The sequence below is a fragment of the Chiloscyllium punctatum genome, chromosome 3 (assembly GCF_047496795.1).
Source record: "Chiloscyllium punctatum isolate Juve2018m chromosome 3, sChiPun1.3, whole genome shotgun sequence".
Taxonomy (NCBI): domain Eukaryota; kingdom Metazoa; phylum Chordata; class Chondrichthyes; order Orectolobiformes; family Hemiscylliidae; genus Chiloscyllium; species Chiloscyllium punctatum.
In genome coordinates, this window is record NC_092741.1 from 60,136,558 (window position 1) to 60,424,915 (window position 288,358).

The following is a 288,358-nucleotide window of genomic DNA, read 5'->3' on the forward strand; positions in this document are numbered from 1 at the left end:
GCACTATTGCCCAAAGCTAATGCTACTTCTGCAAATAACAAATGTACCATCACGTCAGATACATTTAAAATGAGTGACTGCCATGAAAATATTCCTGATGAAGGGCTTTTGCCCAAAGCGTTGATTTTCCTGCTCCTTGGATGTTGCCTGACCTGCTGTGCTTTTCCAGCACTACTTTAGTCTTGATTCTGAACTCCAGCATTTGCAGTCTTCCCTTTTGCCTGCCATGAAGAGGAATCCTTTTAGTTTCTGTACTCACTTTTATCTCCAGTCCTATAGTTGGAAATAAATCCAGATAACAAAGGGGGTAACAGGGGTAACTTTTAATGCTGTGAAAGATATTGAAAAATATCCCCTCCAATTCATTGATTCCATATTCTTAATGAAAGCTACAAAGGCAATGGAATGAATACTTAAGTACTGTGGCCTTGTGCCTGAACCACATTATGCTTTGAGCAGGATCAATGGATTCGTACTTCCAGATTGTTTCTTGTCCATTTCATTCCCTTTGCACATTCCTTCTGCAGCCTCAATCAGTCTGTAAAGAAAAGCAAAAATCCCCAAATCACATCTGCTTAAAAAGGTCTTGAGAAACTTGGCATAAGTTTCAGTCAGTATGTTAAAACTACAACTGTACTTTTAAAAAAAAGAGACATTAATAACAAATTATGGCGAGACGCTAATTCCCTCATCTCACATTGAACATGAAATAGCAGATAACAGAAACCTAGGAGAATTGTGCACATTTATTCAAAGCTCAGTCCTCCATAGATGGCCCTCTATTACACACAGAAGGTATATGAAGAATAGGAACATATTACAATCAAACATACTTGCTCATTGAGTGCTGGTGTTTTGCAATTTGGATCAAGATGTTTTAAATGGTTGAGTGTCCTGGCCTGCCTGCTGACGAGTCGGTGGAGAATGCGCGTCTGCTGATACTGGCTGCCCCACAGATATGTTTTGACTGGAGATGGGGCTTCCACTCCTCACTTCGGGCAAACTCCTGCCTCAGAGCTGGATAATCTAATTGGCTGACAACTCTCTAGGTTCAGCAGTGCCAGAAGATGCAATTGTCAAGACTGGGACTAAAGAGAGTGCCCAGAGTCTATGAACTGGGCCCTGATTTTTGATCTCGGTTTGGGTGTGAGGGACAGGGGAATGCCTGGCTCCCTGAATGCAACTTTTACAACTAGCCACCCACATCCCCTAGTTTCAGTCCTTGGTGGAAGTCGGCTTGGAGATGACATGAATTGCTAGTTGGGCTGAAAATGGGATGGATTGGGAGTTGGGATGGAGGTGGCATGGATTGGGAATTAGGCTGGGAATGGGATCGATTGGGAGCTGAAAGCATGATTAATTGGGGGTTGCGATGGAAACAGAACGTATTGGGAGTCGGGCTGGAAGCGGAAATCATTGGGAGTGAGCGAAGCAACCCATGAAGAACTGACACTATCAGTTCCTATGGGTGACTGGGCAGAAAGATTTCCTCAGGGGCTCCAAGTGTGTCGTCAAAAATTAAAATGAAACATGAAATATTCCTTCAGCCTTCGACCCTCACACTTTTATTATTGCCCATTTCACCCACATGCTCTCCATTCCCCACCCCTGCAATCTGATACCCTCTATGATCCTCCAGGGGCTCTCATATTGCTTGCACCAATCTATGCCACTCTAATCATTTATTTCATAAACCCACACAAATGTATTGACTACTTGCATCTATTATATGATGCTAAAGATTGCATGAAGCTCCATGCAATCTGATGACATCACACAGGTTTGAATGGGGATAAGACAGAACATCTATGATTCTGTGAAAAGTAAACACAAAGTCAGAGGACTTATCACAATATTCGTGCCAATGTTGGTTTTGCAGATGTAACTTCACCTTAACAAGCTATGATGTCTGAATAATATTTGGTTTATTGCACGAGTCTCTTCTTGTTAAGCCTCATGAGTGGTAGCCATTTACCACTGTGAAGTAAATAGGCTATTGAATCCAATGAAGGAAAGAGAGTAGCTTGCAGCATCATCCTACCCACTGACAATATTATCCTCCTACAGCTTCTATGACAACTCATTTTGTATCCACTAATACCCATACTCATAAGAGCAAAGATAAAGTCCTGTTACTTAAATTTCGATAGGGTAGCTGACATTCAATTGAGAAAAAAATCTGTGATTCATAAAAATACACTTTTTGACTGGTCTTGACAGTCTTAACACATTGACTCATCCTGATAGGACTTGACAAATTGGGCAGTTCAAAATAGATTACATACCTTTTTATACAAATCGTTTCCACAGGTAACAATCACAAAGCATACCTGATTTTACCACTCTGATTTTACAGCAACAGCACTGGCATCTATCCAGTCATGTGGAAAATTGCTCTACTGTGTATTATACGCAAAAAGGAGTACAAATCCATCCTGACCATATACCAGCTCATCAGTCTGCTCTTGATCATCAGTAATATAATGGAAGATATCATCAACAGTGCTATCAAACAATACTTGCTCAGCAATAAATTGCTCACTGATGCACAATTTGGGTTTATATCTAAAGGACTGGAGTGTAAGGATGCAGGAGTTATAGTATATAGCAATACAAAACCCTAGTTAGTCCCCACTTGGAGTACTGTGAGCCGATCTAGGCATCACACATTAGTCAGAATGTTTTAACCTTGGAGGGAGTACAATCTGGGTTTAAAAGAATGATTCCTGTACTCCAGGGGTTAAGTTATAAAGAGAGATTATACAAATTAGGCCTGTTTTATCTAGAAATTAGAAGCTTAGGGGTAATTTGGTCAAATTCTTCAAAATGATAACCAGAAAAGACAGGGCAAAGATGAACTATTTCCACTGGTTGGAGATTCTAGAATTAGGGAAATAGTCTAAAAAAATTAAGGCATGACTGCTCAGGAGAGATGTTAGGAAGCACATCTACACACAAAGGATGGGAGAGATTTTGAACTCAGTTAATTTTAAATTTGAGATCGATAAATGTTGTTAAGCAAATGTATTAAAGAAATATGGGCTAAACAGGTACATGAAGTTAGGCCTCAGAATTAGCCATGATCTCACTGAATGTCAGACAGGCTCAAGGTTTGAATGGCCTAATCCTGCTTTTATGTTGCTTTATTCTGCCAGGGCCACTCAGCTCCTGACCTCATTACAGCCATGATTCAAATATGGACAAAATAGTTGATTTCTGGATGTGAGGTAAGAATAGCTGCAATTGAATCAAGGCCATATTTGACCAAGTGTGAGCCCTTGCAAAACTGGAGTCAATATGAACTGGGGAAAGCTTTCTTCTGGTTGGAGTCATACCTGGCACAAAGGAAGATGATTCTGATTGATGGAGGTCAGTCATCTCAGCTCCAGGGTATCTCTGCAGGAGTTCCTCAGGTTGGTGTCCTGGGTTTAACCATCTTCAGCTACTTTGTCAATGACCTTCCCTCCATCACAACATCAGAAATAGAGATGTTCGCTGATTATTACACACTACATAGCACTATTCACAACTCCATACATACTGAAGCAGTCCATGGTAAAAAGAACTGGGTAATGTCTAAATTTAGGCTGATAACTAGCAAGGAACATTTCTGCCACACAAATGCCATGCAATGAGCATTTCCAATGAGTGTGGTAAAAACAATGACTGCAGATGCTGGAAAGCAAATACTGGATTAGTGGTGCTGGAAGAGCATAGCAGTCCAGGCAGCATCCAACGAGCAGCGAAATCGATGTTTCGGGCAAAAGCCCTTCATCAGGAATCAGCTTTTGCCCGAAACGTCAATTTCGCTGCTCGTTGGATGCTGCCTGAACTGCTGTGCTCTTCCAGCACCACTAATCCAGTATTTCCAATGAGTGTGTCTAATCATCACCCCTTGACATTCGATGGCATCACCAACATTGAATATCCCAATATCAACATCTGGGAGTCACCATTAACCAGAAACTAAACTATACTAGCCATATAAATACTGTGGCTACAAGAGCAGGTTGGAGGTTAAGAATCTTGCTGACAGTAATTCACTGCCTGACTCCCAAAAGCTTGTCCACCATCTACAAGTCAGAACTGTAATGGAATACTGGATGGTTGCAGTCCCAACAATACTCAAGAGGCTTGATACCATTCAGAACAAAGCAGTCCACATGATTGGCACCACATCTACAAACATTCACTCCATCTGCTACCAACACTCAATAGGAGCAATATATACTATATACAAGATGCATTGCAAAATTTCATCAGGGTTCCTTAGATAACACCTTCCAAACGCACAACCATGTCCATCTAGAAAGATAAGTGCAGCAGATACCTGGGAACACACTCTTTGCAAGTTTTCCTCTAGCCACTCACCAACCTAACATGGAAGTATATTGCTGTTCCTTCAGTGTCACTGGGTCAAAGTCCTGGTAATCCCTGTGTAACAACATTACGGGTCTACCTACACCAAATGGACTGCAACAGTTCCAAAAAACAGATCAGACCACTTTTGTAAGGCAACTAGGGATGGGCAATAAATGATGGCCGAGCCAGTGAGGCCCAAACCCCATGAATGAATAAAACAAACACAAAGAACAGACCCGAAGTGACTTTAGCTAATCTCCACACTCCAGGTTTCACATTCTAGGGACCCTAATATTAGATTTGAATGGACTCGGCTAGCCACTTCAGTAGCTAGCTGCCCCTGTGAAATACAAGTGATAACTCTGAGCGACCCTCAATCACAGCCCCTTGAAATTGGGAAATTGGGAAATGTCAGCTCAGGGCAGGAATTGTAATTCCCAATTCCTTCTGCCATTTTCACTACAAGGCAGAGGCTCCCTGTTAATGGAAAAGCTAGGGAAAGAATGCACCCCTTGGGACAGACATTGCATACTGCAAAATCCACTGCACCAATCCTTACAGCCTCCATGATGTTGAAAGAAAGGTCTTGATGGAGGTGCACTTACTTTCTACCCTTCCTGGCTGAGAAAGGCTCCCCAGTTGCTGAACTTCACTCACCAGCTCAAACACTGTGGCTGGGAAACAGTCTTTTATTAGTCATTATTTGGTTCCTTAAGGTCCTCAACTGGGGCAAGGGTACATGGGCTGACTTAGCCATTGCCCCTGCCACTGTAAAATTGTAGAGAGTTTGGGGTAGAGAGGAAATCAGTGAGAAGAACATTTCGAAAATTTTATGGGATCCACCCCTGCCTGTTAGTCTTTGAGCATGGGAATGTTAAATTCTGCCCTGACTTTTTTATTCCCAAATAATGAGTTCCCAGTCTCTTTGATCATTTCTTTGTGTACTATTAACATGTGCTGGTGAACATTAAGACATTCAACTAGGGATTATGAACAGATCTGTTTAACAAGAGGGTCAATAAAAGAACAAATTAAACTGGAATTCAGAAGCTGACAAGAAGGTAGAAACGGCTCTCTTTTGACTGAAATTAGTACAGTGCTATCGTTATATAATGTAATTCCGATGAGGGATGTTTTCTTCATGTAGCTTAAGGTTTAAGAATATTGTAAAAAAAGTTTATCCAGGGACAGTTCAAGGGTACATGTTACTATCTTTAGCTCTTGTTTTTAATTATTACTCAATAATACTTAGCATAAATGACATCTAGATTGTGTTATCCAATCGTTTATTTTAGATATTTTGACAGTGGAGTATTTAATGCCACAATAAATGTGTGAGGTTTGTTATATGATAAGCTTCACTCATGGTAGGTTATCAATGCTGATCTTTAACAAAACGTCAGCCTGAGCAAAGACATGAGCCTGAAGGGATATGGAGATGGGTTTCTGGAAGCAATAAATGACATTTGAAGGACAGAGGTCAAGCTAGCATTTTGTTGCATGCCCCAGACCCCACAGTAACTACCAGTCATGTGAGGCCTTAAGTTTGTGATGGACACGGCATGCTCCATCTCAGATACAGACATGACCACAAAAAAGAGGTGAGAGTTCGGATGTAATGATGCTTTCCACAACCTGCTGCCTGTGCTTTATAATGGCTACCATGGCCAGGCCCAGGAGAAGACTGCAAGGATGTCTTCCAATCTGCCTTCCCCTCTCTGCACTGGGTATCTGAAGATGGAGTACAAGTGCAACCTAGGATTTCAGAACAGCCCCTTTATGAAGTAAGCAGGGACTATTACAAACTACATGACCACATCATGCAGTCCTCTAGGTGGTAAACACTACCGGTGGTCTGGGATCTGGTTGCATAGGAATGTTGCATAGTCAAAAGAAAACCCAAAATTTAATGGTCAATGGAAAATTACAAAGACCTTACAAATTGCAGCTTACTCGCTGAAAAGGAAACTTATAAAAACCGCATCAGTGTGTTGTTATCCATTGTGATGGTGCACCCCAGTCTCATTTCTACCCTCTTAAATATAAACGTAGAAGGACAGATGGTTTTTGAATTGCAGAGGACAGTTGTTTTAAAATAGAGTTGTGTTTATGGAGCTTTTGGAGCGGCCTACACGTGGACAGCTCTGATGCGAGTCTTTTTTCAATCAGAAGACTGAAAGGTGTTTGCCGGACCACTTGAGTTTTTTTTAAAATTGCAATTGTTCAGCTAAGTGGGGATTTTATTTTAGATTTGTATGTTTGATTTTCTTTATTTTGTATTTTCTGCATGCATAACATTAATTCTTTGGGTAAGGAAATGTAGATTATTTTATGTATAAGGGGCTATTTGAAAGCTATTTCTTTTTAGGCTTAATGTCATTGAAGGCATACAAGAGACACAGAGCTAGGTGGTGAGTAGATTTAGAGAAGTGGTTACACAGCAGGACTAGTCAGAAAGATGGGTGACTGTCAGCAAAGGTAAGTAGGTAGTTCAGAAGTCTCCCGTGGCTATTCCTCTTCAAACAGACACTCCGTTTTTGGTTGCTGTTTGAAAGGATAGTCTCTCAGAGGAAAATAGAAGAGGCAGTCAGATCTTGGGCATGATGAATAAATCCGATGTAAAGCAGGGTTTGTCAAAATTTAAAAGAATAATTGTCAATGGGGACTCTCCTGTCAAGGGCACCGACAGGAGATTCTGTGGCAATGAGTGCGAATCTAGGATAGAATGTTGCTTTCCTGGTGCAAGGATTAAATTCATCTCAAAAAATTTGAAATATATTGTTAAAGGGGAGAGTGAAAAACCAGAAGTTATTATACACGTTAGTAGGAATGACATATGGAAAAAAAATAAGGCTTTCCAGAGAGAATATAAGAGGTTAGGCCGAAGATTAGAAAGCAGAAGCTCAAAAGTAATAATCTCTGGTTTACTCCTGGTGTCGAGCTTGAATGAGCAAAAGGATAAAGGAAATAAATCAATGGCTGAGGAGGTGGTGTGATTCTTAGGGATTCAGGTTCTTGGATCATTGGGATCTCTTCTGGGACTGAAAAGACAGTTTGAAAGGAATGGGTTTCACCTGTACTGGAAAGGGACCAATATCCCAGCAGATAAATTTGCTAAATCTTTTGAGGGAAACTGGAAACTATTAGGGAGGTTGGGAGGGGGAAAGTGGAGGGATCCTGAGTAACAGTAAATAGAAAGATAGATGAAGATGACTCTGAAAAGACCAATTTAATTAAAGACAGATTAGAGCAAGTCAGAGAATGAAGTAATTCTGAAGGATTAAACTGCATTTATTTCAAAGTAAGGACATCTCAAAATGTTTGAAGCATATTGTTAAAGGGGAGACTGAGAACATTTAAAGGTGGATAAATCTCGGGGACCTGATTTAATGTATCCTAAGGTGTTGTGGGAAGTGAGGGAGGAAATTGCGGGGGCCCTTGCAGAAATATTTGTATCAACTATAACTACAGGTGAGGTGCCAGATGACTGGACAGTGGCTAATGCTGTGCCTTTGTTTAAGTAAGGTTGTAAGGAGAAGCCTGGGAACTACAGACCTGTGACTCTGACTTCAGTGGTGCGTAAGTTGTTAGACGTGATTCTGAAAGACAGGATTTATATGCATTTGGAAGGCAAGGAATATTTTGGGATAGTCAGCATGGCTTTGTATGAATGAAATTGTCTCACAAACTTGATTGAGTTTTTTCAAGAAAGTAATTTTAAAAATTGACGAGGGCCGAGTGGTAGACATTGTTTACTCGACAAAGTTTGGCATGGTATACTAATTAGCAAAATTAGATCACATGGGATTCAGGGTGAGCTTGCCAATCCAATACATTATTGGCTTGATGGCAGGAGACAGCAAATGGTGGTGGACATAAGTGTCCTGTGACCAATGGTGTTCCACAGGGATTGGGGCTGGATCCACTTTTGTATGCCTTTTATATAAATGACTTAGATGAGAATATAGAAGATATGGTTAGGAAATTTGCAGATTACACCAAAATTGATGGAACAATGAACAGTGAAGGAAGCTACCTAAGATTACAAAGAGATCTTGATTAAGGTCTCTTTGTTCAGCAACACTTCCTAGGACCTTACCGTTAAGAGTAAAAGACCTGCTAAGGTTTGGTTTCCCAAAATGCAGCACCACGCATTTATCTGAATTAAACTCCATCTGCCACTTCTCAGTCCATTGACCCATCTGGTCAAGATCCTGTTGAAATCTGAGGTAACCCTCTTTGCTGTCCACTACACCTCCAATTTTGATGTCATCTGCAAACTTACTAACTATACCTCTTATGCTCGCATCCAAATCATATATGTAAATGACAAAAAAGTAGAGAGCCCAGCACCGATCCTTGTGGCACTCCACTGATCACAGGCCTCCAGTCTGAAAAACAATTGGAATATTGCATGCAATTCTGGTCTCCTTCCTATCGGAAAGATGTTGTGAAGCTTGAAACTGTCCAGAAAAGATTTACAAGGCTGTTGCCAGGATTGGAGGATTTGAGCTACAGGGAGAGACTGAACAGGCTGGGGCTGTTTTTCCCTGGAGCATCGGAGGCTGAGGGGTGACCTTATAGAGGTTTACACAATTATGAGGGGTATGGTTAGAGTAAGTAGACAAAGTCTTTTCCCTGGGGTCAGGGAGTCCACAACTAGAGGGCAGATGTTTAGGGTGAGAGGGGAAAGATATAAAAGAGACCTATGGGGCAATATTTTCACGCAGAGGGTAGTGCGTGAATGGAATGAGCTGCCAGAGGAAGTGGTGGAGGCTGGTACAATTGCAACATTTAAGAGGCATTTGGATGGGTATATGAGTAGGAAGGGTTTGGAGGGATATGGGCTGGGTGCTGGCAGGTGGGACTGGATTGGGTTGGGATATCTGGTTGGCATGGATGGGATGGACCGAAGGGTCTGTTTCCATCTCTATGACTCAATGACTCTAATTGGGTCAATGGGCTGAAGAGTGGCAGATGGAGTTTAATCTGGATAAATATGAGGTGTTGCATTTTGGTGAAAAGGAAGGTGGGTAGGGCTTATGCAATTAAATGTAGAGACACAGGTAATGCTGTAAAATAGAGAGACTTAGGGGTTCAAGTTTGAGTCACATATAGATGGGATGGTTAAGAAAATGTTTAGCACACTTACCTTCATACTCAGACCTTTGAGTGTAGGAGTTGTGACATTATATTGTACAGGACATTGGTGAGGCCTGTTCTGGAGTACTGAGTCCAGTTCTGGTCACCCAGTTATACAAACAATACTATTAAGCTAAACAGCGTTCAGAAGAGATTTACCAGGATGACGCTGGAAATGGGGGGTTTGAGTAATAAAGAGAGGCTGGATAGGCTGGAACATTTTTCACTGGAGTCTAGGAGGTTAAGGGGTGACCTTACAGAGGTTTACAAAGATATGAGGGTATAGATAAGATGAATGACAGGGGTCTTTTCCCTAGAGTGGGGGATTCAAGACTAGGGGGCATATTTTTAAGGTGAGAGGAGAACAATTTTAAAAAGACATGAGTGGCATTTTTTTTTACACAGAGGGTGGTTCATGTGTGGAATGAACTTCCAGAGGAAATAATGGATGTGGGTACAGTAAAATGATTAAAAGGCATTTGGATGCATACATGAATAAGAAATGTTTGGAGGGACGTGGACCAAGCACAGGCAAGTGGGACTAATTTAGTTTGGGATTATGGTTGGTGTGATCATCGTTGGACAGAAGGGTCTGTTTCTGTGTTATATAACTCTATTACATGAATGAACCAGATCGAGTTTTCATGACAATTGACAGTGGTCAACATTTTTATCATTAGACTCTGAATTCCAGATTTTGTATTTATTGGATTTAATTCCATGATCTGCCATGTTGTAATTTGAACCTTGGCCCCCAGAGCATTACCTGGATCTCTGGCTTAATAATCATTTAATGATGATATCATGAGGCTATCACCTCCCCATAAAGTGGTTTATTGTCTGACAGCAATAGGTACAAGTCATCATATGAATTAAAAAAAAGGACTGTGCATGCTGGAAATCTGAAAGGAAATATAGAATTGTACCTCTTTGATGAACGTTTACTGTACTAAAAAGGATTAATTTTGTTTTTTCTCTCCAGAGATACAAGTCACATTGACGAGTGTAGTATAATTATACAGTGTATCAGGACCTGGCATACTATTTTGAATTCAATTGGGATCATACATCATCAGATTGACTGGAGTTGAACGCAGCTTCAACATTAAATCTTTCAGAATTACTGCCTTAACTAATTACATCGTGCCTCTCCTAATATTTTATTCCATAGTTAAAATTTATGCATTAATGTACACCACTACTTTAACATTGAAACTTACCCACATGTGGGGCCCTGCTTTTCCCGTCCCCGCAAAGCTCCAGCTTCCCAATCTACTATCCAGAGGTATTCCTTCAGAATGAATTTGTGATGTAAGCTGTGTGTTTTATGTATTAATATCACAGCTTTAGTTTGGATTTCAAACTCGTCATGTATGGCTCTTGGCTTCTTTTGTGAAGGGTTTTTAATTAATTAGGTCAATCAGTCTTTTGCGTCTTATGATTCTGCCCCACTAGCTACCTGATGAAGGAGTGGCATTCTGAAAGCTTGTACTTCCAAATAAACCTGTTGGACTATACCTGTGATTTTTAAATTTATCCGCCCCAGTACAACAACAACACCTCCACATCAAGTCTTTCAAGAATCATAAGATAATCCAGTCTTTGTCAAAGCAGGGAATCCCTGGAGTGGTCATGGAATGGGGTTTGGATGCACTGGCTTTATCAGCTTGTTTTTGATTTAAGATAATCAAGGATTGATTTTAGCTGAAGAAACCCGGTGATTGATAGCTTTTGAAAAGACCTCACTGGGATTAGATACACTCTATAGAAAGGACTGTAGAACTGTTAAGGGAATAAGTTACCTTAGTAGAACATTAATTGGAGTAACTTCCAGACTAGAATGTTTGATTTGAAATTAACAGTGTTGGAATTAGGAGTTCCTTTAAATTTTGTTTCTAGCATTTCCTGTGCAGCATATAGCATTTAACTGCTATGAGAGCAACGACTTGATATTTTTCCAAAAATACACCATTTTTAATACAGAAGACATTTGGAAGTTAACAATAAAGACCACCCAGGCTACAATGTTCCATAAGTTGATATGTAGACCTGTCTAGCACCATAAATATATTTCACTTTGTTTGAAAAGGTGGCTGGACAAACAAAGTGGCCAAAAGATCTTTGGACCTTAATATTACAGAATGTGTTGAAACATACAACTATTACTGTGTATACAGGTTTGCCAGAAGAACAATCTGCAGATTATGAAACTGTTCAAAAAGAAAAATTCTGTTTTTAAAAATCATTTGAGGAATGTTGGCATTGGTGAATGGGCCAGCATTTATTGCCCGCCCTAGTTGCCCTTGAGAAGGTGCCTTCTTGAACCGCTGCAGTTCTCCTACTGGGGCTTGATCCACGATGCCATCAGAGAGGGAATTCCAGGTTTTTGACCCAGTGACAGTGAAGAAACAATGATATATTTCCAAGTCAGGATGGTGAGTGGCTTGGAGGGGAGCTTGAAGTTGGTGGTGTTTCCTTGTATCTGCTGCCCTTGTCCTTCTAGATAGAAGTGGTTGTGGTTTGGAAGGTGCCTGTCTAGGATCTTTGGTGAATTTCCGCAGTGCAGCTTGTAGATAGAACACACTCCTGCTATTGAGCATCGATGATAGGATAAGTCTATACTTATTGATGGCCAATCAAGAGGGCTACTTTGTCCCGGATGTTGTCAAGCTTCTTGAATGGTGTTGGAGCTGCACTCATCCAGGCAAGCTGGGAATATTTCATTACACTCCTGACTTATACCTTGTAGATAGTGGATGGGCTTTGGGGAGTCAGTGGGTGAGTTACTAGTCGCAGTGTGTTTATGTGGTGAGTCCAGTTAGTTTTCAGACTGACATTCTGTAACTAGAGGTGTCCCACAGGGATCAGTGCAGGGGCCACAATTATTAACAGTATATATTAATGGTTTGGATGAGGAAAGCGAATATACTATAGCCACGTTTGCAGATGACACAAAAGTAGGTGGGAAAGCAAGTGTTGAACTTTTAACTTTATTCCATTATTTTTTCTAGTTTGTTTTAAGAAGGGCTTTAATGTTAACTATTATCTTATTTCTTTATTTGTCTACTTATTCTATGAAGGTATCACTTAATTTTTTAAACTTTGTTTCTTTTACTACTCATACCTAATTTTTTTGCACATAGGTACCTTTGGTACTTAAGATGTTGCAGTGTGTGGCAACATTATACTCTTTTCACTGTACTCCTGTACTTGAGTACACCTGACAATAAAATCTAAATCTAAATCTAAGTGATGAGAATGACACAAAGAGTCTGAAGAGACAGGTTAAGTAAATGGGAAAAAATTGGCAGTTTGAGTATAATGTGGGAAGATGTGAGGTTATGAACTTTGACAGGAAGAATAGATGAGCTGAATATTACTTAAATGGAGAAAGACTGCAGAAAACTATAGAACAGAGGGATCTGGGAATCCTTGTCCATGAATCACAAAAAGCTAGCATCTGCGTAAAGCAAGTAGTAGGAAAAGCAAATGGAATGTTAGCCTTTATTTCAAAATGAAAATATAAAAGTAGAGAAGTTTTGCTAAAACTATACAAGGGACTAGTCAAAGTACAGCTGGAATTCTGTGAATGGTTTGGGCCCTTTATCTGAGGAAACATATACTGACATTGGAGGCAGTTTATTAGGCTGGTACCAGGTATGAAAATGTGTTGCTGGAAAAGCGCAGCAGGTCAGGCAGCATCCAGGGAGCAGGAGAATCGATGTTTCAGGCATGAGCCCTTCTTCAGGAATCAGGGCTCATGCCCGAAACGTTGATTCTTCTGCTCCTTGGATGCCGCCTGACCTGCTGCATTTTTCCAGCAACACATTTTCAGCTCTGATCTCCAGTATCTGCAGTCCTCACTTTCTCCTGGTACCAAGTATAGAAGGACTGCCTTATAAGGAGAGATTGTGTAGGTTGGGTACTCATTGGAACATAGAAGAATAAGCAGAAAACTCATTGAAACATATAAAATTTGCAGAGGACCCGATTGAGTGGACATGGAAAGATTGCTTCCCTTTGTAGTTGAGTGTAGGACTAGAGGGCATAATCTCAGAATGAGGAGTCACACATTTAAGACAGAGTTGAGGAAGAATTTCTTCTCCCAGAGGATGTGAATCTGTGGACTTCTTTACCACAGAGGTCATTAAGTATATTCGTAAAGACATAGTGACAACGAGCAGGAATAGGCCATTTGGCCCTGCAAAACTGCTCTGACATTCTATGATCACGACTGATCCTCTATCACAACACTATATCCCTGTGTTCTCTCCATGTCCCTTTATGCCCTTAATAGCTAATATTTCTCAATCTCTTTCTGAATGTACTCAGTGGCCCTGTCTCCATATCTTCTGGTGAGATCCAATGGACTTACTAAGAGAATCAAGCCACAAGACTCCAGGGTTTTTAAACTAACAAAAATACTTTACCAATTAGAGCCAGTTACAATCTGCAATTCAATTAAGATGAACGTCCTACGTAGATGTGATGGTCAAGAAGACATAATAATGCCTCTGCTTCCTTAGGCAGCTTAGGAAATTTAGCATGTCCATAAGGACCCTCACCAACTTTTACCATGGATAACATATTGTTCGGGTGCATAATGGCCTGGTACAGCAACTGCTCTGCCCAGTAAGAAACTACAGAAGGTTGTGTGCACAGTCCAGATCATCATAGAAGCCAACCTTCCATCCATGGACTTCATTTACACTTCTTGTTGCCGTGGAAAGGATGATAACATCGTCAAAGACCCCTCCCACCCTGGTAATGCTCTCTTACAACCTCTTCCATCAGGCAGAAGATACAGAAGCTTGAATACATGCACCAGCAGGTTCAAGAACAGCTTCTTCCCTGCCATTATTCAACTGATGAATGGGCTCTCCAATTGCAAACAATGTTGATCTTGCTACACGCATCTCCTGTGTGGTGTAACCTATATGCTTCACTCTGTCTAAGCACCCTACGATCTGTATGTTCTTGCTTACTATGATCTGCCTATACTGCTTGCAAACAAAGTTTTCCACTGTACTTAGGTACATGTGACCACAATAAATCGAATCAAATTAGCATGTAGTAAACATGAATAATTTTTGTGATAGATCACCCATTCAATAAATAGCAAATGTGAACAAGGAAGGCTCCATAGATTTCTCACCAACTCTCCCTGGATGTTAAAGACATGATGGACCATTATATCTCAGTAAGCTTCCCTCAGGATTACAACTTTTCTTTTATTGATCTGTCAATGAAATTCCCACTGAGGATCTTCTCCATCATATACTGCCTTAATGACTGTTCCTGTTTCTAATTGATCACCCTCCTGTCCTGGGCTTACACTTTGCTGAAATCAAAGTACACTCCGGTGTTTACTTTCTGTCAGAACTCCAGCTCATCACCAAACTGCAAAGTGCCCGTGGGTTTTTCCATGTCCATGCACTCAGCTGCACTGAAATACTCTTATTGGCAGGCTTCTTCCAAACCCATCACAGCTTCGGCACAATCCACAGTCATCCCATGTCCACTTCTTCCAGAATCTTGGCTCCAATTCTCTGCCGCTTTCTGAATTCATTCTAACAACACTGAGCCATTAACTCCTCATTTCAGCTGTCTTCCCAACTGTACAACTAAATGGTGTCTTTCCCATCTCTGTCTCCAACTGAACGAGACCCCAGGACTGCTTTTTCTGTGACCTTTGAACTGACCTGACTGACCTGTTGGATACTTTGCAAAAACGTAAAGGGCAGGGCAGAACTGAACATTGCCACTTAACATCTTTTGGAATCATTTGGTACTGAATGATACATTCTTTCAAAATCCCAGAAATTGAGTCGAACATAAAACCACACTTTATGTCGCAGGCCATTAATTCACATAGTCATTTCTTTAAAACAAAGTGTGCAAATTTGTCAAACACCTTTTACCTTTAGTTTATCTCCTTTGAATTTAGAAATGTTCACTAATTCAACCTAATTATCACAAAAGGAGAGGTATCTTCTCATGCATCAAATATGAAGGTAAACCAATACATATATTGAGAGACACTGTAAGTCTATTACTAATGCTGGTTGATGATGCCATTTATCTTGCAGGAGAAAGTATTAATTGGATATAAACATAAAGGTTATAAGCTAGTCCCATTTTACGGAGTGGACAAAGGAGTGTCTAGTAAAAGATGAACTTCCAGTTGGAACAGTGAAACAACTCTAGGGTAAGGAATTGATTTTATTTTGGAAAAAATGACATGACTGTTCATAAATATTGGCTTCATTGAGGAGATGAAACAATTAGCTTTGACAAAAAAACCCGAGATGACATGGGAGGAAAATTCCAGATTGCTTCCTGACCATATTGTGATGAGATCTCAGGCTCATAAAATTAGACAGGAGGAAGAGGCGACTAGGATAAAGCAAGATAACTTAAAAATTCTGATATTGGATACAATTTTCAAAAATTATGATGAAAAGGATGAAGGTAAAGAGAATGATGCGGAGATATAGAGCCCATCTTTTATTAGTAGGAAAGCAACAAATAGACCCTGGATTCAGGAATAGCCACCTGTACAATAAGTCATTGAGAATCTAATTTAGCCTGTTCTGCTATTGAATAAGCTCATGGATAATAAGTATATTGTTTTGTTTTTCCATCCTTGTCTGGCTATAATCTATCAATCCCAGGTTTATAAGTTATCACTTTTTGTGGAATAAATTGCTGCACTGCTATCACTTTTTGCACAAAGAAATATTTCTTAACTAGATTTGATCTTAAGGTAATGCATCAGTTTCAATTTGGAGTTTAGGAGCCCTTCCCCAGGTTTAAACTGCTCTTGCTCCCAAACCCACATACCGTGTTAAAATCAGAATTTTACCATGTACAACAGAAATTACTAGTTGATGAGCAAGGAAGAGAATTTTCCTGCTCCTTAGTCCAGTATCTAAGGTTAGTTGGATAAGCCACAATGCCACCTCCATAATAATGCATACTTACGTAGTTTCAGTGACATTATAAAATGGCCTAAAACCTCAATTTAACTCAATTAATTCAGTACAGAATTGAATTGAATGCAGCATCACTTTGAAGTAGTCATTATCACACAGGATAATGTATTTATCTAGTATGTGGACAGCTATTTGAGGTGCATTTATACATCAATATTGACAGTTCTTCTGGTTGAGCCTCTGTTTCAGCTATTGTTTTCCTTGAATCCAAGGATAGATTGTTTCATTCAAAACTGAGTGGTTAAAAAAGAAACAGATCTTGGTACTTAGGCTAATCATTTAGATGCATTTTAGATTTAAAGAGTGTCATTTTAATCTAACTCAGGCAGCAAACAGGTGGGCTTGATTTTACCTTTCATTAAAGTCAATATGAAGAAAATGTCATGAAATTTAACACAGGGCTCTGACCTTAGCCACCTGGATTATCTTCAAGATGCGATGTTCAAATTTAAGATACAAGGTGTTTATGACATCAGACCTTAAGCCAATCTTATCCAGATTATAAAGAAAATGTCCTTTATTTGCCTGCTGTATGATCTACCATTTTTCTAATTATGCTCTGAAGCGGCAGGTCAAGAAAGTGCACCACCACTACATTTGTATATTCTGACAGTTTTAAATGGAATAGCCATAGTACTTACATGATCATACATTAATTTGGGAGTGCATTAGGGGCCCACTGGCGTCATGCTGCCCATGATGTGACAATGGTAAATGTAAAATCAATCACTTTTCTAATGTCCCTAACTCAGACGAGAAGAATAGGTGAGGCAGAATCCCTCCAGGTGATGAGCCAAATTCACATTCTATCCTTTTAATACAAAGCTAAAGAGGTCAGCTTTGTCACAAATACATGAAAGACCACCAAGCTGAAGTTCATGTGTCTTAATGAAAATGATTGACAGCAAAGATCAAACAATAGGTTCAAAAGGAATTTTCTTCAGAGTAAAATGTTACAGGGCAGACCTGAAGAAATGGGATTACTATATTTCCACTTCCATTAGTCTAGTCTGTGTTAAATGTCATGCACCTAGGGACATCCTGCTCCTTTAAACGTTGTATAGCAATGCTTTCTTTTGGTTGTAATTATTAACACGTTAAAATGAATCACTAGTAAAGCGTCTCATATCTGGGCATTTTACCAACATAAAATCAAACCAGTGTTTAGATGCAGGCTCTGTGCTGAGGTTTCTTGTGTCAATCAAAAAAAAAATCTGCATTCAAATGTGGAGCAAACGGAAGATTATTTTCGGAAGAATTACAATCCAATTATTTACAAGACAGTCATCCAACGTGTTGTGCACAGCATATTGTGTATGTCTTTGTAGTAGTTGCTAATGTAAATCCAAGTATAAAACAGCTTTTGTGGATGCGTGACACTGATGCAGGAATTTTAATTCTCGGATGATCAGCCAGCAATATATATGGGCACATATAAATGTTGCTGCCTGAAGCAGGGACCCAGAGGCAACATTCTGAGTTCAGATGGCGTAGCATTGGCACCACAGAAGCTACATGACTGTCGATTGGGGTTAGGTTAGTTTGAGAGCAGATATCATTGAAGCTTTTGTCCCTTACCTCATCATGAAGAATGCTTACTTCCCATTAGGTGTCTCAGTTTGGAGCCTGGCAGATTCTGAAGGGCAGTGTAACCATGAAAGTCATTCTGCTTGGTAAACTACTTAAATAACCATGATGTGGAGCTGCTGGTGTTGGACTGGGGTGGACAAAGTTAAAAATCACACAACACCAGGTTAGAGTCCAACAGGTTTATTTGGAAGCACAAGTTCTCAGAGTGCTGCTCCTTCGTCAGATAACAAGGCAAGAGCAGAAAGTTATATTTGGCTGTTGACTTCCATTTATCCCATTTTCATCAAATTCCTCACTTGAGCTTTTGCTCATTTTACTAATGTGTTGCTGTATGGTGTTTAGTTAAGAATAAAAAGTGTTGGGAGAGTGGGAGAAAATGTTGCTCATTTTTCATTCATTGAATAATGAGCATGCTGTCTCCATTGTGAAGTAATGAATTGTACGGTACAGTCAAACTGTCCACAAACTCTGTTATTAGCATTGAAGTAAACTGAACATGTGCTCATGTCAGACTGGAAAGGCTTTTGAGGCAAGAAACAGCATGAAAGAAGATTGCCTCTGTTTAAAAGTTGCGGTGCAGACCCATTAGCTAATTATAGAGATATGAGGATGTAATTGTAGTTTCCAGTTGCAATTTTAATTGAATTGTCAATGGCAAGAGTGAAGAAACTGTTTATGACAGTAGCTTTTTATACATGAAAAATACTTACAAGTGGAAACTATAATTTGCACTCAAGATAATAAGTGCTTGAATAATACTCTTGTAGGTTTACACATTGCACTGACTGAGCAGGTTGATTTAAAGATCTACAGAGACAAAAAGACAATTTGTGGTTTAGTGGTAACAATACTGGATGAATAATCTAGATAACTCAATCTGGTGAGGTGGGTTCAAAATATCACCATAACAACTGCTTAGGGCATCTTGTGAGTGTGTCTACCTCTGGCCAGAAGGCCTAACATCAAGTCCAACCAGGGGGATTGTATAACATACCTGATAAAGTTGATGAAATGTATCTACAATGGAGAACGGAATGGAAGATTATGTATGGGAGCAAATACGGAAAGATTGAGGATGTCCCAACGGCGTATAATATTAGACCAAATGTCCTATTTCTGTGAGTGCAATATAATTCTATGTAACATTCAGCAACTGATTTTTTTTCTGTTCAACTCACTGCTTTTCTTCCCTTAAAGCATATACTTCAATCCTTCCTTGACTTGGAAAATGAGGTAACAGAAAGTCTTTGTTTGATCTGCTGTTACCCTGGCTGGCTAATCTCCTAATCAGTTCAATAGCTACTTAAGAAGCATGTTTGAAAAGGAGACTGGCATGTGTCAAAGTGGTCAACTGCTGATATTTGAAGGTGTAGGCAGTTTAAAAGGTGAAGATAATTGTAAGTTTGATTGTCATTTGCTTCTGGCTGTTTAACCCTCAAAGTTCAGTCGATGAAACATCTATTTTCTGCTTACCCAATAATATTCACTTAAAGCCTCTGCCATTTTCTCAGTATAGACAAGAAAAAAAGGGCTTAGCTGCTTTTTTTAACCCTCCACTTCTAGACATAGAGAACTTGTGGAAGACCTGATTACAGAACCCTATAAGTCACTCCAGGAAAGCAGAGAAACCATGTTCTCAGTATAGGCAAATATGAGGCTGGTCCTTCTTTAACATTTTTCTAAAGTATGGCTAAAATAGTAAAAGTGGACAGATGGATTTCCTGTGGATCTTGTAATCAGTAACGTTTTGAATCTGTCATTTAATACAATTAAGTAAAGGGAAAAAAAAGTTTTCATTTATTCCGCTCCCTCAGCACGCCGCAGAGTGCTTTAAATTCAAGAAAAGAATGTTTGAGGTGTAATCAGAAATGTTTGTAATAAATCACAAAAATCAATATTTTACTGGTGTACATTTACAAAACTCTTATTTGAAAGCTCATTTGGAATAAAGATTCACCTGCCCTTTCAAGCTTGCGGTGTCTAGGGATTGCCACAAGGTGGAAGACAAAGGGTCAGTTTGACTTCAAATATATTCTGCGCATTTATTGCTGGAAACAACATCAGCAAGCTCCTGCTGGTTCACATTTCATGTGGGAAGCTCAGTGAGGGTGGCTTCATAACGGAATGTGTGGATTCTCCCATACAGTGTGATGCAGAGAAGTCTGATGCTGATTCACAGATCCATGGCGCTTTCCCAATCCATTCCTGTCATTCCCACTGAATAGGGAACAGTTGCTTTGCAGGATAGAAATATGGAAAGTTAAGCCACTGTGATTCATCTCATAACAGATATTTATAAAGCAATATCTAATTGTAGTCTCAAAGAAGGCAAATAAATCATCCTCACCAATTTGGGATGCTGCTGATTTCAGGCAGGCCAATAGCCAGCTGGTGTGATTAGGGTGCAGTATAATGCGGCATTTTGAGTCATGTCAAAGTGACTTTCTGTCCATGAGGAAGCCTGTCCAGCTTTATTGAGGTGATGTTCCTGCAGCATAAGGACCCTGTTAGAGTTGGAAACACCATGCCCTAATGAAGGGGTGAAGAAGATGAAATACTTCAAACCAACTTGATAGTTGTACTGTAGAGGGTCTCCCCTCCAACCTAATGGTCCTACCAGTTCCAGACCTTTTTTAAATTTATCCTTTCTATGCAGGTTGCCAAGACATCTTTGTTCTTGTCCACTTTCTGTGTTAGTGTTGTCAAACTCTCCCTGGGACTTGATCCTGATATAGACCTTCTTACTGAGTCTGCATCTCAGGGTGCCCAACTTCATGAATAGGATGATAAGTGCAGATGCAACCAAGTAGAAGGCTCTCAGAAAGTTGTGCACATGTGTCAGTTTGAGACATCCAACATCGAGGTCCTGACATCTACTGTATATACTCAGATAGTAATCGATCTTTTGTAAAAGTCGACCCCTTATTTTTGGCCAAATAATCTGGGATTTTCCATATATCTTGTGTAAAGGTTTACCCTAGTTCTTCACAGAATATGAGTCATTGTGCCGGCTGTGGCATTCTACTCCAGCTTTCCCGTCTGCTGGTTGTTTTGCTCTGCCCGGTCTTCCAGTCCACTGACTGTTGTGTTCAGCTCCGGCTTTTCAGAATTACCACAATTCAATTTTTTTTTTATTCATTTAGAGATCAGTTGGGCTTCTACTGATGATATAGTTTGAGTTTTGACAGGCATGAATTTCAGCCCCTCAAAGGTAGTATCCATGTAATAGTCGATTCCATAAACTTAACCTTAAAAAGTAGTCAAAGAAAGTTGACTATTACTCAGGTATATATAGTACCATTTAGTAGGGTGATGTGCTCTTCCTGTCAGATGTGGAAGATCAGGGAGAATTTGAATTTTCCTGGAGTCTATGTCTACAAGAAGTGTGTTTGGTTGTGAATCCTATCGGACCGAATGGATTGATTAGAGTGACAGTTATAAACGATGAGGAGTTTACAAGAGCAAGGGGGTGTGATGGATGGCAGTTTCAGGAAAATCGAAACACCACAGATACAGTGGTTGACCTCTAGAAATGGTAGGAGAGGAACCAGGTAGTGCAGGAGTCTCCTATGGCTATCCCCATCTCAAAAAAGTATACTGTTTTGGATACCATAGAGGAGAATGGCTTCTCAGGGAGTATAGACAGCCAGATGTCTGGTATCATGACTGGCTCTGCAGAGGGGCTTGTCCCCTCTCTGAGAACTAAAACTAAAACACCCAAGAGGAGCACACTTCACCTCACAATCTGTAAAAGGAGTGTGAAAATTGATATAACCTGCTTTTCAGCAACTTCTAATGGTTAATTAAAGTAAATCTCCGACCCTCACTTTAAAATAAGCAAGTAACAATGTATTTATTTAACTCCAACAGTGAACAACTTAACTAACTATTAACACACCGAATAAATCCCTTCCAACTATTAACTATACTCGAATAAAGCTAGATTCCAATGACCTGCTGTTCCAATAAATACAAATCCCACTCGTTAAAAAAAATAGAATATGGTCTCTCGAAATTACAGCCAGGTTACATGTCTTCTGGAATGTGCTGTGCCTTCTCCATCAATTCTTCTGTCAGGAACATTAACTAGTTGTGTCATTGGTACCATTGTTATTTAGATGGTGCTTTCTCGAAGACAGCTAGGTGGCTGTGGGAGCCAATGATTCTCTCTCAACAATGGAGTGCCATTAGCTCTGGTTGATGGCAGCTTTATCCAGGGCTTTGTCCAACTACCCTTCTTTTACACCCTTGAAAACATATTCCTTACAATAGAATTGGTCCAATTTTGTCAAAATCATCAGACTTAAATTTAATAGATTTTGGTTTCTAAGTACCTGGTACAAATTGATTGGCTAAATTCAAAAGCCTGTTGTTTTGGTAAAACCTGCTGCTTGGCAATCTAACTGTATGGCTTTTCAATACAAAGGTTTCAATTTCAATGCTCTCTGTGTACTTGCAAACTTTCAAGCTACTGCTCGCAGACATCCATTTTAAATCTCTAAGCACATGCTCTTTTAGGGGGACTACACAATGCTTTCCCCCCACCCAAATTCTAACTTCCTGCCTCTTAATCTACAAATACTCTCTCCAACTTCGCAATACTTAGGGAGGATATTCTGGGAGACAGCCCAGTGAGGTTATGTGGGTGGAACTGAGAAATAAGAAAGGAATGACCACCGTGTTGGGATTGCATTATAGGCCCCTCAATAGTCAGTGTTAAATTGAAAAGTAAATATGTAAGGAGATCTCAGATATCTGTAAGGAAAATAGAGTTCTAATAGGGGGAGATTTTAACTTTCCAAACATATACTGATACTGTCATTGTGTATTGGTTTAGATGGGGAGGAATTTGTTAAGTAATCAAGAAAATTTCTTTTTCAGTATGTGGATGTACCTACTAGAGAAGGAGCAATATTTGGCTGTCTGTTGGGAAATAAGGCAGGGCAAATTACAAAGGTGTCAATGGGGAGTACTTTTGGTCTAGTGATCATAATTCTATTGGTTTTAAAATAGTTATGGGAAAGTATAGAACTGATCAAAATGTTAAAGTTCTAAGTTGGAATATGGCATTGAACAGGAACTTTCAAAAGTTGTTTGAGGGAGGTTATTTGCAGGTAAAGGGATGGTTAGGAAGTGGGAGGGTCTTGAAAAATGAGATAATGAGAGTTCAGAAACAGTGCATTCCTGTTAGTGTGAAGGGCAAGGCTGGTAGGTGTAGTGAATGCTGGATGACTAGAGAAATTGACGCTCTGGTCTCTACACCTCCATTCGCCATGACCAGGGCCTCCAAGCCCTCCATTTTTTCCTCTCCAGACGTCCCCAAAAGTACCCTTCCACTGACACACTCATTCGTTTGGCCGAACTGGTCCTCACCCTTAACAATTTCTCCTTTGAATCCTCCCACTTCCTCCAGACCAAAGGCGTAGCCATGGGCACACGTATGGGCCCCAGCTATGCCTGTCTCTTTGTTGGCTATGTAGAACAGTTGATCATCCGTAATTACACCGGCACCACTCCCCACCTCTTCCTCCGCTACATTGATGACTGCATTGGCGCCACCTCGTGCTCCCGCGAGGAGGTTGAGCAATTCATCAACTTCTCCAACACATTCCACACTGACCTTAAATTTACCTGGACTATCTCTGACACCTCGCTCCCCTTCCTGGACCTCTCCATCTCCATTAGTGACGACCGACTTGACACTGACATTTTTTACAAACCCACTGACTCCCATAGCTACCTGGATTACACCTCTTCCCACCCTATCTCTTGCAAAAATGCCATCCCGTATTCCCAATTTCTCCGCCTCCGCCGTATCTGCTCCCAGGAGGACCAGTTCCACCATAGGACACACCAGATGGCCTCCTTCTTTAGAGACCGCAATTTCCCTTCCCACGTGGTTAAAGATGCCCTCCAACGCATCTCGTCCACATCCCGCACCTCCGCCCTCAGACCCCACCCCTCCAACCGTAACAAGGACAGAACGCCCCTGGTGCTCACCTTCCACCCTACAAACCTTCGCATCAACCAAATCATCCACCGACATTTCTGCCACCTCCAAAAAGACCCCACCACCAGGGATATATTTCCCTCCCCACCCCTTTCCGCCTTCCGCAAAGACCGTTCCCTCCGTGACTACCTGGTCAGGTCCACACCCCCCTACGACCCACCCTCCCATTCTGGCACTTTCCCCTGCCACCGCAGGAACTGTAAAACCTGTGCCCACACCTCCTCCCTCACCTCTATCCAAGGCCCTAAAGGAGCCTTCCACATTCATCAAAGTTTCACCTGCACATCCACCAATATCATTTATTGTATCTGTTGCTCCCGATGCGGTCTCCTCTACATTGGGGAGACTGGGCGCCTCCTAGCAGAGCGCTTTAGGGAACATCTCCGAGACACCCGCACCAATCAACCAAACCGCCCCGTGGCCCAACATTTCAACTCCCCCTCCCACTCTGCCGAGGACATGGAGGTCCTGGGCCTCCTTCACCACCGCTCCCTCACCACCAGACGCCTGGAGGAAGAACGCCTCATCTTCCGCCTCGGAACACTTCAACCCCAGGGCATCAATGTGGACTTCAACAGCTTCCTCATTTCCCCTTCCCCCACTTCATCCTAGTTTCAAACTTCCAGCTCAGTTACTGCCTCCTTGACTTGTCCGACCTGCCTATCTTCTTTTCCACCTATCCACTCCACCCTCTCCTCCTTGACCTATCACCTTCATCTCCTCCCCCACTCACCCATTGTACTCTATGCTACTCTCTCCCCACCCCCACCCTCCTCTAGCTTATCTCTCCACGCTTCAGGCTCACTGCCTTTATTCCTGATGAAGGGCTTTTGCCCGAAACGTTGATTTCGCTGCTCGTTGGATGCTGCCTGAACTGCTGTGCTCTTCCAGCACCACTAATCCAGTATTTGATTTTCAGCATCTGCAGTCATTGTTTTTACCTCAAGGAGGTATATGTCAAGTATTGACAACTGAGATTGAATGAATCCCTAGAGGAGTATAAGGGCAATAGCAGTATACTTAAGAGGGAAATCAGGAGGTTAAAATGGGGACAAGAAATAGCCTTTGCAAATAGAGCTAAGGAGAATCCAAACAGATTCTATAAGTTCATTCAGGGCAAAGCAATAACAAGGGAGACAATAGGGTTCCTTAGAGATGGACGAGGCCACAGATGTGTGGAATCACAGGGGATGGATCAGACACGAAATGAATATTTTAAGTCACTATTTACTGTGGAGAAGGCCATGGAAGCTAGGGAACTTGGGGAAATAAATAGTGATGTCCTGAAAAGAGTTCATATTACAGAAAAGGAGGTGCTGAAAGTCTTAAAATGCATAAAGGTGGATAAATCCCCAGGAGCTGCTCAGGTATTTCCTAGAAATTTATGAGAAACTATGGAAGGTGGCCCCTTACTGAGATATTTGTATCATTGACAGCCACTGGTAAGTTGCCAGAATATTGGTGGTTGGCCAATGTGATACCATTATTTAAGGAAGACTGTGAGGAAAAGCTAGGCAACTATACATCAGTGGTGTGTAATTTGTTGAAGGGGATTCTGAGGGACAGGATTTACACACATATAAAAAGGCACAGACTGTTTTGGGAGAGTTAACATGGCTTTGTGCAATGGAAGTCATGTCTCACTAAATTGAATGAGTTTTTTGAAGAAGAAGATTGATGAAGATTGATGAAGACAGAGTGGTACATGTTGTCGGTATGGACTTCTGCAAAGCATTAAACAAGATTCTGCATGGTAGACTGGTTAGTTAAGGTTAGATCACATGGGATCTAGAGGGAACACACTAATTGGATACAAAACTTGCTTGAAGTTAGAAGACAGAGGGTGGTAGTAGAAGGTTGCTTTTTGGACTGGAGGCCTGTGATCAGTAGTGTGACACAAGGATTGACGCTGGGTCCACTGATTTTCATCATTTATATAAATGATTTGGATGTGAATATAGGAAGTATGCTTTGTAAGTTTGCAAATGACACTACAATAGGTGGTGTAGTGGACACTAATGATGGTTATTTTAGAATACAATGAGACCTTGATCAGCTGAGGCAATAGATGAGGAGTAGGAGATGGAGTTTAATTTAGATAAATGTAAGGTTTTGTGTTTTGCTGAGGCAAACCATGGCAGGGCTTGCACGATTAATCATAGGGCCCTGGAGACTGTTGCCAATGAAAGAGACCTGGGGGTGCATTTGCATAATTCCTTGGAAGTGGAGACACAGGTAGACAAGGTGGTGAAGAAGGCATTTAGCACACATGCCTTCATAGATCAGAACAGTTGGGGCATCATGTTGTGGCTGTACTGGATGTTGCTGATGCTATTTTATAGAATATTTAATATTATTCTGCTCATCATTCGATAGGAAGCATGCTGTTAAGCTTGAGAGGGTATAGAAAATAAAAAGCATGTTGCCAGCACTGGTGGGTTTGAGTTATCGGGAGAGGCTGAATAGGTTGGGGCTTTTTTTTTGTTGGAGCTTCAGATGCTGAGGGTGACCTTCTGGAAGTTTATGAAGTCATGAGGGGCATGGATAGAATGAATAGCCAAGGTCTTTTTCTTAGGGTGGAGGAGTCTAAAATTAGAGAGCATAGGGTTAAGGTGAGAGGGGAAAGATTTAAAAAGGAACTGAGGGGTAACGTATTCACACAGACGGTGATACGTGTATGGAACAAGCTGCCAGAGGAAGTGCTGGAGGTTGGTTACAACATTTATAAGGCATCTGGAAGGTTCTATGAATAGAGGGATTTGGATCAAATATTGGCAATTGGGACCACATCAGGTTGGAATGTTTGGTCAGCATGGATGACTTGGACTGAAGGATCTGTTTCCCTGCTACGTGACTCTATGACTCCACCAGAAAGTCCAGCCCAAGCCAATGGTATTTCGCACTAACATAGTTTTAGTACTATCACACTTCTTACATTTTCAACTATCCATCGATATCTGGTTTTGTCTATAAGCATGTAATTTTAATCATACCTCCCTCAGTTTAAGTTTTTACTGGCTCACTATATTAACTTTGGTTCCACAAAATAAATAACTTTGCCTTTCTAATTGCAAAGAGATCTATCTGGTGATAAAGTATAATCCATTACATCTCTTTCAATGTACAGTTACTGATTGCTAAAAGTCACAGAATATACGAAAGAGGAAGTAATGAAATTTCTGTCTTCTAATTTAACATGGAATATGATATATGGTCATATGTACGTGATATAATTCTAAAACGTTTAGAATCATAATCCTTCATTAGTTACACGTTCCTTTATTTTCAGGTTGCTAGTTGGAAGGAGGCAACAATGATCCAACAGTTTATTTTTACGAAATGCACTTTCAGTTCAAACACCCATTCCCCATTCATAGGTGTGAATTTTTTTTGACACCAGCAGGCATTACACAGCCAGGAGAAGGTGAGGTCTGCAGGTGCTGGACATCAGAGTTGAGAGTGTGTTGCTGGAAAAGCACAGCAGGTCAGGCAGCATCTGAGGAGCAGGAAAGTCGACGTTATCAGGATTCCTGATAAAGGGCTCCGTCCGAAACTTCAATTCTCCTGCTCCTTGGATGCTGCCTGACCTGCTGTGCTTTTCCAGCAACACACTCTCGGCATTAGACAGCCACTGAGCATTACAAATGGTATGGGTATCTTTGATGTAGTTAATTCGGCCATACTTTGTAGATCTGCCATTGGTTTGCTCAGGCTGCATTCAATAAAGGTAGAAAACATGTGTTAGATAAACATGGAATGCATAAGTTACTTTTATGTAACATGAAGCTTGATTTGATTTGTATTATTGCTGTATTTGAATATTGAATAACAATGTTAATTACATTTATATCTTGTTGGATGCCATTTCTGTGATCAGTGGGTAAAAGGTTCGGCTTATTTTGGTGACAATGGTAATGTCATGAAACACAATGCTGGGACAGAAAATGTTACCACGATATTGCCAGGAATGGATGATTCGAGTAATAAAAATAGACTAGATAGGCTAAGACTTTTTTGACTGGAGCGTAGGAGGTTGAGGGGTGACTTTATAGAGGTTAATAAAACCATGAGGGGCAGAGATAAGGTGAATAGCAAAGGTCTTTTCCCTAAGGTGGGGAAGTTCAAAGCAAGGGGGTATATTTTTAAGTTGAGAGGAGAAAGATTTACAAAAGGACATGTGGTTTAACATTTTTACACAGAGAGTGGTTAGTGTGTGGAATGAACTGCCAGAAGAAGTGGTGGATGTAAGTAGAGTTACAACACTTAAAAGACATTTGGATAAGTACATGTACAGGAAACGTTTGGTGGGATATGGACCAAATGCAGGCAGGTGGGACAAGTTTAACTTGGGAACATGGTCGGCATGGACTAGTTGGACTGAACAGTTTATTTCTGTGCTGTGTAACTCTATGATTCTGAAACTTTATGATATGGTGCTAAAAGGAAAAACATGAAGACTGGTAAATTGGTCATCTGGGCAGTTTGAATTGAGTAATAAGGTGGCAGGAAGCATAAGGTGGACAGCAAAGGGGCTGGAGGTAGGTGAAGGTATTTTGGAAAAGGGGAAAAATGTAAGTGAACTGAAAGTGAAAGATTTCAGAAACTTTGTTGATGGTTAATAATGAGTACAGAAGAGCTTGGTAAGATGAAGGGCAGAACCTTGCAAGTGCCTGAATAGTGTCAGCTGTGGTATAATTTACGACAGACACATGTGAGAAATCTGACAAGGCCGATCTCAATGTTGGGAGCAACTTTCTGCATCTTTTCAGCATCTGCTGGGTATCAAGGTGACTTTCTCACTTGGCAGCAGTGAGTCATCAATTAAGGGGGAATCATAGCACATTAGACACCTTACAACCAGCACAGCTCATCTTATTAATATTCTGTTTCTTATCTTAGCAAATGTACCAAACAAGTTGAATGTCGAGAAATCTTCATATGGGAATCCGAGCGGCTCCCTGGTGACTGCAGCTCACTGCTGATTGCAAAGAGCCACATTGTCAGTTCCAACACAGTTGCACCTCATGGCACACTCCATGGGTATTGGCCAATGCCAACCCCTCATGATCCTCTTGGCACATTTCTGGTACATTTGCAGGATCCTTAGGAAGTACTGATCTGTATTGCAGAGCACACCGGCAGTAAGCATTGTAAGGCTGCTGTGGGGATACTTTATGCTCAGGAACAGGCATCCAGCACACAGATTGGACCAGTCTGCATCTCAGGGCTGTTCACTTGCTCCCTTGGCACTTGCTCATTTTGTACCTACCTGTTTGCTTATACCATCCATGATTCAGTTTACTTTACTAGTCCATGCCTGTTAATGCATTGACATTCCAGGCAGAGTCAAAGGGTCACAATACCATTGTATTGACAAGCTCTTTTGTGCAGACACATAGACTGGCAGCTTGTCAGTAAGGATCTGTTCAAAACAGGAATACCTTGCTGTCCAGCACACTGAGATGCCAATGTAAAAGCTATAGCATGTGCCAGCTGATTGCACAGCAATCACTATTCAATCGAATGGCCATGTCAGAAAGTGGGAGGGAGATAGTTTTCTCAGTTCATGCAAGGGTCTATCAAAGAAGCTCGGGGACCATGAGTGAGGGGCTCAGTCTGCTCCCAGCCCAGGAGCTTGTCCATGGTTAGGGGACCCGTCTGACTACAGTTAAAGGAATGGGTAATGGTCTTTGATTTGATTTGACTTGATTTACTGTCACATGTATCTAAGTACAATGAAAAGTTTTGTTTACAAGCAATACAGGCAGATCATAGTAAACAAGGACATATAGATCATAGGGTGAAAAAAGTTCTTGGACAGAGGTATACAGGATATATCACAGAGGACATGCACTAGGCAAGATCATCATATGCAAGATCAGCATTATTTGAGGTTAGAGAGTCCATCCATCAGTCTAATAACAGCCGGGAAGAAGCTGTTCTTGATCCTCTTGTTGGGTATGTTCAAGCTTTTGTATCTTCTGCCTGAAGGAAAAGTTTGTATCAGAGCATTACCAGGGTTGGATGGCAGTCTTTCCATAGCAATGGGAAGTTCATGGATGGAAGGTTGGCTTCTGTAATGGTCTGGACAGAGCAGTTGCAATACTAGGCCATTATGCACCCAGACAATATGTTTTCAGCGGTGCACCTGTAAAAGTTGGTGAGAGTCCTCGTGGACATGCCAAATTTCCTGAGGAGGAAGAGGCATTGTTGGGCCTTCTTGACCGTTGTATCTACATGGGAAGTCCAGGATAGATTGTCATTATTGACACTCCTCGGAACTTAATACTCTCGACCCTCTCAGCCTCCACTCCATTGATGTAGATGGGGCATGTTCTCCTCCTTTCTTTCTGGAATCAATAATCAGTTCTTTAGTATTGCTGAAGTTGAGAGAGAGGTTGTTACCATTACACCATGTCACCAAACCCTTTCTGTATTCTGTCTTGTTGTTGTTTGATATCCGTCCCACCACAGTGATAGCGTCAGCAAATTTGTAGATGGCGTTTGTTTGGAATTTGGCAACACAGTTGTGGGTCTACCGGGTGTACAGTAAGGGGCTGACAACGTGTCCAGTGGTGGGGGGAGGCGGGGAGGTGAGATGGTGTGGTGGATACCAGTGTTGAGTGTCATTGTGGCAGAGGTGCAGTTATCTATCTTCACTGATTCTATGGGTCAAGAAGAAAAGGATCCAGTTGCAGACTGTGGAGCCGAGACTTACATCTTAGAGTTTTGAGATCAGTCTGGAAGGGATAATAGTGTTGAAGGTGGAGCTGTAGTCGATGAGCAGGAATCTGATGTCAGTGTCCTTGTTATCCAGATGTTGTCCCGGTCCAGGGATGGCTGCAGGGCTGGGTAAATGGCACCCGCTATGGATCTGTTACATCATTCAGCAAATTGTAGAGGATTGGGGCAGGCTGGGAGACTAGAGTTGGTATGGGCCCTACCCAACCTCTTGAAGCACTTTGTGGTGCCACAGTGGTTCAGTGGTTAGCACTGCTGCCTCACAGCGCCAGGGACCCAGGTTCGATTCCAGCCTTGCGTGACTGTGTGGAGTTTGTACATTCTCCCTGTGTCTGTGTGGGTTTCCTCTGGGTGCTCCTGTTTCCTCCCATGGTCTAAAAATGTGCAGGTTAGGTGAATTGGCCACGCTAAATTGCCTGTAGTGTTCAGGGATGTGTAAGTTAGGTGCATTAGTCAGGGGAAAATATAAGGTAGGGGAATAGGTCTTGGTAGGTTACTCTTCGGAGGGTTAGTGTGGACTTGTTGGGCCAAAATGGTCCGTTTCCACACTGTAGGGATTCAATGAATGATTCTCGAGGTCAGGGCAACTGGGCTGTAGTTATTAAGGTACATTGCGTGTGCTTTCTTGTAGGTGTGCTGTCCTATAGGGTCAGCAGCAGCTGTTAGGGGAATCACTCATGGTCTGTACATACCTCAGTCAGGGCACTAGTTGGTCACATCTGGGGACTATTTGTCAAAGTTAGTCAGAGTTCTGGACTGAATAAAGTCCTGGGAATTGGTCAGTTGATTATTGGGAGGGTGCAAAGGGACCTGTAGGGGCAGAGGATGTATCACTGTCAAAATGGGCTTGGGTTTCAAGGTCAGGGCAGAAAGGAGAGGCATACTAGGAGGAGGGGGAAAGAATAGTGAAGGGGAGAACTCAAGAACTCGAGGTGTAAGGGGAGGAGGTGGAAAAGCATTGCTGACCATGATAGTCTACGAGTGAAGGGTTTAATGACAGTGAACACTATAGGGGCCTCCACAGTGTGAAGAGGGGTGGGGTAGGGGAGCAATGCGCAATGCCAGGGATCAGGAGGAAAGTTTGAGGTGAAGATTAATGTGGCCAATTTCCACATGGGGGGCATGGTTGGAATTTTTTATTGGAGTAAAAGGGGATGTGGAGTCTCAGTTGGACCAAATACTGATGTTGCCCACCACATGTTGCATTTCCTGGCACCATTTACCATACTCTCAATGCAAGATGCATCAGGAAAACAGCTGAGAGAACTCCCAGGATGGGCAGAGTTCGTGTCAGTTTGATAGGCAAAAGTGTGGATGCTTGGACATTGAAGAGACAAAGACATGAAGCAGGTATTTGCCACTCCAGCTACTCACTTTATGAGTGGGAAACAGTTACTCCCTATCTGCTTTGCTCAGCCTATTCGTAATTAGATCTCCTCTCAGCTGCCTCCTGTCCATAAAGAATGGTCCCAACTTCTTCAATCTATTGTCAAAACTGAAGTTCCTCATTCCTGGATCCATTTTAGTAAATCACTTCTGCAATGTCTTTAATACATTCACATCTTTCCTATAATGTGGCACCCATACTGTACACAAACTCTAGCTGAAGTTTAGGGTGTAGGTTTTTTCGCTGAGCTTCACTTGGAGGTCGCCACTGATGATGTCACCTAGCCAGGTAATGAAACGTCTGGATATCAAACCTACAGGTCAGCGAGCAAACCTACACCCTAAACCTCAACCTGAGCTACAAACCTTCACAAACCTTGCAAAAATCTAGCTGAATTCTAATAAGTTCAATATCACCTTATTGCTTTTGTACTTTATGTACCTATTAATAAAGCTCAGAACATTGTAGGCTGAATAAAGCCTAAGAACTGCAGATGCTGTAAATCAGAAATGAAAACAGAAATTGCCAGAAAAGCTTACAAGGTCTGGCAGCATCTGTGGAGAGAAATCAGAGTTAACATTTTGGGTTAAATGACCCTTCCTCAGAACACTGTAGACTTTATTAATTGCTCTCTCCAACTGTAATGCCGCCTTCCAAAATATGTGCACAAATATACCCAGAGACTTCTGCTCCTGCACTCCTTTTAGAATTAGAACCCCTAATTTATTTTGTCTTTCTGTGTTCTTCCAAATGAAGTGCATCGCCTCACTCTTCTCTGTATTAAACCTCATCTCCCCACACCAGCAAATTGTCAATGTCCTTTTGGAGTTCCACACTGTCATCCTCTCATAATTCTTCCAAGTTTAGTGTCACCTGCAAATTTTAAAATGGTCCCATGCACAGCAAGATTCACATCATTAATATTGATCAAGAAAAACAAATGTCCCAATACCAGCTTCCAATACAAACCTTCCTCCAGCCCCCCCAAAATATTGTTCTCTGTTTCTTATCTCTCTGCCAATTTACCATCCATGTTGCTGTTGTCCTTTTTGTTCCATGACCTGTAACTTTCTTCACAGAGACGTGGAGGTCTGCAGCACATAAAAAACATTCTAGACCAGTGCTGGTTTAGAACAAGCACTCACCTATTCTAATCCCATTAGAATGTGGCACCAACAAAAACTCTAGCTGAAGTCTAATAATAGGAGAACGTGCTGAAGATGCTGAAGATCAGAGTCGAGAATGTGGTGCTGGGAAAGCACAGCAGGTCAGGCAGCATCCGAGGGGCAGGAGAATCGACGTTTCAGGCATAAGTCCTTCTTAGGAATGAGGCTGGTCTGCCAAGCGGGCTGAGATAAAATGTGGGAGGGGGGAATGTGGGGGAGGGGTGCTGGGAATACGATAGGTGGAAGGAGGTGAGGGTGAGGGTGATAGGCCGGAGAGGGGGTGGGGGCGGAGAGGTCGGGAAGAAGATTGCAGGTTACGAGGGCGGTGCTGAATACGGGTGTTGGGACTGAGATAAGGTGGGGGGAGGGGAAATGAGGAAGCTGGAGAAATCTACATTCATCCCGTGTGGTTGGAGGGTTCCTGGGCAGAAGATGAGGCACTCTTCCTCCAGGCATCGTGTGGCCAGGGTCTGGTGATGGAGGCCAAGGACCTGCATGTCCTTGGTGGAGTGGCAGGGGGAGTTAAAGTGTTCAGCCATGGAGCGGTTGGGTTGGTTGGTGCGGGTGTCCCAGAGGTGTTCTTTGAAACATTCCGCAAGTAGGCGGCCTGTCTCCCCAATGTAGAGGAGACCACATCAGGTGCAGCAGATACAGTAAATGATGTGTGTGGAGGTGCAGGTGAATTTGCGACGGATATGGAAGGATCCATTGGGGCCTTGGAGGGAGGTGAGGGGGAGGTGTAGATGCAAGTTTTACACTTCTTGTGGTTGCAGGGGAAGGTGCCGGGAGTGGAGGTTGGGTTGGTGGGGGGTGTGGACCTGACGAGGGAGTCGCGGAGGGAGTGGTCTCTCCATAACGCTGATAAGGGTGGGGAGGGAAATATATCCCTGGTGGTGGGGTCTGTTTGGAGGTGGCGAAAATGACGAAGGATGATACGATGTATCCGGAGGTTGGTGGGGTGGTAGGTGAGGACCAGTGGGGTTCTGTCCTGGTGGCGATTGGAGGGGCGGGGTTCAAGGGCGGAGGAGCGGGAAGTGGAGGCGATGCGGTGGAGAGCATCGTCGATCATGTCTGGGGGGAAATTGCGGTCTTTGAAAAAGGAGACCATCTGGGTTGTTCAGTATTGGAACTAGTCCTCCTGGGAGCAGATGCAGTGGAAGCGAAGGAATTGGGAATATGGAATGGCATTTTTACAGGGGGCAGGGTTGGAGGAGGTGTAGTCTAGGTAAGTGTGGGAGTTGGTCGGTTTGTAATAAATGTCGGTGTTGATTCGGTCGCCTGAGATAGAAATGGAGAGGTCTAGGAAGGGAAGGGAGGAGTCTGAGATGGCCCAGGTAAATTTGAGGTCGGGGTGGAAGGTGTTAGTAAAGTGGATGAACTGTTCAACTTCCTCGTGGGAGCACAAGGTAGCGCCGATACAATCATCGATGTAGCGGAGGAAAAGGTGGGGGATGGTAGCAGTGTAGCTGCGGAAGATGGACTGTTCCACATATCCAACGAAGAGGCAGGCATAGCTGGGGCCCATGCGGGTGCCCATGGTAACTCCTTTGGTTTGGAGGAAGTGGGAGGATTGGAAGGAGATAAGTCCTTCATTAGGGCCATTCCTGATGAAGGGGTTATGTCCGAAATGTCAATTCTCCTGCTCCTCGAATGCTGTCTGACCTGCTCTGCTTTTCCAGCACCACATTCCTGACACTGAGGTCTAATAAGTGTCTTATACAAGCTTCTATGGGGTGGCACGATGGCTCAGTGGTTAGCACTGCTGCCTGACAGTGCCAGGGACCCAAGTTCAATTTCAGCCTCGGGTGACTATCTGTGTGAAGTTTGCACATTCTCCCCTCCCTGTGTCTGTGTGGGATTCCTCTGGGTGCTCTAGATTCCTGCCACAATACAAAGATGTGCAGGTTAGGTGAACTGGCCATGCTAAATTGGCCATCGTGTTCAAGGATGTGTATGTTAGGTGCATTAGTCGAGGTACATGTAGAGTAATAGGATAGGGGAATGGGTCAGGGTGGGATATTCTTCAGAGGGTCAGTGTGGACTTGTTAGGCCGAAGGACCTGTTTCTACTCTGGAGGGATTCTATGATTTTCCAGTGTTTGGTCCTTAGCCTAGTAGGAAATGAATTTCTAAATACTTCATATATACTATGCAGGTTTTCTGTCTCTTTCACCCTCACAGGCAGTGAGTTCCACATATCCACCACTCTCACCACACTTTTTTCTTACATCCCTCTAAACCTGCTTCCCTTAAATCCTACAGTTGTAGACACACCTTTTTAACTTTTTATTCCATCGGTCTTGCAATAAGGAGCATTACACCATTTATTTTACTGATGACTTGATGCACATCTACTTCTTGTGATGTATGTCCAAGGATATATTGATTCCGTTGTGTTGCAGAATTCTGGAGACTTACAACATTGAATGATTATATTGCTTTTTGATTCACCTTATCAATGTGAACAGGCTCCCATTTTCCCATATTTTATTTTGTCTGCTAAATTTTCCGCTGTCCACTCAGAGCCCATCTATACTCCAGGTTTGGGTGGAACCTTCTTTGGGTGGAACCTTCCCAGCCCCTGATCTCATCGATGAGAAAGTTGGGAGAATTCTGAAAGGTTGCCAGTGAGGTATTTCTATTTTGAGAGCAAAAGGTCCTAATTTCGTACCTGATATTGAATGACGAGGTTAGTTTTTCACTCGTGAGCAGCAGTTAGAATGTTGTGAATTTTGATTCCTTGTTTGGTACTGAAGGCAGCATACACTAAGATTGATTAGCTTGATGCTGGATACAGACAGACATTTTTATAAGGAGTGTTTGAGTAGGTTGGACTTGCACTTGTTGGAGCTTAGAAGAATGAAAGTCAGGCTTATTGAAACATACAAAATTTTTAGGACAATTGACAGATGCTGACAGGCCATTTTCCCAGTAGAAGAGTTCAGGGCCAGAGGACATTTTCTCTGTGGAAGAGTCCAGGACCTGAGCCCATAATCTCAAAGAAAGGGGTCACCCAATTAGGTCAGATGTGGATGAATTTCTCCTCTCAGAGAGCAGCGATATGTGGATTCTTTGCATGCAGAGACTGTTATTAGTATATCAAAGGCTGAGAAAGACTGATTTTTAATCAGTAATTGTTATTTGGAAAGACAGGAAAGTGGAGTTGGGGATTATCAGATTAACCATGATCTCTTTGAATAGTGGGGAAAACTTTAGGGCCAAATTACCTCCTTCTGCTTCTTTTTTCTTATGGTCTCCCCTCATACTCCCCTCACTGCACAACCCCACTTCACTTTAGAACCTGCTCTCCATCACCTCACACCCGATCCCACTCCACTCTCTGCTCCTATCTCCTCTCTTTGCTCTTTATCCCACCCTGCTTTGTTTGGTTTCCCTACCCTCACCTCTGTATTTGAAGCATCTAATCTCCTTCCACTCCGTCAATCTTCCATTCCCTGTCTCTCCACTTTCCCTTCGACTCCATGGACTCTTCAACCCCGACACATTCCTGCCCTCTACTCCTCTTACCCTTTCACACTTCCATCAATTTATTCCCCTGTTGTGATCTCTAACTATTGTCCCCTCTTCCATTTCAGTCTTCCCGTACCACTCACCTCCCCAGATTCATGATCTCCTCTGTCCACTGCTGCCAACAGAAATCCCATGTTCCATTCTTTCATGCTTCCACCCCAACTAATAATCTCATATTCTCTTGATCCTCTAACCCCCATTCCCTACACTCCCACTTCCCCACATTGCACACCACTTTTCCCTGCCCAGGGGATGCAACAACCCGGTAGTATTATCATTGTTAATCCAGAGACCCAGGTCATGTTCTAGGGGCCAGGGTTCAAATCCTGTCACAGTAGATGGTGGAATTTGAATTCAATGAAAATCCAGAACTAAGGATCTAACGATGACCATGAAACCTTTGCCACGTGTTGGAAAAAAACCATCTCGTTCACTAGTGTCCTTCAGGGAAGGAAGCTGCCATCCTTGTGACTCCAGACCCACAGCAAGGTGGTTGACTTTTTAACTGTCCTCTGGGCAATTAGGGATGAGCAATAAATGCTGGCCTAGCCAGCAATGTCTTCCTCTACTGAATGAATAAAACAATTCTTTCACATTCCACACAACCCCACTCTTTCCTCCTCATCCTCCGTCAGTTGTTCTCCTCTAACTTCTCTGTCAGCCTCTGCTCCCTACCCGAAGGAGCTGGCCTGATATTTTGTTGTTGATCTCAGGCATTACAAGAATGGGATTCAGTGAAGAATTTGAAAGTGATGAACCACTTGATTATGGTTCCAAGACATGCAATTGCATGGTAGAGCTTCTCCTTAAATATTTTTTGTCAATGATATATTTTATCCATTTTTCTCATCTTGCTGCTTCAGGTATAAATTTGCTGAGATACCTGGTTTTATTGGACAGTAGCACAGCCTGGATATTGGATAGGACCATGTCCTGGGCTATGGTGACTCAAGCCACAGCAGCCTGTCAAGTTCCTTGTTATTATGGATGTACTGCAGGTACTGTGGGTAATGTGGGTCCCTTTGTTGAACAGGGTCACAGTGCTTTCCAGCTCCAGTATCTCAGCAGGGAAGGTACAGTGGAAAAATGGCTAAGTAGTTGCAGGCTGTTGGGAAGGAGCTCCAATGATAGTGAAAGAATGTCAATATAGTTCCAAGTCAGTATAATATGTGACCTGGGAGGAATGTGTAGATCGTGGTTATCCCAAGCATTTGCTACCCTTTCTTTTCTAGGTGCTAGTAGTTGCAGCCATTGAACGGTAGAGTCATAGAGTTTTACAGTTTGGGAAGAAGCTATTGGAGTTGGGAGTGTGATGCTGGAAAAGCACAGCAGGTCAGGCAGCATCCGAGGAGCAGGAAAATTGACGTTTAGGGTCAGAGCCCTCACTCCTAATGAAAGGCTCCAGCCCAAAACGTCGATTTTCCGGCTTCTTGGATGCTGCCTGACCTGCTGTGCTTTTCCAGCAACACACTCTCAACTCTGATCTCCAGCATCTGCAGACCTCACTTTCTCCAAGAAACTATTTGAACCAACTAGTCTACATCAGTCACAAATAATCTACCTACTCTCACCCTATTTTCCAGCATATGGCCCATAGCCTGGTACGCTTTTGTGTTTATTTGAAATACTTTGTAAATGTTTGGATAATTTCTGCCTCTACCGTCCTTTCAGACAATGAGCTCTCGATGGTCACCACCCACTGGATGAAATATCCCTCGTACCCTTTAGCTTAAATCAGTGGCCCCTGATTATTATTCACTACTAAGGGAAAATGTTTCTTGTTATCTCCCCTGATTTTGGTTCTCCTAATTTTGTACAGCTCGATCAGGTAACAATTCCACTCCCGTCATCGCACCTCGCACCCCACCATCTCCTCACCCCATCAGCACTCTCTGCTCAAAGGAAAACCACCTCAGAGTGTCTGATCTCTCCTCAAAGCTCGAGCGCAGCACCTGGTTAATCTCCTTTACCCCCCTCTCCAGTACAATCATAGCACTCCTGTGTACAATACTCCAGCTGTGGCCTAACTAACATTTTATACAGTTCCATATAACCTCCTTCCTCTTATATTTAATGATTTGACTAATAAAATTAATTATCCTATATGCCTTCCTAATCACCTTGTCTACCTATCCTGTTGCCATCAAAGATCTATGGTCATGCACACCAATGTCCCTCTGATCCTTTGTACTTCCTCAGGTGCTACCATTCATCATCCCAAAATGGATCACTTCATTCTTTTCAAAATTAAATTCCATTTGCTATTGTTTTGCCCATCTGACTAGTCCGACTATCTCATCCTATTATTATTGTTTTAACAATTTTTCATGTAGAAGTGGTATTGAATAGGAGAACAGTACAACGACTTATCAATCTTTCTTCAACAGCACCTTTCAAACTTAAAATCTTCATCATCTAGTAGAGTGAGTATTTGAACACCACCACCTGCAAGTTCCTCACTTCTCTCCAAGAAACATGTCATCCTGACTTCGAAATATATCACTGCTCCTTTGCTGATGGTGCATCAAACTCCTTAACAGCACTGTGGATATACTTGCACCATATGAACTGCTGGCTGTCATCACACCATCATACAATGGATGTTGGCATTGTTCACACCCCTTTGAAAGAATGAAAAAAATCCAAGCATTGCCCTTCAGGAAGGAATAAAAGGCAATGGAAAATGTTCAGAAAAGATTGACAAGAATTGTTCCACAATGAGACACATTAGATGTATTCCCATTTAGTCCTTAATACCTTTGATTCCCTTGCCTCACAAAAAATCTATTTACCTCCATTTTAAATATTGGGTAAGGCAATTGGGTAAGGTATTGTTGCTAGTCCTTTAATCCAGAGACCCAGGTAATTTTCCAGGAATTTGGGTTTGAATCCTTCCATGGCAGATGGCGGAATTTGAATTCATTAAAACAATCTTGAATTAAGAGTCTAACAATGACAATGAAACCATTGCTGATTGTCAGGAGAAACCCAAAGGTTCATCAACATCCTTTAAGGAAGGTAGCTGCTGTGCTTACATGTTCTGGTCTATTTGTGACTCACATTCACCTTGAAGCTGATGACAACTGAAGTGCTTATTCTCGCCAGTCAACCTTCACTTGATTGAATGATTTAACTTCCTAAGTTGGAATCTATTGCAGATTGTGTTAAGAAACAGTAATTTATTTTTGAAAAAAGAAAATGAGTCATTATTTGTTCCTGATTACTGGAATGAATTTTAGCATTTTTGTCCTGCAGCTCCACTTATTTGGTGGAAATTCACAACAATTGCTTGAGTTAACTGATCCTTTGAAAAAATTAGGGACGTACAATAAACATCGGCCTAGTCAGCAAAACCCACATCCCCTGAGTGAATAAAATGAACAATTCAGTCATTAGTTCCACTGTCTTCTGAGGCACAGAATTCATAAGTCACACACCAATTTGAGAGAAAAAATATTCCTTTATTTGTGTCCTAAAAGGTTAACCTCCTGAATTTAAAATAGTCTTCCCTCGTTCTGGACTCTCTTAAGAGAAACATGATTTCCAGTTCACATGATTAAGACAATTCAGGATCTTACAAATTGAATCATATCACACTTTGCTCTTCTAAACTCCAGTAAAACAAGCCCAGCTTATGCAATCTTTCCTCATGTGACAATCTCACTTGATCGAGTAAGCGTCCTCTGAACCACTTCCAGTGAAGCTGCAAGATTCACTGCATGACCTCCTTTTGTGCAGCAGTTATATTATTATTCAATAGATTTACTACTTCAAAGATTAGCATAGGGTTTGAAATTCTTGGTCCTTCCACATAGTTCCAGACAGACAGACGTTTCTGTAGCCAGCAGTGAAAAACCAGAATGGTGTGTTGCTTCCCTGGTACCAGGATCAAGGATGTCTCAGAAAGGGTGCAGAATGTTCTCACGGGGGAGAGGGGCCAGCAAGAGGTCATTGTCCACATTGGAACCAATGACATAGGAAGGGAAAAGGTTGAGATTCTGAAGGGAGATTACAGAGAGTTAGGCAGAAATTTAAAAAGGAGGTCCTCGAGAGTAGTAATGTCTGGATTACTCCCAGTGCTACGAGCTAGTGAGGGCAAGAATAGGAGGATAGAGCAGATGAATGCATGGCTGAGGAGCTGGTGTATGGGAAACAGATTCACATTTTTGGATCATTGGAATCTCTTTTGTGGCAGAAGTGACTTGTACAAGAAGGACAGATTGCACCTAAATTGGAAGGGGACTAATATACTGGCAGGGAGATTTGCTAGAGCTGTTCGGGAGGATTTAAACTAGTAAGGTGGGGGGGGGGTGGGACTGAAGGAAATAGTGAGGAAAGAGATCAATCTGAGACTGGTACAGTTGAGAACAGAAGTGACTCAAACAGTCAGGGCAGTCAGGGACAAGGTCGGACTAATGAATTAAGCTGCATTTATTTCAATGCAAGGGGCCTAACAGGGAAGGCAGATGAACTCAGGGCATGGTTAGGAACATGGGACTGGGATATCATAGAATTACAGAAACATGGCTCAGGGATGGGCAGGACTGGCAGCTTAATGTTCCAGGATACAAATGCTACAGAAAGGATAGAATGGGAGGCAAAAGAGGAGGAGGAGTGGCATTTTTGATAAGGGATAGCATTACAGCTGTGTTTAAAGGAGGATATTCCCAGAAATCCATCCAGGGACGTTATTGGGTGGAACTGAGAAATTAGAAAGGGATGATCACCTTATTGGGATTGTATTATAGACCCCCTAATAGTCAGAGAGAAATTGAGAAACAAAGTTGTAAGGAGATCTCAGCTATCTGTAAGAATAATAGGGTGGTTATAGTAGGGGATTTTAACTTTCCAAACATAGACTCGGACTGCCATAGTGTTAAGAGTTTAGAAGGAGAGGAATTTGTTAAGTGTGTACAAGACAATTTTCTGAAAAAGTATGTGGATGTACCTACTAGAAAAGGTGCAAAACTTGACTTAGTCTTGGGAAATAAGGCAGGGCAGGTGACTGAGGTATCAGTGGGGGAGCACTTTGGGGCCAGTGACCATAATTCTATTACATTTAAAATAGTGATGGAAAAGGATAAACCAGATCTAAAAGTTGAAGATCTAAATTGGAGAAAGGCCAATTTTGATGGTATTAGGCAAGAACTTTCGAAAGCTGAGTGGGGGCAGATGTTCGCAGGTAAAGGTACGGCTGGAAAATGGGAAGCCTTCAGAAATGAGATAACAAGAATCCAGAGAAAGTATATTCCTGTCAGGGTGAAAGGGAAGGCTGGTAGTTATAGGGAATGCTGGATGACTAAAGACGTTGAGGGTTTGGTTAAAAAAAAGAAGGAAGCACATGTCAGGTATAGACAGGATAGATCGAGTGAATCCTGAGAAGAGTATAAAGGAAGTAGGAGTATACTTAAGAGGGAAATCAGGAGGGCAAAAGGGGGACATGGGATAGCTTTGGCAAATAGAATTAAGGAGAATCCGAAGAGTTTTTACAAATACATTAAGGCCAAAAAGGTAACTAGGGAGAGAATAGGGCCCCTCAAAGATCAGCAAGGCGACCTTTGTGTGGAGCTGCAGAAAATGGGGGAGATACTAAATGAGCATTTTGCATTGGTATTTACTGTGGAAAAGGATATGGAAGATATAGACTGTAGGGAAATAGATGGTGACATCTTGCAAAATGTCCAGATTACAGAGGAGGAAGTGCTGGATGTCTTGAAACGCATAAAAGTGGATAAATCCCCAGGACCTGATCAGGTGAAGCTTAGAACTCTGTGGGAAGCTAAAGAAGTGATTACTGGGCCTCTTGCTGAGATATTTGAATCATCGATAGTCACGGGTGAGGTGCCGGAAGACTGGAAGTTGGCTAACGTGGAGCCACTGTTTAAGAAGGGTGGTAAGGACAAGGCAGGGAACTATAGACCAGTGAGCCTGACGTCGGTGGTGGGCAAGTTGTTGGAGGGACAGGATGTACATGTCCTTGGAAAGGCAAGGTCTGATTAGGGATAGTCAACATGGCTTTTTGTGTGGGAATCATGTCTCACAAACTTGATTGTGCTTTTTGTGGAAGTAACAAAGAGGATTGATGAGGACAGAGCAGTAGATGTGATCTATATGGACATTAGTTAGGCCACTGCCAGAGCGTCAGAGGCTGAGGGGTAACCTTATAGAGGTTTACAAAATTATGAAGGGCATGAATAAGGTAAATAGGCAAAGCTTTTTCCCTGGAGTTGGGGAGTCCAGAACTAGAGGGCATAGATTTAGGGTGAGAGGGGAAAGATATAAAAGAGACCTACGGGGCAACTTTTTCACACAGATGGTGGTACATGTATGGAATGAGCTGCCAGAGGAAGTGGTGGGGGCTGATTCAATTGCAACATTTAAGAGGCATTTGGATGGGTACATGACTAGGAAGGGTTTGGAAGGATATAGGCCAGGTGCTGGCCAGTGGGACTGGATTGGGTTAGGATATCTGGTCAGCATGGACAGGTTGGACCGAAGGTGGATTAGTGGTGCTGAAAGAGCATAGCAGTTCAGGCAGCATCCAACGAGCAGCGAAATCGACGTTTCAGGCAAAAGCCCTTCATCAGGAATAAAGGCAGTGAGCCTGAAGCGTGGAGAGATAAGCTAGAGGAGGGTGGGGGTGGGGAGAGAGTAGCATAGAGTACAATGGGTGAGTGAGGGAGGAGATGAAGGTGATAGGTCAAGGAGGAGAGGGTGGAGTGGATAGGTGGAAAAGAAGATAGGCAGGTCGGACAAGTCCGGACAAGTCAAGGAGACAGTGCTGAGCTGGAAGATTGCACAACATGGTTGAAGAGCTTCAGAGCAGAGGAAATGACCAGGGAGTTGCAGTGGGAGAGGGACTCCCTGAGATTCTTGTAGAGAGAGGAGGAAAACTTCTTCAAGGCAGGCATCCTTGCAAGAGGATTCGCAGTAGGGTTAAAATCAACAAGGTAAAAACAATGACTGCAGATGCTGAAAACCAAATACTGGATTAGTGGCTGTAAGTGCACAGCAGTTCAGGCAGCATCCAATGAGCGAAGGGTCTGTTTCCATGCTGTACATCTCTATGACTCTATGACTCTAAATCTCTTCTAAACTATCCCACAGTTGTAGACTTTCAGTTGAACAAGGGCATTTCTAGTTTCACAAATGCAGGCCTCTCAGCTTATAACCCTGCTGGTTTTAATATTCTTTAACTTAAGAGTCTTGTATGTGGAACTCTGTTTTGACTATCTCAGTTAAACCTACTGCTTGTTGAGCCCTTCAGTTAACCAGAATATCAAATATTTTTGCCAGCACTCAGAGATTCAACTGAAATCTGCAGGAAAGAGATGCTCCCTGTTCTGGAGTTGGATTGTTATAAATTGAAACTAAAAAGCAAAAACTATCCTTAAGACCACAGCTAAATTGTTGGATTGAGTTATTTTTCAGCAATTAATAGTTTTGACTTGATTAAATAATTGAAGACTTACATTATATTTCATTAAATTGTGATTAGTAGCACAACGCTTCTGGTTATGAAGAAAGCCATATGACCCAGATAGAAAGTAAGGTTTATAATTTTATGGCTGCTTTTATGGCTCAAGATATTGTAAACATGGGGGGATAACAAAGGTGAGAATGCTTTGAACTAAAATGTTTAACTTAAAGACAGTTGCATTTTAGTTTGGGTTTAGTCTTGTATCTTGAATTCTGTATTTAGTCTCTTGGAGAACAAATGAAAGCTGATTGGTCTTCAGAAAATAACGTCAATGGATTTCTTTTCAGATGCTGTAGAATCACACATGGTTCTTTTAACTAAAGGATATAGATAGGTATCAGATAATTCATAGATATCATTTGGGACATTTAGGATGGCAATTAATCACCAAAGGTAACACTGCATACAGTACAGGTCATTCTGCTATGACCTGTGTTTCATGAACGCGAATTCGCTGTCATGTGATTGATGAAATGGAAACACTGTTTCTAGAGCGCAAACTTTAAGAAAATATGTTGGCAGTAATGGGATTACATTTCCAACACTTTAAACCCTGTTTCTAAATACGATTTTTCTATAATGCAGGGTTGCACAAGGAAGCAACCATCACATTTTGGAAGAACTACCTGTATATCACTAAGATGACAATCACTTTTAAAGAAAGCATTAGGAATTGAGCATATTCTGTTTAGTCAATCTGACGTGTTATTCATGGGTTGGCAAACCAATTAAAGTTCAGGATATCTTGATCATGCACAAGAAGTAAGCAAGGATTGTTGGTAATTGTTGGTTATTCAGTGCATAAGAAGGAAGACTGAAGATAGAAGGAAACCTTTAATCAACAGAAGAAAGAAAATGACCTGTGCCAGTGTTGTGAACTGGCATCTCAAAATGGATCAACTGTGAAACCATTGCTTTCATTAAGTACTGTTTCTTTTATATTTGTTGTGATAAACTTAAGACATTTTGTAAAACTTGTGAAGACTTAGTGGTACCTAGAATGGCTCTATTAACTAATCAGGATGAATAAACGTATGCATTGCTTTTTTTTTCAAATACAGTCCATAATTGTATTTGACTTCAGTCTTAAAGTTAAACTGAACACCAAAATATTACAACATTCGCTATCTACCTACCCATACTGCTTATTGACTCTTTTTCTATTGTTTACATTCCAGGAATTCTGATCACATGATTAGTTACTGATCACATAATGGAAGCCCAGTGTTTTACAAGAAATCTACAGGAAGTCTAACTATTGAAGGACCACCACCCCAACATAAAACATAGGATTTTCCTATTGAAGCACATGGGCCATTATGTCATTTATGACTAAATTATTATTCTCGAAATGACCTCAAACTGGGCTTGGTCTCTTTTTTTTACATTCATTCTTTGGTTATTGACACAATGATAAGGCCAGCACTTATTGCCCAATACGAATTGCCCTGAGCAGATAGTCATGAGCTGCCTTGAACAACTGCAGTCCATATTGTGGCAGTACACTCACAATGCTTTTAGCAAGGGAATGCCAAGATTATGATCCTTTCACAAGAGTTTGTGCTTATTTAAAGCGATTAAACCTTGAGCTCTTAATATGTCAAACCACCTACAGATTCTACTATATGTAGAATACTATATTGTGGCCCAAATTTTACTGGACACTGCATATAAATTGGCTTTAAGACTGAAGGGAAGTTATCTAATGCAGATACAGATCTGCTTTATTTCTAAATACATGAGTTTCTAAATTATCATGAGCTACCTATCCCTTCTCCCACCCACATTCCAAACCTTCCAAGCCTTGCAAGTTCTTTACAGTCTCAATCAAGTCCCTCCTGCCCACAGCTGGACAACTGTGGAAAGCCTGGAACTGTTGCAATTAATTCATGTTGAGGTGATCAAAACTGACTGTGATTTTCCTGTGTAACTGGGCCATAATTGTGGTACAGGCTGCATTTTTTCAAGGACAAAAGATGTTTTATACTCGCGCAAAAAAGACCTGCTGCATAAGTATTTTCTCTAAGTGAAAATGAATGGCAGAACTGGAAGTAAAACAAAAATGTGTTTTTATGATTTGACAACAAGATGGAGATTGAACGTCAACGCTCAATGAATGTCATCTGCCTCAATAGAAAATTGAAAGTAAGTTGAATGAAATTGTGCTCAATGATATAAAATGCCAAAGTGCTGAAATCTTATTTAACTTAAAGGCTAAATGTAGAGATTGTGAGCAATCTGCAAAGTGTCAATAGATGCTTGCTTTGCCTCACACAAGCAATTAGAGTGTTTTTTGATCTGTAGTTTTTTTTGACAGTAAAGGCTGGACTTATTTACTTTACTACACTGCACTGCAGACATTTCCTGAACAAGGCAGCATACATTTCAAACTGTGGTTTGCTATCGCAAGGGAAGGAAAGAGGGAAACTGCTAGTTCAGGAAATACTTTGATTAAATTATTTACACATGTCTGTCTGCAAGATTGACTACAAAGTTCTGAAAGATATATTTTAGGTGTTTGGCTGTAATGGAAACCAGCAGTACCTTTAGCTATTACATCTGTTTTTCTGAATATGCTTGTATGGATCATAGTTATAAAATATCAGTAGCTCGGCACACATATCCTGATGATACTGCTGAATCCTCACGTTATGCTTCCTTAGCAAATAGCGCTGAACCAATTTACAGATGTGATATTTCACATCTGGAAATATTTTACAGTTGTAAACAATTTTCATATCTGTAAAAGATTATGTAAAAAACTGAGATCAAATCTAATGAGTGAACCAATTAAAAAACTATTCTGTTTAATTTTCTTTTAACTGTAGCATTTGGTTGATTATGCATGGTCATGCCAAATTTGGTCAGCATACAACATTTTATGAATCTACCTAATGCAACAAGTGCAATACCAGTTTATAAAACCTAATTTTCATCATCCTACATAGACCATCAAAAACCACAAAGGAGCACAAAAGAAAGAAAAGCTAACTTGGCTTGGGTAAAGAAGCTAGTAAGTATTGGAAAATAATTTAGTTGTCTTTAAGTATGCATAAGTCAAGTTTATTCCAGTTTTATAATATGCCTTGCTGACTCTTCGTTCTGTATTTTTCAGCACTTTTCCAGAGAAAGGATGAGGAAAGAGTTACGAATAAATGTTCTTTGAAGAGTAAAGATTCAGATGAAAAGTGCCTAAATTACATATGAAATTGTCATTGAAGTTGTTGTGCAAACTACTGTCAACAAAAGCATTTGACAATCTCTGTATTGAGAGATCTGATGACCTAGACTCTCGGTAGGGGATTTCTATTGAGCCTACATTTAAGTTGTGTGCGTATGGAGTTAAAACCCAAAATAAAGGCATCAGATTCAGAACAATAAAATGCAGAAGTCCACAAAGTCAACTCACTGATATAGGGATGCATAGCATGTTTAATATCATTACACAATGTAGGCTATGAAGATTGAACCAAGTGAGAATGATGATAATATCTACCTATATCTTTGTTTGCTGTGAGATAAAGCAATTTAATAATCCACTTAAATAAAAGTAAATTACTGCAGGTGCTGCAAATCTGAAATAATAACAGAAAGCACTGGAGAAACTCGGTAGGTCTGGCATCATCTGAAGTGTGATAAACAGAATTTATGTTTCGAGCCCACAACAACTCCTGCTCACAGTTGTGCAGAATGTTGCCAAATATTTTCTCAGTCAATGTCTCAGTCAATTTTAAGGATCTTAAAATTAGCTGTGCCTGATTTTTCTTTCCATGGACATCAATGATGGGATGTATCATGATGGCAGCTCCACTAAAAGCAGGTTTGCACCCTCACTGGTATTGAATTCTATCCCCATTATGAACGTAATGTTGGAGGGGCATAAAATTGACATGATAATTCAGTTCAGGTAAACATGCTGGTGGTATTGTTATACCCTGGATTACATTATCATTTAGGTGGACACAAGGTTGTGAAGAAAATTCCTAAAAGAAAAATATTGTATGTAAGGCACACCATAGATGCCAGCATCAGGGACTCCAACTAAGGTGTCTGTAAGGATTTGAAATATTTGGACTTTATTGTTTATATTTCTTAAACATTTTCAGAGTGTGCTGATGGAATGTAATACTCATGAGCAGGTTAAACAGTACAGCACAGAGAAAGAAAAGTTATGGTTATATGTTATACGTTACAGGGGCCTGAATGACATGGGCCTTGATGAGATCTTGACACAAACATGCTGCAAGGTATTGGTCAGCTTTGGGAACAGCTCGCTGTGTCTTTTATGTAACTGCCTGGTGTCAAGGTGAGGCAGCAGTCTGTTGCCTGTTAAGGGGATTATTGCTTGTTAATTACCTTATTAGCTACAAATCATGTCTCATTAACATGCAGCTTCCTATCTCACCAAATGTACAGGAATTTTCAACATGGAAATCATAGCAAGTATCCCTATTTCTAACCCTATCACAACTCACTGCCAACTCCAAATGAGCTCTGCATTGAACATTGGTCAACAACATCTCAGGAAACACTCTATGAGCACTACCCACATACACACAGATATTGTTCCCAAAGTGTGCATGCCTCAATGAACCATCATGGAACAGCTTTGATTGACTCACTGTACTACACTTACTGTATTTCTGCACTTCAATGCTGCATCTCGGGGTGCACCCAGCAACTATTTCCATCATGCGCAGAAAGGTTTCAGTGCAGACAGCACCATGTACCCAGCTCATGGAGTGGACCAGGCTCCAGCCTGTTTGCTTGCTCTCTTAACACTCAGTCACTCTGAACTGACCTGAATGCTCACAGCATCCCTGTTTTCCCTTGCTTATTTGTGTTTTGGTTCCTCAACTAGATACGCCATCCTGAAGAAGGGCTTATGCCCGAAACATCGATTCTCCTGCTCCTCGGATGCTGCCTGGCCTGCTGTGTTTTTCCAGCATCACATTTTTCAACTCTGGTCTCCAGCATCTGCAGTCCTCACTTTCTCCTAGATGCACCAGGGTCATAGTACTGTTGACTTGCAGACACAAAGGCAGGAACGTGTCATGGTTGTCAGCAGTCCTTAGCCAAGTCAAGGAAGATAGCCTTCAGTCAGGGAGTCCTGACACAATTAGTCCAGGGTAGCCTCCAATCCCAATCCAGGGACTTGGTAACAGTCGGTCAATGGTCATGGCGTTTAGAGTCATGATGCTTTCCATATCAGGGGTAAGGTGCTAAATGTCAGGTAGCCCATCATCCATCTTGACGCTTTCTACTCTGTTGCGGTCTTGTTTCCATTAGAATCAGAGAAAGACAAGTGTTTAGGGAGATGAAAGAGGGTGGTAAGCTGTTACTTTCAATGCAGGCAGGGGGGAGGTGGTGACCTGAAAGAGTGAATAGGCAGTGAAGAGGGCATTCAGAATTAGTAGCATCGGAATTGGAGTGGGTGACAGCAAGTTACAGAGGATATGGTGGGCATTCGTGAGAGTAATGGAGCACGAGCCTTGATGGGAGTTGTGTGCAGTAGCAGAGATACAGTGAATAGGAGGTAGTGGAGAGAAGAGAGTGACACTTAATCTAGGAGAGTGGAGAATGTCACTGACCTTCTTCCTGAAGTGCTGAGCATTACTCCAAATGGCTGAGACTGCACTGACCCAGATAGCAACATTGGACCAGGCTGGCATGGTCTGGTGTTGAGACTTCCACTGCCAGTCTTAAGGCAAGAAGATGTCCTTCCTGTTAATCCCTCTGTCCAGTGGGACCTCTAGGTCCCTGCCGCAGAAAGAACGGCCAGCTTTTTGTTATCAGCCATGTCTGAGACCAATGTCAGGAATAGTGTAGGAGATCCCTGGGCTACCAGTGACTGTCTGGATGTGTGATGGCCTTTTATAGATAGCCAGGGATGCCAGTCAATTCCAGGATATTTGCTGAATGGCAAGTTGTTCATGGAATGACACATGGTAAGATGGGGCTGGAATCAGGTCAGAGGTACTACTTAGGTGCAGTGTAAGTAATTAATGAGGTGAGTTAATGCCTTGGATTGGCATGAATAAGGAGCTCTGTAGGTCTGTGTTCCATACAGTATATGGCTGTGTGTGTAATGTTGTTGCCCTTGAAAGTGTTTCAAACCAGTGGGTCATGCAGCCCCCTTCCTCAAGGTGGAGACACTTATCCAAACCATTGCAGCTGTGAGTGCTGCCATTTTCTTTTCCATTGTGAACATAATGGAAAGCGACAGTGAATGCTCTTCAACCTGTGGCTTCCATTTCAGCCTCTAAGTGTCAGTGAGGCCCTAAACATCCAAGTTCCCTTTGTGATAGCCTTTCCAGTAAACCCCACAGGATCTCCCTAGGTCCCCAACCACACTGTCAACATAAGCCTTCATCTCCCCAGTGTTCTTCCCAGCTACGGGCATTTGAGGTGTATAGGCGACATTGTCCCACCCTTTGAAACCAGGATACTCCTGACCATCGATGACCTCCCTTCCATATGACTCCAGTTATTCCATGCTTTAATATAATGCCCCCTTACAAATACATTCCACCACCCACTTTCTCCTGATGTTCTCTGAAGACAACAAATGGAATGAGTGTGGCTCTCCCTCTCAAGGAGCTTATCTGGATAGCCCAGGACAAGAAATGCCCAGAAAGCTGAATGATACTTGTCCATTTCCTCAATCGCATTACCCCCCCCCCCCACCCCCAACTCCCTGGACTCGCCACTCTGGTATGTAGGAGATAATCCAAAATTCACAGGATAGGTTCATTAGAATGAGAAAGAAAATTGACAAGGAAGACCCATAATCCATGGTTAACTAAAGATGATAACATCAAACTTTAAAGAAAAAGACTGCTATAATGCAAAGATGGACGGTAAGTCTGATGATTAGGCAAAATATAAAAACAGCAATGAATTAATAAATTCAATAAGGAGGGAAATATTAGATTATGAGATTATGACAAGAAGATGACTGATATATAAAAACAGTATGAATTTGTATAGATAATTTAAAAAAAGAATAGTTAACAAAGTGAGTGTTGGTTCAATAGAAAGACTGGGGGATTGATTCTGGAAAGATGGAGATGGCAGGTGACCTGAACATATATTTTGCATCAGTCTTGATTTTAGACAATATAAGTAACATCTTAGGAATAGCTGCAAATCAGGAAATGAAAGGGAGGGAGGAACTCAAGAAGATTACACTCACTTGGAAAGTGATACTTGTAGTGATTGTAACAAGGTCAGTCAGGTGGAACTCATAGAATATGAGTTCCCTGATTGGGGCTGCTAATCTAGTCGTACCAGGGACCCCTGGCTGATAGATATAAAACAGGAGTGGCAGAGGTTCTGTTCATGCTGAGAGCTGGCTCTGAGGGAGCTGGATCAGTGTCAAGGACTCTCCATGTGTAAATAAACGATGACTTGATGACAGGATACTGGCCTCTGTGGAGTTATTTCAATGCTGAAAAACCTTTGAAACTGTGGGCTGACAAGTTCCTGCTTCCTGATGGATTCCATTTAGGGTCTCAAGGGAAATGGTTAGTGAGACCGTTAATGCATTGGTTTTCTTTTTCCAAAATTTCCCGGATTCAGGGAAGGTTCCATTAGATTAAAAAATAGCAAGTTCAAAACAGAATGGAGACAAGAAACAGGAGACTCCAGACCAGTTACCCGAACATCTTTTATAGGGAAAATACGAAAAGCTTTTGAAACATGAGACTTGAACACACAGAAGACCCAAAGATCACGGAGCAGGGATTCTTTATTCCAATCACATCAGAGCATTGCAAACATGTAGGAAAATGAAAGAAAAACAATGAACTATTTACACTCGGTCCATGGAATGAACATTTGGGTTATATAGGGTTGAGGAATTCTTTTGTCTATCTGATCAGCTTCCCATTAGTTAGAATTGTAGAATCCCTATGTGGATGCAGGCTCTTTAGCCCATTGAATCCATACCGACCCTCTGAAGATCATCCCATCTGGACCCTCCCCCTACCCTATCCCTGTAACCCTGCATTTCCCATGGATATTCCACCTTGCCTGCATATCCCTGGACACGATAGGTAATTTAACATGGCCAATCTAATTTAGCATGGATTGCCTGCACATCTTTGGGTTGTGGAAGGAAACTGGAGCACCCAGAGGAAACCCATGCAGACAAATGGAGAATGTGCGAATTTCAGAGAGTTGCTCAAGGATGGAATCGAATATGGTACCATGGCATTATGAGGCAGCAGTGCGAACCAGTAGTTTTCTCTCCAAAGATACTTTTGTTTCCAGTGATTGTCCATTTATCAGTCCCAGAGAACTGAAATGCTCCCTAGCTCATTGCCCTTTATCACCATTGCCACCTCCCACTGGAGGTCCCTTTGCGTACTCCAAGTCTGAAACTTGCTACCTTGGCAAATACAGCGTGGGCACAGAAATCCAGTCTGCAAAGCAAGTGCATGATTAGGGGGTTCAATTGCATCATGATGACTAGAATGCTTGAACGCCCATTAATGGCAGTGTTCTTTTCTTGCATCACATATCTTGGCAAATGGTAAAGGTCGGGGTTATTTCTAGCATTTGCTCAAGAAGACCTACAAAGGGATGCAGGGTCTGTGATGAATCAACTACACTCCATCTAGGTCAGTCCCATTATAACAGGTAGACTGGTGAGGATGAGTTCAATTATGTTTTTCGCTTTTGTTGGTTCCCTTACTGCCTGCCACAGATTCAGTCTTGCAATGACATCCCTTAAAACTCAATCAGCTCAGTCAGTAGTGGGGCTGATGAGCTGCTCTTAGCAATGGACATTGAAGACCCCCTGCTAGAAGACATTTGTTTGCCCTTTCCCCCTCAGTTCTTCTTCAATTTGGTTTTCAACATGCAGAAGGGCTGACTGATTAATGGTGGGGGGAGGGGGTGAGGTGGAGTAAAGGGGAAGGTGGTGGGGGGGAAGTGGAGATGGTAATCAGAATGAGGATTCGTTGCCCGTGTTTGAACTCTGCGTTGAGACTTCCTGGAGTCCAAAGTAAATGTTGAGGACTCCCAGAGAAACCCCCTTGGGACTGCGTAACACTGTACAATCTCTCTGATTGTAGGTCTCATCTCAATAGCAAAATAAAGATGGTGATGAGAGTATCATCAAGATTCCCCAAGCATGAGTATATTAAGGTGTTGCTTAACTGGTCTGTAGGACAGATCTCCAAAGTTTGGCATGATTTGGGTCAACCAGATGATAGCAAGGATGGGTTTGCAGTGTCAACATGGCTGGGTAAACAGTTGCCAGTTTGGAGTTTAGGTGGTCTGTCCACTTTTATACCTTGTCACAGGCTTTTTGTTGGATTGGTACAAGTGAGTGGCTAGGTAAAAATGAGGATTGCAGATGGTGGAAACCCGAGTCTGAATTGGAGTGGTGCTGGAAAAGCACAGCAGATCAGGCAGCATCCACGGAGCAGGAAAATCAACGTTTTGGGCAAAAACCCTTCATCAGGAATAGAGGCAAGGAGCCTGCAGAATGGAGAAAAAAAAGAGGGGGGGGGGGAGAAAGTAGCATAGAGTACAATAGATGAATGGGGGTGGGGATGGAGGTGATAGGTCGGAGAGGAGGGTGGAGTGGTTAGGTGGGAAGGAAGATTGGCAGGTAGGACAGGTCATGGGGACGGTGCTGAGCTGGCAGGTTGGAACTGGGCTAAGGTGGGGGGAGGGGAAATGAGAAAACTGGTGAAGTCCACATTGATGCTCTGGAGTTGAATTGTTCCGAGGCGGAAGATGAGGCGTTCTTCCTCCAGGCATCGGGTGGTGAAGGAGCAGCAGTGGAGCAGTCCCAGGACCTGCATGCCCTTGGCAGAGTGGGAGGGGGAGTTGAAATGTTGGGCCACAGGGCGCTGGGGTTGATTGGTGTGGGTGTCCTGGAGATGTTCCCTAAAGCGCTCTGCGAGGTGTCCAGTCTCCCCAATGTAGAGGAGACCGCATCGGGAGCAACAGATACAATAAATGATACAATACAATACAGACGGATACAATACATGTGAGTGGCTGGCTACACTATTTCATATGTTATCTGAAACCACAATGTGGTTCTGGTGTCCCATGAATGTCAGACTAAGTAAAGACGGCAGATATCACCCCCTTAAGGGCAAGTGGTTTTTCACAATAATCAGCAAAAGATTCATGGTCACTACTAGATGAGCTTTTATTTCAAGGTTTTGATAATTTAAATTCGCGTCATCTGGCAGGGCTGGATTGGAACCCATGTCCCCAGAACAGTAACCTGGGCCTCAGAATTACTAAGATAGTGACATTACCACCTGCCACCACCTCCCACTATCAGTGTGATGCTCCACAAGAAGTAAATTCCGGTTGATAGGTAAATACTTGTTGAACATAAAGAGAATTTGCTGCAGTTCTCGGAGTTGAGCTGTGTGAAATGTTATTCTCTATCTGTGAGATGTGGCAGCTATAACTCAATGGTAGCATTTTAAACGCTGAGTTGGAAGGCTGTGGCTTTCATTTCTAGACAGTCCCAGAGAAATACTGAAAGACTGCTGCATTGTCACAAATTCCATTTTCAGAATGCCGCATTAACTGGGGAACATTTTTATTCTCTCAGGTGATTATGAGAAAAATTGCCATTACTTTCATGAAGAACAAGGGAGCAAATATTTACCCCACAACCAACAGCACTGACAAACACAGAAAGTGCAGAAGGAACTCAGCAGGTCTAGCAGAATCTCTGGGGAGAGAAAGAGAGTTAATGGTTCACATCTGGTATGATAGTTCTTCAGAACATAACGAAAACTTGCATTCTGGTTTATTATCACTGTGTGACAGTGCTCTCCCTGTGTCTCTGCTTTATCATTACTATGTGACAGTGCTCTCACTCTCTCTAACTGAAGGTTTACTCATGGTAAAATAGAAAGCTTAACTTTCTTAACTCTGAAAAGATCAGCCATTTATAAGATGTAAGCTGGAGCATTTCAATTCCTGGATTCACATCCTTCAGCTGTCATCATCATTTTATTTGATCCTAGGATGAACCTGTTGTAAAGTTTGCTGATGAGAGTCTAAAGTTCAACTCTGTTGTGATCAAAAGATAATAGGGTATCTTTTGTATATGATAACCGACCTAGAAGGTAATCAACCTATTAATGAATTATGCTTTTTCTTAAGTTCCCAAAGAGGAAAGTGAAATTTACAGAAAAAAACCAGCTTGAATTAAGATTACAACATGAGCTGGAATCTGGGTGAGTAAAATGGAAGTATGTCACACGAAATAGATCATCAACAGAAGTGATGATCACAGCCCTTATCCCCTACACCTGACTGCTTGACTACTCCTGGCGAAATAACTATTCGAATAACCATCCAAATATACCTTCTCTCTACCGCACCAGTCTACCCTTCCTCCTCCGACTGCAGCTCTTGACCCAGTCTCATATGAAGTTGATAGACAAGTAGAGATCTATAAACATTTATCTTCTGCAGATCAGACCAGGGATTATATGGACCAAGTGCTTAAAAGTGGACATAAATGAACAGTTGGGTGGTTATTTTTGATCAACTCAGACACAATGGGCTGAAGGAACTTCATCTGAACTTTGTTTTCTATGAGGTAAAAACAATGACTGCAGATGCTGAAAACCAAATACTGGATTAGTGGTGCTGGAAGAGTACAGCAGTTCAGGCAGCATCCAACGGGCAGCGAAATCGACGTTTCGGGCAAAAGCCCTTCATCAGGGCTTTTGCCTGAAACGTCGATTTCACTGCTTGTTGGATGCTGCCTGAACTGCTGTGCTCTTCCAGCACCACTAATTCAGTATTTGTTTTCTATGAGTCTATAACTATGTATTCTGGTCATCCATTCCAGACCATTTACTATCTTGACCTGTTACAAGATTCTATTGCCGATAGTTCCAGCTTTTACAAATTGGTAACATGGCTACTATTCTTCACAGTTTGTTTTTGTCTGAGGACGACTGCTGGTCTCTAATCACTTCTCAGATGTCTCAAGGAAAGTCGGTCAGGTAATTCTGATGATGTGGATCTGAGACTTAGCAATGTAATTCTTATGTGTCTGCTTGCATACATCAAGAATCCGAATCGCTGGGTTGTAAGATCTGAACACCTGATTTTTAGGCATAGATTTTTATGCTGGAATATTCTCCCGTAACTGCAGGAAAATGGCAACAATTCAAATAAATGCAGCAGGTGCTCCCTTTCTGATTCAACAACAAATCTAGGAATACATTCTTAAACTGACAATGATACATTATAGTTAATTTGATTAATAAAACTAGTTTCAGCTCATCTAATCGTTTTCAAGCCCTGTATGATTTCTTAATCATTGAATGGTATTTAGATTAATCATATTTTCCAAACTGGCTAGCAATCAAATTAAACTCCAGACATAATTAAATTGATTCTTAGGCAACATTGTGCTAATCTTTTTCTTATGGTTAGAGACTATCATTAAACATATGGCTGCTATATCAACCATATTGCTCTATGTGAATAGATATAACCAATATCAGATTTTTCTATAATCTAGAAGCACTTATTACGTGTGATTTTGTTGCTGTGTTAAGCTTACTATGTCATGTTGCCAACATAGTGACTGACAAATTGCAAGCTTACCTGAAAGTTACAGTAAGGACAGCCATGTGACCCTTTCACTTAGATACAGCCATCTAAACGAGGTGAGTGGACAAGTGCTTACATTCAAAATCCAGATTCTAATTTGGAAAATAATAACATAAATTCACCATTATTTAATTTAAACAGAATCGTACTCACCTCTCTTAATGTTTTCTTCTATGTGTCAGTTACCACCTGATTCTCCTGGAACCACAGAATCTAAAGCTGTGAATAAGAAAAACATAACACTTCTATTTATTTGTCTTCATCAGAAAACTATTCTATTTTTTCTCACTGGTGCAGTATGTTGCACAACAAGTTTTCTTAATCTTGCAGTAAAGGACTGAAACAAATGTATGAAAATAAAGATGAATCTAGTAAACTGAACATCAAAGTACTTTGATGAGAGTGGAATGACATGGTGCATATAATCTCTGAATTAAAGAATTTTGAAACAGTTACCTGAAAACACCCCACATGTGCAATTCTAACAGCATTTTATTCCATTTCCCAAGACTGGATCCTCTGTCATTTTGAATGAATATAAACCTTTGTTTGACTAACTACTATTTTACTCTATTACATAAAGACAAACATGAAACCAAATTATTTCTTGTCAAAATACCAGTTAAAGTGGCCTTGAGACACACCTGGCGGCGGTTCAAGCTGCTCTGCTCAGCAGCAGATCTAATAAAATGTGCTGATGTGTAGAGTTATGGGGAGCCCTTCAGCTAATACTGTTCATACCTGGACAGGGGATTACTGGAACACAGCAATTTGTTTGAGATTTAGTCTGTCAGATCATCCACTGAGAGCTTTTGACCACCCTAATCTTACAGAGAGAATGAAGATGTATGTTGACAGGACCAAATTTAATCTAATTTCTTCTGGATTTAACCTTCTGAACATTTTAACCTGTGTGGGTGTTGCTGGTAGCATTTGCTCCATTGAAATTGCAAACATTCGGATGACTTTTATTATGGAAGTTCCTATCTCTTTTCAGAAAAAAAATGCCTAGAGTAAGTCACAATACAGTTTCAGATGAAGAAGACTCTTCAGCCAATATGATATTGGACCTTACTTTGTGTGATTATCGCACAAGAAAAGATAAAAGCCATTTAGGTAAGCAAAGCAATCACTCCCCATAACTCTCTGACTATAAAAGCAGGCTACCCTCTCTTTGGGCTTTGGATCCTCTGGTTTTTGCACCCTGCCCAACCCAGGACCATACAAACACTACCTACATGCACTTGGAGGCTACTGTATCCAGCTGGTGGCCTCCTTGGAATGGGGACCCTCTCTGCTGCCTTCGTGTTTCTGGTGCACAACACTTTATGAGCTTTTCTAGCTTGGAGCTGGGAGCCAGGAAAACCTCCTTCTGTACCTATTAGGTGGGATTTAATGTGATGGCCCCACCTAACTCCATGAACGAGCCCACCTCCCTGTGGCTGGAAATCCTGGAGCTGATTTTTATAGCCGTCAGGCTGTTGATTCAGGGCAAGGCTTCCATTTCCTGGACAAATTACTCAACTGGAAGTCCTAGGCAGTGTGTGCCTGCAAGCAGTCCCCAGTGAGGGTTATGGCTGGAGCTGGTTTGCAAGATGAATGGAAGGAGCCAGGTTGGCAGTCCATGGTGAGAGCTGTGTGGAATCCAAACTTGAGTCCACATGGGAGTTAACACCTTGGTTAGCAGGGGAGGCCAAAAGAGAGACATCCCCTCTAGACCCAAATCTCAACAAGGTTGCTTGGATTTCACTTGCCAGCCTCAGCACATGGCTTGAGTTCTCCCCATTCCTGATAAAATACCAGCAGCAATGGGGGAGCCATTAAGTGGCCAGTAATTGGTCACTTGAGGGTGTCATTGAGCTGAGGGAGGGTGGCCCACCTAACACTTGTCTCACTCTTGGCAAAATACCAATAACAACAAATAGACTGGTATGTCCTTATGATCTCACATAATTTTTACACCCACCCTGCTTTACAATTGACTCTTGGAGGTTGCGTAAATATCACCTTATGATAGGAATTTCTGAGATGACTCCTTCATCAGTAACTTCCATGGAGTTTCACCCAGGTGCCCAGTGTGACTTCAAGCAATGATTGGCAAAAAAGTTCTGCTGACCTTTTTCTGAAAATTGGAAGAGTGAGGTATATTGCCCATCCGTTGCTATTTGTTTTGCGGAAACCCTGGGAAGTTGTAAATGGCATTCTGCAGAAACGTCATTGGAAGCAAAATGCTAATTCTGTTTCCCTTTCCACAGGGGCTGCCAGACCTATTGAGTTTCTCCAGACTTCCAGCCTTCTTATTTCAGATCTCCAGCATGTACAGCATTTTGCTTTTATTGAAGTATAAATGGTGGTGAATAAGGATAACCTCTACAAACATTCAGCCTTTGTTATGATGATCTACGGTCAATTTCTAAATTTTTATTTCCAGCAGAATCCTTAGCTGCCAATTTTTTTGGACAGTTGTGTTACCGGTCTCAGGACCACACTGATCAAAGTAATGAAAAGGCAGAAATAGTTGAAAGTTAGTTTATAGATAAAATCTACATTTAGTCAGTGACTTTTCAGTTTATTTAAAAAAAAACACATTATGGAGAGAATGCGGTTTAGTGGTTTAGTAAAATGTCTTCAAAATATTTGAATTAAATGCTTAAGGCTGCACTGACAGACTTGAGGTGAATCCAGAGTAGACTCCCAGGCTCAGCCTGGGCTCCTGCACTCAGCGTGGATTCCCAGCCTTGAGATCCTCAGGGTGAAGCTAGCATGGACTCCCGGCTTCAGTGCGGACTTCTGGCCTTGAGGTGAATCCAGAGAGGACTCCTGGCCTCAAGTTGAGGCCTACATGAACTCTCAGCCTCAAGGTGAATCCAGAGCAGATTCCTGGGCTCGAGGTGAATCCCAGCGCAGTCTGGAGGCAAGGTACTGGAGTGGACTGAGTGGGAGGGTCTGTTATTCTGAACTTTATAATTTCATTTTCCTAATCTATTCCAATGATTTTGTACTTTCATACCAAAGATGGCAGAAAGGTCTGTAATGCTGGGCTATTAACATATTCATTTTTCTAATATTCTTCCTTGGAATTTGCACTTAAGAATCAATGTCTAGGGTGACTTGTAAACTTTTCACTGTGCTCATGTGAGTACATGTGACAATGAAGCTAATTTGAATATTCTCATCTGGTGTCATTGGCAACAAGCTTGTGCTGACTTGATGCTTTACTTTCCACTGCTCTCATCAAACTAAGGTGCAATCATATATAACATTCATGCTAGTCATTTTGAGTAGATGCATATCATTGTAAATATTTGTGTAAAAGATAATGTAAAATTAATTACGTTATGCAAGATTGTATTAGAAACAAGTGGATGTCTGTCAATAGAGTATAGGATTAGAGTTCTTTCTGTTCCCTGAGTATTTAATAAAATTGGAATATTGAACTGTTAAAATGTATTAGCTTTCAGGGGAACAGAATATTGGGAGCATAGTAACTGCTGCTAATTTAGGATATTAATTTCACTTAAACTGTAGACAAGAAGCTATATTATTCTAATTCTGAATTTATTACTGGCACAGAGCAAAGCTGTGTTTAATCCACAAATAATGAAAACAACATTGTGCAAACTTATTGGTTTGGCTCAAAAGAAATGTTATTAAAATATCACAATTTAATTGACTGATGAGCAGACATTATTGTATAATTGGGTCACTGATCCTAGGACTGAATGCAGGTGGATTTCAGGTTATAGCTCCCCTTTTCGAGAGAGAGAGGGAAAAAACCAAGAGTTAAGTTTGTTTGTTAAAACTTCTGAGAGGCAGTTTCATTTCTAACATTTATTTTCTGCACATCAAGTTATCACCTTCATGGAAATGCATGATCAATTTGATTTACTCATGATCAAGCAAGAAAAAAGGATTTTCTTGGTGTAATACTCAAAATGATATTGAAAATATATCTGTGAAGACCGTTTTAATATTTCACAGCATTGAAAATGCTTGGGAACTTTTTGCTCAATATGATGATGTAATTTGGATAAAGAATTGGGTAGCTAAAAGGAAGGAGAAAGTAGAGATAAATGAGATATTTTTGGACTGGCAAGCTTTAACTAGTAGAGTACCATTTCTGTGGCTGGGTCCAACTACTTACAATCTATATCAATAACTTGTTGTGAGGACTGAATATATGGTGTTTTCAGTAACACCAAAGTAGGTAAGATAGTATTTTGTCAAAGGCAGTTTGAGCGTTGACAGATGGATATAGACATTTAATGAGTGAACAAAAAAATTGACAGATGGAGAATAACATGAGAAAATGTGAACTTGTCCACTTTGGCCGGAAGAATCGAAAAGCAGTACATTATTTAAATGGGGAGACACTGCAATGCCCCATGATACAGAGGGACCTGGGTGTTGAGTCACAGCAAGTTAATTTGCAAGTACAGCAAATAGTTAGAAAAGTCAGTGGAATGCTTAGTGCAAGAGGAATGGAATATAATAGTCAGGATGTTAGCTACAGCTACAGCTGTCACTGGGACAGAGTGGGAGGGAGAGGATTGCTAAACGGAGCCACCATCACAGAAGTTGAAATAGAATGCAGGATATCGAAGTGAAACCCTCCAACTAAGAGCATGGGACTTTAGCAACACAGTCGATGTGTCTGTTTTGTAACCATGAAAAATCATGTGATGTTAAAATGGACCACATACAGAATACAGGAATCACATCCTGCATCATGGCAGAAGCATTCCAAACTCTGATAACAAATCTATCATAGCCAGTTAACTTCCTGAGAAAGGGTTACCTGATCCAAAACGTTAACTCTGATTTCTTTTCACAGATGCTGAGCTTTTCCAGCAATTTCTGTAATGTTTACGGTGATTGGGTGATGCCTGTGAAGCAGTAAGCCAGCAGTCTGGGCTCAAGTCACATTGAACTTTACTTTGAGGTGTTTTCAGATTGCCTTTTTGCTGACTGTATATAATTTGAGTTCATGTGGAATCTACTGTAATCCTTTGGATTGTTCCCAGGTTATGTTATTAAAAAGTTAGAATTCTTCTGAAATAAAAGTCAGGATGTTTTTGTCTACAATTATACAGAGTGATGTGAGACTATAATCACAGTACTGTGTACAGTTTTGGTTTTCTAATTTAAAAAGAATTGAATTAGAAGCATTTTAGAAAAGGTTTACTTGACTGATATCTTATGAACAGGTTAGGCCTTTATCCATAAAGTTTGGAAAATTGAGAGGTGATTGTATGAAAACATGTAAAATCCTGAGGGAACTTGATAGGGTGGATGCCGGAAAGGTGTTCTCCTTTTAGAAGAAAGTAGAACTGGGTGACATAGTTTAAAGATAATAGATCTTGCTTTAAAGAAGAAGATGAAGAGGTTTATTTTCTCTCAGAGAGTTGTCAGTCTGTGGAAGTCGCTTACTCAGAACAAAGTGGAAGCTGGGTAACTGAGTTTATTCAAAGCTAAGTTAGATAAGTAGTTGATCGACAAAGGAGTGAAAGATTCTGGGGTCGGATAGGAGGAAAAAGCTCAGACCATAATCAAGTCAACCATGACCTTATTGAACAGTGGAGCAGGCTTGAGGAGTGAAATGACCATAGTTCTGCTCCTGAATTTTATAAGGATCAGAATCCATTAGGAAATCCACATTTTTTTTTTCATTCAGGAGATCCCATTTGTCTATTTAACTGAATATAAAAGAAAATGAAGATGATCAGCAGGATTTGATGGCAAACTGGCTAACATTCACTCAGTGACCAATCGCAGATAAGCTGGTTGTTCATCTTAAAGGTAATTCATTGGCTTTGAAGAGTTTTGCTTGAAACTTCAACATTTACAGTCTCATGTCAGAGCATTCAGCTACTTCTTAAGTCACTCAACGTTTCGTCTCCACCGTTATTTTTAGAACTCCATGTCACATGCTTTTCTTGTACTAATTTGAATTTCTGCTCACTTAATCATTATGCTTTGAGATAATAATGTCATCTTGGTGCATCAGGTTTTGATCTTGCATTCTAATGCAAAGTTAGTTAATTTATACATTTCAACAGTATTCCTAGCATGAGGATGAAGGGAATATATGCCATATCCACAGAGCTATGACTGGATAATGGCACAAGATGTCTACTATCGAATGTAAATGGTAATCTCTGTGTTCCTTCTATTTTGACTGCTGCACATCAGCTGAATCTATATCAGCCACTCACTGTTCCCGGGGATCTGCAGCTCTCTGGCTGCTTGCATTGTCATTGTTTTCTCCCCTTATACTGGTTAAATCATGAAATATGCAGCAATCTGATGATGTTACTCTTCCTGGCTGGACGGCACTGCATTGGTTCAAACAATCAAAGTATCATCAAAGCATGTTGATAGTATGGCCTACAGATAGGAGAAAGTGGGGACTGCAGATGCTGGAGATCAGAGCTGAAAATGTGTTGCTGGAAAAGCGCAGCAGGTCAGGCAGCATCCAAGGAACAGGAGAATCGACGTTACGGGCATCAGCCCTTCTTCAGGAATCAGATAACCTACAGATAACCTTGCAGGTGTCATGTAATAACTTGCTGGTACAATTTGGGGGTTCTTGACAGATACCATTAGCAAATACTGTAAAAGATAGCCCCCATCTTCTAAAAGCCATTCTTGCATTCTATATTGTTCTTGAAAGTTGACTAATCCTACTTCACTTAATTGTGAATAATTGTAATTAATTAAATCAGACTCATTTCACCTCCTGTGACTTTGAGGAGCAATGCTGACATAGAGCAAACTGCCCTGAAGCAACTACCTGTCATAGTGAAGTCATTTGTCACAACTAGCCAACAATCTAGGTGAGTTAATTTCCTGAAGTTCTGATACCAGCATCTATCTGACAATGTAGAATATTACATTATGTCTTATCAACCAAAGGTATGACAAATCTAACCAGGACAACTCATGCCCAATTGGACTTCCCAGACCACAGTGGGATGATGCAAGAAACTTACTCACTGAGTACCTGTGTTCAATGTCAATTAGCTTATATGTTTCCAAAACCATTTCATGCCAGACCTGGTCAAATGTTTTGAAAAAGACATGGATACAAGAAATACATGCAGAAAGAGAGATACGGATAATGTCCCTTAATTAACACTAAAATTATGGTCAATTAAGTCAATAGAAAGCAATCTAGTAGCTGGTCACAAATCAGTGCTTGTCTCTGCTTTTCAAAGACCAACCACTGCAGGCATTGCTTGCAGCAATGTCCTTGGTCCAACCACCTTCAACTGCTTCACCAACAAAACAAATTGTGGAGAAATTCAGCAGGTCTGGCAGCATCTCTGGAGAGAAAGCTGAGATAGCGTTTCGGGTATAACAACCCTTCTTCACCGTTTTTGTTTCTGATTTCGAGCATCCACAGTTGTTTTAACCTCCAACTACTTTATCAGTGACCTTAAGAATGTCACATATTCAGAATGGAGGCTGCTCACTGACTTTTTTTTAGATTAGATTACTTACAGCATGACAACAGGCCCTTCAGCCTAACAAGTCCACACCGACCTGCCGAAGCGCAACCAACCCAGAACCATTCCCTTACATTCCACCCCTTCACCTAACACTACGGGCAATTTAGCATGGCCAATTCACCTAACCTGCACATTTTTCGACTGTGGGAGGAAACCGGAGCACCCGGAGCAAACCCACGCAGAGACGGGGAGAGTGTGCAAACTCCACACAGTCAGTTGCCTGAGGTGGGAAATGAACCCGGGTCTCTGGCGCTGTGAGGCAGCAGTGCTAACCACTGTGCCACCCATCACAACGTTCAACTCCATTTGCACTGTTGCCTCACAGCGCCAGAGACTCAGATTCAATTCCCGCCTCAGGCAACTGTCTGTGTGGAGTTTGCACATTCTCCCCGTGTCTGTGTGGGCTTCCTCCGGGTGCTCCGGTTTCCTCCCACAGTCCAAAAAAAATGTGCAGGTTATGTGAATTGGCCATGCTAAATTGACCATAGTGTTAGGCAAATGTAGGGGAATGGGTCTGGGTGGGTTGCAATTCGGATGATCGGTGTGGACTTGTTGGGCTGAAGGGTCTGTTTCCACACTGTAAGTAATCTCATCTCATCGCATATTGTAGTAGAGCATTGTTATGATTATACTTGACTCTGAAGATATAGGCATTGTCAGTCTGCTGGAAGGGCTGGCATTTTTTGTGCTTTCTAGTTTAATAAATTAAATATCTTGCTAAATTACTTCAGAGGGCAGTTGGAGTCAACCATGTTGCTCTGGAATGGGAGTCACATCTAGGCCAACTGCGCAAGAATGCTGACCTAAGCTTTCCTTTCTCATGTACCCAATGTTTATTAGCAATCAAATTATCTTGCTTTCCTTTGTCACTTTTGAAAGCCTGAAGTTTGTGCAATTATAAATCCAAATTTGCGAGACAATTGAATTTATATTGCATAACTGCACTACCATAAGAACAGGGTAGCATAGCTTAGTTGATATGGCACTATATTAGTAATCAACAGTTATGAGTTCAAACAGAAATTTGTGAAGTTTAACTTAATTACTTTCGTATATCAGATAAGTGTCCATCAAACAATTGTCACAGAATGGAAAACTGGGTAGTTTGGGGGGAGTGAAGCTTTTAAAGGTTAATTGCTTTTTTTAGAACCTCATGTTAATTGCTGATATAAATTATCATTTAAGTAAGATGTCTTAGAAAATAGAACATAAAACAATACAGCACAGAACAGTCCCTTCAGCCCTCGATGTTGCTCCAAACTGTGAACTAATCTAAGCCCATCCCCCTACACCATCCCATCATCATCGTCCATATGCTTATCCAAGGCTGAGGTTGGCAGGCAGGGCATTCCACGCCTTTACTCTCTGAGTAAAGAACTTGCCTCTGACAACTGTCTTAAATCTATCACCCCTCCATTTACAAGCTGACATCATCATCCTAGGAAAAAGACTCTCACTGTCCACCCTATCTAAACCTCTGATCATCTTGTGTGTCTCTATTAAAGCACCTCTTAGCCTTCTTCTCTCCAATGAGAACAGACCAAGACCCTCAGCCTTTCCTCATAAGACCTTCCCTCCAGACCAGGCAACATCCTGGTAAATCTCCTCTGCACTTTTTCCAATGCTTCCACATCCTTTGTGTAATGGGGCATCCAGAACGATACACAATACTCCAAGTGTAGACGTATTAGCGTTTTGTACAATTGCAGTATAACATCGTGGATTTTGTTCTCAAATCTTGTTTGATTTGAGTTAAAATCTAAAATTTATTTAAAGGCTTAAACGAGGAAGTTCTCTATTGAGAGCAGCTAGTGTAGTTAATTCATTACTTCAGCTAAAGCATGTTCTTGAACAGTGGAGCAGAATTGGCTTACCTAAGCCAAAAACAATATAAATTCAGGAGGTGTAGAGTGCAGCCATCATTGAGAGCAACTGACACAATGTGGATAATGACAGGTAAAGTAAGGGAAATGCCTTATTTATTTTCGAAGGACAAAAGAATAACTGGGGAAAGACTAGGACTCTTTAAGGGCCACGGCAGTAATTTGTGCATGGAGCCAGAGGATGTAGGTGTGGTTCTAAATGAATACCTTGTGTTGGTGTTCATCGCTGAGAGAGATGGTGTGAGCATAGAAATCAAGGAGACGGACTATGATGCAATTAAAGAAATTCGCAAAGACAGAGAGGAGGTTCTGAGTGGTCTGGAAGTCTTAAAAGTACTAAAATTAAAATTTCCAGGGTCATTGAAATGTATCCCAGGTTGTTGAGTGAGGCAAGGGAGGAATTAGCAGGGGCACTGGCAATAATTTTCAATCCCTCTCTGGCCACAGGAGAGGTGGCAGAAGACTGGAGGACAGCCAGTGTGGTACCAATATTCAAGAAAGGAGGAAGGGATAAACCAGGAAACTATAGGCCAGTCTAACTTCTGTGATGAGGAAACTGTTAGAAGCAATTATGAGGGACAGAGAAAATAGACATTCGGAGAGGCAGCGACTAATAAAGAAAAGTCAGCATAGTTTTGTTAAGGGGAGGTCATACCTGCCCACCTTGATTGATTCTTTTGAAGAGGTAACCAAGTATGTAGATGAGGATAATATTTTTGACATAATCTACTTCATATTCAGCAAGGCTTTTGATAAAACCGATAGGGAAGGTAAGAGCCCAAGGGATCCAAGGAAATTTAGCTAATTGGAACCAGAATTAGCTGAGTGGCAAGGAAGCAGAGGGGGAAGATGATTGATGAGGGAAGGGTGGTTGATGTTGTCTATGCAGACTTTAGCAAGTCCCTTAACGAGGTCCCTTATGGCAGTTTGATACAAAGGATAAAGTCACATGGGACCCACAGTTAGCTGGTAAATTGGATACAGAACTGGCTGAGTCATAGAAGACAGAGAGTAGGTGTGGAAGGATAATTTTCTGTCTGGAGGTCTGTGTCCAGTGGTGTTCTGCAGGGATCAGTGCTCGGACCCCTGTTGTTTATAATAGATGTAAACAATTTGGAGGAGAATGTAGGTCGCCAAATTTGTAGGTTTGCATGTAGCATAAAGTTTGGGGGATCTGTCAATAGTGAGAGGGATTGTTGGAGGATACAGCAGGATATAGATGGGCTTGAGATTGGGCGGAGAAATGGCAGATGGAGTATAATCCGGTCAAATGTGAAGTGATGCATTTTGGGAGAACCAATGCAGGAGGTAAATATACAGTAAATGGCAGAACACATAGTGGCATCAGTGTAAACGAAATTTAGGTGTACAGGTCCACAGTTGCTTGAAAGTGGTGACACAAATGGATAAGGAGGTCAAGAAGGCCTAAGGCATACTTGCTTTCATTGGTTGAGGCATAGAAAATAAAAATTGACAAGTTATGTTGCAGCTGTATAGAACTATAGGTACGCCATATTTGGAAAACTGAGTCCAGCTTTTGTCACCATACTACCAGAAGGATGTGGAGGCTTTAGAAAGGGTACAGAAGTGGTTTACCAGGATGTTGTCTGGTTTGAGGGAAATACTCACGAGCAATATTTTGCATCAGTATTTACTGTGGAAAAGGATATGGAAGATATAGACTGTAGGGAAATAGATGGTGACATCTTGTAAAATGTCCAGATTACAGAGGAGGAAGTGCTGGATGTCTTGAAATGGGTAAAGGTGGATAAATCCCCAGGACCTGATCAGGTGTACCTGAGAAGTCTGTGGGAAGCTAGAGAAATGATTGCTGGGCCTCTTGCTGAGATATTTGTATCATCAATAGTCACAGGTGAGGTGCCAGAAGACTGGAGGTTTGCAAACATGGTGCCATTGTTTAAGAAGGGTTGGAAAGACAAGCCAGGGAACTACAGACCTGTGAGCCAGACCTCAGTGGTGGGCAAGTTGTTGGAGGGAATCCTGAGGGACAGGATGTACATGTATTTGGAAAGGCAAGGACTGATTAGGGATAGTCATCATGGCTTTGTGCATGGGAAATCATCTCTCACAAACTTGATTGAGTTTTTTGAAGAAGTAACAAAGAAGATTGATGAGGGCAGAGCAGTAAATGTGATCTATATGAACTTCAGTAAGGCGTTCGACAAGGTTCCTCATGGGAGACTGATTAACAAGGTTAGATCTCATGGAATACAGGGAGAACTAGCCATTTGGATACAGAACTGGCTCAAAGGTAGAAGGCAGAGGGTGGTGGTGGAGGGTTGTTTTTCAGACTGGAGGCCTGTGACCAGTGGAATGCCACAAGGATCGGTGCTGGATCCTCTACTTTCTGTCATTTACATAAATGATTTGGATGTGAGTGTAAGAGGTACAGTTTATAAGTTTGCAGATGATACCAAAATTGGAAGTGTAGTGGACAATGAAGAGGGTTACCTCAGATACAACAGGATGTGGACCAGAAGGGCCAATGGGCTGAGAAGTGGCAGATGGAGTTTAATTCAGATAAATGCGAGGTGCTGCATTTTGGGAAAGCAAATCTTAGCAGGACTTATACAATTAATGATAAGGTACCAGGGAGTGTTGCTGAACAAAGAGACCTTGGAATGCAGTTTCATAGCTCCATGAAAGTGGAGGATAGTGAAGGCGGCATTTAGTATGCTTTCTTTTACCGGTCAGAGTATTGAGTACAGGAGTTGGGAGGTCATGTTGCGGCTGTACAGGGCATTGGTTAGGCCACTGTTGGAATATTGCATGCAATTCTCGTCTCCTTCCTATTGGAAAGATGTTGTGAAACTTGAAAGGGTTCAGAAAAGATTTACAAGGATGTTGCCAGGGTTGGAGGATTTGAACAATGGGGAGAGACTAAACAGGCCGGAGCTGTTTTCCCTGGAGTGTCGGAGGCTGAAGGGTGACCTTAAAGAGGTTTTTACAAAACTATGTGGGGCATGGATAGAGTTAATAGGCAAAGTCTTTCCCTGAGGTTGGGGAGTCCAGAAATAGAGGACATAGGTTTAGGGTGAGAGGGGAAAAGACATAAAAGAGACCTAAGGGGCAACTTTTTCACACAGAGGGTGGTATGGAATGAGCTGCCAGAGGAAGTGGTGGAGGCTGATACATTTGCAACATTTAAGAGGCATTTGGGTGGGTATATGAATAGGAAGGGCTTGGAGGGATATGGGCCGGGTGCTGGCAGGTGGTACTAGATTGGGTTGGGATATCTGGTCGGCATGGACAGGTTGGACCGAAGGGTCAGTTTTCATGCTGTACATCTCTATGACTCTATGACTCTATGAGAGATTGGACAAACTTGGCTGGTTTTCACATGAACTTCAAAAATTGAGGGGCGACCTGACAGAAGTTTTCAAAATTATGCAAGGCACAGATGGAATGAATAATCAGAATATTTTCTCCCGGGGTAGAATTTTCAATTAATAGGGGACTGGTTTGAAGTAAAAGGGGGTAAGTTTAAAGAAGCTGTGAGAGGCAAGTATTTTACATGGAGGATGTTAAATGCCTGGAATTCACTGTCAGAAGAGGTAGTGGAGATGGATGCAATGGCAACAATTAAGAGTCACCTTGACAGATATATGAATAGGCAGGGAATAGAAGGATGCAGACTCCAGAGATAAAAGGATTTTAGTTTAGAAAGACATCATATGTTGGGGGCTGAAGGGCCTATTCCTGTGGTGTTCTTTGTTCTTTGTTTCCTTTGTGTTATCGTTCAGGAGATTCATTGGATTGATATCTGGCACGAGAGGGTATTCTCATGAGGAAAGGTTAGACAGGTTGGGCTGGTTTCTAAGAAGAGTGAGGTGTGACTTAATTGAAGTACAGAGGATCCTAAATGGTCTTGACAAGATGGACATGGAAAGGATGTTTCCTCTTCTGGAAAATGCAGGAATCCTGAAATCTTCTATAAGCACACAAAGTGTAAAAAGGTCGTAAAATGAGGAGTGGGGCCAATGAGAGACCAAAAAGTGAAATATACATGAAACAAGATGCATAACTGAGGTGCTAAGTTAATACTTTGCATGTCTTTACGAAGGAACCAGATGCTAATCAGGCCACAGTGATAGAGGAGTCAAAAAGTGTGGTGCTGGACAAGCACCGCAGGTCAGGCAACATCCAAGGAGCAAGGGAATCGATGTTTCAGGCATAAGTCCTTTATCAGGATTGTAGGGCATAGGCCCGAAACATCGATTCGCCTGATCTTCGGATGCTGCCTGACTTGCTGTGCTTGTCCAGCACCACAATCTTCGACTCTGATCTTCAGCATTTACAGTCCTCACTTTCTCCATGGTGATAAAGGAGGGAGTTTTGTCTTTAGAGGGATTCAAAATTGATAAGGAGGAGTATTGAATAGGATATTTATGTTGTGATTGAAAATTATTGAGGTATTAGACATAACTGTTTAGTTTTGTCTAGACACAGAGGAAATGCCAGCGGACTGGAGAATAGTAATCATTACCATTTTGATCAAGGAACACTGTAAGGGTTACAGACCATTCTGTTTAAATGAAACAATGGAAAAGCTTCTAGAATCAATTATTTATGGTAGAATTAGTAGTCAAATGGAAAATGGACTACGGAGGAATGTACACCGCGCAACAATTGCCAGGCAGGGGTATTGTGTATCCCCAGTCGGGAAATGTTTCAGTGGTTGGGGACATTTGGCTTCAGATCTTCGAATGACCATCTCCAAGGCAGACTTAGGGGTATGCAACAGTGCAGAGTGGCCGAGCAGAGGCTGATAGCTAAGTTTGGTACCCATGAGGAAGATCTCAACTGAGACCTTGGGTTCATATCACTCCTGAAGAAGGGCTTATGCCTGAAACGTCGATTCTCCTGCTGCTTGGATGCTGCCTGACCTGCTGCACTTTTCCAGCAACACATTTTTCAGCTCTGATCTCCAGCATCTAGAGTCCTCACTTTCTCCTAGGTGACCCCACTATACTATACACTCTCTCTCACATACATACACACAAGCACACACACACACTCTTACATATTCACATACTCACGCAGACCCTTTTTCATACACACACTCTCTCAGACACACAAAGATATACCCCCCACACTCACACCCATGCATGCACCCTCTCACAGGCTTATCACACTCACACACACACTTTACTAAGCTGGCACACACGTAAATACACACTTCCTCACGTGCACTCTCATGCACACACAAATACTCACATGCACACACTCTCTCTCTCTCCTGCATGAGCACACATATAAGTCTATGGGGAGAATTTGTCTTTACAGAATTATATTTGCAGATACATTCTATTTTGCTCAAAAAATGCACAGCCTGTAGGCAGTCAATGCAGGCAGTCAATCCATGTAACATTTTGCAAATTCCACTTTGGAAATAGAACCAATCCGACTCAATTTGGTTTACAGACAAATTCTGACGTCACACCTTTAATGCATTGTCTGAGCTAAGAAGCCACCTTTTTTTATAAAACCTTAAGTTGTCTTGAGAATGTGAGTTAAAAGAAGCTCTGGGATTTACAAATTAATGAACTGAAACCTGCAATCCATTCTAAAAGATGAAAGACTTAGCAACAATCCTGGCACTTTCCCCTGCCACCGCAGGAACTGTAAAACCTGCGCCCACACCTCCTCCCTCACCTCTATCCAAGGCCCTAAAGGAGCCTTCCACATCCATCAAAGTTTTACTTGCACATCCACTAATATCATTTATTGTATCCGTTGCTCCCGATGCGGTCTCCTCTACATTGGGGAGACTGGGCGCCTCCTAGCAGACCGCTTTAGGGAACATCTCCAGGACACCCACACCAATCAACCACACCGCCCTGTGGCCCAACATTTCAACTCCCCCTCCCACTCTGTCGAGGACATGGAGGTCCTGGGCCTCCTTCACCACCGCTCCCTCACCACCAGACGCCTGGAGGAAGAACGCCTCATCTTCCGCCTCGGAACACTTCAACCCCTGGGCATCAATGTGGACTTCAACAGTTTCCTCATTTCCCCTTCCCCCACCTCACCCTAGTTCTAAACTTCCAGCTCAGTAACTGTCCCCTTGACTTGTCCGGACTTGTCCTACCTGCCTATCTTCTTTTCCACCTATCCACTCCACCCTCTCCTCCTTGATCTATCACCTTCATCCCCTCCCCCACTCACCCATTGTACTCTACGCTGCTTTCTCCCCACCCCCACCCTCCTCTAGCTTATCTCTCCATACTTCAGGCTCACTGCCTTTATTCCTGATGAAGGGCTTTTGCCCGAAACGTCGATTTCGAAGCTACTTGGATGCTGCCTGAACTGCTGTGCTCTTCCAGCACCACTAATCCAGAATCTGGTTTCCAGCATCTGCAGTCATTGTTTTTACCTCAACAATCTAGGTTTGTTAAATATATCATTTCAGTTGCATGACACTGTAATCTTTTGCTTTAAGTTCTGTGTGTTATGGCCCTGCTTCACAACCACCTGATGAAGGAGCAGCGCTCTGAAAGGTAGTGCTTCCAAATAAACCTGTTGGACGATAACCTCATGTTTGTGATTTTTACCTTTGTCTAGACATGTTTCTTTTATTCACTAATGGGATGTGGGTGCTGCTGGATGGCCAAGCATTTATTGCCCAATTATTGTTGCCCTTGAGAAGGTGGTGATGAGCTTCCTTCTTGAACCACTGTAGTCTACATGTCCATCAAACCTTTTGGACATTGTAAAGTATAACTCAACCGGTGCCATTCACTTTGACTCCTTGTATTTGACTTTAATGCCCTCAGAGCATCTAAGTATGATCCATGTAAAAATGTGTATAGATTAGAGTGGTGCTGGAAAAGCACAGCAGGTCAGGCAGCATCTGAGGAGCAGGTATATAACCTTGTCAGTGTAACCCACATTCCAATACAGAGAATGAGTGGCTGGAGAATAAATACTACCTTTGTTAGTACAACTCCTTTCCCAACTGCAGGAGTAGCATAAAGTTTGTGCTGGTTTCACTCATCACAATGGTATTTACTGCATTCAATTAATTTTCGCAATAGATAATAAATAATTTCCTCTACTATCACTGCTACTTAAGATCCAATTCTCATCATCACAAAGTTCCTGCCAAAATAAAAATGTAATTGCACATATGTTAAATTGACAACCCAACAATCTGGAAAAATGGCATAAGCACTGTTCATTTATCTAGCTAATAAAAAAGGTACAGTTACCATAACTACAATCACAGATGTTAATTTGCTTGAAATTACAGCAGTAAAAATTGCCAGTTTGTAACCTCTGTGCATGGATGCTGTTTGTTATTTTATGTGGTGAGGCCCTGCTCCCGCTTCCAAGTGCTTTTATTTGTTTCAATTGTACAGAATCTTTGGGTGTTCACAGAAAGCTGCATGGCCCAGTTTGATGCTGTTGCTGAAAATTTCATTCTGTTTTTGAGCCTCCCCAACAGTTTCCAATCTGTGGACTTTAATTTGTTGGCAAGAGATTTTACCTACTGGCTGGAGAACTGGTGGGAATCTCCCATTGTTCTGCTGGGAAAGGTCAGCTAGAACAAAGAGCCCGTCAGGTACTTATTGGCAAATGTTAGGTCTTCCTCGGGATTTAGAACCCCATTGACTGATACCCCACCTTTCAGTCACAAGCAGCCAGCCAATCAAAGGAAATCTGTCCATTGCCCACCAGCTCAGCCAGCAATGACGACTGTCACCAGTAAACATCTACTAGAAGCCTAGGATTGAAGATGGACACAGGGCACAAATACCTGACAGAGGAATGGTATTGGTCAGGGTCACTGGTCAGGATGGTGGGGTTCAAGAGACAGGACAAATGGTTGACTGTCAACAGGACACCCTTCCCAATGCCTTTGAGCAAGGATTTGCTCCATAAGCCCCAAGCTACCTCATTAGAATGTGGCTTTTAAGTCACCTCACATGTCAGTTCCCCTGCCTGGAGCTGGTCAACTAGCAGTGACAGCATGATCAGGCCCTTGGATGGATATTAATTGCCAAGTCAATGTTCTCAATGTAACAGGAAATCCATCCTCAAGCTTTCTGGACTTGACCTTAATCAGGTGGAGACTGAAGGCGACGATGGAAATGACTTAATCTCCAAACTTGCTGTTGCGGTTTGCATTAAATTCCACACAATTTTTCTATGATGTAAGCAATTTATCAAAATTACTTCATGTGTTATATCAAAGGATGTAGTTTTATCACTGTAGTTTATATTAGCAAGACCAAAGAGTGGAATTTTATAGGGGTCTGAGTGCCATAGAGCTTTGGCGAGATTTATGGCAGAGTCAAACCAGAGATTCAACAAAACCCATCTCAACATCAGGAGCAACTCACTTCATCTTTCATGTTTTTGACAAGCGGTGAGGTGAGTTTCTCTCTTGGTAGTGACAAATTGCCAATTGAGGAGAATTATTGCTTATTCAATGCCTTGTTAATTCTTCAAATTGCCTCATTAATATTCAGCTTCCTATCTCACAAAATGGATGAAATGAGCAGGAGAGCAAGAAATTCTGAAATGGAAATCAGAGTGAGTACTTTGAAACTTCAGTTCACCCCTTGCTCTAAGCAACCTCCATGTTGGACACTGGGCATTAACAATTCAGGGAACACTCAATGAGCGTAGGTCCCATGCACCCCATACCCATGGACATTGGCACTAGAGGGGGATATGTCGGTACATCTTATTGTATGTCACACTGAGCAGCCAAAGTGTCACCTGCAGCATGCGCCTGCCGCCTGTGCAGTTCATCCAATTAAATGGTTGGTGTAGTCTTCAGTCCAGTCAAGATCTGGGGCTGCTGTCGTTCAGGGGTCCCAGTGCGATCATTCACATGCATGGTTCTTGCACAGTCCAGAGGCTTGAACACTGTTAATTGTCCACTTAGAATGTTCATGGTAAGGGAATCTGTCTAACCTGAGTCTGGCCGTGGGCGGTGTCAGTCCTGCAAGGCCATCACAAGAAGTCAGAGCAATCACATACAGTCATTTGGAAGCTGCAAACACAATGGTCAGGGTCTCATCAGTCAGGTTTCGGAGCTGCTCAGTCAAGTTGATCAGAGGTCTAAAGTCAATACAGTCCTGGGTGTCGATCTGCTGATCCTTCAGGAAGGTGCAAGGAGGGTCTGCAAGGGCAGCAGGCCGATGACTACCAAAAGGAATGGAGGAGTTAATCATTGTTGGGGGAGGGGGTCAAAGCAGAGGTGGGGACAAAGATAATGATGGGAAAAAACTAAGGGTGAATGGGAGAAGCATGTGAAATGCATCAGAGGGAATGGCAGAATGATGCAAGCGGGAAATTAATGGCACTGAGCAAAATCCTGGTTTCCAAAAGGGGACTGTAGGGGAGCAGAGTGAACATCACCAAGGCACAATGCCAGAGTTCAGGCAGCATGGATGTTTGAGGGAATGAAAGCCACAACAGCTATGTGCCCTGAGCAATGGGGTTTCATTGCCAGTGAGGCACAATGCCAGTTTTGCTAGCCCTGTTCTAGGTCCACAAAGAATGGTGCAGAGACAGGGTATTCTGGTGTCTTTGTCGATACTGGTGAATGGCGAGTTGTTACAGGAACAGTGCATGGCAAAATGAGGCTGGATTCAGGCATCATGGAGCAAAGTGGATAGTTATTTCTGCAATATGTGGCAAGTGAAATTCATTCCAAAGAAGAAGAAATATATTTAGAGTAGGACAAGACAACCAGATCTGACAAGGGAAGTCAGGGACAGCATAAAAGCAAGAGAAAACACTCAAATGTGAATACCAGTGGGAAACCAAAGAATTTGGAAGCATTTAAAAACCAGCAGGGAACAAATAAAAAGAGCAATAATGGGAGAGAAGATGATATATGACAGTAAGCATGCTAATAATACAAAAGAAGATTGCAAGAGTTATTTTAGATATCTAAAAGGTGCAAGAGAAGCAAGAATGGATATTGCACCACTGGAAAAAGAGGCTGGAGAAGTAGTAATAGGGAACAAATAAGTGGCAGAGGAACTGAATAGCTGCTTTGTTTTCATGGTGGAACATAACAGCAGCATTCCAGAACTTCAACAGTGTCGAGGGCCGAGGTAAGTGTAGTGGCCATCACTAAGGAGAAGGTGCTGGGGAAGCTGAAAGGCCTAAAAGAGGATAAATCATTTGGACGAGATGGACTATACCCCAGAGTTGTGAAGGAAATAGCTGACGATATTGAAGAGGCATTGGTGGTGATCTTTCAGGAATCACTGGCGTCAAGGAGGTTCCTCGAGGACTGAAAAATGGCGAATGTAACACACATGTTTAAGAAGGGAGGGAGGCAGAAGACAGAAAACCATGGGCCAGTTAGTTTGACCTCAGTCATTGGTAAGATTCTAGAGTTCATTTCTAAACAGGAGATTGTGAAGCACTAGAAAATGCATGGTAAAATAGGGAAGAGCCAGCACAAGCCTCATTAAGGGAAGGTCATCTATTCGTGGTATACATTAACAAACTAGACAAAGGAACTAAGGGCATTGCTAAGTTTGCAGATGACACAAAGATAATGTTGAGGAGGTGGGAGAGAGGGCAAAGAAGTGGTGTTTGGAATACAATAGGGGAAAGTGGAGGGTTATGTACTTTGGTGGGAAAAATAGAGGCATAGACTATTTTCTAAATGGGACTTTGGAAATCTGAAACACAAAGGGACTTAGGAGTATTGGTTCAGGATTCTTTTTAAGTTAACCTGCAGGTTCAGTTGGCAGTTAACAAGACAAATGCAATGTTAGTATTCATTTCTATAGGGTTTGAATGCAAGAACAGAAATATACTGCTGAAGCTGTATCAGGCTCATTCAGATCACATATGGAATGTTGTGAGCAGTTTTAAGCCCCATATCTAAGGAAGGTTGTGCTGGCTTTGGACAGCGTTCAGAGGAGGCTTATAAGAATGATCATGGGGATGAAGGGCTTGTCATATGAGGAGCAGGTGAGGAGTCTATGTCTGTACTTGATGGAGTTTAGAAGGATGACAGGGGTTCTCATTGAAACTTACTGTATACTGAGAAGCCAGAATAGAGTGGGCTTGAAGAAGATGTTTTCACTAGTATGAGAGATTAGGGCCGGAGAGTATAGCTCAGAGTGAAGGGATGATCCTTAGGAATGAAATGAGGAACAATTTCTTCACTCAGTGTGATGCATCTGTAGAACTCATTGTCACAGAAGGCTGTGGAGACCAAGTTATTGAGTATATTTAAGACAGAGATGGGTAGGCTCTTGATCAGTAAGAAGATCAAGGCTTGTGGGGAGAAGGCAAGAGAATGGGATTGAGAAACATACCAGCCGTGATTGAACGATGGAGAAGACTCGATGGGACGAATGGCTTAATTCTGCTGTTATGTCTTATGGTGTTATCCAAAAAAAATGTGTTTGGCTTTGCAGTAGAAATCCCTCCCAAAATCTCAATGCAACTTGGATTTGACTAAGAAAATGTGTCATTCAGCCCAAGTAACCTTTCTTTGCATGAATCTTCAATTGATTTTGTTTAAGGAAAGAAATTATCTTTGGTGTATCTAATTTTTTTGTTGCTCCAACTGAAAACCTCAAAATGATTTCCACAGCATGAATAAATTATGAATGGTACAACAATGCCCTCTAATGGATGGCTACAATTGGTGACAAGGAAATTCAGGACAGAACTAAACAGTACTACCCTGTAATAAATAATGTTAACACTGAACATACTGATGCCCATTTGGCCCATCAATGGCAGTGAGGGTTTGTGTTGCTTTGAGAAGAAAATGGCAGCTCTTTAATGCCACTAGTCATCATCAAAGTTATGCTCAAACAAAAACAGGAATTGCTGGATAACACTTGTGATGTTTATATTGAATTGGGCCAATTCATCAAAGCAGATCTATAAACTCAGAAGATAAGGAAATGTGCCAAGACTCAGAAGGGACCAGCTGCAGATCTAAAGCTGAAATGATAACACTAAGCGAAAGTCCAAACTGGTGGGTGGCAGCGTGGAGAGAGAGTGATGGAAGCATCTTACAGTACTTTAAGGCCATTTGGTTTTTGGGTCAGTTAGGATATAGATAAAGTAACCAGAAAGAGCAGACTCTGCTGGCAACCATAACATTCAGACTACCCTTGATAACCTTTCACCCCTTTGCTAATCAAAAACACATCCACCTCTGCCCTAAAAATATTTAAAATTCTAATTCCACTGACTTTTGTAGAATCACCTTCATCACTGATGGTTCTTTGCAGACGAGGATGACTCTGTTCCACTCTCAGCATGAATCCATAGGTGGCTGTACTGACCCATACAGCTACCACAGGCTCTCTTACACTTGAGGCAGGTGGTGATCATGGGAAGGGGTGGGTGGGGCAGTGGTGTGGCTGCACACTCGTGCTGCTATTTTTGCCTGGCTTCCATTTTTTTCCCGATGACAATTCTTGAGATGCTCGACAACTTCCCAGATGTGCCTCCTCCACTTTGGACGTCTTGTGCCAGAGATTCCCAGGTGCCTGTGACACACCACCATGTGAGAAAAGTTCTTCTCATCTCTGTCTTCAATGGTACACCCTTGATTTTCAAACAGTGACCCATGGTTCCAGAGTCTTCCTCAAAATGAAAAAATCCTATTCACATTTACCATGTCAAAATCCCTCAGAATCTCACATGTTTCAATCAACCTGCTTATAAACTCGACGTGTAGCCTTTTCAATTTTTCCCCATAAGCCAAATCACCCAGTCCAGATGTTAGTGTGGTAAACCTTTCTCTGAAGTGCTTCCAACATATTTCCATCTTTCCTTCTGTAAAGAGATCATTGTACTCCAGATGTTGTCTCAGCACACTGCCCTATACGATTGAAGCAAAACCTCCATACATTTGTATTCAATTTCCCTCACAATGAACAATAATATTCTACTAGCTTTCAAAATTATTTATTGTATTTGCAGACCACTCTTTTGCAATTCACGCACCAGGACATCCAAATGCCCATGTATCCCAGAACTCTGCAATTGTTCAACATTTAATAACATGTTGTTTTCTTGATTTTCCCTTCTGAAATGGACAATTTCCATTTTTCCATATTGTATTCCATTTACCACAACTTTGTCCACTCAGTTAACATATAACTGATAGTTTGTAACTTCTTTCTGCACTGTCACAACTTACTTTCCTATCCATTTTACAGCATCAGAAAATTTAGTAATATACCTCTGATCCCTACATCAAAATAATTTATTTAAGTTATAAACAGTTGAAACCCCAGCTCGTTACCGCTCATTATATCTTGCTAGTCTGAAAAAGATCCATTTATGTCTACCCTTTGTTTCTTGTGAGCCTGCCAATGTACTATCCATGCCAAGAGGTTATCTTCAACATAATAACTTTTTATTTTCCACAATAACCCTTTATCTGCCATCCTATCAAGTGTCTTTGGAAAGCAAAGCAAAGTATATCTACCAGTCCCTCTTTATCCATGGCACATGTGAACTCAATGGCCATGTACCTGCGATGTTGGCAACTCCTAGTTGTGGTAGGCCTGGAGCTAGGGACTCCTGGTTATCAGTGAGGAGGCAGCAGTGGCGGTAGAGTGGGAGGTCTCTTGGTTGCAGGATGAGTGTAGATCCAGCATCAGCAAGGGTGTTGGTGAGGTCGCCCCGGTGCTGAAGAGATGGTGCCTGAACATTGGCGACACCGATGTTGGTGGGTTCAGCACAATTGACAGAGGGGTGTTGGTACAGGTGTCAATGGTAAGCTGGCTCAGGGCTCAGGTCTCATAGTGGAGGCGACAGAATGACGAGGGAATATCTTTCAGCTATATCTTTTGATCCTTTTTATTCTAAGCTCCTTAAAATGGTGTCGGATTGTGGTAACAGTTGAAGCTTTTCACTGTATTTAACTGTGTCGTTTATGTTTAGTACAAGTGACAATAAATCATCATTCATTCAAAGAACTCTAATATAGTCGGTTCTGCTATAACCTGCATTTCTTCAATGCGAATTGATTGTAACGTGTTTGAAGAATTCAGACCATTGTTTGTGGAACATGAACTTTCCTGATCTGTATTGGTTACAATGCAATTGCAGTCCTATTGGTTTAAATGGTGCTTTTACGAAGTGATTTTCTTCTCAAGCAGGATCACATGGGAATGGAACTATTGTGTTATATCAGAACAGACTGTGCATTGGTGTTACATGATTGCTCTTTCATAAAACCATATTGCCTTTGCCTGGGGTTTTCATGAATTTTTCTGAGTGTCATATTAAGTCATATTTAATAATCACTTCCAAGATCTTTCCTCTGTCAGATGTTAAGGTAACTGGTCTGCAGGTCCCTGTTTTCTGTCTTTTTCAGTTTTTGAATAAATAAGTTATGTTTGTTACTTTCCAATAGAGCGGAACTGTTCCTGAATCTTGGAAATATTGAAATATTAAAACCAGCACACCAATCGCCTCACTAACCACTTTTTTTAAGACAATAGGATGAAGTCCATCAGGACTCGGGATGTGTCAGCCTGCAACAATTTGCTGAGCGGCACTTACCTGGAAATTGTAATTTCCTTGAATGCCTTCCTCCCTTTTATTTCCTGAGTTATAGCTATTTCTGGTACGTTATCAATAGCTCTACAATGAAGGATGATGTAAACTAGCTGTACAATTAATCTTCAATTCCTTATTTCCATGATTAATTTCCTAAACTCACTTTCTTAAGGACCAAAGCTCACAGTATTAATACTTTTCTTTTCGTAAGTCTTTGAAGAAATCATTACTATCTTATTTTTATATTTCCTGCTAACTTTCTCCTATACTTTAAGAATATAAAAGAAGCAGAAAATAACTTAAACACAAAATTAGGAGGTCTACAGGGGACCATGAAATGTCCTTGGCAAGTAGGAATAGGGAGAATCCCAAGGAATTTTATACAGATGGGGAGCACGAGGGTAACAAGGGAAAGGGTAGGTCCACTCAAGGACGAAGGATGGCAATTAGGCTTGGAGCCAGAGAAAGCAGGTGAGGTCCTTAATAAGCACTTTACTACAGTAATCACGAAGGAAAAAGACATAGATAAGGGTAAGATTGGGGAGTAAAATGCAGATATTCTGGAAAATGTCGATGTTATGAGGGAGGTGGTGGTGGCTGTCTTGAAAAATATTAAGGTAGATAGATCCCTAGTGCCTGATGGTATCAATCCCAAGATACTGAACGAGGTAAGGGAGGAGATTGCTGGGGTCTTCACAGAGATCTCTGTATGCTCTTTAGTCACAAGTGAGATACCAGTAGACTGGAGATTAGCCATTGCTGTTCCTTTGTTTAAAAACATGGCTAATCCAGGAAGTTACAGACTGGTGAGCTTTACATTGGTGGTAGGGAAATTGTTGGAAAAGATTGTTAAGGCAGGATTTAATCACATTCAGAAAAGAATGGACTTATTAGGGATAGTCAGCTTGCATTGTGTGGGGAAGGTCTTATCTCACAAACTTGATTGAGTTTTTGAGGAAGTGATGAAGGTGAGTGATAAAAGTAAAGCAATGGATTGTTGTCTACATGGACTTTACTAAATTATTTGACAAGGTCCTGCATTGTAGGCTGGTCCGGAAGACTGAGGTGCATGGGATCCATTGTAATTTGGAAAATTGACTATAGGAGATAGAGGATAGTTGTGGAGGATGTGTTTCTGACCAGTGGTGTTCTGCAAGGATCAGTGCTGGGATGGTTGTTCTTTATAAAATATATAAATGACTTAGATGAAAATCTAGGTGCTCTGATTAGGAAGTTTGCAGATGACATGAAAATTGGTGAAAGTATGAATCATGGGGAAAGTTATCAAACAATACAGCAGGATATAGATCTATTAGAAACTTGGGTGGAAAAACGACAGAGCTTAATCCGGACAAGTTTGAAGTGATGCATTTTGGGGAGTCATATGTAAATCCATTGCCATTGAAGAAACAGTGATGCATTTGCAAGTGAGGATGGTGTGTGGTTTGGAGAGTAGCCTCCAGGTAGGATATTTCCATGAATCTGCTGTCCATTATCCTTCTAGATTTTTAAAGTTTACAGATTTGTAAGTTGCTGGAGAAGAAGTGCTGAGCTCAGATGGTGTGGAGAGGGATCAGGCTACCATGATGGAAATTGCCAGTGTTTATGGCAGATACAACAAAACACTGAAATTGTAAGTGGTTTGACTCAACTTCAGACAGTGGACAAGAAGAGGGCAAATGTCAGCAAGAGGGCATGGAATTTTGGTGTTGAACAGTGTGGCAGTTAGTTTGACACTCCAAAGAAAGAGATTGTAGCTCAGTTAGGACTGGAGGTTGGACATGCAGCCTTACAACACAGAGTCTTTGCTGGGGGTCTGGAACACGGTAGAAGTAGAGAATATTATCAGCATATTTATAGCAGGGTGTCTTTTACCTGAAGATGATGTTACTGAAAGGCAGCCTTAAGAAAAGAAAGGCTGGATTCCAAAGATAAATTTAAGGGGCTCCCATGGTGATGGTGTCATGCTGGGAAGAGAATATGAAACAGAAATTTATCTCAGGTCAGCGACATTTTATCAGGTTTTAAACAAGTACAAACATAAGGTAAGGAGGAAGGGGGTGGGAAAAGCAAGAGTCTAAATTATGAAGGCATTATTTTGCATGGCAAAAGGAGACCATAGAATCCTTACAATATGAAAGCAGACCATTCGGTCCATCAGGTACATTCTGACTCTTTGAAGAGCATTGCATCCAATTCCAGCCCCATACCCTATTCCTGTAGCCCTGCAATACTCATGACAAATCCACCTAACTACACTTCACTGGACAGTATACGCAATTTAGCATGGCCAATCCACCTATCCTGCACATCTTTAGACTATGGGAGGAAACTGAATCATCCAGTGGAAACAGATGCAGATAGGGAGAATGTGCAAACTCCACACAGATTGTTATCCGAGAGTAGGATTGAACCTGGGTTCCTGGTGCTGTAAGGCAGCAGTGCTCCCCTCTGATTCACTGTGTTTCCCTGAAGCTAGATACTGAATGCCAGGACTCGTCCATGATTTGAATCCAGGACCTCTTGCATTTATTCCATCTACCCAAAATGAGAATCATACCCCTGGATGGAAAGGGGAGATAGAAACAAACATTGAATATATCTGCAACAGTAGGCCACTCAGCCCTTCCTGCCTGCTGTGCTGTTCAATATAATCATGATTGATCATCCAACTGTATACCACATTCCTGCTTCCGCAGCTCCCCCCCCTCCCCCCCCCCCACTGCATACCCCTTGATCCTATTAACCCTGAGAAATATATCTAATTCCTTATTAAAATCATTCAATTATTTGCTCTCAACCGCTTTCTGTGGCAGAGAATTCCACAGGCTTGCCACTCCCTAGGTTAACAAATTTCTCCTGATCTCAGTCCTAAATGCCAATCCTGTACTCTTAAACTGAACATCCTCCCTGCCATTTCCTCATTGAGGCCTGCTAGAATTTAACAGATTTCTATGAGATCCCCCTTCATCACTTCTAACACTGTGAATATTGTCCTAACCGATCCAAACTGTCTTCATAGGTCAGTTCTGCAGTCCCAGAAATCAGTTTGGTAAACCTTTGTCATGCTCACACGATAGCAATTCTTCTTTAGATAAGGAGACCAAGCCTTATATAATACTCCAAGTATTGTCTCATGAAGGCCCCATAAAATTGAAGCAAGATATCCCTGCTCCATTACTTAAATTGTCTTAGTATGAAGGCCAACATACCATTTACCATCTTCAATGCCTGGTGTATCTGCATGCCCACTTTCAACAATTGGTGTAAAAGTGCATCCAGGTTTCATTGTACTTCCCCCTCTCCAAACCTATCAACATTCACACAATAGTCTTCCCTCCTGTTTTTGCTACCAAAGTGTATGACCTCATAATTTTCCACATTATACTTCAGATGGATGCCTTTTCCCACTTACTCAACTTGTCCAAATCACACTGAAGCACCCCTACGTCCTGCTCACTGTTTACCATTCAATGCAGTCTGTGTCATCTGCAAACTTGGAGAAATTACATTTTGTTCCCTCATCTAAATAATTAAGATATGTTGTGAATATCTGGGGTGCAAGTTCTGATTGCTGTGGTCCCCACAGGTCACAGGCTGCCACTAGGAAAATGACCCATTTATTCCTACTCTTTGTTTCCTGTCTGCCAACGAGCTCTCTATCCATTTTATTGCACAATTCCTATTTTGTACAGTTTGACTTTTCACGTTAATCTCTTATCTGGGACCTTATCAAAAGCTTCTGAAAATCCAAGTAAGCCACATCTACTGATTAACCCCCTTATCAAATCTGCTACTTTAATCCTTATAAAAATTGCAGATTTGTCGAACATGACTTCCCTTTGCTGATCCTCTGTTTTTTTCGAGTGCTCTGACTTTAAATCTTTTATAATGGACTCAAGTGTTTTCCCAACTATTGACATCACGCTAACTGACTCTATAATTCACTATTTTCTGTCTATCTCCCATTTTTAAATAGTGTGGTTCTCTTAGCTCCCCTCAAATACTTAGGAGCTGTTCTAGAGTCTAGAGAATCTCGGAAGATGAGCACCAATGCATCAATTATTTCACAGCCACTTGCTTAAATTCTCTGGGAGGTAGACTTGTAGGCCCTGGGGATATCATGGAATCATAGAATCGCTACATGGTGACGGAGGCTATTTGGCCCATTGAGTCCACGCCAACCCTCCAAACAGCATCCCACCCAGACCCACCCTATCCTTGTAATCCCCCATTTACCATGACTTAAACCGCCTAACCAGCACATCCCTGGACACTATGTGCAATTTAGCATGGCCAATCCACCTAACTCGCACATCTCTGGACTGTGGAAAGAAACTGGAGCACCCAGAGGAAACCCTGCAAAGACTGGGCTGGAATGTGCAAACTCCACACATGGAACTGCCAGAGGGTGGAACGGAACGTGGATCCCTTGCACTGGGAAACAGCAGTTCTCACCACTGAGCCACCGACCTTTAATTCCCATCAATTTCCCCAACTCCATTTCCCTTCCATTATTAATTTCCTTCAGTTCCTCTCTCTCACCAGACATGTGTTCCCCAACATTTTTAGAATGTTGATTGTGTCTTCAATTGTGAAGTCAGAGCCAAAACATTAGTCTCCATGACAGCTGCAAACTATCCTTGAATGAAACAATGGGACAGATTGAGTGTGGTGGACATGTCTGGCCTGGCCTGGACGTTTGAGCTGGGCCAGGCGGGCAAAAGATGGTGTCACAAATCAGTGAGTAGGCAGCTCAGAGACCATGGAGGGTTAGTAGCCTGGTGGGTTGGGGTAGATGATAATGTGAGGGAAGATGTTGCATACAATGGTCAGGATGGTATGTGTTGGGTTCACTTTAACCGCACATCCGAAAACCCAAAAGACCTAAAACTCAAAAGATTTTTTGAAAGCGGATCTGAATGGATCCGAACAGACCTGTGGCCATGCTGTGTTCAGGCCTTTTGGAAGAAAACTTCAGTTGGCATGAACAGGCATGAATGCACCTATATCTGAAAACTATAAATAGATATTACTCAAAAAATTCTTGGTTCCGAAGGTTTCGTAAAAAAGGATTCCCAATCTGTACACTCAGAGCCTTGATGGGAGGCATGTGGCATAGTGAACTTGAAGTAGCAGAGAGAAAGTACTAACCCCCACAGATGCTGCCTTTTTGTGACATTTCTGGCTGTTCCTATGGGTTGTGGAAATAGCACTAACTCTGGCAACCCCTGGATCAGTCCGACAGGGGCCTGCTGTTGTGGCTTTCTCTGACAGTCCTGGGGAGAAGAGGACGGCCCTCTTCTGCACCACCTTATTCATCAGGCCCTCTAGATCTCTGTCTGCAAAATGGCCGCTAATTATCCTTTGTTAGACTTCCCTGGGATAAATGACAAAAACTATCGATGGCAAGTCTGGACTGACAGAGCTTGACCGGTTGCCAACTATGCAGGTGCGAGGAATCCTGGGTCATCCCAGTGATGGCAAATACTTCCACCTTTAGGGAATGGGTGAAAATAATGATTTGGATGGCGTAGGAGCTTGGTGAATGTGGTTTAGGAAGATAGTGTGAGAAATCTCGATCAGCCCAATGGAGAGGAATCTTCCATGAAAAGCAACAAGATTGGGACTTAACCAATTTCTAGAAACATTCAGCTGTGGGTGTGCATGTCTCTGATACTTCAGTCTGTAAATCATGTTGTTAATAAACTTCAAGACATCTGCCTCAACAACAACTTTAACATTTGTGGTGCATGTCATGCAGACTAACATTTGGAAGGCTACAAACTGCATCAGCAGGACCTTTGACAAGAGTGCTGACGGGAAGGTGAAGCACTGATTTAAACACTTACCTTGAGCATCGGGGACCTCCATTTTTGTTTCAGCAGCAGGAAGAGTGGGAGCATTGACCAGGGAGCTGACAGGAAGATGAATTGCTGATTTAAAAACTTACCTCATGAATAGGCGGAGCGCACAGTGAGCAGGAGTGGACACAGGACTGCTGAGTAAATGAAGTAATGTAGGTGGTGGCATTACCCGAAACACTACTTAGGTCATGTCTCTGACCCATCCTCCTCCTCTAACCAAAAAAGGTTCTGTGCACCAGATTGGTAAGGTAAATAGTTTTCTTTTTAATTCTTTATTTTTCCATAGTCTCTTTGGGAATTTAGAACAATGGGGATGGTGATTAGGGCAGTTCAATGTTCCTCCTGCAGAATGTGGGAGGAAAGTGTCACCACTAGTGTCCCTGCTGACTTCATCTGTGGGAAGTGCACCCAACTCCATCTCCTCGAAAACCATCAGGGAACTGGAGCTGGAGCTGGATGAACTTTGGATCATTTGGAGGGGTTATTGAGAGGAGTTACAGGGAGGTAGTCACACCTCAGGTTCAAGAAAAAGGCAGATGATTTACATTCAGGGGATGGAACGTGAAATGGCAGGCAGGGCAGGGAACCCCTGTGGCCATTCCCCTTAATAACAAGTATACCATTTTGAATTCTGTTGGGGATAGGACTTACCAGGTTAAAGCCATGGGGCACAGGTCTCTGGCACAGAGTCTCTCCTTACTGCTCAGAAGGGAAGTGGGGAGATGAGCAGCGCATTAGTCACTGGGGACAGATAGGAGGTTCTGTGGGATCAAGAGAGACTCACGGTTGTTTTGTTGCCTCCCAGGTGCCAGGGTTCGTGAAATCTTGGATCATGTTTTCAGAATCCTTGAGGGGGTGAGGGAGCAACCCCAAGTTGTGGTCCACATAGGCACCAACGACATAAATAGGATGTGCGTTTAAGGAAGAAATTCAGGGAGCTAGGGTGGAAGCTTAGAGCTAGAAGAAACAGAGTTGTTATCTCTGGTTTGTTGCCTATGCCACGTGCTAGTGAGGCGAGGAATAGAGAGAGAGAGAGAGAGAGAGAGGAGTTGAAGAGGTGGCTACAGGGATGGTGCAGGAGGGGCTCATTCTGGGGTAGGTGGGACCTCTACAAACAGGATGGTCTTCACCTGAACCAGAGGGGTACCAATATCCTGGGGGGGGGGGGGAGGAGACATTTGCTAATGCTCTTCAGGTGGGTTTAAACTAATTCAGCGGGGGATGGGAACCTAAACTGTAGTTCCAGTGTCCAGGAGGTTGAGAGCAGTGAGGTCAGAAATGAGGTTTCAAGGTCACAAGAAGTCACCGACAAGCAACAAGTTTGTTTGAAGTGTGTCTACTTCAACACCAGGAGCACCCGGAATAAGGTGGATGCACTTGCAGCGTGGGATGGTACCTGGGACTTCGATGTTGTGGCCATTTCAAAGACATGGGTAGAGCAGGGACAGGAATGGTTGTTGCAGGTTCCAGAATTTAGATGTTTCAGTAAGAACAGAGAAGATGGTAAAAGAGTGGATGGTATGGCATTATTAGTCAAGCACAGTATTATGGTGGCAGAAAGGACATTTGAGGACTCGACTACTGAGGTTGTATGGCCTGAAGTTAGAAACAGGAAAGGAGAGGTCACCCTGTTTGGAGTTTTCAATCAGCCTCCGAATAGTTCCAAAAATATAGAGGAAAGGATAGCAAAGATGATTCTGGATATTAGCGAGAGTAACAGGGTAGTTATTATGGGGTCTTTAACTTTCCAAGTATTGACTGGGAATACTATAGTTCGAGTAGGTTAGATGGGTCTCTTTTTGTCCAATGTGTGCAGGATGGTTTCCTGACACAATATGTAGAGAAGCCAACAAGGAGCGAGGTCACATTAGATTTGGTACTGGGTAATGAACTTCAGGTGTTAGTTTTGGAGGTCCGTGACCGCTTTGATGATAGTGACCACAATTCAGTTATTTTTAGTTTGGTGATGGAAAGGGATAGGTATATGCTGCAGGGCAAGAATTATAGCTGGGGAAAAGGCAATTATGATGTGATTAGGCAAGATTTAGGATGCATAGGATGGGGTAGAAAACTGCAGGGGATGGGCACAATTGAAATGTGGAGCTCATTCAAGGAACAGCTACTGCGTGTCCTTGATGAGTATGTACCTGTCAGGCAAGTAGTCGAGCAAAGGAGCCATGGTGTACCAAAGAAGTCGAATCTCTTGTCAAGAGGAAGAAGGAGGTTTATGTTACGATGAGATGCGAAGGCTCAGTTAGGGAGCTTGAGAGTTACAAGTTAGCCAGGAGAGACCTAAAGAGAGAGCTAAGAAGAGCCAGGAGGGGACATGACAGATCCTTGGCAGAGAGGATCAAGGAAAACCCTAAAGCTTTCTATAGGTATATTGGGAATACAAGAATGTCTGCAGAAAGATTAGGGTCAATCAAGCACAGTAGTCGGAGGTTGTCTGTGGAGTCCAAGGAGATAGGGGAAGCGCTAAATGAATAGTTTTTGTCAGTACTCATACTGGAAAAGGACAATGCTGTTGAGGAGAATACTGGAATTCAGGTTACTAGACTAGATGGGATTGAAGTTCAAAAGAAGAAGGTGTTAGCAATTCTGGAGAGTGCGAAAATAGATAAGAGCCCTGGGCCAAGTGGGATTTATTCCAGGATTCTCTGGGAAGCCAGGGAGGAGATTGCAGAGTCTTTGGCTTTGATCTTTATGTTGCCATTGTCTACAAGAATAATGCCAGAAGACTGGAGGATAGCAACTGTTGTCCTCTTGTTCAAGAAGGGGAGTAGAGACAACCCTGGTAATTATAGACCTGTGAGCCTTACTTCCATTGTGGGTAAAGTGTGAGTAAAGGTTATAAGAGATAGGATTTATAATCATCTAGAGAGGAATACATTTATTAGGGATAGTCAACATGGTTTTGTGAAGGGTAGTTCATGCCTCACAAACATTATTGAGGACTTTGAGCTGGTGACCATACAGGTGGATCAGAGTAAAGTGGTTGATGTGGTCAATATGGATTTCAGTAAGGCGTTTGATAAGGTTCCCCATGGTAGGCTATTGCACAAAGTACGGAGGCATGGGATTGAGGCTGATTTAGCAGTTTGGATCAGAAATTGGCTTGCTGAAAGAAGATAGAGGGTGGTGGTTGATGGGAAATATTCATCCTGGAGTTCAGTTATTAGTGGTGTATCACAAGGATCTGTTTTGGGGCCACTGCTTTTTGTCATTTTTATAAATTACCTAGATGAAGATGTCAAAAGATGGGTTAGTAAATTAGTGGATGACAATAAGGTCAGTGGAGTTGTGGATAGTGCTGTAGGATGTTGCAGGTTGCAAAGGGGCATAGATAAGCTGCAGAGCTGGGCTGAGAGGTGGCAAATGGAGTTTAATGAGGAAAAGTGCGAGGTGATTCACTTTGGAAGGAGCAACAGGAATAAAGAATACTGTTCTAATGGTAAGATTATTGGTAGTGTAGAAGATCAGAGAGATCTCAGTCTCCATGTACATAGATCCCTGAAGGTTTCTGCCCAGGTTGATAGGGTTGCTAAGAAGGCATACGGTGTGTTAGCTTTTATTGGTAGAGGGACTGAGTTTCAGAGCCACGAGGTCATGCTGCAGCTGCACAGAACTCTGGTGCGGCCCTAATTGGAGTATTATGTACAGTTTTGGTCACCGCATCATAGGAAGGATGTGGAAGCTTTGGAAAAGATTCAGAGGAGATTTAGTAGGACGTTACATAGTATGGAGGGAAGATCTGATGAGGAAAGGCTAAGGGACTTGAGGCTGTTTTTGTTGGAGAGAGAAAGGTTGAGAGTTGATTTAATTGCGATATATTAAGATAATCAGAGGCTTACATAGGGTGTACAATGATAGCCTTTTTCCTTAGATGGTGATGGCTACCATGAAGGGACATAGCTATAAATTGAGGGGTGATAGATACAGGACAGATGTCAAAGGTATTTTCTTTACTCAGAGAGTGATAGGGGTGTGGAACACACTGTCTGTAACAGTAGTAGACTTGCCAACTTTAAGACATTTAAATGGTCATTAAGTAGACATATGGATGAAAATGGAATAGTGTAGAATAGATATGCTTCAGATTAGTTCCACAGTTCGGCGCAATATCAGGAACCGAAGGGTCTGTACTGTGCTGTAATGTTCTATGTTCTACGGTGGCAGCAAGTCAGCAGTAAAAGCTAGTCCTGAGAGTTAGTTATTGGCAGTAATTGGATGCTAAAGGTTGAGAGGTGAAAGCAGTATCAAAGCTGTGAAAAGTCCTTTTCCTAAAAGTCACCATGAAGCTATCTCAATTCAAAGCTGAAATTGCAACTACAGCATGGTCTAACATGCTACAGCCAAAACTAAAGTTGGCAAACTTGTACTGAAGCACTAAAGGTTGTTTACCTCAATCTCTGTTTCCAAAAAATACCCAGCAGTTTACAAGTGGCCCTGAGCAGAGACATTTTTTTTAGAACAGGCAATTAAAAAGGTGCTGTTAGCACAGTTCTTAGAACAAAAAGCCCCTGAAAATTGTGTTTTTCTTCACTAAAATGGATTATTGATCATCATGGTCAATCTACTATCATGCCTTTCAAAAAAAGATGTAAACATAGGGAGAAAAGGCATGCGTGACATTATAACTTCCTGTTTCTGTGAATACCACCTTTGGGAACAAGCCTGCAACTTTTAAAGGAGCATAAAAGTTTAAAACAACAACAGATAATATTGGCAAAGAGAAATAAACTAATAACAAGTCACTAAAAGCACCATCCTACAATGCAGATCTTTATATTTTATCTTAAAGAAAACAAAGCTATACAGAAGGAAGATCAAAAGCATATATCTAAACATAGATGGGAAATCCACTGACATTTTGTAAAAATTTCAGTTATTTAAAGGAGGAATCAAACTTTATTTCATGGATCAGAAGATAGCTGACAAAGGTCAGCAGGCCCTTAAACATCTTCTCGCTTTGGGAACTAAAGTGTTTCAAAAAATAAATTCCTCTGGTATTTCTGATAGTGACTGCAAAAATCTGAGCAAGACTTTTCAGATTTTAGAAGAATGTGAAACTCAGGTTAACTTCATGCGCCACAGGATTGAGTTCATATCAAACTACATCAGTCGGGTAAAACAATTGATCAATATACATAGGCAGGTATTGACAGAAAGGTACGAGTGTGATTTCACCAAAGCCTACTTAGCTAAAAGACTGATAAACTGGTCATTCAGGGATGAACTCAGACTCTCTAAGAATGTAAATCTTAGCATAAGCAAGTGGCAATTCTGCAAGGTCTACATTAAACCACGCTAGACCACAGGAGCAGAGAAAATGAAGAGATTGGTGAATAAATCTTTATTTTGGCCCTGCATAAATAAGAAAATTGATTACCTAATCAAACACGTCAACTCAATCAACCTTCACAATTCGAGAGAACCTTTCCTTCCACATAAGATTCCTCTGATCTTGGTGCAAAGTTAATGCCAATCCTATCCATATCCTTGGACACAATTACATTCTACCGGCTGACTATTGCATAAAGTTCCTCTTTGTGCAACAAATAAAGATGCCACTAGTATTGTGGCTGTTAACACATTGACCACCATATATAGTATGTTCCACATCCCTCAGCAAACTGTGGCTGACAACCATGGGCAGTATAGCAATGTACCCTCCCAAAACCTGCAGGAAATATCGTCTTCAACACATCATCTCTTCCCCCAACTATCCTTAGTCACATGGTCCTCCATAATGCATTGTTTGTACTTTAATATGTATGATCATTAAATGTAAAGCACTTTGCCAAGATTTTCAGGAAGCTATATTTATCTGTGAGCTACTCCTTTAGACAATAGTTTACTCTCACTGGCAGCTCTCTGTTCGGAAGACAAATCCAGTCAGTTTTTCTGTTCCACCACTCAACCAGATGTGCACACATTGTTGGAAAGAAAGGAGAACATAATTCATTGATCCTGCCTTTGCACTTTGACAAAATATATGACTATAAGATTTTCATTTGAAAACATGGGTTTGTGGAAAGATTTAATTTTGATGAGTCCATCCTCAGTCATATGACATTGTAATGAGCAGTGGTCAAGTCTTGCAAAGAAATTGCATGTTCCAAACTGTATATCATCAATCACCCATCACACAGAATTCCAGCTCAGATATTGAAGACGTATTCATGCCTTATGATACAATTCCATCCGCTACGACAGAAAGCACAGCAAGTCATTAAAACAGCTTATGTACTAGATGTTGTCACATCATACCTCCAACAAACCATCATTTGATTGTTTAGAGACAACTCTGTATATGCTTCCTTGTGCGTGTTCATGCATTAAAATGTTTCCATTCTTTAATGTGAAAAGGTGGATATTTTATTATGCCATAGATGCCATACCACAGAAGCACTGTATCATTAAGATGGTTACATGACATCACAGTGTGAAACATTCTGGTATAAAGGTACTTGCCTCTTTATGTCATGGAGTCAGTTCAATGTGTTCAACTTTAGTCAGCTCTGTATGTATAATGTACAGTAACGTCAGTAAGCATACACGTGCCTGGGATATTGCAAACATGCAAATGGTTGGTTTTCTTAATAAACTTCAAGGCATCTGCCTTAACAAGAACTTGACTTTTATAGTACTTGTGATGTGGACTAACATATGGAAAACTATACTGCAAACAAAGCTAGAATAAGGAAATTTAACCAGGAAGCTTGGGAAAGATGGTCCCTGGTCCTGGAGATCAACAAAAATAGTCAAGTTATTTGGAGAGCAATAGCTGCTTGAACCTGAGGTGGTAACTCATAAAGATAAATAATTTAAAGTTTTCTTTGCTGGGGAGAGTTGGCATTATGATAAAAGGTACAACACAGAAGTATTTTTTATTCATTCATGGGATGAGGATGTTGCTGGTTAGGTGAGCATTTATTGCCCATCACAGATGGCAGTTAAGAGTCAACCACATTGCTGCAGGTCTGATGTCATGTGTGGGCTAGACCAGATAAGGATGACAGATTTCCTTCCCCAAAGGACATTAGTAAACAAGATGGGCTTCCCCAACAATTGGCAATAGTCATCATTAGACTCTGAATTCCAAATTTTGATTGAATTCATTTCCATCATCTGCTGTGGCAGGATTTGAACCCAAGTCCCCAGAACCTTACCTGGGTCTCCAGACTGACAAGTCCAGCAATAATACCATGAGGCCATCGACTCCCCCTTAAAGTAAAAGGAGCTATTTACAATTTCAGCTAATATGGAGGCCAGGAATGGACATTAGATAACAGGTTGATGGAAGGTGGGTGCGGGGAGCGGGTTGTCATAGGAATGGATTGGGAGAGATGTTAGTGCGTCACATGGACAAGATTAGCTTGGGGAAGATGTAGGCGAAATTAGAGAAATGAGGGTTTAGACCTGGGATAGTCTGGAGCTATGGTTGGGGAAAGTGTTGATCGAATGAAATATGGGGAACACTTTCACCAGTCATGGCATATGCGGAACTATCTGCAAATTGAAAATGAATTAAAGTTATGACTTTGCACTCAAAACCTGTAGTGGGTTTTGACCCTAGTCTTTTCAATTAGAGGATGAAGTGCAGCAAATTGAGGCAAAATAAAATATTTTCTCGACTTTTGCTAATTCCATTTCTGATTGGTGTGATTTAGTTCACTAGAGTATAATAAATGTTATCTCCAACTTTCCCTTTCATCTAGTCTGCATACCCCAAAGGTGGTGTCTACTGTCTGACCATTCACTGAGTCAAGACCCATTATGAGGAGTGTCTCTGATGAGAAGGATTATCTTAATACTTGGTGTCAAATCATTTTAGCATACAGAGCCAAATGGTTTGCCAGATTCCACTTCCAAAATTGATTGGTTACTTTTAGTGGAGATTTTATTTATTGTTCCTCGCTGAAATATCACCAAAGTTGCTTTCCAGAGTTTGTTCTGTTTATGGTTCTAATCTATCTTTTTTTCTCTGAAGTTCTCGATCAAGTGAATGCTGCTTATAGTGAAGAACAGAACATTTTTTTGTTTTGTATCCAGTGACAGCTTATATCGTGCAAGCAGAAGGACAAACTAACAAAGGAAGGATGCGATTAGTGGGGAAGAAAGAAACTCCCATTCTATTAGCAATGAAGAGCAGGAAGATCATTTTGAGAAGTCATTTAGGGTTTTTTAAAAAATTGACAGGAAAACCGTGGTCACCTGTCAGAATGGCAGATGACCTCGGCATAAGACAGAGTGGTTAGAAGCCTTGCTCGAGGCACAATGGAAGCCGACCCCTTTCATGGTTTGCAAATCCCTTGTGTAAGTGACAGTTTGAAAAAGAGATGGCAAGAGTTGGTTTAATCTAATCTAATTCCTGCAAATCCTGCTTGACCTGTCATGCTTACTCCCTCTGAGGAGAGCACAGGTGTACATTGTGTCTGTCAAGGTGTGGATATCTGTGGTTGTGGTTTTAGCAAATCCTCCTTTAATGAAGGTGGCAGCGGGTCAGGCTATAAGAGCACATTCTTCCACTGCTATGCATCAACAAATGCAAATGTTAAGACCTCAAGTTGATAGCACTCGCTTAATAACTCTGTCAACAACGAATACAATAACCGAATGGCTTTTCACGAGCTTCATTCTTTGACTAAAATCATTGTATTTAACTGTAACATATCATTCAGCTTAATTTGAAAAAAAGGATGTTTAATCATTTATACTCTCTACAGTAAATTCTCCTTACCTCATTAATCCCTTCGCAACAAAACTTCATCCCTAATACTTAATCAGAATTCAGATGCATGGGCTCTGCAGCAAAACGTCTGGAACATTTTTCATTGCCAAGTAATGTTTTTGAAGCGACCCACTTAAAGCTGTGAATTTACTTATTATAGAAAAGAAATTCTGTTCATTCCAAATTAAAATTACACATTGATTGCTTTGGAAATTGACTCAGTGTGACAAAGCAAGTTGCAAAGCTCAATGTAGGTAGCTCTATTTGCATCAATATTAGCACAGCTTACTGTAATAAACTAGGTAATTGATACAAGCACTGGGGTGTTTACTGTGATCATGTGTTTTGGCCAATGATGTTGCAAAATATCAGGTCAGCCGAGGAGATTTTGGCAGCATTAAATTTCACGTGTACTGAAGACGTTTGCATTCTAACATTTCAGGATTCAATGATCTAATCAGAGTTGAAAAAAGATGCACACGAGCATCAATGCAAGTTTTATATCACAATTGAAACATTTCAAAAGATTGAAAGCGATTCATCACAGAGGATGATTTAACACGATTTCTTTAGCTCTTGATTGCATTTGATATGCAAAACTCAAGGAATCACTTGTTTTTGATCAGATTTATTTTAACCATCAGACTCTTGCAAGCAGCTATTCTTATTAGAATAAGATTTCTGCATTCTAGTGGATTAAAAATCATTACTCTGCTTGGTTGTGTTGATTATAATTCTATATTTTAATAAATCTTCTTACAATGAATGAGTCTCCTGCCATATTCACATTTTTTTGATTTAATTTGATTTGAGTTATTGTTGTCATGTGAACCAAGATACAGTGAAAGGTGTTCTTTTGTGTGCTATCAGCCTTGATATTCTCATGACCACTTTTCCAGCATCCGCAGTTCTTTGTTTGACTTAAGTCACTGGAACAGCATGGACTGAAGTTGCACAACAGGACCCTGCCTTTTGTGGGAATTTGACATGAGGTGGCATCAAGGGTGCATTCGACTGAGTGTGGCATCAAAGAGCCATAGCAAAACTGGAATCAATAGGTATCGGGGGTAAATTCTCTGTTGGTTTGAGTCATGCCTGTCACAAAGGAAGATGGTGGAGGTCAGTCATCTCAGCTCCAAGACATCTCTGAAGGAGTTCCTCAGGTACTGACTGAGACCCAACCATCTTTAGCCGCTTCATCAGTGCTCTTCTATGTATTATAAGGTCAGAAATGGAGATGTTCGCCAATGATTGCTCAAAGTTCAGCACCATTCACGGCCTTTCAGATAATGAAGCAGTACATGTTCAAATGTAACAAGATCTGGGCTTGGGCTGACAAGTGGCATGTAATATTTTTGCCACACAAATGTCAGGCAATGACCATCTCCAATAAGGGATAGTGTAACCACCACCTCTTGGCAATAATTGGTGTAACCATCACTGAATCCCCCACTAGCAACATCCTAGGGGTTACCATTGACCAGAAACTTTACTGAACACATCAGATTAACATAGTAGCTACAAGGGCAGTTCAGAGGCTAGGAATACTATGGCAAGTAACTCACTTCCTGACTCCCCAAAGCCTGTCCATCATTCACCAGGGAAAAGTCAGGAATGTAATGGAATATATGCCATTTGCCTGAATGGTTGCAGCTCCAACAACACTCAAGAAACTTGACACCATCCAGGACAAAGCAGCCCAATTGATTGACACCACATCTATAAGCATCCACTCCCTCTCTGTGTACTATCTATAAGATGCACTGCAGAAAATCACCAAAGGTCCTTAAGACAGCATCTTCCAAATGCATGACCACATTCTTGACTCTGGCACTAAGGAATAAATGCAGCACTCTGGAGTCACATTTATTAGAACAGAAATGCCAGTCTGAGCCCCTGACTATGAGATCCCCCATAACAATCACTCTTCCATTTTTCTTCCTGCTTCCCTGTACAGTTGAGTTACCTGTGGTGTTTTGGGTTTAGCTCTGACAGCATTTCCCTGAAATGCATGGTCGTCACCAATTTCCAAAATGGAATATTCATCAGCAAACACAATAGACTCACCAGCTACTGTCTGGTTTTCTTCCACTTCTAGATAGTCACTCATTTCCTTCTTTGCCTGTATGCCCTGTTGGTTTTCAGCATTAATTCCAGGTTCTGTGAAATCTCGTAGCATCAAGTCAAACATGGGCAAGAAAACCCCCTGCTGGTTACCACACACCACCTCTCCCTGAGCTGATGAAGCAGTACTGAAAACCGCTTAGAGGAAGCACTGACAGTGGAAAAGGTGCAGAATGTACTCTGGGTGAGGGACTTTTACATCTGTTCCTAACAGTAGCTCAGCAGTAGCGATAAAGATCAATTTGGTTGGGTTCTAAAGGACATATTGCTAGGCTGGGCCAGAAGCTGGTAGTGAGGGACCCAAACAGAAGGAAAAATACATGTCCTCTTCTTCTTCAATCTACCATCCACAGTTATATCTATTCATGATGCTATACGGTGGCATGGTGGCTCAGTGGTTAGCACTGCTGCCTCATAGTGCCAGGGACCTGAGCTTGATTCCCAGCTCGGGCAACTGTCTGTGTCGAGTTTGTACATTCTCCCTGTGTTTGGGTGGATTTCCTCCCACAGTCCACAGATGTGCAGGTCAGGTGAATTGGTTGTGTTAAGTAGCCCATGTTGTTAGGTGCATTAGTCAAGGGTAAATATTGGGTAAGGGAATTGGTCTGGAGGTGGGGGGGGCGGGGGGGGGGGGGTGGGGGGGTTACTCTTCGGAGGGTCGGTGTGGATTTGTTGGGCCAGATGGCCTGTTTCCATACCATAGGGAACCTTAGCTAATCTGATGACAATATCAGTAGGAGTGGCCACTCCATGGTCTTTGTGGTGATAAGGTCTGGGTCTCACATTATGGATACACTCCAAATTTGCATGTCACTATCACTGAACTAAATGGGATAGATTTTGAACTGATTCAGCAGCGCATTATTAGGTATCCATTGGGTGTGGGCCAACAGCAGCAGAATCATACTTCAAAACAACCCACAACCTCATTGCCCAGGATACCCTCCAACTTTACCATTACCATGATCAATCCTAGTACAAAGCAACATGCAGGATGACCTGCAACTGAGTGTTAACCTGGTGATGTTTTAAACAGGACTACTTGTATGCCAAAAAGTGACAGCAAGAAGCAATAGACAGAGCTAAGTGATTCCACAACTAATGGATCAGATCTAAGCTCTGTAGTCCTGCCACTCCAGTTATAGAGTCATAGAGTCATACAGCATTATAACAAACCCTTCGGTCCAACTAGTCATGCCGACCATATTTCCAAACTAAACTAGTCCCACTTGCCTGCATTTGGCCCATACCCCTCTAACCCTTTCCTATTCATATGCTTATCCAAATGTATTTTAAATGTTGTAACTGTACCTGGATCTAACAGTTCATCTGGCAGTTCATTCAACACACAAACCATTCTCTGTGTAAAGAAGTTGCCTCTCATGTTCTTTGTAAGACTTTCTCCTCTTACCTGAAAAGATGCCCCCTAGTTTTGAATTCGCCCACTCTAGGGAAAAGACCCTTGCTATTCACCTTGTCTATGCCACTCCTCAGCCCATTGACCCAAATGATAAAGTTCACTTTGTAGTCTTAGGTAACCTTTTTCACTGTCCACTACACCATCAATTTTGGTGTCATCTGCACGCGTACTCACTTGCCTCCTATACTCTCATCCAAATTGTTTACATTAGTGCGGAAAATGTGTTGCTGGAAAAGTGCAGCAGGTCAGGCAGCATCCAAGGAGCAGGAGAATCGATGTTTCGGGCATGAGCCCTTCTTCAGGATTCCTGAAGTAACTCACCTACTGACTCCCTAACGCTGGTCCACCAGCAATAGAACACATTGCAGGATTATGATGGAATAAACCCCAGCTGCCTGGGTGAGTGCAACTCCAACAACACTCAAGAAGCTTGATACCATCCAGGACGAAACAGATCACTTGACTGACACTATATCCACTAGGAATCACTCCCTCAGCTGTTAATGCTCAGTAGCAGCATTGTGTGCTACTGCCAAAATTCACCAAAGTATCTGAGACTGCAACATCCAACACAGAACCATTGCCTCGAATAGGTCAAGAGTAGCAGCTGCATGGGGACGCTGTGTTATCTTCCAAATTGATAATAAAAAATTGTTTTGGCAGGGTACCCTCTCAAGATTTTATATTGATGACAGTACACATGAAAGAATTGCCAAGCCAGAAATAGCCTTTCAGCAAATTTTGAATATCCGTCTGCGAATGATGAGAGGTTTGCCTACCGAGCAGAGGTCTGGGAGATAATACTCATATCTGCTGTACAGATTTGAGACTTGGACTGCAGATTAGTGCCATGCAGCCAGCAGGACAAAATAGCAGGCACTGGGGTATGCACTATAGTTGACCAAGCACGGCACCCTGGATTGGCTGGCAAGGTAGTCAGAATTCTAGTTTCCAAAGCCAACTGTCAAAACATAGTGTTACGACTGATGCTCAGGGAGGGCACTGTCACTCTAGCCACAGGACACAATATAAAATAACAATACTTTTGTCAAGTTACCAAGATGAACAATGAAATTCCTTGCCTACGTCAGGTTTTCAACAAAACAATTTATTGATCAGGTTTCTTAACAAACAATTATTAACGATAAAACTTTTGATTCGCTTGTGGGTTATGGGTGTTGCTGGCTGGGTCAGCATTTATTGCCAGTCTGTAGTTGCCCTTGCAAAGCAGATAATGAGTTGCTTTTTTGAACCATTGCAATCCATGTATTGTCGATGGATACACAGTGTTATTTGGGAGGGAGTTCCAAGATTTTGACCCAACAACACAAAGCAATGGCAATATATTTCCAGTTCAAGACAGCGAGTGGATGGAAGGTGAACTTGCAGGTGATGGAGTTCCGAAAGAACTGTTTCTGTCCTTCTAGATGGTAGTGGGCATGAATTTGGAAGGTGCTGTCTGAGGCACCTTGGTGAATTTCTGCAGTGCATTGTCGATGGTACATATTGCTGCTACTAAGCATTGGTAGTGGTGGTCAAATGAATGTTTGTGGATGAGTTGCCAATCAAGTGATCTGCTTTGATCTGGATCATGTCAGGTTTTTGAGTGCTGTTGGAGCTACATTCATACAGAAAAGTGGGGAGTATTGCATCACACTTGTAATTTGTGACTTGTAGATGATGAATAGACTTTGGGGAATTAGGTGAGTTACTGGCTGCAATATTCTGAAGCTATATTCACATGGCTGGTCTAGTTCAGTTTCTTGGATTAGTGGTGCTGGAAGAGCACAGCAGTTCAGGCAGCATCCAACGAGCAGCGAAATCAACGTTTCGGGCAAAAGCCCTTCATCAGGAAGGGCTCGTTGGATGATGCCTGAACTGCTGTGCTCTTCCAGCACCACTAATCCAGTATTTGATTTTCAGCATCTGCAGTCATTGTTTTTACCTAGTTCAGTTTCTTGTTAATGGTGATTCCCAAGACGGTGATGGTAGGGTATACAGTGATAGTAATGCCATTCAATGGCAAGGGGCAGTGGTTAGCTTGTCTCTTCCTGAAGATGGTCATTCTATGATACTTGTGTGGTACAAATGTTACCTGCTTCCTGTCCATTCCTGATGAAGGGTTTATGTCTGAAACGTTGACTCTCCTGATCCTTGGATGCAGGCTGACCTGCTGTGCTTTTCCAGCACCACACTTTTCAACTTTGCCACTTTTCATCCCAAGCCTAGATATTGCCCAGGTCTTGTTGCATTTGGACTTGGACTGCTTAAGAATCTGAAGAGACACAAGTGGTGCTGAACATTGTGCAATCATCAGCAAACTTCCCCACTTCTGACTTTATGATGGAGGGAAGGTCGCGGATGAAGCAGCTGAAGATGGTTGGGCCGAGAACACTACCCTGAGGAACTGCTGCAGAGATGCCCTTGAGCTGAGATGACTGACCTCCAACAACCACAATCATCTTCCTGTGTGCCAGGTATGATTCAACTAGTGGAGAGCTTTTCTCTAATTCACATTGATTCTAGTTTTTCTAGGAATCCTTGATGTCACACTCAGTTAAATGTGGTCTTGTTGTCAAAGGCTGCTATTCTCATTACCTGTGGAATTTAGTTCTTCTGTCCATGTTTACACCAAGGCTGTAATGAGGTCAGGAGCAGAATGATCCTGGTGGAACTAAAACTGGGTTTCAGTGAGCACATGAGATTGCACTATAATGTGTATTAGGCATTCAGTATACATACAATAAGCTATTAACAATCAGTAAAGTAGAAATATCTGTTATGCCTCTTGAAATATTCCCAAGATACACACAAACTTTCACACATTCTTCATGAAATGAGGCTAAAAAGCATCATTTTCCAAACAGAAGTAGGATTTCTGAAAAATATAAACATTTTGGCCAATTAGTTATCCAGGAAGACAATTGAATAATAATTAGATGTTGTCGGTTGTTGTGATATCTTGGTATATGTGGCTAAGTCTCTAATCATCATCAGGAAACACAATCTTGAGATGTGCATTAAGAGACTTGATCTGTTAGAATTATATACATCAGAGTTTAGAAGAATAATAGGGATATCGTAAACACCTAAAAAAATTCTAACAGGACTCAACAGGGGGAATACCAGAACGATGCTCCTGCTGACTGGCAACCTGGAACGAGAGGTCACAGTCAAAGGATATAGAGTACACCATTTGGGACTGACATTAGGTAAACTGTTTTCACTCAGAGTGGCGAACCTGTGGAATGTTCTGTCACACAGTGGTTGAGGCCAAAACATTTAATGTTTTCAACGAGGAGTTAGATAAAGTTCTTAGAGTTTAAAAGGATTGAAGTTATGGGGCAAAAATGTAACAGGGTACTGAGTTGGATGACCAGACTTGATCATATTGAATGGTGAAGCGGGCTCAAAGGGCCAAAGGTTGTACTCATGCTTCTATTTCTCAATTTCTATGTTTCTTTTAATCATTCTCTTGAAAGACCAAATAGGTTTCACCCCGAATGGATGCAGAGGATTTTCTCTTCAGAAATGGGATAAATCAGATGGACAGTTTGTTTTTAGCAAGTATTCCTCCTGTAAACCCAAATAAAACACAATCATTCCAATGCAGTCCCTGTTCAAAAAGCTTCAGATGAATTGACTGCAAAACGGCAGTTTTAACCAGTGACATGATTTCTTGGAAGCCTTGTTATAGAGTCATAGAGATGTACAGCAAGGAAACAGACCCTTCGGTCCAACGTGCCCACGCCAACCAGATATCCCAAACTAATCTAGTCCCATTTGCCAGCACTTGGCCCACATCCCTTTAAGCCCTTCCTATTCATATACCCATCCAGATGCCTTTTAAATGTTGTGATTGAACCAGCCTCCATCACTTCCTATGGCAGCTCATTCTATACACGCCTCACTCTCTGAGTGAAAAGGTTTGCCCCTTCAATCCCTTTTATATCTTTCCCCTCTCACTCTAAACCTATGCCCTCTAGTTCTGGACTGCCCTACCCCAGAGAAAATACTTTGTCTATTTATCCTATCCATGCCCCTCATGGTTTTATAAACCTCTATAAGATCACCCCTCAGCCTCTGACGCTCCAAGGAAAACAGCCCAAGCCTATTCAGCCTCTCCCTATAGCTCAAATCCTCTAAACCTAGCAACATTCTTGTAAATATTTTCAGAACCCTTTCAAGTTTCACAACATCCTTCCAATAGGAAGGAGGCCAGGGTGTCACACAACATTCCCAAAGCAGCCAAACTAATATCCTGTACAGCTACAACATGACTTCCCAACTCCTGTACTCAATGCTCTGACCAATACAGGAAAGCATACCAAATGCCTATTAAAGAAAGTCTCCAAAGTCCATTGTGAACTTTACCTCAATGATCTCTTTTGAAGAAACTATCCAAACTTGGTCCACAAACTTGAATAAGTTTCTTTTTCTAAATCCTACAAAACCTAAGCCCTCCATCCAATATTAAACATAAAACATCTTGGGGAAAAACCTCCTTCAGTCTTGATGTGCTTTCATGGTGATCAAAGGAAATGTTATAAGGACATTCTGAAGGCTTCCCTTAGGAGGTTTGGCTTCAAGTTCTGGGAGAAACTTGCCCATAATCACTGCACCTATTACAGCCAAAAAGAAATTGCAGCCTTCTTGAATGTAAGTGGATGTCAGAAGCAGAGAGAAATGCAGCATGAGAAATCCTGAATCAGCAACTCATCTGACTAATCTGCAGGATAGTATGTTATTTGCAGTGAAACCTGCCAGGCACAGCCAGACTCAGAAGTCATTCATGTAACCAACTGGAATCCGACCAAACACTGCAAGTGATGAATATGCTCCACTTTGCCTCAAGTGATGAACAAGACCAGAGAAAAAGAAAATAAAAGCCAAGAACTTCAGATGCTGGAGTTCTGAAATGCAAACGAAAAGAGCTGGAAGATCTTTTGGCAGCATCTGAAAGACAAACAGATGCTGCACAGATGCTGTCAAACCTGCTGAGTTTCTCCAGCGCTGTCTGTTTGCATTCTTGGGAAGAGGAAGTTGACAACATATCAACAGAAGCAGAGACGGTAGATGTTATGAATGAGGTGAAAACTGAGAGGCGGGCTGCACTGGAAAAGCTGGCTACACTCAGCATGAATAAGCCAACTAGCCCAGATGGCTTGCTTTCCAGGTTGTGAGAGAAAGTTGAGGTGAAGACAGCAGAAGTGTTTTTATAATCTTCCAATATTCCTCAGATTAGTAGGGGTAGAGATTGCCAAAAATGACACCCTTGTTCAATAAAATGTGTAAGGGCGCTCCTTGTTACTGCAAGCCAACCATATTAATGTCAGAAGTGGGTAAAAAGTGAGAAACAGTAATCAATGAAAAAGATCTCAGACTTTTGCAGAGTTTTGAAGTAATTAAGGAGAGCCAGCACAGATTTGTAAAGCAGAGATCATGCTTGACTAATCATGTTGAATTATTTGATGAAGTAAAAGAAAAAGTTGGTTTTTACTCATTCATGGGGTGTAAGCTTTGCTGGTTAAGGCATTGTTTATCACTCATCACTAATAGCATTTGAGAAAGTAGCAGTAAGAAAGCATCTTGACCATGGCAGTCCTATTGGCATTGCTTCACCTATAACATTGTAAGGGAGAAGTTCCAGGATTTGACCCAACCACATGAAAAGAAATGACAATGTATTTCAAAGTCAGTATCATGAATGGCTTGGGGGGTAACTTGTAGGTGGTGGTGTTCCAATCATCTGGTGTCCTTGTCCCTCTGGTAGTGGCAATGATTTTGGAAGATGCTGCCTAAGGAACCTCAGTCAATTGTTTTGCAGATAGCATATACTGCTGCTACTGTGCATTGACGTTGAAGGAAGTGAATGTTTGTGGCTATGATGCTAATTAAGCCAATCTGCTTTGTCTTGGATGGTCTTAAGTGTCTTGAGTGTTGTTAGAGTTGCACCCATTCAGGCAAGTTGGGAGTATTCCATCACACTGTAATTTATGCTTGCAGGAACCCTGAACCCCAACATTTCTGCCCGACCATTGTCCCAGCATACGGGTCCTCAGGGGCACTGAGCCTGACCCCATCCTGCAACACCAGACCTTGGGGGCTCTGGGCCCAACCCTCCCCCCCCCCCCCCCCCCCACCCTGACTTCATGGCTTTGTGAGTGGGAGATCGTGCCTCATAAATTTGTTAGAGTACTTTGATGAAGTGACCAGCAAGGTTGACGAGGGCAGGGCAGTAGACATAGTCTATATGGATTTCAGTAAGGCCTTTGTCGTTTTTTGTTATTTTTTAAAAAATAAGCAATAAATAGCAGTAGTGCTTATTTTTCCCCAGCACCCGTGTTGTGTATGTGCAGGTGTAGGACACAGTGAAGAACCAACGTGTGCAGAAAATTTTATTAACATTCCATCAATGAGAAGAAAAGAAACACCAAGTAGCCAGTGACAAGCAACGCCTTTTTCAGTAAGTCCTTTGATAGGCTGCTCTGGAAGGTTAGATCACATAGAATCCAGGATGATCTGTCAATTGGATACAAAATTGGCTTGATGGTAGGAAGCAGAGGGTAATAGTGGAAGCATCCTTGTCAGACTGGAGCCTGTGACTAGTGGAGTGCCTCAGGGGCCAGTGCTGGACCCATTACTGTTTGCTATCAACATCAATGATTTGGCAGAGAATGCACAAGGCATGATTACTAAGTTTGCAGATGACACTAAAATAGGTGGCATCGTGGAAGGTTTTCAGAAATTGAGGCAGGACCTTAATCGGCTGGGGAAGTGAGCTGAGAAATGGTAAGTGGAGTTAAATACAGGTAAGTCTGAGACCTTGCATTTTGGAAATGTCAAGTCAAGGTAGGAGTTTCATTGTGAATGGTAGGGCCTTAGAGAGTGTAGTGGAACAGAGGGATTCTGGAGTTCAGGTTCACAGAACTCTGAAAGTGGAGTCACAGGTAGATAGGGCAGTGGAGAAGGCTTTTAGCACACTGGTCTTCATCAGTCAGGGCACTGAGTATGGAAGTTGAGAAGTTATGTTGCAGTTGCATTGGACGTTGGTGAGACCACATTTGGACTATTGTGTTCAGTTTTGGTCACCTTGTTATAGGAAGGATGTTATTAAACTGGAAAGAGTGCAGAAGAAATTTACAAGGATGTTGCCTGGACTCAATTGGCCTGAGTTACTGGGAGAGTTTGGACATGCTGGGTTTTTTCTTTAGAGCGTAGGAGACTGAGGGGGGATCCTGTAGAGGTGTATAAGATCATGACAGGCATGGATAGGGTGAATGGACTCAGTCTTTTTCCCAGGGTTGGGGAATCGAGGACTAGAGGGCATCAGTTTAAGGTTAGAGGGGAAAGAATAACAGGGAACCTGAGGGGCAATTTTTTTTACAGAGGGTGGTACACATATGGAATGAGCTGACAGCAGAAGTGGTTGAGGCGGGTACATTAACAACATTTAAAAAGCATTTGGATAAATACATGGATAGGAAAGGATTAGAAGGGTATGGGTCAAATGCAGGGAAATAGGAAAATGTGGATGGACATTTTGGATGGCATGGACCAGTTTGGGCCAGAGGGTCTGTCCCCATGTTGTAGGACTCTGTGACCCACCAGACCTCAGGGACTCTGCTGCCAGCCCCAAAGTTGCAATGGCCTAGACTGGGGTTTCTGGGCTGGAAGCTGGGCCCCTGCCCTGTGCACTGTCACTTGACAACCAAGGCGTGGGGCAGGAAGTGATGCAACTGGATTTCCCCACCCTCACTATGCCCCCTGCCTTCCTTCAGCCAATAATATTCCTGAAGAGGCTGGAGGGAGGGCCTGTAGGCCCCATGACCACTGCAGAAGGTGGGAGAGTGATGGCTATCACTACAACAACCTCAACCATGACCATAGGAAAGAGATGTTGCTCCCTGCAGGGGTAGGAATGCCCTGTCGCCCGGGTAAGGTGTAGTTCCTCTCCTGGGGTGAACCCATGGTGCCTTCTGCCCCCCCCCCCATACCAGAGAACTATGGCGGACCCTCCCTCTGACACAGCTCAATTGAACCCCTCCCCAACCCCCAGGGATGGGCTGGAGCCTCATGCAGGTTACGGTGTGGACGCCGTAAATCCCACTGGGTCATTGAGCGGCGAAGAAGAGAAAGGTGTTTACCCCATTCCTCCCTCCCTGCCTGTTTTCCCAGATGTCTTGGCCCAGGGGAAGAACATTTTAGCCGAGGAACTGGGGGTCCCTGTGTCGGGAGGGGAGTGGGGCCCCAAGTCTCCACCACCCAATGACCCAGACCTAGCTGGCAGTGCCAGTCCAGCCCACACTGTCACTATGGAGGACGTGCCAGTGACTGAAGATGACTGCCCGGAGGGTTAGGGCTCGGTGGTGGGTGCTGGAATGATGCGGAGTCCATTTCCAGTGAGGTTTTAGACTCCCTTGGACCCTCCACTGAACTCCCCCTCATCCTCATCGAGGAACTTTATCGAGGATACTCGTGATCACTGTGATAGAGTCCGCATGGCTCTTGCCCATTGGGAAGGGTTTGGACTGGTCTTCTGGCCCATCTGGACCGTCTGCCATACACCCAGGCCAGCCCAGGGTGTTCCTCACTGCTCTCATGGGGAGGATGAGGAACCTGTATGACCCTCCCCTGTCCTCCCAGTTAGTGTTTGTAACAGTTCACTGGTGGCAGTTACATATTGCTCTTGACAATGAAGACTACCCATAGCCAGCCTCAACATCAACAGCAGGGAATTGCAGTGCATATTCCAGACCTTCTCGGTCCTTAGGGATGGGAGGTATGTGGTGTGCTTCCTGCAAGAAACCCACACTACCCCGGGAGATGAAGCCATCTGGATCCTGGAGTGGCAGGGAGTAGTCTACATGAGTCACTTCATCTGTAAATCTGGTGGGTGGCTAACTTGTTCGTCCCATATTTTCAGCCAGAGCTCTTGGGTTTAGGGAGCCTATACCAGGCTATTTGCTTCAACTGATGATTCAGCTGGGCGGTGCGGTGCTTCACTTCTGAACGTCTACACTCCCACGGTTGGACCAAGGCAAACACGCTTCAATGGAGAAGTGTCCATTCAGCTCGCCTCCATCGATGAAGGCCAGTGCATTGTCCTTGGGGTGTAGGGGGAATGTTTAACTACACCCTCGAGGACGGGGACCATGCCGATGCCCGGTCTGGTTTGGTGTCAAGGAGGAGGTTGGAGGACTTGGTCAAGGCCTTTCACCTGGTGGACATCTTACCGAATCTCCATTCTGACAGTTTCGGCAGTTCTGGGCTGGCTGCAGAAGGAACCGGGGGCGGGGCATCCTTTCCTTGAGCCTATGGTGGGACGTGGGCAAGGCTTATATCTGCATTTTCTGTCAGGAGTGCGCGAGGGGGTTAACGAGGAGACAGAAATCCAGGACCGAGGAGGAAGAGGTGTTCGATCTGGAGTCACGTCTTGGTCAGCCTGGCTTCTTGCCTGGCCTTCCGTGCTGGCCACCGTGATTCACCCAGATCAGAGGAGAACACAGTCCGAGGCTGGAGGATACACAATGTCCATCTGGTCCATGAACTGATCCATTTTTGTCAATGGGCTGGTCTGCAAGGCAGTGTACTAGGCAGCATCTTCCGCCAGGATCAACTGGGCCAAATGTTCCAGACCACTGGTCGGTCAGTGGTGGGTGGACTCTCTGCTGGAGGAGTTACAGGGGTTCAGCTGGAGTATCACCCATCTCCTCTATCTGCGGGTCTACCTCAGCCCGGCTATGGAATCTTGGCCAATCAATTGGCAGGAGCTGGAGGCCAAAGAGTGTGTCTTATAGGAGCCGAGTGCAGTTCAGAAACCAGCTGGTGGCCACCATGCTGTGGTACCAGCTGGTCCATTTGGTCCCTCCTCCTGACATCCAGAGAATGTTGGTTCACTTCTTCTGGGACAAAAAGATGCACTGGGTCGTGGCACAGGTCCTGAGTCTCCCTATTGAGGAGGGCAGTCAGTCATTGGTGTGTGTTTGCACCCAGGTAGTGACTTTCCACCTTCAGGCCGTGCAGTGATACTTTTACATTGAGCATCCTCCTAAATGGTGCGCCCTGGTGACACATTTTTTTCCGTCAGGTGTGTAACCTCAACTACATCACACAGCTCCTGTTTATTGACCGTGACGGTCTGGAGGTCGCTTTCAGGACACTGCCTTTTTTTTACCAGGACCTGATCACTGTCTGGCACATGGTCAACTAGCACTAGGCCTACCCCTCCTTCAGGAATAGTGGCTGTCGTCAGGGAGCCATTGCTCAGGAATCTGCACCAATGGTTGAGCGGCTGGTGGAGGGGAGGGCAGTGGCTGTCGGGGTGACCAGGGATGGGGACGTGCTGGGTGGCAGGAGCCTGGGCTGAATGAATTGGTCAGCAAGGTGATGGTAGAAATCTGGTTTGTCATCACTGTCATCCAACACCTTAAATCAGTGGTACTCAGACCCAACTACTGTACAGCAGTTGGGGGATGGTCTGGTGTGCAGTGGGATCCTATGTGCACATATCCCTGCTTGGTCAGAATTCCACATTGACCCCAGGATCCCATACCTCCCTCAGGAGCCTATGCCCCACAACCTGAGCCCACCTTTGAAATGTTTGTTACATGTCCTTTAAAGACACTAAACAGCAGGCCCTGTACTGACTGCTGCTGCACACCATCCACCTCTTCTCCTTCATCCACCACCCAGACACACCTTGGCAAACCCATTTGCCACCTGGCGGTGGGGATCTCCAGTGGAGGGCTTTCTATGAGGGAGTTCTCCCTCTTTCCCTCAGAGATCTGGAGTGGAGGGTATTGCACGCAGCAATCCCTTGTAACTGCAGATTGCAGTGGTTCATGGACTCCCAGCCCAACTGCTTGATTTGTGGTACTGTGGAGTCCACGGAAAATGTATATTTCAGGTGTGGGCATTTGGTGTCCCTTTTTAATTATCTCAAAGACCTTCTCCTTTGCTTCAGGTTGCAGTTCAGCCCCACACTCTTGATCTTTGGGCATCCGGTGCGGAGGAGGGGGTGGTGAGGGCAGTTCACGGGATCTGCTTATGGGTCAGTGGCTGGGCCTAGCCAGGCTGGCCATTAACAGGTCCTGACAGCGGGCTATGGAGGGGCTCATTATAGCTCTCAGCCTGTCACGCTTCTGCAGTTATGTTTGAGCCCTGGTGTCTCTAGAGAGGATGCACACAGTGTCCACCAACACTCTCAATGTCTTTAGTGTGAGGTGGGCACTGCAGGGCGTGGAGTGCTTTATTCCCCCCCAGTTCAATTTTGACTTGAACCCGACACTCCTCTTCACTTTTTTCACATAAACACTGCTTGTTTTGAGCTTTGCTTGCTACTGGTTCCCTGGCTACATGGGTGTTTTCCTTTGATAGTGGAAATATTGAAAGAAATTATCTTGCACTTTGTGTTTTTACTGCCTTCTGCACTCACACACACAACACGGATGCTGTGGCAAAAAATAAGCACTACTGCTGTATGGCAGTAATGTAGAGGTAACGATATAAAATAAAAAATTGTATAATCAGGAGATTAGAATCTCCTCAGTTGAGGACTGACTCCAATCCAGCTGGTCACAGCCAGTGGACTGTGCAGAGGTAAATAAAGAGTGACTTGCTGACAGGATATTGGCCTCTGTGCTGTTATTTCACAGCCAAGCCTGGATATTATCTAGCTTTGACTGCTTTTGGACATAGATTGCTTCAGTATCTGAGGAATAATGAATGGTGCCAAATATTGTGCAATTGTCAGTGAACATCCCTATTTCTGACCGTATGATGGAGAGGAGGTCATTGTTAAAATATCTGAAGATGGTTAGGCATATGGACACTACCCTGAGGAATACCTGCAGAGATGTGCTGAAGCTGAGATGACTGACATCTAAGAATTACAACCATTTTCCTTTGAGTCAGGTATGACTCCAGCCAGTGGAGAGTTTGCCCCCTGATTCCCAATGACTCTAGTTTTGCTTGAACTGCTTGATGCCAAATTTAGTCAAATGCTGTCTTGATGTCAACTCTTCCCTCTCATCTGGAATTCAGCTCCTTTGTCCATGTTTGAACCAAGGCTGTAATGAGGTCAGGAGCTGAGTGGCCATGGCAGAATCCAAAGTGAGCATCACTGATGAGGTTATTCCTGAGTAGGTGCTGCTTGAAAAAACTATTGATGACACCTTCCATCACTTTACTAGTGTTTGGAAGTAGACTGATGTGGCAGGTTGAATTGGTCTTGCTTTTTGTGTACAGGACACATCTGTGCAATATTCCACATTTTTGGATCGATGCCCGTGTTTAGCTGTATTCGAACATGACAGCTAAATGTGCATCAAGTTCTGGAATACAAGTCATCAGTTTATCACAGGAATGTTGCCAGGGCCCATAGCCTTCACAGTTTCCAGTGTCTTCATCCATTTCCTGATATTACATAGAGTGAATCGGCTGAAGACTGGCATCTGTAATGCTGTGTACGTCTGGAGGATCATCCAATCAGCACTTCTGGCTGAAGATTGTTGCAAACGTTTCAGCCTTTTCTATTGTACTAATGAGCTGGGCTTCCAAGTCATTAAGGATGAGGACATTTGTGCAGACTCTTCCTCCAGTGCGTTACTTAATTGTCAACCATCATTCAAGAGTGATTGTGACAGGACTGCAGAACTTGGATCTGATCCATTGAATACTGTGTCACTTAGTCCTGTCCATTACTACTTATGTTGTTTTGGCATTATTTCACACTTTTCCAGGCTGAATCCTATTGGCCTCTGCTTTGCCCACCTAACCAGTCTATTGATATCCTTCTGCAGTTTATGGCTGTGCTCCTCAGTACTTACCACTTTTCTATCATCCACAAACTTCTTGATCATGCTCCCTTTATTTATGTCCAACTCTTTAATTAATACAACAAACAGACAGGCCACAGCTCAGAGACGTATGGAAACCCTGGAAACAAACTTCTAGTAACAGGTACATCCTTCTACGATCACCCTCTGCTACCTGCCTCTCAGCCAACTTTGGTTCCAACACGCTAGTTTGACATGAATCTTTTGCTTTCTTGTCCAATCTGCTGTGAGGGAACTTAACAAAAATCTCATTCAAAGTTCATGTAGGTCATATCAAATGCTTAACACTCATTTACCCTCCTAGTTATCTTCTCAAAACATTTCAATCAAATTTGTCAAATACAGCCATCACTTAACAAATCCATGCTGATAACCCATGATTCATTCTCCAAGCGTAGATATATTTTGCCTCTCAGAATTCTTGCTTATAAATTCCCATCACTGAAGTTAGATTATCTGGACTGTAATTTCCTGTCTATTTTTAGCAGTGTGGCAACATTAGCGGTCCTCCAGAACTCTGGTAGCTCACTATGGCCAGAGTAGATTTGACAATTACCACCATGGTCCCCTGAAACCTCTTATCTTGCCTCACTCAAGATACATCTCATCTGGGCCTTTAGATTTATCCACTATTAAGGCTGCTAAACCCTCGTATACCTTCTCTCTCTCTATGTTAATGTCTCCTAACACTGTAGAGTCCTCTATCTTGTATCATTCGTTTCCTTTGTGAAAACTGACACAAAGTATTCAATAAGCACGGTATATCCACATCTTCCCTGTCCACAAAGATTACCTTCATGGTCCCTAATGGGCTCCACTTTTTTCTTAGTTATTGTCTTGTTCATTATATAGTTATAAAAAATCATTCTATGCTTTCTTTTATTTTACCTGTCAATGCCTTCTCATGCATTCTCTTTCATTTCCTCATTTCCTTTTTGGGTTCTTGTCTACACATTTTTTTTGCTCCTTTTGGGAATTCTGTCATATTGAGCCCTCCGTATCTGCCACATGCTTCTCTTCTCTTTCTGAATTCTAACACTTATGCCTGTTGACATTTAGTATTCTCTGGTCTTGGTCCCATTCTTCATCTTTACGAGAACATATTTGGTATGTCCACTTGATATTTCCTCCTTGAAGGCCTCTGGCTGCTCTGACCCAATTTTATCTACAAGTAATTGTTCCCTTCCACTTTGACCAAATTGTATATTTTCTCAATAAAATTCACTTTTCCCTAGTTACAAACTTCTTTTCCTGGCCAATCTTTTGCCATAACAATCCTAAATGGTCACTATTCCCAAAATTCTCCCGTACTGTTATACCTTCCAACTATCCAGTCTCACTTCCAAACATCAGGCACAGTACTGCCTCTCCCATGATGGCTTTCTATGTATTGGATGGTCATTATTAGCTTGGAAAACAAAAGCTACTTAAGACTGACAACAGTGAGCCAGGGCAAATGATTGGTTATCAAACAGTAGGATGGTAGTCTGCTGCGTTCCTCAAGAGTCATTACTCGAACCATTGCTTTTGGGTTGGATGTAATGACTTGGATATTGGAATATGGAGTAAAGTTAAGCTATGGTTGATAAATAAATAACTTTGAGTATAAGCTGATATGGATGATAATGCGAATTGACTACAACAGGTCCTGGATAGGCTAGACTACATGGGCAGACAGGTAGAGGATAATGTTCAATACATTGAAGCATGAGGTGATGCATTTTGACAGAAGGGATGAGGATATCTAAATGACAATTCTGAAGAGTGTTCAGGAACAGACAAACCTGGAAGTGCATTTGCACAGATATTTGAAGGTGGCTGGACATATTGGGAGATTGCCATACAAAACATATGAGACCTTCATAAATTGAGATTTTAAGTACAAATTTTAGAAAGTTGCGCTGAACCATTAAAAAGGGCTTTGCCATCTAAGTGTGGCACCAGAAAAGCACAGCAGGTCAGAAGTTTTTGTATGGCAGAGAGAAAGCAGTCAAGGGACACAGACTTAAGATTTGGCAAGAGTTGCAAGGGAGTTGGGAGGAAGAGTTTTTTTTTACACAATAAATAGCAGTAACCTGAAACACACCAACAAAGAGTGTGGTGAAAGCGGAGATAATCAAAGTGAAAGTGAAGAGGGAAGGGTAGATGGAAATATAGAGCTACAAGACTAGTGGGTGAATGGAACTGACTGAATTTGCATGACAGAGTGATGGCATTGGTTCATTAGGGCAGAAGGGCCCTTCTGTGTCACGAATGACTGTATAAATCTATGAGTTCAAGACAGTGAATCTCTGATTTTATCCTAATCAGCCAGTGTAGAAGAAGCAAGATTGGGTTGATCTCCATTGAAGTCAATGTGATATAGAACTGAATGGGATGTAAAACAATGTGATCCGCACCAGCTGGACAGGTTAGATTACAACCAAGGTCTAAGTGTTATTCAACATTGAGAGCTTTTCAGCCACATCACCTGACATTGATATTTGCACTTGATCATCATTAGGAATGCAAGCTGTTGCTGATTTTTATCATCTATTTCCCATGGTTGCTGAGATAAGTGATGCAACAAAAATGATATTCTCTGATCAGTGTCAATTTCAGTGCCATTCATAATTGCTCAGATACTGGAGTAGATCATGCTCAAACACAACAAGACTTGGACACTATCCTGGTTTGGACTGACAAGTGGCAAGTAACGTTCATACCACACAAGTGCCAAACAATGACCATCTCTGACAGAGACAGAATCTAACCACCACCTCTTGACATTCAATAGCATTACCATCACTGAATTTCTCACTATCAATGTAGACTTGAATCTACACTGGGCCAGCTATATAAATACAGTACCTACAAGAGCAGATCAGAGGCTCGGAATTCTGTGCTGAGCAACTCACCTTCTGTTTCCCCAGAGCTTCACCATCATTTACAAAACACAAGTCAAGTGTGTGATGCAGTACTGCTGGCGTGGACAACAACACAGTTAAACTCAACACACTGAAGAAGTGATATCATCCAGGAGAAAGCAGCCCACCATTGGCATCCCATCCACTTAAGTATTCATTCCAACCACTATCAATGTGCACTACCAATGTGCACTACACAATGAGGAACAAGGACAAGAGAAATATGGGAATACCACAATTTGCGAGCTCCCCTCCAAGTCTTACACCTTCCTGACTTGGAACAATATTGCCATTTCTTCAGTGTCACTAAGATCAAAGCCCTGGAACTCCCACCTTAACAATACTGTGGATGCATCTGCACCCCACAAACTACAGCAATTCAAGAAGATAGCTCAACATCACCTTCTCCAGGGAACTTAGGGATGGGCAATATGTGACACCAGATCCAATGAATGAATTTTTAAAAAATGAATTAAAGCCTGAGTTTAGTATTAATCTAAGCAGAATATTTTTCATTACAAAAGAATTGAGCTCACCTCTCAAATAATTGAAGCAGCATTATCTTCCTTTATACTCTATTAATTCAATGCAAATAACTAAAATCCCTGATGTGAAAATAAGTTAAAGTAAACATAGTGAAGGCTGAATAAATGCCCTCTGAACCAAACAGTTCACCCTTCCTATTCACTCTTGTTATTGCGTAGAAGTCGTGATCCAACCATAACATTTCATGGCAAATTACTTGTGAATTTGTTATGATTTAACTTCATATTAAATTCAACATACGTGTAAGGCAAACATTGAGATATTTATTTCCAGGCAAGTGAAAAAAAGAAAGACAACGACTAAGGAAAATGCAGCATATTGACAGAGCTAAAGGGAGGAAGCTATACAAGACATACCACAGTATAATTAAGTTCTGAGATTTGGTGTAAAATATTTACTGATGGCATACAGTATAACTTGATAGACTACTGTTCAAACACAAACAAGAAGTGTTGGAGAAATTCCACAAGTTTGACAGCATCCATGGAGAGAGAAACAGAATTTATGCTTCAAGTCTGATATGACTCTTCTTTGGAACTAAAGCATCAATTATTTCATCTAACCTTTGCCCTTTGATATTTAAAGGTGTCGCTATTGCTGAATACCACATTATCAACTTCTTATCTGTCCCTATTGGTCAGATAAGGGTGGGGTTACATGAGCAGGTTAGAGTCTGTGGCAAATAACTCACCTCCTGACTCCTCAGTTTCTGTGCACCAGCTACAAGGCACAAGTCACAGTACTATTCACTGACCTGGATGGGATAAGCTCAACAACATTCAAGAAACTTGAAAACATCCAGAACAAAGCAGCTGGTTTAATTGGTACTCCAACCCCCATGACCAACATTCACTTAGCCTACTTCTGACACAGAGTGGCAGCATTGTGTACCATCAACAATATACACTGCAACAACTCACCAGGGCTTCTTCAACAACAACTTCCAAAACTGATGGGCCCCAACAACCAGAAGGACAAGGGCAGCAGATGCTGGGCAGCACCATCCCTTTCACACCTTGGAACTATAGCGCCATTCCTTCACTGTCGTCGTCTTAAAATGCTGAATATCTTTCTAACAGTACTGTGAGAGTATCTAAGCTCCATGGATTGCAGTCATTTGTGAAGAGGGCTCACTATCACCCTAAGGGCAATTAGAAATGGGCAGCTATTGTTGGCCTAAGTAGTGCTGCCCACATGCATGAATAAATGAAACAAACTATACGAGCATACCCACCTACATTCACTCACTAACATGCTGAAAACTATTTAATGTCTCAAAGATTTCCCAGTTTTTTTGTTTCTTCATTCTTCCATTGTATATGGGTATCACTGGCAAGCACTTGTTTCCCACCCCGAACTGTTCTTAGGCTGAGTGACTTGCTAGGTCATTTTAAAAGACAGGTAAGAACCATCCACACTTCTGTGGATCTGGAATCATAAATAAGCCAAATCATCTAGAATGATAGATTTCGTTCTTGAAAGGATATCAGTGAACCAGTGAATATTTACAATGATTCATGATAGTGTCATGGTCTTGCAATTCCAGGCTTTACTAAATTAAATTCCCCCAGTTGCCCTGGTGAAACTTAAACCAAAGTTCTCAAAGCAAAAGCCTGGGGGTCTGGATTCTAATCTAAAGATATTGCTACTAAGCCACAATCTAAATGAAGAGTTGGCAGAATACGACAGCAAGTAGTGTAAAATGGGTCATAGCTTGGACTCCGCCCCCCCCCATGATTCTGTGCTAGAGGCAGGACTCACACGTTAACTTTTTGAAGAGGGTGGGCTCAGAAGTCCCGGTCAAGAGTGCAGAGTTCCATTTTATTGTAAACAACTAAGAGTGGAACAGCAATCTGACAGTGAATGCCAACTCTCAGAACTCTCAGAGCCATTGTCATGAATTAAAGTCCATTTGGTCTGTTCCACTCTTTCAGATGAATGTTAAACTATTCCTGACACTATTCCAAGAAAAGCAAAAAGCATTCTCAAAGTCAGCTGGCCAACATTCCTCTCTCAACTAAAGACCACACTGTTTCTGGGAAACTGCTCTCACAGTACGGCTGCCATTTTGCCAACATATTAACAGCCAATAAACGTGAAAAATGTTATCAATTGTACAAAGAGTTCTACAAGGTTTTGACTTGTTAAGGTTCTACACGAATGCAAGCATCATTTGTAAATGGGATGAAATGGCTCAAAGCCAGTTTGCTGTTGGCATGGCAGATTACTTTAACTGACAAGACGCAATAGCAGTTCATGCACTTTAACGTTATAAATCTTGACACAAATCAGACGAACTTTGACTCTCTTCTTGTGTGTAGGATTTTAAGTAAAAAAATTTCAGATAATTTATCAAGTCAAGTCATTAGTTTGTAAAATTGTTAGTTCAATGCCCAAAATTAATGAAAGACACAGATCTCCAGGATGAGCTCTTTAAAGAAGGCATTGAACTTTGCCATGATTCCCATTGACTGCTATAATTATGGTGCTGCACAGACTTAGAATATAGATGTTTTAAAATTTCAGCACCTGAAATCCTGCTGCTCAGGGAAGCAAGGAGAGAAGTAGCAGAAGATCTGACCTCTATTTTCTAATCCCTTCCAATTACAGGCATAGTGCTGGAGAACTGCAAACATTTATACTGTGTTTTAAAAGTTAGAAAGGGTTAGTCAAGGCCAGTCAATCTAAGCGCACTGTTGGCTTTTCTATAATGGGCTATGAATATATTAAAGATGATGTTGCTACTCTGAGATTAGCAGGGCAAAGAGAAACATGTAATGGAGATTTGATAAGAACGCTGTACTGGAGAGAGCTATTTTCAGTATAAGGCACATCTTAGTGTCAAGAAAGGGAGAGCTTTAATCTTAAATGTAGGATAAGGGGTATAAAGTAGCAGCCTAGTAAGAGAGTGCAGCTTCTAAGAGTGGCCCATGTGCCTAGCATCCTGGAGTACTGTATAGAATCCATGAAGCGGCAATCAGCAGGTGGAATCATTGGAAGAAGCATAATCCACAGATATAATTACAACGGTTTGTTCTATGGTCATTGCAGACTTCTTTCAAAGCGGTGGGCAAGTTATTTAAAAACTTCAGAGGCCAGTAAAACTTGTCATTTCGAAAGGCAGGAACAGTCTGCATGAATTTATTAAGGAAGGCTAGGCTTGAACAAGTCAGTTCTAATGCAAGGTCACAGAACTGAAAGGTTAATATTGTTTCCATCTCCATCACTTCTGCAAGATCTGCTGAGTATTTGCAACGTTTTCTCTTTTATTTTTCTCTCTCTAACGTGATTGAATTGTTTGAAGGGTTAGCAAGGAAGACAGGCAAGAGTAATACATCCGACGTAGGCTTCCTGCATTTAAAAAGGTTTTTGATAAAGTACCACATGACATACGGCCAGAGAAACAAACATCTCACCAATAGGATCCAAGTGAAAGTGACATGTTAGACACAAAATTGGCTCAGTGGTAGGAAGAAAAGTGCAAATGACCTTGGATATTTCCATTAATGGAAAGATACTTTGATAATCGGCTACAAATGGTGCCAGATAGTTCTTTGGCATTACTTCCGTGGAACACAGTAACCGCAGTGATCCTTGTGGCCTTTATTGTACCATACCTACTTGCCAGCGATTGTCTATGATTGGGTAAATATAATCACTGCTGCAATAGCAGTTATATCGAATCGTATGATACTCAAAAAATACTCTGGAAATTTAATTTTAAAGGGAGCCCAGTATCCACTGAGTCAAGAGGAATAGAGGAATTATGGAAGTGTTTGACTATTGATCCCAGACAGGAGCATGATTGGTTGTTAAGGTGGTTGGGAAAGCAGAAGGAAAACCATCCTTCAGACAGGTCATAGAATACAAGAGTGGCAAAATTATGCCAGAACAGTATAAAACACAAGTTAGCCTGCAGCTAGAATATGGCATATGTTTCTGATCACCACAGAAGGGGTTGGTTAGTTCAGTTGGCAAGATGACTGGAATATAGAACTGAGTAAAGTTTGCAGTTTGAGTTCAATCCCATTAAGGCCTGTGATGATTTCTGGAGACCTGTCTCCTCACTTCACATCACCTCATGCTTGTGGAGTGTTACTCTGAAGCTGGACATTACCAAATTATTCTCTCGAATGGAAAAAGATCCCTTTGGTCTGTGTTGGTTTCTGGCTCCTTACTTATCCATTTAAAGGGCTACGGAGGCAATTTACAAGGATCTTACATTTAATAGAGAGCTCCCACTGTGAGCAAAGATTGGATAGGCTGATATTGCTTTCTTTAGAACTTTGGAAGACACTGCGGAAGATTTAAAAGTGGTTTATAATATTATGCAGGGCCTCAGTGGAGTGAGTAAGAGGGACTGAGCAGTGAGGTCAGAGAAACATGGCACAGAATTAAAATGATTAATATATAGAATGGGGTGGAGTTGAGAGTTTTTATAATCCATTCTAAAGTTGATGGATATCTGGAACTCAATGTCTGATCGGATAGTAGAAGCATACATCCACAACACAATTAAAAATAGTTTGCTAGGCATTTGAAATATTGTAATCCACTGCCTTATGGATCAAGAGCTGAAAAGTCGGATTAGGTGGATAACTCCTTTTGGCTGGTGTTGATTTCTTGACTGAATAGCAACATTCTGAATTGTCTGGGCTGAAAATTCAGTATGTTAGCTGGGAGTTGTGATTCATGACCTATCTGTGTTGGTTTCATTAGAAGTGAACAGTACATAAATTTTGGGATATCACCTCATTACTATGCAGCTCCTGCAATGCTAGTTCCCATTGTGTGCTGCCAGTTCAGCAGCGAGTCAAACAGGATTATGCTGACAGCAGATAGTGCAGCCAGCCTTCTGTTCTTAAATACAATCTGTTCCTTTTAAACCTTTGAACAATCCGGCTGTAATTTAAATTATGAAAAAACGCCAGACAAAACCTTTATCACGATCAATTTGGCACTGAAGACACTTGAGATGGAGGTAAACAGGAAAAGAGAAGTCATAGAGCTCCCAGCAGTCCTCACTCCTCATACACTGAAACAATCCATATCCATATGCATAAGGACCTGGACAACATCAAAGGGGCGGTGCGGTGACTCAATGCTGAGCACTGCTGCCTCACGGTGCCAGGTACCCGGTTTGAGTCCTACCTCAGACAACTGTCTTTGTGGAGTTTGTACATTCTCCTTGTGTCTGTGTGGGTTTCCTCCGGGTACTCTGGTTTCCTCCCAAAAGGTTTAGGTGAATTGGCCATGCTAGATTGCCCACAGTGTTAGGTGCACTAATCAGGGGTACATATAGGGTAGGGGAATGCGCCTGGGTGAGTTACTCTTCGGAGGGTCGATTTGGATTTGTTGATCTGAAGGGCCTGTTTCCATACTGTAGAGAATCTAATCGAAGACAAAAGCTTGGACCAATAAATCATAAACAATATTTGTGCCATACAAGTGCCAAGCAATGACCAACTTAAACAAGAGAAAGTCTAACTACTCTGTTGAAAATCTGTATGAGAAAAAAATTAGTTGAAGCTAATCCATTTGCAACATTATAAAACTGATAACTTGCTTTCAATCTTATCAAGGTTATTCTTCTCTTCCCTTATACTATTCCCAATTACTAAACCATTCCTGCTTTTGGCTAACCCTTCAGAAACAAACCTAGTGCTGATGGCAATATGAATATATAACAGTTGAACTCAACACCATCCAAGTTTTGGAATTGAATTCCTTGACAAGTAGTTTTTGTTGACATGAACATACAACTTTCCATGCAGTCAATGATACTTTTGAGATAAATATGAACTGAAAGAGAATCAGAACACAAAACCAAAAAAAAAAGTGAAACTAAATGACCACTTTCTCGGGAAACTACCACTTAAAGAGAAGTGGGAGAGCAAAATATCTAGGAAATGGAAAGTTGTTGAAATCAGATAGAAAGAACATTGAGCCAAAGATTAGATGGTGACTCCAGTGCTGCATTACGGGCAGGCTGAAGAAACAGAGGCTAGATCCAGGAGCTGGAAATAGATAAAATCACAGTTGTTACAGCAGTTTCTGTTGCTTGAAGACTGTTGTAAGCAGATCATGTTTGAATTCTTTTTGAGAGAGGTGCAGTTTTGAAAGAAATAAAATAAAGAACTTTGGATTCTGGAGATCTGAAACAAAAACAGAAATGACTGGCAGAAAGCTGAATGACTGATAATAAGAGACAGAAACAGAGGAGGCCAGCTCAGCTAACCTTTCCTACTCATGCCTCTTATTAAGCTTTTCATCTGTCCTGTCCTGCTATCCATAATTGTCTTTTTTACCTACCCTTTTCATATCTCTCTTCTCTGGGCTCCTTCTCCTGCTATCCGCTCACCTCTCCCCTTCACCAACCAAACACTCCCCCTGTCCACACCATGCCCACCACCACTGCCCCCCTCCCCCAACACTGTTTTCATAGCCGCTAACAGTTCTAATGAAGAGTCACTGAACTCAAAATATTAACTCTGCTATCTTCCTATAGATATGGCCACACCTGCTAAGCTTCATGAACAATATCTTTAGACTTTACAGCTGAGATTGATGAGTGTATTGCCATGTCATTTCATGAGATTCATCTAATCATATCTGTCATTTAGGGTGCAATTTATAGTCTACATTCAGCACTGTTTGCCTGTAATTCGTGTCTATGTTCATTTTGAGTTTGATTGTTATAGTCAAAAGTTTTAAGAGAAATGAAACTGTGCCCATTGGTTTTCCATTGCAGTCATTTGGTAAGTTTGGTTCCTTTACATTAATGGCCCGTAAGGAAATCATAACACCTTGTATGACCAAAGATTGTCTATTTTCTCTATAAGTGATACAATTGAGCAAACTGAATTCGCCAATAAGGTAAATGTCACATTTTAGATTAGATTGTTGAATTTTATTGATAATATCCTAAAGTAGACAAAAGTGAACTCATTAAAAGAAAAATACTACCAAAAACAATATAACCACCTCGAAGATAACTGCATCTGAAGTACTTTAAAGCTAATCAATTGTATCTTACCTTATGGAGATATAAGCTCCTAGATGATTGTAAAAATTTTTCCTGCTCTTTGTATTCCAGAATATCAAGCTGGACTTGGAACTGCTTTACATTGCTTACAAGAAGATAAGACAGATTGTCTTTTTGCTCAGTTATGCATTTCACCTGTAATCTGACAATGTGTGTATCTTCCTAATGTCCATTAATCAAATACTGAATGGTGTAGAAGCCATTCAGGGTATATGGTTCCACTTTGTTACTGCAAGACCTGCACACATGTGCACATTCACACACCAGCAGCGGATTCTTATGACTTTGTGCTGTCTTTTACAAAGCAAAACTGAAGATCAAATGTGGATAAGACTTATATCTTGAGATTTATCTGAATTGAGAAAAAAATGGAAATTGTTAAAGGACTGAATTCCAAGCTGTGCATTCTGTTTTCACATTTAATATGGTTGAGAGTCAGGAGATAATCTTAAGTTTGTACTGAAGTGAATACCTCAGATTGTTGGTTTGCCAGAAATGTCAGCTATTTTTACTGTGACACTCTTCACATTAAACATTCTGGGAAGTAATTGAAACCACCTGCATAGTCTTGGATACTTTCCATTCTGTGGCACAGATGAAATGGTACTTTGTTAAATCTCAGTATGCTTAAACTGCTAAATTATATTTTTCTTGCAATTACAATCAGATACGTGGTGTGGAGAAACCACTACACTTCACCATTTGATTGCCATATTATGTAAATAGGAGCAAGTTTTAGAGAGTTTAGATAATTGTATGCTTTCTCAGTTTGTAAAGGTAATTTGCTTAAGTGCATATAGTTTAACAAGAGCTCATTTCTATATTAACCCATGGATTTTTCCTGGTAAGGGTTGAGTGTTCAATTCTGGGAACTGGTAGCAAATTGGTCAGAGGAAATAAATCTGATCTAAGTTTTTGTGAGGTGAAGACAGTGGCCAAGATGATATCAGACTACATGACACCCCAATTAATGTCCATTCTGAAATATTCATTCAACAGTCTGTAAGGCCAGTTACAAATCTTTCAAATTATTCAGTCTGCTCTGCTCTACATGTAATGTTTAAAAGATTTCTTATACTTAGTTCATATTTAGCAGAAAGGCATTATCACTTCAATAATGAGATGTTAAGATACTTTCATTATAGTTTGGAAATTCCTGATTACGTGTGAATCAGAAATGAATAGTCACAGTTCTCACAGAACTCCAGTATTTTGGGAGTTACATTAATTATATTTACAGTTCACCTTTCACCAATGTTGGAAGCTGCCTCAATAGGATTTGTATAAGTCTCAAGGCAGACATTCCCCTTTTAAAGGCAAACACAACAAAAAGGAAAGATTTTTTTTAGAGGAAATCTGAAGATCCGATGGCAGATCTTAAAGGCGAAGCATTAATTATATATCTCTCTGCCAATGCTGCCTAAGCTGTTTACTGTTTGCAGCTTTTTCTTACTTTTACTCTAACAATTAATTCTTTTTTTTTACCAATTATCAATATGAAACTGCTTGCTCTGAATTTAGCGAGGTTTGTTCTATTGTACTTTCAAAAATTGTCTCCCACCAACTTTGTAGTTAAATTATCATTCCTGGAACCATTTTAGGAATCTTCTCATCACCTTCTCAAGGAATCTCATGTTAAATGGTGGAAACTAAAACTGGATGCAGTACTCAAGTTGATGCATAACCAAAGCTTTATAGGGATTCAGCATGATTTCCTTCCTCTTGACGTCAATACTACTATTTATGAAGTTCAAGATCCCCATATAGTTTGCTAACAAGTCTCTCATTGTGACTGCCACCTTCAAAGATCTATGAACATGAACCCCCAGGAAGGATCCTCTCTCACTTTATGCTCTTTAAAATTGTGTTATTTGTCCCACATTCCTATTCCTTATTTCTTTGACCAAAATGCACTCTGGCTCCAGGTTTACTGACCTTTGAGGTGTTCAAGTTTCAAATACAATACAACACAAAAGGACAAAATTTGAAATCAGATGCACAATAGAAGGTCAGTGATTGGAGCTGACAACCTACCCACATTATGATCACTTTGGAGCCCATGTATTGGAAGGCCTGGGCCCCATTCAAATGTTGCTGTCAAGCCATGTTCAAAACAATTACTAAGGCAATTCATCTGTTACAAAGGTAATTTGATCATCTCCAATGTAAAAGTAACCAACAAATCAGAGCTTGTGGCAGGGAACAAGAGGGATCATTTTGTACAGATATGCTTTTATACTCACCTATTCTAGTAGCTCGTTTGCAATTGCAATGCCGCACATGAGTAGACTGCATGATTTGTACTTATAAAGTTTTATTCATGGGAAATTCAAGGATTTGACCCAACAACACTGAATCAACTGTGATATATTTCTGTGTCAGGAAGGATAAGTGGCTTGCAAGAGAACTATCAGTTGATGGTATTTTCAGTATCTGCCATCTTTGTTCTTCTAGATGGGAGTGGTCATGGGATTGGAAGGTGTTATCTACAGAGCTTAGATGAATATCTGCAGTGTATCTTGTAGATTGTGCACCCTGCTGCTGATGTGCACTGTTGGTGGAGGAAGTAGGCATTTGTGGACATGATACTAATCAAGCGGGCTGTCTTTTTCGAGATGGTTTCTAATTTCTTGAGTGTGATTAGAGCTAGAAGGCTGTGAATCGTTGAGTATGGATTAGAGTGGTGCTAGAAAAGCACAGCAGTTCAGGCAGCATCCGAGGAGAAGGGAAATCGACATTTTGGGCAAAAGCCCCATCGATTTCCCCTCTTTCCTGATGAAGGGCTTTTGCCTGAACCGTCGATTTCCCTGCTCCTCGGATGCTGCCTGAACTGCTGTGCTTTTCCAGCACCACTTTAATCCAGAATCTGGTTTCCAGCATCTGCAGTCATTGTTTTTACCTAATCGTTGAGTATGTTCAAGACAGAAATCTGGAGTCTCTGGAGCTTAATGAAATCCAAGGAATAGTGAAAAAAATGCCATAGAGTTAGATGGTCAGCCATGACCAACTTGAGCAGAAGGGCAAGTATGACAGGCCAAAATTCTGACTCCTGTTTTTAGTTCCTATTTTCCCATATACTCAATACAGTCACAAACAAGACTTTTGTCTTTATCATTAGGTTTTGCTGACTTTTTTTTGGAAAGCATGGAACGAAGTTGCAATTTTGCCTGAACTTTCTCATATTTAGGCAGATTTAATTTACAGCTTATTCTAACCTGTAAGCTTAAATCAGAAACAAAGTCTTATTTTCATGTTGGCCTTAAGATAGATTGGGTTTATCAGTTCAGAAATAGTTTGGATTTTATATTACATTAAATAAAAATAAGATATTAATTTAAAGCTGTAATCCCTATTTTCCTATTAATGTAGAAGAAGTGATTTCAGCAAAAGCTGCTTCATTCAGCTTTGATGATAAAACTGAGAAGGTGGTTATTAGGATGTTGGATATTAGATAGATTATCTGTATTTGAAGTTGATATGGCACTGGGATTGTATGACATTGTCACAATCACAGGTTAGAACCTTGAAGTATAATGGACATTTTAACGTGTAATTCCAAACTGTGTTATTTTGAAAGAGAGTTGATACAGTCAAAAAAAAAGCTGCAGATGCAAATTAAGTGTCTGTTTGGAGAAAAAGGCCTAAAGTTAGGCCTAAATCTACAAATTGAACTATAAAAAAACAATCTTCAGAAGAGGGTAGATGCAGGACAAAACTGATGGGACTGTGATCCCTTGTGACTACAAAGATGACAAGGGTCTGCAGATCCCCTGATGAACAGAAAACTATCCCATGTCAATTATGTCCAAAACTGCAGATACATTCTGTGGTTTTCCTTACAAAGAGTACAGATAGACAGACATTAAAAGCTAATTTCAAAAACTAGTTTATTGTTGGATGCTAGTCAGATTAAATGGTCTCACATGTGCCAGTAGGTTAAAGAGGTAATCAAACAGAGAATATTGGAGAAACACAGCAGGTCTGGCAGCATCTGTTAAGAGAAAATAGAGTTAATGTTTCAAGTACCGTGACCCTTTGTCAGTCAAAGGACCTGCTGCATTCCTCCAACACTGTTTCTGTTTCAGATTTCCAATATCTGCAGTTCTTTGTCTTTATTTGCCCATGTGTAGCAGTCTGGGTTCAAGTGATAACATGCTGTGAAGGTCACGGTTAAAGAACAATTCCTTGTCACCTCTGTGGTGCAGGTAAAGAGACTCTCACTCCAAGTGCAGCTAGCTAGCTAGTCAGCAAGATCAAAGAAAACAAGACAGTAAAAGAATTCTCTCTCTCACCTTGAATGCTGGAATTCAGCCACAACTAAAAGAAATTAATCAACCTGCAAAACTAAGAATTTTGAAATCAAGTGTTCAACTTTAAACCACAATACTACATAACCTCAACTGCAATGGCCACATCAGGCAAGTATTTGCTCTTTGCAAATAATTCAGAAATTAATTGCATGTCTGTTTTTAAAAATTATAACATTTTTGGATTCACCTCTGATTTAATCCACCACGTGTGTGTTGCATTATAATTCTTTAAACATTTACTAATTAATTGACTCACTGGTTCATTCAAGAAAGCTTGGTTACATTGACTTCTTCTAAAACATAAGCTCATTTGGCTCTGGGAGAAAGGTAAAGAAGAGATTTGTTTATAAATTGACCTTGTTGCTATCATCTGGGCAAGTGGGTGAATAAGGAAAGAAAGCCAATTCATTCCTCCTCGTGCAATTTGGAATGTACCATCTGGACCCAGAACAAATTAAGAAATCTCACGATGCCTGGGCATGACAAAATACATCCAAAGATACTGAAGAAATGTGGAGCAGAAGTGGAGGTACTGGCCATAATTTGTCAACCTTCCTTAGCCTCCAGAATGATACAAGAGGATTGAAGAATTGTAACTCAGATAAGGTTGTTGCTAAAGAAAAAAAGTAATGATAAGTCCAACAATTGCAGAGCAGGCAGTTTAGCTTCAGTGATGGGGTAACTTTGGAAAACAATAATTCAGAATAAAAATAATCGTCACATGGACGAATATGTATTCATTAAGGAGAACCAGCAATGATTTATAAAGAAATAAAATCATTTTTAGCTAACATGCTGTAGTTCTTTCTTTGAAGAGAAAGTTAATGAAAATAATATTATCGATGTGGTGTACATAAGTGTGTAAAGACCACATGATACAACACAGCACGTACATTTGAGCAAAGTTAGAGTTCATGGAATAAAAGGTTCAGTGATGAGAAACTAAAAATGATTAATTAATTTTTTTGGCTAGGAGCAGGTTTGTAAAGGAGTTCCTTAAGGTTAGATATTGTGACCCTTGCTTTTCGCAATATATATTACTAATCAAGACCTTGGTGGGCAGTGGACAGTTCCAAAGTTTATAACTGAGACAAAACCTGAAAGCATCATAAACTGCAATGAGGGCAGTGTTTAACTTCAAAAAGAAATTGAAGAGTTGCCAGTATGGCCAGATAAATGGCAGAAGAACATAGATTCATTGAGGTCCACAGCACAGAAAAAGGCCTTTCACCCCTTGAGTCTTGAACCAGTCAAAAACAACCACCTACAATTCTATTCTATTCTATTCTATACTATTATAACTATTTTCCAGCACTGGGCTTTAGCCTCATATGCACTGGTATTTACATTCAATACAAGAAAGTGTGAGGTGATACATTTTGATAGAAAGAACAAGGAGAGACTGTATAAAGGGCTTGCAGGACGAGAGAGAACTGGATGTGTATGTTTGTAATTCAGTAAAGTTGGCAGGAGAGGTGGAGAACACAATTAATAAAGTTACAGAATCACAGGTTTAATCAACAGAGGCATACAGTACAGAAGCAAGGAGGTTATGCTGAACTTCGATAAGACACTGGTTAGACCTTAGCTGGAAGACTACGTATAGGTTTGAATGCCACACATCAAGGAGAATGAATCAGAGAGAGGTGGAGAACAGATTTATAAGAATGATTCCAGTGAAGAGAAGTTTTAGTAATAAAGATAGACTGGAGAAGTTAGGACTGTTTTTCTTGGAACGAAGAAGGTGAAGAGGAGATTTGATATGTTTTCAAAATCATAAGGTGTCAGGATGGAGTAATTAAGGAGAAACTGTTCTCACTCATACAGGGAGTGAGAAAGACAGTCCTCAGATTGAAAGTAGCTGACAAATGAAACAAATGCTATATGAGGAAACCCTTTTTACACAGTATGTAGCTAGGTTCTGAATCACACTACCTGGAAAAGTATGGTCGCATCAGGTTCAGTTGAAGCATTCAAGAGAGCATTAAAGTATTTGAAATAGACCAACATGCTTGAATATGGGAAAATGGCATGAGAATGGCACAAAGCCATAATTCCCATTTGGAGATCTGGTGCAGATGTGATGGGCTGAATGGACTCCTTCTACACTGTGACATTCTGTGATTCCTGATAACATATTTTGTCCAGTAGTAGTGTTCAAGATCTGAGAATGAAGTTTAAATGCAATTGACCTGAAGACAGCATGGTCAATTGCCAGTATAACCAACGTATGTCCAGTTTTTCTTGCTATTTAGCAATAATGTTAGTCATGATATTAATTTTTTTTTATTTTTGCTGATGTTGAAACAGTTAACTTTCTTGACTGAGGCAGCTGCTGTTAACAACCTGCTATTCTTTAGTAGGAAGAATCGGTATGGTAACAGAAAATAAAAAGAATTTAAAACTATTCAACTCACTCAATGTGTGAAATTACTTGGTATTAGTATTAACTAATCAGTTGGAGATACTTCGTGATGGTAATATAGAAAATAGGCTCATTTGAATACTTGAACATATTAACACAATTTCAAGGCTTTTATATATCAATACAGATTATCGATCATCAGTTCCAAAGGAAAATTACAGCTCATGGTTTCTTCTTCTCCCGTTGAAAACTGAACACTATCTTTTCTCAGGAGGACAAAATTTAGACTAACAACTTTGGTACAAAGTTGAGGGGCAGTAGCACTTCTGAAGGTGCAGTCTTTCTGTCGAGATGTTAAACTGTACTCTGTCTGCCCTTTCAGTTGGATGTAAGAGATCCAACTGGATTCTTTGAAGAAGAATAGAATAGTTCCTGGTCCATCTTACTCTTTCAACCAGTGCAAAAAATCTGGCTTTTAATTATTGGTATTTGAAGTGCCATCACAAACTGACTGTGGGTTTCCTACATTAAACAGTAACCACACTTCCAGACCCTTCTATTGATTGCAAAGCATTTTGTAATGTTCTCCTTGAGGTCATGGAAGAGACTACATAAATAAAAGCTTTCTTTCTGTCACAAACAGTTAGAGTCACACAGATGTACAACATGGAAACAGACCTTCAGTCCAACCCATCCATGCCGACCAGATATCCCAACCCAATCTAGTCCCACCTGCCAGCACCCGGCCCATATCCCTCCAAACCCTTCCGATTCATATACCCATCCAAATGCCTCTTAAATGTTGCAATTATACCAGCCTCCACCACATCCTCTGGCAGCTCATTCCATACACGTATCACCCACTGCGTGAAAAAGTTGCCCCTTAGGTCTCTTTTATATCTTTCCCCTCTCACTCTAAACCCAAGCCCTCTAGTTATGGACTCCCTGACCCCAGGGAAAAGACTTTGTCTATTTATCCTATCCATGCCCCTCATAATTTTGTAAACCTCTATAAGGTCACCCCTCAGCCTCCGATGCTCCAGGGAAAACAGCCCCAGCCTGTTCAGCCTCTCCCTGTAGCTCAGATCCTCCAACCCTGGCAACATCCTTGTAAATCTTTTCTGAACCATTTTAAGTTTCACAACATCTTTCCAATAGGAAGGAGACCAGAATTGCATGCAATATTCCAACAGTGGCCTAACCAATGTCCTCTACAGCTGCAACATGACCTCCCAACTTCTGTACTCAATACTCTGACCAATAAAGGAAAGCATACCAAACGCCTTCTTCACTATCCTATCTACCTGCGACTCCACTTTCAAGGAGATATGAACCTGCATTCCAAGGTCTCTTTATTCAGCAACACTCCCTAGGACCTTACCATTAAGTGTATAAGTCCTGCTAAGACTTGCTTTCCCAAAATGCAGCACCTCGCATTTATCTGAATTAAACTCCATCTGACACTTCTCAGACCACTGGCCCTTCTGGTCCAGATCCTGTTGTAATCTGAGGTAACCCTCTTTGTTGTCCACTACACCTCCAATTTTGATGTCATCTGCAAACTTACTAACTGTACCTCTTATGCTCGCGTCCAAATCATTTATGTAAATGACAAAAAGTAGAGGGCCCAGCACCGATCCTTGTGGCACTCCACTGGTCACAGGCCTCCAGTCTGAAAAACAACCCTCCACCACCACCACCCTCTATCTTCTACCTTTGAGCCAGTTCTGCATCCAAATGGCTCGTTCTCCCTGTCTTCCATGAGATCTAACCTTGCTAATCAGTCTCCCATGGGGAACCTTGTCGAACACCTTACTATAGTCCATATTGGTCACATGTGCTGCTCTGCCCTCATCAATCTTCTTTGTTACTTCTTCAAAAAACTCAATCAAGTTTGTGAGACATGACTTTCCACGCACAAAGCCATGTTGACTATCCCTAATCAGTCCTTGCCTTTCCAAATACATCTACATCCTGCCCCTCAGGATTCCCTCCAACAACTTGCCCACCACTAAGGTCAGGCTCACCGGTCTATAGTTCCCTGGCTTGTCTTTCCCGCCCTTCTTAAACAGTGGCACCACGTTTGCTAACCTCCAATTGATTAATAAAGAACAAGGAAATGACCTTAATAATCCAATTGCTGGGTGTGCTGCAGCACTTCAGTATTGCACTGCTGTGTCATCTTATTTTATGCCCTCAAAAGTTTATTGTGGGCTTTGCAACATAACCCTCTAACATACAGGAGGAATGCTATAATTGAGTGAAGCCAACACTATGTTTAAGCCACACAAAGGTTTATCTTAATTAGATTAGATTCCCTACAGTGTGGGAACAGGCCCTTCAGCCCAACCAGTCCACACCGACCCTCCGAAGAGTAACCCACCCAGACCCATTTCCCTCTGATTAATGTACCTAACACTATGGACAATTTAGCATGGCTAATTCACCTGACCTGCACATCTTTGGACTGTGGGAGGAAACCGGAGCACCCGGAGGAAATCCACGCAAACACAGGGAGAACATGCAAACTCCACACTGACAGTCACCTGAGGCTGTAATTGAACCCGGGTCCCTGGCGCTGTGAGGCAGTAGTGCTAACCACTGAGCCATCGTGCCACAGATCACACTGACCTTCCTCCAACTACCCTCGCCACAACTCCCTGACTACCCTCAAACTCAACACCTTACCACTCGCTATCCTCCCCTACTGCCACTCTCCCCTACTGTCACTCTATCTACTTAGAACAGCAGTCGCCTACCTTCCCTCCCAGTTGCTTATTCAGCCAGTCACTCATTCACTAATGTTTAAACTCAAACTTTAAATGTAGCATACAGCACATAGTGCATGAGGGGTTCATTCTGTCCTCTTGCCCCCACTTTCCTTCAGCTCTCCAATGCGATCAGGCTCAGAAGACCCATCTAGAAATATGGAGCATCATTGAATCAAGAGATAGTTCGAGCTGAGGAGCAACCTGATCATGATTCCTTGGTAGATCCGAGCCTAAATAGCAACAATCATTGCTCTTCAGAAGTGATTCACATCGTAAATCTCTTGTATACAAACTATACAAATATAAATCTTAATATATTTTGATTGAATTATACTTTTTAAAAGGGCAGTTTATTTGGTAATTTTTATCACCCACTGTTTGCCTTGAGAGACAACCTTCCTACCTGGAGTACTCAGTTCTTGCAAACTGATATTACCAGAAACATTGTGCACAGCACAAACTTGTATCACAGCAATTAGAAATAGTCTCTAATTCCCCAGAGAACAGTAATCGCACATCCTGATAGGAATTCTAAACAGAATGTTTGCAGCTTACAGGAATGTTTCATCTCTCAGTAATAGTTCCATGTTCTGGTATCTTGTGTTAATTTGAATTCAGGAATCTTCATTACACGCCATTCATTTATTCGTTGTCAACTTGTCCTGACATGGAGAGAACACCAATCTTCAAGCACAGAGGGAAAAGCAATCCAGTGTTTATAGTCATCACATCTCAGTCCCTGAAGTTTGGTGCCAATGACTCATTACTGCTTATAAAATATTTGAAGGATGCATTTTGTTTGGGGTCTAAAATAGTTAATTAACAACAAATACCTTGAAGTGATTTCAAACATCACTCAGGTTAAATTTTGTTATCACCGAATTGAGCAAAGATAGAGCCATTGCCTTCCTTTAATCTTGACATGACAATGAAAAATACTGTGTGAACAGTCCTTGTTTGACTTGAAAGCCATAGGTCAGAAACAGAACCATTTAACTTGTTCAGGATGCCAGATATGGGTAAGTTAGAGGAACAAGAATTAAAGGTGGGCATCAACAGGAATGACTACAAGAAGCCACCAAAGTTTTTATGCCCTGAAGCGTGGATAATTTTACTGTCATGGAGACTTGGAACATGAGTTGCATTACTCTTTTGACATGCTCCTTGGGTGGTTCTCCTCTTCTGCTGTATGCTCCTGGCTTTTGATGGAGTCTGATTATTTAACTAGTTCCCACCCAATATACAGATTGTAAGAATGACAAGAATGAGTCCTTGCAACAGTATTTCCTCCTGATGTCATAAATTGGGGTATCACCATTGCACACACACACATATATATTTATATGCTCATAAATTGTGCTAAGGTATGTATAGCACTGTTATAGGATATACAGACATGTGCTATAGTACTTGTCTTCTTAGTGCATAGATACCTTTAGATTAATATTATAGATATGGTGGAATGTTATTCTCAGAGGTATTTATGTACTTCTACTTTTAAGTACTTTTACCAATATATTCTTCATACTTTACAGATTAGTTCCAACTGCATTAATCTCCATTCATGTTGCTATGCTGCCAATGCATTAACCTTTTGTAATTTAACATGACCAAGGTTTTATTTCTGTTGTCCTCCACTGACTAATGTGTCTGAATAAAAGAGTTGATTCTGCATTCTGGCTCTCGCTGTGGGGAGTAGGTCTAGCCTGGATCATATCTCAGGAGCACAGGGGTCATGATGTTACATCCATCAATTTTAGTAGATGGAAAATCAGGGTGTTGTATGTCTGCAACTTTCTAAGATGCATGCCCCATGACTACTGTTCCCCACTGTTAGCATAGACAGTCGAATTACTGCAGTGATTGCTTTGTGTTATCTGAAAAACTCATACATCTATCTAATTTAAAATAATGTGAAAGATTTCTGGGGGTGATTCTATAACATCAAGAAGCAGATGTTAGCAGTCTCAGTGTTCAACACAAACTCTGTGAGGGGTCAATATTTTTGAAAATATGTAAATCTTTCCTTATACCAGTCCATGCTTAGCTGTTGCCATTTTATTCACCAATATAAAGTGCTTTCCACACTCTCTCTCCTGACTTCCAGCTATCTAATTGCTGTGTAAGTAGTTGATTTTTAGCTTATACTTGCTATACAGTTAAGTGCGTGCTGATTATGATGGTTTTATTTCCACCTCTGTCCCTTTACATTGGAGCAATATCTTATCTACCTTGATAATTAGAAGATATACCTCTTTATGCCTTTTTGCTGAACTACAACATAGAAATTTTAAATTACACTACAGATGTAAAATAATGTGCCCGGTTTTGCTTGGTTGCTTCTGTAAGTCTCTGTATGCTTTATGAATGAATCAATTGGTTCTTTGTATTGAGGACACATAAAAACATATGTGGTGGTGTGACTAATACACCAAATTTAATAGTAAGCCGAGAAACTATGAAGATTAACAAGAATAAAATGCTTAGCTTCTCCAATGGAGCTTTTTAAAGATTAAAAAAGATGAGTTGGCCTGTTACATCTGGCATTGAGAGAAATAGATTTAGAGCATTATTATTAACAGTTTAAATTCTGAGGAAGTCATACATTGGTTTACTCATATATATTCACTTAGACTTCAGAAACTCTATTTAAACTTGAATTTGTTGGTTTATTTCATAATAAGATGTTGAATTTAATATTCAGATTCAATTGGCGCATAGGAACTAATGTTTATACCAACTAAAACAATAACTGAATGTGATGTAAATTTTGATAAATTTCACATAATTATGGTATTGTTAATGTGATCCCTATGCAGACCAAATGGGGGGACCTTCCCAGCTCATATGCTCTGCACACCAGCCCCATAAGGCACGGTGAGCCTGTTAACTTAATTATATGGTGCCGCCGACATTTAGTATGTAATGTGTTAAGAGTGCCGGGAATGCATAAGCAAGCTACAGGTCAGGGGTTACTGGCTGACTGCCTGAGTATCCCAGAATATTGAGGGAAGGGGAGAGGGATTGAGGCAGCCAGAGGAAATATTATTTCTTAGTAATTTTCCTTTCAGTATCCATTCCATACATGCATTTCGTGTTATGGGAGAGTGAGTTTAATTTGTCTGCAGGGCTATAATAGGCTTTGCACATAGTTTTGTTTTATTCTTCCATGGGTTGTGAACATTACTAGCAAGGCCTGAAGTCTTTGCCTGTCCCTCATTACCCTTAAACTGAGTGGTTTGTTTCACTATTGCAGAGAGCAGTTAAGAGTCAGCCATAGTGCCACAGGTCTGGAGTCATGTGTAGGCCAACTGGGAAAGTATGGAAAGTTTATTTCACTATAGAACATAATTGAGGCCATAACTGGAGTATTGTGTGCAGTTCTGGTCACCACATTAAAGGAAGGATGTAATTGCTCTAGAGAGAGTGCAGAGAAGATTTACTAGAATGTTGCCAGGGCTTGAGAACTGCAGCTACAAGGAGAGATTGGAGTAGTTGGGATTGTTTTCCTTGGAACAGAAAAGGCTAAGGGGTGACGTGATTGAGATATACAACATTATGAGTGGACAGGAGGAACCTGTTTCCCTTGGCAGAGAGTTTAAAAACACTGGGCATAGGTTCAAGCTAAGACACAGAATGAATAGAGGGGACATGAGAAAAACATTTTTACGCAGAAGATGGTGGGTGCCTGAGTTGATGGTGGAGGCAGAGATTCTAAATTCTTTTAAAGTGTACCTGGATATGTATCTTAAGAACTGTAAGCTGCAGGGCTATGGGTTGTGTGCAGGATGATGGGATTAGAAAGGACATCTGGGGGTCTTTGGGTTGGCAAGAACAAGATGGGCTGAATAGCCGTCTTTTGGGCTATATCATTTCTGTGGTTATATGGTTCTATGGTTTGAAGTGAACTAGAATAAAATTCTTTTACAATTGATGATGTCCGTCATGATCACCATTGCTGACACAAGCAATATATTTCAGTTTTGTGGGATTTGAACCCATATCCACAGAGCATTAGCCTGGGCTTCTTGATGACCAGGAGGTTCTTCAGGGTAGTGTCATCAATCAACTTCCCTCCATCATAAGGTCAGAAGTGGGGATGTTCACTGATTATTGCACAACATTGAGTAACATTCACAACTCTTCAGATTCTTACTTATTTGGTGTCCAAATGCAGCAAGACCTGAACATCCAGACTTGGACTGGTAAATGGTAAGCAACATTCACACCACACATGTGGCACCTTGTCCCAAAAGAATACTTAACTTTACCCTTGACATGAAATGGCATTCCACCACTGCATTCCCCACTATTAACATTGTGGGTGTTAACATTGACCAGGAACTGAACTGGGCAGGCTATATCAATATGGTGATTACAAGAGCAGGTCTACGGCTATGGAATCTATGGGAATTAGCACATGTCCTGTTTCTCCAGTGCATGGCCGGCATCTACAAGACACAATTCGTGAGTATGATGGAATAATACAGCAGCCCAGCCCCGAATGGATGAGTGCAGCTTCAACAATGCTCAAGAAGTTTGATACCCTTCAGGGAAAAGCAGCCCACTTTGGGCACCCCCATCCATCACCTTTAAAATTCAGTCGCCTCACCACTGATATAGAGTGGCAGCAATATGTGTTCTGAAACTACATGTCTGTTGCTTCATTGTTGCTAAATAATCTTTTAATCTTCCTAGCAGCACTTTGGATACCCTACAACCTAAGGACCACAACAGTTGAAGAAGGCAGTTCACCACTGCCTTTTCCAGGACAATAGCCGTAGCTAGACACACCCACATCCCATGAATGAATAAAGTGACATTACCGCTATGTCAAGATCTACCCTTAACAGTCTTCCAGAATGACATGCTGTGGGCAGCCAGGGTGCATTGTAAATACATTCTCCATAATGGGGATCAGGGACTTCACTAATATCGAAGCTGGCAGCTGCATTATTGTACCCTGTGAGTTTAAGTTAGTTTGTCCCTGTTAATTACAAACCTGCTTTGCAGATTGACAAGAGTCATAGAGTCATAGAGATGTACAGCATGGAAACAGACCCTTCGGTCCAACCCGTCCATGCGGACCAGATATCCCAACCCAATGTAGTCCCACCTGCCAGCACCCAGCCCATATCCCTCCTAACCCATCCTGTTCATATACCCATCCAAATGCCTTTTAAATGTTGCAATTTTTGTACCAGCCTCCACCACTTCCTCTGGCAGTTCATTCCATATATGTACCACCCTCTGCATGAAAATGTTGCCCCTTAGGTCTCTTTTCTATCTTTCCCCTCTCACCCTAAACCTATGCCCTCTAGTTCTGAACTCCCCCACCCCAGGGAAAAAACTTTGCCAGTTTATCCTATCCATGCCCCTCATGATTTTGTAAACCTCTATAAGGTCACCTCTCAGCCTCCGACGCTCCAGGGAAAACAGCCCCAGCCTGTTCAGCCTCTCCCTATAGCTCAAATCCTCCAACCCTGGCAACATCCTTATAAATCTTTTCTGAACCCTTTCAAGTTTCACAACATCTTTCCGATAGGAAGGAGACCAGAATTGCACACAATATTCCAACAATGGCCTAACCAAAGTCCTGTACAGTGGCAACATGACCTCCCAACTCTTGTATTCAATACTCTGACCAATAAAGGAAAGCATACCAAACACCTTCTTCACTATCCTATCTATCCGCGACACCACTTTCAAGGAGCTATGAACCTGCTTGTCCTTGGCCAACAGCTGATATGCTGTACATGAGACCACAAGAAAATTGCATCTTGAACTCTCATGGGTGTTGTTGATGTTTAGTCAGAAGGATAGGTATTTTCTTTCTTTTGGTTCATGGGATGTGGATGTAATACTTTGGGCCAGCAATTGTCACCTAAACAAGTGTTGCTTAATCTGAGTGACTTACTACAGCCATTTCAGATGATAAAGATGTAGATCTGGAGTCACATGTAGGTCAGATCAATTAACCATGACTATGACAACAGATCCTGAACAAATTGTAGGTGTTTTTTTTAATGACAGTAGTTACATGGTTGCTGATAGGCTAGATTTTTTTAAAATTCCAGATTTTCACTAATTCAAGTTCCACCACGGTGGGAGTTGAATCCATGAACCCTGGACTTTAGCCTGGGTCATCTGGATTGTTAATCCAGTGACAATCCAGCTGTGCTACTATCTCCCACATCCTAAATAGAGACATGCACGGGAATTCCTCGAGGCCTAGCATTCAAACTGGGACTCCATCAAGAAACACGTCGGTTGGGCCCCATTTACTAACTTCTGAGAAAAAGAACCAGAAATGATATCACCCTCCTTAAGAGACCAAGACACATAAATAGAAAGTGGGACAGAACACCAGCGCTTCACCGGAGACTCACAGATGATGTCACCGAACATGGTGGCGAAACGTCCGAAAACGAACCTTCTAGCTCAGTGAGCCAACTTACAACCTGGTCCACAACCTGAGCTACAAATCATCTAAAAAATTGCAACCTGAACCTCTCATCACGTCCCACTGGTAGGCATAACATTTGCAACTAGGACATTGGGAAGCTCTTTATTGCACAAAAGATAGAGGAAATCTGGGATTTTTTCCCTTAAAAAGCTGATGAAATTTGGTCAGTTGAAAATTTCAACACTGATAATAGTAGATTTTTCTTAAGCAGGAATATTAATTGATAATTGGCCCAAGTAAAATAACTGGAGTCAAAATGTTGATCAGAATCTGTATTTAAATAGGAAGAACTTGTAACCACCCCTCTCCCCAATCTCCCCTACTCCTTGGTCCCATCTCTTCTGGAATGGACTGTCAGGCAAGGGGTTATAAAATAAAGGGGATGGTGAGGGGTACAGTACCTGTTGCCTTTCTATCTTCATTGGTATTTCACCAGGCCTGGCCCATGGATAAACAGGCTAGCCTGACTTTGGGTTAATAGAATCCCTTAAGTGGCCAATAGTAATTGGAGGAAAGTTCTCCAAAGTTGAAGTCATACCTGGCACAAAAGAAATTAGTTGTAGTGGTTGTGGATGGTCAGTCATCTCAGCTCCAGGACATCTCTGCAGGTCCTCAGGTCCAACTATCTTCAGCTGCTTCATCAAATGCATTCCCTCCAACCTAAGGTCAGAAGTGAGGATTAGGAGTTTTGAAAAGATTTGTAGCTCAGCTTGAGGCTCTGGATGTAGGTTTGCTCACTGAGCTGGAAGGTTCCTTTTCATACATTTCATCAGCATAGTAGGTAACGATATCAGTGAGCCTCTGAATGAAGCCAATAGCTTCAGCCGGACGCTCACTGATGATGTTACCTAGTACGGTGATGAAACGTCTGCAAATGAAGCGAGCAAACTAACATCCAGAGAAGTGGGAATGTTCATTGGACAATCATCAATGTTCAGTATCCTTCACTGCTTCTTGGACACTAAAACAGTCCATGTCAAAATGCAGCAGGGTGTACATTACTATGAGGCTTTAGCCTATAAATAACATTTGCACCACACAAGTATCAGCCAATAAACGTTAGCGAAGAGGGAAAATCTAGCCACCATTTGCTGACATTGAATTGCATTACCATCACTGAATCCTCTGCTATCAACATTTTGACTATTACTAATAACCAGAAGATGAACTGAATCAGTTATACAAATACAGTGGCTACAAGTGCAAGTCAAGCAGTGGGGGTTATGAACTGATTAACCCATACCCCAACTTCCCAAACCCTATCCACCATCCACAAAGCACAACTTATAATTTTGTTAGAGTACTCCTTAGTCTTCCGCCTGGAAGGGTACAAGTCCTACAACACTCAAGAAACTTGACAGCATCCAGGGTAAAGCATGCAGAACCCATCCACCACCAACAACATTCACTTCCATCTGCTAAGTAAATTAATGATTCCTTCTATAAGCATCACACAGTGACACAATGTGTCTCATCGACAAAGTACACTCATTGAGGTTCCTTCAACAGCAGCTTCCAAACCTGCGACTTCTATCACCTCAGGCAGCAGACACATTGGAACACCACTACCTGCAAGTTCCCCATCAAATCACATACAATAATGTCTTTGAAATATATCACTGTTCTTCAGGATCAGTTGGTCAAAATCCTGGAACTCCCTTCCCAATAGTACCATGGCTCTACCCACACCAGATGGACTCAGCAGTTCAAGAAAGGCAGGTCACCACCACCTTCTCAAGGTTCAATATATGGACCAATATATGGATCAATAAACGCTGGCCTTGCCAGCTACACCCAAATTCCTTGAAAGAATTTTTAACAACTCTGCATGGTAGGCACAGGGAGACCAAAATGTCTAGTGAGGAGGAATTACATCTATTATATGCTGGAAGGTGTTGGACTCATAGGAAGCTTATGATGTGCATGGAGTTCATTAAAATAATGTTAATTTCAAAAGCACATTTTCAAAATTGTTAGTGGAATTTTCCAAAATACAATTGCATGAGATGTTAAAAGCTTGTTAATATAAATAATCCTGCAATGTAACTGGATTATCTGTTTTTAGTAAGATAATACATCATTGTTCCTGGAGTTGACAATACTGCAGCTTGCATCACCTGTAAAAATAGCTTTCGACCTTATGCTAGCTACCAAAACCCTAAGCAGTAATTATATAAATAGTTATTATAAAATCTTTTACAATAGCAGTGAAGCAGCTTGCACTTTCTCTTGATAAACTGTTAATAAAAGTACATTAGTGGTCTCCATGTGTTTGCAGTAATGATGTTTGACTGTGTTCAATTTTACAGTTGGTTTCAGCTATTGGTACTAATTCATCTCAAAAGGAGGAAATTTGTGTAGAGCTGCACGCAGACAGTGTGCTGCACACAGATGTGTATTACTACATCTGCCAAATTAGGTTTCAGCGGTCATTCTTTATGAGGAGATATTTATTGGTTGCATATTCTGAACAGCTGACAAAAATTAGTGAGCTCTAGTCTGGTTGGTGTAATCCACTACTAGCTCTATTTGTCTTTTGAAAGTATTTAATATCTTTCGGTAAATGATGTGCAGCCCATAGTAATATTATCGGTAGATTCAACTTTATGAGGGAAAGCCACTATGTTTTGTAAAGTGCTCTGCGCTCACCCAAAGTTTTCTATATGTTTTGAGCTGGTTCTTTAAAGGATCATTAAAGGTTGTCAAGCTGATTAATAGGGTTCTGCTATTGTCTTTTGTCTTTATATTCAGACTCACTGGAAGCCGAGCTGGAACAGTCTTTAGGATTCATAATAACTACTAGATATCATTGGATCCAAATTCTGGCATGAGGCATTAAAGGAATATTAGTGCCAATTTCATGATTTTGACTTATAGCTCAGAACTTTACACAACAGGACTACTTAGAGGGAATTTAGTTGCAAAGATCAAATAACGGATGAAAAGTTTGTGTGAGACAGTCTAGCATTTTCAGATGGCTGACCTTACCTCAATAATTCAGAATTGTTGTCATCATTCACGCCATCAACTCCATGCCCATCATCTTGACTATCATAGGCACAAAGTAGCAAATACACAACCTTCCCGTTGTGCAGCCCAGATTTCACTGCAATTCTAGGACCAAAGCATCCGTCTGATTTAGCTGTCTGGTTTGGGACAGGAATATGCCAAAACATAAACATATTTTTTGCGAGCTCTGCTTTCTCCATATGAATAACAGTTGAAAATTACTTTGAAGGACATTACCCCCTCTACTTAATCTCTTGAGGTTTTTACACTTTTAACTCATCTCCTTAAGGCAAGGTAAGTTAAATTCAAAAACAGCCTTCTAATCTTCCAGTCGTCAACTGGAATGGCAGTCCCTTGTTCAACACTAGTATTTTCAAAATATCTAATTTGGTCTATGTGTTAAAATCGTGGACCTGTTTATGAAGAAAGGATGCAGGATTTTGAAAAACACAATGGGAAATCTTCCCACCCTCCATATTCATCTAGCTTTTTTTAGTTATCCATTCAAGATTGAATCAGTGCTCTAGGTGGTCTTCAAAACTGAATTGTGTTCAATATCCTAACCAGAATCCCTTTTTAAAATCTATTACAATTTTTTTTTTAAGTTTTAACTTTTGGTTTGTAAAGCAACATGCTTTAAGTCATTGAATTCTGACCTGGATTTTACCAGCCCTCCGGAGATAGGCTGAATGGTGGATGAATCCCACAAAAAGACAGGGATGGAGTGTCTATTATGTTTCTATAATCATCTTGTCAGCAGCAAGGAAGTTAGGGGATGACCTTCTTGCCTGAAATGAATTGAACTACTTAAATAGTCAATTGAGGATCTTTTCCCCCCTTAACTGATTATTTTTACATGCAACAGAGAGAATGTGGCACTGGGAAATCATTAGAAAAGGTAACCTTCCAATGGGCTCCCGGGCAGGAGGGGAAAGGAAGGAGCTGGCAGGCAACTTATTTGAGATGTATTGTCTCACAAAGCCATCCTTTAGCAATGAACCTTGTGGTCATCAAAGTCTCCATCCTGCCTGATTGATCTTGTGTCCCTGATACCCCTGTCTGATTGTGAGCTTACCATTCATCGTTTCAACTCTCTTCTTCTGGATGCAGTCCCAGCAGTATCCACAACTCATGGTGGTGCTGCTGAGCTGCTGATCCTCTGATTGGCTGGCAGTTCCAGGCACAGGCAGTTGCCTGTAAATCGATTGTCATTAACAAGATTCTGGTGTAAACTAAATGGTGTGATTGCACCACTACTTTTCGTACCATTGGTGGGATCCTTACCACCATCAATAAACTGTGGTCCAAGTCTCATCGAACCAGAAGTTCATGGTAGCTGTCACATCAAAAGTGTTCTGTCTCTTGGTGAAAACAACATTTTTGAAGATTCTGACACACATGATGCACATTTATGAAGATCTGAATTTAGATCCAAGTATCACAAAAGATTATCTGATGACCATATGTTAATAGATTGTATCTTAATTGGAATTTCTATAATTATTCGTCTTTATGACTATTGAGACAGATAAAGAAAATTTGAGTGTTTGTGAATTTATTTCAGTAATTGACACCACCATGTTTAAAATGTCCATCCGAACATATTAGCAAGCCTCTCGAGTTCAAAACAATTAAGGATGGCAAGAAATGACTGTAATGTCTACCATTCGATTGAAGAATAATTTTCTTTAAGAGCTCAATTCCATCAACAACACATTTCTCAGGGTAACTGATGGAAATGTGAGTGAGTACAAACAAAATATTCGGCACCATTTTCTCTTTTCAGCAATGTCCAGTTTTTTTACTGCCAGGTAACTATTTCCAGCCCTCTCATTTTTAACTTGTGAATCTTGGTATTACAATTCACTCTAACGAACTATTTGTCTGCATCGTTTGCCAATTTCCTTCATTATGCTGAAAGCTTCAATTAGTTCACCACAAGATGTATTTTCCAAAGAAAACAAATCTTACTTCCTTAATTTTTTTTCTTTGTATGTTAAATTTCTAATTTTTATTGCTTGCTTTTAACTTCTCCTGAGGGCAATCGTACCCTGCTTATGATACCCTGCCACCTGGTCCTTTGGAAAAGCTGTATGGGATTCTGTAAAGACTCAATAGTTGGACTGTTTGAAACATCATACATCTACTTACTTATTTCTCTGACAGTCCCACTCATTCCTCCCTTGCATGAATGCCCATGAGGAAAAGTGTTGCTTTTCACATTGTTAAGGTGTTCTCCACACCTGAACTACTTCATTGTTCTACTTATCCAGGGTAATGGCAAGGTAAGGGTAATGTTACAAGATGATGCTTCCAGCTGGAAGCCTCCCCCACTGGAAGCTGGACTCAATGTAAGAGACAAATTATTTGGGGCAAATTTCTGGCATTTTGTTTCTGTTGAGGAAATAGTTGAATAAAACTATTTCCTATCATGCTTGAATTCTTTGATCTTGATTCTGGTCAACAGAACTTTCGTTGAGAATTGCAAACTCAGATGTTGCGTTCAGATATGCTGCCTTTCCTTCCCAAACTCATCATTCACCAGTTTGTAATGGATTAGCCATTGACAAAGATTCACTGAATTCAACAATCTCTTAATTGAATCTACGAGCTGAGAACATGTTTGCTCAGTACATGGAGAAAGTGAGGACTGCAGATACTGGAGAGCAGAGTCGAGAGTGTGGTTCTGGAAAGCATATCAGGTCAGGCAGCATCTGAGGAGCAGGAGAATCGACATTTCGGGCATAAGCCCTTCATCCTGAAGAAGGGCTTATGCCCAAAACTTTGATTCTCCTGCTCCTCAGATGCTACCTGACCTGCTGTACTTTTCCAGCACCACACTGGGGACTTTGTTCAGCTCATCCCAAGAATATTATCACCTTTTGATTAGATGATAAATACATACTTCTTTCTGAACATTGAATCTTTTTATCATTGCCAAAGCAAACATTCCAGTCCATCAGTGTACAAGAAGATGCCTGTAGCTTGTCCAAGTCATGCTGTGGAGAAGGCCTTAATGGTTGCAGCAGAATTAAGTTGTCTTTCATCCAAAATATATATTTCTTAACATCATGTGACATTGAATAAGCTGAAGACATCTAATGGTTCTGTTTATTACAATGATACAGTTAATGCAGGGCTATAGGAGATTACTTAATTTATTAACATTTTTACACAGACATTTCTAACAGCATGTGCTGATGAATAATGATGACAAGAAAGTGCATTGGCTCATGTATTCTAACACTGTGTGGCTCCTAAGAATTTTGCAACCATTCATAAACCTTTGTGTTGGATAATTTTCTGTTAATTTCCATATCAGCATATCTCATACTATTGATAAAGTGGGAAAGTTCAAACTACCTTCAAGTTAAAGTACAATAATATCCCTTCTTACTGCCCCACATCTGGCCTAGAAAATCATGAGGAGTAATTGAGGTTCTACCAATCTGCCACTTGATAATGGCTAGATGCCCAGGCAGACAAGAACCCAATATTCCCATACTACTGCAATAAACCAAGATTATGACACATAATTACACTTCATTCTGTTCTAGGTCTAATCACATGGGCTGTGTGCACAAGAATTTCATCAGATGAAATATCATAAACCATGTAGCATTTACACTGACTATTTCAGCCTTGGATATTTCAGCCTTGGATGTTCCTGATTGTAAAGTGAGGATTGAAAATGGTTCTGAGCAGCATAAAAAAGCTGCATGGACATTTTGTATATTAAAATAAACTGGAGTGCATTTAGTTCTCCTCCACGACCCTGACAATTTCATGATGCAATGATAATACAGTCCATTTTTGCTGAGGTTTTATAGCTGAGGGACAATTGTTCAAAGACACAAGCCCTCTTGCCATGTAGACATTGCATGGCACAAAGCTGTCGATATCTGATTATTGTATTGAAAGTAAACAGCTATTTTATGGAAATAAATATTAATAATCTAGCTCTGAAAGAATCTAACCATACCATAAAGGACCATATTTTCCTGGGTGGCCTGGGGTCAAATACATTCAAGACAGCTCACTTTTGAAGTAGACAATTTTACCCAGGTTTTTGGTCCAATTAAGAAACGTAAAATTCTGAACACTTGTTTGGTGCACTGGATCTGCACTTGTAAGTAAAATCTTATTTTGACTGGACAGAATCCTGGACTTAACTGGATGTTTGTTGTGGAGTAGTTTATGGTCAATTGCATAATTTCATGGAGCCCAATGAGAACAGAGTGCACATTTAGTGTAACCTCAAAAATTGAAATAAAATTGTGGTCCATTTGTTCACTTGGCAAATGCACAAAGGTGAAGTTCCTAATTTGAGAACTCCTTACATGTGAAGAATCAGTACTGCCCTGCACATCACACCAAGTCAAAATATTTTTCAAGCTTTTGTTAAAAGCTTTATTTCAAGCGAACATAAAAAGCAGGGATAAAGTAATTTAAACAGCACTCAGTTATTTGACAGGCCTGTAATCTGGGTGCATGATGGGTTTAATGACCAGTTTCTAGTAAACTATGCCACAATTAACAAATAGTTAAGTCCTTGCCAGGCACATAAAACATGTTAAATTGGTTGCTGGTTTTCAAAGAAGAATTAAAAGATTGTAAACCTGATTGCTGACAGGTGATTAATACAAAAGAAAACAGAGCACAAGGTTGTAAATATTTTAAAAATTACGTGGACATTTCTTTTTCACTTTCTTCTTTTTCGAGTCCTCTGTGTACAGAATGGTAAATACAGGGCTTCTCAATCCTCTGCTTACTTTGTAGAGAGCCGAATAAAATTTGAACAAAAAAAAACAAAGGATAATGAGGGTTAAAATCAAGAAACATGGTATTGTCACTGATGGGAAAATGCAGGAGGCAGGATTTCATATTTCTGGGAGCAGCTAACTGAGAGATCAACACCAGATTGGCCATCTTATTAGGGATGGTAGTCCATTCCAAGAGCTGCTGGTCAAATCAGAGCAGCCTCAACCATGCCATCATTAACAGTGTCAGTACTGAGATTGCAATACCAGGAAGACGGTCCCTCTGTAACCTTAATGCCAAGAGTGGACAGGCAGGCCCCAGCATTCAGAGCATTGGGAGTGTGATTGCCATTGCTGTCGGACACCATCTTTCGTGGGCAATGAGCTGCCCATAAAGAAGGGGCCTAGCCCCTGCAAACACTGGGAAGCAGACATGTTTCACCTATCAGTGTCCTCATGGTGCTAGGCCTTCCCACTATGAGTGAAATAGCCAAGGAGGTGCAAACTGACTATAAATTGACTCAATTGGCTTCGTGGTGGGCATCCAAGCTGCTAGGTTTCTCACCCCTGGCAAAATAGTCATGGTGACGGGAAGCACCCATACTCGATGCTGTCTCATGCCACTTTGACAGCCTTCCCACTTCTCGACCTCTCTCAAAGGGCCCAGAAAATTCCAGCCAATATGACCGATTTCATAAGGTGCCCCCGTCATTGCTGATGGTGGGCACTGGCTGGAGAATTAATTCCTACTTTCCAGGTCTGAAGGAGAAAGGAGAAACAGTTAAAGGCAAACTCCTACATTGCATCCTTAAATAATTAAGCCGTTGTTCATCACTGAATCTCACAATTTTCGGAAAAGTTCTGCCTCAACATAGATTGTATGAAAAGTGTCTACACTGGGCTGATTAATAAAGCAAAATCTTTTGTATTTAAAATAGCATTGAATCGTGTTTTCCTTTGCACTGAACATCTTTATATACATTTATTGATGCAGCAAGCACCCAGAATGTTTTATTAGATTTAGTGGCTATCACAGAGAGTACACAAAGTAGGGGTGAAATTGGACTTCCTGGATAGTACAAAACAGGAGATAATGTATTGGTGACCTAGTTTATTTTCCAACATCAATGGACAGACATGGTGTAAGATCAAGTTAGATTAGATAGGGTGCAAACATTCTGCAAACTCATTATCAGCCCCTCTACGTTACTGGAAAAGATCAATTTCAGGAAATGAATGGCGTCTTTGGAGTTTCTGCTATGCAAGTCAGACATGCACTATCTGAACAATTCTGTTGTTTACTCTACTCAAGAGATTGCAGCTATGTGTTACAATAAAGTCTCTTAAATTATGACATGTGTGCTGCATGAGGTTGTCACCCAAGAAGATCAGAGCGCAGAGCAACATGTTGCAAGAGCAGAGGAAGAATCTGAGGAAGAGGATGTGTGTAACACAGCAGGAAAGTGGTAGGGAGGTGTCAGCCACAGTTACTTCCAGCAATAGATGAAGCATTGCCTGGCTGAAGCACAGAGAAGATTGCAATAATGGACCCTAGTCAGTTTACGCACTTAAATGAATGGGTTGGAAATTGGGCAGGTGTTATGCCAGGCATTCTTGCCTTCCAAATCTAGCATATTCATATAATAGGACCAAGTAAAGAATTCAGGAAGGTTAATTTTATGAAGACCTCCTGATTACCTGCCGACATTTGCTTAATACTGCAAACTGATCAGAAAGAATCTCTTCTACTTCCCACCCTGCTGCCAATTAAACATCACTTAGATATTCATTCTGCCATTGCTGGGATTAACCTGTTGCCATGTGCCATGTAAGACGAGTCAACCTGCATTGGACACTTGTTAGCAATAATGGGTGGGGTACCTTAATCAAGGTCTGATTAGGGGACTGGACATAAGGCAGGAAATGTTCACTGAGGGCCAAGCCCTAACCTTTCTTCCAACCTCCTTCTATCTGGTTTCCTGTGACCCCAAGCCCAGAAATTCACCAACAACACACCCCTTATACCTTGGGCCTGCACAATTCTGTGTGTCCTTCCAGATGTGGACATGGCCTCCTGTGTCACGCTGTCGAGTGTGAGAACTGCCTGATCCAAATTTACTAGCAGTGTTTACTGGGTGAGATTTCAGCATGTTGGTGGCCTCGCTGTTGTACTTTGGCAGAGCTTCCAGACCAGACATGCCTGTATCTTTATAACAGTTACGTGGCATTGGAACAGGTGATACTCTGGTACAAAGGTATCCACCTCACCCTCGGTTGCTCTGTTTATGTATAATGCAGTCAGTCAGTTTTGTATGTGAAATCAGTAAGCACAGAACCCAGACTATGCATTTAAGTCTGTGATATTGTAGCCTTGTAAATAGAGGCTTTCCCTGCGTAGTGAACATTTTCTGTTCTAAAGTCTGTTCATAGTCAGTTTGTATGTAAGTCAGAAGACAATGCAAAGGAGTCTTTTGTAAGTACAGGAAATGTTCCTATGGCAAATCTTTAAAATTACACTCCGATATAAACTATTGGGACACTGTCAGAAAAGCTGTAGCCTTTAACTCCATTCAAGTGACATATCCAGACATGTGTAATATACCAAAATTGATACTGGTGCAAGTGCAAATATCATCGCTTTGTGTATTTTACATGCGATGTACTCTGGAAACTGATAGCGTGTGGTGCTGTCTACTCAAAATAACCCATCCACTTAAAAGTATCAAACATTTCATTTACCAGCATTATCCCTTTGAAATGCCAACACAGATCCTTGAGATGGACACATAAAATCTGTACATTGTGGAAATGGATGGACATCCTATCATTGTCATATCAGCATGCACAGATCTATAAATTACAATGATGCATAAAGTGACATATCCATAAGTTGCAGCAGCAAATTTTCCAGAATGCAACATCAATCTCACACACTTTGGCAATGGCTGACCAGATCTCAGATCAAACAACAAACACACATCAACAACAAATGATTAACATTCATCTGTGATGACAGACAGCAAACTGTAGAGTGAAGCTACACTATAAAGTTAAAAATCATACAACATCAGGTTATAGTCCAATAGGTTTATTTGGAAGCACTAGCTTTGGGGCACTACTCCTTCATCAGGTAGCTGTGGAGCAGGATCAAAAGCCAAAATCTTACGATCTTGCTCCACAGCTATCTGATGAAGGAGTAGTGCTCCGTTGGACTATAACCTGATGTTGTGTGATTTGTAACATTGTCTACCCCAGTCCAACACCGGCATCTCCTCATCACTACACCATAAAGTCATGAGAACTGTGTAAGGACCACAGCTTGTCGTGTCATATTTATTGAGATGTCATCTGAATGTATAGAGAAAATTGTATAGAGACAATTATGTGCATGTATCCTTCTACATGGTTTCAGAAAGGGTTCCTATTCTTTAAAGAGAGAAAGGGAATGTTTGTATTATTGAATAAACTCATGATCAGACAAACCTGTACCTTTAAGATTGCTACATGACATTACAGCATGTGATGTTTTGGTACAAATATACCCACCTCACCTTTAATCTCTCACTCTGTATCATTGAGCCAATTTAATTCATTGGTTATGTGTAAAACCTGTAGTAACATCAGGAAGTACAGAATTCAAGCTGTGTGTGTAAGTCTGTGATATCATAGCCTTGTAAATTGTTAGTACTGTAAATAAACATCAAGATATCTGACTCAATAGAAATGTCCACCCCCACCCCATCAGAGCTTTATGGCATGTAGGTTAACAATTAACAAAGTCAAAAATTACATCATTTGCCAATGCCTGAATAACATTAGACTCAGAAAGCCTTGCCTTGAAGAGTTTAAGTGGGTCTCCCATTGGCTGTCCAGCCAGCTGCTAAGATGTCCACTGCTTCAGTGAAATTTCATACAATATGCTGCTGCCAGAGTAGAATGGCTTGACTGCTTACACTCAGATGGAGATTTATAGCAGCAATTTCTTACAGATCCTGAGCTGGATAATGCAGCTAGTGAGGGAAGTATAAGTAAGGCACTCTACTGAGCAAAGGAGATGAAATTGGAGGTGAGTGTTCTCCACCTACAACTACAGTTGTGTAATGTAAGTGGAGATAGTGGTGGAATGGTAGTATCACTGGTTCAGTTATTCCTAAGGCAAAGTTTGAATTCAATAACAAGCTAGTTGAATAATAACCATGTAATCAATGTCATTGTCATTAAAATCCCATCTGGTATACAGATGGTGACATCTTGCAAAGTGTCCACATTACAGAGGAGGAAGTGCTGGATGTTTTGAAATGCATAAAGGTGGATAAATCCCCAGGACCTGATCAGGTGTACCTAGAACTCTGTGGGAAGCTAGAGAGGTGATTGCTGGGCCTCTTGTTGAGATATTTGTATCATCGATAGTCACAGGTGAAGTGCCAGAAGACTGGAGGTTGGCAAATGTGGTGCCACTGTTTAAGAAGGGTGGTAAGGACAAATCAGGGAACTATAGACCAGTGAGCCTGACGTCGGTGGTGGGCAAGTTGTTGGGGGGAGTCCTGAGGGACAGGATGTACATGTATTTGGAAAAGCAAGGACTGATTAGGGATAGTCAACATGGCTTTATGCGTGGGAAATCATATCTCACAAACTTGATTGAGTTTTTTGAAAAAGTAACAAAGAGGATTGATGAGGGCAGAGCAGTACATTTGATCTATATGGACTTCAGTAAGGCTTTCAACAAGGTTCCTCATAGGAGACTGATTAGCAAGGTTAGATCTCACAGAATACAGAGAGAACTAGCCATTTGGATACAGAACTGGCTCAAAGGTAGAAGACAGAGGGTGGTGGTGGAGGGTTGTTTTTCAGACTGGAGACCTGTGGAGTGCCACAAGGATCAGTGCTGGGCCCTCTACTTTCTGTCATTTACATAAATGATTTGGAGGTGAGCATAGGAGGTACAGTTAGTAAGTTTGCAGATGACACCAAAATTGGAGGTGTAGTGGACAGCAAAGAGGGTTACCTCAGATTACAACAGGATCTGGACCAGATGGGTCAATGGGCTGAGAAGTGGCAGATGGAGTTTAATTCAGATAAATGCTGTATTTTGGGAAAGCAAATTTTAGCAGGACTTATACACTTCATGGTAAGGTCCTAGGGAATGTTGCTGAAAAAAGAGACCTTGGAGTGCAGGTTCGTAACTCCTTGAAAGTGGAGTCGCAGGTAGATAGGATAGTGAAGAAGGCGTTTGGTATGCTTTCCTTTATTGGCCAGAGTATTGAGTACAGAAGTTGGGAAATCATGTTGCAGCTGTACAGGACATTGGTTAGGCCACTGGTGGAATATTTCATGCAATTCTGGTCTCCTTCCTATTGGAAAGATGTTGTGAAACTTGAAAGGGCTCAGAATAGATTTACAAGGATGTTGCCAGGGTTGGAGGATTTGAGCTGTAGGGAGAGGCTTAACAGGCTGGGGCTGTTTTCCCTGGTGCGTCGGAGGCTGAGGGGTGACCTTATAGAGGTTTACAAAATTATGAGGGGCATGGATAGGGTAAATAGGCAAAGTCTTTTCCCTGGGGTGGGGGAGTCCAGAACTAGAGGGCATAGGTTTAGGATGAGAGGGGAAAGATACAAAAGAGACCTACGGGGCAACGCTTTCACACAGAGTGTGGTACATGTATGGAATGAGCTGCCAAAGAAAGTGGTGGAGGCTGGTACAATTGCTACATTTAAGAGGCATTTGGATGGGTATATGAATCGGAAGGGTTTGGAGGGATATGGGTCGGGTGCTGGCAGGTGGGACTAGATTTGTTTGGGCTATCTGGTCGGCATGGGTGGGTTGGACCGAAGGGTCTGTTTCCATGCTGTACGTCTCTATGGCTCTATGACTCTATAACTCTTTGGAGCCCTTGTATCTCTTCACCACATACCCTTTATTTATGAATAGATAGCCTTTGACAATAGTACTGATTCTCATGGAGTCAGGCTTTTGGAAGGGCCAATTTCTCTGGCATGCATCCTTTTATGTCCGTCAGGTGTCCCTGTTTAGACCAGATTAATAGCCCCAATCAGGAAACTGCTATTCTATGAAGTCCAGCTAGCTGACTTTGTTACAACCACCACATAGGGAAGAGCAATAAATGCTGGTAACATTTACATTCATAAAAAATTTTTACAAAAATCAAACTCAAGAATGATCCTGGTGATAGGAAAGTGTGGAATGGAGGAGTGTGTTCTGAAGGAATATCACCTGGTAGTTTGGTTTGGGGGAATCTGGTTTGGGAGAATGTGGCTTGAGGGAATTTGAACTGAATTTTGACATTTTGGAGGGGTGGGGAGCTGGTGACCTGATGAGTTCAGTCGACTGGTTTCAGGAAACTGGTATTAAATGGTGAAAAACTGGGAAATGTGGATGTACAAAGAGGTCCATGTGACCTTGTACCCCAGTCAATAGAAGTAGCCAGCCAAGTACAGCAAGCATTTTGGAAGGCAAACGGTATATTAGCTTTATTTGTAAGAGGATTTAAGTTCAGAAGTTGAGATGTCTGACTGCATTTATAGATGGCCTTGGTAAAACCACATCTGGAGAATTGTGTGCAGCTTTGGTTGCCCTACCTGTGATAGGAAAAGCTTGCCATTGACGGAGTGCAGCAAAGGTTCACTCGGCTGGTACTGTGAATGGCAAAACTGTTGCGTGAGGACAGACTGTTTTGACTGGGTCTGTATTCACTACAGTTTAGAAGGATGAAAAAGGATCTGATTGAAACATACATCATTCCAACAGGGCTGAACAGACAAGGTGCAGGGAGGATGATTCCGCAAACCGGGGAGGCTGGAACCGAGGCACACAAGATGTGGGGGTAGGCTATTTAGAACTGAGATGAAGAAACATTTCTTCACTCAGACAGTGGTCAAGCAGTGGAATTCGCTACCACAGAAGGCTGGGGAAGCTCAGTCACTGAGTATATTCAAGGAAGAGGTTGGCAATGTTTCAGATACAAAAGGCATCCAGGGGTAAGAAGAGAAAGTGGGAATATGGTGTTGACATAAAGGATCAGCCATGATCATATAGAATGGTGGAGCAGAGTGAAAAAGGTTGAATGACCTCCTCCTTTTCTTTGTTTCTATGTTACTATCTTGGATCAAAGAAAAAATGAGTTAACAAACCTCTCAAGCTGTAACAATAAAATAAATAGTAGCAAAAATAGCCAGGTGAAATGCAGCTGGATAAACGTAGATGGCAACATATTAAAAAAAAAGAAGCTTTTGAAATGAATTACTAATTTTTTAACACATTGAACCCAGCGTGACACTGAAAGTGATTCTCACCGGTAATGCAAAACTGGTTCATGCCTATTTTACCTTGAAGTCAATGGAAAAGACAACTGGACACAGGGCAAAAGGTTCTGCTGATTCATTATGTGCCCATTTCACATGGATGACTTTGACCAATTTCACTCTCAGAAAATAAAATGAAATCTAGTTTCCAAGTAAAGGAGGTTATGAGGACAACAGATAAATTAACCAGCACAGACCTCATTAAATTCCCATCCTGACTGTAATTGCTTTCTTTATAATTTTTTATGTCAACATTTTAAATGGAAATTTGCCTACATAAATATCTCAGGTAGTAATCTTACACCCTGTCCCCAGCAATGCGAAGTCTACCAGGAAGGAGTAATTACTGCCAGACAGATTTGCAAATGGCAGCAATTGTTTTTATATTCTTACACTGCATACTTTGGGATTCATTAATTATTTTCTCCTTCAAATTACGCCTTAGTTCTTCTTCCCTCCTCTTTGAAAACATAACGTGGAGGTCCTGGTGTTGGACGGGGTTGAACAAAGTTAAAAATAACACAACACCAGGTTATAGTCCAACATGTTGATTTGGAGACATTAGTTTTCAGAGTGCTGCTCCTTCATCAGTAGCTGTGGAGCAGAATCATAAGAGAGAGAATTTATAGCAAAAGATTGCAGTGTCGTACAGCTGGAATTATATATTAATATATATTCAAATAAACCTGTTGGACTATAACCTGGTGTTGTATGATTTTTAATTTTGAAAACATACCTCTATTAGTTTCTTTCACATCTACCTGGTAAGAGTTCAAGCCAAGAAGCAATCACACAGATGTCCTCTAACTGACTCTGCATAGGCCTTTGCTGAACAAAAAGAAACTCAAAGGAGAGAGGAAGAAATGAAGTAATGAGATAGAGGTAAATTAAGACATACAAGGAAGAGTATGAGAACTTATCAAGAAAACAGAAGGCCGTTCCACCTATTGAGTTTGCAATGCCATTAACCTGATCTAACTGTGGCCTTACCTGTACTTTCCTGCCTGCCCCTAACCACTGCCATTATAATTAACTCCTGTGTAGACCAACATTTTTTTGACTTAGTCTTGAACTTATTCAGTGACCCAGCCCTCAATGCTTTCTCTGGCAGACATTGCCAAACGCTAATGACTTCTGAATGAAAAGTTCCTCCTCATCTTTGTTTCAAATAGGAAATCCTTTATTTTAAAACTGTGTCCCCTATTTCTAGATTACTCCATGTGGGGAAATGTTCTCTCCATATTTATGCTGTTAAGCTCACACAGAATTGAACAACATAAGATCATCCCACGTTCCAGTGAAAATAGGTTTCAAGTGCTCAATCAAGTCAGACTAGTCAAGCAACAGCTTGATATAACCATTCTCATGGAATCATATCTTAGAGACTATATCCTATATAACGTCATTATCCATCCTTGGATATATCCGGTTCTATTAACCAAATAGACCCAGCAGAGATAGCAGCACAGTGGTAGACATTTGAGAAGAAGTTGCTTGGAAGTCCTCATCATTGATTCTGGACCCCAATTATTGTCATCTTATCTGGTGAAACTTAGGCAAGGTAATATTCTGCTCATGACCATACATACCCCCTCCCTCAACTGATGAATCAGTATTCCTCCATGTTGAACAACACTTGGAGGAAGCACTGAGGGTGGCAAGAGCACCCTATGTGGGCAACTTCAATGTCAATCACCAAGATTGACTTGACAGCAGCACTACTGATTGAGCTGGTCAGGTCCTAAAGGATATAGTTGCTAGGCTAGGCCTATGGCAGGTGATGAGGGAAACAACTAGAGGAAAAAACCATGCCTGACCTCACCCTCCCCAATCTGCCTGCTGTAGATGCATCTGTCCATGACAGCATTGGTAAGATTGATGAACACACAGTCCTTGTGGAGACCAAATCCCACCTTCATATTGAGGGTAATATTCATCATGCTGTGTGACTCCATACTAAATGAGAGATTTTAAACAGATCCAGCAACTCAAGATTGACCATCCATGAGGCACTGTGACCATCAGCTATAACATAATCATACTCCAGCACAATCTGCAATCTCATGGCTCAGCATATCCCCACTCTACCAATACCATGAAGAGAGGGGATCAACCTTGGTTTAATGGAGAGTACAGCAGAGCACTCTAGGAACAGCACCAGGCATAACTAAGAATGAGATGTCAACCTGGTGAAGCTACAACACAGAACAACTTGGATGCCAAACAGCATAATCATAAGCATTTTGTCATGACTGATGGTGAACAATGAAATAGTTCACTGTAGGAGGAGACTCCACAAGTACACTGATACTCAAGAGATCATGGTGGTACTATATTACCATGGATGGAGTTTGATTAACTATTAGAAGACAGATAGTTGGATAAGGCGGGCATTTTCAGGATGACAACCTGTGAAAAGTGATGTGCCACAGGAGTCAGTGCTGATACCATAGTTATTACCATTATATATTAATATCTTGGATGACAAAGTGAATGTAGTAATGTCAAGCACCAAGTGGAAAATAGATGGGAAGGCAAGTGATGGAGAAGACACAAAGAGTTTACAGAGGAATAGACGCAAGTTAAGGGAAGGGGAGATGGATAAAAACTTGACAGATGGAATATAGTATAAGAAAATGTGACTTTATGCACTTTAGTAGGAAGAAGAGAGGAGATGAATATTATTTAAGTAAAGAAAGATTTCAGAAAGCTGTGGCACATGAGATTTGGGAATCCTAGTGCGTGAATCATAAATGTTAGCATCCAAAGTTCATTGGGTAATAGGGAAAACAAAAGCAAAGTTAGCCTTTATTTCAAAGGGAATGGTGCACGTAAATAGTGAGGTCTTGCTAAACTATACAAGGTACCAATTGTTAGACTTCAGCTGTGATACTGTGAACAATTTTGGGCCCCTTGTCGAAGGAAATATATACAGGAGGCTGTCCAATAAAGTTTCATTAAGCTGATCCTGGGTATGGACAGATTTTCTTATGAGAAGTTCAGTAGCTTAGGCCTATACTCATCAGAGTTTAGAAGAATGACAGGGAACCATATTGAATCATTCAAGATTCTTATGGGGCTTGAGAGAGTTGATACTGAGAAGTTGTTTCCTCTTGTGGGAGAACCTGGGTTCAGAGGGCATCATCTCAGAATAAGGGGTCACCCATTTCAGACAGAAAGGAAAAGGGTTTTTTTCTCTCGGATGGTAGTGAATTTTTTACACCAAAGATGTTGAGGCTGGATTTTAAGTATATTCAAGGCCTAGACAGATTTTTAATCAACAAGGGAATCAAGGGTTATGAGAAAAAGGAAGGAAAGTGAAGTCAAGGATTATCGTGATCTCACTGACGGAGCAGATTTGATAGATTGAAAGGCTTATTTTTGCTTCTGTCTCCTATGGTGTTATAATTCTTCTGGATAGGTGAGAGTGACAGAGTGACTACAGTTGACATTCAAGTTGCATTTAACCAAGTATGTCAAGGAGACTTGAAGGAACCTTGGCAAAACTAGAAACAACAGGAATCAAGGGGAAACCCTTCACTGATTGGAAACAAAGCTGGCACAGAGGTTGTAGTCATTGGAGGTTAGTCATTTCAGTCCCAGGATGAATCTGCAAGAGCTCCTGAGGTTAGTGTCCTAGATTCAACCACCTTTACCATTTTTTAAAATTCATTCACTCATGGGATGTGATTATCACTGCCTGATTCAGCATTTATTGCTCATTCTTAGTTGCCCTTGAGAAGGTGATGATGAGCTCCCTTCTTGAAACAATGTAGTAATAACAGCCACAATATCACTGGATTTGGTGTTCCAAGATTTTGAACCAACAACACGTGGGTTCCCATGTATCTGCTGCCCTTGTCCTTCTAGATGGAGGTGGTCATATGTTTGGAAGTTGCTGTCTCAAGGACCTTTGGTGAAATACAGTGCATCTTGTAGACAGTGCACACTGCTGTTACTGAGCATCAGGGTGGAGGGAGTGAATGTTTGTGGATGTGATGCCAATCAAGTGGGTTGCTTTGTCCTGTAGGGTGTCAATCTTCTTGAGACTTCCCATTTGAAATTCAGCAGCATCACCATCATTGAATTCTCCAAGATCAACATCCTGGATCTACCATTGACCAGAAACTGAACTGGTCAAGTCATGTAAGTACTGTGGCTAAATGAACAGGTTAGAGGCTAGGAATCTTGCAGTGAGTAATTTATTTCCAGACCTCTCTAACTCTGTGCACCATTCATAAAGTGCAAGTCATGAGTGTGCTGAAAGAGTCTCCATTTGCTTGGAATGGGTACAGCTCTAACAACACTCAAAAAGCTTGATACCATCCAGCCAAAGCAGTCTACTTGCTTAACGTTACATTCATAAACATATATTCCCTCCATTAATGCACAGTGATAGTGAGGTATGTGTGTGTGTCTGTGTGTGTGTCTGTGTGTGTGTCTGTGTGTGCAACATCTAGAAGGTGCAATGTGGAAATCCACCAACATATATTCCCTCCATTAATGCACAGTGACAGTGGTGTGTGTGTGTGTCTGTGTGTGTGTGTATCTGTGTGTGTGTGTATCTGTGTGTCTGTGTGTGTGTAACATCTACAAGGTGCAATGTGGAAATCCACCAAGGTTCCTGAGACATCATCTTCAAAACCTGTGTGTTGTGGCACTAGAATTGGGCTCATTGGCCAGGCAAGGAGCCACAGAACACATGACCATTGATATGGAATTTCCTAGGGGGGGCGGACAATCATACTCATTACAGAGTGATTGCTCATGATGAATTTCAGAGTTCCTCCTGCTCTGCTGGTATAATTTCAGTGGAGCTGCCGCGATGCCCATTTCCCTACATCAGTTGGGATGTCTCTCGAGTTACAGAGGCCAAGTGGGAGACAATCTAAAGGAACTCTCTCACCCACGAGATAACTCCTGGCAAGTTGGTGGTTTCTTCTCTCAGGAAGCGAAGATCCAACCAGGTCAGACCTTTTCATGTTCGCTAAACTGACAGAAAATGATTGGGAAAAAGAAAGGTTACTTTTCAAAGTTACGGGTGAGCTCCGGGATTGGGTGCAGCTGCAAGAGGGCTAGAATGAAGACAGCATACAAAAATTAATCTGGCGTTTATTCTTTTGTACTATTATTAACAGCAGTTACTGCGAAACACCAATCATAGCCAGCTTCAGACCACCCAGCAGCAGGTAGGGGTCACAGACAGATCAGGACAGATGACTGCCAGATCTGTGGCATGAAATATCCCTATAAAACAGAAGCAGATCCTCACACCAGCGTGTCTATCATTGTTTAAAAGGTTGGTTCCTCTCTGCTTCTTAATTAGCCTGAGAAGTGATAACATTAAAAAAAAGAGAGGAAGGAACTAGAAAGAGATGATGCAAGAGGATAGGGGCGGCCTGTGAGCACTGAAACAAGGGCTCTGAGTGTTAGTGACGGATAAGTCCCAGAATGGCTGACAGCAGCACTACCAACACGTGACTGGAAGCAGTCTGCAGTCCAAGCATTTTTAGGAGGTGCGAGGGAGTTATATCTGTGGGGTGGGAGTGGAATCAATGATTTAGATCACTTAATGAGTTTCCAGACAATTTATAAAATCCTCCCTTGCTTTGCGAAAAGGTTTTCTTTAATATTTACAGGGCCGATGTTTCTCGAAACCATGGTAATTTTCCTTAATGAGCCATTTTCAAAGACTCCAAATCCAACAGCAACTCAGAATGACCTAATGAGCTCGATATCCATTTTTTCACAGTTCCTCTGATGACTTTCTGATTGGATGCTTAGGTCTCATGTGTAGATTAGAGTGATGCTGGAAAAGCTCAGCAGGTCAAGCAGCATCAGAGGAGAAGGAAAATCGATGTTTCGGGCAAAAGCCCTTCATCGGGCTTTTGCCCAAAACATTGATTCTCCTGCTCCTTGGATACTGCCAGACCTGCTGTGCTTTTCCAGCACCACTCTAATTTTGGTTCTAATCTCCAGCATTTGCAGTACCCACTTCTGCCTAGGTCTCATATGTTGTTGATCTTACGGCTGATCCCCTATGGCTCAGGATGGGGGGTGGGGCGCATTTCCAGGAGACTTCTCCTCCAGACCTCCAAGGTATTAGAAGGGTGGAAAGTTGCAATGGGGTATGACACTGGGGGAAGAATCTTACTGATCTTGATCCTGGACTCAGTGCTGCTTCTCTCCCACTGGCGACGCTTGGCCACTTGCCTGCATTATCTTTCCAGAGGCAGCTAGTTAAGAAGTCACCTTCGGGAAGACTGTTGAATTAGGGGCAGTGGGCAGGCCAGCTACCCACTGGCCCAGTGAGTGCTCCAGGTTAGTGCCCTATTGGGAAAAGTGAGTGCAGCTGCAGCAGAATGGTTGCGGCTGCCTCAAGATGGAGGCACCCTCAGAAGACATGCGAAGGTTAAAATTATTTTTGACTGCAACTGCCTTATCTTCATTGTGAGGGGGCAGCCCTTCCCTATGACGGCTTGCAGCTCCAGCTGCAGCCCTGTCTGAGAGGGGTTGCAGAGAAATGACGAAACCTTCATTGCCCGACTCCATCCTGTTTGGTCCCTGCCAGTGACAATGGAACACCTGCACTGCTACCTTCCACCTCCAGAGGGAGCACAATGGATTCTCCGGGGGCAGACCCACTTGGAAGCAGTGGACGAGTAACACAGAGCCTGACATCTGCACATTTGGTCTTCCGAGTTAAGACAAAGGTGTTCTAATCTGCATTTAGATGTGGAGCAGTGCCTGTAGACACTGTGCTTTGTATTAAAAGCTGCCACATTGTTATGCTGCAGCCTACCGCACACAAAGCATATACTCTGTTGGTCGCTACCACCCTTATTCATTACAGGCTGTCACTAAGAATATCTGCAACACAGACCAAACCAGCAACACACACACACATATAAAATACATCAGGGATGCAATTATTCTGCAGTATTAACCGTTTCATTAATGGACAAATGGCATGAATATCACAAAGCATTGCAATTTCATAATGTGGCAATATTCCCAAGGACTGTACATGGTACTGATGTAGCCAAACATGCTCCTGGCAACAACAAGTAAGTCAAACAAAACCAGCCTCGGTGAAAACTTCACCCTCTTCTTTTCTTTTTAGAATCCCTACAGTGTGGAAACTGGCCATTCAGCCCAACAAGTCCACACCAACCCTCCAAAGAGTCTCCCAGCCAAACCCATTACTCTATATTTACCCCTAACTAACCTATTCTAACCTACACATCCCTGAACACTATGGGCAATATAGCATGGCCAATTCACCTAACCTGCACATCTTTGGATTATGGGAGGAAAGCCAGAGGCTCCGGAGGAAACCCACGCAGACACAGGGCTTTCTCAGCCACTCAATAGGTGGAACTCACTGCCATCTATTTTTGTGTATATTACTCCCTCACATGTGGCATTTCTATCACCACGAGAGTTCCCCACTCCAGTGTCTCTTGTGATTGAGAGTGCCAACATACTTGTATTGAAATATCCATGGAATAAATCTCCTTCACAATAAAGAGCTTGCACCCATTTCACATTTCAGTAACTCATTTTGCTCAGCATGGGATTTTTTTGAATAGTCAGTGTTCTGCAATCCAAGTATCTGACACAACTCCTGATCCACACTTACTCATGGTGTACCAACCATGGATCTGAGCCCAACCTGAGACAGGACCTACAAGGAGAGGAAACTGAGAATTCAAAAAAAAAAGGAATTGTATATTTTTTCCTGCTGTGTAAGGCTTAATCTTATTACTTTCCAAAAATATTGGAAGAGTTTTAGACTGAAGCTGGAATCATCGCAACCAGGTCCAGGCAATTATTGAACCTTGTTACATGAAGAGAGATATTTCATTGACAGTAAATGTGCAAGGTTCAGCTAATCAGATTACTCTATCTATTTATTTTCTTTTATTTTCTTTCTGTTTCCAAAAAAAAATCTATTTTGAGTTGCTGGATTGCACTCAATGACAGATTGATCACTTGTATTGCTCCATCTGAGTGGTTATATGTCTATTCTGTTGGAAGTTGGGGTCCTGTTTGAGACCATATTCTCTGACATTCCATATTTTGTTGATTAGATTAGATTCCTTACAGTGTGGAAACAGGCCCTTTGGCCCAACAAGTCCACATCGACCCTTCAAAGCGCAACCCACCCGTACCCCTACACCTAACACTAGGGGCAATTTAGCATGGCCAATTCACCTGACCTGCACATTTTTGGACTGTGGGAGGAAACCAGAGCAAACCAACGCAGACACGGGGAGAATGTGCAAACTCCACACAGTCAGTCGCCCGAGGTGGGAATTGAACCCGGGTCTCTGGCGCTGTGAGGCAGCAGTGCTAACTGTGCCACTGTGCCACCCAAAAAGAAGTTGACTTCAATGAGCCTGACAGTTGAGGAAGGTTTGTACACTGAGTCAGTATGGGTGGATGTTTGGAACAGCAAGGGAACAGCCACCGCACTGGGGGTTTTCTACAGACCACCTAATAGCAGTAGAGAGATTGAAGAACTCATAGGCGGGCAGATTCTGGAAAAATGCAGATGTAGCTGGGTGATTTCAACTTTCCCAATATTGACTGGAACCTCCTAAGTGCAGATGGTTTGGATGGAGCCGTTTTTATCAGGTGTGTTCAGGAGGGTTTCCTTACTCAGTATGTAGACAGGCCAACGAGGGGAGAGGCCATTTTAGATTTGATACTCGGCAATGAGCCAGGACAGGTGTCAGATCTCGCGGTGGGAGAACACTTTGGTGACAGTGATCACAACTGCCTAACATTTAACATAGCCTTGGAGAGGGATAGGAGCAGTTACCTCAGCTAAGATATTTAATTGGGGAGGTGACAAGACAGGTCAATGAATGTCAAGCAGTGGTTGTGGTGTACATAGACTTCAGCAAGGCATTTGATAAGGTTTTCCATGGTGGCTCATTCATATAGTCAGGAAGTATGGGATATAGAGAGACTTGGCTATCTGAATTCAGAATTAGTTGGCTGACAGAAGGCAGAGAGTGGTTGTAGATGGAAAGTATTCTGCCTGGAGGTCACTGTTGAGTGGGGTCCTGCAGGGCTCTGTTCTTGGGCCTCTGCTCTTTGTAGATTTTATAAATTACTTGGATGAGGAGGTTATGGGGTGGGTTAGTAAATTTACAAATCACACAAAGGTTGGAGGTGCCGTCGATAGTATTGAGGGCTATTGCAGGCTGCAGCGCAACATAGACAGGATGCAGAGCTGGGCTGAGAAATGGCAGATGGAGTTCAACCTGGATAAATGCAAAGTGATGCATTTTGGAAGGTCGAACTTGAATGCTGAATAGAGGATTAAAGACAGGATTCTTGGCAGTGTGGAGGAACAGAGTGATCTGGGTGTGCAAGTACATAGATCCCTCAAAGTTGCCACCCAAGTGGATAGGGTTGTTAAGGAAGAATATGGTGCTTTGGCTTTCATTAACAGGGGGGTCAAATTTAAGAGCCGTGAGGTTTTGCTGCAGCTCTACAAGTCCCTGGTCAGACCACACTTGGAATATTGTGTCCAGTTCTGGCCGCCCTACTATAGGAAAGTTACAGAGGTTTTGGAGAGGGTGCAAAGAAGGTTCATCAGGATGCTGCCTGGACTGGATGACTTGTCTTATGGAGAAATGTTGAAAAAGCATGGACTTTTCTCTATGGAGAGAAGGAGGAAGAGAGTAGACCTAATACAAGATAATGAGAGGCATCGGTAGAGTAAATAGCCAGAGACTTTTCCCCAGGGGAGGAATGATTGGAATGAGGGGTCATAGTTTTAAGATATTAGGGGAAAGGTATAGAGGAGACGTCAGAGAGTTCTTTATGCAGAGAGTTGGGAATACATGGAATGCGTTGCCAGCGGAGGTATTGGAAGCAGAGTCATTAGGGACATTTAAGTGACTGCTGCACATGCACATGGACAGCAATGAGTTGAGGGGTGTGTAGGTTAAGTTATTATTGTTTATCTTAGGATTAAACCTTGGCACAACATCGTGGGCCAAAGTGCTGTGCTTTTCTATGTTCTATGTTCTTGTATTTCCTGTGTAGCATGAGACCTCGTTTAACAGTTTTACAGGAATAACTAGCTTTCTACATGTAAACAAAAGATTTATTAGCAGCACACTGCCCTGTTATGAGTGCAGTGGTTTGAAAAATAAGATGGTTTTGTCCTTAGAAGAAATGAAAACTAACATTCAAATGATGGTGGGCAAAGGCACAACAGTCATTCGTTGTCATGAGAAGCTGCCCTGTGATCATTGGCCAAAGGCAGTCGGGCAGTTGATTGATAAAACATAAGCTACCAGCCCCCAAGAACATAAGTAGTATTAACAAAAAGGATGTTGTGAAACCTGAAAGGGTTCAGAAAAGATTTACAAGGATGTTGCCAGGGTTGGAGGGCTTGAGCCGAAAAAGAGTCTGAATAGGCTGGGGTTGTTTTCCCTGGAGTGTCAGAGCTTGAGGGGCGACCTTATAGAGTTTATAAAACCATGAGGGGCATGGATAGGGTAAATAGACAAGGTATTTTCACTGGAATGGGGGAGTCCAAAACTAGAGGGCATATGTTTAGGGTGAGATGGGAAAGATATAAAAGGGATCTAAGAGGCAACTTCCTCAGGTGCTTATATGGAATGAGCTGCCAGAGGTGGAGGTTAGTACAATTACAACATTTAACAGGCACCTGGATGGGTATATGAATAGAAAGGGTTTAGAGGGATATGGGCCAAGTGTTGGCAGATAGGACCAGACAAGTTTAGGATATCTGGTTGGCATGAACGAGTTGGGCCAAAGGGTCTGTTTCCGTGCTGTACATCTTTATGGCTCTAAGAGCTCAAGGACAGTGGAGACCCATGGAAGTAACAGTCCTCGTTCAGGGAGCTGTATTCTCTAAATAAAACACGGAGCAAAAAAAGAGAGTTCCCTAACACCTTGGCTAGAGAACAGGATTCTGCCTCCGACACTTTAATGAGACAGACAGATTCCACACTGATAGCCTGTCCTCTGGTATCAGTCAACTATCCCAATTGTTATAGTTGTGTACTTTCATTATCTAATTAACTAGTATATCATACCCAAGCTGCTGCTTCTTAACAAATCAACGAGCTGTCTGAAAATTGCTTACAAATGGTTAGCTGCCTGTATGATGTAACAGTGATCATGCAATCCCAGAATCAACTGTTCTACAGCTATCTTTTTTTATTTCTCCTTTGATTTCTGTGGGATATCGTTTCCCCTCTGCTCTTCACTTCCTCTGAATATCAGACCAGGACACTGAAATCCGAGGGAAATTTGCACTCCACACTTAAATAAATACAGATCACAATTCATCCAGTTAGGCCCTAAGATTAGACATGCAGAATATGAATCCACTGCAATATTAATGTTTGAAGGAGCCAATAGGAAATACACAAAGGCAGAAACAAAAAGCCAGAAACCAGATTTTCACGGAAAAAGGATAAAATGAAACTTTTTTTTAAAATGAAGCTACTTTTACAGGATGTCACCGACATTTAAAATATAAAAGCATACACCTCCCTCTGCTGACTAAACTGAAAGCCACAACCCTGTTGTATCAACCTCAGGGCATCATATTAATCATATTCATTGCCAGCACACCCAAGGGTCCGACTGAGTATTTTATTACATGCTGGTAAAAGGAGTTTCTGGAAATTAAAAATGCAGTTCTCATTCATGTCAGTATTATTTTCTGTCTGATAAAATCGGAGATTCTGATAAATAATGAAAATGTGTTAGATTTCATTCAATTTGATGCAAGGTATTAATTATATCTGTATAATTAAACGATTCAATACATAAAACATTTCAAACCTCCAATGCAAGTACTTGGACAGCTTATGCCTTATCTGAAATGCATGTTTGTAACCCATCACTTTAAAGAGATGATTATTGAGATGTTACTACTTACCCCTAGTAGTAATGAAAGAAATTGCTGCAGCATAAAATAAGAAACCACAACCACAATCCATTCCTTCACCCAATGAGTCAGGCAGAGGGTTTAAAGTTGAGGAAGTACCAGTTTGTTGTTCTCCATCATTAACTGCGGGCGTGCTCACTGCAAGTAGGCAAAAGCCTCATAACTATGTTGAAGTCAGGTCCACCAATGTCATTAGATTGCAATGAATTTTAATTCAGGACCATACAAGTCATACTGACTAGAGGGAGTGAAACCTGGCAACAGAGAGAAGTTCAAACAAAGTTTTAAATGTGAACGCAATCAGTTCGGTTTTGGTTTTCGTGAGCAGGAATGTTCCTCTGACCACCACAAAGGAATAACAGGACTTCAATACTCTGGGCTCCCCTACCGCCTCCATCGCCCTCCCTCCCTCCCCAAAAGCACCTGCAAAACTACTCTTCTGCATTTGGCGTTTTGTGACCCATTCCTGTACTTTCTTACCATGTCACCTTCTTTAACTTTGAAGTGCTGCTCCTTCCTCCTACCATTTTGATAGTGCTAATGTTACCATTAATTAAAAATTCCAGTGCTTTCCCCACCAGCTGATGTTAAACTTAAAAGAGGTGGGGAATGCCAATTTCCCTCCTCACCTCCATCTGAAGCTCTGTCAAATGAGAGACACGCCACTGTTCTCGCTTCCGAACTCCTCTCTCCCAGCTTCCCCACCCCCAACTCCCTATGACCCCCTCCCAAACTCAGAAACCCCACCCAAGAGAAATTCTTCACCCATGGTGTGTCAGCCTGTGGAATTCCCTGGCACAGGAAGTGGTGGAGGCCAAAACATTTCCAAGAAGGAGCTCAATGTAGTTCTTAGGCCTGAAAGGATTGAAGGGTATGGGCTGAAGGCAGGAACAAGGTACTGAGAAAGGTCATGATCATCATGAACAGTGGAGCAGAATCAGAGGGCTGAATGATGTACTCCTGCTCCTAGCTTCTCTGTTTTTTATATTTCAAACAATACTTACCTGTCACATCGGTAATCTCCCATCCAGGAGCTGTTGTCCCAATAACAGCTACAACCTCCATCATTGCTGCTGAGTTCTGGAGCCACCTCCTTCTGTTTAGTTGTCGGCCTGGGGTTTCATAGTCTGGGACCCTAATTCTGGCAGGAAGCCGGCCATCGGCCAGAAAGCTGCCAGATTGTTCGAAACCCCACCAGGCTTTTTGACTGTTGTGGGCCTGGCTTTCCCTTCGAGATAATCTACCCCTGAGTAGAAAAGCAGGAAAATCCAGGCCTATATCCTAATATACTAATAATACCCATCAGCCAATATCTCAAACACCTCCTTGACCTTCCCTGTGAATATTGACAACTTCTAAAAACTGAGAAAGGGTTTATAAATTCAATTGGTTTCTCAAGTTGGGAGGTGGACACATTCTCTAGTTTATGGTCACTGAAAAACCACATGACCTAGAAATGGACATTGTATCAATCAATGGATATATTGTCAAGTGCCCAGACAACGCCTCATGTTTGGGTAATTTTGACTGAGTTCCTGAGCTTCTCTGTCAAATGAAATGAAATTATGAAACTTCCAATGCAAGTTTAGGCCAATATAGTGGTATCTTTAATATCCATCCATGCCAGCATCCTTGACGCAGAGTCCAATGCTTTTCGGTTTAACCAGCACTCCAGGGACATGAGAAGAAAAAGTTGGCTAATGCATAGATAAAATCTAAGAAATAGGAATAGGGTATGCATTCTTTTAGTCCTATTCTGCTGTACAAAAAGACTATTTTTGATCTTAAATCCAATTTACTGTCATGTCCCTTGATAGACCTGGTGTCCATGGACTTTGAACTTACAAATTGATTACATTACATCAGTTCACAAATCACTTGGGGCATTCTAAGATCAGAAAAGGCAACAAATCCAGTGCAACATCTTTTCAGTGCAAACATGGTTTAATCTAAAACAACATTTTGCATCTAATTTATTTAATCTGACAGTACAGACCCTACGTCTATGGGCTCCCGATGCAAAAACTAAAACCATTTGTTTGCAAATTGTGACAGACTAAATGCAATGTGGTCAGTGGCAGCAATAAAGTAGTGCGCTTGCACTGCTAGATAGAAAGTTGTTTGCAATGTTCCTGGAAACCTTAAAAGTGTAACAAGTTCCCCAGCTTTATCATTACCAACTTTAACATTCAAATCTGCTGGAATGTTTTCATTCCGCGGGGTTTCAGCTCAGGTGTGATGCAGCGTTGCCATCTTGTGGAGATAGCAAGAAATTACCTTGTGTTGCTGTACTTCCGTGAAAGAGTCACAAAAATTATAGTTCGAAGTTTCCAACCAAATGCTTCTTCAAAGTTCTTGAAAAGATTATTTACTTCGGCAGTACGTGGGATTGGTTCAGTATATTTCCCATGTTATTTTTGTTGCTGTTCAAGAGCATATATTCATTAAAAAAAACCCTTGCAATACCATTGCAACCTTTGGAAGGCTGATAGGCAGAGTGGGTTACCACCAGCCTGTCCCATTGTGGCTTTCAGTTGCATTCCTGACAGTAGCGTGCTTGATTGGCACCACATCCACAAACATTTACACTCTCCACCACTGGCACTCAGTGGCAACAGTGTGCACCTTCTGCAAAATGTATAGAGGAATTCACCAAAGCTCTGTAGACAGCACCTTACAGATCCACAACCACTTCTAGCCAGAAGGAGAAGGATAGCAAATACATGGGAACACCACCACCACCTCCTGCCATTTTCCCTCCAACCCACTCACCATCCTGAGTTGGATATGGATTGCCATACCTTCACTGCTGTTGGGTCCTCGAATTCTGTCCTTAACAGCATTATGGATGTACATGGATTGCAATGGTACAAGAAGACAGCTCACCACCACTTTCACCAGGATAACAAGGGATGGACAATAAATACTGGCCTATCCTGCAATATCCACATCCCATGAATGAAAGGAAAGAGCAGGCATCAGGAGATGTCAACCTTTAGAACTGTGAAATTGCAAAGAGTCTTCCTGTTTTTTTCTGGCTCTGAAAAGTTGGTGAATATGGTGATATTTACATAGTACGTTTTCAATTTTATGATTTCATAGACATGCGTGTCGCAGGCAAAGTCGGCATTTTGATGCTTTTGCCGAATTGCCCTCAAGTTGAAAGGCTTGCTAGACCAGTCAGGAAGGCAGCTAAAACTTTAGCACATTACCTCAGGCCTGAAGTCACAGTTAGGCCAGACCAGGTAAGACTAGCAGATTTCCTTCCTTAAAGGGAAATTCGACTGATGTGCTCATTGTCTCCAACCAAGAGTACAGCGCATATACCGAGTTCTTGAGATTGTAAGCTGTTTAGCAATACCCAATGCCTAGACAATCCCATCTCACTGCAGCAAGTATCAGAGTGGTTTTACTGCCATTAAATCAGCTGAAGTTAAACAGCCTACTGGCTTCCCACTGTTTATCCAGCTTGTACCACTTATTTAGAGGTATCACAGATTCACCCCTCAGAGTTCCATTATCGATCCATGCCAACTGAGCCCAAGTGTTAGAGATCTCCCAACAGATTCTGAAGAGTTATCAGGTTTAATTCCCACACAGTGGTGGCTGACATCAGAAGGAGAATTCAAGAGAAAAGCAGAGATGGTAACTGCCACTTTCTTAGAACTTCCTCACTGTTCAATATAATCAATGGGAAATCTACAGATTGCGCACTGGTGATTCATGGACTGTACCCACCAGTCGCCTCTCCATTGGAGGTGGCAAATTTGGAGGATGGACAATGGAAGACTCTTTGTGCCACTTGACTGTGAGGATTTAAACTGTAACTGACACTGAATTGGCTTTGCACTGGATCACCACTGATACCTGCATCCTGTCACCACCAGATGCCACTATTGTTCCTTTTGGTCCGTATAAAGGGGGCAAATCTAGGCTATTTTTCAGACACCACTCCTTGAGATATGAAGGAAAGATAGAGAAACATGAGAAAAAAATAAACAAAAGTTATGTCTCCAGGGTTAGAGACCCCACCCCAGACTGGGAGGCCTGAAGGCCTTCCTCCAGAGGTGTGTAATAATATCTCTGAACAGGTTGATTAGAAAAACAGGTTAAACAAAAAATAGACGGCTATGGAAGGGCAAATCAATGCATCTCTGCATCCTCCTCACAGATTACTCTCTCAGGTTGAATAGGCTAGGGCTGTTTTCCTTGGAGTGTCGGAGGCTGAGGAGTGACCTTAAAGAGATTTATAATATCATGAAGGGCATGGATAGACAAGGTCTTTTCCCTGGGATGGGGTTGTCCAGAATTAGAGGGCATAGGTTTCAGGTGAGAGGGGAAAGATATAAAAGAGACCTAAGGGGCAACTTTTTCACGCAGAGGGTGGTACATGTATGGAATGAGTTGCCAGAGGAAGTGGTGGAGGGTAGTACAATTGCAACATTTAAAAGGCATCTAGATGGGTATATGAATAGGAAGGGTTTGGAGGGATATGGGCCAGGCGCTGGCAGGTGGGACTAGATTAGGTTGGGATATCTGGTCAGCATGGACGAGTTTCTGGACGAGAGTCTGTTTCTGTGCTGTACGTCTCTAAGACATTATGCATGTTGTGAAGAGCTGGGATCCTAGCACTGATCCCTTTGGTATTCCACTAGTCACTGCCTGTCACTCAGAAAATAATCCATTTATTCCTACTCTTTGTTTCCTACTGCCAACCAGTTATCTATCTAAACTACCCATCATCCCCCATGTACTTTAATTGGACATGCTAATCTCTTCATTGGGACCTTATCGAAAGCCATCTGAAAATCCAAGAAAACCACACCCACTGGCTCCCCTTTTCAACTCTATTAGTTATATCCACAAAAAAAATTCCAGTAGATTTGTCAAGCATGACTTCCTTTATGTAAATTCATGCTAACTGTCTGATCCGGCCAGTGTTTTCCAAGTATTTGGCTATTAAATCTTTTACAGTGGACTCTAGCATCTTCAATTCTCACACAGGAACTATTCTGGAATCCAATCAATCTTGATAGTTGACCACCAATACATCCATTATTTCCGGGCGACTTGTTTAAGTATTCTAGAATGTAGATTAAAAGGTCCTGAGGATTTATCAGCCTTTAAATATCCCCAACACCATTTTCATACCATTACTGATTTCCTCCAATTCTTCTCTCTTACTAGACACTGTATTTCCCCAAACATTTTGGGACATTATTTGTGTGCTGTTTTGTAAAGACAAACAAAGTATGTGTTTAAATTGGTCTACCAAGTCTTTGTTCCCCAAGATAATTATTCTTGCTTCTGATTGGAAGGGACCTACATTTGTCTTCACTGATCGTTTTCTCTTCTGATACCTACAGATTCTTTAATTTGTGTTTTGATCCCGTACACATTTACCTAAATCATCTAAGTCATATTCAAAACAACCATGTTAAGGAATTGCAATGAAGACATTGAAAGTAAAATAATGAATACGAAACTCTTTCAGCTTGTCTATTGTCTATTTACCTCATTGTCTATTTTTGTGAGGTATTTACCAAAACTTGCCTTCAAGGTTACATCTCCTTTACTCTGTGAAACTTAACTTGATTTAAAAGTAATTGTTATTGAAATATCTGGGCTGTTAGGGAATTGTACTGAGCCTTATGAGTATTATTTAACAATTATATGAGCAACCTCAGTTATGAGTTTTACAGTGCACTAGGGGGCAGCACAGCACAACAAAGTGTCATAACTTCAAAAATCTGATGAACTGTTGATCAGCTTGCAACAGGCAGAGTTCAGTGGGGCTTCCTTAGGGAAGCAGAACCTTAGGTTACACTATCCTTATAAAGACGATGGAGTATAGAGTTCAAGAGTCATAGGATGATTATAGCACAGAAGGAGGCCACTTGGCCTAACCTGTCTATGATTAAAAGTCACGCAACACCAGATTATAGTTCAACAGGTTTATTTGGAATTTAATGTGCTAAATGTAGGATATCAACACATTATAGCTATATCAATGGTAGCGAAAAACGTGATAGAAATGATTGTGGTATTTTGGCTTTAGAACAAAACAGCTTGTTCAGAGTGATAACAACTATGCAAGGGCAGCTAATGGGTTAGTTAGCTATCAGTGGATTTCTTTGTTGAAGAAAGCTGAAACCAGCTGAAAATTATGCAAAAGTTGTGTCAACCACCCGATGAAGAAGCAGCACTTCGAAAGCTCGTGCTTCCAAATAAACCTGTTGAACGATAACCTGGTGTTGTGTGATTTTTAACTTTATCCACTCCAGTCCAACACCGGAACCTCCACATCATAACCTGTCCATGTCTTTCTCTGCATGAATAACTCACCTAGTCTCACTCATTTCCTAGCCCCCTCAGTCTTGCAAAGTTTCCCACCTCAGATAATCATCCAACTCCCTTTCAGAAGTCATAATTGAATGGCCTCCATCACAGTCAGGACAAGTATTCCAGATCCTGACCACTTGCTGAGGAAACGGATGTTTCCTCATGTTGCTGTTGTTCATTTTGTTGTTCGCCCTGAATCTCCTTTATTTAGTGATTATCGTTTCCTCCCTATCTACTCTGTCCAGATTCCTCACAATATTAAATGCCTCTAAAAATCTCCTCTCAACCATCTCTTCTCCACGAAGAACAGCCTCAGCTTCACAATCCCATCTTCTTATCTGAAATTCTTCATTCCTGGAACCAGTCTTAGAAATTTATTTTACATCCTACCCAACACATCCACATCCTTCCTAAAGTGTGAGGCCCAGATTAGATACAATAGTCCAGTTGAGGCTGATCCAGTGTTTTATAAAAGTTCACAGTAATCACTTTTCTTTTTACACATTTTCTCCTAAACATTTTCTCAACCTGTCCTAACATCTTCCACAGTTTGTGCACATAAGCGTCCAGGTGCTTTGCTCCTACACCTTTTTTCAAAATTGAATCTTTTATTGGATATCATTTCTCCTCAGTCTTCCTCACAAAATTTCGTAAAGTCACACTTAGCTTCATTACATTTCGCCTGCCACATGTCGTTCCTTTCTACCTGCCTGGATAAGTCCAATGTCACAATTCTTATCATAGATCACAATACTTCCAAGTTTTGTGTCACTACAAATTTGGAAATTATTTCCTCCACGCCAAAATCTATATTGTTCAAATAGATCAGGTGAAGCTGGAGTCCTACTACTCATCCTGGGAACCCTACTATTAACCAGTTCCTGGAGTTTAAGAAAAAAACTATTCACCACTACCTCATATTCATGTTCCTTTTGTTCCAGAGGCTTCAGCTTCGCAGACGTGCCTGTCAAATGGTGTTTCACCAAATGCTTTTTGGGACGTCCATGCGCACAATATCAACAACATTACCCTATCATGTGATTATCAACCTGATGCCTAAGGGAACCTTCCTTTGCTGTGTTTGAAGCGGTGGTGGGGATGAATGGAGACCATGTAACTTGGATATTGTCAGAGCAGCCTGGCAGCCATCTTGTTTTCATCAAAAATAAAAAAATACATTCAGAGAATTCCTCGTGCCCTACCTTAAATGTGGAAATGAGGTAAATAACAGCCATGCAGAAAATGGCACATGTAGCTGTAGCAAAAAAATTTAAACTAAGGTCTTTAGCAAATGAGTAATGTGCATGTTTTTTAAAGATACCTACTCAGCTCTTTAAATATTCATCTAAATCCATCCAACTCAGAATGGCCATTTTACAAGAATATTGTCTTTGCCAGTTTTCATGGGCATTAATATGTTTAATGTAGAATATTAGCACATTATTACTACATCAGGGCAAGCAAAAAGTGTGATAGAAATGATTGTGGTATTTTGGCTTTAGAACGAAACAGCTTGTGATGATAACGATTACGCAAGGGCAGCTAATGGGTCCGTTAAACTGTCAGTGGATTTCTTTCCTGAAGAAAGCTGAAACCAGCTGAATATTATGCAAAAGTCAGCATTGTCAATGCCGCTGTTTCTCCTCAGGGAAACGGCCATGTTTTTGTTGCAGGCAGGCAAAGAGTTATGCTGCAATTCTCCTAATACCAAGTATATGTGCTATTGATTGATGGCGTGTGCATTTGCTGTGCTCAGGCGGATGGTGGCAATGTGCTCATTTATTTTACGGTGAGTTATGCACTGCACATAAACTCGGGTTATGTGGCAAGCTCTCAAACTCGAACTTGTCACAGCCCAAAAGGAGGAAATGAGTTTCCCTCGGGGTCAAGATGACATACCTAATGAAAGAATTTCAGAATCATGTTAACCCCCAGTGCTGTTTTTGGTAATTGGATAGTTAAGCCAGGAAGTTTTAGAGCTATCTGATGATTGACAGGTGGCCTGAGCCTATATGGGTAGCTGAGACCTGGAAATCTTCCCATTTGTCTGTGAATAGCAGGACAAACGAACGTCCTGCAAGAGTGCTCCTATCTTGGTAAGCAAAAGCAAACTTTTTGAAGCTACAATTTAAACAGATTTTAAACCCCAAGCTTAGTTCTGCTTAAACATGCGTGCCCTGAGCTCAGTGTGTCCTAACTTAAACATGCGTGCCCTGAGCTCAGTGTGTCCTAACTTAAACATGCGTGCCCTGAGCTCAGTGTGTCCTAACTTAAACATGCGTGCCCTGAGCTCAGTGTGTCCTAACTTAAACATGCGTGCCCTGAGCTCAGTGTGTCCTAACTTAAACATGCGTGCCCTGAGCTCAGTGTGTCCTAACTTAAACATGCGTGCCCTGAGCTCAGTGTGTCCTAACTTAAACATGCGTGCCCTGAGCTCAGTGTGTCCTAACTTAAACATGCGTGCCCTGAGCTCAGTGTGTCCTAACTTAAACATGCGTGCCCTGAGCTCAGTGTGTCCTAACTTAAACATGCGTGCCCTGAGCTCAGTGTGTCCTAACTTAAACATGCGTGCCCTGAGCTCAGTGTGTCCTAACTTAAACATGCGTGCCCTGAGCTCAGTGTGTCCTAACTTAAACATGCGTGCCCTGAGCTCAGTGTGTCCTAACTTAAACATGCGTGCCCTGAGCTCAGTGTGTCCTAACTTAAACATGCGTGCCCTGAGCTCAGTGTGTCCTAACTTAAACATGCGTGCCCTGAGCTCAGTGTGTCCTAACTTAAACATGCGTGCCCTGAGCTCAGTGTGTCCTAACTTAAACATGCGTGCCCTGAGCTCAGTGTGTCCTAACTTAAACATGCGTGCCCTGAGCTCAGTGTGTCCTAACTTAAACATGCGTGCCCTGAGCTCAGTGTGTCCTAACTTAAACATGCGTGCCCTGAGCTCAGTGTGTCCTAACTTAAACATGCGTGCCCTGAGCTCAGTGTGTCCTAACTTAAACATGCGTGCCCTGAGCTCAGTGTGTCCTAACTTAAACATGCGTGCCCTGAGCTCAGTGTGTCCTAACTTAAACATGCGTGCCCTGAGCTCAGTGTGTCCTAACTTAAACATGCGTGCCCTGAGCTCAGTGTGTCCTAACTTAAACATGCGTGCCCTGAGCTCAGTGTGTCCTAACTTAAACATGCGTGCCCTGAGCTCAGTGTGTCCTAACTTAAACATGCGTGCCCTGAGCTCAGTGTGTCCTAACTTAAACATGCGTGCCCTGAGCTCAGTGTGTCCTAACTTAAACATGCGTGCCCTGAGCTCAGTGTGTCCTAACTTAAACATGCGTGCCCTGAGCTCAGTGTGTCCTAACTTAAACATGCGTGCCCTGAGCTCAGTGTGTCCTAACTTAAACATGCGTGCCCTGAGCTCAGTGTGTCCTAACTTAAACATGCGTGCCCTGAGCTCAGTGTGTCCTAACTTAAACATGCGTGCCCTGAGCTCAGTGTGTCCTAACTTAAACATGCGTGCCCTGAGCTCAGTGTGTCCTAACTTAAACATGCGTGCCCTGAGCTCAGTGTGTCCTAACTTAAACATGCGTGCCCTGAGCTCAGTGTGTCCTAACTTAAACATGCGTGCCCTGAGCTCAGTGTGTCCTAACTTAAACATGCGTGCCCTGAGCTCAGTGTGTCCTAACTTAAACATGCGTGCCCTGAGCTCAGTGTGTCCTAACTTAAACATGCGTGCCCTGAGCTCAGTGTGTCCTAACTTAAACATGCGTGCCCTGAGCTCAGTGTGTCCTAACTTAAACATGCGTGCCCTGAGCTCAGTGTGTCCTAACTTAAACATGCGTGCCCTGAGCTCAGTGTGTCCTAACTTAAACATGCGTGCCCTGAGCTCAGTGTGTCCTAACTTAAACATGCGTGCCCTGAGCTCAGTGTGTCCTAACTTAAACATGCGTGCCCTGAGCTCAGTGTGTCCTAACTTAAACATGCGTGCCCTGAGCTCAGTGTGTCCTAACTTAAACATGCGTGCCCTGAGCTCAGTGTGTCCTAACTTAAACATGCGTGCCCTGAGCTCAGTGTGTCCTAACTTAAACATGCGTGCCCTGAGCTCAGTGTGTCCTAACTTAAACATGCGTGCCCTGAGCTCAGTGTGTCCTAACTTAAACATGCGTGCCCTGAGCTCAGTGTGTCCTAACTTAAACATGCGTGCCCTGAGCTCAGTGTGTCCTAACTTAAACATGCGTGCCCTGAGCTCAGTGTGTCCTAACTTAAACATGCGTGCCCTGAGCTCAGTGTGTCCTAACTTAAACATGCGTGCCCTGAGCTCAGTGTGTCCTAACTTAAACATGCGTGCCCTGAGCTCAGTGTGTCCTAACTTAAACATGCGTGCCCTGAGCTCAGTGTGTCCTAACTTAAACATGCGTGCCCTGAGCTCAGTGTGTCCTAACTTAAACATGCGTGCCCTGAGCTCAGTGTGTCCTAACTTAAACATGCGTGCCCTGAGCTCAGTGTGTCCTAACTTAAACATGCGTGCCCTGAGCTCAGTGTGTCCTAACTTAAACATGCGTGCCCTGAGCTCAGTGTGTCCTAACTTAAACATGCGTGCCCTGAGCTCAGTGTGTCCTAACTTAAACATGCGTGCCCTGAGCTCAGTGTGTCCTAACTTAAACATGCGTGCCCTGAGCTCAGTGTGTCCTAACTTAAACATGCGTGCCCTGAGCTCAGTGTGTCCTAACTTAAACATGCGTGCCCTGAGCTCAGTGTGTCCTAACTTAAACATGCGTGCCCTGAGCTCAGTGTGTCCTAACTTAAACATGCGTGCCCTGAGCTCAGTGTGTCCTAACTTAAACATGCGTGCCCTGAGCTCAGTGTGTCCTAACTTAAACATGCGTGCCCTGAGCTCAGTGTGTCCTAACTTAAACATGCGTGCCCTGAGCTCAGTGTGTCCTAACTTAAACATGCGTGCCCTGAGCTCAGTGTGTCCTAACTTAAACATGCGTGCCCTGAGCTCAGTGTGTCCTAACTTAAACATGCGTGCCCTGAGCTCAGTGTGTCCTAACTTAAACATGCGTGCCCTGAGCTCAGTGTGTCCTAACTTAAACATGCGTGCCCTGAGCTCAGTGTGTCCTAACTTAAACATGCGTGCCCTGAGCTCAGTGTGTCCTAACTTAAACATGCGTGCCCTGAGCTCAGTGTGTCCTAACTTAAACATGCGTGCCCTGAGCTCAGTGTGTCCTAACTTAAACATGCGTGCCCTGAGCTCAGTGTGTCCTAACTTAAACATGCGTGCCCTGAGCTCAGTGTGTCCTAACTTAAACATGCGTGCCCTGAGCTCAGTGTGTCCTAACTTAAACATGCGTGCCCTGAGCTCAGTGTGTCCTAACTTAAACATGCGTGCCCTGAGCTCAGTGTGTCCTAACTTAAACATGCGTGCCCTGAGCTCAGTGTGTCCTAACTTAAACATGCGTGCCCTGAGCTCAGTGTGTCCTAACTTAAACATGCGTGCCCTGAGCTCAGTGTGTCCTAACTTAAACATGCGTGCCCTGAGCTCAGTGTGTCCTAACTTAAACATGCGTGCCCTGAGCTCAGTGTGTCCTAACTTAAACATGCGTGCCCTGAGCTCAGTGTGTCCTAACTTAAACATGCGTGCCCTGAGCTCAGTGTGTCCTAACTTAAACATGCGTGCCCTGAGCTCAGTGTGTCCTAACTTAAACATGCGTGCCCTGAGCTCAGTGTGTCCTAACTTAAACATGCGTGCCCTGAGCTCAGTGTGTCCTAACTTAAACATGCGTGCCCTGAGCTCAGTGTGTCCTAACTTAAACATGCGTGCCCTGAGCTCAGTGTGTCCTAACTTAAACATGCGTGCCCTGAGCTCAGTGTGTCCTAACTTAAACATGCGTGCCCTGAGCTCAGTGTGTCCTAACTTAAACATGCGTGCCCTGAGCTCAGTGTGTCCTAACTTAAACATGCGTGCCCTGAGCTCAGTGTGTCCTAACTTAAACATGCGTGCCCTGAGCTCAGTGTGTCCTAACTTAAACATGCGTGCCCTGAGCTCAGTGTGTCCTAACTTAAACATGCGTGCCCTGAGCTCAGTGTGTCCTAACTTAAACATGCGTGCCCTGAGCTCAGTGTGTCCTAACTTAAACATGCGTGCCCTGAGCTCAGTGTGTCCTAACTTAAACATGCGTGCCCTGAGCTCAGTGTGTCCTAACTTAAACATGCGTGCCCTGAGCTCAGTGTGTCCTAACTTAAACATGCGTGCCCTGAGCTCAGTGTGTCCTAACTTAAACATGCGTGCCCTGAGCTCAGTGTGTCCTAACTTAAACATGCGTGCCCTGAGCTCAGTGTGTCCTAACTTAAACATGCGTGCCCTGAGCTCAGTGTGTCCTAACTTAAACATGCGTGCCCTGAGCTCAGTGTGTCCTAACTTAAACATGCGTGCCCTGAGCTCAGTGTGTCCTAACTTAAACATGCGTGCCCTGAGCTCAGTGTGTCCTAACTTAAACATGCGTGCCCTGAGCTCAGTGTGTCCTAACTTAAACATGCGTGCCCTGAGCTCAGTGTGTCCTAACTTAAACATGCGTGCCCTGAGCTCAGTGTGTCCTAACTTAAACATGCGTGCCCTGAGCTCAGTGTGTCCTAACTTAAACATGCGTGCCCTGAGCTCAGTGTGTCCTAACTTAAACATGCGTGCCCTGAGCTCAGTGTGTCCTAACTTAAACATGCGTGCCCTGAGCTCAGTGTGTCCTAACTTAAACATGCGTGCCCTGAGCTCAGTGTGTCCTAACTTAAACATGCGTGCCCTGAGCTCAGTGTGTCCTAACTTAAACATGCGTGCCCTGAGCTCAGTGTGTCCTAACTTAAACATGCGTGCCCTGAGCTCAGTGTGTCCTAACTTAAACATGCGTGCCCTGAGCTCAGTGTGTCCTAACTTAAACATGCGTGCCCTGAGCTCAGTGTGTCCTAACTTAAACATGCGTGCCCTGAGCTCAGTGTGTCCTAACTTAAACATGCGTGCCCTGAGCTCAGTGTGTCCTAACTTAAACATGCGTGCCCTGAGCTCAGTGTGTCCTAACTTAAACATGCGTGCCCTGAGCTCAGTGTGTCCTAACTTAAACATGCGTGCCCTGAGCTCAGTGTGTCCTAACTTAAACATGCGTGCCCTGAGCTCAGTGTGTCCTAACTTAAACATGCGTGCCCTGAGCTCAGTGTGTCCTAACTTAAACATGCGTGCCCTGAGCTCAGTGTGTCCTAACTTAAACATGCGTGCCCTGAGCTCAGTGTGTCCTAACTTAAACATGCGTGCCCTGAGCTCAGTGTGTCCTAACTTAAACATGCGTGCCCTGAGCTCAGTGTGTCCTAACTTAAACATGCGTGCCCTGAGCTCAGTGTGTCCTAACTTAAACATGCGTGCCCTGAGCTCAGTGTGTCCTAACTTAAACATGCGTGCCCTGAGCTCAGTGTGTCCTAACTTAAACATGCGTGCCCTGAGCTCAGTGTGTCCTAACTTAAACATGCGTGCCCTGAGCTCAGTGTGTCCTAACTTAAACATGCGTGCCCTGAGCTCAGTGTGTCCTAACTTAAACATGCGTGCCCTGAGCTCAGTGTGTCCTAACTTACAGCAATGGGAAAAGAACTCTTGCTCATGCTTCAGCGAGCAGATGCACCATCTGTGTGAACTCCTCAGTAATTTAGTTTTGAGATTGTTGAAACATGGGGAAATGAAATCCTAAAGGATATCAGCCTGACCAAAATAATGTCACTTCTCATTGGGGTAGTGGCTGCAAATCAAGCCCCACTATCGCTGAAGTTGTCACAAAAATTAAAGTTTTCAAAGAATTGCCTGAAATCTTGGAACTACCTGATTTTCCAACCCAGGTAGGTAGAAGGCATGGGCCAGATTTAACAAAAAGTACTAGGCTCGCGCTACAGGTAAATAATTAGACTAAATTAACTCGACAAATCAAACTACTAAACGCTTTATAAATGCTCCCTTACACACAGACAGGAACAGGGGGAATAAACACACAGCAGAGAGAAAACTGGGAAAACAGTTTTGTCATCTTAGTTTGTGAGAACTATTGAGTTGGCTCTTGTTGATCTGACCTCTTTTACTTTCTTCTTTCCGAATGCTTCCATTGGTTTGCAAGAAATGCAGAGTGGCTGTTTCACTTATGAAAGGTCTCTGCCCTATCCAATTCAAAGGCACCACTTGCAGTATCTGCTGAAGGAAAGAGAGAGAGAATTTCTTGGCTACTGTAGACCTGTTCGTTTCTCTTCGGGTCTGACTGGCTTCTCTCTGTCTTGTTCACAGTTCCAAACTGTCCAGCTACCTGACAACCAATCACATTATTGTTGGCAAGCAGAGGGTTTTTTGTCATTGATAACTGGCCACAATCCACAACTCAATCAGCTTCAGTTGTAAGTCACGTCTCCCCTCCAGTCATAATTGGCAGTTGAATAGACAATTTTGAAGACTCTTGGTTTTGCATGCTAATGGGAGTTTCTAAGTCCTGATTTCTTTTTTAAACTGGTTTACAGCACTCTGTGTGAGAGAGAGAGAGCCTGCCCTTTCTTGGAACACAAGGTTACCTATGAGATAATTCTTCTACTGTGACCTGCACAACATGCTAATCCTTAAACCCAGGATGGTACATATGTGTAGTACTACCAGTGCACTTCAGTAGAGTTGAAACTGGCTTTTTAATTCATGTCCTTGTATATTCCTGGAGAGCAAAACAGGGATATGGAAGTGGCTTTCTTCCATAAAGGGAAGATAGTCACACACCCCACCCCCAACACCATCCCACACCACCACCAACATACCCCCACCTCTCCCCACCATCTTCCCCGCCTCCCGGTAATTGCTTAAGTCTCTCCCTGGTTTGAAGTTTACCAAACCATTTTTACGTTTTACCTTCGATGGACTTCATCAGACAGTCACTGAATTTAAATCTGCCATTTTTTTTTGTCATTCATTTAAAAACAACATAATCCAGAATTAAAAGTAAAAATTGTTTATAATAATTTGGAGCTCTGATCCATTGCCATAAACTTTGCTTCAGTATTCACTACTGAGAAGGACCTTGACATTTCTGAGGACAGCGTGAAACAGACTGATATGCTTGAACAGATTGATGTTAAGAAGAAGGGTATACTGAAAATGTGAAAATCATAAAAATAGATAAATCGCCTGGGTCAGATGGGATATGCCCTAGGTTACTACAGGAAGTGAGAGATGAGATTTCTGTGCCTTTGGCAATCATCTTTACATTCTCACTGTCCACTGGAGAAGTGCCAGATGTTTGGAGGGTGGCAAATGTTATTCCCCTGTTCTAGAAAGGAAATAGGGATAATCCTGGATATTACACAATAGTCAGTCTCATGTCTGTGATGGGTAAGGTATTGGAGAGGATTCTGAGAGATAGGATGATGTCTTCGACAACCATAGTTTGCTTAGAAATCGTCAGCATGGCTTTGTGAGGGGCAGATCATGCTTCACAAACCTTATCGAATTCTTTAAGGATGTGACAAAAAACATTGATGAAGGTAGAGTAGCGAATGTGGTGTACATCGATTTTAGCAAGGCATTTGATAAGGTTCTCCATGGTAAGCTCATTCTGAAAGTAAGGAGGTGTTGGATACAGGGAAATCTAGCTGTCTGGATACAGAATTAGCTGGCCTATAGAAGACAGAAGGTGGTAGTAGATGGAAAGTATTCAGCCTGGAACTTGGTGACCAGTGGTGTTCTGCAGGGGTCAGTTCTTAGATTAGATTAGATTAGATTACTTACAGTGTGGAAACAGGCCCTTCGGCCCAACAAGTCCACACTGCCCCGCCGAAGCGCAACCCACCCATACCCCTACATTTACCCCTTACCTAACACTACGGGCAATTTAGCATGGCCAATTCACCTGACCTGCACATCTTTGGACTGTGGGAGGAAACCGGAGCACCCGGAGGAAACCCACGCAAACTCCACACAGTCAGTCGCCTGAGGCGGGAATTGAACCCAGGTCTCTGGCGCTGTGAGGCAGCAGTGCTAACCACTGTGCCACCGTGCCGCCCTAGGGACCTTTGCTCTTTGTGATTTTTATAAAAAGACTTGGATGAGGAAGTGGAAGGCTGAGTTCATAAGTTTTCCAATGACATGAAGGTTGGTGGAGTGGGAGATAGTGTGGAGGGCTGTTGTCGGTTGCAATGGGATATTGACAGGATGCAGAATTGGGCTGAGAAGTGGCAGATAGAGTTCAACCTGGAAAAATTTGAAGAGATTCACTTTGGAAAGTTGAATTTGAATGCAGAATACAGTGTGGAGGAACAGAGGGATCTTAGCGTCCATGTGCATAGATCCCTCAAAGTTGCCACCCAAGTTGATAGGGTTGTCAAGAAGGCTTTCATTCATAGAGGGGTTGAGTTTAATGGCCGCAAGGTTATGCTACAGCCCTGCAGAGCCCTGGTTAGACCACACTTGGAATATTGTATTCAGTTCTGGTCACCTCATTATACGAAGGATGTGGAAGCTTTAGAGTGGGTGCAGAGATTTACCAGGATGCTTACTGGACTGGAAAGCATGCCTTATGAAGAAAGGTTGAGGGTTTCTGAGGCTTTTCTCATTGGAGCCAAGAAGGATGAGAGGTGACTTGATAGAGGTGTACAAGATGATGAGAGGCACAGATAGAGTGGATAACCAGCAATTTTTTTCCCCAGGGCAGAAATGGCTGTCATGAGGAATCATAATTTTAAGGTGACTGGAGGAAGGTATAGGGGAGATGTCAGAGGTAGATCCTTTACAGAGAGGTGGTGGGTGCATGGGGTACACTACCAGCAGTGGTAGTAGAGTCAGATACATTAGGGACATTTAAGCGACTCTTGGATAGGCACGGAAAATAGTACAATGAAGGGTATGTGAGTTATTCTGATCTTAGAGTAGGATAAAAGGTCGGCACAATATTGAGGACTGAGGGGCCTGTTCTGTGCTGTACTGTTCTATGTACTGTGCTCTAAGTTCTAAAACTGCCATCCAATCTTCTTTCTATGGAGCTATAGGAGGCTGGAAAACCTGGTTGAAATCTTCACAAAATTTTCTCCAAACGTTTTTAACAAAAGCTGATGTTTCTGCAAAGTCTAAGGCATCCCTCACAAAACATAATGGAGTTATCAACTTAAAATAGAGTTTCTTTAACCTTGGCCTAAATGTCTGACCTCCACTATAAAAGTCTGAGTTGGACACAAGCTTGCTTTCAAAATACTTTAACTGAAAAAATGTAGCATCCCAGACCCCTGGATCTTGACTTTTGATGATTTCTTGACAATGGTAACTCCCGGGATGTTGATAGTGAGGGGTTTCAATGATGGTAATGTCGTTGAATGTCAAGGGATGATGCTTAGATTCTCTCTTGTTGAAGATGGTCATTGCCCGGCATTTATGTAGCGCAAATGTCACCCATCATTTTTCTGCCTAAGCTCAGTGTGCACCTCGGAGTTGTGGTGAAACACTTACAGGTTTTGCAGCATGCACCTGGCTTACCTGGTACACTGGCCCTCCTGTTCCAATGGCAAACCCTGTTCAGACTGTAACAAATCAGAGGGCATGCCAATAAGATTTTAAACTAATGTAATCCTTGGTGTCACATCATTGCTTGAATTGGCCGTTTTATTATAAATGCTCAGTGGAATATTCTAATTCTGCTGGTTGCTGGGGCCTTTGATTGGACTAGGCATATTCAATAAAGAGGATTTAAGGTCTTAAAAGAGCATTGAACATTGTTAAGAAATACTGGAAATCTGTTGAAGTGCCATCAATACCTTACCAGATCAGAACCTCTACATTAATGGGGTCCATTGTATATAAGAATGGACTGACCAGGAGAGGTTGCACATGCAAACAGAGATCTAAGGCTGTTCTATATCTGCTGAAATATGTCTTTAATAACTCTGATCAATGGGCTTGTAGCAGTACAGGGGACTAAAATAAATGGCCAATTGCGTGCCATTATCATCTGGTAGTGTGTAGGGTTTTGAAGCGGACTAAATTCATGCCCAGTTTGAAAATTCATGGAGAAAGTGGATAGTCAGCTGAGGAGTCAGTAACATACTAAAACATAAGTGTGAAATTTTTCACAGTTTCAAATGTGTGCATTTTTATCGCCATGATTTATCGTAAAAATCTGTCAGTTGTAATTTGATCATTTCATTATTTACCATTGTGGAATTGTTCATATGCATTACAGTATAATTCTAATGAAGAAAGTACCATTGTGCATTGAAAAATGTTTAAAACGATGTCATCAGCTGTCACATTTTTGTGCTTTGACTGAATCAGACTGGTAGATTGAGCTGCTTTATAGAAAACCCTGTTTCTGCTGGTAAAGTAAATGGTCTACATCTTCTGCCCCTCCATTGACTGATAGGTATTCTGCTTTGAAATGTAAATGGACATCTGCTCTGTCAGTCGAGCTAGAAAATTTGTTATGATAGTAGTTCCATTATGAATGCTGGGCTGGTTTTCAGCTCGGCAGGTGATCTTTCTGTTACAGATCTATTGAATTGTTTACAAACCTATAGTAACAGATTACATTTTTGTGGTTTCTTGTTTGCTTGCAAACTATATAGGCACTCAAATGACAATAGTGGTTTTCCCTCTTCTGTTTATTGGTCCATTACCAATGATAATGACATTGAACGCAGACTTTTCTCACATTGTTCAAGGTTTCACAGTTTTTCAATGGTTTTACGTGATCTCTGCTTGTGAATGCATGGCTCCTGAGGACTCCCCATGGGATTTACTGGGTAAGTGGCTATGCAGGGATACTTGGGGAAGGGGTTATTGGGACCATACAGATAGCATGGGGTGTGGACAAGATCTAGAGGGTCTTTAAGCAATGTCAGATATGGGGATGCTGTGTTGGAGAACTGAAGTGGGCCGTTCACCAACTCACTCCCTCACCTACACTCCTCACACACAACCCACCAGCGCTATGCCTGTGTGAAAAGATGGACACCACTTGTAAAGTAACATGTGATTTAGGTGAACATTTTGTGAGCTGTGAGAATACACAGCTGGGGTTTTCCTGAACCCAAGTGAAAATACAGTCCCGTTTGTCTGTGAATGCATGCTTCTTTTATATTGCTTTTATTTTATTGTCACTGTTACCGTTTCAAAAAGTGACATCTTGTTCATTAATTCATTTCATTGGGTTCATTTGAAGGTTCCTTTCATTTTTAAGGCTATCAGTTGCTGTAAAGTCCATAATAACTACCAGAGACATATTAGGAATCTTCTATCGAAATGATCACAGGTACAGGAGAGGTCTTCAAAAGGTTTCCTGTTATAGCTGGAAAATATGCGAGCTTTTTCTGAGATGTTACAGAAGTAATAACAAGCAGGTTGGCTTTTGGCATGCTTCCCACAGATACAGGGTATCATTGACTGTATGCAGAGGGCAGACTATACCCAGAATAACCAGAGGCAGTCATAAACCATAATGGTCTTCATGCTTTCAATGTGCAGATGTTACAGCCACATGATATGATTTATTATTCAGACATATGTCATATTCCCTGGATACTGCCATGGTGTTTTCATCTTGAGATAGCCAAAGCTCCCTTAACACTTTGTACCTCTAAGCAGTCTTAAGAAATAACTCTTGGATGGTAAGGAATATCTGTTTTAACCTTGACTACTGATACTCATGAGGAAAACAACCACTCAATCCCATGCCTGATGCAACTAAAGCCACATACTAACCAAATGTGTTATTGAACAAGTGAACTGTATGCTTCATGTAGCTGGACAGATATGGAAGTACTCTTCAGCATTCTCCAGCCAGTGACTGGAGGTGTGTTGTACTCTGTATACTATTGTCCAGTTGCAAGGTTAGAAGATATAGGAGAAATATGGTGCTGAGTAACATTGTCAACAGAGAAATTTGAGAAAAAAGAAGAGAAGATGGTAACCCAATTAACAAAGTAATCATTCCCCAAGTTGCCTGGTTTGCCAGAGATGCTTTTACGGCTGAAGGATTCAGTAAGGTTTACTATGGCTAGACCGATGTGATAGCTACATAAAACAATCACAAATCTTGCTCCCCTCCCAATCCCACTCATATCAGTTAATCAGCCACAAACATCCACCCATTGGTTCCTGTCAATCTTGTCAAAATGTACAGGTCTGTACATTTATTTAGACTGAGAAAACAAATTATGACATCACCCGGCAGCTGGGAATAGGTAACATAGGCAAGGGGTTCAAAGTAATACATTTTGTGATTCTACTGAAGAACAGAAACTTCACAAAGTGACATTTTCTCATTCTTACCTATAGTGAACTAACAAAGCTTTACACTTTCTTTCTTTGCATCTTCTATGGCTTGAGGAGAGGTAGGTACAGGTTTCTCAGACTCCTGCTTTGCTTGTTGAGATCATTACTGGTTGATATTCTCTGGGTTTTAGAATCGATAAGAGGTTCTCCTTAAAGATTGCGCCTGTACAGATGCAAACAGAGCCACAGGAAGATGGTCAAGTATCAATTGAATAGTGAATTTAGGGGTGACCTTGATTGAAAAGTATACGGACTTTTCTACATCCCCATCTCACCATCGTCCCTTTCATGGGCCAGTTGCATAAATTTCTATTTTTTCATGGGATATGAGATTTGTTGGCTTGGTCAATATTTCTTGGCCATTTCGAAATGCTCTTGTGAAGATAGTGGTGAACAATCCTCTGGGACCACTGCAGTGAATGTGATGTAGCTACATCCACAGTGCCATCAGTAGGGAAAGTCCAGAATGTTCTCCCCGATGACCATGAAGGAACAGCGGTAAAGTTCCAAATCAGTTTTTAATGGGAACTTATGGATGGTGGTAACCTGTCCATATAGGTGGTAGAGGTTATTGGTTTGGAAGGTGCTATTGAAAAAGCCTTGGTGAGCTACTGCAGTGCATCTTGTATATGGTACACACTGCTGCCAACGGCACGTTTGTGGTGAAGGAGTGTGTGTTGATGGTGATATATGAAGTGCTGATGGAACAGGCTGGTTTTGTCCTGAATGGCGTTCATATTCTTGAGTGTTGTTAAAAATCATTACTGCTATTCAGAGCAGCTTGCTGCAAATTGCCATAATGTCAAGGTTAATGTATTGCTCATTCTATTTAGGGGGCAAGGTATACTGATGTCCATTGTGTTCTCAACTATGATGAAGGCATAAATAGGCTAATTTGATTGCTGTTATTGATCTTCTTGATGACTACTGAGATTTTCACTCTTTCCATGGAAGAATACCTCTTCACAATGTCCTGTGACACCAAACCATGCAATGGCCTGTTCCATTCTCCCTGCAAGTGTTCTGAATCTCTGATCTCTATTTCATTTAAGATGTGTCTGGACAGATGCACGAGTAGGTGGGGAGCAGAGGGATACAGATGGTTAGGATTTGGACGACAGGTTTAGACAGTAGATTTGGATCAGCTCAGGCTTGGAGGGCTGAAGGGCCTGTTCCTGGGCTATAAATTTTCTTTGTTCTTTGATTCCACCTGAGTCCTATTTGAGTAGAGGTGGATAGTTCTTATTGAGCATGTGGTTGAAAGGGTTTCTGGAGTAGGAGGGAATGCAGATTTGAAATTACAATCAGATCAGTCATGGTATTACTGACTGGTGGAGCAGGCTTGAAGGGCTGAATTACCGACTCCTCCTCCTAACTCATATGCTTGCATGGAGTAACTCTTGCCCACCCATGACTCCCATCCCTGGCCTGCAAATCTTGCCAGGTAGCTTGCTGAGAATAGTTTAACAAAGCCATAATCGCAAAGTCGGTTTTAGTCACTGCAGGAGCCACAGTAATGCAGCCACTCTGCCAAAATCCACCTCATATACTCTGCAAGTAGACTGGAAACATTGGGACCAATATACTTGGAAAGAAGAAGTCTAAGACAAGATTTCACTGTTTTCAAAACCATGAGGGGTCTGGACAGAGTGGAGAGGGAAAAACTGTCATCACTCATGAAAGGTTTGTGAGTGAGGCAATGTTCAAGAAATGTAATTTGCAAAAGAAGCAAACGCAAAGTGAGAAAATCTTTTCACACTGCGAGTAGGTAGCATCCAGAACGCACTGTCAGGCAGTGTTAGAGACAGACAATAGACAATAGACAATAGACAATAGATGCAGGAATAGGCCATTCTGCCCTTCGAGCCTGCACCGCCATTCAATATGATCATGGCTGATCATTCCTAATTAGTATCCTGTTCCAGCCTTATCTCCATACCCCTTGACTCCACTATCTTTAAGAGCTCTATCCAATTCTTTCTTAAAAGAATCCAGAGACTGGGCCTCCACTGCCCTCTGGGGCAGAGCATTCCACACAGCCACCACTCTCTGTGTGAAGTAGTTTCTCCTCATCTCTGTCCTAAATGGTCTACCCCGTATTTTTAAGTTGTGTCCTCTGGTTCGGCACTCCCCCATCAACGGAAATATGTTCCCTCCTGCCAGAGTGTCCAATCCTTTCATAAGCCTATACGTTTCAATCAGATCCCCTCTCAGTCTTCTAAACTCAAGGGTATACAAGCCCAGTCGCTTCAGTCTTTCCGTGTAAGGCAATCCTGCCATTCCAGGAATTGACCTCGTGAACCTACGCTGCACTCCCTCAATAGCCAGAATGTCTTTCCTCAAATTTGGAGACCAGAACTGTACACAGTACTCCAGGTGTGGTCTCACCAGGGCCCTGTACAGCTGCAGAAGCACCTCTTTGCTTCTATACTCAATCCCTCTTGTTACGAAGGCCAGCATGCTATTAGCCTTCTTCACGACCTGCTGTACCTGCATGCTTGCCTTCATTGACTGGTGTACAAGAACACCCAGATCTCTCTGAACAGCCCCTTTACCTAATTTGATACCATTGAGGTAGTAATCTGCCTTCCTGTTCTTGCCACCAAAGTGGATAACCAGACATTTATCCACATTAAACTGCATCTGCCATGCATCTGCCCACTCACCTAACTTGTCCAGGTCACCCTGTAATCCCCTAACATCCTCATCACATTTCACCCTACCTACCACAGAGTTGACTGCAGCATTCAAGAGGGCATTATGGATTATTTGAACAGAAACAGAACAGCACAGGGTTATGGGAGAAAGGTAGGAGAATGGGACTTAATCATAATGCTCATTTGGGTGAGCCTGTGCAGATACCATGGGCCTCCATCTCCAACAGAACAATTTGGTGATTCTGTGAAAAACATAGGCAGTGTTACCTTGTTTGAAGAGAAATTAGATTCTCACTTTTCATCATTTCTTTATGTAGAAATCAGTTCAGTCCAGTAACAAAAAAAACCCAAATTTAATTTTTTTTTTGTTGGTAGCCCTTGTCTTTAGTAGGAGGGTTTTGTATTGCCATTCTGCCGCTCTTTATCCATGGGTTTGACTTATCATCTCCAGTATACTGTGATCAAATGACTGTGGGTCTGCCTTATTTCCTGCCAGCCTAATTAGTGAATATCCAAACTCTGGGCAGCTTATGATTAATGTCTGCTTGAGTTTTCATATTTGACAGTCTGCATTTGATTTACTTGCCAGTCTTAATAAAATGTTTATCTTTGCTTTACTAGTTCACTATTTTAGATCGAAAATTTGGATATTAGGTAATTGCACTTCATTACACCATGCCATTGAAAATCTTATCTGAAGTTCAGATTGATCTTAATGCCCATCCTCCTTAATAGGGTTGCCCTTGTGAGAGTACAGCAATTTAAAAAAAAATAATCACAATGCATCATTTTGTAAAGCATGTGTCATGATGGAGGTGATCTTTGTATCGTCCCTGGCCTTTTCATTCTGAGAAACTGGGCAGTCATAAAATAAATGCATCACTCATTGGCCCAACAGGACACACTGGACACCTCTCCCAGCATGTTACTAGCATCAACCATTTCTTTAGTTTCTTTATCTCTATATTCACTCAATCATTTAATTTGCACACACACAGCAATGCTGCAGTGTCATATATAAGAATGTTAAGCCATCTAAGCTCTAGTTCAAGAGATGTCATAATTCCAACATCAAGTGAGTAATGTTCGTTCTAGGCCAGGCAAGCAGTGCTAGTGTTGTTTGAGTGATGAGGCTACCAATTGCTTCAGATGACCATATTTCGATGTGTAGGCTCATTGCTGCAGGACTGCAGGATGTGTCTTTGGTTGTGATTTGAATGTTTGAGAGAGTTCAAACTTAGAGTTAAACCAAAGGGCGATAGCAGCTACAAACGATGAGGAAACCTTCAATTTCTTCTTTCTTCATTCCTTGCCCGAATTCCAGATCCGACTTCTCTCATGTCCACTCATCAGAAAACAAAAATCTTAGATTATAGGTCATTCTGTTTGCATGTAGTCAGAAAAATCAACCCCTTTGTTCCACGCAAATCAAACTTATAAAGATGTACTTCACTCTTTTAAAAATATATTGCCACAGACATTGTATTACAAGTGCACAATCCTTTCTTCGAAATGCTCAAGACCAGCTGGTTTTCGGAATTCACAATTTTTTGAATTTCGGAATAAGTGGCATTTTAATGGTGAAATGTTTAAAAAGTATTTCCAAAGAATAGACACACTATGAGTAAAACAGGCCCTGAAATAAAATTGAGGCCTGCCAGTGTTGGGCCGCGACCCCACACGTCGCATCTGAGTGACACGCATCAAGTGGGTGTCGACTTGGGTTAACTGTTTGCACGCCAAACAACCCTTTTAATGAGAAAAAAACTTCACAAAAAAACCTTCAGACTTTGGAGCATTTTGGATTTCAGGTTGGATTTTGGATAAAGGGTTGTCTACCTGTACCTTCATTTAATACTACAAACAGAAAATGCTGGAGAAAGTCAGCTGGTCTGGCAGCTTGAGTAGAGAAACAAAGTTAATATTTTGAGTCCATTGGAATTGCTATTTTGCAGCTCTTCCCATGTAATACTTTTAAAATTGTAAGTTTTATAATGATGTTTCAAAGAATGCCCAAAGCCCCAAATAACCACAGTTTATCAGTATGTTGGAAAATGACTCATGCAAGTCTCAACTTATTGTGAACTCTATGGGAAACAAACAAAAAGTACATGAAAATATAATAATAAGGTGATATCTGATTGTTAATGATTTTTACAGGGAACCTTTTATGAAATTCAGTTTTATTTCAGCATGATGGTAGAGATTGGGTGTGAGTAATATTTTGTGCTTTCTTGCTCTCCCTACAGTTATTGTTTATCTAAGTACATCCATACTACTGGGAATACTGAGTTCCACTTGTGCATCTATGTTTTGCAACTTTCATAATAAGGAGCTTCTTCTCACTTTGATTCAAGTAATATGGGGCCAAATTCTGTATATCACAACTTGAATTCTTAAATGGGTGGTGCCCATTACTGTCCATCAGCATTGACCCTGACAAAGTTTACAGGATCAGTGGGAGTCAGAGCCCCTAGTAACCAGGAAACAAGAAGATATGAGTGTCACAATAGGTGCCATTGTAGAGTATGGTGCACAATATTATTTAAGGAAGAATACAAATGTGTTAAAATCAATAAGACAATGGTTAAAGTAGGAGAATACTTTACATCTCTCTTGGCAAAAGAAGAGGATACTTCCCAGATCGTGGTAATAGAGGAGGAAACTCTGTTTAGCATTAATAAAGAAGAAGTCTTGGACAGTTGGCATGTAAAGCTGAAATGGCACAGAGACCAGATGAGATGCGACCAAGGATTTTGAAGGAACTAAGGGCTGAAATTTTGGGTGAACTGGTATTATCTTTCAGTATTCTCTCATCATGGGGTCAGTGTCAGAAGACCAGGGGATTATAAACATTACAGCCTTGTTTACAAAGCAGTTAATCTGATTGTTGAAAAAAACTTCTCAAAACAATTGTTCGGGGTAGAATGAGTAATCTCACTGACATGATGAGCTGCTTAGAAAGACTTCGCATGAATTTTTAAAGGGGAAGTGTGTTTCACTAACTTGCTAGAGTGTTTTGTAGAGGTAGCAGAGAGGTTCATAGAATCCCTGCAGTGTGGAAGCAGCCTATTCGGCCCAATGGTTCCACACCAACCCTCCAAAAAGCATCCCACGCAGACCCACACTATCCCTGTAACCTTGCATTTCCCATGGCCAACTCACCTAGCCCACACATTCCTGGACACTATGGGCAATTTAGCATGACCAATCCACCTAACCTGTACTTCTTTGAACTGTGGGAGGAAACCAGAGTACACAGTGGAAACCCACACAGACACAGGGAGAATGTGCAAGTCAACACAGACAGTCACCCAAGTCTGGAATTGAACCTGGGTCCATGGCACTGTGAGACAGCAGTGATAACCACTGAGCCACTGTGCCAGCATTAATGAATCAAACAAGCTTGATGTCAACCAAACTCAACATGGAAGCAAGCTCACTGCTTGCTCTGAAGGAACTCCGTGTTGCATTCAGCCAACTGCAGTCCAGGGCATGATCCATGAGCACTCACCATGTGCACTAATTGTCCATGGACTTTGGCAACTGCCAACACATCATGACTATCATGATATCTCTCCAAAACACCAACGGTGCGCTGTGGAAGAATAAACTTGCTTTTTGGAAACATTGACAATTAGCTTCGAAAGATTACAGCAGACACATTTTATGTACAGAGACACGCAGCCAGCTCAAGGATTGGACCAGACTACATCTCTCTCAGAACTCACACACTTAGCACCTAACTGAATACACACAGAATCCATGTCTTGCCAGTTGGAGCAGACACACACCCAGGCAGCTTGTCTTGCTGGTCAACAATCCTCAATCAAAGGGCATGGACATTTTACTGTATGATGGTATGCTATTTCAATCCCACATCCATTCCATATGCCAGCAGTTTACGTAACAAATATAGGGGATTAGATTGATCTCACTGAAACATCAGTCAAACGGTCCTGACATTCTGCATCAAGGGCAGCCTCCTGTAACTGTCCAAGGTTAGGCCACAGTCAGGTGCCCAGTCAAAATGTTCTCCATTGAGGGGTCCAGGTTGCTGTAGTCTGTAAGTGCATCAGGGTGAGTCCTGTGGCTCCATAGTAGCCAGTCTGGGCAGGGTGGGGGTGGGGGAGGTGGGAGGGGGGTGATTTGGTGATGGGCAAACATAGTCAGGGACATAACCAGCCACCAGTCAGGAGATCTAAGCACTTCTCATCCAAGGCTGTCCAGTAAAGTCACTCAAAGGGTTGGGTTACAATCTGTCCATTGTATCCATCCACAGAAATTAAGGGGAAAGGGAGTAGTTGTGGTACTGCTAGTGGTGGTAGTAGTTGCGGGGATGGGATTGGATGGATAGGTTCAAGTTCATGTAAACACTCTGGATGGGGCCTGGGGAGTTGTGAAGGCTGTGGTATTGACAATGGGGTTGACTGAATCTTCTAGGTTTCACCAGTACATGGAGGCTGAGGCTGCAAACCAATGAATGAGGCATGCTCACTGTTGCCTTCCATCATGCTAGAAATTGTAAGGGTGCACCCACACTTGGAGAGGGAGGAGTAAGTGACTCACAGAACACACTGTAAAAAGGAACCGCAGTAGGCCATTCAGCTCTTCAAATCTGCTCCACTATTCAATATGATCATTATCTGAAGTCATGCACAATACCAGGTTATCATCCAACAGGGTTATTTGAAATAACAAGCTTTCAGAGCACTGTTCCTTCACCAGGTGAAGTGAAGGGAAGCTTATAGACACAGAATTTAGAGCAGAGAGATCAAAATATAGTCCAAGTGGTGAGCGTGGAGTGTCGACAGGCTGAATAATCTCTGCAGGTGATCAAAAGTGTCAGACAGTGTGAATAAAGTGTTAACAGCTGAATAGCAAGTGAAGGGATGACCTATAAGCTGATTAATTGAGGCAAAGAAATAATTACAAAAAAATTGAAAATAAGGTGCGCTGGAGACAAACCAACTGGTTGGAATAACACAATAGGTATAAGAGTCGCAAGTTGACGATCTAACCAAAGTAACATGTAATCGAAAACTGTACAAACTAATTAAGGTACAGAAATCAGAACAATTAATCAAGGTGGTGGTGTCAATACAGAACAGTAAGGAAAATTTTACAGATACAGAACATTATGGTGGGCTCACATGTAGTGTGACATGAACCCACAATCACAGCTGAGGCCACCTTCGTGAGTATGGATCTTGCTTAACCTTTGTTGTCCAGTACTTTTCCATATTAATCACAGTCTTCAATACGTCATCGATGATGATGAATGTCTCACCAAGATCATCCCTATGCCTCTACTTCTCACCGTCAAACAAACCTTAAATAGACCATTGCTCACAGCAAACTACACAGCCTTCAGGACTACATCGACTGCAACACTACACAACCTTGCCATGGCAACCTCTGCAAGACTTGCCAGATCATTGGCATGGATATTGCCATCACAGGTGGGAACAGCACCCACCATGTACTTGGTAGGTACTCGTGTGACTCGGTCAATGTTGTCAACCTCATGTGCTGAGGGCAAGCATGTCCCAAAGCATGGAATATTGACAAGACCATGCAAATGCTACAATAACAGATGAATGCACACCGTGCAACAATTGCCAGATGGGAATATTCCCTCCCAGTCGGGGAACACTTCAGCAGTCAATGACATTCAACCTCAGATCTTCAGTTAATCGGCCTCCACGGTGACCTCCGAGATACACAACAATGTAGAATCGCTGAGCAAAAACTGATAACCAAGTTCCGTACCCATGAAAACGCCCTCAACCATGATCCTGGGTTCATGTCGTGTTACATGTGACCCCACCATATTGTGCTCTATCTGAAAAATCTTCCTTACTGTTTTGACACCATTACTTTGATAACTTGTTATGATCTCTCTACCTTAATTAGTTTACACAATTTTGTAATACTTGTTATTTTAGTTAGACCATCGGCATGCATGTCTTATACCTATCATGTTACTCCAGCCATTTGATTCAATTCCAGCACCATCTTATTTTAAATGTTTTGTAATTATCACTCTGCCTCAATTAATCAGATCATAAACCATCCCTTCACTTGTTATTCAACCTATTGACATTCCACTCATACCTTTTATACTATACTTGGATCTCTCTGCCTCTAAAGTCAGTGTGTATATGCTTCCCTTCACTTCAGCTGATGAAGGAGCAGTGCTCTGAAAGCTTGCAATTTCAAATAAGCCTTTTGGACTATAACCCAGAGTCAGGTGACTTCTGACCTTGTCTACTCCATCCAACACTGGCACCTCCGCAATATGATCATGTCTGATCATCCAACTTAATACCATTTTCCTGATTCTGTTTAGCCCTAAGAACTGTGTTGAACTGATTTGTGAAAATATTCAACCACTTTCTGTGACAGAAAATTCCACAAGTTCACCACTGTCCAGCTGAAGAAGTGCACCTCTTCTCAGTCTTAAATGGCCTTCCCCACATCCTCCAACTGTGACACCGGTTCTGGACTCCCTAGCTATTTGTAACATCCTTCCCGTGGTCACCATGTCGAGTCCTGTTAGAATTTTATAGGTTCCAGAGAATCCCCCTAATCTTGGAATTGCCAGTGAATATGATCCCAACTGGAGAATATAGTCCTAAGGAGACCAAAACTGCTCAGGTTTGCTCTCCTTAGGCCCTGTATATTTGAAGCAAGGCATACCTTTTCCTAGACTCAAATCTTATAGAACATACAAAAGTACAGCACAGAACAGGCCCTTTGGCCCATGAGGTTGTGTTGTGGTTTAATCCTAATGTAATATATAATAACTTAACCTACACACCCCTCGCCTCACTGCTCTCCATGTGCATGTCCAGTAGTCACTTAAATGTCCCTAATGACTCTGCTTCCACCACCACAGCTGGAAATGCATTCAATGCATTCACAACACTGCATAAAAAACCTACCTCTGATGTCTCCTTTATACCTTCCTCCTAATATCTTCAAACTATGACTCCTTGTACAGTCCATCCTGCCCTGGGGAAAAGTCTCTGGCTATTGACTCTATCTATCCTTCTCATTATTTTGTATACCTCGATCAGGCCTCTTCTCTTCCTCCTTCTCTCCAGAGAGAAAAGTCCGAGCCTAGTCAACCTTTCTTCATAAGGCACGCCTTCCAGTCCAGGCAGCATCCTGGTAAACCTTCTTTGCACCCTCTCCAAAGCCTCTGTAACTTTCCTATAGTAGGGCGACCAGAACTGGACACAATATTCCAAGTGTGGTCTCACCAGGGACTTGTAGAGCTGTAGCAAAACCTCACAGTTCTTAAACTCGATAACTCTGTTAATGAAAGCGAAAACACCATATGCTTTCTTAACAACTCTATCCACTTGGGTGGCAACTTTGAGGGATCTATATACTTGCACACCCAGATCACTCTTCCTCCACACTGCCAAGTATCCTGTCTTTAATCCTAAATTCAGCATTTGAGTTCGACCTTCCAAAATACATCACTTAGCAGGTTGAACTCCATCTGCCATTTCTCAGCCCAGCTCTGCATCCTGTCTATGTCACGCTGCAGCCTGCAGTAGCCCTCTATACTATTGACGACATCTCCAACCTTTTTGTCGTCTGCAAATTTACTAACCCACCCCTCTTCTGGCTCTGAAGGCCAACATACCATTTGCCTCCTTTACTGTCTGCTGCACATGCAACTTAATTGTGAATGGCTTAACCAGTGCTGGAGGGGCTGCAGGGCCCAATGATGTTCGAGCTTTTGAAGGGAAAGAACATTACCCACAGACCCATGTAACTGTACAGAATATAAGCCTGTGGAGTTCCTATTCCCTGGCCATCTGAAAGCATTGTCCCTTTCAGTATGTTGCACATCCCTGCCCCAGACACTGTTGCACAAATAAATGGAAGCTACAGTTTTGGTGACTGAGGCTGTGACAGAACAGCTATGTTATGTGTGGAAGGTCCAAGGTGTCAGCATGATGCAATGTCATATATATATGATGCAGTCGGTTCTCAGCATGTTCCTCCACCCATGGAACCTCACCTACGGCCATGAATTGGTGCTGATGGTGTCACAATGCCTTTCAGCCTAACACCGAGAGACTTACAGACAGATCTATGATTAAATAAGAGTTCACAATCATTTACAATGATCTATGTCATTATAACCCATACCCTACTGAGTTTTCTTCTTTCTCTCCCTCCCACTGTGTCTTAGTGTACTCCCTGGTTCCCTCACTGGGGTTGATGGACCCTGCTTACCAGTGGAGCCTACTGGACCTCAAGGTTTGGTGGTCTTCTTGCCAGAGGTAAGCTGACTCTCAGTGGCTTGAACTTCCAAGGTTCAGAGAGGGGCAGGCAGTGTGGAGATGGAGTACCCTGAGTGGAGACTTCTGAGGGGGCTGGATGTAGTTTGTCCTCTGGCTGGGTGTCTCCTGGCACTGCCCTGTTTCCTTGTGAGGAAAGGGCACCTAGCATGTGGGTGTGGTATCCTGTCCACCTATTACTATTCCTGTAGTCCTCTGGACCCATGGCTGGGGTAATGGAATGTCATAGTCATAGCGTCATAGAGATCTGCAGAGGCAAAACAGACCCTTTGGTTTATTGATTCTGTGCTATTGAACCATTCTAATCCCATTTTCCAGAACTTGACCCATAGCCTTGTGCAATGGGCTGGTGAGTGCAGCTCTCCAGCACACCGTGAGGGTGCTGGACCTGGTTCTCCATGGCAACCACCACTTGTGCATATAGGCAGCCAGATGGCTCACTGCACTGCAGTAACTTCTGGACGGCGAAGGCCATTGTGTCCCTTGTTCCAGTCTGCCCCTCCTGTTCCTCCCTGTGTATGTGGACAAAGACCCTGAGTGTTGAGTGCCAGTTGGGGTGTTGGAGGGGCTTTCTTCCTTGATTAGCTGCAGAGCTCTCACATGAAAATGTCACCCACAACCTAGAAACCTTAGGCAACTACAGCCCTTCCCTCATCAATCAACTTTGTCACTTCCTCAAACAATTCTATTAAGTTTGTAAGACATGACCTTCCCTGCACACAGCCATGTTGCCTATCATTGATCAGCCCATTTTCTTCCAAATGGGAATAGATCTTATCCCTAAGTATCTTCTCCAGCAGCTTCCCCACCACTGACGGCAGGCTTGCTGGTCTATAATTACCTGGATTATCTTGACTACCCTTCTTAAACAAGGAGACAACATTAGTGACAAGGATACATCAAAGATATCTGTTAAGGCCCCGGTTATTTCCTCTCTCGCTTCCCCCAGTAACCTGGAATAGATCCCATTCAGACCTGGGGACTTGTCCATCTTAATGCCTTTTAGAACACCCAACACTTCCTCCCTCCTTATGCAACTTGACCTAGAGTAATCACACATCTATCTTTAACCTCAACATCCAGCATGTCCCTCTCCTCTGTGAATACTGATGCAAAGTACTCATTAAGAACCTCACCCAATTTCTCTGACTCTACATATAACTTTCCTCCTTTGTTCTTGAGTGTGCCAACCCTTTCTCTAGTTACCCTCCTACTCTTTATTTGTGAATAAAAGGCTTTGGGATTTTCCTTAACCCTGTCTGGTAAAGATATCTTATGACCCCTTTCAGCCTGCTTAATTCCTTGTTTCAGATTGGTGCTATATTCCCAATATTCTTCCAAAGTTTCATCTGTCTTCAGTCACCTAGACCCTTGGTGCGCTTCCTTTTCCTCTTAGTTAGTTTCACAATTTCACTTGTCATCCATGGTTTCTTAATCTTGTCATTTCTATCCCTCATTCTCACAGGAACATACCTCTCCTGAATTCTAATCAACGTCTCTTTAAAAGCCTCCCATATATCAAATGTGGATTTACCTTCAAACAGCTGCTCCCAATCTACATTCCCCAGCTCCTGCCGAAATTTGCTATAGTTGGTCTTTCCTCCATTTAGCACTCTTCCTCTAGATCACTCTTGTATTTGTCCATGAGTATTTAAAACCATACAGAATTATGATCACTATTCCCAAAGTAATCCCCTACTGAAACTTCAAACGCTTGGCCGGTCTCATTCCCCAACACCAGGTCCAGTATGGCTCCTTCCCGAGTTGGACTATTTACATACTGCTCTAGAAAACCCTCCTGGAGGTTCCTTACAAATTCTGCTCCATCTAGACCTCTAACACTAAATGAATCCCAGTCAATTTTGGGAAAATTAAAACTCCTATCACCACCACCCTGTTGCTCTGACATTTTTCCATAATCTGCTTACATATTTGTGCCTCTATCTCATGCTTGCTGTTGGGAGGCCTGCAGTACATCCCAACACTGTTACCACACCCTTCCTAATTCTGAACTCTGCCCATATTGCCTCACTGCTCAAGTCCTCCATAATGCCTTCCTTCAGCACAGCTATGATATCTTCTTTGACCAGTGATGCAACTCCTCCACGTCCTTTACACCCTCTCTATCCTGCCTGAAGCATCAACATCCTTGGATTTTTAGTTGCCAATCATGCCCTTCCCTCAACCAAGTCTCAGTAATAGCAACAACATCATACTCCCAGGTACTAATACAAGCCCTAAATTCATCTGCCTTACCTACTACACTTCTTGTATTAAAACAAATGCACCTCATACCACCTGTCTCTTAGTGTTCATCGTCCGCTCACTGCCTACTATTCCCCTTAGTCACAGCGGCTTCATTATCTAGCTCCTTACAGGCTTTAGTTACTACCTTCTTACTGTCCATTAACCTTCTCATTTGGTTCCCATCCCCCACCACATTAGTTTAAATCCTCCCCAGAAGCGCTGCCAGAATCCCCTACGTCTATAGCTCTTCCACTCTTTTACTCACCCTTCTGTACAACAGAGCCAGCCATGGTGCCATGAATCTGGCAACTGCTGCCTTCCTCTGGTGAGCCATCTCCCCTAACAGTATCCAAAACGATATACCTGCTTTGGAGAGAGATGACCGCAGGGGAACACCTGCACTGCCTTCCCGCTCTTTCTCTGTCTTTTGGTCACCCATTCCCTTTCTCCCTCAGCAATCCTAATCTGCGGTGTGACTAATTCACTAAGTGCGCTATCCATGGCCCTCTCAGCATCATGTATTCTCCAAAGTGAGTCCATCCACAGCTCCAGAGCCGCCATTCAGTCTCACAAGAGCTGCAGCTGGACACACTTCCTGCTCGTGAAGGAATCACATCAGCCACGTCCCTGAGCTCCCACATTGAGCAAGAGGAGTGTAACACGGGTCTGGGATTTCCTGCCACTTTTAATCTTAAACTTAACTTAGTCTTAACTTAGATAAATAATAAAAGAAAGAAAAGAAAAGTTCTTATCAATCACACGATTACAAAAAAATAGAAAAAACATTACTTTATCAACACACCACAGAGTCCTATTTTTTGGTTAGAGGAGAGGGCGGGTGGGAGAGTGTAGTGGCTCAGGTTCAGCTGCTGACCAAATATATTGGTTCACTCATCTTCCCACAGTGCAATTCGATGGCTCCCACTCAGCTCCTCGCTCTCACCACTCCCGCTGCAAATGGAGACCACTGACCCTTGAGGTAAGTCCCTTTTAAATGGGAAATTTACCTTCCCGGCCGCCACTTGGTCCATTCTCTCCCTCTCACTCCTCCTGAAAATGGGAGCTTTTTACCTGTGTTTGTGAGTTTGTTTTATTATTTTTCTCAGGGTTAATAGATAATAACATTCCTCTTTCTTTCACTCAATAAAACCTGCCAATTGGCTCCTTATTTCTGATCTTGTAACTATGTTTTAATTGAAATGTGAGATAGCTGTGGGCCAAAAACCAAGAAAATAGGTTTTGTGACTAACAGAAGAGGTTAAAAAGAGCAGAACTGATACATCCCTCCTCAACTGGTCATGAGGTTGGTTTGACACCTTCATTGTGAGGCACTCAATTTTTCTTGTATATTTGCATAAGAAAAGCATTAACATGTTGACATGCTATGCCGACCAATTTACGTTATCCCAAGTACAAGGGATAACCCCAATTGAGTAAAGGGTTAACTGTACCAATGTTCCGACAAAAAGCTACTGGATGTGTGTGTAAGGAGCGATGTCATCATGTAGATAGATCATATGAGGTTGAAAGCTAATTGTAGAAGGCAGGAGGGATTGTCCTGCTCTACCAGGCTTATGAATAGAGTTTATACACAATAAAGGGTGGAGCGGTGGCTCAGTGGTTAGCACTGTTACATCACAGCACCAGAGTCCCAGGTTTGATTCCAGCCTTGGGCAATTGTCTGTGTGGAATTTGCACATTCTCCCCGTGTCTGCGTGGGTTTCCTCTGCATGCTCTGGTTTCCTCCCACAATCCAAAGATGTGCAGGACAGGTAAATTGCCCATAGTGTTATGTGCATCAGTGAGAGGGAAATGGGTCTGGTTGGGTTACTCTTTGAAGGGTCAGTGTGGGCTGGAGGGCCTGTTTCTGCACTGTATGGAATCTAATCTAAATGTGAACAATTTGCACTAGCTTTAGGTTCAGCTCATGTTAATAATACTTCACCTTTTCACTAATTTTACTGTGGAAATAGGATGTCAGAGCGCAGACATTTCATGGAGTGACGAGATTCTCTCAGCTATAAGGAGAAGTACATGGGACTATGTGAACTCTACCATTTTCACTAAGTGAATATTTAGACATTTTATTTAATCTTATATAGAAATATAATCTGTTTGTCAGCCGCTGCTAGCCAGGAACAGGGAGCTAAGTCCTCATAAACTAATACAGAGCTCTTCGAGCACGGAAATAGGCCAGATTTTACATTTGCTACATCAGAGCACTCTAACCAAACTCCAGCAAGCCTTTTCTGTCCCTGTAACTATTCTAATTGAAAAAGAACTGCATTATGGATGCAGGTACATGTGAGCAATCCTGATTTTGTTTTGGTGAAAATAATACAGCAATTAACTTGGAAAAGTGTCCCAGCACAACTGTGATTTCTTGTGAAACTGTGAGAGGAAATATACCTTTTGAAAATGTAGCTCAAAAACAACTATAAAACAAACTAAAACTTCCTAATCTTTCAATTAAGCAGAACGAGTGCATCTTTCCTGCATTCCATTGAAAGTTTCCAACAAATGTAAATTAATGTTATGCAACCATTGATTAATTCTATTCAGCGTGTTTATTAACAGAACAAATGAGATTGTATTTGATTATGAGAGGGAATTTTTTTGGCACTGAGTTTTTAAGGCTGCATGGGAACAAGAGGAACTTTCAAGAGAACCAAATGATTTACAAACTATCTTCCGTTCATGTTGACCTTTTGCTACAGTAACATAAAACTCCCATGTTCAAAGCAGAAATCAAGCTTAGCAGGCAAACATGAATGAGTAAATTGGCTTCTCTTAAACTGAAAGGGGGACTCACAACTGAATATACATAAAGCAAAACTTTATAGTTATACAAGGCCCTTCAAGTCTTCAGAATGTCCAAAGATATCTCCCAACTGATGAAGTGTCAGTCATTCTTGTCTGACAGCCATTGCCTGGAGCCAATTTAAACACAGCAAGATTGCACAAACCTGCAAGATAAATGACAAATAATCTGTTTCTCCTTGTATAAATTGAGGCATAGGTTTTGGTCATGATATTAGTAGATAACAGTCGGCATTTGTCATGGAGGATTGGTGCGATTGTACTGGTGCCACATTTGTAGGTGATACAAACATAGGTGGAAAGATAAGTTGTGAGGTGGATACCAAATTGTTTATAGCAAGATAAATTATGTAGGTGAGCAAAACGTTGTAAAGTGGAATTTAATGTGGGAAAATGTGAAGTTGCTAATTTTGAAAGGAAGAACAGAAGAATAGAGTATTGTTTACATGGAGGAAACTGCAGAAAGCTGTAACACCAAGCAACTTGGGGTTATTGGTGCATAAACACAGAAAGTTTGCTCACAGGTGCAACAGGTAGTTAGGAAGGCTAATGAAATGTTGGCCCTTATTTCCACTGATTGGAGGACAAGAGTTAGGGAACTTTTACTGCAGTTGTACAAGGTGCTGGTGAGACCACTTCTGAAGTACTATGAACAGTTTTGATCCCCTCTTTTAAGGAAAGATATCATTTCATTGGAGGTAGTTCAGAGAAAGTTCATGTGAATGATCCCCGATATGGAGGGATTGTCTTATGAGTAAAGATTAAACAGACTGGGACCTAATTCACTAGACGTTAGAAGAATGAGAAGTGGTCTGTAGGACTCTTAAGGGGCTTGATAGAGTAAATGCTGACAGGATATTTTCCCTCATATTCCCGAGGACCAGCGGTCATAGTTTCAGGATAAAGGGGGAGTCCATTCAAGACTGAGATGAGGAGGAAACTTTTCTCTCAGCGGGTTGCACGTTTTTGAAACTCTTTGCCACAGAGAGCTGTGGGGAGGAGTCCTTGTGTATATTTAGGCCCTAGACAGATTCTAGTTCAGTAGGGGAATCAAGGGTTACAGGGTAAGGGCAGGAAGGTGAATGTGAGGAATGTTGGATCAGCCATGATTCAATTGAATGGCGGAGCATGTTGGAGGGGCCTACTCCTGTTGCTATTTCTTACTGTCAAACTCCCTAGCTCTTCTTCAAGTCGTGATTTCTTTTGGGATCATACATACATATTTTATTTGTTTGTTTATGGCCTGCAAGCATTTTTCACCCAGCCCTTGTTGCCCAGAGGACAGTTAAGAGTCAATCACACTGCTGTGGGTCTGGACTCACATTTAGGTCAGACCAGGTAAGAAAAGCAGATTTCCTTCCTAAAGAGCACATGAATTTTTACAATAATCAGCAATGGTTACACAATCACCATTAGGCTAGATTTTATCTTAATATTTTCATTAAAGTCAAATTTCACCATTTACTATCATGGGGTTTGAATGCAAGTCCCTCAGACAAAGCCTGGGGTTCTGGATTACTAGCTTACTGAAGTTACCAATACTCCAACACCTCCCTGATATAAGAGTCTTGTGAGACAGAGAGAGTTAGAAGAGTAAGCTGTTTGGTTCCTGAAGCCATTCAGTATTATCATATCTGATTATCCAACACAGTACCCTGTTCCCAATCTCTCCCCATACCCTTTGATCTCTTTCGCCCTAAGAACTTTATCCACCTTCTTCCTAAAAACATTCAATGTTTGGCCTCAACTTCATTTGGTAACAGAGAATTCCACAGGCTCACCACAAACTGGGTAAAGAAAGTTCTTCTTATCTCGGTCCTAAATGGCCTACCTGTATCCTTAAACTGTGACCCCGGTTCTGGACTTGGCAGTCATCGGTATCATCTATCCTGCATTTACTCTCTCTAGTTCTGTAAGAATCTGCAGGTTTCCATGAGATCCCACCTCATTCTTCCAAACTCTAATGAATATAGTCCCGCCCAATCCAGTCTCCTTTTATACATCAGTCCGACCATCTCAGTCAAAGAGGATCGTTCAGAAAATAGTGGTCCATGGATCAACTTCAAAGCTGATATTAACTTTGACCCAAGTGCCTTTCAGAATTTTTAGGCTCTGTTTTTCTGTTGCGAGGGAAGGAGGGCGATTTGAGTCAAAAATCACACAGTGTGATCACTATAGCTAATTACATTGAGGTCCTGCTGACCTGAACATTTTTTGTTGTGTTTCCCACTAAGCAGTCAGCCAAATGGACAGTATGTGAATTGAGCAACAGGAAGTCATTGCTGCAGTCCCTTGGGGACTCACCCTGGCAATCAACATTTTGTGAAAGACTCATGATAGCCAGGGCTGAGGTCCAGGCCTGAGCTGGGAGTGGGCTGGTGTGGGGAAGGGCCTGGGATGGACAGGGCTAAGGGGGAGAGGCTGGAGGCATAGAAGGTTGGAAAGAAGACAGGAATTCGGCAGGGCTTAGGCATTTTGGCGATCGGACAGAGGGGGACCAAAGTCTGTCTTGGAGGCTCCGAGCCATGCTCATTGAAGTCTTCAGTACAGCCTTATATGGTCCTGTTTTAATAATATTCATGGCATGGTAACATTTTCTGCTGAAGGATTCTGATGACAGCGTCCGGAACAGCGCAGTCATTTCCACCCTGGACATGAAGCACTGCAGCCAATGTTGAAAATCAATATGCCCTCATGTATTGACTATTGGGATCAGTATGGGATCAGTGTGGATTATTAAGAGTAGTGGTTAGCATGACCTAACAGGGCTAATCTGCTTAATAAATTAATCTATGGACTGAAAGACATGCTGTATCCTCTCTGGGAGTCTGAAATGGGTCAATGGGAAAGCAATAAAGGGCTTCAAATAATAACAGAAGCTGCTGGGAAAATACTCAGGCAGTATGGCAGCATCTATAGAGACAGAAAGACAGTTAATATATCAAGTTTAATATGGCTGTTCTTTAGAATTCAGAATGATTGGTTTTGCTGACTTTGACAGTCAGCGGATAGTCTCCCATCAGCTTTCATTTTCACTCACCACCCCCCTGTCCAGCATACTCCAAACTCAAAGCAAATCAGTATGTCATCCTTTTGGAACTGAAGGAGGACAGCAATGCATGGAGATGCAAAGATGAAGGTAATGTTGAAGAAGAAGTCAACTGTCAGATGCATCTCTTTTTTGGTGGTGTGGTTGACAACTTTTGTCCAGTATGACGTAGAGCCCATCTAGTTTTCCTTCCAGCTAATGTTTTGCACATAATCAGCTGAATAGTGGGTTAAGTGTCGAAGACAGCAAGGAAATTTAGTGTTCACCAGACTGTGATCAAGACCGTTGGAAAAAGGTTGGCTAAGAATAGTTTCATTTTAATAATAACAGAGAGTTTTGAAGAAGTAAATGAGGGAAGATGATTCCCTCTGCCTGGGAGGTTATGAGATGTCATCAATTTAAAATTATATCGCAGAGTTTAAGGACAGAAAATTGAATAACTTCTTTTTAGAGAGATGATGGAATTCATTGCCAAAGGGATTGGTTGGAGTCCAGCCAAATGCATCTTTCCCTGGAAAAGTGGGTAAATATTTGAAGCATAGGAAGCTACAAGGCTGTGGGAACAGTGTGGAGTTGGGAGATTATTTCTGAACTGCCCTCACAAAAAGATGACAGAGACACAACAAACTGAATGGCCTCCTGCTGTGTTGTAAACTTTCATTGTGTGTTAGTTATAAAAGTTTGCTGTTGTGTAAATAAAGGGAGAAAACATGTAATTAATAAAATGTCATCTTGTCACCATAACTGCAATGAAAACGAATCATTATGATGTTATACAGATTTATTAATGCTGGCTGCTGTCTTGTTAGCACAGAATTTATAAATATGAAATGTACTTATCCAAATTAGGATACCTTAACATAAAAACTGCTCCAAAGTTTCAAAAACATTTTCTTCTTGGATCTATTCTCTGACCAGTTTCAACAAACCTTTGCATAGAAGAATGGGACAGCAAGAGTACCACCATTATTTGACTATTCAATTCCCCCTTGCATTTGACAGTTTAGTTATTTGACCTATTAATGATTTCAAATTCGTAATTGATGAATAACACTTTAGGGTTCATTTATAAATTCTAACTGTATAATTAAACATACAATTAGTGCACACTGATGTGCATAAATCAACATGTATGCATTCAAATGATATACACACAGATCACAGGATGTTATAACCCATCACTAGTTGCCTAGAGGGCAGTTGAGAGTCAATCACATTGCTCTGAGTCTGGGCATAGGGTTACAACTTTTTCCCCGGGTACAACAGAGTGTTACAAGGGGACATAAATTTAAGGTGAAGGGTGGAAGGTATAGGGGAGATGTCAGGGGTGGGTTCTTTACCCAGAGAGTGGTGGGGGCATGGAATGCGCTGCCCGTGGGAGTGGTAGAGTCAGAATCATTGGCGACCTTTAAGCGGCATTTGGATAGGTACATGGATGGGTGCTTAATCTAGGTTAGAAGTTTGGCACAACATCGTGGGCCGAAGGGCCTGTTCTGTGCTGTATTGTTCTATGTTCTATGTTCTATGTTCTACATACAGGATAGATCAGGTAAGGAAGACTAGTTAAGGACGTATAATTGATTAGAAGTAGTGAAAAACACTATTCTTCATTTTCTTGGTCAGTTGATACGAGTGTGCATTTTTTATTGAAGAATATTTCTCCTTATTGATGATTCTGCATTGACTCATTCTCTGGTTTGCTCACAGCTTCTTGGCCTTCATTTACAAAAGTTGATCAGGGAGCCAGTCCTTTCATGATGCAGCTGAAATAGCTTTCAACAATTCTCCATTTCCTGTTCAACAAACTAATCTTCAAATTGGCATCAGTGACACCAATTCAGCAATTTAACTTCAGTTGAGAAAGAAAATATGGGCCAGAAATTAATCTGGCAATGCTTTCCCTGCATTGCGGAATCTGAAGGCAAAAGCCAAAGGATTAAACAAAATTGCTTGCCAGGCCTTCTCTCCATCCTCAAGGTGAGCTGCCAAAGCTGGTCCCATCTCCAGCAGTAACTCACCACAGGGCATATCATTTTCAAAGCGTCTGCCTCATTGCCTCTGCATCTCTGCTAAATCCTGAAAGGGGAATCAGGGCAGGGTGGATTGATAGTGGGGAGAGGCAGATCACATCTCCTGTACACTCATGTTGCAATCTCACCTCCAGTCTCATTGGGATTGTATTATAGACCCCCTAATAGGCAGAGGGAAATTGAGAAACAAACTTGTAAGGAGATCTCAGCTATCTGTAAGAATAATAGGGTGGTTATGGGAGGGGATTTTAACTTTCTAAATATAGACTTGGGACTGCCATAGTGTTAAAGGTTTAAATGGAGAGGAATTTGCTAAGAGCGTACAAGAAATTTTTTTGATTCAGTATGTGCATGTACCTACTAGAGAAGGTGCAAAACTACTCTTGGGAAATAAGGCAAGGCAGGTGACTGAGGTGTCACTGGGGGAGAACGTTGGGGCCAACGAACATAATTCTATCAGATTTAAAATAGTGATGGAAAAGGATAGACCAGATCTAAAAGTTGAAGTTCTGAATTGGAGAAAGGTCAATTTTGATGGTATTAGGCAAGAACTTTCGAAAGCTAATTGGGGACAGATGTTCACAGGTAAAGGGACGGCTGGAAAAGGGGAAGCCTTCAGAAATGAGATAACGAGAATCCAGAAAAGTATATTCCTGTCAGGGTGAAAGGAAAGGCTGGTAGGTATAGGGAATGCTGGATGACTAAACAAATTGAGGGTTTGGTTAAGAAAAAGAGGGAAGCATATGTAAGATATAGACAGGATAGATTGAGTGAATCCTTAGAAGCGTATAAAGGAAGTAGGAGTATACTTAAGAGGGAGATCAGGAGGACAAAAAGGGGACAGAAGATAGCTTTGGCAAATAGAGTTAAGGAGAATCCAAAGGGTTTTTACAAATACATTAAGGGCAAAAGGGTAAATAGGGAGAGAATAGGGCCCCAAAAGATCAGCAACGTGGCCTTTGTGTGGAGCCACAGAAAATGGGTGAGATACTAAATGAATATTTTGCATCAGTATTTACTGTGGAAAAGGATATGGAAGATATAGACTGTAGGGAAATAGATGGTGACATTTTGAAGAATGTCCAGATTACAGAGGAGGAGGTGCTGTATGTTTTGAAATGGGTAAAGGTGGCTAAATCCCAGGACCTGATCAGGTGTACCTGAGAACTCTGTGGGAAGCTAGAGAAGTGATTGCTGGGCCTTTTGCTGAGATATTTGTATCATCGATAGTCACAGGTGAGGTGCCAGAAGACTGGAGTTTGGCAAACGTGGTGCCACTTTTTAAGAAGGGTGGTAAGGACAAGCCAGGCAACTATAGACCAAATGCTGGTGGTGGTGGTGGGCAAGTTATTGGAGGGAATCCTGAGGGACAGGGTGTACATGTATTTGGAAAAGCAAGGACTGATTAGGGATAGTCAACATGGCTTTGTGCATGGGAAATCATGTCTCACAAACTTGATTGAGTTTTTTGAAGAAGTAACAAAAAGGATTGATGAGGGCAGAGCGGTAGATGTGTTTGACGAGGTTCCCCATGGGAGACTGATTAGCAAAGTTAGATCTCATGGAATACAGGGAGAACTAGCCATTTGGATACAGAACTGGCTCAAAGGTAGAAGACAGAGGGTGGTGGTGGAGGGTTGTTTTTCAGACTGGAGGCCTGTGACCAGTGGAGTGCCACAAGGGTCGGTGCTGGGTCCTCTACTTTTTGTCATTTATATAAATGATTTGGATGCGAGCATAAGAGGTACAGTTAGTAAGTTTGCAGATGACACCAAAATTGAAGATGTACTGGACAGCGAAGAGGGTTACCTCAGATTACAACAGGATCTGGACCAGATGGGCCAATGGGCTGAGAAGTGGCAGATGGAGTTTAATTCAGATAAATGCGAGGTGCTGCATTTTGGGAAAGCAAATCTTGGCAGGACTTATACACTTCATGGTAAGGTCCTAGGGAGTGTTGCTGAACAAAGAGACCTTGGAGTGTAGGTTCATAGCTCCTTGAAAGTGGAGTTGCAGATGGGTAGGATAGTGAACAAAGCGTTTGGTATGCCTTCCGTTATTGGTCAGAGTATTGAGTACAGGAGTTGGGACGTCATGTTGCGGCTGTACAGGGCATTGGTTAGGCCACTGTTGGAATATTGCATGCAATTCTGATCTCCTTCCTATCGGAAAGATGTTGTGAAACTTGAAAGGGTTCAGAAAAGATTTACAAGGATGTTGCCAGGGTTGGAGGATTTGAACTGTAGGGAGAGGCTGAACAGGCTGGAGCTGTATTCCCTGGAGCATCGGAGGCTGAGGGGTGACCTTATAGAGGTTTACAAAATTATGAGGGGCGTGGATAGGGTAAATAAGCAATTTCTTTTCGCTGGGGTCAGGAAGTCCAGAACTAGACGGCATAGGTTTAGGGTGAGAGGGGAAAGATATAAAAGAGACCTACGGGGCAACTTTTTCACACAGAGGGTGGTACGGGTATGGAATGAGCTGTCAAGAGGATGTGGTGGAGGCTGGTACAATTGCAACATTTAAGAGGCATTTGGATGGGAATATGAATAGGAAAGTTTTGGAGGGATATGGGCCGGGTGCTGGCAGGTGGGACTAGATTGGGTTGGGATATCTGGTCGGCATGGATGGGTTGGACCGAAGGGTCTGTTTCTATGCTGTACATCTCTATGACTCAAGAGATACAATATATTTTTGGGTGCTTAAACATGGACCATACACCAATGGTTGCACTAATTAAATACATTCCTAATTTATGCCTAGTCTAAGTGGATATCCACCTGATTTTCATATGATGTGCAACGTTATTTTATATGAATGGAGCAAGGAATCTTCTACCTGAAGCAGACACATCCACATACCAAGCAACTTACCCGACTTTATAAAATGGGTGAGGCAGTTGTTAAGGACTGAGTTAATCTATAAACTCACTTTAAGAGACAATTGTCTGTAGAACAGTTTTTTTGTACAATTGTGCTTCATTTCCTTTTCTTTTGATTTTTTTTGTGTTGCTGCTTAGCTTTGTAGTCACCTTTGTGTCAAATGTTCTGCCGCTATCTAATGTTTTCAGTGGCTGCAATAGCCACGTGCTGGATTTCCAAAAAAAATGTATAGATTCTCCACATTTGTTTTGGTGGAGCAAGAGGATCAGAAGGAATGCTGGGAAGTTCAGGCTGCACCAAAAATCTGGGGTGGCGCTTCAGTGGTTAGTACTGCTGTCTCACAGCACCAGGGACCTCAGTTCAATTCCATCCTCGGGTGACTGTCTGTGTGGAATTTGCATATTCTCCCTGTATCTGCATGGTTTGCTCCAGTTTCCTCCCACAGTCCAAAGATGTGCAGGTTAGGTGGATTGGCCATGCTAAATTATCTATCGTGTTCAGGGATGTGTAGGTTATATGCATTAGTTGGGTTAAATGTAGGGTAAAGGGGTGGGTTACTCTTTGAAGGGTCAATGTGGACTTGTTGGGCCAAAGGGCCTGTTTCCACACTGGAGGAAGTCTAATACAGGTAGAACCATACATATTTACATTGATCAGACTAGCAATACTTGGAAACTATAAGCATTTAAGAGTCATTGTAACAAAACTTTTTCACATGCTCCAACTGGATCTGCAACTAAGCTCCTTGATTCACAGTCAAGATATTCCAGAATCCAGAGCATCAACCTTTCTGGAATTTTAAACTTAAGCATAATTTCAGATTCCCTTAAGATACATTAGCTAAATGCTTTCATCAGCTTCCCTGAGATGTGTAAAGAAAGCAACTGATGCTGTCCTTACAGTATATTTCATTTAACTCCCTTCGGACAACTGACAATGATTTGAAAGACCATGCAATTTTACTGATTTCCAAGAATCCTAAAAAGGTCCAGAGAGTTATAGCTATGACCCTCCCTTTTTTTTAACTCACAGTGCCATTGTGTTGATATCGTGCCTTGAAGTAGTAAAATGTGTCACGGTACTTCATAGGAGCATTGCAAAGAAAATCTGTCACTGAAACACGTAAGGAAAGATTAGACAGGTGAGCAAAAATATTTCAAATGGTAGGTTTTAAGGAGCATCTTAAATATAGAGATGGAGACAGCAAGATTTGAAGAAGAAACTCCAGAGATAAAGGCCCAGGCAGCTGAAGGTACTCACAGTAATAAGAAGGGAGATCGCTTTTTCAATTTTCTAATGAAATGTCAGCCTAAGAGGATCAATTTTGCTTCGTCCTCAGAGACTCCCTGATCCACTGAGCGCTCCCAGCATTTTCTGCTTTTATTACAGAAGACCAATATCTATAATATTAGTAACATATCATATATCTTTTCTTTCAATGTCCAGCTTATATGTGATTATCAGCACAATGGTCACTTCTCAGTAGGTTACACAATAATTTCATTTCAAACAGTTCAGCTCCTCCTATTTGACCTACAAAGATATGTCTCAGCATATCTCCTGGATTATAGAAATTAAACTAGAAGTATGACGTGGTAATTGCCTATTTCAATGACGACTGTTTAAATTTATACATCTTCATGTAACATAGTAAAATGCTTCAAGACTTCAGAAGAAGCAAACAAAGTTTGACATGAAGATTATAAGGAGATATGGCAGATGATCAAAAGTTTTGTCAAACAGATAAGTGGGAAAAAGCATAAACAAAAACAGGAATGGAGAAGCATAGGGTGGGAATTCCAGGCGAATTGCAGTCAAAAAGTATGCTGGAGTGGATAGGTCGGAAGGAAAATGGCCAGGTGGGACTGTTCAAGAGGGCAGTGCCAAGTTGGAGGGTTGGATCTGGGATGAGGTGAGGGGGAGGGGAGATGAGGAAACTGATGAAATCGACATTGATGCCGTGTGGTTGGAAGGTCCCAAGGTGGAAGTTAAGGTGTTCTCCCCCCAGTCGTCAGGTGGCCAGAATTTGGCAGTGGAAGAGAGCCAGGATTTGCGTGTCCTTGGAGGAGTGGAAGGGGGAGTTCAAGGGCTTGGCCACAGGGCGCTGGGGTTGTTTAGTGCGTGTGTCCTGGAGATGGACTTAGTGAGGGACTCACAGAGGAAATGGTCTCTGCAGAATGCTGACAGGGATGGGAAGGGAAATATAAATCTGGTGGGGGGGGGTCTGACTGTAGGTGGTGGAAATGGCAGAGGATGATGCGTTGTATCCGGACGTTGGTAGGGTGGAAGGTGAGGACCGGGGGTTTCTGTCCTTTTTGCGGTTGGAGGAGTGCGGTTCAAGGGTGGAGGTGCAGGAAATGGAGGAGATGTGCAAGAGGACACCGGCAAACAAGAAGTTGTTATGGAGTATGTCTATTCACTGCCAGGAGCATTGGAATAAGGTGGGTGAACTTGCAGCATGAGTTGGTACCTGGGATTTCGATGTTGTGGCCATTTCAGAGACATGGGTAGAGTAGGGACAAGAATGGTTGTTGCAGTAAGAACAGAGAAGATGGTAGAAAAGGGGAAGGTGTGGCATTGTTAGTCAAGGACAGTATTACAGTTACAGAAAGGACTTTTGAGGACTCATCTACTGAGGTAGTATGGGCTGACGTTAGAAACAGGAAAGGAGAAGTCACCCTGTTGGGAGTTTCCAATGGCCTCTGAATAATACCCGAGATGTAGAGGAAAGGATAGCAAAGATGATTCTGGATAGGAGTGAGAGTAACAGGGTAGTTGTTAAGAGGTCTTTAACTTTCCAAATACTGACTGGAAATACTATAGTTCAAGGACTTTAGATGGGTCAATTTTTGTCCAAAGTATGCAGGAGGGTTTCCTGACACAGTATGTTGACAGGCCAACAACGGGCAAAGCCGCATTGGGTTTGGTACTGGGTAATGAACCAGGCCAGGTAGTAGATGTAAAGGTAGGTGGGCACTTTAGTGATAGTGACCACAATTCAGTTATGTTAAGTCTAGCGATAGAAAGGAATAGGTATATACCGCAGGGCAAGAATTATAACTGAGGAAAAAGCAATTATGATGTGATTAGGCAAGATTTAGGATGCATAGGATGGGAAAGGAAATTGCAGGGCATAGGCACAACTGAAATGTGGAGCTTATTTAAAGAACAGCTATTGCAGGTCCTTGATAAGTATGTCCTTGTCAGGCAGGGAGGATGTTGTTGAGCGAGGGAGCCGTGGTTTACTAAAGACGTTGAAGTTCTTGTTAAGAGGAAGAAGAAGGCTTATGTTAGGATGAGATGTAAAGGCTCAGTCAAGGCACTTGAGAGTTACAAGTTAGCCAGGAAAGACCTTAGGAGAGAGCTAAGGAGAACCAGGAGGGGACATGAGAAGTCGTTGGCAGATAAGATCACAGAAAACCCTAAGGCTTTCTACAGATATATCAGGAATAGAAGAATGACTAGAGAAAGATTAGGGCCAATCAAGGATAGTAGTGGGAAGTTTTGCGTGGAGTCCAAAGAGATATTTTTCATCAGTATTCACACTGGGAAAAAAAAATGTTGTTGCGGATAATACTGAGATATAGGCTAATAGACTAGATGGGATTGAGGTTCACAAGGAGGAGGAGGAGTTAGCAATTCTGGAAAGAGTGAAAATACATAAGGCCCCGGGCCAGATGGGATTTATCCTCGGATTCTCTAGGAAGCCAGGGAGGAGATTGCAGATCCTTTGGCTTTGATCTTTATGTCAGTATTGTCTACAGGAATAGTGCCAGAAGACTGGAGGATAGCAAATGTTGTTCCCTTGTTCAAGAAGGAGAGTAGAGACAACCCTGGTAATTATAGACCAGTGAGTCGTACTTCGTTTGCGGGTGAAGTGTTGGAAAAGGTTATAAGCGATAGGATTTATAATCATTGAGAAAGGAATAAGTTGATTAGGGATAGTCAACATGGTTTTATGAAGGATAAGTTGTGCCTCACAAACCTTATTGAGTTCTTTGGGATGGTGACCAAACAGGTGGATGAGGGTAAAGTGGTTGATGTGGTATATATGGATTTCAGTAAGGCGTTGATAAGCTTCCCCATGGTAGGCTATTGCACAAAATACGAAGGTATGGGTTTGAGAGGGATTTAGCAGATTGGATCAGAAATTGGATAGTTGAAAGAAGGCAGGATGGTGGTTGATGGGAAATGTTCATCCTGGAGTTCAGTTACTAGTGGTGTACCACAAAGATGTGTTTTAGGTCCACTGCTGTTTGCCATTTTTATAAATGACCTGGATGAGGGCAGAGGAGAATGGGTTAGTAAATTTGTGGATAACACTAAAGTCAGTAGAGTTGTGGATAGTGCTGAAGGATGTTGTAGGTTACAGAGGGTCATAGATAAGCTGCAGAGCTGGGCAGAGAGGTGGCAAATGTAGTTTAATGAGGAGATGTGTGAGGTGATTCACTTTGGATGGAGTAACAGGAATGCAGAGTACTGCACTAATGATAAGATTCTTGGTAGCATAGATGAGCAGAGAGATCTCAGTGCCCTTGTACATAGATCCCTGAAAGTTGCCATCCAGGTTGATAGGGTTTTTAAGAAGGCATACGGCACGTTAGCTTTTATTAGTAGAAGGACTGAGTTTCGGAGCCATGAGGTCATGATGCAGCTGTACAAAACAGTGGTGCAGCTGCACTTGGAGTATTGCGTACCGTTCTGGTCACTGTATTATAGGAAGGATGTGGAAGCTTTGGAAAGGGTTCAGACGGGATTTACTGGTATGGAGGGAAGGTCTTACAAGGAAAGGACGAGAGACTTGAGGCTGTTTTCGTTAGAGAGAAGAAGGTTGAGAGGTGACTTAATTGAGACATGTAAGATAATCAGAAGGTTTGATAGGGTGAACAGTGACTGACTTTTTCCTCAGGTGGTGATGGCTAGCACAAGGGGCATAGCTTTAAATTGAGGGATGATAGATATAGGACAGATGTCAGAGAGTAATAGGGGTGTGGAACACCCTACTTGCAACAGTAGTAGACTCGCCAATGTTAAGGGCATTTAAATGGTCATTGGATAGACATAGGGATAAAAATGGAATAGCGTAGGTTAGATGGGCTTCAGATTGATTTTACAGGTCAGCACACAGCAAGGGCTGAAGGGCCTGAAATGCTCTGAAATGTTCTATGATGTATGCAAACACCTTCCACCCAACCTCAGGTTCACCTGAACCATTGCCGACACCTCCCTCCCCTTTCTGGACCTCTCCATCTCCATTTCTAGTGACTGACACAACACTGACATCTACTTCAAACCCACCAACTCTCACAGCTACCTAGACTACACCTCCTCCCACCCACCCTCCCGTAAAAATGCTATCCCTTATTCCCAATTCCTCCACCTCCACCGCATCTGCTCCCAGGAGGACCAATTTCAAGGACCGCAATTTCCCCTCCCACATGGTCAACAATGCTCTCCAGAGCATCTCCTCAAATTCCCACACCTCTGGCCTTGAACCCCACCCGTCCAACCGTCACAAGGACAGAACCCCTGGCCCTCACCTTCCACCCGCCAACCTCAGGATACATTGCATCATCCTCTGCTATTTCTACCAGCGACAAACAGACACCACCACCACCCCTTTCAGCATTCCACAGAGATCATTCCCTCGCCAACCCCCTTGTTAGATCCACTACCTTCCCCCCCCCAACCACTGACTCACCCTCCTCACCTGACACATTCCTTTGCCACTGCAAGAGGTGTAAAACCTGTCCCTACACCTTCTCAATCACCTCCATCAAGATGCCAAAGGATCCTTCCACATCCAGCAGAGATTTTCCTGCACCTCCAAACACTCATCTATTGTGTCCGTTTCTCTCAATGTGGTCTCCTCTACACTGGAGAGACAGGACACCAACTTGCAGAACGTTTCAGAGAACTTCTCTGGGACACACGCACTAAACAACACCACTGCCCTGTGCCAAGCCCTTCAACTCCCCCTCCCTCTCTACCAAGGACATGGAAGTCCTGGGCCTCTTCCACCATCAAATCCTAACCACCCGATGACTAGAGGAAGAATGCCTCATCTTATGCCTTGGGGCCCCCCAACCACACAGAATCAAGTTCTATTTCACCAGTTTCCTCATCTCTCCTTCCCCCACCTCATCCCAGATCCAATCCTGCAACTCGACACTGTCCTCTTGAACTGTCTTACCTGTCCATCTTCTTTCCCACCTATCCGCTCCACCCTGTACTCCGACCTATCACCATCACCCCTCAGCTTCATCCACCTATCACATTCCTAGTTGACTTTCCTTCCAGCCCCCAACCCCCTCCCATTTATCTCTCAGCCCCCTTGTGTTCCCCCACATTCCTGATGAAGAGCTTAAGCTCAAAATGTCGAAAGGTCCTCGGATGCTTCCTGACCTGCTGTGCTTTTCCAGCACCACACTTTTTGACTTTGATCTCCAGCATCTGCTGTCCTCACTTTCTCCTACTGACAGCACAGCCAAAGATTAAAATTGGAGACGTGCAAGAGATCAGATTTGGAAGGTTGTAGCTTTGGATGGGGTTATGGAGACAGGATTGGCTGATGTGATGGCAGGATTTGAACACAAGGATGAGAATCTTTAAATTGAGGCATTGTTCAACTGAGCGCCAATGTAAATCACTATGCTCATGGGTTATGGTGAAAACCTAGGAAACGGCTGGATGGATTGAACCTTTTGGAGGGTGGAAGATATTGGATAGGTGAAGATTGTGTTGAAAAAAATGATGTTTAAAAATAACAAGGACATAATCAGGATATCAGCTGTAAATGAGTTGAAGTAGAGAGGGGGTTAAATGATGTTACAAAAATATGAGACCTTAAAATGGGGTCAAATAGAACATGAAGCTTGTCTGTTCATACTGAGGCAGATGTGAGGGAGTTCCATCAATAATGAAGTTGTCTTTATTGGCAGCTTTGTAAATAGGACCTGAGTTGTGTACACCATACAAGCTTGATACTGAATAGAGTGCATCATAGCCATTCTGTATGATGTTGTCAACCCTAATCAGAACATTTCTTGCTGTTTATTGTTCAAGCCCATTGAATGTCCCTAAATTCATTGAAAAGTATCCAGTCTAACTCAGATTACCCTAAAAAAGTAAAATATTTCAAAAGGTTAAACAATTAGTGAAGGTAACTGTTTCACATTGCTATTACGCAGTAATAACACAAGGGGTGATAACAGACTATCAAGCCAAAAGGATATTCTGCCTATCACAGGAGCAATATATTACAAGAATTTCAGTGGGGGTCCGATGCAAAGTAGGTAGATTATCTGCCCAAACACAATGTATCCCTTCAACTGTTTGCAACAAGCAAGATATTGTCTGTACCTAAGAAGCCTGCATCTTCAAAACTCGCAACACAACATTGAGCAGTAGGTGTCATTCTGCAATTTGACATTTGTTTGATAACTTGAATGCCCAAAGAATTACCCAGAAAAGCATTTAGTTAACAATAATCTGCTCACTGAAGCTCGGTTTGGAGTTCTGCCAGGGCCACTCAGTGCCAGATCTCATTCCAGCTTTGATATAAGCGTGAACAAAAGAGCTGAATTCCAGAGGTGAGCTGAGAGTGACTATCCTCGCTCTCAAGGCTGCATTTGAATGACTGTGGCATCACGGAACCCAAGCCAAACTGAACTCAGTGGCAATCAATGGAAAGATTTCTGCTGGTTGAAGTCACACCTGACACAAAGACCATAAGATCATAAGAAATAGGAACAGAAGTAGGCCATTCGGCCCTCGAGCCAGATCTGTCATTCAATAGGATCGTGGCTAATCTGATATTCCTCATGTCCACTTCCCTGAATTTTCCCTGTAACCACTGATTCTCCTACTGATCAAGAATCTATTTACCTCAACCTTTAATACACATAAGGATTCTGCTCCCACAAGTCTCTGGGGCTAGGAGTTCCAAGGACTCACAACCCTCTGAGAGAAGAAATTCCTCCCCATCTCAATCGAAGTTGGTGTACCTTTTTTTTCTGAGACTATACCCTCTGACCCTGAATTGTCCTATGAGGGAAAATATTCTCTCAGCATATACCCTGTCAAGCCCCTTAAGAATTATTTCTGTTTTTAAGAGATCCCCTCTCATTCTTCTAACGTAGAGTCATAGTCATGGAGATATACAGCATGGAAACAGACCCTTCGGTCCAACCCGTCCATGCCGACCAGTTATCCCAACCCAATCTAGTCCCACCTGCCAGCACCCAGCCCATATTTCTCCAAACCCTTTCTATTCCTATACCCATCCAAATGCCTTTTAACTGTTGCAATTGTACCAGCCTCCACCACTTCCTCTGGCAGGTCATTCCATACACGTACCACCCTCTGTGTGAAAAAGCTGCCCCTTAGGTCTTTTTTATATCTTTCCCCTCTCACCCTAAATCTATGCCCTCTCGTTCTGGACTTCCCAAATCCAGGGAAAGGACTTTGCCTATTACCCTATCCATGTCCCTCATAATTTTGTAAACTTCTATAAGGTCACCCCTCAGCCTCCGACACTCCAGGGAAAACAGCCCCAGCCTGTTCAGCCTCTCCCTATAGCTCAAATCCTCCATCCCTGGCAACATCCTTGTAAATCTTTTCTGAACCCTATCAAGTTTCACAATATCTTTCCGATAGGAAGGAGACCAGAATTGTGCGCAATATTCCAACAGTGGCCTAACTAATGTCCTGTATAGCCGCAACATGACCTCCCAACTCCTGTACTCAGTACTCTGACCAGTAAAGGAAAGCATACCAAACGCCTTCTTCACTATCCTATCTACCTGCGACTCCACTTTCAAGGAGCTATGAACCTACACTCCAAGGTCTCTTTGTTCAGCGACACTCCCTAGGACCTTACCATTAAGTGTATAAGTCCTGCTAAGATTTGCTTTCCCAAAATGCAGCACCTCGCATTTATCTGAATTAAACTCCATCTGCCACTTCTCAGCCCATTGGCCCATCTGGTCAAGATCCTGTTGTAATCTGAGGTAACCCTCTTCGCTGTCCACTACCCGTCAATTTTGGTGTCATCTGCAAACTTACTAACTGTACCTCGAATGCAGTCACAACCTGTTTAATCTTTACTCCTAAGACAATCACACCATACCAGGCATTATATCTCATGAATCTTCTCTGGACTACCTGCAGTGAAACAATATCTTCCTTAAATAAGGGAACTAAAACTGCTCACAGTACTGCAGAAGTGATCTCATCACCAACTTGTACAGTTAGACTTCCCCAATTTTACATACCAAACCCCTTGAAATGAAGAATGGCTTATGCCCGAATCGTCGATTCTCCTGCTCCTTTGATGCTGCCCGACCTGGTGTGCCTTTCCAGCAACACATTTTTCAGCTCTGATCTCCAGCATCTGCAGTCCTCACTTTCTGCCCTTGAAATAAGGGCCAACATCCCATTAGCCTTCCTGATTACCTACTGCACCTACGTGCCAGCTTCCTATGTTTTATGCACAAGTATCCCCAAGTCCTTTTGTGCTGCTGCTTTCTCCATTTAAGTAATATTCTGTTCCTTGTTTCTTCCAAAATTAGCAGCTTGACATTTTCCCACATTATACACCACTTGACAACTTTTTGCACACTTTCTTAATCTATCAATATGTCTCTGTAACCACTTTGTATCACTCTTGCAACCTGCCTTCCATCTGCAAATTTGGCTATAGTACATCCACTTCCTTCCTCCAAGTCATTAATGCATATTGTGAACAGTTACGATCCCGGCACTGATTCCTGTGGAAGACCACTGATCACAGATCACCAAGCTAAAAAAGAAATCACCCCATTCATTGTTTCCTGCCCATGTGCAAGTTCTCTATCCATGCAAATGCTATCTCTAAAATCTTACGGCTTAACTTTTTGTGAACTACCTTATTGAACACCTTGTGGAAGTCTGAATATAAAACATTTACTGGTTCTTCTCTATTCTACTCTGTTTGAAACTTCCTTAAGAAACTCTAATAAGTAGCGGTGGTTCAATGGTTAGCACTGCTGCCTCACAGTGCCAGGGACCTATGTTTGATCCTAGCCTTGGGTGGCTGCGTGGAGTTTCCAAATTCTCCCCGGGTCTGCGTGGATGTGCTCTGGTTTCTTCTCACAATCCAAAGATGTGCAGGTCAGGTGAATTGGCCATGCTAAATCGCCCATAGTGCTAGGTGCGTTAATCAGGGGTAAATATAGGGTAGGGGAATGGGTCTGGGTGGGTTATTCTTCAGAGGGTCAGTGTGGACTTGTTGGGCTGAAGGGCCTGTTTCATACTGTAGGTAATTTTATCTAAAAAATCAATCAGACACATTTTCCCTTTCATGAAGCCACATTGACTCTGTGTGATTAGATTATGATTTTCCAAATGTTCTGTTATTACTTCCTTAATAATTGATCCTGATCTTTTTCCAGATGTTATGCTAATTGGCCCATGGTTATTCACTTTTTGCCTGCATGCCTTTTTAAATTGGGGTGTCACGTTAGCAGATTTCCACGCCTCTGGATTGTCTCCAAAATCCAACAATTTTTGGAAAATTACAACAAGTGCACCTGTTATTGCTGTAGCTACCTCTTTTAGGATCCTAGGGCGTAAGCAATTGGGGCCAGGGGACTTACCTCCCTTTAGCCCAGTACTATTTCTTTAATGATGGTGCTGGTACTTCATTCCTTTCCTACATTCTTCATTGTTTATGGAATGCTTGAAGCATCTTCCATCATAATGACTGATGAAGTATATCTGTCTAACTCCTCTGCCATTTCCTTGTTCACCAAAAGCAACTCCCCAGATTCATTTTCTAAGGGGCTTTTGTTCACTTTAATCTCTCTCCTACTTTTTATATATTTAAAAAAAAGCTCTTATTGTCAGGTTTCATATATCTTAATAACTTACCTTCATAATCTATTTTCTCTTCTTTCTTATATTTTTAGTCCTCCTTTGCTGGATTCTGAATTAATTCCAGTTTTGGGGGCTATCACTGACTCTAGCCTTCTTATCTGCTTTTTCTTTCAACTTAATAGACTCCTTAATTTCCTTGGTTAGCCATGGTCCCTCTCTTAGAATCTTAAGAAAGCTGATCATGGTTGTTGGAGGTCAGTCATCTCAGTTTCAGGACACCTCTGCAGGAGTTTCTCAGGGTGGTGACTTAGGCCCAACCATCCTCAGCTGCTTCATCATTGAACTTCTCTCCATCAGAAGGTCAGAAGTGGGGATGTTTGCTGATGATTGTACAATGTTCAGCACAACTCTAGACTCCTCAGCTTCTGAGGCAGTCTGTGTTCAAACAATATCCAAGCTTGAATTAACAAGTGACAAGCCACATTCATGTCACACAAATGCCAGGAAATCATCTTAACAAGAGATAATCTAACCATTGCTTTTGACATTTAATGACATTGCTGAATCCTCCACTATCAACATTGCTGGGGTCACCATTGACCTAAACTGGACTAGCCATTTACACATGCGTGTGCGCACACACACGCACACACAAACACACACACACACACACACACACACACACAACACATACGTACACACAACACATACATATAGTGGCTACACATGCAGGAAGGTTAGGAATACTGCAGTGACCACCTCATCTCAAGATTTCCCTGATGCAGCCTACCATCTACAAGGTGTTTGTCAGTAGTATAATGGAATATTCCTCACTTGCGTAGAGTGCTGCTCCTACAATAACATTTAAGTTGTTTGACAGCATGCAGGACAAAGCAGCTCCCTCGATTGGTACCATATCCACAAACTTTAATTCCCTCTACCACTATAATTCAGTAGCAGCTTTGTGCACCACCTACAAGATGTACTAATGTCCTGTTCCTTAGAGAGCACCTTCTAAACCCACAACCATTACCATCTCAAAAGACAAAGGCATTAATGAGAATATCATGGCCTGCAAGTTCCCCTCCAAGCCACTCACTATCCTGGAATGAAAACACATCACCGTTCCTTTAGTGCCACTGAGTCAAAATCCTATAACATCCTGAACCAAATGGACTATAGCAGTTCAAGAAGACAGCTCTCCACCACCTCCGCAATGGGAGACCAGCTATAAATGCTGGCCCAGCCAGTTCAAAAAAAGAACCACAACGGTACTTAGACAGCACATTCCAAACCCATGACCACTACTGTCTGGAAGGACTGATCCAAACTAGAGACCCAGACAGACCCCTGGCAACTATGGCAAGTTCTGAATGACATCCCAGGTTCTAAAAAAAGACAGTGCAAGATAGCAGATTATGACAGATCCCTCCCAGAGCGTCTCAATGGCTTCTATGCTCGCTTTGAGCAGAATTTCACTGGAGAGATAACACCTATTCCGACGAGTCCTGACAAACCTATCCCAACAGTCACTGCATCAGAGGTCAGATCAGTTTTTTTTAGTGTGAATCCAAGGCAAGTGATGGTACCAGACAGACTACCAGGCCATGAACTCAGAGCATGCGCAGATCAACTGGCAGATGTCTTTTCGGATGTCTTCAACCTCTCCCAGCCTTAGGCCACTGTCCCTGCCTGTTTCAAGAGGGCCAACATCATCTCTGTGCCTAAGAAGGCATATACAGAATGTCTCAATGACTACCGCCCAGTGGCCCTAACCTCGGTGGTCATGAAGTGTTTTGAAAAGCTGATTATGGCATTAAATAACTCTAGCCTCCTCACTACTCTTGACCCACTCCAATTTGCCTATCAGACCAACAGATCCATGTCAGATGCCATATCACTTGCCCTTCACTCCTCTCTAGAACATCTTGACACCAAGAACAACTACATAAGAATCCTACTCATTGACTACAGTTCAGCCTTCAACACTAATATCCTCAAGACTGATTACTAAACTTAGTGATCTTTGCCCCACTAAGCCCCACTCTCTGCAACTGGATCCATAAGTTCCAGACCCACAGGCCACAATCAGTGAAGACTGGGGACAATATTTCATCTTCACTAACACTCAACATTGGAGCCTCCCAGAGGTGTGTACTCAGCCCCCTACTGTACTCACTGTATACCAACGACTGTGTCACCAAGTACCAGACGAATGCCATTTACAAGTTCGCTGATGACACCACCATAGTCAGTCAAATAGCGATGAAACAGACTACAGATAGGAGATGTAAGACCTGGAAAAATGGTGCACTGAGAACAACCTAACTCTCAATGCCAGCAAAACCAAAGTGCACATTCTTGACTTTCGGCAGGATGTTACTCATGCCCACCCCCCCCCCCCCCACCCCCCCCCTCCCCCCCACCCCCCTACACATTAACAGCACAGAGGTGGAATGAATGGAGAGTGTCAAGCTCCTTGGAGAGGTCATCAACAACAAGCTTTCTTGGACTCTTCATGTGGACACACTGGTTACAGAGGTCCAACAATGTCTCTTCTTCCTCAGGCAGCTGAGGAAATTTGGCACGATGGCAAATAATCTCGCCAACCCTTATAGGTGCACTGTTGAGAGCATTCTGTCTGGATGTATCACTACCTGGTATGAGAACTGTACAGACAGTTACAGAAAATGGCCAACCTCCCATCTACAGAATCCATCTACCAGGCCCGCTGTCAAAGAAAGGCTGCCAGCATTCTCAAAGATCCATCCCACCCTGACAAAGTTTCTCTACAACCTCTACCATTGGGGAGAAGGTACAGAAGCCTGAACATACGCACCAGCCAGTTTTGAAACAGTTTCTACCCTACTGTTGTTAGAATACTGAATGGACTCACAAACTCTTAACATTTGCCCTCGCCTGTGTTTTTGTTTTTGCTGCTGTTTACCTATTACTTACTTATCCATGCTATTTAACTACGTGATCTGACTGTATTGCTCGCAAGACAAAACTTTTCACTGTGCCTCGATGCACGTAACAATAAATTCAATTCAATTCAATTCAAGGACAAGTGCAGCAGATATATACCTCTACCTGCAAGTTTCCCTCCCAGCCGCTCACCATCCTGACCATTCCTTCAGTAATTCTGGGACAAAATTCAGGAGTTCCTTCCTTAATGGAATTTTGCAGTGTACCTCCAGCAAAAGGACTTCAGCAGTTCAAGAAGGAAATGCACCACCATCTTCCCAAGCAGTAGAGAAGAGTAGCCTTTTATTTGTCATTTCTATCATACAAACTGATTGGTAAGTATGAGATAGTGTTCCTCCAGGACTGAGGACAACTATAGATAGGCATCTGATGATGGTAAGTATGAGATAGTGTTCCTCCAGGACTGAGGACAACTATAGATAGGCATCTGATGATGGTGCAGCCAGTGAATCCCACATTCCCTAAATAGATAAAACAAACCTTGCAGCGTAGTGCACATGTGTGTGCTGGAAGCTATATACATAACATTGATACAAAGAGTCCCGTTCTTTGCAGACAGAAAGCACATGTACTTGCACTGTGTCTATTCCAACTGAAGAAATAGGTAACAGTCATTCACTGATTAATTTCTTAGGGCAATATCTTGTTCAATCAGAGTCAACCTGCTTGGTTGAAATGTAAATAAAATTTGATAATTAACTGTCAGCCATTATCCATCATCTATGCACTATCCATGGCAGTGCCTATATCAATCAGAGTCCAGACTTGCAGACCAATCAACATTCCTTTCTCGTATAGTATACATGTTGTTTCCACTTCAAGTTGTATTCTTCTGTGTAGCCTTTTCACACATGGGATATAAGTGTCACTGGCTGGGCAAGCATTTATTACCTGTTCCTTGAGAAAGTGGTGATGATACGCCTTCTTGAAATGTTGCAGTGCAATGATGAAGGCAAAATGTGTCATTTTCAACAACAATCAATATCAGGGATTTATAATATGCAACTTTGTTATGCAAAAGCACAGAGCTAAAAGTGGCAGATGAATTGAGTGATTCTCTATGAGTAAAAACTGCATATAGAATGTTTCACAAACACAACAAATCCTCGATGCTTCTTTACCAATGAAGTACACCTGAGCATTATCACTTTTTTGCAACTAGAGAACAAATCGAGTAGAAAAGTGAATTTAGTGAGATGTTAATTTGGTGCAATGAATGGAGGTGATAAGTAATTTTAAATAAAGAACAAAGGTAAATACATCAATAATCAACCCAGATGTAATTGACAGAGTGACATTGTGCTCAATGGAGAGTGGAGCAGCAGAATCTGAAAAATGAAGAGGAGTACAATATATAGGTTCGTACCTTGAGAAAACTTTTTATGTTTAGTTGGCTAAAAATGTATTTGTGCGGGATTACTTCAAATTTCTACTTCAGTGTCTTTCATGGTTAGTGCAGTTAGAATTAGTAAGGATTTAATAACATTGCAAATAACTGCAATTCTAAGGAAAACCACATTTGACGATGCAAATACCTGCTAAATAGCAAAGTAATAAATCACAGGAATTAATTCATAAATCTGTGACAGTTGACAATTTCCTGTTACTTAAGGCAACAATTATTGATTACAGGCTCTTGGGCAATTTGGAACTCTTAGTTTGAAAGGACATGACAATAACAAGGGGGAATACTGAGACTGGAGTCATATCTCTGTCAATGTCCAACTCTGGTGTCCTGCTCATGGGGATGCTATCATGCACCAAGAGGGAGAGGCAACTGCAGACTGTCACATTTGGGGTTTTTCTCATGGCAATGCAAGGTTAGACAGATGCCTCCCTTTCCCCCTCTACTAATGATACAAGCGCTTCCAATAGAAAAGGCCACAGTGGAGACTTCTGCTCAGATTATAGAGTTCCTCAGTAAATTGTTTTATTTCAAAGCCTGGAACACCCAGATGATAACTGTCAAGGTTATCTCAGGCAGTGAGATGGCACTCCCAGGATCCTCCCTCTAGCTCAGCTGTAGATGAAGTGGCTACCACTTGTTGGAGCAATCATTACCATTTTCACAAGTTGATTTAGTTGCACTATGGTGGTAGGTACGTATATGTCTTCAGTGCTATCTTGTAATCTCTGTGCATGACTTAATCATGCCTAAAGAGCCTATGTTGTGTGATGAGTGGTGAAAATGTTGGCAGATGTGGAGGAGATGTCTGGAGTGGTAAGTGAGTATTTGAGCTTCCAGTATGCAAATGGACTGAGGACTTGACTCGAAATGAGATTTTCTCAAACCTCCCTAAGCAAGCTTCATCAGTATCCTGACTTCAGGTTGAGATATTGTACTGCTTTCTCAACTTCATCTTCCCAAAACAACGTCCTGCATTTTGTCAGGATTTGAGGCTCCCTTTCATCACCCCTGAAGGTGTTTTGCAAGATTGTGAAGAGTACAGCACACTACAATGATTATGGAGCCTCTTCACTGGATTGTATTGTAGGACTGCCCTCAAATGGTCTAGACACTGCGATCATAAAGGCAGTTATCTGCTTTGTTATGGCCTGGCAGAAACGATACAAGATGTAGCATTGAGCCTATGATTCAGTATTGGGGTTTCGCATGGTATTAAAAGCTATGGTTTGAAATGCTACAAAAACGTTCCCAAGGGTGCTCTACTGAGTTGCGTGATAGCCTTGAATGGATGTGATATTGTGACTGCCAGAGAATAAATGAATCATTAGTGCTTCCCAGGAAATGGGTTCATACTTGGAAGATGTGTTTCTAATAGTCATTTATTAACAACATGCTAATTAATAGAGTAGAACATCCTTCATATTGATGAAGACAAGATTAGATTACCTACAGTGTGGAAACAGGCCATTCGGCCCAACAAGTCCATACCGACTCTCCGAAAAGTAAACCACCCAGACCTATTCCCCTACCCTATATATACCCCTGACTAATGCACCTAACTCTATGGGTAATTTAGCATGGCCAATTCACCTAATCTGCAATCTTTGGATTGTTGGAGGAAACCAGAGTACCTGGAGGAAACCCATGTAGACACAGGGAGAACGTGCAAACTCCACACAGACAGTCACTCGAGATGGGAATTGAACCCGGGTCCCTGGTGCTGTGAGGCAATAGTGCCAACCACTGAGCCACTGTGCCCCCCCCCCCCCCCCAAGAGAGCAGGCTTGGCCAATGTAGCTTTGGTAGCTATTATAAGTGTAATCTGCACAATCAAGAAGACTGAAATGGCCCCAAAGTCTACAAGAATACAGCCAACTTTTCCAGGATTGTACAGCACTGCTGCCTCACACCACCAGAGACCCGGATTCAATTTCCAACTCAGGCAACTGTCTGTGTGGAGTTTGCACATTCTCCCCGTGTCCTCTGCGTGGGTGTCCTCTGGGTGCTCCCACAATCCAAAAAAAAATGTGCAGGTTAGGTGAATTGGCCATGCTAGATTGCCTGTAGTGTTAGGTGAAGGGGTAAATGTAGGAGAATGGGTCTGGGTTGGTTGCGTTTCGGTGGGTCGGTATGGACTTGTTGGGCCAAAGGGCCTGTTTCCACACTGTAAGTAATCTACAAAACAAGAATCATACAATCTCTTCTGGCATTTTAAACTGAACCTTCATGAATCCCTGAGCTTAAAATATTTGACCAGGAGAAAGTGAAGACTGCAGATGCTGGAGATCAAAGTCGAGAGTGTGGTGCTGGAAAAGCACAGCGTCTGACAGCCATTCGTTCCTGATGAAGGGCTTTTGCCCGAAACGTTGATTCTCCTGCTCCTCGGATGCTGCCTGACCTGCTGTGCTTTTCCAGCACCACACTCTGGACTCTGATAATATTTAACCACCTATCATAGCCCACACATCTCCAATAGATCCTTGAAAATGTACATTTGTATAATGGTCTAACTCAACAGTGTCACTGGCATCACTCAGCACCACTGAATGCAGGTTGTCTTGTAGCATTGAAAGAGGTCAATGACTGACTCCCAGAAAGATGCAATCTTCTCTGCTTTTTCCAGTCAGATAACTACAAGTCGTCAGTTCAAGCTCTGATTATTCTAAAGCAAAGGGTGCTCCATCTTTTGCCTCCCTCCTGGATTGGCTCCCAATGCTATCCTGATGGATTCTGGATGGCCACAGAGTGCAACTCTTGGTCCTCCTGCTGCCACAGTTGCGCAGCCTCAGGTCCCTTGATTCCCCTTTTCCCTGCCCCTTCCTTCTATCATGCATTGAATGTATGTCTCTGAAGACTCCCCTTTAACCAACGGTTTCAAGCAGATGAAGTGTCTGCCTCTGGAGCCTTGGTCTTTCTGTTCAGTCTGTCTCCACAATGCTGCTTGCAGGTTCCATTTTCTTGCCAGCAAATTACAGAGATGTGCATCTACCAAAAAAGCTGATCTACCAGCCCAGGATTCTGAATGTGCCTGGAAAACCACCAGCTTTAATTGGCTGGGTGACAGGAGGCTTAGGATTCTTATTTGTCATGCATTAAATTTAGAAGGCATCATTTAGTCATTGTCAAGGATATGTTTATGTCTGAGAAGTGCCTTTTCGATTGCTTTTGTTTTTCAGCATTTGCATTAGGTTTTACTGGCTCACAGCCTTCCCCATGCTGTAAGATTTAACTTTAGGAGTCACAGAATACACAAAAAAGTGGATCCAACCCCTGTGCATTTACAGAATAGTTTATTAAGGAGCAGCAGTTAAATATGATGCAAATGCAAAATAGATTAGAAAGGCAAACAACACCTAAAAGTGAAGTCCCGAAGATTGAAGAGATGGATACAGACCATTTTTGCTGCTGGGTGTAGCAGTCACTTGTTTGTTCTGGTTGCAGCTTTCTTGCTTGGTCTTTTCTTTCTCAATCTGAGCAGGGAATTGCTGAAAACCGTCTCTCAGCTTCTATGTTTAACTGTGCACATGCAGGTACGATAAACTGCTGACAGTTTCCGTGAATGCTAGCAAACTCAACTGCATTTCAACACAAAGCCCCAGACATTCCTTTCGATTATGACCTGTATGATGAGATCCATTAACGCACCTAAACTGAAGCACATTCTCTCTTTTCTTTCTATCTTGAGCCATTGTTGGGTATAAAGAGAATGAGGCTAGAATGGTAGTGAGAGATAAGACATTAAGACAGAAGCAAAAGTAGACCAGTCAGCATTCATCGGATTTGCTCTGTCATTCTATGAGGTCGTGGCTGATTTGATAATCCTCAAGTCCACTTTCCTGCCTTTTCCGCATATCTCCTGATGCTCCTACTGATTAAAATCTGTCCATCTCAGCCTTTAACTTATTTAAATGATCCAGCCTCTCCAGCCCTCAGTGGTAAAGAATTCACTATTCCCTGAGAGAAGAAATTCATCGTCATCTCTGTCTTAAAAGTGGGATCACTTATTCGTAGAAGATGCCCTCTGTTTGTAGACTCTCCTGCAAGGGGAAACAACCTTTCTGAATGTACACTGTCAAGTTCCCCAAGAATCTTGTGTGTTTCAATAATGTTGTCTTTCATTCTTCTACATTCCGGTGAGCAAAGGCACAATATACTCAACTTCCCCTCATAAAACAAACCGTCCATACATGGTTTCAGCCTCGTGGACCTTCTCTGGACTGCCTTGAATGTAATGGCGAAGGTGAGGACTGCAGATGCTGGAGATCAGAGCTGAAAAATGTGTTGCTGGAAAAGCGCGGCAGGTCAGGCAGCATCCAAGGAGCAGGAGAATCGACGTTTCGGGCATAAGCCCTTCTTCAGGAAATGATGCTGCCTGACCTGCTGCGCTTTTCCAGCAACACATTTTTCAGCTCAAATGTAATGGCACCAAGGAAGTAAGGCAGAGATTCTGTAACATTTTATTCATAACTCAAGACATTCAAGGTGTGAATTCAAACCTATTGATGCAGTACAATTTCAACTTTTTTTGCAATATGATTTTCTTGCCTGGTTGCACTGAATTACAGCTTGGTCTTCTTTATCACATTAGCTGCATTCTCTTTTTATCTTAGAGCATCCAATCATCCACCTGAAATGAAACTCATGGTGTTGAACAAATTATTGAGTGAATTTCTATTTGTCGATGTCTATGCAGCACTGAGAGAAGAAGGTGACAGTACTTGGACAGGAAAACTTAGCAGTCAATATGGTTGTTTTCAAACATGAAAATTGGCATAATATGAAAAAAGCAAGGAACATAAATGTGGAGACAAATAAATTCTTTGTGGGTGATTGATGAAACTCCATCAACACCAGACAATTAGACTTGAAATTGTTGGAGTCAGCAATTTAGAATTGAGTGCCATTTATGTCACTTTGATCAGCCTTAAACAGAATCTATTAGATAATTTACAAATCACTTCACTAGCTATTTATATCTTTAACAATGGAAAGTACTTTTCCATTCCAAACAATTTCAAGAGCATAAAAAGTGAAAGAACTGCAGGTGCTGTAAATCAGAAACAAAAACAGAAGTTGCTGGAAAAGCTCAGCAGATCTGGCAGCATCTGTGAAGTGAAATCAGAGTTAATGTTTTGGGTCTGGGGACCCTTCTTCAAAACTTCCTCAGTTTTAATTTCATGGGGATGGCACACTGTCAACCACAGAGGTAACAATAACATAATCCAGATGGAAACATTCATTACATGTGTTTTCATAGTTTTGCTTATGCCATTTGCTACTCAGGCAGTTTTGCACAACTAAGAAAGTAGATAGCTGTCCTGCTACAAGGTCTCCATCTACAAGCAGATCCTCTGTCAGTACTGAGCTATGCAAGAAATACTACATTTCTTTCTCCATCCTGTGGGGTGCACAAGTGCTTCCAGTCAATACGTTAGTCAGTCAGCTAAGGTCAGGAATTCACCATATTAAAATTCCATAAGAGAATCCTTGTGTTACCAATCTAATAGACTTTCAAACATCAGTACGTCTCTGCTGTTGGGCCATCTGTTTATTTGACAATGCAGTCTTTTCCCCTTGCCTTATCAATTTGGTGAGTTAAAAAACATACAATCTGTTCTGTTTGAAATGGGTTTTATCCTTCTGACTATGAACTCTTATACCTTTGATGAGAGTTTAATGGCACTGGACTAATGTTAAAATATTTCAATATGTTTCTGGCATTGCAGTGTGTTTTAATGGCATAAATTAATATTTTAGATAAATGTTGTATCCGGACAACCCAGTGAAATTCCAGGCACATATCCAGCTGTAAGAATTAGCTTGATCCCAAAATCCATGGGAACTTGTTTTCTATCTCTTTAATGACCATCCTCCTACAATGCAATATTCTGCAGATCTGGAGCAGCCATGCAGCTGTGCTGGGAGAATGCTTCCAAGTTTATTTTCTCAGTGGTGGTCTGGCCAGGATGATGTAGATGCTTGCCACATCTTCGGATGATATATTGTGTGTGGCTCTTGCAAAGGAAGTAAGTGGAGCTGAAGAATGCCTTGTAAGCTTGACTTTTACTGTATATAAACTCTCATTTCAATGAAATGTATGACCTGCTCTCCTAATGAAACACCAGGACATTGCAGATGAGCTGAGCTATTTTTCAAACCAGATTTTTCTTTAAATTTGGAAACATTTAAAGTAACATTAGATGCTACCTATCTATATGGACATAGTGAGCTCAGAAACCATTTAGAAGGAAAGTTATAATGAAGGTGAGGAATACAAAACCCTCTACTCCCCTCCTAATGTGCATCCAAAGTGTGAGACATTACCAGAGCATACCCAGGTATGTAAGAATAAATTCAGTGAACGCTGTCATGTGACAGGAATACATGAGTATTTTAATCTATCAGAATGCAATAATTGTATCAAAACAAAATGTAAAAATTGTAATTGCCAATTAAATCTAGCTGAAAGGCTGTTGTCACACACACGAATGTCATTTGAAATTGTTATCCTTTGCACTTTCACCTATATCTGGTACTTCCAAAATCATCATTTTTACATGAGTAGCTCAGCAGAATGAAACAAGGACCAACAAAAACATATCTGACAATCAGTTTGACTCGCATCACCCATTGTCTGATTTCAGTCTGATATCTTATGCAATGTCCAAGGCTGTGCAAAACTTCCAAAAGCAAATGTGAAATTAATCTCCAGAAGTCATCCAATAGCTGGAGTTCATTCGGTAAATCTTTAATAGAAGCTAATATTGGATTTTGTCAACAACCTGTGAAGCATGTCTCTAACTCTCAAATCCTTGAAATCTATGCTGAAGATTATTTGCTATGATTCTGAAAAATGGAGTGAGGCAACATTATTTCAATAGTGTATCTCTTCAAAATGGTACAGAATTTATAAAGCAAGGCCTTGCAGGCCAAAAGTTTGTTTTTCTGAAAGAAAACATTTCACAGGATAAACATACTGGATATGGTTGAAGATGGACTTTGTGCTGTTATGGTTTCACTTGATACTAAAGAAACAAAACATTCTTTAAACAATAAATATTTATTTTTAAAAAATATTTGTGTCATTTTGATATTTTAAAAAAATATTTTGTTTTATTTCAAACAAACTCTACCCTATTTCAAAAAGCTTAGATTTCAGTAGGTCACTAATAGACTTAGTTTGAGTTTTGGTATTGCTGTATTAGGAAACTTATTTTAAAAACTTGCAGTTATACATTTGTACTTTTGTTTATGCTGTAATCTATTTTGGATGGAATGGCATCACTGTGCTTGACTTGTAATCTACAACAGTGTTTATATAAATATACACAAGTTTTATGGCTTTTAAATAAAAACATGTTTGTTACTTTTATATGTGCCAAAATGTCATTCCCATCTATCTTTTGTTTGCAAGACAGTGGGTCACATACTCATCCATGGCATAAACTTCAATACAGATTCGTAGCCAGTCAACAGAAGACTAGTTTGTGGTAGACTGAGCAGGAATTTGTCTCCTTTCCCCGCCCTCCAGCCCAAGTGAAAAACAATGCTGCACTTTGACACTCCCATTAAGCCACTCATCTGAGAACGAACAAATGACAGCCTGGATTGACAGAGTGGCAATGGTCTGCAACATAATTCCATGCTGATACTAGAATATAACTGGAAACTAAAGCTTGATTTTTCTTGCAAAATTACGTCTACTTAAGATAGTTGTGTTCATATTTTTAAAAAGGCAGATTATTGAAAAATAATTTGATCATTTTATACTAAATAATTAAAATCAATGTTTTCTCATTACAACTATACAACAATCAAGATTGGCACACAAAGTATATATTAATAATAAAAGGTAAAATAAAACATGGTGAGTTGGTATGTGACTTCCCTGTCCTCTATCCACTAAAAATGTAAACAATCATAAGGGACTGTTGTGGTGAGAAGTAGTGAATTAGTTTAAGATTTAAATTCCTTTTACACTTAAATCCCAATTTGTAGACATGTCAAGTAGTGAGAGACTGAGCAGAAGCAGAGCAAGACATTTGAAGAGCAATACAAGCATGGAAAGTTCCTGATGTGTTTTGCCAAATGATAGTAGGGGCCTAAGAGAGTAATCTGGGAACAGATCAAAAACTACCTTATTGATATCAACAAATTCAAGTTAAGCAAGCAAAGCAGGTTCATGAATGAATAAGAAAAGGGGGAAACATGTAAAATAGATTAGAAAAACAGAGAATGAATATTCTGTTAACTGAATGTTACTTGCTTGAGGCCTAACCAGTTAAAGAGGTTTTATAAACAGACCAGGCCATAACCCCAAACTATTAGACACTTGTGAAGGATCAGGCGGGTTGAATGTCACACTGAATTATCATTGCCATATTAGCAATGTTGAGACAGTCAGCCTTAAAAAAGTAAACTTTAAGAAACCACAGCTCTAAATTGCACTTTCAGAGTCAAATCAATGTTAGCATTGTTTCACATAGATCAAGCCATTATTAAGCTTTAGTGAGTAAATAATAATAAAAAAGGAACAAATGTCATGTTTCAACTTATAGTTTTATATTTACATAAATAAGAGAAACTACTTTCCATTTTGTGAGAACAGAGAATGCAAAAACTGTTCATAATAATCTCAATTTTTTTACTGAAAATATTTTGAATACTAATTAATTTATAACTATCTAACTGAGAAATATGGTACTAAAGTCTTCAAGGGCATTTTAAATCTTGTTGCGTTGGACAAGTGTGGAGGAAAGACCTAGCAAACCTTTTCCTGTAAAAAGTGGGAATGACATAATGAATTGCAAATCTGCTTATTTCTTCTGATGCCTTATTTACTCCTGGTCACCATTAGAAATTTCACCATTAGGAAGAAATCTAAATATCAGAAAATGCATTTTAATGAGAATGATTGCATCCATCCTCATTTTAATGTAAACTAAAATTTGTCAATTAGATCAGAGAGATAAAAAAAACTTGCATGCATATAATACTTCTTTTATTAAGCTAGTCACAAACTTCTCAAAGTACTTCACATCTAATTAATCATATTGACGTGATTAATCATATCGACTGTTGCTATGTCGATAGTGAGGCAATCATTTTGCAAACTTAAATGGTTATATTTGACAAGAATGATTCTAGCATTGCAAATTCAAAAAATAAAGAGTATTCTGTTGTATCCAAGATCAGTCTGTTCATAGTTTGGTTTTCAACATCATGTCTTAATGAACTTGCTCGGCTGCCAACTAAAATCTTGCCACTTAAATATGTTTATAATATCTTAGGAGCATTTGCGGAAGTGTCTTTTTCTAAATAAACTAATTATTAGGGAAGATTCTGCTAAGTTTCCAAAGTGTCCAGGAGATTGAACGTATCCCCAAACACTTGTTAACTGCAACAGGGTACCCTGAACTGCACAGATATTGAATACACAATGTATATGAGGACAAAGAAGTTGCACACTGTCAGTCTTTGAATCTTAAAATCACTCTGGCATTGCTGCAAAGTAGCAGGTGATTTGCAGCAATACAGAAGTATCAATATAGCTATATTTTATGTTAGAGAGTGCATTTGATTTTGTATGTAGTAAAGAAGACCAAAAGGGCACATGATATAGGTCATTAACATGTTAAAAGCTATAAATAATGGACATATGATTCGGTGATTTGTGGAATTCGATGAGCACAGCATTAACAAGCTTGAAAGGAACACTGAAGAAGATGTATGAAACAGGCTTACAAATAAACTGGTAATGTTGCACTAATGAACATCTTTAAAAAGAATCAGATACATTGTTGATTCAGAACAGTATAATTGGCTTTCTGGACATGAATGCATGCAATACTTCTTAATCCTCCCATTTTAATCAAAACATATCTGTGAGAAACAGGTGCAGTGCAAACTCCCAGATGATTAACATCAGCTTATTTTGCTTGTTTTTTGTTAAAAAAAACACACACCCACACCTAGCAGCATCTCATCCTTTTACAGATTGAGAGTTATTTTAATTTGATCTGATTTATTGTTGTTGCACGTACTGAGGAACAATGAAAAGTGTTGTTTTGTGTGCTATACAGGCAGATTGTATGGATGGGACAATCAAAATGACAGGAATATGGAATATGACAAGGTTGTTTCAAACATTTTTCTGTTCTTACAGACATGGGTGAGACTTGGGAGAACACCATATAATGGGAACAAAAGTTCAATTTTAACTTCAAGAATAGTCCAAATAAAAACAGACTTAGGTCTTGGAATGCTAGTGAAGTGACAGATTATTTTGGTATATGGACACTGATAGACTGCCAATTGCATTTGCAAATTTGTACTTAAAACAAAAAAGCCAACAAAACTGTTAAATTTTGAATTAGTAATCCCATTGACATATTAGAGTAAACAGTCATGTTTAGTCTCTTGGCTGGATAGAAAACCAACCAGATACAAGAGGTATGCAGCCCAGCTCAACAACGAGTGTAGACTGCTCTAGGCACAGGAGAAGAAATGTTTTGAGATTTCAAACTCAAAATAAAGTAAAACAATGGTATAAATCAGTCAGATTTTAAAATTGAAATTAAAATGGTGAATATTTTAGATCAAATCAAAAAAGAAATGAATAAAATTGAAAAATCTCCTCCAATATCTGAATGATACTTTTTTCCCTAGTTTCATAGTGCTGGAAATGAAATTGAAAACAAAACAATGCCATGGAGAGGAATAGTCAACAGTTTAAGGGTTAAGTAGCTGTCTGTTACTGCCTTTCTATCACCAAAAGTGAAAATTCCAAACACAATAAAGAGATGGCTTCTCCTTTTTACTTTCCAAAAAGAAAGTATAAAATCAAAACCCAAGTACTTTGAATCAACAGTTGTTAAATAGGTGCCATGTTAATGAGAAAGGCCAGGTATTAGCTCACAATTTCAGACTAAGTGATGATTAATATGTCCGACCATGTTGTAGTTGCAGCGTTAATGTGTCACTGAAGTTGGAAAGGGCTTCCTGCTGACACACAGCAGCAGATTTCTGCCTGGGGCTGCAAAGGTTATTGGCTGTAGCATTGGAGGCCTTTGTGAAGGAGATGCTGCTGCACCTCAGCCTCCTCTGCTGCAGCTGTCGGCGCTGCTCGGTTTGGCGTCATTTCCTCATCCTATTCTTCGTTCAGGCTATGGGACAACAACGGCAAGATGTCGGCAGCAAGTTCTTGTTTTCTCCTGCTGACTCGTGTAAAGCTGAGGAGCACGGAACTACTAGGTGAAGTACTCAAGATAATTTCCAGAATAAATGATGTCTCCGCGATATCGTGAAAAAATCTCAGAAATGCCTCCAGATGTGCTTCAGAGCTTATCCTCAAAGCCCCAGCTGTGATGGTGAAGATCCATTTAAGTGGTGCTATCCCGTTAAGTAGCACTTGAACTCACCATCGACTGTTGGGGTAGGGCTTTAGCGAAAGCGCTGTTGACCCTGCAGCGCCCCTTCAGTGAGTGCCGGCAGGCAATTTCAAAGCCAATGTCTCAAGGCCGTCACACCGAGAGTGCGCTACAATGCCACCAGCAAAATGCTTCTTGCTTCAGCGTTTCCCCGTGTTTCCGCTTAAAGATCATATTTTAGTGTTTGAAGTTTTCACCAAAGAACCACACGTCTAATCTATTCACCAACCGTGAAATTCATTCCATGGACCAATGGACATCTCTGAGAGCTCTACCAATAGCCATCGGGTGTGAATGGGATCTGGGGGGAGATTGCCCAGCGCACTAAAAGTCTGTTGCTGTAGAGTGATGTGGATTGTATACTCTGTCCATCCGGCCAAAGCTGCTGACCCCCTGCCAACCTACCTGGGATCAACAATCAGCCGAGACTCGCAACGGACGCGGGAGGTCCCTGCCAAACCATGTGGCTTGGTTACCAACAGGTCAGGGAGGGATCTAATGAAGCGATTCTGTTTCTGGATGGTACCTGAAATCTGAAATTCGTCACCTCGGCCAGAAACCGGTTTAGTCTCCCTGCAACTTGGCAGAATAGACTTTGCAGAACGTAACCGCGTTATTGTTAAGAGTCGCCTCGAACGTAAAGCCTACAGCCGCCGTGCCTCTATGTTACCGGGGCAACATTGTGCTTAAAAGGTTTCCTCGGCTCATTTTTTAAAAACCAGGGCATTTTTTTTTTGCACAGGGTCAGCGATTGAGCCTGAACTCCAAGGATGCTGAGCTGGTGCAGAATGTTTGTTTTCTTTCAGTCCTGACTCAATAACAAGAGATATCTCCTGCTTATCCCTTTAGTGGGGGAAATAAACAAATCATTACGGTTGTCACTTGGTTGCGTCTATTGTGGAGGTTGGGATCTGTAGATACAGCCCAAGCATGCGGTTAGACATATACAATAAATATAGCTGGCCTCAGGTGAGAAGGAATGTAAGATGTACCCACACGGCTCCAGACACTTAAATATAAAGCAAACTTTTATTTACATGGTTTGAAAAGACCTGCGGTTAAAGAAAATATATATCTTTTATATGATGCTTCCTTACACGGCCACTGACTGTCAACGCCAGTGCTGAAATTCAACATACCGACATTATCTTGCACGACATTAAAGTCTGTCACTATTACAAATGAAGGCGTTTAAACCCCTTTTTGGCACTTTGACCAGCAAAGTACTGGAACAATATCGACATGATAGGAGTGTAAGAACATTCTCCTGTGATAGAGCCCAGGCTGAGATGATTACAGGGCCCGGCCGGCTTTTAGCTCATCGTTTGTCCATTTATCAGCTTCTCGTTTACCCTCCGGCTTCATTTGAGCGGGAATTTTCTTTTTTGTCACGACGCCGTAGTCCCACACAAACGGGCCGTGGTCACGACCTCTTTTAGCTCGTTCTCTGGTTTCCCGGCCACCATGAACGGCCACGTCTAGAATAGAAAGGAAAGAAAGGTTGGTGCCATTTGTTCAGGACAACAAGAAATCAGAGGTTCCTTAGCTGGTCCGGTTTCGTTTCTTTTCCTTTTACATTACCCCTGATCTAAAGAGTTCATAAAATGAAGCAACAAACCAACAAGCTTGCAACTAAAGAGATGAAATATCTCCACCCAAGTCTAATCCCAACCTGTCCAAAGAAATGCTATTTATACATCATTCTCAGAACGTTGATGTGGAATCTTTACTAATAGAAGACAATTTTCATTTAGTGTGAACATTGGGGAAAAGATAAAGCAACCAGATGAAACAAGAAGTGAAATCGAGTTGTGCTTTTTGTCACATTACATTATAAACGAAGATAATAGGAACATTCACGCAGCTTAAACGGCTACCTCAAACATTACCATTGTTTAGGACAACGGAAATACTGTAACTTCAAATTTGGTTTCTTTCATGACAGTTTCTATTGAATTTAAATTGCTACAAATTTAAGTTCGTATCTCTAAAGTAGCAGATCACAAATATTTTAGCATAGAACAAAGTCCCTCCAGGCATCAAGACAGTTCGAATTGAGACTGAGTGGTACTGACGGGCTGCTCTACTCACGCAATTCAACATTCGAAGGAATCAGTTTAATCGATCTGGTTCGTGGTTGAAACTGGTCTGATCTTGGATTTTGACAATGGGAGACAGCATATCATCACATACCACTAATTTCAAGCCTCCACCGTGTTCTTAAAATCTTGAGTAAATGAAACCAAGGATTTGTTCACAAAATTCACTAAGATATTTCAGGTGAAAATTTGTTTAACTTGTATCGATTTAAACACTACACGAGAATAAGTATTCCGGAATAAGATGATGTTGGTTACGAACCATTACAGTTGTAGTGCTTTTATATTTATCGAAAAATTGTTCTATTAAAATTGAAACTGAATTCCCTCAGAGGTCAGTATTAAGAATTGCTACTCTGTTCGTATTTTCATAAATGAACAGGGACAAGATCTGACGGGAAAACACTAGTTTAATACATTTTGATCTTCACAGAGATCTTCGGTGTTATACAATTGGAGCGCTCCTTTGTTTCAGTTAACGAGAGTATGCTCAAGTGATTTTTTCATGAGATTTGAGTTTGAAAGATGGGTTGAATTTTGTCATTTTAACCGAGAAACTGCAAATCCGCATTTCCTTAAACACGAGCGAAACGGTTAAAGTTATCACCCTTCCCACTTTCTGGAACGGCCTCCTAGGAAATCATTTTGTTCTCCATTACAATGAGCTAATCTGATTTCCCAAAACGATTCCAGCGGGCAAGATAATAACCACTGCTGCGTGTCAAACAGATATTGTAAATGCCCCGCCATTTCCCAAATATTCAGCAGAGTTCCACAACATCTACACTCAATGCTTTTCACAAACTTCCCTTTGGTTTTGTTATAATTCAACAGTAGAACCTCCTGCAGAGGTTACTACCGTTGTGCAGAGGGGAGAGAAAAGCACGAATTAAGATTATTGTTTAAATGAGACGCGAGAAAATTCAAACAATTCGGCCCCAAACCTACGGGATATTAAAATATTTAAAATTCATTTCCACCCTTCAACATTTTACACCAACCAGCTATATCAATTATTAATTAATTAAAGTGGTGTGTAACTGGCAGTTGAAAATGTTATACAGAATTTTTTTAATTGGGTAAAGTTTATGTACTGTTTTACATCTCTCCACTTATACTGTGGAACCGCACTGCCTCACCAAATATTTTATGTCAAAATCCTTTGCACTTATTTGGAACTTACCTACAATATTTCTCCAGTAAATCTACACGGGATTACATTTATTTTCTATCGCTATTGTTCAATTTAACCCACGTTTCGGCGCCTCCTCACTTTGGGAGCACCGTCTATGTTTCACATGGATGTTGCAAGACTCATTCGCTAAATTGACACGATCAACCTCTGCAATTAGTCAGCTTCTCTTTTACCTCGTGTACGGAGCACACTAAACTCCTCACTTCCGGCGACTGTACTCACATCAATTATTATTATTTTCTGACCACAAAAAAACTGCAATAATCTCAGTGATTTTAAATGGAAAAAAGACTTTCTACGTCGGTGAGGCAGCGTGTTCGCTGTCTCAGAGTTGGACTGCTTTTCTGGCCGCCTTCATAAATACAAAACTGCCGAGTAATCTAAGTACACAAGGATTGCGATACAGCTCCCCGAATAGCCTACTCTATTCAGTGATACAAACCGATTCGCATCGTCCCTCTCTCTCGTACACACACATACACAAGCACACAACACACAAATATTGATATCCATCCACATAATCACACAGTCCCCAATCCACAAAATCACACAACCCCCAATCCACAAAATCAAACAGACACCAATCCACATAATCACACAGACCCCAACCCACAAAATCACACAGAACCAAATTCCCATAATCACTCAAAGCCCCATCCACATAATCACACAAACTCCCATCACCCCCATGCACATAATCGCACAGATCCCAATCCCCGTAACCACAGCCCCCATCCACACAATCACACATACCCCAATCTCCATAATCACATAAACTCCCATCCACATAATCACACAGATCTCAATCTTCATAATCACACAGGCCTAAATCCCCATAATCACACAGCCCCCCGCCCCCCATCCACATAATCAGACAGATGCATACACAAATTGATGCAAACTTCTTCATATACCCACGTGCATATACATTTACTTATATAGGTCAATATAGCCTCATATAGGAATGGACAGAAACATCCATATTATGTTCTCCTTAATATATATATTTAAACATACACAAAACTACGCAATCGTTAACTACACCAACACACCACACACAGACAGACACAGGAGTAAACCTATGTTGTTTAGAAGGTGGGATCCTACCAGGTTTACTGGGTGTATGTAGCCATTCTCATACTTGTCGTTGGCTAGAATCTGTCTGAGGTGGGCTATGTAGCTGGATGCCAGCCGGAGGGTGTCGAGTTTGGAGAGTTTAGTGTCTGGTGGCACCCAGGGTAAGGTGGTTTTGAGCCTGGAGAAGGCTTTACTGAGCACCCTCATTCTGGCCCTCTCCCTAGCATTTGCAGCGTTACGCTGGATCTGTTTCCCTTCCTGGGTCACCCCATTCAGAGAGGATTTCTTGGAGGCCGTCTTGCGGCCCTTTCCCGAAGCCCCCCTGCCTTTCTTTGGGGACTCGTGCTCATAGTTGGAGCTGTCTTCATTACTGTCGTTGGAGGTGCAGAAATCCTTGTTCGATTTCCTCTTTAGCCCGTCGCAGTCGCCCTCTGCTCCCAGCACTTCCATTTCCTGAAGGTCTTCTGCATCGCTAACGGACCCAGTGGACATGGTACCGCCAGGATCTCCTGCAAAGTTGGCGTTCAGAGATAGAAAAGGCGATGAGAAAGTTCGCAGCGTGTAGCTTTTCCAGTTGCAGTCAATTCCCCTCGACTCTGTTTGAGTGAAGACCCCGCGATTGAGATGCGACACCCGGAATTTATCTCGGCTCACTTGGAGGCGGGATCTCGCCGTTTGAAAGGAGGGACAAGTCGATGTTGACAAGCGCTAGACCCGCGCAAAGTCCATCAAGGAAGATTAAAGAAAAATCCGTTCTCTGTGGTTAACCTGGAGCACTCACCAATCAGCCCCCGTTTATATATCGTGGCATTCACAGACTCTGAGTTATTCCGTGAAGTTCAAGACAATTATATTGAAATGCATGGAAAAGAAGCAATAGTTCAGTTTCTGTATTTAATTGCACCGAATTATCAGCTTTTGTGTTTGGTCTCGTTTCCTGAAAACTTTCTTCTAAAGTTCTGTCGAGTTGACGTTTAAATATTTCTGCTGTCCAGGGAGATTCTCTGTTCCATGCTGGAGTTGGCCGTGTAGGTGACAGAATATCACTTACATCCCCTTCCAAGTGATAGAGAAGGTAGGGCTGGGAGTCAGTAACAGGGGCCCGACTCCATCCAGCTGAACACGTCCTCCTTCACCTTGTTCACTCGACAGCAGACATTTCATTTGTAAAGAAAGCAGGGCGCTGAGAGATTTAGTTTAAAAAAAACACAGCCGCCAGATCCTATAAACTAAACTTAACAGTTTTATCTGACTATGAGAGAGATGACCTGGTCAGTCATGTGGGTGCTGCTTTTGGGATCTTACTGTGCGCTGGTGGACTTGCTGCATTTGCTTTCGGCGCGCGATTCGAAAGGACCTGGGGTAGTCTGAGACCACAGAAGGCGCTATATGAGTGCAAATCTTTTTGAAGTTATGGCAGGTGGGATCCGACATGCTTTTAGAAAGAAAACCTTTAATTATGGATGAGGTTTCAAAACAGCACCGTTATTTCTGTCGGCGGATAGGCCTGGGATAACATGGTGTCCCCATGGTGTATTCAGCAGCGTTGTCTTTATATGGTGGTCCGAGTTCTTCCAGGACAAAAGCCAGAACAATTTCAGGAGTTGGAAATGTGTGTGTGTGTGTCTATGTCTCTGTGTGTGTGGGTGTCTGCCTGTGTGTGTGTCTCTGCGAGTGTGTGTGTGTGTGGTTTGTATTTGTGTGTGTCTATGTGTGTGTGTCTGGGTGTCTGCCTGTGTGTGTGTGTGTGTGTGTGTCTGCGAGTGTGTGTGTGTGGTTTGTATTTGTGTGTGTCTATGTGTGTGTGTCTGGGTGTCTGCCTGTGTGTGTGTGTGTGTGTGTCTCTGCGAGTGTGTGTGTGTGTGGTTTGTATTTGTGTGTGTCTATGTGTGTGTGTCTGGGTGTCTGTCTGTGTGCGTGTCCGTGTGTTTGTATCTGTGTGTGTGGGTGGGGGTGTCTGTGTGTGACTCTCTACATGATTGTGCACACAGTGCAGTCTCAGTATTTTGCTAAAAATGCAACATGATGGCCCATCAGGAACGCTGAGTAGATGTTACAGTAAACTCTCTGACATAGCCAGCTTCACAAAACAAGACAAGGCACGAGGAGTGAATGATGTGAGGTCGCCTTCTCGCTATGCCTAAAACTTTAGCTGGAATATCTGAACTGCTGAACTGTTACAGAGAAGCATGGCAGAGGTGAATTCACCTTGTCCCGTGTTTTCACATCAATGCCTGTTCTGGATGACAAGGAAATATAGATCTAGAACATGCCGCATACTGCGGGAAAGACAGACTTTCCACTTCGCCGCTAATCGTTTCCTGATTTCCACACTTTTCCTTTCCTGCCTGGCATTGTCGATTGAATTTGGAATGTCCTCACACACCTCGCTGCTGCTGCCTGAGTCGCTCCCTGTGTGACAGGCTGCAGCTGAGCGCTGTGGGAATATATCCGCAGACCCAGTGTTTTATGGAATGTAAAACGACTAGGCAGTAAATTCAGCAAGTGGGAAGGCAGCGGTGCGAGATTTATGAAGCCTGTTTTTCTCTGTTCTTGGACTTGTTTGTGCAGGTGGAGATGGAGATGACTGGCCGCAGACAAGATTTATGACAGAAATGATTGATTCTGTAAACGAAAAGAGGTTCCCTAACTGTGGAGATTAATAGCTCATCATCAGATTCACTCTCGGCCCGACGCACCGAACCCAGAAGGATGGAAGTGACATGGGGCTGTTTTTTTTTATTCCTGAATTGGGATTTTCACTTATCCCGATCTGATCAGGGCTGTTCGACCCCTGTTGTTTTAAGTTTAGCCCACTGTGAAATGGCAGTCAATTGTTTAGGAAGGGTTCGTGTGACGGGAAGGGGCAGCTAATGTTGTCCACTGGATAACGACTTGGAAAAGACGGCCTGGTTACATTGGGATGTGGTGACCATGAAACCCAAGAATTATCAGGCAAGGAGAAGTGTTTTAATCGTAAGTCGAGGTGGACTTATACTATAAATGCAACCAATGTGGTTATGTATTTAATAAGATGAGTATCGATACGAAACACCTGGAGATGTAAACTCTACTCTAGGCAGTTATCCGAAGTTCCTTGGTATGAACTCCAGGCAATGAGCTCGATGTGAAATCACTGAACTGGGTCTGACAGATTGGCCAGTTTGTAAATTTCCAAGTCGATTCTTTGGAATCCCATGGCCTTAAAGTGACAAATTACTCGCCGTTATTTGAGAACCATGCAGAGTTAAACAGCTTCGGTTTTGTATTCTCGTTTTTTTTAAAATTTAGGTTTTGAGGCCTGGAATATTTCTGTTGAGCGACTTGGCTGCTGGTTCTGAGTTTGGAGAAGCGAATTGGTGAAATCTGACCGAGTCTAAGTTATGCACTGAGTCCTTTTAGCTTACCTTGTACTGCACTTCAGGAGACTGAAAGCGATTGAGTCTGCACACGTTTCGTTCGCAACTGTCAATGACTTCCTTTATAAAAACACATGCAATTAATATCGCATAATTTGTCCCTGATAAATCTGCATTCCACTTCCTTACTTAATGAACACTGTCTAAATGTTCACTGATGTTATATCTTATGATTTTTAGCGATGTCATTCGCGAAGTGATATCAGGTGGTGCGTAATTTCCTCTTCAGTCTGTCATTTTTGTGTTCTGCGCTAGTTATTGTTTCTTCATCTTGTCATGGTGCAACCCCATCTTTGATTGTTTCCTTATTTCTGTGATGCATTAATGGAAAGCTTTCCATTCTGGTCAAATTTTATCATTTGGAAGAGAACATATCATGTTACATTTCAATTGGTCTTAGCTTGAACCTCCGATTGTCATACACAGTAACAACAATGCAAGGTTTGTGAAGGTTTGTAGCTCAGGTTGAGGTTTAGGGTGTAGGTTTGCTCGCGGAGCTGCTATCAGGATATCAGGACGTTCCATTACCTGGCTAGGTAACATCATCAATGGCGACCTCCAAGTGAAGCGAAGCTGTTGTCTCCTGCTTTCTATTTATATGTTCTATTTATATGAGAAAGATATAAATAGAAAGCAGGAGACAACAGCTTCGCTTCACTTGGAGATTACCTAGCCAGGTAATGAAACGTCTGGATATCAAACCTACAGCTCTGCGAGCAAACCTATACCCTAAGTAACAACAATCTGCATTGGCACTAATATCTGGAATCGCTCACTGCAGGATGAACATATCACGCCATCTTCATTTTATTGCTTTGGATTATAATATAATCCCAAGATGCAGAGCACTTGACAAATTCTGCTTCCTATGGCTTGCCTTCAAAACCCCAAATACCAACAACAGATGAACTGCTTGTGCTTCATCCAAACTATCCTAGTTCAACTTCTACCTCTACTGACTCAACCACTCAGGCTGAGGAACAGCAGATCCTGAGAGCACACTAATTCCAAGTCTCATCGCTGAAATAAAACTCTTCATATTTCAGAACCTTGACCCTCACCTTCAGTTATATAATCCTATCCATTATGCCACTCCACATAATTTAAATAGCATGACCAGAGTACACATTGTTAGTTGCTCATCTTCACCTACTGAACCATTAGAATCACATGACTGTCCCAAAGCTCTCTTTTACTTTGGGTTAGCTGCTAGTACCTGTCATGTCTCTCCTGACAGCTTTTGATCATCTGCCCAGACTCCTCCTCAGTCTCATTCTTTGATTTTGTTTGTTGTGCCTTGGGATGCTTTGTTGCACTTGAGTTATATAAATAATAAAGATTGTAATTGTGAGAACGCACATGTTGAGTAGCTATTGACCTTCTGTTGGCAGCCACTGAAGAATCCTATGTGTAACAATCCTAAAGGTGAGACTGATCATTCTTGTTTAATTTCTGCAAGGCACCTTAAAACAGGCATTAAACTCCTCCCTCACACTTAAATACACCTCAGGCCTGTTCTACCTAAATGCTAAGGAGGCCTGAAAAGTTACCTGATCTAAAATTGGCTTGCATAGCTCTCTGCTGTTCTTAGAACACAGGCTATTAGTCTCTGAAATTTGCTTTGCTATATCTATTTTATATTCACAAACTGGGTGCAGTGAGTCACAATTTTACCTCAGATTCCAAATAAATCCTAATTCATAATTTTTTGGAATTACAATATATTTCTTTGATGCCCCAGCAATTGCTCAAAGTCATCAGAAAGCCACACTTGGTTCTACTTGAGAAAGAATACGACTGTCACTTATCAACTTCATAGTTTCTGACTAACTTTTTCCATTATGTGATCAAAGACTGATATGAAGTATTATATGTATCCATAACATGTTGCTTGGAAACAACTTCTGTAGACTGTAATGTATTTGTTATAAATGGGCTATATTTATTCCAATTTTGAACATTTGGGTTTCAAGGAAGGATGTTTGCTTTGGATGATGTACCTTTCATTCTGGAACCTAAGCTATTTGCAAGTTAGCAAATCAGTTGAAGAGATCACATTCCCTCCCCATATTAACACACCATTTAACACTTGGCACTTATAATGAACTCCAGTAGAGGTCGGGAGCAACTTTAGCTTAATGCCCGGCATGGACTTCATGGCAGGGTGGACTCTAAGTTGAAATCTTATATTAAGATCAATCTAAGATCCACTTTGATTTGGATTCAATTCTTTCACAAAAGATTGAATGTTACTTTAAAGAAGAGACAAGATAGCATTCAGAAATCTAAATCCCTCTTTCTTGGCATAGGATTGATGAGATTTTCTGTGCACATTGCAAATTATAAATTTAGAAGACATCTTTATGGTAATATGCTATATTGCTATAATCATTGAAAAGTTAATATATTAGCAGCTAACTGATTATCTTAACATCGCTTTTGATTCCTTTCTGAGACTGACAAACCATTGTCACTGAAGATGAGTAATGGAGTAGCATTGATAACGTTGTCAACTTGAATGCCCCACAATCATAGCTAAAGATGAGAGTTGGGAGTCAAAGAATAATATGAAGGAAACAAAGTTGTGACAATATTTCAGCATAATTATCTGAAATCATTCTCTGGGCAGTTTTATAGGTTTGTTATAATTTTGCTATAAACTACACTTTTTTGCAAAATTACTGACCTCAAAAATCAGTAATTGGATGTATATTGGTAAACTCAACAGGACTCACCACATAAACAGAGTAGCTGAAAGAGCATATCAGATGCGAGGAATACTGCAACGAGTAACTCACCTCCTGAATCGCTGAAGCCTGCCCATATTCTATAGTCAGGAGTGTAATAGAATAGTCCCCACTTACCTGGATGGGTGGAGCACCAACAACACTCAAGCAGCTTGATAACATCCAGGACAAAGCAGTCTGCTTGACTGGCACCATATCCACAAGCATCCATTCCCTCCACCACTGATGCTCAGTCGCAGCAGTGTTTCCAATCTACAAGATGCATTGCAGAAATTCATCAAATTTCAGACAACACTTTTGAAACCCATGACCACTTCCGACTTGAAGGGCAGTGGAGCAGATACACAGGAATATGACTACTTTCAAGTTTGCCTCAAATAACTCACCATCCTGACTTGAAAATATATTGCTGTTCCTTCACTGTCACTGGGTTAAAATCCTGGAATTCCTTCCCGATTGGAATTGTGGGTGAACCCACTGCAGGTAACTGCAACAGTTCAAGAAGGCAGCTCACCACCACCTTCTCAAGGGCAACTAGGGTCAGGCAATAAATGTTGGCCTAGCCAGTAACTCCTAAATCCCTCAAATGAATACATAAAAAGGACACCACGTTGCAGCCAGCTGCAACTCCTGCTGCTGATGTTGAAAGGTGTTCCACAGTCAGTGAGAACTTCCTTCATTTGCTTTGCTGTCATGCTTTGCTCTGCAGCCATTGAGGGTATCTCCAAAGTCAAAGAAGCTGGAAAAACCACTACAGAAGTGTTCAGTTACAGAGTAGATTGCTGGGTCCCGTCACAATGAAGCATTTATTTCCTATTTCTTGATTCTTGTACACAGGACCATTTTAAAAAAGTTAATAAAAACTGTCTCCTTTTTTAATGGTCCAGGTTACACTTCTGACCCCCACCCACAGGTAATAACACAGTTAGTTATTTTGCAAAATATATGCAATCTAATATACTACAGAAGGTATCTCAAATTATAGGGTAATCTCCAACTTGGGCCAATCCACTGTTAGCCAATGGTGGGTCCTAATTATGGCCCCAGTAGGCTAACCCTGCAGATTGAGTGTCAGAGCCAGAGTTAGTGTATGCAAAAACCAGACCAGTTCTAGAATTAGGTCAAAACAATGACTGCAGATGCTGGAAACCAGAGTCTAGATTAGAGTGGTTCTGGAAAAGCACAGTAGTTCAGACAGCATCCGAGGAGCAGTAAAATTGATGTTTCAGGCAAAAGCCCTTCATCAGTTCTAGAACTAGTGGCAACCTTCTCATCTCGTAGGATGATGCTTTACGTTGGGGTCACCAACTGTAATAAGCATTGCTTGATGTGATTCAATAGCCCCACTCTAGTAAACCCTGCTGTATCTTCTTCTGAAAAAGACAGTGGCCTGAGAAGGTGTACCATTTGCTGGTCTTCACGCCCTCTGACTCTATTCTTGGCCAGCTGATCTTGTCCTTTCTGCTTGCCCCTTCCAAGGCCTTTCCAAAGGAGAGGGACAACAATTGCTAATGCCAATATCTGCTATCTTCATATCTCACTTGGAGGTATTCTTGTAATGGAGCTATGGACACCTAGGATGTTGTGATCCTATGACTAGTTTACCATTTACAACATGCTTGGATTTACAGCAATCATCCAACATGGCTAAGGCAGAGCAGACATTATTCACTTAACTATGAATCTTTGTTAGGAAGCTGTGTACATCAAACAAAGAGTGACAGTCGCAATAACTGTACAAATCTGCAAATTCTACTACCTAGAAGGGCAAGAACAGCAAGTATATAGGATCACCATCATCTGCAAACCACACACCGTCCTGGCTTCAAACAATATCAATGTTACTTCATCATCACTCAAATCCCTGGAACACCCTTCCTAAAAGCATTGTGTGTACTATACCTACTTTCCATAGATTGCAGTGGCAAGTTAGCCCAGTTTATAATGTGCACTGTCCCTTAGGGAAAATAAAACACAACTTTGTTTGTTAATTGCCAATTGCTCAATGGCTGTTATGGAAAATTTGACTTCATGCACTATGGAGTGACCTTCAGCAATGGAACTCAGACACATTGTTAATACTGATTTTAGGCAATTTGGAGCTGCATCTAATTGTTTTCTACCTGGCCTTGAAGTGACTAATGTTGCCTAAAATGGATACCATTTTGTTTCCCAGTTCTACTATCCATCATCTTGAAAAGCAAAAATATAAAGAGAAGTGCATTCCCCCACATAACTCAAGAGTTTTTGATCTCGCTCCACTCACAATGACATTTGATCTTTGCACATTTTAAAGTAACATTTTCAAACTTGCCAAGTCAATTAGAAATGAGATACTGTAATAATTTGAACTTTCACTGAATATTTCATTTATTTTGAGTTCCTATTTGTGACATTATATCATTATTTTAATGTTAGAAGGGATTGTTATGGATGTGAGTTCACTTTGGTTGAGTATTAGTGACTGATTTATTGATGACAAGTGAATAAACAAAGCTTATGCTATAATTCTATGTAGAACGGAACTGCTACAGCATTAATCTTCAACTTGTCTGATATTAAAATGTTTAGTAATTCTGGGACAAAAACACTAAGATTGCTAGGTTTACATTTAACACTGTGTTGCTTTAAAGCTGTGCACTCAGACTTCAGCACACCTGCCACATAACTAGTCCCTCAGTCACTAAAAAAGATATCTAGACCAACTTAAGAGAGGCCGCCAAATGCTTCTTCTGCTCTCCAGTTAATTACCCTGCCCTTTTTGATGATAAACCATTTCCACTTTACCTTTTGCTCCCACATCCTCAACTCCAATGTTGTGAGTGGTTGATAGATGCTTTCTTCCCTTTCACAAACTGAATCTGTTCACTCTGGTGTCTCCTCCCATGGATCAGCCACCTTATCACCTATGCTGATCTTCTGTAAGAACATAAGAAATAGAAGCATTATTGGGTTGTACAATTCTTTAAGCCTATTCCATTATTCAATACGACGAGGCTGAACTTCTACATCAGCTCCATTTTTTTTTGCTTTCTTTACAAATTCATTGACTCTTTGTGCCAAAAAATGCATTGAATATACTGTTTCCCATTCATCCTGCAATCCCTTACCTTAACCTTCATACATCTTTTTTACACTTTTCTCCCCTGTACTCACCAAACATACCAGCTACTCAAGATCATCATCCCTCCTGCTCCTTCAATTAGCTTTCGATGTAAATAACCATATAACTAACTTCTCAGCCTATGAACTTCTTTAAATCCTATTTATTCTGACTCTATCAGCAAAACGTCTTCTGTATTGTCTCCTCCTGACCTGAATGAGGTTTCATTCTTCTCTTAATAAAAACTGAAAAAACTGGGGATGCTATAAACCAGAAACAAAAACAAAAATTGCTGGAAAGGTCTGAGAGATTCTGTAAAGAGAAATCAGAGTTAATGTTTCACTTCTGAGGAAGGGTCACTTAACTCGAAATGTTAACTCTGATTTGTCTCCACAAATGGTACCAGACCCGCTGACCTTTTCCAGCAATTTCTGTTTTTGTTTCATCTTCTGCTTAATTGTCTAGAAAATACAGCTCAGCTGTATGATTCACAGGTACGGTGGCTTTGTGATACATATTTAACTCCACAATCACTGGGATTCTGATAGTATCTCCTTATTTGATGCCCACTTGTGAATGCATAAGGACATTATTCCACTAACATCACTAAGACTGAAGCTGTTGTGCTTAGCACACATTATTGCTTTGTAATCTTTCCCAGTTTCCACTCTCTCCCAGAATGGACATGACAATGCCAAACCTCCACATTTTGATTTAATTTGAGCTGGGCTACAAATTCCATATCATGGGCAGCTCCACAACATTGTTCACCTATGCCATTATTTCACTGTCACTGCATTGGGAACATTCATCCATTCCGTTCTCACTTCCTCAGCACCTTCCTGAGCTTCATCATATATAAACTACAGCACATCCAAAATCCTGCAGCCTACACGCTGGTACCAGCCATATTCAGATGGAACCACCCCAGGATATGCTCTGTGATTGTGATCCAACATAATTCAGTGATTATAAATCTGTCAAATAACTTATTTTTGCGTGGAAGGTAGAACAAAGTAAAAGAGGTAATGTAAATCACTGCTCAATGCTATAGAGATTCATATGAGCAACTTCGGCACATAAGCGATTGGTGAACATGATCCTCAAGGCAGTTCATGCATCATTGGTCCCTGGTGTCTGATATGCTCTATACCACTGTTCTAGGTGTCTATTTTGCATTGAAATACCATAAATATAATTATCTTTAGACAACTTGGAAATTTCAAATATCTTTCCAGCTCTACGGGGAGTTATATTTTGTATCCACACGAAGGCTTCAATGGAGCACAGGAATATTCTTCAACGATGACAGAAAGCATGGCAACTATATCTACCACAGCAGGCATCAATTTCTTGGTGAGGAAACAGGAGCATAAAAGGTGTCAGAGTCCCAGACATTGAATGATATAGGCTTTGGAAAGAAATTGTGTGAAATCAGCAGTGAGGAACTTCTCAACATCAAAAGCAAAACATCTCATTTTCCAATTTCTTGCTAGCAAGTGGTGAAAGGCCTATTTGCATAAAGTGACCCCTTCTTTTATGGAGTTTCCCATTCTCCCATCCACCAGATTGAAATTGGACACTGACAATTCCAGACATGAAATATGAGCTGGCACTCCAGCTCACTGCTTTCTCCCTGCCCTTCATCTTGGACATCAATCATCAACAACTCAGGGGACACTCAGTGGGCAGTGACCATACACACCTCAATCCACAAATCCTGATTTCAGACATATACCGGCCTCCCCACACCCTCATTACACAACTCTGACCCTCTTGTAAGATGGTTCTGCACTTTTGTGCTGTACTTCAGGGCCCACCAACACCTTCCTTTACAATGCTGCTGCAAGGCCACAATACTCACAAGGACTGGAATCCATCTCATGGATTGGACCAGATTGCATCTCAGGGATTCTCGCTTGCTCTCTTAGCGCCAACTCACTTTACACTTAGTTAGATGCTCATAGCATTCCTGGTGTATCATGTCTTTTGTACTTACCCCCTCAGCCACACCTTAAATGCTTTCAGTACTTCTGTCTTACCTTGACAGACACAAATCTCAACAGCTTGTCAGGGTTGTCAAAAGGTTTACAAGGTTGCCAGAATCAGGGCATTTGAGTTATAGGGAGAGCTTGTATATGCTGGGGCTGTTTTCCCTGGAGTGTCAGAGGCTGAGGGATGACCTTATAGAGGTTTATAAAATCATGAAGGGGATGGTTATGGTAAATAGACAAGGTATTTTCCCTTGGGGGGAGGGTTCAAAATTAGTGAGCATAGGTTTAGGGTGAGATGGGAAAGATATAAATGAGACCTAAGGGGCAATTATTCATGCAGCAATTGGTGCATGTATGGAATGAACTGCCGGAGGAAGTGGTGAAGCTAGTACAGTTGCAACATTTAAAAGGCATCTGGATGGGTAAATGAATAGGAATAGTTTTAAGGGATATGGGCTGGGGTGCTGGAGGTGGGACTAGATTAGGTTAGGATATTTGGTAGGCATGGACGAATTGGACCGACGGGTCTGTTTCCATGCTGAACATCTCTATGACTCTATGACTCTACACCAGTAAACAGTCACGGGTATTGGTTTGTTGCTATCTTAATGTGCGATGTGCTATCTTAATCTTCCACCTGCACTATGTGCCAGCAGTGTACATGGTAAATACACTGCATGTGCATCAACTATCAACCAACAAGCCATGTCTCAAAGTCTAAGGGAACTGCTACATAATTAAGGACATTTTCTTTCTCTCATATTCCTCACACAAATTCATTGGAAGTGTGACCAATGTATCCAATTATAGCAGGGGTTGTCATCGTTGTGGTTGTGGTGCAACAAAGTCTTAGAGAAATGGCAGAGGAATGGATTCACCACCAAACCCAAGAGTAATGATAAACGGCTCCATTTCGGAATGGCAGGCAGTGACCAGTGGGGTACCGCAGGGATCAGTGCTGGGACCGCAGCTTTTTACAATATATGTTAATGATATAGAAGATGGTATTAGTAATAACATTAGCAAATTTGCTGATGATACTAAGCTGGATGGCAGGGTGAAATGTGAGGAGGATGTTAGGAGATTACAGGGTGACCTGGACAGGTTAGGTGAGTGGTCAGATGCATGGCAGATTCAGTTTAATGTGGATAAATGTCTGGTGATCCACTTTGGTGGCAAGAACAGGAAGGCAGATTACTACCTAAATGGAATCAATTTAGGTAAAGGGGCAGTACAAAGAGATCTGGGTGTTCTTGTAGACCAGTCAATGAAAGTAAGCATGCAGGTACAGCAGGTAGTGAAGAAGGCTAAGAGTATGCTGTCCTTCATAACAAGAGGGATTGAGTATCGAAGCAAAGAGGTTCTTCTGCAGATGTACAGGGCCCTGGTGAGACCACACCTGGAGTACTCTGTGCAGTTCTGGTCTCCAAATTTGAGGAAAGACATTCTGGCTATTGAGGGAGTGCAGCGTAGGTTCATGAGGTCAATTCCTGGAATGGAGGGACTACCTTACGCTGAAAGACTGGAGCAACTGGGCCTGTATACCCTTGAGTTTAGAAGACTGAGAGGGGATCTGCTTGAGACATATAAGATTATTAAAGGATTGGACACTCTGGAGGCAGGAAACATGTTTCCGCTGATGAGTGAGTGCCAAACCAGAGGACACAGCTTAAAAATACGGGGTAGACCATTTAGGAAAGAGATGAGGAGAAACTTCTTCACCCAGAGAGTGGTGGCTGTGTGGAATGCTCTGCCCCAGAGGGCAGTGGAGGCCCAGTCTCTGGATTCATTTAAGAAAGTGTTGGATAGAGCTCTCAAGGATAGTGGAATCAAGGGTTATGGAGATAAGGCAGGAACAGGATACTGATTAAGGATGATCAGCCTTGATCATATTGAATGTGGTGCAGGCTCAAAAGGCAGAATGGCCTACTCCTGCACCTATTGTCTATTGTCTATTGTCTAATAGCAACTTCCAGTAACTGCTGAACAGTCTGCACATGAAACAATTGGAAATGGAGGAGGTACAGGAGCACCACCTTCTAACATAATGCTATTTCCCGCAGATGAATGAGGTGCAGTGTTGTTCTGAGACACTGTTATGGACCTGTACCAACTGTTGGAGTAAGATCTGTAATGTGAAGGAGTGGGGGAGGGCCATCTATTCTGATAGCTGTCAAGGTGAAAACTGCACTAAACAGTTATACAATGGCTGCTTCCAAGGATCCACTGGGGACCTGTGTGGGTTTTCTCCATCCTCAAAAAAAATCTTTTTGGGTGTTACACAGGCAATATATGCTACTAAAGCACAAATTTCAACAAATACATAAATAAGCTTGATCTTTCTTAGTTCACATATATATGGGGCAACTTGAACATAAAACTTGCAGTTGACAAAATTGTGACGTTGAGTAAAATGCTGGTTTCCATCTGATTTTACCCTTCCATTAAGTCAACAGTTTGAACAAGATGGGTGGCAACTCAAAAAAAAGGACAGAATGTAAAAAAAACCAGGAGAGAGGAGAAAATAGAGAAAAATAACTAGAAGTATAAAAACACGTAATATGTGTTGAATAGATATGTTGCAAAGAACGGGATGGTTGTGGGTTCTATAGGAAGTAAGTCTGGACAATTAAAAAGGGAAAATAAGGAGACAGCAGATAAATTGAACAGGTATTGTGCATCAGCCTTCACTGAAGAGGATACAAAAATAATATCTCAGAAAGAGCTATAAATCAGGAAATGAAAGGGAGGGACAAATAAAACAAAATTACAGCCACTAGAGAAGTGGCTGGTGCAACAGGCTGACAGGTTTTATGGTCCTCATGCACTCCATCCCAGGCACTCCAAAGAAACAGCCAGGGACAGAATTGATTAGATTACTTACAGTGTGGAAACAGGCTCTTCGGCCTAACAAGTCCACACCATGTGCTTTGCCTTTAATTTTCTAAATTTCCTTGGATTTGGGGAAATAGCAACTAACTCCTTTATTCAAAAAAAGAGCGAAAAAGAAAGCATGACCCGACAGGCCAGTTACCTTAACATCTGTCGTAAGGAAGATATTAGACCATGTGAAATATAGAACATAAGCAGTAGACCACTTAGCCTCTCGAACTTGATCTGCCATACAACAAGATCATGACTGATCTGTTAGCATTCTGAATTCCAGATTCCCCTTTTACAGACAGTAAGGTTTGATTCCAATGCCTAACAAGAATCTGTCCTCCAGTCTTCAAAAAAACGGACCCTGCTTCCAGCAGTTTCTGTGGCAAAAGTTCAAAATTCACATGATCCTCTGAAAGAGAAAACAAATTCCTCACCTCTGTCATTCCAGTTTGATTAATTTTAAAGCAGTTCTAGCTCCCTAGTCCTAGACAGACCCTCAAGAGGAAACATCCTTCACATGCCATCTTATCAGGACCATTCAGAATCGTACGCACTTTAATAAGTCACACATCACTCTTCTAAACTCCAACGGAAACAAACCTAGTCTGTCCATCCTACCTTCAGAAGATAAACCATTCAGTTCCAGATGTAAACTTACTAAACCCTCTCTGCACCACTACCATTTACAACATCGCAGAATTGTTACAGCACTGGAGGGCATTCAGCCCATCATGCCTGCATTGATTCTGTTACCTAATGTATATCTCCATATTCCATGCCTGAACACTATTTCCATCCAAACAATCATCCAACGCCCTCTCAAATTCCTCAATTGAACCTGCCTCCAGGCAGTGCATCCCATACCCTAACTACACATTGTGTGAAAAAGCTTTCTCTTGCATCAATTTTGCTTCATTAGCACATCACTTTAAACCGATACCTTCGACCTTTCTTTTTCTCTTTTACAAGCTGTAACAACGTCTCCCTACCTACTCTGTTCAGCCTGCTTGTGATTTTGAAAATCTCTATCAAACCTCGTCTCAGCCTCCTTCTTTCCAAGGAGAACATTCCTAACTTCAATCTGTCCTCAGAACCTTCCTTAAATAAGGAGATCAAAGCTGCACACGGTATTCAAGATGTGGACTCGCCAATGCCCTGCATAACTGAAGCATAATATCCTTACTTTTATGTTCAATTCATAAGGACAGCATTCCAATAGACATCTTCATGTACCATTGGATCTGGGGGTAATAGTAGAATTTAGTGTTCAAGTATGGTATGTTTACAAGTTTTTTTCTATTCCTTCAAAGAACTCTAATAATGATGAAGCTCTTGAATGAAACCATGCTGATTCCTCCTGATTACTGTGAGGATTTTGAAGCGTACAGCTATAATTTCTTTAATGATCAATTCTAATGACTTTCTCACAAGAGACATCAAACTATCATTAAATATGTTATAGCAGAGTAATTAGAAAAATCCAAGCATATTACTTAAATGGTGAGAAATTTCAGAACTCTGAGATTCAGAATGATCTGGGTGGAATACCTGGAATGGGCAGATTGTTTTGTGTGCAAAGTTTGGTCAGGCTTGGCTTAGAGAGTTTAGAAAGAGGAAAGCTGATTGAAACATAAAATCCTGAGAGATCTTGACAGAGTGCACATGGAAAGGATATTTCCTCTTGTATGAGAATACAGAACAAGTGGTCACAGTATCAAAATAAGGGGTTGCCCAGTTAAGACAAATTTAAAGAGAATTTCATTTTTCAAATTTAGCTGCTTAGTCCCAATGTGCCAAAAGGTGAATGACAAATTGAAGTGTGGAGTATATTCTTTCATTCAAAGAAATACTGCAAATAAGGTCTTCTTGAATCTCTAATCTTAAAGATACTAAAATGTCTACATATAATGTCAATGCTTTCATAGACCATAATAAATAACTCATGAAAGTGAAAGCTTATCCTTGGAAGAACTAAAAGTGATAGCTAAAAGTTTAGAGTTGGACGTCTGTCCAAAAGGCAACAAAATAGAAATTTCAAAATGTGTCGCAAATTATCCAGAGCTGGAAACTGAGAATAATGAAGCACATAATTTGAATTTGGAGTAGCAGAGATTAGAATTAGGATTCCAGGAATGGAAAGAAGCAAGAGAGAGAAAAAGAAAATAAGAAAGGGATTCCAGTTGAAACAGTTCATACTGAGGACAGAGAATGAAAGCAGCTCTGGTGAAGGAACCACACCTAACTTCGACTTAAGGGCTGATGTATTCACATTTGCTCACTTAATCCGCACATCTGCTGTGGAAAAGATGGATGTCTACTTTATTTCTTTTGCATAATTAGCAGAGCAATTAAAGCTATGGACATTGCTTTTCCAGACTAGGCTGACAGGGAAGTCTCACAAAGTCTATTCCCTTTTACCTGAGCAGAGTGCCACTGACTATGAGTAGTAAAAGGGGCCAGTTATGTGCAGAGCCATTAGTACCAGAAGCATATGGGCTAAAGTACTGTACCTTCAAGCAATGACCTGACCAGATATGTCTAGAATTTAAACAGGTTAAGTAGCTCCCTTCCTCACACGGTTGTAACAAATGTTAAAATACATTAACTATTTAGACCATCAAATGTGGAACAGATGGAGAGGTCATTCCTTCTATATGGCCTTAGTCAATAACAACTTGTGTGCCCCTTTCATTAACAAGGTTATGTATGATGTGGCAAATGCCTTGTTCCAGAGATACAGACAAGCATGTAAGTTAGGAACGGTATAATGCCACTCAACTCCTCAGGCCTGCTGCACCATCCAATAAGATCATGGCTGATCTGATTACCACATGCTCCTGTCCATTCTCGATAACTCTTCACCCTGTGCTTACCAATACTCATTTTTAAGGCAGAGTTAGACATTTTCACTACAATCATGACACAATACAATTAGATGGGACAAAGGCACAGCAGAATTGCAGATTACTTTGTTATTAATTAGTTAAGGAAGTATTGAAAAAAAAGGAATGATTTGATTACACATTCCCCTTTTTTTCAACAAACTATTTGTCCTGTCATTATTTAAATTATCAATTGAGGAAACATTCCATAAATTCACTCCTGAAGGTAACCAAGTAAACGTCTAAATTATCTGTTTGAACTCAGAATCTACATCATTTATCTTCAGTTACATTCCATAGCATTGCATTTCCATGATTCAAGCAGCTCTGGAAACATTGTGTTCCACAGAGTATTTGATCATTTCTAACTGTACATATCATAAAAAAAACTTTTACTTCTGCCTCCAGCCAGTTATTTATCCAGCTGTTTTTTTCAGAGGAGTTAATCAACACTACATTAATCTCTTAATGGAAGTTTGTTCCAGTTGTCCATCATTGTATGGTTAAAAACATTATTTTGATCTTACTACTTCTAGAATTCCATGTCCCAGAACAATCCTTGGTGCACTTTGCTTGATTTTCCCAATGGCATAGTTTTTCCTTTGAAATACAGTGTGTTCAACATTGAACATAGCATTCCAAATATGACCACAACATGGCTTTACATCTTTAACTTATTACAAATTATAATTCTTTGTTCTTGAATTTTGTGTTCTTACTGTACTTATTATGTATCTCACTCCGCATATCTTCCGCTTGAGTTCATATAGAATAACAGAAATATTACACAAATCCATCACTCCAACTTTCCATACTTCTTAGTAATAACAAGAGAAAGGTGTGATTCCCAAAGTACTTTAATCAATTTTTAAAAAATGGAACTGATACAGCCAAAAATTATTGTGGACGGAAATTAAATAGCTGCCTGCAGAGAGACAGAGATCTATAGCATTTCACACCTAGTCTGTGGAGGGAACTTTAAACAAGAGACCTTTAATTCTGCTGTGCCATTGTTCCATCTAATTATATTGTGTCATAATTGTAGTGAAAATGACAATCAATATTCAATTTTTATCATCAATTGTCTTTAATATTAGGATATTTCATGAAATAAAGGTGATTTTAAAACATACACTGCTGACCCAAGGCAAATCAAAGCAAGCCAAATTTCTTATGGCTACAAAGGGGCTGACTGCCCTTGCTCAACAGCAAGCCCCCTACTAATCCCTATGGATCCTGTTCCAAACTGCAGACACATCTTGTGTTTATCCCTTTGAAAAATACACAAATGCAAAGGTTAAAACTACAGTTTCAACTCTACTGGAGTGTGCCAGTAGGACTGAACACCTTGTGAGTACTAACCTAGGTTCAACTATTAGTGTGCTGTGAGTGTTACAGTCAAAGAAATATCCCTTAACTGCCCTATATTCTGGGTAAAGAGGTTTTCTCCCTCTGAGTGCTAGGTAGCTGCCAAAGGAAAGGAAGTAAGACAATAAAAGGATTTTCATACCCTCAATGATGGAATTAAATAACAACTGAAAGGAATCAACTTGACAGAACCCCAACACATTGGTGAAATTAAGGATCAAGAAACTGACTATTCAACTACCAACTTTAATATTGCTGATATCCTCCACTGCAACAGGCACAGACAGCAACTATCTACACTTCACAAAAAAATCACAGGCTGAGCAGTACTACCTTTTTGTGAAAACACTTGTTCTTTTTTTGGATTCAATACTTATTTCTAATCTGTTGATCAGTAACAGAGATAGGATTTCTGACCCTAACTGGAAGACCTGGGCCTATACCAATCCTAGACGAGGACCATCATCAGATTAACAATTGCTGTACCACTGACCCAGAAAGGGTGCACATTCACAATCAGTTGTTTTCAGATAGTGATGCTGAGTGCCAGGGAATTGGCTTAAATTAAATCATCTTGTAAAACCATTTACATCCCTGCAAGTACAGCATGTGTTGTGAGCTTCACTGGCTGGGCCAACATTATTGGCCATTTCTAGTTGACATTGAGAAAGTGATTGTAAACTACCGTCTTGAACCACTGCAGTCCACTTGGTGGAAGTAGACACACAATCTTGTTCGGGAGTCAGTTCCAGGAGTTTGATCATTTGATTCTGAAGGAACAGTGATATATTTCTAAATCGGGATGGTGAGTGGCTTGAAGGGGAACTTGCAGGTGGTGGTGTTCCCTTGTATCTGCTGCCTCACCCTTCTAGAAGGTAGCAGTCATGTGTTTGAAAGATGCAGTCTAAGCATATTGGTGAATATCTGCAGTACATCTTATAGATGGCACATACTGAGCATCAGTGCCACAGGAACTGGATATTTGCGGTTGGGTTGCCAATCAAATGCTGCTTTGTCCTGAATGGTATCAAGGTTCCTGAATGTTGCTGGAGCTGCACTCATCCAGACAAATGAGGAATATTCTATTACACTCCTCATTTGTGTCTTGTTTCTAGTGGATAGGCTTTGAGGAGTCAGGGGTTGAGTAGCCTTCTGCAAGACTCTGAACCTCTGACCTGCATTTCTAGCTAAGTATTTATGTGACTAGTCCATTTCAGTTTCTGGTCAGTGGTAATTCCCAGGATGTTGGCAGTGGGGATTCAGTAATGACAAAGCCATTGAATTTCAAGAAAGAATGATTAGATTTTCTCTTGAAAGCAATTGTTACTTGTATGATAACAGATAGCAATCTGTTACTTGTATGGTATAAATGTTACTTAGGAAAAAGTGAGGACTGCAGATGCTGGAGATCAGAGTCAAAATTAGGGTGGTGCTGGAAAAGCACAGAAAGTCAGGCAGCATCCAAGGAGCAGGAAAATTGACATTTTGGGCAAAAGCCCTTCATCAGGAATGAGGCAGGGAGTCTCTGGGATGGAGAGATAAATGGGAGGGGCACTTTTCAGCCAAGTCTGAATATTGTCCAGGTCTTGCTGCATTTGAATATGGACTGCATCAGTATCTGAGGAGTCACAAATGGTGGTGAACATTGTGTAACAATCAGTGAACATCGTCACTTCTGACCTGATGATGAAGGGAAGGTCATTGATGAAGCAGCTGCAAATGATTTGACCATGACACTCTCCCAAGGAACTGCTGCAAAAGTATTCTGGAGATGAGAGAAGTGACCTCCAACAATCATAACCATCTTCCTTTGTGCTATATATGACTGTAACCAGTGGAGAGTTTTCTCTCAGATTCTCATTATTGCTGGATCTTTTTGATGCCATGTTCAGCCAAATGCAATCTTATTGTCAAGTCATAATCGCCAGATCAGAGGAATGTGACTGGTTTGAGGATTGTTGGACTGAATTGGAGCCAATATCTGCAATGAAGAGGGGAGTCCTCAGGAACTTTCAGTAAACCCCCAACAAGTAAAATCTTGATGCTCTCTGAGCTGCCAGACTCAGGTCTCAGGCCTGCCACTGTGCCTGGCGATGCTGGTTTAAACTCTGCAGCAGCCTCTGCTGCTGAATCCAATGCTGGATGAATATATGAAGGAATCAAGAAAGCAACAGTCCCAGCAGCAACCAAATCATTTCCCTCAAAGACATAGATAATTATCATTGAAACTAGAAAGCAGGTGGAAAAGTGATTGGAATATGATCTCAAACTCTATGCAGCAAAGAATGCTAACAGTAAAGAAGCTGTCAGTGCCATTTCAGGCTTCCTAATGCAGTAGGGGCTGGAGAGCAAGCCTACCTTACCAGAGCTCAACAGGCCACAGACTGTCTTGCTAATAGTAAAACTCTAGGATACAATGGCATTTCACCTGAAATCATCAAACATGGAAATACAGGACTGCTGTAGCTTTTCAACAATTTGTTTTGTCCCTCCTGGCAGGTAAAAAGTGTCCAACAAGATTTGCGTCATACAATGGTAACCATGCCTCACAAAAGCAATAGATAGCACAATAATTACAACTATTACTGAGGTATCTCTTTGTTAAGTATCATGGGACATAACTTTGAACATGTTTTACTGAGCAGATTGCAGACCTCGATGTCTCACCATGAGTCTCATTGTAGCTTTGGACCAAGCAGAGCAATAAATGATATGATTTTCTCACTTTACCAGATAGAGGAGAAAGGCTGCAAGCAGCATCGACAGCTCTACACTTCCTTCACAGATTGCACTAAAATCTTTAGCTAGACTCTTTAAACTCTTTAAATAGGCTGCCCACCCAGACTCCTGATACCATTTCTTTTCAACAAGAGCATTCTCAGTTTCGTCACTACAATCTTTCAAAATCTTCAGCTGATGAAGGAGTAGTGCTCCAACATTTTGTGATTTCAAATAAACCTGTTGGACTATCACCTAGTGTTGTGCAACTTCTGACTCCTTCAAGATCAACCACAGGGTCAAAGGGTAACAACAGGATAAAGGAGTCCTGTGTCCTGGCACCAATTCTTTTGGCATATTTTTCCATATCCTGTGATTATACACTTTCATCACCACAACTGAGGATGTCTTCTTGCATAGTAGAGATGACGGCAAGCAGTTCAAATTGGGACAATTATGCACCAAGACTAAACTGTGTAATGCCTTATTCCATGCATTGCTGCTTGCTCATGAAAACATGTTGGCATCTTAAGCTGACATTCACTTTTAACAGCTTGTGGGTTGGTTGTGCTGAGTATGCAGGATTGTGGACTACAATCAGTGTCAGGAAGAGTAGTATGACATAAAGGACTTCATCTTCTTACTGTGGAAATCTTCATATGCCTCAGGTCAACCATTACTAGTTATCTGTCCCCAATGTCAAAATCAGCTTCCAGATTGTCAAAGTTACAGCTGTAAAAGTTGAAAAGTTGACATTGAATTAACTGCAAACTAGCTGCAAATACAAAGTTCCATCTTATCCAGACTTATGTTCTCAATGTCATGCTTTACAGTATTGAGGCATTGAAAACTTATGCAAGTCAAGAAAAGTTACAGAACAGTTCCCACCTCTGCTGCATCAGATAAAGTTTGGGCAACTTATGGCAAGATAGATAGTGAACATGGAAATATATCAGCATGTAGATTGCTTGTGTTCAAGTCAGTGGTGATTCCACTGGCTGAGCCATGTCAGCCAAATGGATGACAGAATGATAGATAGATCCCCCATGAAATGTTTTGGAGTAATCTTGCTATTGGAATGAGACCATCAGATGTCTTCAAACAACACTGCATGTTGCTTTGGAATTCCAGTCAATGAGAGGGAAGTTTTTGCTGCTGACTGGAATGCCAAGAGACTAGGAGTGAGGAAAGATGTGGGAGAAGCAAACAGTAAATGAAGTTAGTGAATAGTAGAAAAGAGAGTTACTAGCTGTGATAAAGAAATCTGCCAACCTCAGACCAACATTATTCAACTGGGAAAGCTGCAAAAGGGACTATTACTTATGTACCAGCCTCTACAGCCACAACAGATGATGTTCAGCTCAAGTGGCATACACCATGGGTACAGTCTCTTGAGTGGACAGATGGTGCCATTTTCAAACTATTTTTATTGTTGTTGTGGTTCTGTTTGCCGAGCTGGGAACTTGTGTTGCAGATGTTTCATCGCCTGTCTAGGTGAGATCCTCAGTGCTTGGGAGCCTCCTGTGAAGCGCTTCTGTGATGTTTCCTCCACCATCTGTAGTGGTTTGAAGCTGCCACTTCCGGTTGTCAGTTCCAGCTGTCTGTTGCAGTGGTCGGTATATTGGGTCCAGGTCGATGTGCTTATTGATTGAATCTGTGGATGAGTGCCATGCCTCTAGGAATCCCCTGGCTGTTCTCTGTTTGGCTTGTCCTATAACAGTAGTGTTGTCCTAGTCGAATTCATATTGCTTGTCATCTGTGCGTGTGGCTACTAGGGATAGCTGGTCGTGTCATTTCGTAGCTAGTTGGTGTTCATGGATGCGGATCGTTAACTGTCTTCCTGCTTGTCTTATGTAGTGTTTTGTGCAGTCCTTGCATGGGATTTTGTACACTACATTGGTTTTGCTCATGCTGGGTATCGGGTCCTTCGTCCTGGTGAGTTGTTGTCTGAGAGTGGCTGTTGGTTTGTGTGCTGTTATGAGTCCTAGTGGTCGCAGTAGTCTGGCTGTCAGTTCGGAAATGCTCCTGATGTATGGTAGTGTGGCTAGTCCTTTGGGTTGCGGCATGTCCTCGTTCCGTTGTCTTTCCCTTAGGCATCTGTTGATGAAATTGCGCGGGTATCCATTTTTGGTGAATACATTGTATAGGTGTTCTTCTTCCTCTTTTTGCAGTTCTGGTGTGCTGCAGTGTGTTGTGGCCCTTTTGAACAGTGTCCTGATGCAACTTCTTTTGTGTGTGTTGGGGTGGTTGCTTTCGTAGTTCAGGATTTGGTCTGTGTGTGTGACTTTCCTGTATACCTTTGTGGTGAATTCTCCGTTCGGTGTTCTCTGTACCATCACATCTAGGAATGGGAGTTGGTTGTCCTTTTCTTCCTCTCTAGTGAATCAGATTCCTGTGAGTGTGGCGTTGATGATCCGCTGTGTGCTCTCTATTTCTGTGTTTTTAATTATTGCAAAGGTGTCATCCACATATCTGACCCAGAGTTTGGGTTGAATTTGCGGTAAGACTGTTTGTTCTAATCTTTGCATTACCGCTTCTGCTTTGAGTCCAGAGATGGGTAAGCCCATGGGTGTGCTGTTGATTTGTTCATATATTTGGTTGTTGAATGTGAAGTGTGTTGTGAGGCACAGGTGCAATAATTTCAGTATGCAGTCTTTGTTGATAGGTTCAACGTCCTGTTGTTTGTTCTGTATGTCCAGCAGGTTGGCTATTGTTTCTCTGGCTAGGGTTTTGTTGATTGAGGTGAACAGTGCCTTTACATCGAATATGACCATAGTTTTTTCCTTGTCTATGTGTATAATTATTGTTCTTTCACTGAACTGGACATCACTGGCAAGGTCAGCATTTCTTGCCCATCTCTAATTAGTCTTGAACTGAGTGGTTTGCTCAGGCATTTCAGGGGAAAGAATCAATCACATTGCTGTGGGTCTGGAGTCACACGTAGGCCCGACCAGTTAAAACCAACAGACATTACAGAACACTACAGAATCAAATGGGTTTTTTTTACAACAATGAATGATAGTTTCATGGTGCCCAATTATCAGTTCCATTAAAAAATATTAATGACATATAAATGTAATCAATTGTAATTTGAATCCAGATCCCTAGAGCGCTAGCAAGGAATCTATGGATGACTAGCCCAGATACATTATTGCTTTAACACCACCTCCCAAATTGACCTCCTTATTCTTGTACCTAAGTGCATTGCCTCACACTTATTAATATTGAATTACATTTGCTATTTTTTCCAGTTTATTAATGAGTTTGTGGCAGCCTTCTCTATGCTAACTACTACTCAATTTGGGGTCACCTGCAAATTTTGAAATTGTCCTTGGAATTCCAGAATCCAAATCATGCAGGTGATGTTGAACATCAGCGCCATTCCTGATGGAACACCACTTCCCGACATTAGAGACCACTTTTTCACATGGTTAGCTGCTTCAGGGCTTGGTCGGCAACAGCGTAGGTTCCATTTTCGCTCAGACTGAGGTTGCCCGGAAGGAGTCACCTTCTCAACCTTTCTGTCCTGGTTCTCACTCACCCCTTCCCCACACACCCCATCTCTCCCCCCCCCCCCCCGAACTGCTGAGGCGTGATCACCCTCAAGTGAAGCTCTCCTCGAACGAGAGAGGAGAACTTTGGCGATGGTATCTGTTTTCCGGCCTATTTACCATGTGATCTGCCGCAGGTTTCCTGCCGGCACACATTCTGACCTGAGTCATTGTTAAATACCAGCGATCTCACAACTCTCCGATGTTCAGTTCAGTCTGAGTCTACCTGTTCAGCTTGCATTGTGTGGTGTAGTACAGTACATCCCTTTAGTTCTGTATTCATGAGCGTCTATTGTAATACATAACCCAGGGAGGGGCTGGCACTTAGTAAAGTACCAAACTAACTTGCCCTCCTGTGATTGGAGTGTGTGTGGAACCTCTCAAAAACTTTAGATAACAGGTAGCCTGAGATGGTCTCCTGATCGAAAGATACCCTGGTCGAAGCCTGCAGAAAGAAAAATAAACTGTTAGCCGTGTTTCCTGTAATCTCTTCCCCATCTGGAAACAAAGTATTCCCAGCGGGGATCTACAGTTGTTTATGCACTTCCTCGCGGTTGTTTTCAGATGGAACTGTCCGCAGCCGAAGATCCTCGTTTATTTAGGATTCCAATATAAACAGCTCATGCGGCTGGCTGGTATTCGTCAACAACAAGATGAATCCCGCTACCTATTGGAAACGAGAAAATACAAACCAACAGTCCACATGTTTGCTGGAATTAAAGTGGAAAGCAGCCCGGAGACTATGCATACCCAACAGCGTCAAACAGGAGGATTTAATGGCACACCTACTACTGCTAACTGAAAAGGTCTCAGGAGCAGGTTAGTTGAATCCCATGAATTCCTCCCCCGAACACCCCGGACACCAGCTCCAATCGGATAAAACTGCTGGAGAGCATCACCTTATAACTGACAACCACTGATTCCTAACAGTCTCGGCCCGCACTTTCTCAGGAATGGATGTTACTTTCTGAAAAGAGCAGTACATAATGTATTCCTGAGGTAAAACACCCCCGTGGTCAAAAAGCCAAACGATGGATGTGCGCATGCCCGTTTCCGGTTGTATTTACCAACGGGATTTCAACCAACTGATGCAGCTTTCATATTTTGGGGTTAAACGTATTTTCATCTTCCCTTAATTCCTGATCCGGTTACGTTCTTCCGAACGGATTGCTGCTTACGCTGCACTGCGAACTACTGCACCATCTGAGTTCTATCGGAAGAAATCCAATCCACCTCCGTGGGATGAGTATTGGGAGGATACAGTGAAAACTTGACCAGGCGAGACAGCTCCGGGTGGTATCACATGGTGTTCAATCATTCTTTGTAAAACACAAGGAGACAGGAAGATAACTGGACTGTCACAGGATCACTGGACATTTTCCTTGCTATTGTAATGTCACACATCCTCCCTCTGCTGGGTCTGACGATCCGCCAGTGTCCAGATTGATTTAAACCAGGAAAAGCCGGTTCACCTTCTCCCATAACCTGCCGAGGTTGTAAAAAAGGTACAAAGCAGTACACGTTTTGTAACAGACTTGTGGTTAGCCCAGTCCTAATGAGGAGAACGAGAAGCAAATTCACCTTCATCAAACGGTCATCAACACTTTGGGAAGAAGGTGTGACTCACAGACATATTCAACTCGACACCCTGCTGCTATTTGCACTTCTTACCTCTAATCGCTGCGTGTACCAGAACATACTGTGTACCAGAACACAACGTGTACCAGAACATACTGTGTACCAGAACACAACGTGTACAGAACACATCATGTACCAGAACATACCCTGTACCAGAACTTACTGTGTACCAGAACACACCGTGTACCAGAACACACCGTGTACCAGAATATACCGTGTACCAGAACACACTGTGTACCAGAACACACTGTGTGCCAGAACACACCATATACCAGAACATGCCCTGTACCAGAACATACTCTGTACCAGAACACACCGTGTACCAGAACACACCATATACCAGAACCCACTGTGTACCAGAACACACCATGTACCAGAACACGCCATATACCAGAACACACTGTGTATCAGAACACACCCTGTATCAGAACACACTGTGTACCAGAACACACTGTGTACCAGAACACACCGTGTACCAGAACATACCCTGTACCAGAACACACCATGTACCAGAACACACCGTATACCAGAACGCACCCTGCATCAGAACATATTGTGTACCAGAACACACTGTGTACCAGAACAAACCATGTACCCGAACACACTGTGTACCAGAACACACTGTGTACCAGAATGTACCCTGTACCAGAACATACCCTATACCAGAACACACCGTGTACCAGAACATACCCTGTACCAGAACAAAACCTGTACCAGAACACACCGTGTACCAGAACAAACCGTATACCAGAACAAAACCTGTATCAGAACACAGCATGTAGCAGAACACACCGTGTACCAGAACATACCATGTACCAGAGCACACCATGTACCAAAACATACTATGTACCAGAACATGCTGTGTACCATGAACATACATGTCCCAGAACACACCGTGTACCTGAACATATCCTGTACCAGAACACACCGTGTACCAGAACATACCATGTACCAGAGCACACCATGTACCAAAACATACTATGTACCAGAACACTCTGTGTACCATGAACATACATGTCCCAGAACACACCGTGTACCTGAACATATCCTGTACCAGAACACACCGTGTACCAGAACAAACCGTGAACCAGAACAAAACCTGTACCAGAACACAGCATGTAGCAGAACACACCGTGTACCAGAACATATCATGTACCAGAGCACACCATGTACCAAAACATACTATGTACCAGAACACGCTGTGTACCATGAACATACATGTACCAGAACACACCATGGACCAGACACACTGTGTACCAGAATATACCGTGTACCAGAATATACCGTGTACCAGAACACACCATGTACCAAAACATACTGTGTACCAGAACATGCTGTGTACCAGAACATATAGTGTACAACCACCCCATTCGCCACCCACCCCCCTGCCGTGTGTAAAAGAACACACCGTGTACCATATTTTGTTTCTGTTTTCACAAGGGCAGGTAATAATTTCTTCTCAAAAACTGCAGTTACCACAGAGGAACTTGGTAAAATCACTATAACTAAGGAGAAAATATTCAGTAAACTGATGGAGGCTTTTGCCCGAAACGTCGATTTCGAAGCTACTTGGATGCTGCCTGAACTGCTGTGCTCTTCCAGCACCACTAATCCAGAATGATGGAATTAACGGCAGATAAATCCCAACGGCTTGGGTTTGTTGAGAAGAGTAAGGGGCGGAATCTGACTGAGGTGTGTACAATGCTAAAGAGGGTTGGTAAGGTGGATATTGAGCAGATCCTCCCCCTTGTTGGACAGTTTCGCACAAGAGGTCATAGATATGAGTGAGAGGAGGTAGGTGCAAACTGAGGTGAGGAGAAACTACTTTGCTCAGAGGGTTGTGAGCAACTCGGTATAACTCACTGTCCAGAGAGCAGTGGAGGCAGGATTAATCTGTTTCTGATGAAAAGTTGGATAAAGGGCTACAGAGAGCAGGTAGCAAAGTGGAATTGATACCAGCTGTTATATGGCGGTGCGGGTTCGAAGGGCTGAATTGCCTGCTGCTCCTAGTTCCTGTGATCCTAAGTACAGAGCTACCCCTCCACCCCGTGTAGGCGTGTGAGCTCCTCTAGCCACAAGTGCCTTCTAGCTGCATTACTTGTGACTTCAGATCAGTGGCCTCTGGTCGGTGGATTTGTCAGGACCGGCATCACTTCGTAAACACTCGCTGTGAACTCATTCACACTAAGAAACAAAAAGACACCGGTGATCACTGCCCTTCCCCACTGGCAGCGCACTGGAGCGGTGCTAGCCCATGCTGAGCGAGCCGTAAGTTCTCGGGAAAGAAAGCAGACTGAAGAATCGAGTTGGAAATCTCTGGTGCGAATCAAACAGACTCCAATAAATTCCGCACAGAAATTTCTTCATTTGTCAATTCCGTTCACATCACGATAAATGCTCGAATTGCTTTAGCGATAGCAACTCCACTCAGGGGACGTCAGATTTTAGTCACTAGTCTGCCCGGTTCAGTTTTGTGCACAACTGATACGTTAATGGTAGGCCAATAATTAACAGCAGCAGCTATTGAAGTGAAAACGGGTTGCTGGCTGGTCTGGATGTTCAGTTCCTGAAAGGGGTGTGGCTGATATTGTTTTAACCAGGGGCTTGAAATGGGAGCCATTGCCAGTTTGGTCATGCTTCGGAGAAGGGTTTGAATTTATATTTCGGTCACACAGTGTCTGGCTTTTTAAATGTGAAACAGGATGAAGTACTGAACTGAAGTACTGAAGTACTGAACTGGATAGAGTGGCCGTAAACAGGGTGGGATATTCCAAACAGTGCATTTATGAATCATTTCTGTTGAGTGCTGTGGTGTTTATACATCTGGCTGTGCCAAAATGTGAGAGATTCCTGAAACATCTGCACCCGAAGTACTTGCTTATTTGCTTCATCCAGCCGCTGTTCAACTTACTGCATGTTTCCCAAAATATTCCTCTTTCCCACCTACAAAGAGGCATCTATTTCATTATCCAGCTCGTTGTTTTTATTAAAAGGCAAGGTACGCCCAATCCTCTCTGTAAAACAGGCCAGTTGTGTGAAAGTCTCATGTTGCGGGAAATCAAGAGTACCCCGCGTTGTGAAAACGTGCAAACGGCTCTCGTTTTCTCTGTCTGGGGGAATTTTATTTTAATATGTTGTTTTCCTGTTGCTTACTGCGTGCAGAGAAGCGATCTTGTGTAATTTGTTACTCGCCAGGCGTTAAAGGCCCAAACCAGAACAGAGTGAGTTTGACACCAGCTGTCCTGGTGTTGTGTCACGGGAAGTTGAAATTTACAACCTCACCACACACAGGTTGCTCCTTTTTTAAAGCCAGAGGGCTTGTTCAACCATTTCGACTTAGAATTGGAGAGCAAGTGAATTAATTGCGTCATGGGTACGCTGGCAGACCATAAACTGTTTCACTCAACCGTCAGCAGATCACAATTCTAAACGAATACTTAACTGGCACTATGCGTCTATATATATTAAAATAATAAGCCAAATTGGGGAACAGTTCGTTTGCCCTATGCACGGCCTGTTGTCAGTCTGGAATGGGCCTCTGGATTCTAGGAATGACTGGAATTGTAAGGTTGCAGATTTGTCTTCCACCGAGCATTAACGCCTTTACAGATGCTGAAATGCATCGAAGTTCTGAATGTGCAAGTCCTACTGGGATGTGAGTAACGCAGCGGATATTTTACATCCCAGCCGAATCTAACACAATGACAACGGGATGAGCAACCAGTTAATCTCCCCATCCCCTTGACAGAGGAAGGAAGCATGGCCCCAGACCCAGGGTGAGAACGTGCGCTCTGCGTTTGACCAATCGCAGTGACATCAGGCGGCGCCTCACTTCTCGCCCCCAGCAGCGTCACATTCACTCAGTGTCACTCCCAGTCTGCGCCTCAATTTGGGAATTCGGATCGAACTCTCAACCTTCTGACTCAGAGGTGAAAGTGGGACCACGGAAGGGGAGCCAGCAACTGCCGAACAGACCTGGTTTGGTGACAGCGGGCGACAGGGTAAATGGCACATGGGAGTCCTCTTAGACCCTCTGTGTATGTTGGAATCTCAGGCATACTGCAATTTCAAAATACAAATGATTAATAGTTTAGACAATCCATTCACACACACCGTGTCAAGATAATGGTGTGGGAAGCAAAGCAGGTGCATTTTCAGATTTGAGTTTGGGACACCTTCTAGTCAGAGACTAATCGCTGATTTCTTTCATTCTATTTTTAAGAGCAGGCAGATCTCCCGCCTTGTAGCTCAAAACCCTCAGGTTCACAACTTTCACAATTGCAAACACTCCCTAAGAAGTAAGGGTCTTCATCTGTCCATGATAAAATTTACCAAATGCCAGCAGTTGCCAAATAATTGAAAGATCATCCGTTTTGCAGAGGGCGAACACAGAGCGAGAGCGCGTTTATAAAACTGGAAAACAAATTCACTGCAGGGTGATGGAGAAAAATACCGAACACTGAGTCAATCACTGAAGCGATGGAGCATTTAACGAATCCTGTTTGTAGAGTGGGGTAAATTGTTTCGGTTTTGAAGATCCCGGTTGAATGAAGAATTCAAGTTTCGGTAACAGATTAGCTTTAAAATAATATGTTTTTAAAATTCCCGACACTTATGTATGTCACGAATCATGGAAGCTTGGAAGAGCTACTTTGTAGAGTGTAGCTGTCAACTCCAGGGCGCGATGTATTGCTACACTAGCAGGTTGAAGAGAGCCAGTTTGAGAGTTTGTTTTAACTGTGTGTGGGCTTATCGCTCCTCCTGCAGTTTTAAAGCGCTGGTTGACAGTCCTTAGTTAGCAGGGTTGTGGGGTTGGGGGAGTTCCTTATAAATCTACCAGTGGTATTTCCGCGTAAACTGAGCTTAAATGCGATTCTCAACCTGTTGTGCATCTGGGATCTTGCCCCCAACCTCTTCAAATGCCTTCTGGCGCCAGAGGGAAATTCAGATGTAACGGATATCCATTGGCGAAAACCCAATGTTTTGCTTCCAGTGTCATTACCCTTCTACCCTACCAGCGCGCTCCAACTCCAAGCCAAAACAATAGGAATTATTGGACACCTAAATGGAAGGCTGAAGAGATTTGGGAGAGGTTTAATCGAGTCGATGATTGCTATCTTTCGCCTTGCGCTCTCCGCTCCTGCCCCTTGTGTCCTTCCTGACTAATTCCATTGAAATAAATAATGGGCGGCCAGACCTTGGCCACTGAGTGCTAGGCACGCTAGGTTTTACCCAGCATCTCATTTTCACTGTTTCGCATCGTACAGCCTAGCTTTTGGGGGAGAAAAAAAACAACTACAGCACCTACATATCCATGCCACTGCAGTTCTTGCATTACAGCACACTGCTGGTCTGGGAACTTCCATCGCCAACGGATGTTTATATGGTCAGGTTCGATTCGAAGTAAATTAGAATTTGTGAGATACCGGTTACAGAATACTAAGTGCTTCTAAACATCAAAAAGGAAACTTGTGAATAAACAAAATAATAATCATTACATTGTACATGAACATTGTATATTTTGAAGACATTTAGATTTGAGAGGACAGTCCTAACCGTCCAAAGTGACTGTGCAGACCCCCCCAGCTATTACAGAATGGAAGCAATGATGATGAACAAATCCCGATAGTACGATCAAGTTTACCGATGGAGTGAGGTGGCGATGCTCGCTTCATATTTTAATTTTAATTCCCGTCACGAACACATGACCAAATTTATGACTCTATGAAACAAAAAAAAGGGCTTTGCCTGGAATTAAACCTCACTCAGGGAGAAATTCCTAAACCGCAAATGGCGAACTATAGTCCCGCGCCCCATCAGCACAGCATCGTATAAGTCCACTGCTTTCACAGTCAGATAGGGATGTATGTTTCTTGGATTTATTATGCCAAGCCGGACAAAGAAAGAAAAAGACAGTCCACTGCAGACTCCGAGTATCGAGTTTTATTTCTAAAGGTGGGAAACAAAATCATTTTCTTAACTGTCGCACGTATACTTTTGAACTCAAAGTAACATCGCAAGAATTTAGCACAAAATCAAGTCTCCAGAGATGGCATTGGGAATGTAGAGCGTAAAACGGTCGGGAAAATAAACCAAACATTTGCTCCAACAACAGAGTGGAGTAGCACAGCCCAGTCGTGGGAGGTTGAATCCAGTTATTAGTCCGTTAATTATTTGGAAACATAATACTGCATCCAAGAAAACAATACAGTGAGCAACACTAACAGGCCCCTTCCACTTCATATCTGTACAACTAATACATGGATTTAAACTATTGTCCATCCCAAACTACAGGGGATTCTTTGGTTAAACTTTCAATTGAAATACCTGCAAATAGATTAAGTTGTTAAATTAAACAAAAATAAATTCAGCTTTGTATCACTAATAACTTTCTTGTCAAAAAGTTTGCAAGCATTTATTGAGACCTTCACCTTGACCTGCCACATTTGAAGAAACAGTAAGGTTATTTGCTTTATCGTGCTTTCAGTGAGCACGACGCCAAATGCACCAGTTCTATTGAAGGTGTAAGGAAACGGGGTGCAACTTGGCTGAAATATTAAAAAAGAAAGTAAGAACGACTATAAATGCTGAAAACAAACTCCATGACCAGTCTCTTCTTTCTGGGGATTGTTTCTCTGGAGCGAGCGGTAAACATTTTCAAACATTCCCTGGTTACGGATCCCTGCATGAATTCGGTGGGGAATGATACGGCGGCCAAAGTGACGTTGCGGGTTTGTAGCGGGTTCGGAAAAGATTTGCTGGTTGAAGTAATGCCACTGTATCGTCTCTATAATATTAATGTGATTACTTAATTGTACATGATTTTAAAAAAAACAATTATAAGAAGGGTTGCTTTATTTAAAAAAAACAATTGTACGACAGGTAAATCACCAACTCAGAGAGGACATCGAAACAAAACTTTCAGAACAGACTGGGCTTTTGGTGAAAGCGGCTGCAATGTCTTTGTTGTGGTGCACGTTGGCACCAGAGGGATGGTAATATCCTTGGAGATCTGATACATATGAAAGCATTGAGCAGTAGTAATGGCTTCGTCCAGACTCAGTGCCAACAGCGATACCAGGTTTCTGTGCTCTTTGTAACTTGATCTTTACTTAATATTGTTAATAAAATTGTTAGTTATCGTCTTATTTCTATTTACTATTCTCTTGGCAAGTGACTGGCATGAAATTGACAAGGTGTTAATCTAGTTGGTTATTTACAGCTGCAATACAGTAGTGTTAAGTATACATTGTGAAAATAAGAAACGTAACCTGCTCATTTTAACTCAATCATTGAGATTTAGTGATACCGATTAATGTAGTTCTTAGAATTTTGTTGGACTATCAGAAGCAATTTACTGTGTTACTCCAAACCTTTCAAGCTCCTGCATGCCACAAATCACATAACGTGATATCATGTATTACATCGCGTACCAAAGTACAGGATTCATTCTGTTTGGACGATTATTATGGTGAAAGATTCAATCTGTTGTTAGTCATCTGCTGTATTTTGTTGTTTGATGTATAAGTTCTCACAGCTAATTTCTTTCAGCCCAGGGGTAACTGTCTTGGGATAAAGAGATCAAGCATTTATAACTGAGACCAGGAGGAACATCCTCATTTGGTGCATTGTGAATCGTTGGAACTCTCTGTTGAAGAAGACTTTGGATGTTCCAGCACTGAATACATTCAAATGATCTTTTTTATTGACACTAAAGAAATTGAAGAATATGGGGATAGGTCAGGAAAGTGGACTTGAGGTAGAGGTTAAGACAGAATTTTGTTTTTGTTCTTAATGCATTCTTATGGTAACAGTTTGTGGGTTTTTAATCATTTGTAATGCTGAAATAGCAGCATCACTAGTGAAGGGATCTAAAATACTAGATTTAAGTAACGGTAAGGTAATATGTAACCATAGAGCTGCCCCCTCACTCAAGAGAGACAACTGGGTAGCGGTTTAACCTGAGGGTCACCACGCCTCAGATGAGGGGAGAGGTTGAGGAAGAGAGTTCTTTATCGTAATCTCTGCCAGTGCAGGAATTGAACCCACATTGCTAACATCACTGCATCACAAACCAGCTTTCCAAGCTAACCAACCTCCCATAAAAATATTTATTCGATATAAAGTGTCAAAAAGAGTCCAATTAACCCAGATGTCTAACTCTGCTTCATCTGAAGTCTGGTTTCTATTGACACTGCACAATCACATAGTTTATATTAAATAAAAACTAAATGGGAATCTCTGAATGAAATTAGATACAATCCTAAAATGGTGCTCATCAAGAGTTGTATACATTGCAGAAGGTGTCAGAGACAGTGCTGAATGTCTTTTTAGGCAGAAATGCCTCTAACCACAGCTCAATATATCAGTGATGCAAATAATGGACTCAATGCAAATTAAGGCACTTTAATCTGACAGTTACAAATGGTTATATTTCTTGGATTGCTGGATGTTGTAGATGCATTCAATTATTGTTTCAAAAGAACTAATTTCTCAACTTATTATTTGGTAACAATAATAAATCACCTAATCAAAGTAAGTTGAAATTAAGTTGATCCGATTTTAGAAAATAAGCTTTTCCCAGTTTGGTGTGAATGTATATTACAAGCTTAGGTCACTGCTAGAACTATTATTCAATGTTATCCTGAACATAAATCACTTTGATAACAGAGGAGGGCAACTGCCTGCAATCAGATTGAAGCTGACAAGCGTGAAAATGTGAGCCTGCCCCCCTAGAGGTCAGCAGGATGTGACAGATTTGCTACACAGCAGATCGACTTTCCTCAGGTGTAGCTGCAGCTTGCTACAAAGTTGATCTGCATTGCTTACAAACTAGGTGGTTCCTCATAAGTGGGCAATTAGATCAAACAATGAATTTAAATACTTAAAACTCAAAATTTACAATCTTCTTATGGTGCAACTGCAACTGCTAGAAATTGCAAAAAGCAAATTGGCATTTAATAGTGTTAAAGCTGAAAATGTGTTGCTGGAAAAGCGCAGCAGGTCAGGCAGCATTCAAGGAACAGGAGAATTGACTTTTCGTGCATGAGCCCTTCTTCAGGAATAGTGTTAATCGTGTTAAGTGAGAAATTTTTAAAAAACGGTTTCAGATTCTAACCTCCATGGATAATGGAATTTTTCACCTAGAAATTCAAAGAGTATTCATTGTAAAATATGAGTCCAATCTGAGCAGTGATATGAATGCTTGCATCACATAATGGAAATCCCTTTGATTAGGCCTGTAAAAGTACAGGTCAACACTCCAAAGTTATTTAAGACTCAATAAAACATATATGAGAATCCTATACTAGTTGTAGGACATTTTTTGGTCTCCTTCAATTCTTGACTTGCTCCATGATAAATGCACATTTCCAATCATGCTGCTAACAACCAGCATGAATCATGTAGGAGGGTCATATAAAACTATCTGCTGCTTACAAGTCAGTTGCTGTTTTTTTCACATTAGTGGTTACTTGCTAGACATTTTTCTTGTCGCACTTTTCACCAATTCAGGAGAGAATCTTGGCCTCTGAAACAACTCTGATGAATGTTGGACTGCATTTAAATGAGAACAAATTAGAAGCAGGAGTCATCCCTTGAGCCGCTTCCACCATTGAATAAGTTCCTAGCTGATCTAATTGTAACCTCATTTTCCAATGTCCCCTGATAACCTTTCACTCCTTGCTTAACAAGAGTATATGCAGCTCTGCCTTAAAAATATTCAAAAACTCTACTTCCAAGACTCTTTCAGGAAGATTCACTTTCTGAGATGAAAGCATTTCACTGCATCCCTGTTTGAAATGGCTGATCCTTCACTTTTAAACTGTAACTCCAAGTTCTCAATTTTCTCATGAGAGGAAATATCATCTCGAAATCTACTTGACAAGGCCTTTGAGACTCTTAAATGTGAAATCAAGTCACGTCTTATTCTTCTGAATTCCAGCATAAAACTGGCCAACCTTCCTTTATAAGAGAAGCAGCAGTAACTCCTCCAACATTCCAGGGATTGGTTTTATAAACCTTCTCTGAACTGTCTCCAATGCATTTACATCCTTCATTTAGTAAGATGACCAGTACCAAACACATTATTTCAGATGTGCTCTTATCGGCATCCTGGAGAACATTCTCTCATGATAAATGAGAACATTCTATTAACTTTCATAATTATTTACCAAATCAGCAAACTTTTTGTGATTCATGTACCATGTCCGAATGTCTTAGCATGAAATCTCTCCCATTTAGATAATAAGTTTCTTTTTCATTCTTCCTGCCAAAATGGACAATTCATATTTTTTCACACTTTACTCCATTTGCCACATTTTTACTTATTCACTTAACTTATTTATATCTTTCTAAAGTTCTTTACATGATTTTTACAACTTACTTTCCGACTGATCTTTGTGTCATCAAAGCATGTAGCAATGCTATCTTCTGTCTCTTCATATAAAACATTGATATAAATTGTAAACAATTGAGGTTCCAGCACTAATTTCTGTGGCACACCACTTGTTACATCTTGCCAACCTGAAAAAGACTTATATGTGCCTATTGTTTGCTTTCTGATAACCAATGAATCTTCTTTTTTAGCTAATCTGTAATGCCTTCGGTCATGAGTATTTTTTTTGCAATGATCCTTGATGTGGCACCTTATCAAATGACTTTTGAAAATTAAGTGCATTAAATCCAATGGTTCCTACTTATCTTCATGTTCCTTCCTCAAATAATTCCAATAGGTTAATCAAGCATGATTTCCTTCTCGCTTTACCATGTTGATCCTGCCTGATCACATTGAATGTAACCAAGTGTCATGTAATAATTTCTTTAATAATATCTTTTAAGGTTTTCTCTTATGGATGCTAAACTAGCTACCCATAGTTTCCTGTTATCTGTCCTCCTCCCTTTTAGAATAGGGGAGTAACATCTGCTATCTTCCACTCAAATGGGGCCATCCCCATATCAAGAGAATTTTGGAAAATTCAAACGAATACATCAGCTGTCTCATTAGCCACTACTTTTAAGATCCTGGAGTGAAGGTCTAGGGTCCAAAGATTTACCCATCACTATTTCTCTTACCTTCCCTTTTCCTGAATCATTGCTGCTAGTATCCACAAGAGTGAAGAACAATTCAAAACCTGTCCAATTCATATGCCATTTGCTTATTTTCTCAGTCTCAGTTTCTACAGGATCAACACTTACTTCATTAACTCTTTTCTTCTTAAATATTCTTTATTAGTTTGTCATAAAATATTTATAGAAACTCTTCCTTTCAGGTTTTATATTTCGGGCAAGCTTTCTCTTATGCTCTATATTTTTCTTGCTTTATTACGTTTTTGTCATTTTTTTGCTGTTTTTATATTCCACCTGCCTTTGCACAATTATATGCTATCTCTTTTAGACTGGTACTATTTTTAACATTTCCAGTTATTCATGAATGTTGAGTTCATTCTTCAGAATTTTTCTTACTTGTGAAATGTATCTATTCTATATGTTCTGAATTATCCTCTTTTTAACTGCATTTAATTTTTTAAAAGACAATCTCAAACCCACTTCTCTCTGCTTCAAACTGTAAGCAATATTCAATCATATTATGGTCACTGCTACAGAGGAGCATCATTACTTTGATAACATTGATCAATACTATATCTAGTATTACCTGCTCCCTGGTCAGCTAAAAGATACTGTCCTAATTAATTATCCTGGATCAATTCTATCAATTTGTTGTCTCTGCTACCTTTATGCATCTAACCTTTCCTGTCGATATGCAGATTAAAATCTCCATGACTATCACCATTCTCTTCTGACTACTTTATGCTCCACCTTACTGTATGGTCACCGTGAGGACCTTATACACCACTCACAAGTGACCCCTTACCTTTATAATTATTAATTTCTATCCAAACTGTTTCTGCTTCTTGATTTCCTGAATCAGGTCACCCCTCTGTATTGTATTAACACCAATATTAACAGACACAGCCACCTTTTACTAATGCTTTATAATTTCTAAATGTCCTCTACTCTTCAAGATTCAGGTCTCAATCCATGTCATCCTGAAGTCATGTCTTTGCCATAGCTCCCGGATTGTACTTATTAATTTATATTTAAGCTCTTCACTTATTTCTTTTGTTTCAAATGTGATGTACTTTCAGAGGTAGTGCCTCTGGCCTTTCTTTCTCTTTATAAATTATTGTTTTATCTGTTGGTGGACTCTTTGATGCTTACTCTCTATCCCTTCCTTTCACAGTCTGTTATCATTTTGTATATAAATACCTTTCTCTTTAGCCTTGACTCTACTTTTTGATTAATCACATCTTCCCAATTTGAGCCCTTCCCTATGTATTTTGTTTAAAATCTTCTCTACTTGGCAAGAACAACAGCCACAGAGAGTACAGATGGAGACTTTCCCATCTGTGCAGATCCCATTACTGCCAGTAGTGGTGCCAATGCCCCATGAACCTCAGCCCACTTCTCCCACATCAGTCTTTTAGCCACATGTTCATCTTTCTAATCTTATTTTCCCAATGCAAATTTGCACGTGCCTTAGGTAATAAAGCAAAAACAATGACATTTGAGGTTTCACTTCATAAATTGATTCCTAGCTCTTCATTCAGATTGCCAAACCTACTTCTTTGAGTTACCTATATTGTTAGTATCTACATGGACCAGCACTCATCTCATGCACAGTCCCCTTCCCTCTACATTAGTGCAAGTTCCTCTCCAGCCCCGAACATATGTCTCAAAGCCGGCACCAGACAGTCAAAATAGCTATCTGAATGCACGCTCTTTGCTGCAGAAAACTCTTACTACCTCTCACTATACTATCCCCTTCTACCACTATGTTTCTTTCTACTCTGACCTCTTAAATGGCTTCCTGTATAATGGTGCCATGTTCAGTTAGCTCATCCCCTCTGCAGTGCTCACACATATCCAGCCAAGCTGAACATATTTCAAACCTGTTGGACAATTGCAAGGCCTGAGGCTCCTGAACGCCTGACCTCTGGGTTCCCTTACCTGCTTCATTTGCAGTCTCACTATCCTGTCCTGAACATTGACCCAAACCAACAGTCTGAGAGCTGTGATCGCCTCCTTGCATAAAGAATTGGGGTAACCTGCTCTTTCCCTGATGCTTTACAATGTCTGCAATTCTGATTCCAGTTTGTATGGCTTGAGCCAAAGCTGCTTGAACTTCAAACACTTGCTGCAGACATGTAGCTCTGAACCAAACTGGTATCCAGGAACTCCCACATCATGCAACTGTGGCACATCACCTCTCCTGCCATATTTAATATTGTTTTGTATCATATTATTCACTTAGTTTCATATATTGCTTTTATATATTTTGTTAACTTTAAGACCACTTAGAGTATTATGTGAAAACTTAAGAATATAAAAGATCTTAATCACTTTTTATCAACAATTCACCAAACATTTAATTACTTTCTCTACATCCCAGTCATTAGTTGTCTGCCTTTGAGGCATTGGGAGAAGCGGTGAAAGAGACTCAAGAGAGAAGTAGCAGCTGGAAAGCAGGGAAGAGCAAGGTGCTATACAGGAAACCATATCTACATGAAGAACCTCTCACATTCCAATTTCATTGCGGAGCAATGTGTGAGATGTTTGTGATACACCAAGGTGGATATCATGGGTGCTGTCTCCTCATCAGCCATAATTAAGTTCCATGCACAGGCATGAACAACAAGAAGGGGCTAGATTCGGGCAAACAAGGTTCTATAGGGGTGGACTAAGTAGTTAATGAGACAGACTTGGTAAGATATAGTGAGAGGTCTTGCTTATCCTTGCGGAGAGAAACCCATCAAGAAACTCACCTAAGAAAATTTAAAATTCAGCCCTTCACTTATGGGTATTGTGACAAAGGGTTACTGGACTCAAAACATTAATTCTGTTTCTCTCTCTACAGATTCTGCCAAAACTGTCGAGTTTCTTTGGCACATTCTGTAGATTATTAACCAGTATGATTTTTTTTATTGATTATTCATCCTTTCTCAAACATTGACAAATTTACCACACTTGATTTAACTGTGCTCAGTACTTCACTCAGTACAACTAATTCATGTGCTTGGGCCTATTTCAGAAAGATTTGAGTTTTGTGAGAGTAGTGAGTGACCATTTGCCTGTTAGAGAAGTATCTGAGAGAGTTATATCACTACGTTAAAGCTAGCACAACAAATTGTTAAAATAATCCCGTTTTCTTACTGGCATTGTCTGGATATTACTGACATTGTCTGAAATGTTAAAAGCAATGGCTGGGATTTTGCAGGCAGCAGTGAACAAATGGTACTCATCATTTATTCCCATACAGCTGGCTAGACCCTTAGTGGGCTTTTGAGTTTAAAGTGATGACTGTATTTGAACATTTGTTGTTAATGAAACATGTTGTTTCTTGCCCTATGAGCAGCTTTGGAGGGTGCCACTCATTGGGACCTGGGCAGAAACAAGCAGTCAACACATGTAGCCTCAATCAATCAGATTGAAGAATCCTCACTGAGACACCAAGGGCTGAAAGTTAATTGCAGGAGTTTGTTGTTTTGGGAGTGAGGAATAAAACTGGTGAAATTGACAGTGATCCATGAAGCCAGCTCTATCCACCTGGATTCTGTCTTTCACTGGACTGCTGGGTTGTTAATTACTCTAAGTTAACCGCCCGATTAGAATTCAGTTTTACTGTTGAGTTGACAGATTTTCTGAGCTTCCTAAAATCCACCAGCAAAAGCAAAGCACCAACAACCAAGGGAGCAGAATCAATCTCAGGAAAATCTGCCAATAAACCTCACTCCTGCCCTCTTAATTGCAGATGGGAAAATGAAAGGTCCCAATAGTTTTGCTGACAGTTTACATTCTACACTCTCCAGGTTTGTGATGCATGCTGCTTATACAACATGTGATTGGATCTCATATGAGGACTAAGATGACCAGCAATAACATCAGCAAGAACTGCTGGTTATCATCTGCTGCAGCCTGCTGGTCAGAGACTTGTAGCTGCACGGAAGTGAGTCAACTAGCAGAGAGGTGACCAACACAGGAGCAAACAGCAGTGAGTGGGCCAGCAGAGGGATGCAGTTCATAAGCTGCAGTATTCATAAAACAGTGTTTGTCGCCAATCAATTCCTTGAATCCGATGACTCAGGATGGCATGTCAGATGGTGTCAGATATCTGCAATCCTCTGTCAAGAATTATCACAGTCCTCAGCTGTTTTTTGCCTCCAATCCTCAACTAGAATCTGCCAGCCACCTGTCCATAAATGTATAAAACAGGTGAGCGATCAGTTTAGCGATCAGGTGAGCGATCAATTATGTCAACTTCACTCATGAAAATGCCAGTCAGGTTGTGGGGGCACATACCTATGTGGCTCTGGCTCGCTTGTCACAGGTGTCAGGTATTGTTGACTACACAGATGTGGCAACCTGGCTACCCCCAGAACAGCCAGGAATATTTGTCATTGGCAAGGAACTTTGCTGCATCGCTCAGCAGATTTGTGCAACCACTGATAGATCTTTACCCAGGTACCTGTAAGATGCTTGGGCTGATGTAATGATGCTTTCTAAGTTTCCCTGATTTTTTTACACTTGAAAAATAGATGGCCATTCGTTTACATCTCCTTTTAGCTCAACTATTTTCTTTTGGAAGACATCCTGGCTCATTTTAATACTAAAAGATAGACACAAGAATCCACATATAAACTAACTGGTTTTAGGAATATGTCTCTCTGCCAGTCAGTAAGTTCAAGGATGATCTATTTATTACACCCTCCTATTTATCCCTGATAACTTTCCATCACTTGCTTAATAATCTGAAATAAACATATTCCTGGAATTTGCTTCATTGCCTTTTGAGAAAGATTGTTTCAAAGACTAATAAACCACTGTGAGAGAAAAAAGAAACAATTCTCTTTATTAGTGTCTTAAATAGATAACCTCTTATTTTTAAACAGCTACCTGTAGTCAGAAATGATTCCATGAGGGGAAGTATCATGTCCACATTCAGCCTGTCAAGACTTTTCCGAACTTTACATCATGTCAAATTATAATCAAATTGTCTCTTACTCTTCTAAAATCCAGAAGGTAGAAGCTCGGCCTATTCAACATGTCCTCTAAAGACAAACTGCCCATTCCATGTACTAGTCCAGTAAAGTTTCTCTGAACTGCTTCCAATGCATTACATTCTTCCTTAAATTAGTATGTATAATATCCCAGACATGTTCTCACTGATGCCTTATATAACTGAAACATAACTTCACTAATTTTCTATTGAACTCCCTTCACAATAAACAATAAAGTTACATTTTATAATTTATGTACTAGGACACTTACATACACCTGTATTTTGGAGCTTGGACATCTCTTGCCATTTAACTAATACACTTCTTTTTATTCTTCCTCCCGAAATGGACAATTCTACCTTTTTCCAATTATACTGCATTTGCCAGTTTGTTGCTCAGTCACTTAACATATCCATGTTCCACTGAGGCCACCTTATGTCTTTTTCAAAACTTACCTTTCTATCTATCTTTGTGGCATTAGCAAATTTAATGACCATTCCTTCATCTCAGTCATCTGCATATATTGTTAACAGTTGAGGCCATAATACTAATTCCTGCAGCAGTATAATGCTCGTCACATCTTACCAACCAGAAAATAACCAATTTATGCCTAATCACCTTCTCTCCTCATATCTAGCCACTCATCTATCCATGCCAATAGGTTACCTGTGATATTATAAGCTTTTATTTTCTACAATAATCTTTCTCTTGCCACCTTATCAAAATTCTGGAAATCTAAGTACTGCACATATACTGGTTCCCCTTTATCTGCAATGTATGTTACTTCCTCAAAGGTCTCCAACATATTGGATAAACACAACTCCTCTTTCCCCTAATCTGCCTGATTACCATGAACATATCTAATTATTCTGTTATTATACTTTTAATAATATCTTCTGAAATCTTCCCAATGGCATATTTAAACTAATTGCCCCGTAGTTTCCTGATTTCTGTTTCCCTTTTTGAATAATGGAGTTACATTTGTCATTTTTCAGTCTAGAGCAACCTACTCTATACCTGGGGTATATTTGGAAACTAAAACTAAGGCAGCAATGATCTAATTAACTATTTCTTTTAAGACCCTGGAATGAAGTCCATTGGAACTCAGGAACTGGTTAGCCCTCACATACACCAGTTTGTTCAGTACCATTTTCCCAATGAAAACAGAGAAGATTTCTTGTTAACCTTCACATTTCAGTAGCCATGACTGGTATCAAACTTGCTGAAAGGTTTTGCCCTGGCGTACTCATTTCCAATGTTAGAATGAGTAGAGATTTCCCATTTTTCTTAGTTAACATATTTGGGACCAGGGCAAATTCTTACCCACTCATTTGACTTCTCTCTCACTATTACGGAATGTACAGAATTTACACAATCTGTATTCTCTGTGACTCTGGTAATCACTTTGTTTTCCTCAATCACTTGGAGCTTGCTTTCAAACTTTCCTGTTAGTTTCATTGATAGTTTACATGGAGGAAGAAACATTGAACCAACCCAAAACTGACGTTAAACTCAATCTTCCAGTCATCCAAAAATCTAATCAAAATACTCAGTGTATTTTCTGTATGTCTGATCCGAGGGCCTATTTCAAAGGCCCTTTTAAATGCCGTGTCCTTCATTTCATGGTTTACTGAGGTAAGCTGTAGGTCCTCACAACTGTCTAACCTCAAAATTAAGGGGTAAGTTTTATTGTTAACTCAGTTAAATGCAGAAGCATCACAATTGGGTAAAACCAATCTCAAACTTTGTGAGTTACCACATACACTAACATACAAACAGACAGAATAAGTTACATGATGGGGAAGGAGGAGGAAAGGTAGAATTTAAAATTTTAAATCCATAAGAGGAAAATAAATATATGTTTTGACGTTGGTCTTGAAATTTCTGTATGGTTGCAGCTGAGCTAACTGTTCTTTTGGAGATCATCTCTTAAATTACAATTAGTCATTTTCCCATAGTGAGGGATATGGCATTTACAGTTCTCTTACTTTAAATTCTCTCTCTGTGGTATATTCCAACTTGCAACAGAGATAGGGTCCAAGCTTTGAAAAATAAAACTGTTGAGAGGGAAATATGCTATTGTTCCATGAGGCAGCTTGCTTGATGTTACTCCCCTTCTGTATCAAAAACAAAAGCTTATAATGTTTAATCTTCCAAGGTGGGGTTCCAATCACATGACAGCTACCTACTTGCAGACTATAGATGTCATCAAAGGCATTACAATTTCCCATTTTCAAGACAATCAAGATACCTGCAAAACAGAAGGGGCATCTTCACTCCTTTTGCATCATGATTTGGTGGGTTTCCTTCATCTCTGGCAGTTTCTGTGGGTGTGATGGTTTTTACTTATTGCTGTTAGGCTTTTTCCAGTTAGTTCAAACCACAAGTATAAAATCTGCAGCAGAACTGTCCAGACATATCTATTATTAGTTCTTGTCAGATGTTTTCAGAAATTTGGCCTCTTTTATAGGTTGTGACCTCTACAGCCCCCTTAACACAGTGTCTTAGGCATTCAAATTGTTTTTTGTAAATACATTTTCAGATATTAAGTCAGCAAATGGAATTAAACACGAATGGTCCATATTGTAAATGTCATGTCACAATAAAGAGACATACCACCTTGCACTCAAAAATAGATAAGGTGGTGAAAAAGAATAACATTTATCTGTTGATGTGAATTAGATAAATAAAAATATTTTAAACAACATTATTTTTGGACACTTATAAGTATTTTAAAGTATAACAGTGAAGCCTTGTCCTTCCTTTTTCTGCTATTCCGATGTAATGCAACTTGTGGAGCCGAGGGAGGACTTGTTCACTTACATCCCTGCTCTGACTGCTGAGGTGCTAATACTCAACGTCCTCTGAACTTTAGAACACATGAAGATCCACCAAAATGTTCTCTAGGGCCAAAATGTTCACCCAAATGTTCTCTACGTCTTTTCAGGCAGGATGGTAATGAACAGATCCATGAGTGAGTGCAATACTGTGTTCATCCAATAGTTGGGGAGCATTGTGGGAAGGTGACTAAAGAGGGAGACATGCCTTAACATAAAGATGAGGATAAGTGCGAGTAATGGATGGGTATGTGGAGATGTGAGGAAGTGTATGGTCAGAGATGGAGAGTGTACCTGTAAGGTAGGTGGATATTTGAGGAGTGATGTGATAAAGGAGGCTTGAGGAGGCAGAATGACAAGGTGGAGTAATGTGTATAGCAGGATGTAGGTGACTGTGCCACTATATACATCTTTACTGATCTACAGAAATCATTCAACCACTTCCTACTTTAAATATCTGGGACATTGAATCATGATCCTGTTGCTGACCTTTTTCAGCAACACTAACCTTGATCTCTCTTCCTTCTACTGGAATGGACATTCAGTGGGATAACAGTGAAATGAACAACACCCCTTTCCTCTCTGAACTCCCTTTTGCCATTTGATTTTCTCTTCTTTGTAATTCTAAAAATTCATGATTTTTTCACATTACATGCTGGAGTTGAGACTGTGTCTTGTATGCCCATTTACCATAATCACAGCCATTGGATTGGAAAGTCAGAACTAAAATGATAATGAACAGGTTAAGTTAATAGCTGAGTCAAAAAAAACACTCTGAACTTAGCCCTGCGTATCTCAGATACTTTTAACTCTATGCCATCTAACTGTGCAACCTATTGCCAGCTTACTATTGAAGCCGTGAAGTCTAACTCCAGAAATATAAGTCAAAATGCTTAATGTAAAAATGTAAACTTAGTTACAAATTAGGTACTGACAGGGAAAGAAAAATGGAATTTAAAAAAATACAAGAGGCATTATGAAAAAGTAGCCCAAAATTTAATATGCCTGAACTTCCAACAGAAGTTAAATGTCAAAATTAGAGTGGGGCTGGAAAAGCACAGCAGGCCAGACAGCATCCGAGGAGCAGGAAAATCGATGTTTTGGGCAAAAGCCCTTCATCAGGAATTCATCAGGATGCATCTTGACCTGCTGTGCTTTTCCAGCACCGCCCTAATTTTGACTCTAATCTGCAGCATCTGCAGTACCCCCACTTCCGCCAAATAGAAGTTAAATGCCGAGGGAATGTTGCTCAATAGTTAATTTTTGATGGCAGAGGCAGTGGAAGGTCAGGCAGTGGTGAGGTATGGCAGTATATTCAGGTGCTAAAGTTCCTCCAAGGTGGTCAAGATTGAGTCTTGAGCAGAAACAACTTTTTTACCGTGAGATGCCATACTGGTAATGGAACTCTCAAATGTGTGCGAGGAATCGCTGTCTTAAAACTCAGGTAGGCCCTCACTGCCACTTTAATACCTGCTAGCATTCATTTCAGAGGCTGCAGAGTATTGTGATGGCTGACACTTCTCCATTTGTTATCCATGGTCACACAGTCCTGTCTCCAAAAAGAACAGCCTTTTGGGAGTCAGCAAGTAGATGTGGATTACAAGTGCTACTTACAAGGATAATCACTGTTTCATGTTCACTTGCTTCTGGACTTTAAGAACGATCTCGGAAACAGATCAGGAGACCTTCGGAATCAATTTGTCAGACTTCTCCAACACTCCAGATACACTTTTTCTGCAAATTTTCTGAGGATTTCACCTCAAAAGTGTAAGTGCCAAACCATTCTACCTGGTCAGGCACCTTACTGGAGTTACTATGAGAATAGAAGTACTTGACAATGTGCAGTCTTCCAAATGCCAATGAATGTATGTGCAACCTTTCTTCTTAATGTAACGCCTCATCCCATTGTTATGACCAGGTAAGAAAGGATGAACTGACTCCCCTTTCTACGAATTTCCCAAAATGGTCTTGACAAATATTTCAGCTTTCTTTAACACAAGGCTATGCCTTTCTCCAATTAACATATCTTAAACTAATTTTAGGTCGCCAAGGAGCCAATAT

The 288,358-nt window shown here is 41.7% G+C and overlaps 1 protein-coding gene and 1 long non-coding RNA gene across 2 annotated transcripts; both read right to left on the minus strand.

Moving 5' to 3' along the window:
* Nucleotides 1–322: 322 nt before the first annotated feature.
* Nucleotides 323–138,987, minus strand: LOC140454692 (uncharacterized). Its single transcript, XR_011952743.1, has 3 exons — nt 138,891–138,987; nt 57,178–57,243; nt 323–538 (listed from the first exon to the last, which is right to left on the minus strand). It is a non-coding gene; the product is annotated as an uncharacterized lncRNA (long non-coding RNA).
* Nucleotides 138,988–237,741: 98,754 nt separating this feature from the next.
* Nucleotides 237,742–241,890, minus strand: tcf21 (transcription factor 21). Its single transcript, XM_072553823.1, has 2 exons — nt 241,133–241,890; nt 237,742–238,209 (listed from the first exon to the last, which is right to left on the minus strand). The coding sequence occupies exons 1-2, from the start codon at nt 241,592–241,594 to the stop codon at nt 238,120–238,122; spliced, it is 552 nt and encodes a 183-aa protein (XP_072409924.1). The 5' UTR covers nt 241,595–241,890; the 3' UTR covers nt 237,742–238,119.
* Between the last annotated feature and the right edge of the window lie 46,468 nt (nt 241,891–288,358).

Bases quoted from the DNA above. Each gene is read 5' to 3' on its own strand.
- tcf21 (XM_072553823.1), bottom strand. From the start codon at position 241,594: ATGTCCACTGGGTCCGTTAGCGATGCAGAAGACCTTCAGGAAATGGAA. The intron at 238,210-241,132 runs GTAGGATCCCAC...TTTCTATTCTAG, and splicing joins ACATACACCCAGTAAACCTG to ACGTGGCCGTTCATGGTGGC.